At 41.1% G+C, this 223,822-nt stretch overlaps 8 protein-coding genes across 12 annotated transcripts; 4 read left to right on the top strand and 4 right to left on the bottom strand.

Annotated features, from left to right (window-relative positions):
• The first annotated feature begins 10,008 nt into the window (after positions 1-10,008).
• On the top strand, positions 10,009-17,921 carry gas2b (growth arrest-specific 2b). The gene is made up of 7 exons (XM_037452440.2): positions 10,009-10,231; positions 11,032-11,141; positions 11,232-11,373; positions 12,798-12,861; positions 13,145-13,706; positions 13,803-13,910; positions 17,712-17,921. The coding sequence occupies exons 1-7, from the start codon at positions 10,009-10,011 to the stop codon at positions 17,919-17,921; spliced, it is 1,419 nt and encodes a 472-aa protein (XP_037308337.2).
• A 728-nt stretch (positions 17,922-18,649) lies between these two features.
• On the bottom strand, positions 18,650-27,391 carry tmem276b (transmembrane protein 276b). Its single transcript, XM_037486198.2, has 4 exons — positions 26,574-27,391; positions 23,563-23,676; positions 22,478-22,615; positions 18,650-22,245 (listed from the first exon to the last, which is right to left on the bottom strand). Exons 1-4 carry the CDS (start codon positions 26,968-26,970, stop codon positions 21,998-22,000), a joined length of 897 nt encoding a protein of 298 aa, XP_037342095.1. The 5' UTR covers positions 26,971-27,391; the 3' UTR covers positions 18,650-21,997.
• A 658-nt stretch (positions 27,392-28,049) lies between these two features.
• On the bottom strand, positions 28,050-37,115 carry slc39a13 (solute carrier family 39 member 13). 3 transcript variants are annotated; one of them, XM_037486187.2, is made up of 10 exons: positions 36,845-37,115; positions 35,723-36,073; positions 34,645-34,752; positions 34,212-34,354; positions 32,461-32,574; positions 31,815-31,904; positions 30,197-30,247; positions 29,897-30,029; positions 29,716-29,815; positions 28,050-29,462 (listed from the first exon to the last, which is right to left on the bottom strand). In XM_037486187.2, the coding sequence occupies exons 2-10, from the start codon at positions 36,033-36,035 to the stop codon at positions 29,387-29,389; spliced, it is 1,128 nt and encodes a 375-aa protein (XP_037342084.2). In that variant the 5' UTR covers positions 36,036-36,073; positions 36,845-37,115; the 3' UTR covers positions 28,050-29,386. The 3 variants fall into 3 exon arrangements, with proteins under 3 accessions (XP_037342084.2, XP_037342080.2, XP_037342085.2); XM_037486183.2 differs by having other exon boundaries at positions 36,951-37,115; XM_037486188.2 differs by lacking the exon at positions 36,845-37,115 and adding an exon at positions 36,300-36,825.
• A 9,807-nt stretch (positions 37,116-46,922) lies between these two features.
• spi1b (Spi-1 proto-oncogene b) lies at positions 46,923-53,994 on the top strand. The gene is made up of 5 exons (XM_037452857.2): positions 46,923-47,328; positions 47,804-47,894; positions 48,968-49,164; positions 51,239-51,389; positions 53,250-53,994. The coding sequence occupies exons 1-5, from the start codon at positions 47,287-47,289 to the stop codon at positions 53,558-53,560; spliced, it is 792 nt and encodes a 263-aa protein (XP_037308754.1). The 5' UTR covers positions 46,923-47,286; the 3' UTR covers positions 53,561-53,994.
• A 1,139-nt stretch (positions 53,995-55,133) lies between these two features.
• mybpc3 (myosin binding protein C3) lies at positions 55,134-78,335 on the top strand. The gene is made up of 28 exons (XM_062561735.1): positions 55,134-55,188; positions 59,736-59,870; positions 60,262-60,339; positions 60,444-60,592; positions 61,117-61,234; positions 61,321-61,369; positions 63,733-63,789; positions 65,056-65,219; positions 65,318-65,450; positions 65,763-65,887; positions 65,983-66,088; positions 66,275-66,441; positions 67,501-67,666; positions 67,753-67,859; positions 67,985-68,014; positions 68,096-68,235; positions 70,082-70,241; positions 70,380-70,484; positions 70,586-70,774; positions 73,801-73,935; positions 74,291-74,458; positions 74,592-74,680; positions 75,073-75,268; positions 75,364-75,503; positions 76,499-76,658; positions 76,771-76,907; positions 77,336-77,522; positions 78,116-78,335. Exons 1-28 carry the CDS (start codon positions 55,164-55,166, stop codon positions 78,142-78,144), a joined length of 3,444 nt encoding a protein of 1,147 aa, XP_062417719.1. The 5' UTR covers positions 55,134-55,163; the 3' UTR covers positions 78,145-78,335.
• Positions 78,336-80,902: 2,567 nt separating this feature from the next.
• lgr4 (leucine-rich repeat containing G protein-coupled receptor 4) lies at positions 80,903-103,333 on the bottom strand. Its single transcript, XM_037484465.2, has 18 exons — positions 102,499-103,333; positions 96,252-96,323; positions 93,334-93,405; positions 90,613-90,684; positions 88,512-88,727; positions 87,358-87,429; positions 86,520-86,588; positions 86,141-86,212; positions 85,845-85,916; positions 85,655-85,723; positions 85,502-85,573; positions 85,172-85,237; positions 84,937-85,008; positions 84,777-84,848; positions 84,496-84,621; positions 84,085-84,182; positions 83,391-83,444; positions 80,903-83,293 (listed from the first exon to the last, which is right to left on the bottom strand). Exons 1-18 carry the CDS (start codon positions 102,678-102,680, stop codon positions 81,879-81,881), a joined length of 2,943 nt encoding a protein of 980 aa, XP_037340362.2. The 5' UTR covers positions 102,681-103,333; the 3' UTR covers positions 80,903-81,878.
• Positions 103,334-109,234: 5,901 nt separating this feature from the next.
• Positions 109,235-188,056, bottom strand: mettl15 (methyltransferase 15, mitochondrial 12S rRNA N4-cytidine). Of its 2 annotated transcripts, XM_062561733.1 has the most exons (10): positions 187,976-188,056; positions 185,992-186,237; positions 162,939-163,075; positions 153,751-153,942; positions 152,576-152,754; positions 144,411-147,560; positions 144,200-144,243; positions 144,059-144,097; positions 131,082-131,149; positions 109,235-110,306 (listed from the first exon to the last, which is right to left on the bottom strand). In XM_062561733.1, the coding sequence occupies exons 1-6, from the start codon at positions 188,012-188,014 to the stop codon at positions 147,130-147,132; spliced, it is 1,224 nt and encodes a 407-aa protein (XP_062417717.1). In that variant the 5' UTR covers positions 188,015-188,056; the 3' UTR covers positions 109,235-110,306; positions 131,082-131,149; positions 144,059-144,097; positions 144,200-144,243; positions 144,411-147,129. The 2 variants fall into 2 exon arrangements, with proteins under 2 accessions (XP_062417717.1, XP_062417718.1); XM_062561734.1 differs by lacking the exons at positions 109,235-110,306; positions 131,082-131,149 and adding an exon at positions 143,362-143,431 and having other exon boundaries at positions 144,200-147,560.
• An 18-nt stretch (positions 188,057-188,074) lies between these two features.
• kif18a (kinesin family member 18A) lies at positions 188,075-212,072 on the top strand. Of its 2 annotated transcripts, none has more exons than XM_037488013.2 (18): positions 188,075-188,213; positions 189,852-190,196; positions 191,477-191,634; positions 191,909-192,013; positions 192,547-192,657; positions 192,894-193,091; positions 195,930-196,106; positions 196,226-196,300; positions 196,421-196,518; positions 200,841-201,003; positions 201,601-201,765; positions 202,698-202,819; positions 202,942-203,204; positions 204,203-204,259; positions 208,095-208,461; positions 210,581-210,673; positions 210,867-210,964; positions 211,229-212,072. In XM_037488013.2, the coding sequence occupies exons 2-18, from the start codon at positions 189,881-189,883 to the stop codon at positions 211,357-211,359; spliced, it is 2,697 nt and encodes an 898-aa protein (XP_037343910.2). In that variant the 5' UTR covers positions 188,075-188,213; positions 189,852-189,880; the 3' UTR covers positions 211,360-212,072. The 2 variants fall into 2 exon arrangements, with proteins under 2 accessions (XP_037343910.2, XP_037343900.2); XM_037488003.2 differs by having other exon boundaries at positions 210,864-210,964; positions 211,229-212,068.
• The last annotated feature ends 11,750 nt before the right edge of the window (positions 212,073-223,822 follow it).

Genomic DNA, 223,822 nt, shown 5'->3' with positions numbered 1-223,822 from the left:
TGCAATGAGTCCAACTTAGCGCAAGAAATGTGTAATATGAGCATATCGCATGTAAAATGCTTCATAATAATAATAATAAAGAAAGATAAACCAAAACAAAACATCTACACAATCTGAAACTAGAGGGTTAGCATGAAACGTGCACGCTCACAAAACAGATGTGTTCTCTGATGCTTTATGGATGTGACGGACAATCCATCTGATATCATTTGGTACGGGGACGTGACACATCTGATAAAGGTCTCAAAGCGGAGAGATAACATGAGGAGGATGCTATCACCGTCTGCCCCTTTGTTTAAAGAGGCGGCTCAGCACACCCTCCTGACTGACACAGCTCAACAAGATGAATCAATCTCCGATAACTTTCCTGTGTGTGTCCTTTTGTCACCTCATGTTAAACCACTTGTCGTAATTACCGGTGTGAACAACATGCCCTCTTTTTTATACCTTGCAATTTACCCATTAGGGTTGGAAATTGCACCGCAATTACTCCCCTCTCACCCTTGAAAAGCTCCTCAATTGAATATAAAATAAGCTGATTCCCAACATTGGCTCATTGAACTCTTTGTTACTGACTTCCTGCAGCCATTTTTAACAAGAACTTAATGCGTGCGTTGAGCTAAAGGATTTAGCTTTAAGTCATTGCAGTACTAAAATATTGATGTGCGGTGCCTTTAAGAGGCAAGCGTGAGAGAGGAGACACCTTGGGATGAGTGTGTGTGTGTGTGTGTGTGTGTGTGAAAGAGAGTGGCAAGGCAACAAACAAATAGCATAAAACCCACATGAGACGCTGTGTCTGACATTTGCTTTGGAAAGAGGAAGGAAAAAACAGTCCAGCTTGAAAGCTAAATGGGAAAAAAGAGGCCTCAAGGTACAACTCCATTAGTTTTATCATAACTGGTAGAATTACCAAGACATAAATATTTTATTGTTATTTTAGACTGTGTTTTTTATTGAGCGTACTGCAAAATTAAACAATAAGTCCAGTTTAATTTGATTTCCTATTGACACTTAAACTGGCTCTTCAAGTCCTTCCCCCCTTTTCTCCTCTTCTTCAAACAATCAGAAATATTTTTGTACCTCTTTAAAATCTAGATGGTCACACTTTTCAAAGTCAGATATTAATGACCGAATTGGCGGTGTTATTTCAGCCACATGTTGCTAATTCAGCTAGATACTAAATGACCAAGCTGCAACTCCTGTGGGCTGGACTGAGCCAGTATCACTGGTAGGACTTGGATAACGCCTGTGACAGGCTGAAGTGAGATAAGTAAAGGCTACAGAAAAGAGTCAGATGAAAAGGATAACATAATGCCATGGTCTTTCTTTCAAAGCAGCTCCCTTTGTTACCTGCTCTTTTCCTTTAGCTCTCCGTCCCTCCCTCTTTCCCCCTCTGTCACTGCTGCATGGTGACTCAGACACTGCGGATGAGTCACACAACGATTCTCTGCTGTCCATCTCTGAAAAGTTGGCCTTTTCTACACACACACACACACACACACACACCTACAAGCGCACAGTCGCTCATAACGCAGTAACCTCTAAAAGACTTAAACTGGAGAAGATTTGGCTGCGCAGTCAGTGAGCTGCGTGAATGATGCATCAATGGTAGCTTATTTTCAAACCCTCCTGTGCACCTTCCCTTCTGATTTAACAAACAAGGTGATTCCAATGGTGTTCCTGGCATGCTGCTACGTGTGTAAATCTGTCAATCCACTGCTCTGCAATGGCCCGAGGTTTTCCTTCATTCCCTCGCTCTCTCTGTCCATCTGGCAGTCTTTGTCCCTTCTGCTCAGACGTGTGTACTAACACACACACACGCACACGCACACACACACAAACATGAATACATGCAAGGTTTTGGTTTAAAAGGCTTCAACAACATCCACAAGACAACATCTCACACAAGGTGCCTTTACTCAAGAACTGTACAACTTTCAGGAGCTCTATTCGAGTATTTCCATTCCCATGCTACTTTGTCCTTGTTCATGACTAATTTAGAGGACAATTTCAACAAATGGTTTAAAAATCAGGTAAAATGAATAATCTACTTGCACTTCAACACAATAGGGGAACATTTTTACTGCTAGTCCCTTTGATCATGAATAAACATGCAATAAATGTTTTAACACTCTAATATTGACTTCTCATCTTCTTCTCTTCAGAACCACATGTTGCCATGAAGAAACACAGACTCATAAAGTGAAGAATAATGATCAAATTAAATAGCAACACTGACTGACACTGACTGACTAATGCAGTGTTTTGACCTTTGCTGAGTTAAGTACATTACGTTTTTATATTTGATTTAAGTAATGACAGAGTTTTTACTTGTGATAAAGTGATTCTGCATTTGGTATCTCCTCTTGCAGGCGACAGACACTGCACAAAAAAAGATATCCCTTGGTCATTGGAGTCTGGAGACCACAAGTTATTAAATTAAGTTAGTAGTATTTAGCAAGAAGTGACCTTACCAGACCTCTGTCTCTTGCAGCTGAATGATATGTGAGACCATTCTACCTTTACATAACAAACTCTCTTACCGGGTTTGGACAAGGAAGTAGAATACAGGGAGAAAAAAAATTGCAAGTTTCTAAAAAGACTGCAATGCTGAATCGGTGGAGTAAATTATCTCAAACACTTCTCAACCTGAAAATCCGAATAAATAAAGCCTTAGAATGAAAGGGCAAGAGATCTTAGAAGGTCATAGTTTGTTCCCATTCATGAGGTCTGATAACAATAGGAGACTACATGTCATCAAGGTGTTTTCAAACCGGACTGGTTCTGTGATGTTAATATTAAATCCATCAAAGAACAAAGGAAATAAAATCATAACATTCAATGAAACTTCAAATCTGAACCAATATTTGTGTCTTTTTAAATCATTTCTAGGTGGTGAAATGTGTGTTGGTAACACATGTGTGCTCTCAACATGTCCTTGCCAGTATTCTTTTTTTTTTTTTTGTCCCTCTGTGTCTTTTGTCCATGTTTTTCGAACTGAGATGAGTTGCTATGGAGACTGGGATACTTGTGTAAAAAGGATGTCGCGAAAAAAAGAAATGCGGGTACCACGAGGTCAGGCGCGACACATTCACGTGCGCTATAAAAGAAGCAACTCCACACACTTTTGTTCGATGAGTTTGATGCTGAAAAAGTAAGTCTGGAGAAATAGACACAAAGACAGAGACCTTCATCCATCCGTCTGCTGTCTTTGTTGCAAATCCATGAAGCCCTTAATAATTCAAATGATCAAATATGGTGATGAACCTTTTTTCATAACCTCTCAGGCAGTGCGGGTGTGATCCCTCACGTGTTGACAGGGGTTAAGCGACTGGCCAGTGTTAATACAGCTGTTTTGGGCACTCCATCACTTGATAATTACATTACACTGTACTCCATTGCTTCCACTCGCTCCCGGTAATCTTGTTAAAATCCCAGTGATTGGAATCGCAGTGTCAGAGAGACGGATGACAGCGAGGCAGCAGCCGTGGAGCCGAGCCCTTTACACGACTGACTGAAGGATTTAAAGTGCAATAAGCCTTTGTCGAGTAACCATGGAGCTGCGGGTACTGACATGCACTTTTAAATGCAGGTATTACCTCCTTGGGTACCATCAGGGATCTGTCTAATTGCTGTCTGCAGTGTTGAATGACGAGAAGGACCTAAAAAATGGTTATTATTTTATTTAAATTGTATTGAAACTTGAAAAATGAAAACCCTACACAATGGATGCACCCCACTCCATTACAAAGATGAAAAGATTAAAGATGGCTCCCCTTTTTTCTTTTTCTTTTTCAGGCATCAATGGCTTTTGATGGAGTTGCCATGCTGCCCTCTGGTGGCCCTTTCTTAACAGTCCATTGAAACCATTTAGCGGTCTCGTGAAATCACATGTTGTTGTGTTCTGTGTGGTGTAGAGAACTGCCAAAAATGCAATACATGAATGAATAAACCAATTTGTAGGTGTATTTATTCCCACATTGCAACAGATTGTGCAGTGTTCTCCAGGCCCTGATTCCAGACTGCATCCACATCCAGACGCTCAGCGTGACAGGTAGTTTAATTAAAGTAAAGGTCTGCCCTGCAGGTACTGACCCCCTGGCCAGCCAGCCTCAGCCGAGGTAACCAGTATGCATTTGTCATGTACCCGGCTGGCTGACATATTATTTATTAGTCATTTATATGAATGCCTCTCGGCAACGCACCCACTGACAGGCTGACAGAGACTTTCGGATGGTCTGTAGGCATAATCAGTGGTAATTAAGACGAAGTGATGACATAATATGAATCACAATAAATTCCTTTGAGATGAACAAAGGCGGTGTAGAGTATTTCCACACAATTTGACGATGGGAGAATATTTGATAAGATAAGAACATTTCAGGAAACTCCCTTTGCACCTATGAATGCATCTGAAGCCTATATTTCTTGAAGGAGTGTTAATGATGAGTTTTGCAAATACATTTGAATGATTTTGTTCTAAAAAGTCATCATGGTTTCAGGAGATTTTAAGAGATTCGTTATGGAATAGTCTGGTTACCGACTAAATCACCGGCCACATCTTTAAATTTGTTCAGGGATCAAAATAGAAATTATATTCCAAGATCCAATCAAACTTCACCCCACTCTAAAAAGGTCTGTAATGCACATCCATAGAGTTGATGGACAAGAAACCTTAAATAGTCACACTTCATGCAGTAAATTAGAGATACCATGATTTGTTTGTTTCAGCCTCTTTGCAATTTAAATGCCCACATCCTTTGTTTGTAGCAAGGGGATTGAATCCCTATTTGACATTTCTAAGCCTGTGCTTAGAATAACTCTCATCCACTGCTACAGATATTATACAGTTATTTACATTGACTTGGTAGTCCTGGTAGGAAAGAAGAATTGTCAGATGAACAATCATCTGAAATATTCACATCTGAAATGAAAGCTAAAGAACTCAATGTATAAATATTAACATGGGCTTTAAGTTCACAGTCTTTACAGGTTGAACATTTTTCGTGGAGGCAACAAAATTTTATTTGAAACCTGAACATAAGAATGGATGCAAACGCATATTAGGCACAGAGCATGAATGCAACCACTTCCAGCACTGCTTTAATCTGACAGAATGATAAAACACTTGTGAGTCTCTAATAAGTGTGTCCCCATCTGATGGGCCTCGGGTCCTCTTGACCCAGGGGACCAATTTGAGTGGCACACCGCACATGGTGCCCTGTGCCGAATTATCGACCCCCAACACCACCATTGCCACCACTGCAGAGGGGGATAAGAGGGAGGCAGATTAAGTCCAGTTGTCTTGGCAACCTGAGATGCCATCTGTCATGTGTGTGCTGATGCAAATCGTGTAGCTAAGACATTGTTTTAATTCAATCATTTTCTCACTGTCAGACACGCCTCCTGTTGAAATACATTAAACTCGTGTCAGCATGTATTTAACAAGCAGGGCTGAGTAAAAAAAATGTTTGGCAACATAAAAGGCTTTAAAACATATATAATTTTACAATGGTCAAACAAGAGAGAGAGTAAGAAACCAAATAATCTCTCCAAGTGCCCCTTTTCAGCATTGTTTTTTCAGCATAAACTGTGTAACCATCTGGTCCAGGTTGTGTTCCAGATGCACAGCAACTGTTTATTAACTCTGTGGGTGCTATTGAGTCCTTATTAACGTTTAACAGATCGTTAAAACATTGTCAGTATGTCAGCTATACCACGCCTGCTCAAAGGCACACAGCCTTTATGACAGAGACAGGATGTGATTCACTCAGTTGCACCCACTATGACATCACAAATACACACACATTAATATTCACAATAGCATCGGTCAGATGAATGCTGACCAGTGCAAAGAAGCATGAGGGCAGCAGTGAAGTGTACTGATGGAGGAAGTGGGAAGGGTCTAATGTAGTGACCTATATTTCTGATTCTGAAAGAAATCTGTAACTTAAGCTGTTGTCTGAATCCAAGTAAATTTCAATTCCTTTTAGGCATTACCGTACTAAGAATGTCACTAGGGCTTGTGATGCAGAGTATGTAGTTGTTTTGCCTCATATGCATAGTAATTATAAACATTGCAGTCCGCAGAGCCTTTATATTTGAAGCCATCTTTGGCTACATTCTATTGGTAGGCAGCCCCTCCTCATCACAATCATTTCAGAGATCCAACAATGATCCACATCATACCTTTATTAAGCTTACAGAGTAGTGATAGACCTCTTCTGGTGGGTCCAATACTACAGCAATGATGGTTGGTTAAATCTTTTTATTCATTTTATATTTGTAAGGAGCTGCATGGATTGGATCTTGCTTGAGGCAGTGTATTGTTGTCTCTTTGTAAAGGTCAATTCAGATTTCAGTCCAAGGAGACAATATCAGACAGTTCCTCTACTTAGTTAATGCAGTAGTGTCAACATATTGTAACACGTCAACCAAAACTATAGATACAATGAATGAAATAGTAATAAAAGAAATAATAAGTATTTTGATTTAGTTTGATAAGAGTCACTCATGGCCTTTTTTTGCTGAATTGCTCAAATGAATGATGGACATTGCCTCTTTTTTCTCAAGGACTGTGGTTCCCTCGGGAAGATTAATAAATCCTGTTATCATTTTCATACTACAAAGTGAACAACCACTTTATTATTATTATATTACACTTTAAACAAACGTTACACCAATGTTCCGTTAAAAAAAACTTTAACATTTAGAGGCCCCTCAAACACTGAAAAGAGACGTTTCATTGACTTAAACAAAAATAAAAAATCGTCCAGACAGAGTGAGGTATTTATTTGTTCCTAACGTGTCTGAAGCACCTTGTAAGTTGACACCGCGCACGTGCAGACGTGGACAGCAGAGTGTGTTTTACAAGTGAGCGCAGCCTGCACCTTGTTGCAGTGGAGCCTGTCACATGTGGCCAACCTGAGGGAGAGGAACATCTGGCTCACTAGTATGCGTGCATGTGTGCGCGTGTGTGAGAGGAAAACTCCGGCGCACTAGACACTGAGGGAACTTTTATGAAAAAGGAAACTTTCTGAAGAATGCTCTTAGCGAGTGGTAAGTACATTTTTTTGCATACTGAGTATTTAATGATAAATAAATATGCTTATGATTGCTGCAAATGATTACGAAACGGCATGCCCATAATACTGATTGTATTGTGTTGATATGTTGATAGTGTTATAGGTCTCTTACAGTATTTCAACGTTTTTGTTAAAGCTGAATGTCAAATATATGTGACATCAGTTTTAGATTCATTCATAATTTGTTTTTTAAATTGATAAACAAATTGTCACATAAAGTTGGTTCTTATTGTTTGTTCTTGTTTTACTGTAATTTAATGACACGCCAAACAATTTAAAGTAAACTTAACGTTTTGTTTATTCTTTTAACTTTTCTGCAGTTTTTAACATTTTCTAGCTGTTCGAAAATGTCCCCGTTGGCTTTAAATGTGAGTTTTGCAAATGAGTTATCACTAATGTGCTCAATCTACAAAGAGTCATCCAACATGAAGTCAGTACATGCTCGGGGCAGCGAAACAAAAAAAGTTGAGTCCAAACTGCCTCAATGACCCGACTGTTGAGGGGAGATCCATGTTTATTTTATTTTCCACAAACTAAAACCATCAATCAGAAATACTGTTTTTTTTAATGCCAAAATGGTCTTTTTTTGTGTTACTGTGTTATTGTGTTTGTGTTACTGGAGCTTGAATAAGTCTCCACTGCTGTGGGTGCAGCAGGCGACAGACCTTTCCACCCTGTGTTGAAATGAGGTTTATTTAGCCTGGCAGCAGCAGAAGGAAAGTCATGGGGGGGGGGGGCGACCACCAGCTGAAATCTACACCTCACCTTTTATTACACTAGTTTCACATGCCTCTTTTTAGCGGTCTCCGAACTACAAACCTACACCTGAGGCACCAGATCATTGCCTTTCAAGCTGATGGAGAACGCTGCCGAAATCAGCAGATCCACGTGAAGTTATTTATCATGTTTCATGAACATTTCTCTTTTCATTTAAACAAGTACCACAGAGAGTAGCTACTGAACAAGCTTTAAAAACTAAAAAGCAGAATGCACAAGCTTGCAGCTGATACAGTAACAGCACGTTAGCTGAAATGTGTTTGTGGAAACAACGACTGTACATTCCTGACTGAAAAAATAATTCTTTCAGTGACATATTTCTGCCTTACCACAGGAAAAGTTCATTTTGTTAACTAGTTGTGAAGTTAATTGTTTACCAGACCGCAAGATGAGCTTTAACTTCATTCTCTGGAGAGGCCTCTGCAATTGCATTATCAATCCCTGCGTCACCTTGCATATAAGTCCATCACTTTTGTCATGCAGGCTGGGTAATTTGAACATTAAAAAAAAACAAAAAAAACTCTTAAATACCACTGCAGCAAGCCTAACTTACGAGTTGTGCAAAGTACATGAGGTGAAATAGAAACCAGGTGTACATGCATAGGCCTGTGTGTGGTTGTGCCAGTGTACACACGTGGTGTGTTTACAGACAAGGACCCTCAACTCAGCAGGAGGATAAAGGCTGCTAGTGTCCGAGAGCTGGGCCAGTGGCTGACCTTTGCCTGCGCTTCCCTACATGGCCATTCTGTAGCAGAGGTGTGAATATGGCACCTGGGCGTTTTGATAGAGACAGACGCTCTCATGCCCCGCTGGTCAGCCAACAAACCGGCCTCGAACTTGGGCAGCTCCGTCCACACGGCACCTTGTCTCTGTCCCACGTCTGGGTGATGTGTTTACAAAAGTCCTTGTTCTCTACATCCAGTCCCAACTCTGTGTCTGCAACATCTTCCCATTTATCTTACTCAGAATTCACTGACATGCATTACTGCGTGTACGTCTTTGCTCTACTAACATTTCGACCAACTTAAACTTGTAATGACCATCTGCAACGTTGAACTACAGACACTGTAGGTGGTACTCGGATGAATGAGCTATAGAAGCCAGGTGTCATGCTGCCTGTCTGGGTCCCAAACCTCGACCCTCCAGGCCTGCTTATATTTGACTAACGATAACAAATGTTTAAAAGACTTCTGCAAGAGGCTTTGTCCCTCAGCCGGTTTATTTGGTACAAAATGGAGTATCTCCACAATTTCATGGTTTGCCATTAAAACATTAAACAGATATTTATGGTCCCCGTGCTTTGAATCCATATGGCTTTGGGTACTTTTCCTCTAATTTCCTCTAGTTCCATTAAGTCACAGACTATTATCCTCCATCCATTCTCTGTTTTTGCATCAATGATTCCCTTAAAATCCACACATACTATAATTCAAAATGAACCCTCTTGTATTTCATGTCTTTCCCATGACTTAAACAACACCTCCTCACCATGTGATCGGCAGCGAGTACTTACTGGAGGTTGGAACATGTCTCTACATGGGGCTGAGCTGGAGGCTGCTCTGGGAACAGGATAAATGAGCCATATAGCGGCAGCAGGAGACTGGCTCACGGCTGTAGCTGTACATGTTATTAAACCTGCAGTCAGTCAGTTTAATCCCTTTGATTAATGACCGTGTGCATTATGTGGCTGTGAGTGAAAGCTATGCGCATGGAGCATAGCGTGTACAATTAGTGGAATTGCTAATGTGGTGCTGCTAATGTAAATATGTCCGAAAGCTCTGTGGTTTTCATTGCTAATAGCCGACCATTATTACTGTCAAAACGATGATGTTTTCATTATTTTTATTATTATTTTTCTAATAGGATTGAGTTCACTTATGCTGGACACAATTGTACATTGTTATTCCTAATAGTATGTGCCTTGAATCAGTTTTTTTTAACATTAGTTGACCAGAGAGACTCAAGAAAATAAGGTTCAGTTTACTTTTTGGTTTTGAGCAAAGTCTAAACCCTCTGAGTTGTGACTAACACATATTGATAAATTTAACTGTGAATAAAATCGGACTCTAGCCAAAATGTTGTAATAAAAGCTAACAAGACATGCTTTGATCCACCAGGGTCCGCAAAGGCCGACCTGAGCTGCAGCATGGACAGTGAAGTGGAAGCAATGAACATGAGCCTTGACAGTCCTCTGAGTCCCAGGCACCTGACTGGCTTGGGGATGAACTGTCCCCTCGGACAAAAATTCCAACACTCCGGGCCCGGCCTCACCAGTCCTCAGGAGTTCAACCAGTGGCTGCCTTGTCGCCATGACGCCAGCCTGCATCCCATGAAAGAAGACCTGGCTTCCTGGCTCAACACCATCATGGGTGAGACAGTGTTTCCTAGATGGATCTTTACACCGTGAAACGATTCCCAGTTAAAGAATTCAATTCCTCCCACTAGATATCTACAGATGAATGACCCTTTCAGCCACATTAATCACAGGCGCACATTAACCTACTTATAATCCCAAATCCTTGAAATACCTCTCTGTGCGACTGTGACTCCAGACTAAGGGATGTTTCTTACCCCGTTGCTGCCTTGTGGTGGAGAACATAAAGGCTTAAAGATAAGTCAACAAAATGTAAAGAATAATGATTAGTACCAATACCTCTGTATTCAAGCATCTCACAACAGCTTGAGTAGATGTGCTGGCAAACCTTTCTGTAGAAATATGTCCCTCTCCTACAATTACACATTTTAGTTATCACATGTCTGTTACAATACTATCCTGTTGCATTGAAAACCTTGATATCAAGACAATATCTCTTACTAAATATATCAGGGAGACACCTCGCAGGAGCCTCTATGTTATTTTAACAAAATTCAAGAACATTTCTTTTCATTTTCCTGACGGCTGTGTCCTCGCGTTAAGAAGAGCCTGCTCACTGAAAACTATACTGCTGCAGTTAAGCTTCTGATGTAAGTGTTGGTAAAATTGTCTGTTATTTTCCTTTGAGGCCCTCTTAGCACTGAGTTTAGGGTTTTATTTGTGGCCTGGGTGAAATATATTGTTACATAACTATAACTCTGTGAAAATTAAAAAACACAAAACGATGCGCTTTTAGATTGAACTACGTTACTTTAACTGCACATAATTCAGTGTTGGTGTGTTTTATATCCTCAGGTGTGGACGTCACTGCGGATGATCTGATGGAAAGTTTGGACAACGGCGTCGTACTCTGTCAGCTCGCACAGCTGCTCCAGGAGAAGATGATGCACACAAACAACGGCAAGGTGCTGCAACAACTCAACACACACACACACACACACTCACCATTGTCCACAAAAAAAAACAATGTAATCTTCCTCTGTGTGTGTGTTCAGCCTTTAGTAAGAAGAGTGATCCACTGGCGAGCTAATGCGTCTTCTGGATCTTTCTTTGCCCGAGACAACACCGCCAACTTCCTCTACTGGTGTCGAAAGATTGGCATTGACGAGGCTTACCTTTTTGAGTCAGAGGATTTGGGTGAGTTAAGACCGGAGATTGAGCCTGACATTACGGAGTTAAAGAGTTTGGAATTGAATCACGTCAGTATGAAATTAATTAAACTAAAATCTTTAGACTTTGAGTTTCACCTCACTGGGGTAGAAATAATACAAAAAGTCACAAGAGATGTTCCTTGGCCTTTATGCCTTTCATTCATTTGTTGAGTGAGGACATTGTGTTATTTTTTTTTCCTACTCAATCCCTCGAGGTGCTTTGTGCCTATTGACACATCTTTTCTCCTCTTTTTTCCATATCCGACCCTCTGTCTGAATGCATCTGACAAACTCGGCAGAGTTTGTCAGAAGCAATTACAATGTTCGTTTCAGACCTCCTGTGTCATTTCTCCCTCATTCCCTCTGGATGTTAATGCTCCAGAGGAGCTAACAAGGTTCTTTGTTAACACACAAACCCGTCTCCGTGTTCGGCTTACTTGGGCATGTCTGCGCAGGCTGCCAGATGCGTGAGAATGATAATAAGGAGGTTAATATCCACCAACAAAAGGTCCCCAACCCCTGCAGGCCGACTGACCTACTTCACTTGAGTAATTAAGTGACGAGCAGAGTAAGCTTACTGTACTCTGACAGGCTTCACTTTTCTGCCTTGGCGACACATGAGGAAACGGATGATTACTCTTTTTTTCTTGTCTCTCTTCTCGTTTTCTTGCTGCAGCCATGATGATGTTAATGATGGATATCAAATACAGGTGAATCAAAATGAAATACCAATAAAGTTATATTGGCATAATTATGTTAGTATTTTGCTTGTTATTGGGTTTTTTTTCAGTCATTCAAGTTGTGGACTTTTATAGATGATGTATGTAGCTGTACATACATTATTGCATGCTCAGCAACATCATTTAAATCAGGAGACACAAGTAAGATGAAGAAAACATCACTGTTTATTAGTTACAGAGGATATGTGATGATAAAGTCCTAAAAGAGTCTTTAGCACTTGGACTCTACAGGGAGATCGCCCTGTGAAATCCAGACACTGTTTGTAGTTGTGGTTTATGAGGCTGATAGAATGATGAGTTGATGAACATGATGACTCTGATGAAGGTTGGGCGGAGATGGGGAGGTGGAAGGGTACGGTGTCATCAGCATGTACGTAATGAAGGTAAAGAGAATTGCAGGCGCTAACAAAGTAGTTCTTTGATTGTGCTCATTTGACAGAAGAGACCAGTTGATCCAAACAGCTGATTTCATGATGGACAGCTCTGAACAAAAACAGAAAGTGCAAAATAATGACAGAGCATGCAAGAGCCTTCCTGACAGAATATACGCTCAAGCTTCAAATGCACAAGTTCACTTGATTATCAAAGAAACATCTTTCCGTTCAGATGAGTGAGTAATTTAAGTTTCTACCCCCCCACCCTCTTTGTCTGTACTTCCTACGTCATGAAGTCCTCCACAAGCAGCCTCGAGAGGTGTGCCTGTGCCTGATGGAGCTAGGAAGGATTGCATCCAGGTAACTATCCGACACGTGCAACGTAAATCACAACTTCTTCACACTGAGCATGAAAACATTGAACATCAAGGCTGATTGTGTCACCACACAATTGCTGTGATTTGCATCTGCTGAGAAAAAGAAAGAAAAAAAACCCCACCTATGTTCAAATGTTCAACGTTTCAACCGTTTATCCTCTCCTCTATTTGAAAAAAGGTTAAGCATTACTTTACTTATTTGAAATAATTGTTTTTTAGTTTGTTAGTCAATGATTGCTTGTATATTTGTTAAACCTCTCTCTCAGGTACGGCATGGAGCCTCCAGGGCTGGTGAAGTTGGAGAGAGAGATCGAGAGGGAGGAGGCGGGGTGCTTATCTCCATCATCCCCTCCGCACTTCTCCTTTTTTCCTCCAATACCAGTGTATTCACCCTCCCAATCGCCCCTACCCCCGGCCCCCTCTCCTCCTCCTCCTCCTCCTCCTCTCCCACCTGCGCCCCTCACTCCAAGCACAGCCTGTCTGTTTGAACCCCTCGCTGCCTCCATCGCCTCTGATCTTCCATCAGCCACAACACCTACGTGTTCATCCCCTCCCCAGTCCTCCCTCACAGCCTCTAACCCCGGCACCACCACGGCCTCAACACAAACACCTTTGTTCTCTTCATCCTGCACCACTAACACACCAGCTTCAGTCCTCTCGTCAGGCCAAAACCTGCCATCCACTCCCGAGGCGTCCTTTTCCGCAATAAACAAGCGCTCTCCCGCTGCTACACCTCCCATCACCTCCCCACCTGCAGCAGCCGCTCGTTCCTGCGGCAGATCCACGAGTCGGAGGAGCACAGGCACCAGCAACATTGTGGAAGACATTGTACGTGATGTATTTCTATTGAAAGTGATCTTATTTGAGTTTAGAGCTGTTACGGGTGAATATGATTTACCCGCCTCTCTGCCTCACCTGTTCCAGGTGAGAAACATTATTGAAAACCCCCCCTGCAGCTGTCCCACCAGCTTCCTGGTTGAGAAGCAACCCAAAGGCTGCTATCGTGTTGGGGAGAAAGTTCTGTACATACGGGTAAGCCTATTCAGGGGTTTTGTGTTTATAGAAACACAGCACGCCAGATTACATTTGTTTCAACATTATGACCAAGTGTTGTTACAGAACCAACCTGCGCAGTCACAGAATATTCATATTGAAGTATTACATTTTGTCATTTTGCATTACATGTCTTATGGAAGACATGGCTTGTTCAGCCCACTTCCTTCAAGTCACATCCTTCGAGTGACAAACATACTGCAGGTATTTTGTCTGATGTCGGATGATACACGAGACCCTCAAGTTATTAATCAACAGCTCAGTCAGCAACAAGTGCAGTGTGTCAGAGCGACTCATTTGGATGGAGACGTCGATGCTTTTCAGCCTCACTGAGTCGTGCACCACCCGTGTGCCTCTACACAAAGGCTCGAGGAATGGCCTTTGGGGAGGCGGGGGTTGCCTGGCAACCAATGGTCAGGATAAGACTGGGCTGACAATGATTGTATTCAGTACATAGACCTTCGGCAAAGAGTTCAGAGCTGAAGGAAAAACAAACATGTCTCTTTTAGGATGATTTGGCGGAGATATGATTGTGGTGTGCAGTGCAAATGGCAGCCCACTCGGGAGTGCAAGCCCACCGAGGTGTGGGGGGATTTGTATATAAGAGGAAGGTTTTCCTTTACTATCTGTGCGCAACCATCCAGCCGTGCAAAGAAAAAATACAACCAAAAAATATAACATGTAATGTACACTTTCTAGAGCCCACTGTCTAAGTAAGGCATCCGTAAGGCCATTACAAGGTACATGCTATACATTTGAAAATAGTCCATCACAAAGTAAAAGTCTTCTTGACCAATTAAATGTATATAATGGTTTGTTAACTATATTGAACTGGTAATCAATAGTTTTGTTACAGCTAAATTTCCGACTGGCTGAGAGAGGCTGGTTATTTAGAAAATAAAGCCTCCCTTCAGTGACAAAACAGAACAGCTGTTATTCCTGAGCCGACCTGTCTGCAACACGGCCCGCCGCCAAAATGCATGTAGAAAGGCGACAAAGTTAAAAGTCATGGCCACAGCCTTTATGGTCAGGTTCAACTGAATGTATTTTTTGAGCGTCCTATTAAAATATCTCAAGGAATTGTTTCTCCACCTTGTCTCGCCCGGTGACCTTTTGTGCTCACCTTCCCTAGCCAGCCTGGCAGATACAACGCATATACACACGCTGTATCACCAGAACTCAGTCCCTTTTCAAGCACTAATTACCAGCTTTTGGACGCTGCTCGCAATGCTCCATTCCCTTTCCTCAAACACACCGGCTGTGTGAGGAGGGCGCTGCAGCCCATCGACCCCGACGCCATCCATTACATTGAGCTGCCTACGCGTGTGCAGGGAAACACGCCATAAACCCTCAATTACCATATATCACGATAAGCCCGATACGCCTCCTAGGAGAGCGTGCCGTCCAGTGTGTGCAGAGCTTTTTAAAGAGCAGGTACTATTGATTACCGAGACAAAGTCATTAGTGAGGGGTTTAATCAGACAGCTTGTTAATGAGCAGCTGAGCGTGACCGCCCCTCCTCACGTGTAAACTTTCTACCCCACCTCTCCCCCCCCCCCCCCCCCCGCCTCTATTCCCCCTGGAGTCCATTCAATCACGCTGGCCCTGAAGTGCTCCACCATTCTTTGGTGTTAAAAAAGAGGAAGGCTTTTCTTTCTTCTTTGCGCCCAATTAGGCTCTCTTTCGGCTTTGTAGCAGCCGCACTATCCGACTGCGTCAATGGAAGGAAAAGACGTTTAAACACCTCCCAATATCATGCTGCACCAAATCCTTTTTTTTCAAGCTATATACATAAGAGATACACCTGAATAAAATTCCTGTTTTTAAGTCTGTAAGTGGAATCAGGAAATAAATGGTGATGATTATGGGGATGATAAAATATGTTTTATAGCCGAGATTTTTTGGAGATAAACCCTGTAGCGTCTTTGTCCTCGAGCAAGACGTTGACTGCTTACAAGGTTTAGTTCTATAGGTGGCCGTGACCTTGACCTGGATCTCATTAGATTTGAAGATATTTTTTCATTAGTTAAAAGATAAAAGATTAATGTCTGTACAAAATGTCATGAGATTCCACCCCAAAATAGAAATGTGTAGCTGGTGGTAAAGGGGATCAACATCATTTTAAAATGAAAAACTTTTACAACCTTTACAACTTATGTGACACCTTCTAGCTTTAAAGGGATAGAAAGTCTCAGATATCTTTGACAATGTATTATTGTAACTTAAGACAGAGCTGAGCGCAGCAGGATAAATATAAATATACATGAGAGCAAAGACACACACATGTGCCCGAATCGGCTCATATGATATCATGCTGCTAATTTTGTATAGTGCATCAAAAAGAGGGACCATGCTAAAAAAAAAAAACATTAGAGCGGTGGTACTGGCTAAAACCTGCCTCCTACTGGCAGAGGTATGACGCATCCTCTCTGAGAACACTCATGCATGTTTCAGGAGAGGCGGAGAGAGGGAGTCAATGGAGCTGCCAGGGAGGACACAGGGGAATCCAGACGCTAGTTTATGGGCTGCAGACGTAGCACACTTTGTACGCAGACCGGTTGGGGGAGGGGGGAGTTGTAGAGACAGAAATAAAGGAGTTCGCCTGACAAAGAGGGCTTGTGTTGAATAGAACCAGTACACAAAGGGGCCGACTGTGTTTTCAGACTGAAAATATAGGATTATTAAAAACGTTTGTAAGGGTAATAAATAAAAAACAGAGGATATTATTTGCTTGAATGTGTGAAAAAATCATATGTAGCTTAGACATAGATATGCCATTATATACAGTGGAAAAGTGTTTTATTTGTAACTGACAATTGATTATGGATTATTTTAAAAAACCTCTCTTGAAAATAATCTTTGGCTGTATTTTTGAGAATGAAACCCAGTCAGAATTACATTAGCTCTACCTGTGACAGGAAAGTGGTTTATTCGTGGTGTCAGACTTGACCCCTGTCAACCTCAACATTTTAATCTGCAAGGTGACAGCTGAGACGCACCATGTCTGGGGGTTCCTCCAAAGCGGCTTGTGTCTGTGCTTGTATCATTGATTTTTTTTTCACTCCATGCACGTGACACTCACCTCCCCACATCCGAGGAGGAGACCTGCTTGTATTACTACACCCCTAATGGCTCCATAATGAAGGGTTTTATTGGCGATAAGGCAGGAGGGGGCTGGGCTGGTGCTGACGGGGCAACGGATGGCTTTGCGAGGCCTCCTGGGAATGTCAACGTCTGCTGGGAGTTGGGGCTCTGGGCTGAACTCATCTCAATTCCCCCTTTCATTTTTTTTTTCCTCGGCTTTATATTTGTGGCTTTAGTTGCCATGGCAGCAGTTCGTTTTACAGCAGTAAGGACGGCTGTCTTTGAAGGATGTGTTGATTCAGATGTCCTCCGTGTAACTACTTCTGACAGATACCCACTAGTCACTGTTAGAAAGACATTCTGTTTATTACGTGGTTTGTGTTGCAGTTCTATGTGGGTGTTCCTGCATGTGTGCGCACGCATGTTCATACCCGGATTAGTCCCTCATATGTGCTCAGCTGGTGCCATGAGGTGTCGTTTCATTTGGTTTAATGAGATTTCGACAAAGCTATCCAAACCGAGAGATAATTTGCCTTTCAGAGCCAGAGCAGCACAAGCTTGTAAATATTGAATCGGTGTGTGTCTGCTCTCTATAATTGAGAATTCTATTCATAAACACACCCTGCGAGAAAATATATGGAAATTTCTCTGCCAGCATTCCCTCCTTGACTTGGCTTTCTCGTGTCACCTTTGCAGATGCTGAATGAGCGTCACGTGATGGTACGTGTAGGCGGCGGCTGGGAGACCTTCACAAGTTACCTGCAGAAGCACGACCCCTGCAGAGGAGGAGGTCAGGGCAGCAGGTCTGAGGGCAGGTTCTGCAGGGACAAAGCGAAGCCGCTCAGTTTGAGCATCTCACCTGACAGCTACATGGTGGTTGGTGCCCACTACCGGAGCAAGAGGTAGACTCTCCAACTGCTCGCTTGTGCTTCAGGCTCTGAGCATTTCAGTTAATCCGATCCTACTGTACAAGGTCAAGGATTTAACAGGTAGCCTTTACCTCTTTTAAAAGGAAGTCCAACTTTTTCTATTCAATATCAGAAGGTAGCTGGTTCGTCATTGTTATGCAAAGAAGTGTAACAACTTGCCATCATTTTAGATTTTGTTCCAACAGAAGTTTATAGTACTTGTGGGGATATAAATGTAGAAAGGCAGAAAATGTTGAACATCCTAAATCACAGTATATAACATTTGTAATAATTATATGTATCAAAACTTTTTTCTATTTAATAATGTACACTTTAAATATATAAATCTTTACATGCATTCATTTTTTGGGGGTTTTCCATCACCTGTAGCAAATGTCATGTCAGCCTTTAAAAGTCACAAAAACAAAACATAGAGTCCTCCCTCTAGATGGCACCATGTCCTCAGCAACAAAAGGGTGCTGTCTGCTGTTCGGGTCCTGCTGCCTCTCTAGCACATTCATTTTTTAGTTGGACTGAAAATATGCGTTCAGATTTACAAATGACTTCATGGCCAAAGATAGCACAAAAAACATCGCTAGGATTTTGAGTCACATTCTTTTAAGATAAATGTGGTCGAAAAAAAAGGAAGATTAATGGGAAAGATTCACAAACACGTGTGTAACTTTACGCAGCGAACCTGTAGAATCCAAACACAGAAAGGCAAAGCACGCTAGTAATTAGATGTTTTATTTCAGTAAAATAAATCAATTAAAAATGGACACAAGTTTTGATATATTGAAAGAAACTAACTGTAATGAGATCATGCAAGACTGTAATGTCTCTTTAGTCCCCACGTAACATCTGCAGTGGATCGAACCAGTATAAATGACTTGTAGAAAATAATAGCTGTGCTACTGAAACAATTGCCACTCTAAACGATGGCGTTTTCACAGAGCATCTCTCGTTGCACAGAGTACATCTCTAAGTTCCTCATGAAACACAGGAGGTTGCCAGTTTGGAGGGATTTTTACAACCATTTCAAATACATTGTTACACTGTGTTGACCCCATTTGTTCTCTAAAGCACATACTTGTTAATGTTTTGTCAGTCTTGCTACTGTGTGCTACTGTTCTTCCATTTCTAAAGTTAATCCGATCAAAGACAAAATACTTGTTTTAAAATATAGACGTTGTTAGTTTGTTAATGTTGTCTTTTTAAATGTATTAGACATACGGGGCGTAAATATATGCTTTTCAAATTTTTGCTTGTAATACTTTTTGACAAAGTCCTGCACGTGTGCAGTGGTGGCACATCAGTACTGGAAAAATTCAATTTCCAACTCCAACACACAAACAAACTTTGTGTGCAATTGTGCTTCAGTCCTAACAACACATTATAATTGCACCATGTAATTATACATTATGGTTTACTGCTGACAGTAATATTACTGCACATTAGTTGGGGTGTGAACTCATAACTTTATAAAACCAAAACACCAAAACAGCTTTGCATTCTGTGAGGACGTCAGGGAATTTACTGACTCAGTTGTTAGTGTATTGACATTTTCATATTTAAGGTCTGTCTTTGTTTCCGGCATAAATATTTTCACAATAAGAGCTTAGACCGACCGACCCTACACTGTTTGTAAAAGACACAACAGGGTGCTTGTTACATGCTCCTTTGCGCCCTCATTTGACCTTGCAAACATATAACGTAGAACTCCACCCGCTAGGACTTCAAGTTTGCGGACTTTTATGAGACCCAGCAAAGTGCAAAGATTCAACAAGACACTGAAGTTACAGTTTTCACACATGCCTCAGTTAATTGCCTCGACTTCTGAAAAGTGGTAGCCTCTTGAAGAGGTCCATGGTGATGGTGAAAGGACTGAACATCACGCACAGTGTCGTCAACACACATTATAACACTTTTTTTTCTAAGAAAGTTAATTGACATGTCTGGTAGAACATCTCATGACTCATCCCCCAGCACTTTATAAAAACGTCATCACACATGGCTGTAATATTCTTGTTTTATGAAGTGACCTTGAACATTTTAATATGAATGATTTCTAATGACTACGAAGGGGGGAGAGGGGGTACAGTAAGAGAAAACGGGCTGCTTTGAGTTATTATCACCCGCCAGTGTCACAGAGAGAATCGTTTATACATTTTCCACTGAATAAACTGTAGTCCTATCTGCTACACTCTTTTTTTTTTAAACCTTTCCCGTGGCTCCATCCCATATTCTACGTATTAAAGTTAGTACAAAAAAACTGGCGCATTTAACTGAATTGTACGTACAACACACAATTCAAAGTATGCACCACATACACTAAAATCCAACTGTTAATTTGAAAATGGCATTTCAATTTTGATTGTCTGGAATGTTAACACTTTTTACCATAGATACTTGTGATTATACTTCCTCTTTTTAATTTGTGTGCACCTCAACAAAAAAAACGTAGCATAGCTTACAGAGCATCACTGGAGTCCTTTCCAAAATACTATCTGTGCTTTTCTTCGTCAATTAACAACGTCACCATTAATTCAGAATAGTGTGCACACTATATAATATACATTTTACCACCGTGTAAATGATTACACAATGAATATCTATTTTACTGCTCAAGACATGTGTTAAGCACATCAGTCAACTCAAATTTGGAATGCCGTCATCAATCTTAAAGTTAAAATCAAACATGTTTATTCCATCCATTTGTTTGTTCCAGTGCGCGTTGCTTTGAGGGAACAACAATGTCCATCACAAATATGATTTTATATATTCTGCATGTCACATTTAGCATAACAGGATGACAATTTGGCCCTGCACTAATGTGGGATGTTACCATGTTGTTGTACTTGGTGCAGATAATGGTTTGGAACGCAGTTTGTGCTTTTGTTTTTATCACAGAAGTTGCATTTGCTTCCCCCTTGTAATTACACAAAAAGCCTGACCAATATTGAGGGTAAACAAAAGAGGAATCCGACACTCCCTCCACAGTTTGGTTTCATGTTTTGCTCTTGTCAGCAAACAACTGAGTAGCATCGACAAAATACCTTCACGTTGCTGAATCCAATAATGCTCTCATGCTCCTGGCGGCACCCTGTAACTCCTAATGATCTCCTTATTGTCAGGCCTCATCACCTCTAAACCAACAGAAAGCTAACTTTGTTATTCAAAATCTAATTTACACAAACAATGATCTGGATCTACATAGAGATGCTTTGTACATATAGAATCTTTAAAGAAGCATCAAACTATTTTTCTTTTCAATGCAGATGTTTCTTAAGTGTAGTTTATCTTGACCACGCTGCTAAATCCATTTTGTGCTCTGCAGAGGCTGAGACGTTACCCCCAGGGCTCATGTTTCATATCAGTTAGTGTGCTACACTAAAGATAAGCAATGGGCAGTCAACAACAGTTTTTTTCTCTTTTTTTTCTCATTACGAACAATAACACAGCTCACATCACTCGACTGAAAGAGGAATGCTGACAAAATGCTCTGGCCTGATGTTTGTGTGTGTGTGTGTGTGTGTGTGTGTGTGTGTTTTTTGTCTTTCCTTTTGATGGATTTTTCCCATGATTCATCCAGAGAATGTGTGGAAAAGCATGTTCTGGTGTGTGCATGTGTGTGTGTGTTTTTTTTTTTGTATAAGTGTTGCGTGGGAGTGTGTGTGGCTTTATGTTTTTAAGAGAGCACCATTTTAAGACAAATCCTCTTCAGAAAAAAAAGTCACCTTTAGATCGCCACAAAAGTCAACCTGTCGAACATCTCAACCAAAAAATGTCTTATTTGTGCTATGAGAGCCGAGCCCCAGACATAAGTTACTGTAGGTGTTAGTCTTGGTGTCCCTCGAGGTGCCTCTGGGATTCTTATGAGATTAGGTGTGTGAAGTTTGTCATTACTTTGCTCCTTCTGTCACAACTCAGGCACACTGAACACTGAGGGGGAATGGCGATGTCGAGGATGGTGTGGGATGGTGATCAGACAAAAACTGTTTTAGAGTTAAACATCAAGGTTGGAAGGGTGCTGTTTGTGCGTTCGGTGGGGTCAGTCGCTTCACAAGGCCTCTGTCACACGGTTCCATTCTCCTGCCTCGGCTTGTGGGACGTCGTGCGAGTGGGCGTGCTCAGGGAGGGGGCCAAGGTGCAGAGGAAGCCAGCCAACAATGTGAGACCCAGGCCTCCCCAGGCACAGAACATGGACCAGCCATAGCCATGGCTAATGTCCTCGGGGAGGCCGTACATGTAGCGGGGGTAGCGGGACAACTCAAAGTTGATTCCTGCCACACATGTGCACAAGGAGATGATGCAGCATGTTCCTGTGTGAGCAGAGGAGACAAGCAGCGATTTAGAACGGTTCCAGCTCGATGATTGCATTCCTACAAGCACCTGCATGTACCGTGTGCATCTCAGTGCAGCACGCCCATCTAACTCTCTAATGACAACCCAAAGATGCTCTCAGCTGTCACCGAATAAATACAGAAATGGAATGAAATTGGATTTTGGTTGCATGTTCGTGTGTCGATGTGGGCATATGTGCTCTCACAGTACCTCCCATGAGAAAGAGTAGGCCAGCTACATATTGCATGAGGTCATGCTGCTGGCAGCATCCCAGCACTCCGATGATCCAGCCAAAGAGAATGATGGACACGGCCATGCCCACAAAGCCAGCCGTCATTCTTCTTAGATCTGCGGGCAGAGGTGGAAACGTCAACACTAAAACTACAACAGTTCAACTGAAGGCTGATGTGTAAAGTTCTATTTACTCATTTTGCGTTGTGGTGAATCTATGGCTCTCCAACCACAGAGAGGATGGTGAGGCCTTTTTTCTAATGCTTTTGATCAACATGTAATCTTAAAATGACCTCAATTGTCAGAAACATTGTGATTCTTAATAGAATCATTTTAGATGAGAATGAGGTCTTAAATGATGCTTTTTGTCCATTAGAGAACACATCATAGCAGATCCATAACAACACCCAAAACAAAACTGACGAAACTGTTTCAGAAGTGAAAATATATACTGACGCAATTCAGGGTCAAACAACTGCTTCACTCTCTCTCTCTCTTTAAGGAAATTAAAGAGATGATTTTAAGTCAGAATTAAAGCCCATCCACGTGTTCTAGGGGGAGATATTCCAGAATATATTGATTTGTCAGACCTAATGTCCTCAGATAAGCCACTTAAAAGCTAATGGCTTCCTAATAGCAATGACCTGATAACCTTTGGTCATAAGTCTAGAAGTAGGAGAATAATAACAGCACGGATGACAGCAATGGAAAGGAATTTTTAGCCTACTAGACGGTATTTTCATTTTGAAAAAATGAAGACCTGCTTCCATCCAATCTCAGAAATGTCTAAATATCTCAAAATGCCTGTGGTGGGTTATGATTGTGGGCAATGAGATCCTGGAGAAAGATGTACAGGGCATATAAGAGACCAACGTCGCGTCTACTTCAAGTACTAAATTAACGCCCGGAGGTGAAGCCTGTCTATACAACAACATCCTTAAATCACCAGTTATCAAGAGGGTAATTAATGAATTCTCAACCTTTCATGACGCTAATTATTATTATTCAGTGACTAAACCGACTGGTCCAACTCCGGAAAGACAGAGCAACACGGCGATACTTACGGAGTGCATGCCACTCATCCTGTCGTATGGTCTTTGTGATGTTGATGGGTAGATTTCGTGGTAGGATGGACGAAGAGTAGTGATACTTGACTGCGGTACATCTTTGAATTATTCCTGACAGAAAAAAAAAAAAAATGATGGAGACAATAGTAAATGGAATATCTAAATATGCAAATATCTTGCATAGAAGAGCAAAGTGACAAGAAAGAAAATGAAGTAAAAATCTCATTCAAAACCTTTAGCCCAACATGTAGAGTTTTGAAATAATATAAACACAAGAAGCTTCATATTTATTCTACACCCAGAATGAGTTTTAATTCACTGAGCTGGCCTTATTAACCTTGTGGTCCCAACCACTCGCACATTGTGATTAAGGGAGGATTAGGAAACAATGTGCAATATGGATTATTAAACTCAATCGTTGTCATTTATAGTGAATCTCTTCATAATGACTTGAATTCAGAATCGGCATTCAGAGCCCCGATACATTCAGAATTTAAAGACTTGTTGTCCAGCTGCTTCTCCATAAGTCACAACAGCTTTATATTTCAATTCTCCTCCAAATTGTCACTTTAGTTTCAAGTTTGAAAAGGAACTGTGATTAAAGTACCTTCCATATCTCTCAAGTTAAAACCGAGGCAGACATATTTATTTAGTTATGGGGAGCTCGATACACCACTTTCACAGCAGATGTTTTGGATTGTCAAAGCAGGGAAAGCTCAGGTGTAGGTAATGCTCTTAACAGCTCCATCCCATCAAGTGTCGCATGAAGGCACATTGGTGACTGAAAGCAACGCAGCAGTCATTCGGTTTATTAGCTTCTCTGTTGGTAAAAATATGTGCTGTTAAAACGGTCTTTGGCTTAATAATACTCTTTAAAATCCCAATATCTTTTACACACTTTATTCCTGTCAGATGTATAGATTTCCCTTCTAATAGTTGGGTTTGTGATCTTCCATGGTTTTATCTGAATATTCTTTGCTGAGATACTAAAGGCTATTATGAAAGAAAGAGGCTTATATTATTACGAGAGCCTTTTAGTCCAAATATTTTACGTTTAATCAACCAAATGATGATGAGCGACATATAAAAAAGTCGACATGTGATACCAGTACAGTTCGCTGTCTACTTAAGGAATTTCTGATACTTTGTTATAAGTCAAAAGCTTGAAACTATTGTATGCATAAAACATTTACTGATGACATTACATCGTCATCTATAAACATGTGTATATTTATTGGGACTTCAGCTTCTCATACCAATTGCTTTGAAGGGTTTCAATACTGCACATCTCAACATTAGCAAGATACAATTTATAGCTCGGTTAAGACTGATTTTTCATAATTTACAATGGTGGCAACGTGGCATCATTTTAAATGCTTGGTGCACACACACAGGCGATTTCAGCTCGTCATTCTCATCATTCTCGTCATTCATTCCTGATCAAACATCTTCTCTGGACAGATTTGGAATCTACAGAATGCACTTGATCTCTCTCACCTCCTGTTAGCTTTATGCTTCCTACTTGGGCTGTAAAACGGCACCTTTAAATTGTCCTTGGTAAGTTGATATTGGTTTCTGAATTCAAGTCCCATTAAATCTGCCGTCTAATCTTGCCAAAATAAAACTTGTGTAGCTTTGAATGGCCCAATAAAATGCCATGCTGTATAGATCTAGAGCATGTGGTGTCATTCTAACAATTTGTCAGTGCACATATAGCATGAGTCAACAACAACCACAGGGTTTTCTTTCCCTGTGCTGCCATAACCATGTGATCATCAAGACTAATCATGACTAAAACATCAGAAACCTCCATACCTCAGGAGTAAGAAAATATATTCTGAAGCCAATAACACATTTAAGTAAATTGCACTAGATGTTAGCTCATAGGGGCATAATTCAAAGTACGATCGTCCCACAAATATCTGACAGGCTGGTGACATCAGATCTCTCTTGTGTGTCGGTCATCAGGCTTTCAAAAGGATGAGTGTGGTTCCCTTCAGGGCCTTTATGATTTTTTTTAATTATCCTTTTGACATATGGTATTTGGTGTGGCAATACTTTTATGTACACATGAAAAATCCTTTGAAACAAATTCTTAGACAATGTAACAGTAAGGCAACAAGCTTCAAAAAGGGTTGTGTGTTGGATTAACGTGTTCATACCATGTCAACATCTAGGACAGACACGTTCATTCAGTTAAACAAAAACGTGTTGTTTCTTTTAGGTGTGCACATGCGTATAGTTTAAACAAGTGGGGTTTTTTTCAAAGTCTGTGTGCTATTGATTATATAAAAAGGGTTTAAATGGTTCATAAGATTCAAATGGTTAAACCTGACAAAAATGACCTTAATCTTCATGCTGCTCAGACATCTATGGATTATGAAAAGGACATTATGGAACTGAAAACATCCCAATGGTTAAAGGAGAAAAGGATGTTTTGACTTCAGATGGACACACACGTTTTCCTCACGGCGCTGGTCCCGTCTTCTACCTCAGCTTTAAGATCTTGGTCTGGATCAGGTATTGCATAAATGCAGAATGAGGCCTGAAATATGGCTACTCACTGTTGCTAAACAGCAAGGCTGTGCAGGATGTTTTCATCTGGTGTGATCAAACATATGGAATTCAAATTGAACAATTGATTCAGCTTCCTAACACATGAACCCTTTAATGACAATAACCCTCATGAGGTAATGTGAAGTCTCCTGCATGGAAGACGGGATCAGAAAATAGAGGTGCAGCCATTATCCGGGAGCGAGAGACTGAAGGGGTTCTCTCAGCACCATGGACAGCGAAATCCGTGCCGAAACATACGCTTCTAAAGAAAAGATAAAATAGAAAGAAACCATCCTGACCTCGACGCATAAGGGACTGAAAACACGGAGACAGGTTACTGTGTGAGCAGATCCTGGCCCTGTGTGTTTGTGTCGGGGCTAAGCGTGAGCTCATCGCCGAGCAGCACGGCCTGCGTGTCGCGAGCGAGAAACGCCAGACTCGCTCGTGTTTACCTTTGTAGATCAGGTCCTCGGTCTCCAGGTCGAATCCCTCCCGGTGGCACTTCCTCCACAGCCCGGAGATGGTGGAGTTAAACTGCCGGCTGCAGTGGGACTCCATGGGAGACGCGGCGGCCATGAAGTGCCGCTTCCCCCGGATGAGAGCCCGAGCATCTGGGCCGTTACCTTTCATCTCCAGGCTCTTTGGAGGCATCTGGAGGGGGAGGTTCTGGTTTGAAATGTAGATGTAGCCGGGGTCGTTTCGCTTGTTGGCATAGTTTTTACACCTCTCCCGATGTCTCCTCGCGTCGGTTTCGTACCAGTAATCGGTGCAGATCGCCATGGCGAGCAGCCCGAGCGCACAGAAAGCCAGGAATAGCCCCGTGCCTGTTAGTATTTTCATCGCGGCCATCTTCCCCGCTCGACGGAGAGCTCGAACAGTCGCAGGAAGGTTCCTCCGTGGCCGTGGTGGTGGTGGTGGTACCGCGTGAAATGAATCACGACGGCACTCACAGCCTCGCGTGGTCCTGCACGAGGAGCATAACGGTGCAAGGCCAGCGTGGTCGGGAGTGGAAGCTGCGCTCTATTGTCGTGGTACCCGGTGGATGCAATGTTGTTCCCACCATCTGTTATGGTACAGGAGGAAAGGAGAGGCGATGGAGGGCGACCAACGCTGCGAGGAGGAGGCACGGGCAGTGGTGTAGTTGCGCGCGCTCGCCTCCAGGCGGTTGCGGGATGAGGAGGAGAGGAGATGCGCTGCTCCACTGCATGTCTTCTGTGAGGCTTCTATGGTCACCTTTTGGATTCATTTTGGTTTAAGTAAGCATTCAAAACAGGTGTCTTTTATTCATTTTGTTTACCTAGAAACAAGACATTTTATTTAAATGATTAGTTGTCTGGAGTTTGCTTTGTTATGGATCTATGAGATTAGTGGCAGTTTAGAGGACTTTAGGAATGTTTCAAGTTTGAAAATATAGGAAATGAAAACATTATCATGCAACCACTTACTCTAGCCGTAGGGCCAGGTGAGCATATAGACTTACTAATGCAGACTAACCTGTGGGGTTCTCACTGTTACAGAATGGTAATTCATACTAAATGTACAACACCGGCTCGTCAAATAGAAATGTCCTCTTTTGGCTTGAGAATATTGTTTTCAAGGGCACCAAAAGCATATTAGGCCAAGTCACATGACTATTGCTAAAAGAGGATGAAAGCAAGAAGGAAACCAGTAACAAATCAAACATGGAGGGGTAAGGGCCTCAATAGCTTTCAGGGCTGCAGCATTGTATTTAATTAAATCGTATAAGTTGGCTGAAGTTATTTAGTGATCCCGTTTAGTTACTGGTTCTAGATAGTTTTTCTTAAATTATTCATTAAATACAAACATCAGACTGTATAGCTTATACGGTCTGGGTTTTAAAATATACAGTTTGCCATGTTAAACGAAGCACAGGATATTAAACAAAAAAGCTGATGGAATATTTCAGATCAGAGCAACCAAGTAGAGGGTTTTATTGTGTTGTATAATATAAAATCAACAAAATCCGTTAATATAATTCTGACGTTACAACGACGTTCTTGGAACACAACGGAAATCCAATGATCGATTTTTCGATCACGTGTTTGCACCACAGCGTTCATGTTGGTTGCTTGTTGTTCTTCTGTGCCGTGACCGAGGAAGGCTCCCACAGACAATAGGCCGCTCTCAGGCTGATGACTAAGGAAGGCAACCCGCGGCGAAGTCGTTATGGCAACTGAAGCTTGCCAAACTGACTGTGTTGAAATTGGACAAGTGTGAACACAATCAATACCCCCCCTCCCTCCCATATGACATTTTAGGCATAGGACCTCTGCAGTAAAAATATGCTCATGGTGGGACAGCTTTTTGTGCATCGAGGTCACAACACACTCGTCTGCTCAGCACCTTCACACAGCTCTACCAATCAATATTAGGAAATCCTAATCCAACGGAGATCATTATCACACATGTTCCCGCTCTTCACACTAATTGTCTGCTAATATGTGTTGTCTTTTTTTTGTAAATTCATAAAACTTATTTTTCATAGATGTAAATCCTACATGGGGATGTTTCCTAAAGTGGTAATATATCACTATCCTCACTGAATTCTTGACAACAGTATAAATGAAAGCTGATTAAGAAAAAGATTGGGACGCTTTGTGAATAAACTATTTTCAATTTATATTATAATATTACAATTATTTATTCAAGCACAGATCAAAAAGTGCAGACTGGACTGCATGAAGAAGCTACAAAACAGAAAATTTTTTGTCAACAAACCATCCTGACTTCTTGGCACTTATATCTTAATGTGACAGAATGATTAAGAGAATGTGGTGCACGTCTAATAAAACTATAGAATGCTCGTCTAATTTAATAAATAAACAGCAGCTAAATCCAAAAAATAATATATACAATGTTTAAACAATTCAGGGATTAATACATTAAAAAAAAAGCTTTTCTGGTAAAGACCAATACAACCTGCTCTGTTGAGCTGGTACCTCAGGTGTACCTGTGTAAATGTATGTGCAAAACAACACGATTGTCTGATCAGCAATGCAAGACAATTTGGTAACAGATCCACAAAAAAAACAAAATTAAATGGATCTCTTAGTTTGGCACAATCTTGTCGCCATAAATATCTTGTCGGCAGAATATGAAGCTTTTACATCTATAAAGTGACGTTCTTCTGAAAGATTTCTGTAGTGTAACATTATAAAAAGTTTCTATGAATAAGAGGTAAAAAAATATAAGGGGTTGTTGGAGAATTTGAGAGTTTTAGACGAGAAAAGCGCTTTCTCCGTGTTCAATTAACAATGGCAGAGAGCACAGCCATGACCGCCACGCCACAGAAAATGAGTAGGATCTGCAGGAAAGACTGCCTGGTAAAAAAAAAAAAAAAGAAACGACACAGAATGAGAATCAAGCACATATACAAAATAGTGTCTACCAATGTCAACACCACAGAATTTGTTAATATTGTTCTTACACTTCTGTCTCAACTCCAACCACGCAGAACAGGTTGAAAGTTACCTTGTGGAGTTTTTGGCCACTAGTACCACTACAGAGCAATGTTTTCATAATCTCTTATTTCATTATCTCCCCATTGGGTTTGTAATGTGAATAAGCACAAACCTTAAACTGGACTCCTCCAGCAGTTCTGGCACCACATTCACCAAGGCTATGTAGAGGAAGCCTCCAGAGGTAAAAGGCAAGATCCAGGCAGTGGCGTTTTCTAGAAGCGGCAGAAAAAAACCTTAAGTATCATTTTTGCACTTGTTCCATGGTCTGATGGTGTGTACAATCACAATCTCACCTGTGCCGTTTGGTGACTGAGCGCACAGAGCGAAGCAAGCTCCCAAGACCCCGACCAGCGCCGTGGAGAGCTGCATGCGGGCGGCACTCCACCGGTCAAACCCGGCCCTCAGCAGAATGGCAAAGTCTCCCACCTGCAGACGGTAACATTTCCCAAAGCAGAGGGCTGGATGAACGTGTTTACAAGCACTCATATTCTTCCAATGGAATTCCTGCTATGTAAACATGAAACCTTTAATTTAACCTCAAATGTCTATATTAAGAGGAGGTTTACAATTTCACAAAGAAGTCTGTACCTCACCTCGTGGGGGATTTCATGGAGCAGGATAGCAAAGGTGGTGAGGAACCCAACCTGCAAGAGAACTTTCATTACATGGCTTTGTCTTACTTAGCAATGACAGTTACATTATTTATGTTAAGCTTGCAGTGGATGGTGCAAAGAGGGAAAATGCAACAGACAAACTTTGAGCAGCTTAAAGAGTTGTGAAGCTGTAACAGCTTAAATTCTTCAAAAGTGCTCATAATCCTCCATGAAAAGCATCATGAGACCTTTCAAGTGTGTAGAGGAGTGTACTTATACACACACATGACATTTAGATGAGAGGCTATAATAATATCTACATGTCAGTGAACCCCAAACCAGTTTCAGCAAGGGTAGAAAAAAAAAAGCCAAAACAGCCATTTGGCATCATAACTATATAAAGATTAAATGTTAATAAGCTATTGACATTTAATCTTCTAAAACTAAATTTTGAGAAGGTAAAAAAATATGTTTTAAGTAAATAACTGCAAGTTAATTCTAGTAAGTAAGGGATTTTCATGGAGTATTTCCTTGTGTGCAAAGTCACATTGTGATAACTGCGATTGGGAGTAAGCAGAAAACACCGGTGAGATGTCTTGTATGTGTATGTTTGAGAACTTCCTTTCTGGCAAACCGATCCATAGTTCATGCTGCTAGCCTTATGTCTCTCCAGCTGGACCCTCTCCTTCCCACAGCTACAAATATACACTAACCTACTGAAACAACGCAAACAAATTTTACCGCACTGTAAAGAGCTCCTTTTCGAACAAGACGGTCAGATGTTGCTGCAATAATAAGTAGAACACCAAAACACTTTATTTCAATATTGTAAGTTAATAAAACTAAACGCACAGTTTATCTAGAGCTGAACTCCATTCTACTGCAGGATGTCACAGCTCTTTGTTGGTGAAAGTGAGGATTAAGGGTTGTCTGCGTTGCTACAACTAGCAACAAAATGAGGGTGCAGACAGTTAACCACAGAATGTTTAGCTCATGTCTCCGCCTGGATGCATCCCCACCAATGCTTTCACTCCTATGGAAGATACACATATCCCTCATGGGTGCTTTCATTCCCTCTCAGATTGCATATTGAGGTTCAAGATGCCACCTCTGTGAGTTAGTTTTTTACGTCTCTGCTATTTTACACTTTGTTTTTAATGGTACCAACCCTGGAATGTGAATTGTTTTGCAGGAGCGTAACCACTTTTCCCCGGTGGTTTCTGACCACTCAACTGTTTCAGAGTTGTCATGCAGACTGTGCTTTGTAGGATCATTGAAACTTCTTTACAAAGAATACAGCTTTAAAAGAAGTTATGTTCTGTGATGTTATTAAATCAGTATTTTACGGACTCACGCTAGAGGGTTTGTCAATTTCTCCACCACAGTGTTCCAAAGGAAGGTGTTATATTGTGTGTCAAAATTCCCAGAGTCATTAGAGGCCTCCAAAGCTCTAATTCTAGCCTGTATATTTACGAAAAGACAAAGCATACGATAACCATAAAGCACAGCAATGTGGATCGTCATGATGAATAAAAATGTCTATTTGTGACGAATACACATGAATGAGAAATATTGACATTGTTCAGATTGTTAGTCTTTTCCTGTCGAGAGTTCTTACTTTTTTGCTAACCAGGAAACTTCCTGCAACCGCCAGTCCATGGGTGAAGTTGTCAATGCAGTTGGCCAGTAGGTTTAGGTATCCACATGTCTGGGAGACACAAACACAAAGCCACCGTTAATCATGTTAACCTTGATTAGTCGACAATATGCATGATCAGCAGGAACCTATATTTATCAGTCACAACTGTCTTTTTTGAGACAGAATCTTGGTTGATTTTGTTTTCAGCAAAAGTTAGCCTCTACTGTGTAGTCTAGCCCATTTAAAATGAAGCAGTACATTTTCCATTTCTCTCAAGGAAAAAAAAGCAGCTGCTGGTGATGTGTTGTTGTAATAAACTATTTGTTAATTGTGCAGGAAGAATGATGATGGTCGAACTGTTCCCCCTCAAATACCTAGAGGAAACACTGGATTGGATGCAAACCTTGCAAAAGCCAAACTACAAGATGAGGGGTTGATTAACACATGACATGTCCTAAAAATATGTTACCGAAAACCCTGATTTTTGTTTCTTTTGTGAATGTTTATCAAGGTGAGTCGTGTGTGAAGGGTGTTGAAGAAGGTAATCTTCTCTTGCATTAATCAACCCATGTCAAGCATTTACCCCCAATGGTGTCTGAAAACATGTCTTGGTTGTCTGAATTACCTTGATTTTCTGTGATCTTTCCTGCAGGCTTTGGTGCTGGGAGGATTTCCATGACTCAGCGTGGTGCCCATTTCTAAGTGACGGCGATGGCTTTCCACTGAGAGCTGAAATAGACTGGAGAAAAGGGGAAGAATAACAGATAAAAATGAACACGTCCCCACGTGAACCATAAGCCCCACTTTTCTTACATACATTTTAATACATTATTCCATTCCCATTACCCATCATTGTCCACCATCGGTGCAATACAATTGGCTGACGTCGTCTCCCTTAAGAAACGGCAGCAATCTTACCAAAAACAATAATTTAATGGTTGCCCGGACTGCGCAATGAACATGCATTTATTGCTGCTCCCGCGGTGCGCCGACGGCTTCCACCTCCTGCCAGCGGAACAGCTGTTGTGTTGAATTATATCTCTGACTTCCTACATGCAGAAATAAGCAGTCATTTGTACTTTTGCTTCATTTTTTCCCAGACGTTGCAGATGATATTTCAGGAATTAATATGTTTTACGAGAACAGCCAACTTCCTTGTTCCCTCATTCAGAAACCACTTAAGTTGCCATTTAGACAGAGTTCAAATTAGGTGCGATGGAAATAGCCAGCTGTCTTCTTTTCACGGAACAGAAATGTTTTCACCACGTCTATGATTGAAGGTTGGAGCTACATTTCCACTGCAATACACCTAATTTAAAAAATGAAGTAAAGATACAAACGTAACTCAATCTCTTACATTTAACATTGTAGCTTTCACACACATGATGCCACCCCTTAAAACTAACGACCCAGTTAGAACATACACAAGTCAGTCCCTGGTACATTTTGGTAAGAGTTGCCTAAACCAACAGAGTTGGAGAAGGGAGAATGTGTATCCTCTCCGTCTCCCTCACACGCTGTCACACTATTGCTGCCTCGCTCAGCAAGGCGAGTGCTCTCCGGTGGACACCGAAATGGCTAAAGCAGCTGCTTCTCCCCATCACTATAAATAGACTAGAGCAGAGGAGCTGAGCCGTGGATTCCAATCCCCCTCCACCCTCTCCTCCCCCTCCCCACCGACAATACGGAGAGAGGATGAGACAGCCTTTTACAAACACACTGCACCCAGACATTCACTGTCGACAACGCGTTAAAGAGTTAATTGCCCATATTTCAGTCGTGTCGCACTATTCTCATATAATCTCTAAACTACAACTTTGACTCATCAAACAAGCATCACATTTAGAGATCAATGTTCACACTAATAAACATAAATACAGAATATAAAAGGTTAGTTTGCTCATTGACATCAATCCCTTTCAAAATTATTTATACCAAGAGAATGTTAGGAATAGCTTGACATTTTGGGGAACGGTATTTATTTGCCTTCATGCCAAGAATTAGAGGAAACTCATCGCGACCACGCTCTGTTTGTTTGGTTAGCTTAACAAATAATCTTTAAAACGGGGAAAAGCTAGCCTGGCTTTGTCCATGTTTAAATCTAAACCTCACTTGTTCAAATGAGAATATATCAAATAAAAAGACTCCTTGTGGTTTTATGTGCTGGATTAATTCTTGACTGGATGCAGTAACATCTTGAAGTCTCCAGCTGCCCAGCATCCTCACGGCAACGAGGTGCGAGAGCGGAATTGATTTGCTCATTTAATTCTCCACAAGAAAAAATGGCAAGATATGCCGACCAAGCAAGATGAAAACAAAAATATATAATGCTTGTATCGAGATTTCTCCCAACGACATTTCGGCTGAAACACTTACAGCAGAATTTGAATTCAGGTCTGAATTTGATGGTAGATCCTCGTGGCTGTCTTTGTCTGGGAACATTTTCTCCAGGAGGAGGAATGCCAACAGGCCACCAATTACCCACAGGCCCTGGGTGATGTAGTGGTTGTGTTTACCAGCTAGAAGGAAGCAGAGATTTAGATTTAAGCAAATGTAGTAAGTAAAAATAGAGCTACAACATCGGGGAGTGCTACACAATCATCATTGAAGAAACATCCGAAATGTGATGACATGACATTTGAAAGAAATATAATAGATTATATATCCAATATTGAAATAATACCTGAGGAAATACTACTGACAAAAATATGAACAGTTTTCTGTTATTAATGTTTAAGAAGGTCATAGAAATAAAAAAAAGAAATAAAAAACAAAAGGTTCCGAAGGTGTTGGTGGAAAGGACACCCACCTGAGGAGCGGGAGCGCTCCCACGCCTCGGGGAGGAGGTGAAGGAACACATCCCCAAGAAGACCACCAATAGCAAAGCTCAGGAGCTGCTTCAGCCTCTGGCCACCAGCTGTGGAAACGCCAGGAGAAAGAGAAGAGAAATGGGTAGGAGTTAATATAGACTGTTTAATTCAGGATTGCAGAACAATTTGATGTGACTGACATCCCTCCTTCTGCATGTTTGGTTTGGCTTCCTGGCTCAGGAGCAAAAGAGGAGAGTGGGTATAGGCAGCAGGAAACGAACAACACCCGAGCAAATCTTGCCTCAGTCTAAGTGGCTTCATCTCTAAACTCCATTCACTCCACCATCTGGTTTGGTTGTGGTTTTGTGCTTTGTTTGCACACGCCCCATCACACACTGCACTCATCTATATGCTGCATTCATTACTGGTCCATCATTATTTCTAGTTTAGCTTGTCTCTTGTGTGATTCACATTCTTTGGCCTTTACTTGATGCACAGAAATGCATAAAAAATGTGTCTCTGTTTCACCAGACCTTTGGTTTCCTTAGTGACAACGAACCTCAGGTCAGGACTGCACTTGAAAACCCCACGGCCTAAAATACATCTGGAATGCCAGGTTGCTGTGGGTGGGGCAGCTCAAGAGGGTGTGGGCCTCAGGGTGATCTGCCTTGTGTGGCTATTCAAGGTGAAAGTGTTCACCAGAACTAACAGTTGAACTCACTGGGGTAATTTCCCCCCTTGTAGAGGGAGAGAAGACCTGAGATTTACCACCCACCCACCCACCCACACACACACACACACAATATTTACTTTTAAATATTTACTTTCCTGCAGAAATTTATAGCCATTTGACCTTTAGATGGCCCCATTTGTGTTCATCTTGACATGTACAGACTCATTGCTGTGTTTTCTATGACACAAGCCAATTCAAATGGTATCTTTTCTCCAAGAAACAGAAATATTATGATTTTATTATTAACAGAATTGTGTATGTGTATAGTCGATATTGCCCTTGTAATTATCGTGATAAGTATAATATTGGGAGTGATTAACAAAGAGGGATATGTTGTCCCTTACCTTCTGTTTTGAGGGCTGCTCCAGCTTCAATGGGAATGACAAGAAGCGGAAAAATCCCACTGAGGCCAACAGCCACAGAGCCCACCAGGGACAAGAGCCAAACATGAAGATGTTCGCTGTACAAGATGTTTGCTTGGAGGTAATCGGTCAGGCTGGGGCCCGGTCCTGCAGCAGAGGCTGTTGCACGGGCCATTGCAGTTTGTGTCATCTTGTGGTTGCCTGCTGCCCCCCTGGACGTCAGCATCAGCAGGGTAACTGGGATCAACAGAGCAGCTACAGCCCAGCTGGGCTTCCTACAGCTTCCACCTTTCATCCGTCCCACGGTCCAAAAAGCACTTGCAACCAGTAATGCTGCAAGAAATGCACACATTCAGACAGGCAGGCCTCTGGTGTGTCTCCCCTGACATGTGACTCAACATTTCAAAAGAGCAGGAAATTAAGCTGGAAACTCGTTAATTTATTTTTCGATTTTGGTAAATTCAACATATAGCCAGTTTAGTCAGAGGTAAAATTGTAAAATCCAAACGTTCACAGATTTCATCCCCGCAATAGAAACCCAAGAATAAAAGTTACTTGCATTTTAATAGCGTTAAATTGGCTGTAATACTGCCAGGTTCCGACACTCTTTTTTAGTTTCTGGAAAGAAAATGCCAGAAAAGTCCAGTGTGTGCTTCCTGCTGGCAGCTGCCTCCGGACATCTGGAAACGCTCCTTAAAAAAAACGCTAACGACAGGCTACCGAAAAGTTTGTTAGCGTCAACGTTACTGCAACAGTTTAATCCCAAACTGCACGTATGTTTGCACACGATGCACCGCCACCGTATCAATAACTTAACGACGCGTTCGCATCGCTTTCCTGTCAGTAAGCAGGACGTTTACTCACGGTGAATGCTAACGTCAACTCCCGTTTAAAGCACAAAATGCACAAGACAACTCACTAAAGCGTGCCCGGGGTTAAATAAAGACACACACCGGGCTGGAGAGCCGTTAAGATGAGAAAAAGAAATGAGGAACATTGCTTTTTTCACAACGACGCAGCCAGCGAGCTAACCCGAACTCCCTGATGGAAAGTTAGCACGCTAATGCTAGCTGGTAAACACGGCGCGCGCGCTACAGACGTTACCTCCAACCCGCAGAAACGGCCCCCGACAACGGTCACAACCGCCTAAACGACCCCGCGTGAGTGGGTCGCTGCTCGCGTTGGGAGCCCAAAGTCACCGCGACAGCACCTTGTGGTTTCTGCAGGCTTCGCACCGGGGTGTCCCTGCCATCCAGGCTCGGTGGAGGACGAAAGCTCCCGCCTGTGAGTTTCCACAGAATCCAGAGTGCTGGTGGGTCACCGCGGCCCCCAAACAGCCACGTCTCAGGATCCCGGAGAGCGGAGGAGGGGAGGGGAGGGGTAACAGATTTCAGGAAGTAACGTTAACGTAACATTTACTTATAAGATTTGATTGTGGGGAATTTAAATTAAATAATCGGAGTAGTCCCCAAATGAGTTTACCTGGAATAAAGTAATTTACTAAACCAGATTATTTTCATATGTCCCAGAAACTGTTGCTAAAGTGCGCGTGATGCAGTCTGTTCAAACCGTAGACTAAAAGACTTCTTCCAGCACGGGTCAAGCTTTTGAACTCCCGTTGTTCTACTTCCCTACAACTAAGCGTACTATGCATATTAAAGGTATATTGGTAATCCTTTCTGAATAATCAAGTTCTATCTAATATAACGTAAACTTTTTCATCAAAGATATTGAAATATGTCGCAGAGGAAATACGTCGTCCCACTGTCACAGCTTACTGGGACACTTGATTAGACAAAGCCCTTGTTAGTGTTATTTGTAGCACGTCTTTGACGGCAAACAGAGTGTGTGCCCGAGAACAAGGCCTGTTTGGAGTTAATACTCAATTGGATGTCATCACTACCTAAGTTCATATTTGTCACTAAAGTGTACAATGTTTTTAGTGTTATATAAGTCTATGTTCTTATAAAAGTTTTATTTCTGTCGTTTGTGTGCACCTTATGTAGTCAAAGGACTAAAGAACCAACCTGTAAGACAAATCATCAACCAAAGCAGATCCACTCAGGGACAAACCTTGGTTTTAACATTTCTTTATTTTTTTCGATGACAGCTTTGAATGAATCACTGTTTGAATTCATTAAAAAACACCCATTGTCAGATTCAAGATATTTCATATAATATAAATCACTGTCTCAATGTGAAATCTTCATTGACTCAAAGAAATACCGTTAAGATGTAAATAAAAAAGAACAATCACAAGACAAACCTACATCCAATATCGCAATAGCGAGGCCTATCACTTTAGTTCCTGGAACAGAACTCGCTTAAAGCTGCTGTTTCATGTACACAAAGTAAGAGATTGATAGACCCTGCGATTAGCCAATCGTGATGTTAACATGTTTTCATGAAGATTTCTTTCTGTATGGCTTGCTGTTACACAAAAGACACAATGGTTTTGAAAAAGACAAACAAGGTTAGGCTAGCTTAGGTTACTTTTATTTGTACCAGTTGTAGGTAGACAAACAATAAAGGCATGGTGTGACTTACACGGCATATTCCAGTTTCACATCAATAGTCTCCTCTGAATAGAACCACTAGAGGAAATGGCATTCATTGATATAGCGAGCAAACTACGGGAGATACATGAAAGTAATAGAAAACAAGCAGGGATGGGGCAAAGAAACGTCATACCATGTGGTTAAATAGCTGTGCTTTCTCCAGTCATCCATAGAGCAGTCTCTCTCTCTCTCTCTCTCTCTCTCTCTCTCTCTCTCTCTCTCTCTGAAGGTTTGGTTTAAGTACTGTGCTAAAACGGTTTAATGTATGCTTGTGCTTTACTTTAACATCTACAGTTCATTCCAATTGTGTCTGTTTTACTCCATTACATATATTTTGACAGCTGGAGCTGTAAGTTACTTTTCTGATTAAGATATCAGATACAACAATATGATAGGCTTATAAAATCGTTGCATTGTCAAAGACTAAACTGCCTTTTTAACGGAACGTGACCGCATTCCAAAAGCAATGTTAACTTGGAGCTTCTAGTCGTGTTTCAGATGTCTTTACTTTGTTAGGAGTTCCACTAAAGATACATTTATCCTCTGACCTTATCAATCGGTGTCATTTAAAGTCACTCGTAGGACATTTTAACTGGTTACGAAACAGTGTCAACGTAACCCTGAAGCCACTGTGGCCTTCATCACTAAACCAGATCATCAGCACAAAGATCATTTTTTTCTACACAGTGTATTCTTAATGTGATGCTTCCAATGCAAAATCAGCAGCAGCGTCTCCTTACAGGGCCAAAAGCAGAGCTTCTTGCTGCTGCTGTGGGAGCCAACGCTGACCCCGCGGTGCAGGAAGCCATATGGACCTGGGCCTGTGGAGGCAACAGAACGGCACGGCGCACGCTGTCACACCGGGATGCAGTAAAGGGAGACGTTTCGGGATGGATTGTGATGCTTGGAAACCCTACCACACGAATGGCCAAAATCCACACAAAATATTATTAAAATAATGTGTTCATGTCATTCTTTTCTTAAAATGAGTACTTTTACATTACTTCTCTTCTTTTACCTGGGTGTGATTTTGAATCAATGCAAGACATTTACTTCCAGTGTTTTCTGAATTATGTTTTGGTAGTTTGGCTTTTCTTTGATCTTGTCTATTAAACAAAAGACAATTAATTGATCTGTTTATTGAGATACTGTGTCAGGCTCCGTAAAAAACGTTCTTCTACTACGTTTGGGTCCCGAATTGATCAGCACCTTATTCCCACCTGATCTGTAGTAGAGCTCCCGAGGTCCAACAGTACAATAAAGTTCCTTAATAAACGGCTTGACCAGCAGGTGGTGTATGTGACAGGAGTTGACAACTTAATCTATTGTGTAACTCTGCCATGACAAAAGCCAAGAAAACACATCTCATTATAATACCAAAGCAACTCAATTCCATCATTTTCTCTTTAACTTATTCTGCAGCTAATCACGTAGTTCGGCGCTCTCTTCTTGGTCAAAGTAAGACGACTTGACATTCTGGATCAGCTGTTAAACACTTTAATGAAGACAACTTAAATTGTTCAAACAGTAGAAATGTATAGTAAGGAACACTCTTAACTGCCTTCAACAACATCTTTGGAGTAAAAACGGACGGCCAGTCCTCAAGGCATTTGAGAAGTCTACTTAATCTTCAACTTCTCAAATTTTTAAAAATAGACTTGTTAACTGCCTTTCTCACAAACAAACTCAGCAGAGTCAGATGTGAAGATTACCAACATATACATGATTATTATCATCACTGAGTCATCCTCGTCTGGCTTGAGCAACACAATAAGAAAGAGGAACTCGGCTGTTTGGTGGGATAGGGGCCCAAAGCCGTAAATGGGTGTATACGGCTAAACGTGCGTGTTGATGTGTGTGTCGTTTGTGAGTATACATATTCTAAAAACACAAATGTTATTCAAACTGATTGAAACAACAGATTAGGCCTATTATTGTGTGTACACCAAAAAAGGTAGCTTTTGCACGCGGACTGTGTGCGTGTGCTTCCATGTGCCTTGTGATTCACCCGTGTCTAATAATACCCACGGCCTCGTCTGATAGTTGAATCTTGTGGAGTCCAGAGAAAATGAGGAATCAGGAATAAGAAGTGAGAGGGCTGGATGTCCCCTTGCAGGCATGTCAAGCGACCGTTCCATGTCATTGTGAAACACAGAATGGCCACTGAAACCTCTGGTGACTCTCAGCCAGGAAGCACGGGCCCATTCTGTGGACGGTCCATCCACAGAACTGAGGTATCCAATGATCATTTCTCCTGTTTTTACACATAATATAAGAATCAGCCGTCAATCTGAATTGTATTAGAAGCCCACACGTGGATCCACCTTTGGCTTAATACAAGACGCTTGCTGCATTGCCTCTCAGGCTCGCGGAGGATGTTGACACGTCAGATTGTGCAATGAAAAATTGCATTGCGTGTAAAAGTGACAATTTATTCCGTCTTCTGGCAATGGCTCACACTGTAATGAGGTCTGCCATCACCTGACACCTATTTTTGATTAGCATTCTTTTTTTGCACTGGAATTCAGTTGTTTCCATTTGTTAGCCGGCCAATTTCATTTTCATATTCATCAAGCCGTATAACGCAATCACATAAGATAATGTTGACCAACAACAAACAGCATGTACATTTGATTGTTTTAAGGATTGCTTATTTGTTTACATAATCACAAATTATTCTGTATACTTCTAAACTATAATGCATTTCATTAAAGAACACCTATTGTCAGATTTAAGATATTTCACATGCAGTGTTTCCCCTCCCAATGTGTGTTATGCAATGTTATATAATCAAGCAAACAATTTAGTATCTTTAAAAACATATCTTAAACTTGAACTTTATTTGCATTTTGTCACCCTGCTGGTCCTGCAGATGAAAGGTGTTTTTTGGGGGGGAATAATCTGCTCTGGACCAGAAAAGGTATCAGGTTACTTTATCGGCATTGTTGCATTTTTACAATGAGTTTGTCTCTTTAATTCAGCAAGATGTCACAAAAATAAATAAGCGGATCTGAATACTTTTTTTCTAGCTTCGTGGGGTGCCACATCTGCGACACTCCTCGTCACAAAATAGAGTCTGTCACACACAAAGGCACGCTTCGTGAAATATGTTATGTTCAATCCCACTTTTTAAATACATTTAAGCAAGTGCCTTCTGTTGGATTAAGTGAGATGAAGGGAATGCATCTGGGGTTGTGTTTGTTCAGCTGATGGAGGGGACCAAGTACACAGCCAGTGAATTCAAAGTGCAGCCACACTTTAATATGAACATGTTTACATGCAACCTGTATCACTTTGAGCTGTCCAAATAGTGTATGCACCCATTCTTGCAAGTTGATGCAAAGAGCATGATACATCGTAATCTACAAACAAAATAACAATTCTCTGTAATAGATTGTACATATACTTATAATGCATTAGACTTTGCTTATTTCCCTGCATAATGATAGCAGGACTTATTCACAACAATTTTTAACAGCAAGCATAACAAATGATAAAACATTATATGGTGATTTATATGGTCAATCTTGTAAAAATATCAAACTGTATTTTAATGTGAATCTTGCTACCTTATACGTTACATGTGTATTCATGAATTCGAATGAATATTATTCAGTTTTAATTATAATTACATATGAAAAGTGGATGTTAAAAGACCACCGTCTCCATACTGAAGATGTCAAGAAGTGAACAAATGTAGTGAACTCATCTGCGTCAGGACTTCTCACTCGATTCACCGCATGAAAAACTTGGTTTGTAGGAAATGTTTGTCACCTTCTTGTTTTAATAAGGAAGAAGAAGAAGGAGGAGAAGAAGAAGAAGAAGAAGAAGAAGAAGAAGCTCATGGTACCAACCTAAATTGGTAGAATTAAGGAAGTTTTTAGTTCCCCTGCTAATTCAGAGATATATAGAAAGCCTGCATTTTTCTACCACCTTTGGCAATTTGCTTCCAGTAGTTGAACAACTCTCCTGTGGACACTTTTACAGCTCAGCCCTGGATGCTGTTCAGAGGACTACGGTAAGACGGCGGTACAGCGAGATTGTGGGCGTCTCCCGACTTTCCTTAAACGAGCACAATGAAACAAGATGGTGTTTTAGCGTAACTTTGTGTATTGTAGAAATTCAGTGTTGACTTTTTCTGAAGATGTATCTGGTAAACAGTTTACTTAGTTATTTCCAGTGTTGGCTTTTGCTTTTAGTATTAATTTGTTCATTTGTTTATATTTATATTTATACATAGTCTATAGGCATATGGATATATTGATTAAGCTTTGGTTGATATCAATTTGGTCCTTGAATTTTATATCTTTTAGGTTTGACCGGACAATTAGGTCACGTTGTTTTCTATGTGCACGGCTGAAACATTGTGTCTACTTTAATGCACAGAGAACAAGACATTTGTTTATTATCGTTTAGTTGGTTGTTGGTTTCCATACACCCTACAGAGAATAAGTCATTATCTGTATCTATGCATTTAGTACAAACAATAGTCGAGCCTACGTGTATTTCTTTTTTCTTTTTTTTGTTGTTGTGTGAAACCTTTTCTTTTTAACGGAATTACTCAACTTGCTCAGAAGAAATGGTGAGCGAAAACGATTACGAAATTCTCACACTGCCGCAGGAGTTACAGAGTGTGGACATCAACCTGCAGTCATTCTGGTCAAACTGATGTTCTGCAGAGAAGGAGTGCAACACATCCTGTTGCGACGTAGCCTGTATCCTGTTTTCCACAGTCAGTGGTCATGCACGTCATTCCCCTCTGTGAGGCTGTGCTGGCACTATCTCGTGACCCTGCGCTGTGAATCTTATGATACTAAATCGAGGGAAATGTCTGATAAAAACTCTGAATGTCAGCAGAAAAATGTGTATAACAGCACAATAATTTAGGGGTGTTAAGAAATGACTCTGACTTTGGCCTGTCTCGCTAGCAGTTGAAGACCAAAGTAAATAAGTGAAGTTTCTTTCTATTTTAATCAAGTTTTGAATAAGCTGCAGCAGCCTCTCAAAATAAGTGCACACAAAGATACTGATAAGGACATTGACACATCCACACATCGGGCCCACAACTCGAGGGGCGACAAAGCGTGACTGTGAATTAAGAGGTGACACTGTGACTTTTTGTGTGTGGGCTTTGGCCACCAAAAATGGGCATCTGGTGACTGCATTCACACACAAAGTGAATGTTACACTGGTATTGGTGGTATTGAACCGGAAATAAGCACTCGGTCAGGGCTTCAGCAAAGAAACAGCGTCAAACATTATGCATGTTGACATGTTGTTCATGAGAGGGTTCATCCATAACTGCTGGTGGACACAATAACCAAGACACCTGCCAGTGTAAGGCAATCCTTTGTATTTGCCCATTAAAAGTTGATGTCTTTTGTATAGTTAGCTTGGCTTAGCACACAGACTGAATTTAGGAGAACCAGCCTGTCACTGATTTCAGCCATTTACATCATTTGAGCCAGGCCAAGAAATCATCATCACACATAAATTCATTTAATAAGCAACACAACACACTATATTGAATAATTTGAATATTTTACAAATGATGACCATTTTGAATATATGTAAGGTATTTTGTGTGCTGGTTGACAAATTGTGTGAATTTTTAACAGAAGCAGGCTAGCTGTTTAGGTCTTGGAAAGAACAGGAAATATGTGTATTTTCAAAGAGGACAAACTACTCATTTAAGAAGAAACAACACAATTATCTAACCTTACAGTATTGTGGTAATTCTACTGAGCTTCACTGCTTACTGACTAATTGCTTGTCATCTCTGTCAGCTGTGAACCTGTGTAGCTGCACACACAATAGATTGGAAATGACACTAAGTTAATTTCACAATATTCAGCAATGAGTCAACATGGTGAGCTGTCCCCTGTTACCATGGTTTAAGGAGTTTGAACACTTTCACATATTTCACGCAATCCCACCAATCTGCATATATAAATATTATATTGTTCAGTTTTGTTCTGTCAGAAAATGTGTGAATTCAACAATGTGTAATACTGTGTGATTTAGTGTATTTAGTGTTCTGGGTCTTTATAAATGAAGTAATGTACTGCAAAGTAACGGTTTACATGCAGTGTAGAGACCAGTTATAAGCTTCGCCAAACACACTCTGGGCTTAACGTGAATCAACTACTTTTAGCTCTTTCTTTTAGAAATGAAAAACAGGGCTGTGGCTGTGGTTTTTAAACTCTTATGGAAATTATTTGGATCTAATGAATATACAAATGTTATTCGCCCTCTTCTGGTCCCAAAGTTTCTGATATGTTTCCCACGTAAAGTATTGCTCTTTCCTACAGAGGATGACAACAAAGCCATCGACCGTATGGATGTCTAGATGATCCTGACCATATGACACGTAAATGGATTTAAAGGTAACTTTCAGGGAACTGAATCTGAAAGAGAAGTTCCCAGTTCCTCATTTCATAATTTGTCATGGCATGTACCTTGTCTCTCAGGTCACAATGAAGACTGACAGCCAATAGTCAGATCTGTGTATCAAAACAAAGCAACATGCATTCATCTGAACAAGTAACAGTTGAGGTAACTCACTCACAGGATGAATTTGCTAAAAGGGTTTTGCCTCAAACATTAGGCAGAATTATACTTCAGAATTATACTTCAGTACAATTGTGATATACCTGTCCTTAACTTAAAATTTCTTTGCCATTACTGCAATAGATTTTCAGTCATTTTCTTGCATGACATGGAAAAAAAGTCACCAGAAAAAGAATTATCCTTTGGTTTTACTGAAAATAGTTGCGATGGAAACAGTGTGTGGACGGCAGCTCACTGTGTATTAATACTGGCGGAAAATGCCACTGTAGGCTCTATGACATCAGTTTTGTTCAGCCAGCTGTGATTAAAATGGGGCCTGTCAAGGTTGCCCACAGTCAGTGTGGTTTTAACAGCTCCCCAAAAAGAGATACTGGCGATTATGGTCCTCCATCAGTCAACAAGTACAACCGAAAAGAAGACAGAAATAGCTAAAGCAACTAGTTTACAGTTTATTCGAGCAGCGCGTGACATTGAGTGAGCATGAGAAGATTCATGTGGCAGATAGATCTGCACGCAGTGCAACCATTGTGAATGTTATGTCCAACACAATCTTTTGGAGCTTCTGAAAGGTCCTTTGTGTGTGATGAAGTACAAAAGTAGCACTTGAAAGATAACACGCTTTTAACATGTTGTTTAAATGCTCGTGGGGAAAAAAAAACTGGTTGGAAGATAAACATAACCTCAGTATTTTAATCTCACAGAAAGTCATATTTTCAGTGCATTGCCTTATCACAATGCACCAGTCTTCCTCTTAAACAGGCAGCACTAACAATACAATACTGTACAGATTTGTGCTTCACTGCTACTGTTGTCTTTAAGCCTTATCTTTGCATCTGGGAAATATGCAGTAGCTATAGATTTTACAGTTGTCAAAACCAACATTTAACTTGTATTTTGCCGTATGGCTTCATCAAGATTTAAACAAAGGATAAAATACTTAATCCAACATTCAAAATCCTGTTCTGGAAATGTCTTCAAAATAGCACATATTTAATTAAAAAGATTGCGCTGTTTGCATCCATAAACATACATTTTAACCTTAAACCTTAAAAATAAATGTAATCAACCTGGAGAGTTCAATGGCAATATCTATTATTTAATACTTATTTTTACGCCACTTGAACATGACGTAATGTATAACAAAGCCTTGCTGATGCAGATAGCAGAAGGAGAGTTGTTGCAGTATCTCTTCAGTTACAATGACAATCTCTACTTACCTCCAGTGTGGTTACCACACAGATACTCTACCTTCATCTTATCTTACAGCTGTGTGTGTGTGTGTGTGTGTGTGTGTGTGTGTGTGTGTGTGTGTGTGTGTGTGTTTGTGTGTGTGTGAGTCTGCATTTGTGTGTCAACATTCCTCCTCAACACACTCATTTACCACCAAAAAACAAGTTTAAATCATTTCTCTATCGTGTAAACCTGTCTGTTTCAGATCTTCAGCAAGAACCTGGACTGTTTGAGTGACACTTAAAACTTAACATAGTGTCAATTGTCCAAGTAAAGGCTGTCTCTGTTTTGCCTGTGAGCTTCATATTGTAGTATATGTTTTAAATGTCATTTTCTACAATATTATTGTTGCTTGATGGTGTGGTTTTATTGACATTATTTGTAAGTCAGTTGAAAGCGTCTGCTAATCAGACACATAATCATTGTATGCTTAAACATACATGTTCAATAAATCTCATCTCGATTGATTCCATGTAAAGTACACTGTATCTTATTGTGAATTCTGATCACAACTATGTTCATCGATGTACATGTCAATTACATATTATAATCATTATCCGCAGAGATATCAATAAAAAGTTCCTTCTTGTGTGTACAACTATAATATAGAGTGTTTATTAAAAGCTATGATATACTTAGAAACAAAAATGTTTTTGCACATACCGACTCATGCTGTTGAGACCAAAGCATTCTATAAATGAAATGAAACAAATAAAGTCCAGCCAAATTAAAACTTTGAGAGGCTCACTATCAGATCAAGAAATTGACAGTGGGGAAAACGCTTGATGGTGATTGGCTGCCAAGGGTGTCGACAGCAAATAGACCCTGATAAATGTGGAGTTTCATGGTCTCCCCAGACAATCATCAATGGCCAGGAACCTGACAGACACACACTATTGCTCCCACCCACACACATTTTGCAGAAGTCAAAAGTTCCTTTTTCAATTTACAGTCAAACAGCGGGCCTTGTTTATTTCACTTTATTACAAAGAGCTGAAGGCCTGCGAGTGTAGCTCAGGTTTAAAAGTGTACGCTGTACAGTAGGAGAGAGGGAGAGACATTTTTTGGGTTTTCGTTGACTGAGAGGAAATTTTGAAACATTGTGCAATGGTGCGGCAAAAGTTTTGAAAGATTGTGAGAGCATTTTAAAAAAAGCATCTGAGACGGTCCGTTGGAGAAGAGGTCTCCATGTTGCATCCATACAGAATGGAGAGCTACCTCATCCCACCTGTGAGTATGATTTATTTTTTACATCTTTCTCTTAACTCTGAGGAGACTTTAAAGCCTGGAAGAGTGCCTTGAGTTTGAGTTTTGGTTTTGAATGCAGCATTTAACTGAAACACATTTGATAGTTAAGAGGATGGACAACAGGCGTTATTTCAAATAAATTGACTCAGTGTGAGTCTACTTTTATTTGAATACAGCACACAAACTGTAAGAGTCTTTTATACTTCGGGCCACATGAAAATGAAACTCCAAACCTCTGGTGAGTTTCAGAAGAGTACCGGCAAGAAAAAATGTCATAATGATAACGCAGCTTTTACAAATGCTTTACGTGACTTACAAATGAAAAAATATTTAGCATCAGCATGTTATGAAAGACAAATTGTGTATTATTATTTAATGTGCGTTATCTTCTTTAATGTCCTGTTAAAGATTTTATTTTCATGAGTTGTTAATGAAAATGTTTTATTTTCTCTCGCAGCATTCAGAAGAAATGTACGATCCTGAGATCTACAGACATCAGATTGCAGAATATTACAATCCATATGTCCTAGATCCAGATATCCAGGCAGGTGAGTTTTACTCCAATGTGTAATTCTTCTCGACAAACCCAGTTTCTATTGAAAGCACCACATTTTCTATCAAATTACTTTGAGCGATGTTTAAATTAATATCATGTGAAAATGCAAATGAGTGATGATGATAGTGGGGGAAACATAAAAAGACACAAATCTTGATTACATTTTTAAAATACTGTCATTTTAGTCAGCTAACTTTAAAACTTGATAACACAACTTGATGTGGTAACACTGTCCTTTTCTGGTGCTTTGTACATAAAACGCCTGCAATGTGCAGCTGGAGCGAACCACATTAGGGTGTATGGAACACAGGAAACAGATGCCATTTCTTTTGGCCGATACAACTCACAGGCATACAACAAACTTTCGCCCCATGGGGTTTTGTTGATACAAGAAAGGTGCTTTACTTTCTATTGTAATCAACAGTTTTGCATTTTGCACCAAAACAATAGAAATTGGGGGGAAAACTTTTCCTAGCGATATAGGAAAAAAACGCCCCCACCGAGAAAGCGCCAGTTGTCATTGTGATAACAATATCTCATATCTATATCTAAATTACTTATAAAATACAAATAAGACCTTTACATATACAACCGAGTAATGTGAATGTGTCACAGTGCATGTGTAGTATGGCTTTATTATCTTGCTTGATTTGTTTCTGTTGATTCTGAAAATATATATATATACTGTATATATATATATATATATATATATATATATATATATATATATATGCAAGTTTCAAGTGAACAACACTGTGGTAACAAACAGGAAAGGGCTTCATGCTGAATTCTCCATTATCCTCCTCATGTTTTTTGGTTTAACTGAATCACAATGAGTGAGTCTAGATGCTTCTGCCTTGGTTGTTTCAGATATCTAATGACGCAGATTGATTGTTAAAGACATTGTCTGGCTTCATTCATGATTATTCTCAAACTGTACCTTTAAAATTAGGATAACATATGGGGTTATTTCTGTCTTGTTTTGGATTCAATACAATTATTTGTTAAAACATAACCAAACTTATCACTGTGGCCATTGTGCTGTTTCTCTCCCTCTCTGTTCAGATCACTGGGATTACCACACTCACCCTCACGTACACCCTGTAGAGTTTGAGAACCTCCAAGAGGCAAACTTCACGGAGCTGCAGAGCGTGCAAACTCTGCACGCGCCCAGCCTGTTGCGACAGGACGCCATACGGTACGAGGCAGAACACCTGCTGGATCCAAATCTTGGGGCCCATTCTCACGTGTTGCAGCAGCCGGTAAGTCCTTCATTCATCCATGAAACAGATGACTGTTGATTGTTGGCAAAAGTCAAACAGAGGCTTCATGACCTTCGTGCACACATCAAACTCTCCAAATATCCTTTTGGCTCACTTCAAGCTCCACAAAATTGATAGTTTGGTTTCAAATGAGAGAGAGCATTTTAGGGAGCTGGAGTCCATTTAGGGTCTTGTGACCAAAATCAGGAACTGAATCTTTGAGTTACCAGGAAGATTTAAGTTTTGGGGTTTTTCTTTTCTTTTTATTCCAATTTAAAATAAGAATTTGGTCTAATAGAGCCCGAACGCTTGGTTAAGTTCACTCCGTGTCACAACTACTGACTCCTCCCCTCCAGTCGTGAACCAGTGAACCAGAACAGAGACAGGACCCTGAAGTTGCGGTATACCAAGTCAACATTTTCCATCAGTCACTTCCACGAACCGTTTGCTGGGTCCATCATTACGAGCTCAGAAAACAATAAAAAAATATTTATTCTGCACAATTCATATATTTAAGAAAATCATAAAGTGCTTTGTATTTCTTTAATAGAAAGAAAATAAGAGAGGGAATCTAAAATACATTTTAAACCTAAGTCACAGGTTTATTTCATCTGTCTGATTATTAATTCTATTGAATTCTATTCGAAATGGCCACTGTGAGGCCAAAGCTTGCATGGCTTTAAATAATTCTCACTGTGTGTATTAGCTCAGTAACGTACAGGAACAAGCAGTTACTGTACATTTTAAGTAAAGCAAAACCAAACAAAAAGTATACTCAAGATCAAAAATACAGATTAGTACATGAATTTCAATCATTAGCAATATTGGCATTAGCATTATATCTTTGTACTTGGCATCACGTATTATTGTTTCCTGGAGTATGTGGTTAAGATAAATACTTTAAATAAAAATTATTCATTTTGAAAAAATATTTCAGCCAAAATTGCATTTAATTTATTTTAGTTCTTTTTTTATTTTTTGAGCTTTAGGATTGTTAAAAAGAATAAAAAAGAATACATGTATGGGAAATGTATTTGCTGTTGGCTGTTTGCATCCATTACAAAGAAAACATGAATGGTGTTCATCAGCTAAAGCTACATGCAATGTAATCTCTCTGAATGACCCAAATATAGTTTGAAATAAGGATAATAAAATGGCATAAGACATTCTAACACACTTAAAGTGTCAGACATGGTTGTTTGAAAGGGGTTTGAGAGAATCTGAATACAAAGATATTTATTTGTAAATGTCGTTTTTGGTGGATTTAGGATTAAGTTTATTTGAGTAAAAATATCAAAACCACGCAAAAACTATTCCATTAGATCTGCATTCAAAACATCAAAGTTCTGCATTCAAAACAACTTTCTCACTTCCATCTCAGCAAATACAAACACTTGGCATGTGACCCTCCGCTTCAAGCGATGCCCTGCTAGCTATCACGTTGTCTGCAGCATCGACACAACTCTGGAACCGTGTAAACCTTTGTGGAAGGCGACACCCACTAGAAACGTGTGACTTTGTGTCTACGGACAGAGCTATCACTTTGAAAGTGTGAGAGTGCATGTACCTCGCTTTGAGTAAATGTACCTTTCCGAATGTAAGAGCATTAGTCGTGACAAAATGTATCCGTTCAGTTGTGCAGTGCGACCCCAACATTTCTAATCATGTCATCCTGTATTCCTGTAAATGACATGTAATGTAATGTAATGTAATGTATTCCACAAAATGAATTCAATTCAATTCAATTCATTTTATTTTGTATAGCCCAAAATCGCAAATTACAAATTTGCCTCAGAGGGCTTTACAGTCTGTACACATGCAACATCCTCTGTCCCGAAACCCTCACATCCCTGTAGAGTTTGAGTCTACGACTCGCGTTTGAAACGCGAGTCGTATGAAACGCGTTTGTTTCTTTTTTTGGCCTAGTTGTGTAACCAACGATTACGTGATGTGAAAAAACTGTATTTCCTCCAAATCCTGGAGGCAACATGAATCGAATTTAAACACAATCAATGAAATAACCATTACAGATGGTTCGATCTAAGACTAATTCCCTTTTCCTCCTGGGTTGTAGGTGGCGTTCTTCCCTCGGGCAGTGTACCAACCGCATGTGTCCCAGCGCAGCTCTGATGATGAGGAGCACGGAGCGCGGAGTCCCCCGCTGGAGGTGTCCGACGAGGAGTGTCAGAGAGATCGAGTCTCTTATATGACTCCAGGAGAGCTGGGTAAGGATATAGATTTACAACGTGGACCGCTCTCCACTGAGCAGATGACGCAGATACTTGAAGATGAAACAACCGCGGTGGCCATGTGAGGATTCTCAATCATCCAGGTCACCATATATCTGGAAGGGCCGAGTCACTTGACATGCTTTCAATCAGGGTTGTCAAACATACGGCCCGTGAGACCAAAAGGGTCCTATGCAGCTCACTTGCTGACATTGCGAGTGTGAAAATTGTGGATGCAGTATTATGTATCGCATGTGCTTACGCTGTCAAGCATAGACTGTTGTTCATGCAGGATCCCTGGTGGAAAATGTCAAAAACCGGTGGATAAAGTGGGTACAGAATGGCGCAGTTTGGACTGGTTTGTCTATTTCTTTCAGTACAAAAGAGAGTAGAGAAGATACATTTCTGTGGTCAGGTTGCAGGAAACACTAGTCTGTCTTTAAGATTAGTGAAACACCTCAGGCTGTTCATTGATCTTTTGTAAATGGATTGTTCATTAATTATTAACATTTTAAGAACATGCTTGTACTTCTTTAAAGGAGAGGTTAACAATGGAGGTGTTGTTGTTTCTGGGTTCTCTTTATATGGTTTCGGAACTTGAACTTAAATGAGTTTAAGACTCTTTCAAATTCTTCCAAAGGATCTAAATCAGTCTTGGGGCATGTCAGCTTTGTATTCTGCTGACAATTTAAGATGCACTTTTGGGATGAGCTCCTTGTTGCGCAACTGCTTTTAATCTGCTGGTTATGCATTTTCAACACAAAAAGACTGCATTTTTTTTAATGTTATAAATTAGAATGAACTTGGTGTCCAAGACTGGATTTATTTAGTGGATTATGTAAATATTCCAGCAGGTGTTCTAGAAGAAAGGCAGGATACCTTTTTGGCCTTTTAGAGTTTTTTTATAGAGTGATCTACTTTGTCGCACATTCATCGGGACATTAACATAAAGCACTAGTATCATATGTTGCTGGTCTGGGGAAGGAGGATGTGTGTGTTCTAGCTCCCATTTGTATACAAAAATGCGCAAAATAAACGCGGATAATCCTTCATCCAGTAATAATGACAAACATCCGGGTGTGTTCATCAACAAGCGCAGTGAACCACTGGTTTATATTTAACGTGTTAAACTTGTGTAGTAGACCTGAGAGTAATCAACTGTGCATGTCCGTGAGCACAGCTGCTGCATTCAATACCAACACCAACATGAAGCAGGAGGAGCTCAGAGAGCGTCCAGTGTGCGGCCCAGTCAGGTTGACAAAGAACAATGAGGAGATAGAGAATTTGCCTCCCTATACTTTTCGGGCTCACTTGATGATTGCGAATTACAATTATTTAGTGTGAACATTTGTCACGAATCATGGTAGCTGTCTCGCTTAACGACATGCTCGCTCTCCACTTCCTCTTTTGGCCCGTTGAGGACCTGCTGACAGGCAGCCACGTCTGGTAGTGTCTGCACTGCCTGTAGATCAATGCTTTTGGGAAAATGAGCTTTGAAGTTCAGCTCTCAAACATTAAGTTTGAGAGTTTATTTGGTACTGGCACATGCGTTTGTGAAAAAATGAATATGTTACGAACTTCACGTTATTCACGCAGCTCCATGTTTCTATATGGAAAACAATAGTGACTTTTTAAATTGTAGTCAAAAAGTTACTTTGTATTAAATATTAAAATAGCACCTGGAAAAAATGCAAGGATACAATACTTAGGACAGAAGTGGTTGAAAGTAGCAAAAACAATTGAAGTGATGGTATCACTATGCCGCGGCTAAAGAACAGGGCTTTTTACTTCATGGATTATCATTTCTTTTCCAGTAAATATCAATTGGTAACGTTGCAACCCCGATGTTTCCAACAGGCAATAAAAAGAAGATCCGATTGTATCAGTTCCTGTTGGACCTTTTAAGGAACGGCGACATGAAAGACAGTATCTGGTGGGTGGACAGCGACAAGGGGACATTCCAGTTTTCTTCCAAACACAAGGAGGCTCTCGCACACCGCTGGGGAATCCAGAAGGGAAACCGCAAAAAAATGACCTATCAGAAGATGGCTCGTGCCTTACGCAACTATGGCAAGACTGGAGAGGTAAAAAAAATAAAGAAGAAGCTGACGTACCAGTTCAGTGATGAGGTGCTGGGGAAGAGTCATCACGAGAGAAAATACATGTAGGCAGGAATGTCAAGATTTCCGCATGTAAAGACGCTTAATAAAACGTAAAGCTCTGGAAATTTTGTTTTAGGAATGGCCCCTGTACTGCTGTACAGTGTGGACAATACTTGATAGTGAGTGCAGTCAAAGGGCAAAGAGTGGGACCCTGAAATATCCCAGTGGACCCGGGCCTTCTTTCTGCTGTGTTTGACTGTCTGTGTGTTGGACAGGCTTCAGTTCTCTTGTGGGTAATACTCTGTGTACTACTCTGTGTATATATAATTGCAAGTTCATATTTAAAACAACATGACAGAAGAAAGTCATGAATGACATAAACTAACCTTAATGTCAATGAGGATGTTACTGTGGTGTACTTACATGAAATGCGTTTTGTACAGAAAACTCTGTATTGTCTAATGAGGAATTGCTTGTAAAAAATAAATTCTTCACAAACATTTGTGTGTGGTGTTTTTAAGTGATAACATCTCCCATCAGAGGCGAAACATGAAATACTGTCACCTCACACCTCACTTTGAACAGAAAAATAGGAACTTAACTATACTTATTCACCACATTTTAAAACCATGTTTCCAGATTCAATTCAGATATGAATAACAGAACAACTTAGAAAACGACAGAGAAAATGAATTCATGTTGAACACGATACAAAAACACTGAAATACTAAGGGGTAATTCGATCAAATGTAATGCACAAACACTGTTTACAGGACAATAAAATACTACAGCAGCTGGTGGCCCAGAGGCCAACAGCCCCCCTCAATGGTCAAGTTGTCATTGAGAAGTAATAGGGGAGAAGATGAGAAGAGAATTCCTATTATAAAAAACTATACAATGTAATGCAATACAACATAATATAACCAGTAGAGGATAATCCGACGTGTTACAACAGGATCAGAAGTGTTCTGTGTGTGTCAGAAAATACAAACCCGTCAACAGAAGAAAAGGTTACAACAAGGACTCCATGAGGAACCAACTTAAGCAACAGATGTAGCTCTGGGTTCAAATCCTTTGTGTGGTCTACTCAAACCTGGCCATCGGACACACGGTGTCTAAAAAGAACCTGGTCTCTGTAACCGTGGGGATATTCCTTAAAGGGATACACAGGCCCCCCAACAGATAAAACGAATCTACAGATCTGCTACTCTCGACCATGCTTTTAGATTGACAAGGTGACTTGGTGCGGCACAGATGTGGGGGAGACTTTTTTGTCGACTCAAAGCTCTAAATTTAACCAGTGACATGCATCTCTTCCCCACCCTCTCGGCCCCTATCATTCAGCCGAGGTGTTGGAGGAAAGGATGGTTGACATATAGCTCGAGGTCAGACGTGAGCGGGGGATGCGGTGGGGGTCTGGTTTGCGGTCACAATGGGATTGTGAGTACGGGGCGGGGGCGGGGGGGGGGGGGGTTGTTGTTCCTTTGGATACTGTGTTTGGCCTTGGAGAAAAAAACATGGTGGAAGAGGTGGGATGGTTCATGAAAGGAGAAGGGAGGGGGTAGGGTTTTGGGGGTGGGGGGGCGCAGGACCCCTATTAAAAGGCACAGCGGGGGGAGATAGACGGCAGACAGTGAGTCACACTGTGCGGGAGGAAAGATCATTCAGGATGCCAGAGCCAGTGAAAAAAGCAGGTAAACGTGCTCGTTCAGATACTTCTGAACGTTTTCTTCATAATGTTTCCTTAACAAACAGACATGTAAAAAACTTGTTGATATTAGCTTAATGCTGTTCTCGGACCAGTCTAAAAAAGGTCAACAAGGAATATGTTGCAACTGAATGTTTAGTTATATGCTTTACTTCCTCTGTGCAACACGAACTTCTTCTGAGAAAACCAACAATGACATATTACAAAATGCGTGAGAAACTATTCTGCTGTGTTGTGCCACGCTGCTCTTAAACAACTCCAAACCACGACTAAACTCCAGATCACTCCAGATCTGCACCTTGTTTTCATCGTCAACAGTGATGTGTTTGACTGGTCGTGGATTACTGTAATTATGTCATGCTATAGCATGACATCAACTTTTACTTTATTCTAAACTTTTGCCAAAACAGTCACTTGAATTAGAGGTTTAACAACAGACAAAACAATAGGTAATATAGAGATGTTTAACTTGTTTCATACATTTAAATAAAAAGACTTTGTTTTACAATGACATTCTTGACTCCTTAAAGGGACATTTAAGCATCAGTGATCAAAAAATATATTTGTTTATCTGCATCTTAAAAACACTGTGAAACTAGGATACTCTATAGAAACTACTATAACTATAACAGATATTGTGAAAAAAATGAAATAGGGTGGTTGGTAAAATGTCTTTGAGAAGGTAGTGAATGTTAAAACAATACAGTCGATGAGGTCAAGTAACTGCGACACAACTCATTGGCTTAATGAAGCAGCTGAGTTCAACTGCTAAAGGGCCCAGTGGCTAAAATCCCAACATACTATGTGTAATTACCCATGCTTAGTGTTTGGCAGAGGCGGGTTGGTTACTCCAGGTTCCTTTCGGATGTGTTGGGAACTCAGTTACACGTCGAATGATCCGGTGGAAACATTGTGTAACGTGACATCTACACTGTAAGACTTAATGCACCTCACTGTGTTCACAAAATGCACCAGTGATCCAAAAATGTCCAACAAGATTCCAGCGTGACAAATGAGTTTCCACTCCCCCCCCCCCCCCCCCCCTCCTTTCTTGGGTGGGAATAGTGCGTTGTTTGTGGAGTGACGACATATTGTATATCAAATGACACATTGCTGCCCAAAGGGCCAGAGAGCTAAGACTTTCAGTGCCGTGGATTTGTTTGAATTAGTTAGAATTATTATCAATCATTATCCACATGTTTCAATGTGTCAGAGTCAGAGTTTGGAAGTATTAAGTATACAAAAAGTAAAAAACAAGTATATTACAGCATCTGTAATTAATATTCGTCATGATAACCATGTAGTAAAAGACAATGTGTGCCTGTGAAGGGGCTTACTCGTAATGATGAACCTAGAGATGATTATCACCTGGATCTGTAGTTGATTGGTAATCTGGATTACCAATGTTGGTAATATCATTGTTAATCTTGCAAGGTATCAAAAATAAAGAAAGAGACAGTTTTGATTATAAATGGATCAAATTTAAAGCTCTTTACGAAAGTATCTTGTGTTTTAACAAAAAACTTGAACATGACTTGAAACAACAAATCAGACATTGTGTTCATCTTATGGCTACGGTTTTGACGACCTTTTGCTTTGAATGTGATCAGAGTGTGTGAAAGGTAGAGCGGCAGCACGAGTGATTGACGGCGCGACGCGAGATCGCAGGCTGCAGACAGGCGGAGGGGCCACCAGTCACTGTGTGCCCCCACAGTCACTAAAATAGAGTCCAGTTAATCCCTTGACTGTGATACCTGTGCCCCGGCTGCAGCCACAGTCTGCCAGCCTCATTTATTAGTCCAGTACATACGCATCCTAAATATAAACGCATAAGGTCATCTTGCAACACGTGGCTTTTTTATGTTCTGCACATTGAACTGTTTGGGACTCTGGATGTGAATTAAGCCGAGATACATTCCATGACTCCCAACACCTGGCGTTACTGTAGACACATGGGATGCCAGTCACTATTTATAGGGTTTTTTTAAAGATGAAAAGTGTTGGAAAATGACGTTGCTATGTACGTTTTAAACCTTTTCAAAAAATAAAGGTACCTCCCACCAGAGCAGGAAAGGCAACAGCTGAGGGAATAGATTAATTTTAAGATTAATGTTCTTAACTGTTCTTAACAATCTAAGCTAATCTTCGCTTCCACTTCATTTTATGATCATATATACAATAAAATAAGTCATTTTTATACTTCGGTACAAAACGTCTGTTAAAGGAATTCTACCTTATGTTTGACATTGTTTTATTTAGTTCAGTGAAAGATGAGAATGCATGACCCGATAACAATGAGAATGGGCTGCAGAGGTCAAACACATGGACATTCTACAAGGACGCCGCTACTCAGTTGGCATTCAAAGGAACACCTTTACATTTTCCAGCAGCTGGATTTATTTGTGTTGATGTTGAATAACCTTTAAAACATCCTTTTAACGTCTAAGTTGTACAACAATATACTTTCCCTCGCTGAGTATTTACTCTTTTATGACTCCCCAAATCACAGCAACTATGAAAGTGAATACCAAGACTGTTAGTTTGTGTATATCAGGAAAGGGACAATTTATTGGTTTTCAGCTAGCCCCACCCAGTGTGCTGCAGACTGTACAACACTGTAATGTTTCAGCACAATATGCCCCCCCTCCCCGCTTCCTTCTCTGTCTTCTATGTTAACTCTCTATTCCGCTGCCATTTGTTTCAGTAAATGCGCTGTTTGTTTTACAGATGTCACGTTTGTTTGTCATTTGAAACTCCCAAAATTATCATTTCAAATAGTAAAAAACATTTTTCATTTGACCAATCATAAATGGGGTAAAGAGTTCAACCACTGTTGCCTGTTGCCGAAACAACAATTATAGTGTGACGTTATTTTTTCTCCTCAAACATTTGGATTGCAACCTTAAAGCAGATATTTTAGAAAGTCACAATTCATCATTTTACTATTAATTTTGAACCCACGTTCCCTCTTCAGTTTCAGCGTTTGCCAAGAAACCAAAAACTCAGGAAGCAGAGGAGGGGTCCTCTGTGGTCTTTGAGGCAGAGACTGTGAAGGCTGATGCTAAAGTAAAATGGCAATGCAACTCAAAGGACATTGACAGTGGTGACAAATATATGATCACAGCAGAAGGAAACAAGCACTGCCTCGCTTTAAAAGCTATTACCAAGGAGGACGCCAATGTCTATGCAGTGATTGCCGGGGGGTCAAAGGTCAAGTTTGACCTCAAAGTTGTATCAAAGCCAGGTGGGAGACTTTGATGGCGCAGCTGTGTGTTTGAGGTCACTGCTTCCTCACCTACACGTGTAACGGAGCACAAAGCGAAATGTGGCACTCAATGCATAAGAACACTGAGGAAGTAAATGCTTGATGCACTGCATGCACTTCATGTTTCTGCACATGGCCTCACATTATGCACACTCACAAAGATGTTCAGCAACGAGCCTCTGAAACATCTATGCATGGTCTATTTTTAACAAGTATTTGTACTTCATGAGTACATGTTTGACTCTTGTTAGTGTTGTAGCAGAATGTTGAATAAGATCATTGATACCACTCACAAGCTTTTGCTATTCAAAGAATAGTTAACTTGAGTTAAAAGTGGGCTTCTGTGAGGTGTCAGTGTATTGCCAACAGAAGATGACAGTCGGCAATCTTTTTTAGAAGCAGACTACAGTACAACCAAAACACCTAATGGGATTCTTCCAGGTTGGCATTAGTTAGTTGCTCCATCCGACATACCAGCACTTCTAGAGTTGACTAGTCAACCCTTTATCTCGAAGTGCAAAACAAGTAACAAGATACAACTTGTTTAATGCACTTCAAAAATGACAAACTATCCCGCTGAGGGTCTGCATACTTCCTTTCACTGGCTCCATCAACACTCATTCTGTCCAGCACTTTATTCTGCAGAGCACTGTTCAGCATGCTGCCATGACTGTGTGTTAAGTGTGTCAAACATCAACGTTGGTTCCATTAGTCTGTCATTGTGACCCGCTGAGGTCGTTTGTTTGGATTTGATAAGGTGGAAACCAATCTTGAAGAATGGCGGCAGACTGGTGGCCCAGTGTGCTACGAGAGACGTCCCACAGCTGTCCGCGGCCCACATCATAGCCACCCTCACTGCGTGTGCACGCAGGCCGTGACCCTCACACCGGCACATTATTTCCTCATGAGTAACCACCACTTGACTGGTGCTCTGGAGAGGCCTGAGAGGCAGCTGATAATGCGTGGAAAATTGTTCAGCTATTCAAAGAGGATATGACTTAATATATATTTGGGTGATGATTTTCACCAGATTTTCATTCGTCATCAAAGAGTTTAAAAGTCAGTTGGATTACACTGGATACATTTAACTGATAACTAGTCCACACAACATTGGAGTTAAAGTTAAAAAAAAAGAATGTTGCTGGTTACAAACATTTTTTATGGTCATTTGCCTTTTTGGAGCTGACTACCTTAAAAAGTATGCAACGTGGGGGATCCAAATTTTTTTTACTTACTTTTTTCTTCTTATTTCTACGGCAACACAAAAGCTCCAGTTGAGGCCCCTCCTGCTGATGCAGCCGGGGAGACTGTTGTTGAACCAGAACATGCTCTCGCTGCGCCCGCTGCAGCCCCGGCTGAGGAGCAGAGCGCCGCCCCGGCACACGATGCTCCTCAAGCTGAGGGTGAGTAACGCGAGCCGTTCCTTCCTCTAGTCACCGATGATCAACCTGCTGCTCGGCATTATAGCACAATCATTGACTTGAGCTTCTACTGGCACTGACACATGCAGGACATGTTGACTTTGGCATTGGCCCATATTGGGCCTAGCTGCCGTCAGGTTTATGTCTCATATTGTGATACATCTGCTATACAGTAGCATATATTGGTTTTTTTCTTGATAGTCTCTCGTGGACATGCCTTAGAGCCATTGGGTGTCAAATGAAAATAAATACAGTTTATGCTAAAATGGAACACATTTGTTAGGTTTGTTAGGTTGTTTAATTGTGATCCCTCGACTTCATATTGTGGCTTTCTGCTCAGACCTTGTTGTTGTTGTTGTTGTTGTTTATTTAGAGGGTCAGCCTCCGGACACCAGACAGGACCTGACTGGACTCTTCACAGAGAAACCCCTGAGTGGGGAGGTCACTGTAGGTCAGTGTCTTCAAATGCAGAAATATAGTACAAATAATACAAGGGTATTTGCATGCATGAGTTTAGAGTTACCACGACTTGCTGTAAAATAAGCTTCTGTGCAGGTGAAAACATTACATTTGTGGCTAAAGTGAATGCTGAGTCGTTGCTGAAGAAACCCACCGTTAAGTGGTTCAAAGGGAAGTGGATGGATCTCGCCAGCAAGTCTGGGAAACACCTCCAGCTCAAGGAGACCTACGACCGCAGCAGTAAGGTACGGTGGACTAATGGTGCAGACACAGAGACATTGTGTTCAGAGAACTTAAAATGTTATGAGAACACATAATGCATGTGGCGTTTTCTTACTTTGCTTAGGGAGCACACTGCGCGCGATATACAGTATGTCTATCGTCACTTGAATTAAAAACTGCAATATGTTATGTCTTTCTTTTGGGCAACGTACGTGTTTTGCAAGTGTTTCCCTTTTCGCCCACAGTTTTGCAAGCTCTTGCCTCAGTCCCTCATCCAACACGATGAACTGCATGCACTGCACGCAACCTTAGATGTTACGCCACTAGAAATTTTGGATCTCAAAACAAGACGCCAAAACAATATATACATGGAATTTTAGCAGGGAAAATCAATAGGCACACTGCAAAGATCCTAAATGTGAAGCTTATGCAAAAGACACACACAAGAAATACAGCCGGGAACATTCAAGGTTTTCAAACAAAGATATTCGCTCCTCACTGCTGTGTCCAGACCTTCTCACCTCTCTCCTCATGCGTGTGGTTGCAGGTTCATACGTTTGAGATGCAAATCATTGCGGCCAAGGCAAACTTTGCTGGAGCTTACAGATGTGAGGTTGCATCCAGGGATAAGTTTGACAGCTGCAATTTTGACTTGGCTGTTCATGGTGAGTTGGCTTTTTTTTGTTGTTGAACTCATTGGTTTTGTTTCTAAAATAATTCCAGGTACTAAAAGTGTTCTCTTGTATTTTAGAGGCATGTGCTGCTGAAGGCTTTGACATAAGGGCAGCTTTTAGGCGCACGTAAGTTTTTTAAATTTAAAAACAAATGTTTAATCACATTGAAATTGTTTATTTGCTAATTGATTATTTTTTTCTACAATATTTTCACGTCATGGTTTCAGCCTCTGGTTTGAGGACATGTTTCATTAATAGTGTCATACAGTTTCCCTCTTGACTCTATGCAGATCTCAAGCTAAACTAAGCAAGACCTTAGATACTGATAACTTTGATCAATTACAAACAAAACTCTTTTTCAATCACTCTATATTTTATATCAAGTGTTGGCTCACACACTGAATGATATACCTTAAAATAGGTGCTATTCTACATAGTGTTTAATTAAAAACTAAAAACAGCCAGCTCATATGGAGGCATACTAACATTTCTTAGATGCAAATAGTTTTCTGATGATGAAAAGCTTAATATATTAAAAATGAATATCTTCTGATCTCAAATGGATTTAACATGCAGTTTGTTTTTCCAATGAGATTGTGATCATGTGATAAAAACAATTAATATACAGTAAGACACAGCAACAACATGATAAATGTTATACTATTTACTACTGTAAAAAATTAAAACAATTGCCAAACCCCTGGTCAGTGACCCTCGGTTGTACAACAAGTAACTGTGGAAATACCAACCTATTAGGAACGAAGGCGGTAAGAAGAGAAGTGGACCACAATCAAGGTAGAAAAGCTGGTTTGTTGCAACAATGGTGGCTCGTATTCAAACTCTAAGGATTCGGATTGTCAACGCACGGAGAAACCTGAATACGAGGCTCTATCTCTCTCACGTGGCCTGTTCCTCCACTAAATACAGTCAAACAGAACCAGTGTTGTGGATGATGCAGCCTGCAATCTGCTGAATTTTGAGAAATGGACCACAAAAACGAAGACCAGAGAGGGCTGAGAGGTCAATAGGTAGCTGTTACTGTGTTGACCTTTGACTCGGGCCGATCTCGATGCGCTGCGATTTGGTTGTCAAACCATCGAGGTACAAGCCCCTGGCTGCAGCCATCAGCTCTCTCCGATCTCCTCCTGGGCCTCGATCAAACGCAGCCGAGCCAGCTGCACAAACAGTGAGCTGTGACCGTGGTTTGATCGCAGCGAAACGCCAGGATGTGATAAGACACACGGGCTTTGCAGCAGAGGAGCTCTTCCACAGGGTTGCCACATAGAGGAAGTGCAGCTATTGTGTGTTGTAACTTCACCACACACACGAGAGACTCAGCGTCTAATCCTGCTGCTGGATCAGAAGCATGAGACAAGCACACGGTCACATCCATGCCCTTGTCTTTATCTCTCATCCCGGCGATTAGCGTGCAGCACTTCCCATGGAGGTCGCTGTTTTCTTTGACCTGGAGTGTTTTGTAACGTTCTTGCGTGGACGGCCGGCGCTGCTCATGGCATACGGGAATAATTGGTCACTTTGGGAACATTTTCTTTCTGAGAGTTAGAAGAGAAAACCGTGACCTCAGTCAAATGTGTGTTAAGATTAAAGCCTGAGCCAGGAAGTGATACATTTAATCTGGCATGGCTGGAGGTGAGGGTGAAAATCTAGCCCGACTCGCCAGATAAGCCACAGTAAGATAACGGCACATAACCACAGCATCCCCTCCCCCCCGTCACACCCCATGCTCTTTTTCCCCCTTCTTTCCTGTCAGGCTCTTCACTGCAAACTCCCCAATACGCTTGAAGTTATTTACCTACAGAAGGAAATGCACTAGATTTTATTAGTAATCCACTGAATCAATTCATAAGTAAGTAAAATTTGTATTATTTATGAATTCGGACAGTATGCTTTTTATCTTGTGCTATTTATGTGAAACATTATGAAGGTGTAATAGTATTACTGCTTCATTGAGAAAGTACGATTGGCAAAGCATGTTGTAGCTCGACTACAACCAGAACATTTTCAAGAGGATTAAACAAATGAGTTAACATGTCTGTGTTAATTAGAGTCCTGGTAGCAGCTGGCATTTTCACCCTCTTCCAGTCTTTTTGTGAATCTAAGCTCTGGATCTATTGTTAACACGCAAATGTAAGAACCTAATAAGTACATAGTGTATTTCCCAAAGTGCCTAATGCTGTTCCTCTAAACATGGCAACTCTTGTCTCTCCAGCAAAACGTCTGCCTGTACATGCACTCGTTTTATCCATCAATGCACTGATTTCTCTTTCAGTTCACCGAAAGACAAATCCAAGTTGTCTTCTTTAATCCAAGCCTAATTTTATTATATGGATATTTGCATTGTACAGTATAATTCCAAATATATATATTGAAGCATGAGTTCACAGAATATTGTTAATTTTTATAAAAGTATAGAATGTGGATTTGTTTTATACTGTGCTGTTAATATTTCGCGGATATTTCATCGGTAGTAACGATGGAAAAGAAGATTCTGGAGAGCTGGACTTCAGTACCTTATTAAAAAAGAGGTAAGAGATCAGAACATGTTTAGTTTTTCACAATAAGGTAACAGTATGTGTTTAGCTTTTTATCATCTTTTTCTGTCTTATTCCATCTGGATCGTCCTGCTTCTTCAGAGAGTAAGCTATTTCTGCATTTGCACTTAAGATTGAAATTGTGACCTAATGCCTGAAGATAAGTCAGGGTGCCTCCATTTTCTCAGGAATTTACCTTGAAAAGGAAGTTTTGCTATTTGGAAAATCTTCCTCACATAAATAAAATGATCCGCCAGCGAAAACACAATTAAATACTCATTAATCAATACGTCCCATATAAAAATGTATTCACCCTATCTTATCTAATGTACCTGTCTCTGTTCTTCTTTTCCTTTCTTAATCATGCTACAAAAACTAACAATGCAACACTTTGTACCAATTAGGCACGATGCTCGTATGTTTTTTTTCTTTTGCGTTACATGTTGTTGATGGTTTTCTCTTAGAATATGTGCACTCGTTTTCTCATTTGTGCAGTCTTCACTCAGAAACACAAGAAACCATCTCAAACTTTTTTTTAATATTAATGTTCCTTTGGCCACAAACAATTGAACACCATATCAACCTGATACACAGAATGACATAGTTTTTATTTATGTTGGCATTCTTCCATGCAGTTTCACAACATATACAACTAATAATTAATATATTTATTTATTATTTGTAAAATGCATGTTTCTAATATTATATTTCTGTTGGTATACTGTGTTTTGACGTGTCTGGTTTGTTTCATATATTTGCCTCTTGGGTTCTTCCTTTGAATGAGCAGCAGTTTTTTATAAATCCTCACTGCTCAGAAACTGCTCAGTATTGTAGAAAAATGTTGTTTTGCATACATTCCTGTGTTATCTAAAGTCATGTATTTATTCACTAATATGTTGCTACACTATGCTCCACCCTGGTAAATAGGAGAGGCCAATCAGTTTGATATGATTGTTTGTATAAACAGCATTTTTCTAACTTTGTCCATCAGGACAAAAGTCAGCAACTTGCAACGAGCCAAATACAATCACATGAGAAAAAAAAAATATTTACCAAACAAACACAGCTTGAACATTAGGAAGGAAAGAAGCTGTGGCCACACAGCTGTTCACGTGCTGTCAGGTGATTGGCGGAGCTAAAAATAAAAAGTTGCTTAGGGCATCTGGTGGACAGGTGAGGTAAAGACACCCGGTGGAAAGGGAGGACAGAGCAGATTGTGTTGCTGCCCTCATCAGTTCTTCTTTCCCATTGGTGTACTAGATCGGTCCATGTGAGCGCAGAGCCGGATATGGATGTTTGGAACATTCTCAGCCAAGCTCCCTCTTCAGAATATGAGAAGATTGCCTTTCAGCACGGTATTACCGACTTGAGAGGCATGCTCAAGAGGCTGAAGAAGATGAAGAAAGAAGAGAAGAAAAGTGAAGGTTTGTGCCGTACTTGGTCCGATTTCAAACCTGTTCAAACTTTTAACTTGTAACTTTTAACTTGTAAACATTACATGTTTTCCTTCTTTGATACTTAGCTTTCCTCAAAAAGTTGGATCCAGCTTACCAAGTGAAAAAGGGACATAAGATAAAATTGGCTATTGAGGTGGCAAATCCAGATGCCGAGGTGAAATGGCTGAAGAATGGACAAGAAATTCAGCCATCTGCCAGGTTAGAATTTGCCATAAAAGATCATGGAGGATTCAAATAGTGGTAAATCATTTTCTTATTAAATTCTCTCTGTTTCTCCTTTGCTGCTTTCATCAATATGTGGATGAACTCCTGCTTCATTCCATCCCCAGCAAGTAAGTGTCAACTGGCAATCAAAGAAAGTTTTAATACTTTTTGGATTTTACAAAACAAACCGGATATGAGTAATTCCCCCAAAATGTTTGCCATTTCATCAACTTAAAATCCTGAAGTTATAGCTTTTGAAACTGAAAGCATTGCTAGTGTGTAAACGTCTTCCTGGTCTTTATTAAGGTACATCTTTGAGAGCGTCGGCAACATGCGCTACCTCACCATCAACCACTGCTCCTTGGCAGATGATGCCGCATACTGCTGCGTGGTGGGGGAGGAGAAATGCACCACCGAGCTCTTTGTCAAAGGTATTCAAGGTTTAGAGGACATTTTAGAATGTAATGAATCCAGAAAATGTTACAGATGTGCAGGTAAACCTCTCATACTTGGCTGTTTCCTGCAGAGCCTCCCATTGAGATTGTGAAGAACCTGGAGGATCAGATGGTCATGAAGGGCGAGAGGGTGGAGTTAGAGTGCGAAGTCTCAGAGGAAGGAGCCAATGTTAAATGGTTAGATATTCTTCTTTACACACACAAATCAGCTGTCACATTTTCAAGCTACCCATCATGCATCCCAAAGGTAAATCCGTTGCTGTTGACTAAAAAGGCCGACTGAGAGAATAAAAGCTGTTAGTCAATGTTTACTGTTTTATCAAATAAAGTCCATCATTTTGGCGTCGGTGGATTTCTGCGCAGGGAAAAAGACGGTGTGGAGTTGACAAGGGACGAGTCCTTCAAGTATCGCTTCAAGAAAGACGGCTGCAAGCATGTCCTGATAATTAATGAGGCCACAAAAGAAGACTGCGGCCACTACAAGGTTAAAACAAACGGTGGCGAGTCAATGGCTGAACTCATGGTGCAAGGTGAGTGTCAATCATGTGAGCTGTGTACAATATGAGACACTTTGTCAGTGATGAAGGCTCCAAGTGTACATTCTTGTAACCCTAGCAACAGTCAGGACACTCGTGGCATGCTGTCTATCTTTGGGTTTAGAGGCTCTTGCCATTTGCATGAATTATTCTCATAAAGGTTACTGCCAAGAAGTCATCACGCCAGCTAAAGTTAGAAGACGTAAGACATATTTCACCTGAAGGGCAAACTGGTTTCTTTGTCTGATATGTCTGATTCTAAGCCAATTTTTGGTGTTTTTTTTAATAAAAAGTATATGATGACTTTTAGTGCATTGAAGACATTTTTGCATTTCAATGCACAGGTGATCGACAAATGATGGACAGGATGATTTAAACTCATTTCTACACATATATAGGCAAAATGTAAACCCGAGCTAGATCCACCCGCTTTATTTTGAACCATTGCCATTGCCGGTACCATTAGCTCAGAGAGCAGAAATATACGATATAATAACCTTCGACTACTATTTGACCTTTTTGTGTACATGCTGTCATTTCTATTAAATATATATATATATATATATAGTCTCACTTTTCCATGTATATTATGTGTGGGGTGTGTGTGTGTGTGCGCGCGTGTGTGTGACACCTCTGTCCTCGGCAGAACTCACACTAAAGTACTGTAACCACCTTATTAGGCAGCGAACTGGTGTGTATTATTTTGCCCTAATAGATATTTCTTAGAGAACACTTTAATGACACGTGTACATCATTTCTTCTGGTATACAGCAATAACCTGCAGCTAATTCGACAGGTGTTTATATCCTCCCAAATCACTGTCTGCACAAAATACAATTAACTTCTCTCCTTGGGCCTGTTGCTAAGATACAACAGACAAAGACTGCAGACATAATGAACATCGAACACTCAACCTATTATAACAATATTATCCTCACATAGAATAGCGGCATCTAATTATTGCATAATATCATCCTACAGTAGCACCTCCTCAGGAGTCTGAACTGTTAATTTAATCTGAACTCTGACCTTTTGCTTTCTTTGATTGGATAGAAAAAGACCTGGAGGTCTATCAGAGCATTGCAGACCTCACAGTGAAGGCCAAGGATCAGGCAGTGTTTAAATGTGAGGTGTCGGATGAGAATGTGAGAGGAACCTGGTACAAGAATGGTGCAGAAGTCAAGTCGGATGCCCGAATCAACATCACACACATTGGCAGGTGAGGACGCTTTAACACACGTGCTAAAATGCTGCACATATCACACGACAAATGGAACTGCAATTAAATCATTTCTACCATTTTAGGATCCACAAACTGACCATAGATGAGGTGAAACCAGAAGATGAAGGGGACTACACTTTTGTGCCAGATGGCCATGCTTTCAACCTCTCAGCTAAACTCAATTTCATTGGTAATATTGATTTTTTATTTATTTTGGTTTGGTTTTTACACTTAATAACTACTGTTATTTGTTGTTTCACAAGCAAACTTTTCTCTTTGAAATTTCTAACCAACTTATTTTACTTTGTGTCCTAGAGGTGAAGATTGATTATGTGCCACGCCAAGGTAACACAAACGTATTATCTAGAAAGCCAACCGAAATGCAAAGGTCTGTTCATTTTAAACACCACTCTCTCCCTCTCCAAGATCCCCCAAAGATCCACCTGGACTGCATGGGTCGCACGGCCGATTCAACCATCGTGGTGGTGGCGGGCAACAAACTGCGTTTGGATGTGCCCATCACTGGAGACCCTGCCCCTACAGTGATCTGGACCAAAGGAGAGAAGGTACGACATGACTTGTGTCACTGATCATTTACACGCCGATCGTCTCACATCCAACGTCCGTCCAGACAACAGTAGGTGAAGATGTAAACTATGAGGCTTCCTGAGAGAGCAAAGCATACAACGCTTTACTGAGGCTGCACTAGGGAATTTAGAAACAATGTTGGTATATTTAAACAACATGCAGTGCAGCTCTAATACAACTGAAGTTGATGAGATCAGTATTTTGAGCGGCACAGGTTAGCTCTAGATCAGCGATGCACCAATCTGCAACGGCTGATACCAAGTACCGTTTCACAATGTAACTAAGTAAACATTCTCTGAATTGTTATCTGTTACTATAATAATTCATACACTAGAAAGTGGCTAAAATATATTGATTATATAATTAACAGGAATGTGATTTGATGGTAACCCTTTTTAAAACAGCCACGCATTATTCAGAACTATAACAGGAATTCAATTCTATTATTTGCGTAGTACAAAACATAAAGATGAATTGAAAATATTGATCCATGATTTTAATGAATGAATCAGCCGAAAAATATCACTGAAAGCCTAAAAGACTCACTGAAGCTATGATAACTAATGCATTTTTCCCTCCTAATAAATGTGCCTGGTTCCTTTAACCAAGCGGCAGTATTGCAAAGCTCATAACCGCTTAATTCAATAATGCCACACGTGCTGTTTCTTTGAGTTGAGGAGAAAGAGAGGGATACGTTTCCTCTCTGTTCTCTTCCACTTTCACCGCTTTGCTTTGCTCAAATGTAGGCTAGTTCTGTTAAACCTGATGGAGAAGAGAAAGAAGGGCCGGCATCCTCTTGGACCAGTAAGCCTGGGAAAGTAAGCACGCATGTCCCACATGTGACTGTCGAGTTAGCCGACGGCCTCTTTGACCCTTCGTGTGTTTCTGGACAATAACCTTACAACCTTTTTGTCCAACAACTGGCTCACCTTTGGTGTATTGGATTCATTTTCACTTTCATTTTCACTCTGAATGTGTCCCCAGATACTTGATGGAACATAATGTGTTGTTTTGATTTACTGCTTTCCAACCCTGGGAAAAGAACACGCTCCATTAGTAACAATTCGTCAGATGCACACAAATGACACGTGAAAAACCGAATCTCTCGTAGACATCAATGTGCATGTGTTTTGGGCTTTTAAGTCTCATTTTTACATCAACAAAATGGTAAAAGAAGCGGCATGTGGTCGGAATCCTTCCAGGTCAATAAGGTAAGAGCAGCTCCTGAATCTTCCTAAAGAAAGACAATGGTCAAAGAAAAGTGGACAATAAGTAGGTTTTGTATGGCAACTTTATAAAGAAATCCTTGGGTTGGATACCAAATACATGATCATATAATCAGATAAAGTAACATGAGGGATATCCTGCAGTAGCGCAAAATATCTATACGTTTTGGGATGGTAAAATTAAACATGCGTGTGCAGTAATTGCACTCTGATTGAGAAAAAGTCCATTTCTTAGAGTCACATTCAATAAATGGAGACTTCTGTAGCCGTAAAGAGAACCTTAACACAGCAATACTTAGTTTAAACTAAAATAAATCTGTGCATGGACACACTGGCCCGTTGACTCATTAGAGTGAGTGCATTTGCATGGTATTATCTGGAGTTGTGTGTTCATATCACATGGTTGGCTTTACATAAATACATCTTCCAAATAGTTCAATGAACTTTGAGATGGAAATCTCTTCAAATTTGACATGTTTATGTATTACATGGATTGTGCCATGGGTCGTCTTTACCGTGATAATATGCAACAGTACTTTCAATCCCATTTGAGTGACACTCAATCCAGTTTTGCTCTGGTTCTCATTGTGTGCTGAAGGTTGTCACAGAGGGAGATACTAGGGTCCATGTTGAAACCACCAAGGGACACTGCATCTTCACCATCGAGGGGGCAGAGAGGCAGGATGAGGGGAGCTATTCCGTTGTGGTTCGAAACCCTGCAGGGGAGGACACTGCAGATATCAATGTGAAAGTTGTTGGTAAGACTGACCTCCCACATTAAACAATAACCAGCTTCTTTAATCAATTGTAGGCAAGAAAACTCAAAATTGTTTTTGGATAATCTGCTTAAAACCTGTACATGCTTCTTTTCTGAACACGAATCACGCAACCTCCAGATGTTCCAGATCCTCCACAGGCTCCCAGAATCCTCAGCGTGGGGGAGGACTGCTGTGTGGTGCAGTGGGATCCCCCTGCGTTTGATGGTGGACAGCCAGTCGTTGGTAAAATATATAAAAACAACTCATTTCTTCAAAATATTTGAATAATTTGAACGCTTTTAAAGTTCTGACTAGCCAAATCAATGACAACATTCAATTCTCAGGTTACGTGGTGGAGAGAAAGAAGAAGAAGAGCTACAGGTGGATGAGATTGAACTTTGACCCTTTTCCTGGAACGACCTATGAAGCCAAGCGGATGATCGAAGGAATGGAGTACGAGATGCGAGTCTACGCTGTCAACGGCATCGGCATGTCTCGCCACAGTCCAGCCTCACAGCCCTTTGTGCCAATCGGTGAGTCTTTGCCGATGGTTTGCACCAGCTCCCATCCCACTCTGTCCACTCAACGTGTCATTTACCGCCGTGTACTTTACTGTTTGTTGTTGAAACTCTCCCATAACAGAGATAATGCACTTATAAACTCACCACAGTATTTGGAGGCAAATGAAGATTGTATTAGAGTGTTTTGACCAAAGCAGGGTTGTTTTTAATGCCTGCCGTGCTCAGACGGAGGTTTAACTCTGGTGGTGGATTTGTGGTCATGACAGGACAGGACATGTTTATTGTACTGCAAGAAGCCTGTGGATTGTCTGTTGCATCAGTTGCAACCCGCCGTTTATTACTGAGTAATGTTAGTCACGGCGGTGTGTGTGTCTGTTACATCGCAAGATGGTGAGGAATTATTAGAGCCAGGTCATGCCCAGTTGGGCACAGTTGAGGATTTGATCCTCGAATCCTCCTGTCAAAGTGTCCTTGAGCTGGATACAGAACCTCTGTTGCTTCTTATGGCTGAATGAGCACAAATTACCGATATTAAAGTCATAATGCATAGCATTGTTTGACTCTCAAATCAAAAAATGTTCTACAAGGTTTGCTCTTAATGCCACAGCATTCGATGTGTTGTCTTTTTTGTTCTCACGAAAACGCCTATGTGCTCCTGAAGCTACAGCGTGAATGAGGCAATGAACACAGCACAAGACCACTTGTAAATTACTTTGTAGAATACTTGAAATGTTATCAAATTTGGAAAATATCACTCACACACAGTCTTGATGAAGCAGATCAACTGAGTTTTAAAGATGAAACTTGAAACCTTAATTGCTAAAACCTCAAAACATTTGATACATTTTAATCGTCTTAAAAGTATTAAGTTTAGTTGTGCCTAAGTCAAGTGCTTTGGTCCTTCTTTTGTAGGCTATTGATCACATAATCAGGCTCTACTGTACCTCTATGAGGAGATGACTTTCTTGCTTGTGTCCTAAATTCAAAGATAGTATGCTACACATCAGGCCCGACATACAACAATGTGGATATTCTTCAGCTTTGCATCCTAGTCTTTCACTGATTCTCTAACTACCATCTAGTTCTTAACCTTGTTAAATCAAGAGGGAACATCATTGAATCCAGACGGCTGCTTGTGTGTAAGACTGCTGATTAGGAAACTATCCATGGCATCCCTCTCTATAAATAATGGCCTGGAAGCGAGCGTCTTTGCTCGGACCAGCTGCTTCACACAGAAGGCTTCACGCTACCGTGGAGGCTGCTGCTCTCGACCGAAGCAGGGAGAACGAGACACCGTGTGCACCTGAGAGAGCACGAGAACATAGAGCTAGACCTCCTGCAGGCGAGCGGGACACGCGCAACCGTCAGCTGGAGTCAGCTGCAGGACCGCTGACCACCGAGAAAGGATGAAAAAAAACAGACTTCCAAAGACAGCTGAGAGGCCGGCGGCGGAAGAAGAGAAACCTGTGGAAGAAGAAAGAGCTGCTCCGGAGGAGCTGGAAGATGGAAAGCTTGAGGCAGAGAAAGCTCCTTCTGCAGTGGTGGAACAGGGACCAGAAGCCTCCACTGCAGAGGCAGCTGAGAATGAGACACCACCAGCAGAGGGTGTAATCCCAACAGAAAGTAGTGCCCCCCCCACGGAGCCCGACCCTACCGCTGAGCCAGAGCCACTACCTGTTGCCAGTAGGCGTTATTCATTTTGAAATGGTGCATTCGATGCAGGTTTTTGGGATTAGAAATAGAACTTAACTTTGTTTGTATGTGTGTGTGTGGCAGCTATTGTTAAATTGGTGGCACATTCCAGCATCTAATTTGAAATTACACATGAATGAGATTCTTACTCCTGACAACCCAACCCAGTGCTTCTTTTGAAACGATGGCTGCTTCTCTGAATCTCTGCACACGAGGAAGCCCTTCTGACAGTTGCTACCATCATTCAGGAGATGGTCTTGCAGATTTGGGATGTCTTGGCATTTCATTTTTTTAAATCTACTTGTTGGTGAAGGTTGCTGCTCCAGATGCTAAAGTAGACGTTTTAATTCATAGTGTTTGACCCTGACAAATCAGCAGTAAGTAAGTGGTTTGGACCTATTTCATGTAATTTAAAACAACTAGATTGTTTTTGTCCCAAAATGAATAAATATAATTGATTTAGTAATTTATCATTATTAATTTAGTGTTGTTGACTTTTTCTCTTGGAAGAATAGGCTTTTATTCTCTTCAGCTCTAAATTGCTTCTGGCACTGCGTTTAGAATTTAAGTTTTTTCATCCAAATTGAATTCCTGTGATTTCATTCCTGCGGGACGGAAAGTACTGGATGCACTTAGACTTCAGCCCCTCTGTAAACTCCAGCAACACAGCTCATCTTTCCCACAATGACGTACACAGGCTCACCGGCTAATACACAAATATCTTACGTTGAAATTAATATGTTTTGGCTGTTATATATTACTTCACAACTATATTAGCACCCAAAAATTCCCAAAAGCACATTGATCAGTGTGGATGGAACCAAATGAAAGACCGAGAGACATACAGAGAGTTGGCTTGTTTACTAACTAGTGTTAGATCAAGTGTGCAGTGTCATTTGCTCAGTGAAATGTATACATCGATTTGATTTATTTTGTTTATCTGTGGCCAGGACGTAAATTAAATCTCAAGTGGAACTGAATTCTCACGCACACACACCGGGCCTGCAAACACAACCTCAAAACCACACTTCCAAGACCATATGGACAGAAACAGGCAACATTCAGCCCTAATTGTTTCAATTATTAAACAAATCCACTAACTTGCTGCCTTGATTGCCCGTAGATAAGTAAAAGTTCAATTGAAGGCAGGGAGCCTTCAACAATGTGCTTTTTAATTAGTGTGACGATTCCCTGCTGAATGACTTGTGTCTCTTTAACGGCAGGTTCCCTAATTGCTAATTCACAATCAGGTTCATACACTGGTTCAGTAATTAGATCTGTATACATTCCTTTAATACTCTAGCTAACTAACAGAGACATTTATCTGCCTTTTTTCTCACTGTCAGCTCCCACAAGTGAGCCCATCGGACTCAGCCTGGAGGACGTCACTGACACGTCCATCTCGCTGAAGTGGCGGCCTCCTGAGAGGATCGGCTCGGCTGAACTTGAGGGTTATGGGGTTGAGTACTGCAAGGAGGGCAGTAAGTGCTGGACCCAACCGCCTGCATGCTTTTGATAAGGACATTTTATTATAGCATGTGTCAAAGGTTTACATCGGCAAACCACAGTGAAGGGCAGCACTGTACAACTTCCAAACAGCTTTTAAATTCCAAAATACTTTGTCAAGTAAGAGAAGAATGGAAAAATGGAAAGAATAATTTAAAAAATGAAAAAGGCTGTAGTTTATGGCCAGATATTCACGCACCAATGACAAAACTGTGATCATTTTAACCGGCCAATTTGAGTGGTTAACCATGGCAGTGACTAGGATTAAATTAAAGATTGCTCTTGCTGTCACGAACTTCTGTTTTCTTGTCATGTGTTTCCTGGTCACAGCGGATGAATGGATACCCGCCTTTGAGGGTCTGACCGACAGGACGTCGATGGTCATCAGAAATCTCACCACCGGAGACAAGCTGCAGTTCCGTGTGCGGGCCTACAACGTGGCGGGGGCCAGTGCTCCCACCACTCTGCCTCAGCCCGTCACCATCAGAGAGATAATGCGTGAGTCTTCATAGATCTGATGCCCGTTGTCGACCCTCTGCTGCTTTAATTCCAACCAGTTCCCAATCGAGTCTTGAGTTTGCTCTATATTTAATTTGCCGTGATTCCTCTTTTTGTGTTTTGTCTTTCACAGAACGCCCTAAAATTTGGCTCCCTAGAAATCTCCGCCAGACTCTCATCAAGACAGTTGGAGAGACTGTCAACCTTGTGATTCATTTCCAGGTGCAGTGCATCGTATATATACCTTCTGGAAACATCATTCAAGCACCAAGCGGCCCGAATCATCTCTTTATGTAGTGACTACAGTTAAATATAAGCGAGGGTCAAAGTAACTATTCATTTACAAAACACTCATAATTCATCATGATTAAACAATTCGCCACAGTTTTTCATTCATTTATTAACTTAAAGATGTTGATACCCATACCCTTTGTTTATGTGCTGCAAAGAAGCTGCATGTAGTATCCTACATTTTGTCTTCAAAATCTTCAAAAGAGGAAAGTAAGATTAACGTTTGTCCTTGAAAAATCTCTGTGGGAAATCTTGTGTGATTTGTGAGCTGGCACACAGCATCTTGAAGTGAAACCCTCCCCTTCTCTCTCCTGGTGGTGCAGGGTAAGCCCAGGCCAAAGGTCACATGGAGCAAAGATGGGGAGCCTCTCAGCCCCACAATGGCTAGTGTGAGGAACAGCGATTTTGATACGATTTTCTTCATTCGCAAGACGGAAAGAAAACACTCGGGGAAGTATGAACTCCAAGTGCAGATCGAGAACATCGAAGACACAGCCAGCATCATGCTGCAGGTCGTTGGTAAGCAGGACTGGATTAACGACAGCATTATTAGTAGGAAGCAATGTAGCGTCTGTTGAGCTCTGTTACTCCATTTGGGTATTTCTCCTGTGTAGATCTCCCAGGGCCCCCTCAGGCCCTGAAGATCACTGATAACTGGGGCTTTAACGTGGCCCTCGAGTGGAAGCCGCCGAAGGACAACGGTAACTCTGAAATAACTGGTTACACCATTCAGAAGGCTGAGAAGAAGACCATGGTGAGACTAGATGCACAACTAAGTTGGTACATTTATATCACAATTACAACAAACGGAATACAAGCTTTGAGGTTTATCGTAACTTTATGATTATGCTGTCAAAATACATGAAACTCAATTTTGTCATGTTGTGCCTGGAAATAACCTGCGCCAGAAATCAAAATAAGTAGTAATAAAGGGCATTTATCAAAAAAGCAATTGTTTACCCATTGGATCCATGTTGACAGTAACCAACCCAATCACTAAAAGTACTTTGGACCTGGGCATAACTCCAGCCAGGTCACAGTCACGAGTGGAACAAATAACATCTGAAGGTTTCCCTCAGAGGACTGCTTGTCATTCCTGCTCCCTAAAACTGGTACACTGCATTCGTTTAACCCGCCAACCACCAACTGAACCCGTGTGAAGCCACATCTGCCCTTTCGTGCATGTATGTGTGAGGATGAATGCTTCATGGACACGGGGGGATATTTCAGCCTCCCTTGTGACACATAAACTGTAATCAGCAAATGCTGAGCATCTGTCAGCCAGGAGTGTTGCATTATGGGCATGTTGGCGTTCCCCCCCCCCCAGCTGGCACCATCCTCCACCTCGAGCTGCCAGGAGCGATGCCGGCCAGGAATGTCCTAATCTTATCCTCGTAGCCTTGACCTGGTCCGGACTGTCTGTACGGTGACGCAGGGCCCTTGTTCAGGGGCCTCGCGCGGCTAATGTTTCATGTTTCACTGCAGTCAAAATTAGATCAAATTAATGACAGTGGTATCTCTTTGTAGTCTACATGGAGATGCTGATTATCATGTTATTAATGAAAGAAAAACCTGTACTTGTTAGATGCCATTTACATTACAAATCAATTTAAATGTGTGTAATTAAGTTTTTTTAACATTATGAGAGAAAAAAAAAATCATTTCAGTGTTGTAAAAGGCCGCAAACGCATCAATCCAAAATCCACCATGAACTGATCGTGAACCTTGTTTTTTGTGATTCCTGTGAAGGAGTGGTTTACAGTCTATGAGCACTGCAGGAGAACCAACTGCGTTGCATCTGACCTCATCATGGGGAATGAATATATCTTCAGAGTCTTTGCCATCAACATGGTGGGCCCCAGCGAGGAGCCCTGCACCTCAATAGACAGCGCTTACATCCAGAAAACAGGTGACCTTTGACCTCACATCAACAACTGGTACCAAGCAGTTCCGATTCCGTTTTCATGGCATAAAGGGAACAACAGCAAATTACCCAATTGTCTTCCTGTCTCCGTTCCCAGGTATCGAGTACAAGCCGCCCACCTACAAGGAACATGATTTCTCCCAGGCTCCCAAGTTCACACATCCACTGGTGAACCGCTCTATCATAGCGGGATACAGCACGACCCTCAGCTGCTCAGTCAGAGGCCTACCAAAGGTCAGTAGGTTCATCACGTGTTGTGCAAATTCAATTAGATTTAATCACACCCAAACATCCTGACGTCTTTTACTTTATCAAAAAAGGAAGACATCTGAAATTGAGTTATCTAAAAAATAATTCCAACTCGAGGTCCGATCAACCCAAGCAATGTAGCTGTGAGGAGTCACTTTCAATAACAACATTAGGCATGACATTTCAATAGCAAAACAAACTCCACTTCCACTCATACGAATTTCTGCAGTATTCAACCAAACAGAGTGGTGCCTTGAATGTATTATTCAGAAATATATGATAACAAATGGGACAACAGAAATAGAAGCACAGGGAAAATGACTCTGTAACAAACAGAAATGTTCCTACAACACCTGTAATTCAAATAGTGAAAAGAATTACCTGACGTCCTTTAACATTCTGTCCCACCTCAGCCCAAGGTCACCTGGTACAAAAACAAGATGGACATCTCAAATGAGGCAAAGTACCGGATGCTCTGTAAACAAGGCGTCCTGACACTGGAGATCCGTAAGCCCTGCACCTTCGATGGAGGAGTGTACACGTGCAAAGCAGTCAATGACAACGGAGAAGACATCGTGGAGTGTAAACTGGAGGTCCGACGTAAGTCTCTTACTGGGAGGTACAAAGACAACATCGCACATCTCCTCTTCTTTACTGACTTGTTGTTTGTTTTTGTGAATAAAGGAGTAATGTGTGTTAGTGTTAATGTCATATCTAAGAAAAACTGATTTACAGGTATAGCACTAATTCTTTCTTACAATGAATCTATTAAATTATGTAAAACGGTTCAAGTCCAAGAACATCACTTGTAAGAACAATTATGATTACAGGAGAAATAAAAATATCAAAAGATTCCCTTATGCAACAACTGATTATTAATTCAACATTCATTAATACATTCTGTCAATTATGATGCAGTATAAGGGCAACTAAAATAATCAACAAGAGAGTGCATATTTCATGAAAATAACATTGCTTTTTTTAAAGTCATATGTTCAATGTTAAGTGTTTCTACAGTTATTTAAATGCTTTAAATAGTGTGTTCTGCAGTGGGGCATCTTTCTCTGACCAGTACCTCTTTAAAAGCTTGTACTTTGTATTTGCTTTTTCAGAAATGGTGCTACCAGTTTTACTTTGTGCCATAAACCCATCAAGGTCTCTGTATGTTGACTCATTGTTTTTCTGGTCCACAGCTCAAATTCCTAAAGAAGAAAAGAAATGAGGAGGTTTGGGCTGCTGACTGAAGACACTTTTGTCTCCCAACCAGGAACCCTTCACCTGTATTACCTGTGATAATGCCATTTATTCTTTATGTTTGCAACACTCATATTGCATATCACCACAATTGCTGTTGTACCATGTGTAACTCATGAAAATATTTAGTAAAGAAGGTGGAATTATTTACAAAATTAATTTTGAATTTCCCTTCTTATTTTGTCTCATTTATTTCAGCTGGTCTAAAGAAATATATTGCAGTGTGTGTGTGTGTGTGTGTGTGAGAAAGAGAGAAGCAGAAAAAACACAAAAGTAGTGGATTCTCTCTGTGGTAGTAAGTTATGGTGTAAATGGGGAAATAAGTTCTGGAAATGTCATCATGATGGCTCTATCAGCCAAGCTGTTGTTAATGAAAAAGTCATAGCATAGTATGCAAAACACACCAAAGACATTTAATGCCATCCTCATAATACTATGTAAAAAACAGTCATAGTATAGTATAGTATGTCGTATGACTATGATAATAAGAAGTTTGGGCATGATGTTAGTTTTGATTCCCCCAAATCGAACCTCATAGCAGCCATAGCAGCCAGCATGCCTCGGACCCTTCAGGAGAACGGATAAGAGCTGAAACAAAGCCTTGCTAAAGCCAGAGGTGTGAGCAATGTGCCTAATGGGCCCGTCACACAGGGATGGGTGCGAAGCGCTGGAATACCTACGAAGGCCTTTTTTTTACGACCGAGTACGTGGAAACGAAGACGAGCGCGTGGGGGTGGGGGGGTGAGAAGGGGGGGCTGGACAAGCAGGAACTGCCGTGACATCACTTGGCAGTTATTCCTTTGATGCCCTAAATGTAAATATTTCCTGTTAACTTCCAGTACAGCTGCAAAAGATCAAGTGAGCCTTTATAAATGTCAACGGGACAGTATTAACATACTTGACAAATGCCTTACGGGGCCTCCACATGTGCCAGGTGTTTTGGACGGCGTTTCATCCGTCTAGAGTCTCGATGACGGTCCGTCTCTGGACATTTTCAGAGCATGGAGACGGTTTAAGACCGTTCCATCCGCTGAAAGAACAAGCTGCCTTCCCACGAGGCCACTGAGGGGCCTCAGACGGATGTTTGAGAAACAACTGCAATGAAATATTTGACTGAACAGCACCTTCTACATTACCTCCAGTCCCAAAATCAATCAGATTTTGAGATTCATTTAAAAAGTCAAATAGTTTGGGCTATGATTAAAAAACTTAAAGATAATGTCAACAGAAAAGGTAAAAAATAAACATTTCAATTTCAATTCAATTTTATTAATTCACAATTTGATAGAATTTTCATTCTACTTCACCAGAATAAAATAACAGATCTTACAGAGAAAACTACAATATTTTATTTTTAGTGGGAATTAAGGTGGATCCGTATTATTCTGAAAGTTTGTATCTATAAAAGATCAAACAAAAATAGTTTATATTTGGGTTAAAAATAAATCACAGTATACAATCACAGTATACAGTACATAGATTCCTCCCACATTTTGCATGTGTCTAAAATGATGTCAACAAAAAGAACAACAGAAAACATGTCCTTACAAAGCACTGCTGGAAGCCACTAGAGTCGAGGAGGTAGCTTCCTAGATAGCATCCAATTCTCGATTACTCCTTTCAAATAATTTACATACAAATACAAAAAAGAAGAGAAAAACGAGCCTACCTACAGAAGAAATGGTTGTTTCACCAGATGGGAAATCTCAAACAATCAACATTTTGGTTGGTGCAAAAATGTTCACACCTACATTGGAAACAGAAAATAAAATGCAATCAAAATGAAACGGTGCATCTTGACTACACAAGAATGTCTTGTTGGATGAAGAAAACGTTTCCCGACATTGCCTAAATTCCTGAGCACTCCCATGACGTGCGCGTGTGGATACACGCTCTGAGGGCGTTTCCGCCTTCAAAGTGAGCAGCACTTCTCCAGCACACTGAAACTCAAACCCTCTCAGGGTGAAGAGATGTCCGATTTAATATACTATACCATGTAATGCTCTTCCTCTGGCGGCCTGTACGATAGTCCAGAGGGGAATGTACACACATTAAGTGCCTAATATCTAAGTGGGTTACAAAAACACAGGCAAGAAATCCTCAGATTTTCCCCATGTGGCCTATTTTTATACTTTTACACCAATATGCCACCTTATTTTGGTCAAGATCACTGCACTGTTGAGCTTTTAAGAAAAAAAGGCCCACTTGACAGATACTTTAAAGACCTTGAGTATAATCAGGCTTATTTAAACTTTAAGTCATTTTTATACTTTAGGGCACGGCTTAAAAACACTCGGCGGGCAGCCACTCTTCAGCTGCTCTCACATCCTGTTAGAAGTGGGAGGATGGGATGATATTCACGTGTTTAAATTGGACGGTATTTATGTGTTTAGCTTGGCTTAATGATTTTAAACAAGAAATGTAGCTAATCTCTTTTTATACATTTAATAAGTGTAAATAAAAATGTTTTGGGGAATTTCTTTGTTTCCAAACCTCAACAGATAATCCAAAGCGTACTGTATTTTTTGAATTATACATACAGTATATGTAAATGAATTCTCTTGCTTATTAAACGCACCGTAATCAGCAGAGCAACAACTACAACAGTTCTGACAGCTCAAATTAAAAAGCCCATCTGATAAAAGTGAGTCTTATTTTAATTATTGAAACGCTTCATTATTCATTATTAACCAAACTCGGGAAAAATGGGGCCTGGATTAAAAAACAAACCAGTGAAAATATTCACTTGAAACACATATTTTAGTTTTTGGTTCAGAACTTGACAAAGAGAAGTGCTGTTTTGGTGAATACTTGGGTAATTTGTTATGTACGACCACCCCCCCTCATGCTCATCAAACAATAAATAACATTGTTCACCGCCACCAAGCATAGCCGTTGCTATAACAGTGATATCTGCTACTTTGATCACATTCTTAGTCTTAGTAAATTAAAGCAAAGACATGTTTTATTATAGAGTGGTGTTTACTTATACCATTCTAGCTAGATTACAATCACAGGCAGGCAGCTGACGTTACATTATAACCCCGTGGTAGGTGACCACCACCTGAAAGTCTGGTATGATTATTACATTTGCTACATTTATGTAAAAGAATCAAAACGTTTAAATCAACATTTGCTTTTATAAAACCCTAAGAATTGACAAGATGTTGAACAATTCAAATTTAAAAAGCTTGTAAGCACAGGTAAAATAGAGAAATCATACGATCTTTCACTCTCTCTCACACACACACACACACACACACACACACACACACACACACACACACACACACACACACACACACACACACACACACACACACACACACACACACACACACACACACACACACACACACACACACACACTAATGAGATCCAATCAAAAGCAAGATGCAGGCACTGCTGGCAAGGTTTCATGCTGCAAGATCCTTTGTCGACCAATTTCTTCGCATTATGTGCTCAGTTCAGCTCAAGTAGAAATGGTCTCTAGAATCCGAAGCACACCAAGTTCCCTTTAAATGATCGGTTGCATCTGTTCACACGACGCTTACAAACATAAGTGCTTGCTGTAAAGTCTGTTAGCGGGGTACTTGGCACATTTAGTTGTTGGATATAAAAATAGTTTGTGTATTCTTTTAGAACCTAAATTCACATGACAGAGAGACCCGTGCACAGACGCAATGGAGCTCTGAAGCGCCCTCAGTCGTTGACCCGAGGTATGTTGTACGAGTAGTGCACCAGAGGAAGGCCTCTGGTCTGACAGAAGCAGGCCCTGCCGCAGGCCTGAACCTGGTCCGAACTGTCCGAGACAAACGAGTCCCCCTCGTCCGCGTACTCAGACTGAGCGGAGGGGGTGCTGCTGTCCGCCCAAAACCCTTCAGCGCGCTGGCAGACGGCCGGCCCCCCCGCCAGGAGGGTGGGACAGCTGTGGGACTTCATCAAGTGTCTGCAGACTGCGGAGGAAGACGGAGAGGAGCAGGTCCTGGCACGCAGCGCAGCCTCACACTGATCGCATACAAGCGTCTCTCCGCAGAGCTGCGAGTACATCCCGCAGTCAAAGCCCAGGTGGGAGGAGGAGCCACCGTCCGTGAGCTCAGACCCTCCGCCGCCGGCGTCCCCGTGGCCCTCGGCTCCGGCCTTCACCTCGCTGGTCGATACGCCGCGTATTCTCAGCCAGTCCTCCCTGAAGGCCGGGCTGAAGAACACGTACAGCACCGGGTTCAGGCATGCGGGCAGCGGGAAAAAAATGAGCGTGACCGATTTGGCGATCTCCGGGCCGCCGGCTGTGGAGCCAGTCAAGAGAGGGGCGAAGGAGAAAGCTGCCACGGGGCAGAAGAAGATGCAGTTGGTGAAGATGAGCCACGCCACGTGTCGCAGGGCACCGGTCTGCTCCGGGTCGGCCAGCTCCACCCTGCCCAGGTGGCAGTACAGCTGGGTGTACACGGCTGCGGTGAACAGGTAAGCCAGCGCATTGAGCAGCACCAGAGCCACCGTGACACTCAGCGCCGGACTCTCTCCACCAGCAAAGGGCAGGCAGAGAGGAGAGGCGGATTGGTCACTCAAGGTCAGCAGAGGGAGGCAGGCTCCGGCAGCGGCCAGCAGCCCCAGCAGCCCCGCAGCGAGGCCGAAGCGCCGACCTCTTCTCCAGCAGCCGCGACGGCGGCCGGCGTTCCTCCTGGCCGACACGATCACCTTCCCGAGGATGGCGCGCACGGCCACGCTGCGCTCCACGGCCGCCAGCGAGAGCAACAACACCGCCCACTCCGACGAGAAGACGGCCAGAGCGCCGGTGACCCGACAGCCGGCTCCCATCTCCCACCACACACCGAACTCGGCAAACGAGCCCCAGGTGGCCACGTCGAGCGCGGTGAGCACTCCGACGTACAGGCCCGTCAGGAGGTTGGCCAGCGCCAGGAGCCCCATCAGCAGCCGGGCTGGGGAAAGAGACGCGGTCGGGGAGTGGGAGTGGGAGTAGCCCGCGGCGGCTCTGTGCGTGGGAGAGAAGGTGGCCACCAGCACCAGGCTGTTGAAGACCAAGGACACCAGACAGATGAACCAGACGGTCAAACGGATCTTCCAGTTGCCCAGCAGGTGTTCGCACGGCTTGAAGGCCCCTGGAGACAGGAACAATCGGGATTCAGCGATTTAAATTTTTGCTCTTCCAAAAAGATTTAAATGACCGAATATTTGAAAAAGCTGAGTGTTGCTTACCTGGTGAAGGAGAGCAATGCATGATCATTGAAATCCTTTCCACATCTTCCTCTCCTACAATTAAAAAAAAATACCATGTTAAAAAAAAAACACAAATGGTAAATATGTGATCTTAATTGAAAAAAGTAGCCAGGCTAGAATAGGGACGGTAATTGGTTATATGCAGCATGCATGTATGTTAATTGTGTCCTTCCAATTTTTTTTATTCTACAGCATAACAATCAACAAACAAATAGTTGCCACGGTGTTGCAAAAATGTTACACATAAAGCAAAGACACGTTGACCATCATTTTGGACCAATTGAAGCGAGATAAATAGGGAATCTTTAAATATGTACTTTGAAAAAATGTAATCTTTTCATCAATTAATAACATATCTGAAGCATGTGCATGTGATATATACTGGTCTCCTCTGCTGGACTAAAGATCACATTTATCAGCACATATGCACAGATTTGCACTCTAAATACACTGTGTCTAAATACACAATGTAAATAGAAACACAGGGGAAGAAAAGCATGCAAAACTCTTAACACGTACAATAATCCAAGCTCATATCCGGTGGTTTGGAAAGAAAGAATTATATTAATATGCTCATGTACCTCCACTCTTTTATATATTTTGTGTCGATAACAAAATATACTAGGCAGCATGTTAAGTGTTAGAAGGAAAAGACTGACTGCTGCATTCCCACCTGCAGATTTCTTTGGGTCTTTTTCCTCAGACAAACCCGTCAATGAGTCACACCCGACGAAAGCACAGCATTGGTAGGCATACGGCACCGAGATGGACCTACAAATCAACAAATGGTTATTCAGGAAGGCTGTGAGCATCGTGTTCGGCGAAAGGCATACATAACGCGTCTGTCTGCTAATACATTTGATGGACCTGCAGAGCTCAAGGTCTTTGGCAATGAGTCACTGGCATTTGGAGGTGCGTTTTCTGGTCTTAGTGAGCAGAGCTGGCACACAATGAGGAAAGAGTGAGGAACAATCCCAGAGGATGAACAAAAAAAAAAAACAGGACGTCTCCATTACATCGTCAGCACCAAAAACAAAACACTTTAGCTAGCAGATCTCGACAGAAGACAGATCTCCTTCCTCACCTCAGTTTGGGCAGGTTCTTTGCAGTCAAGACATTTTTCATCTGCATGTTCCCCGAGAGTTTCAACTGACTGAGAGAGCTCAGTCCGGAGGTTGGAATCACGGCCAGAGAGTTCATACTCAGATCTCTGTCCAATGATATAAAAATACACAAGCATTTTAATTCTGAACACGTCAGTAAAACCGAGTGACGATATGTGAACCAAAGAACTCAGCACGACCGGAGGTGGCATAGCAGTCCTTAATAATAATAATAATAATAATAATAATGAGTCATACTCACAGGTTAGTCAGCGCAGTGAGGGAAAGGAAAGCATCTCGGTGGATAACTCGGATTTCATTTCTGCTCAAGTCTCTGCGTGAAGAAAGAACGCAGTGAACTCACAATCCACGCACACATATTTGTTTCTTCAGCATCAGGTCGTGTGACTGAGTGGACTTACAGTAAACGGAGTCCGGAGAGACCCTGAAAGGTGTCCCTATCAATTTGTTGAATATGGTTGTGTTGAAAGCTCCTGTAGATTGAAAACCAGAAGAAAAGAGATTTTAAACCCACACATGACTTTCTCCAATACTTAAATTGTTTGATACAGCTTTATGACTTTTTAATCTTGATTTAAAATCTGATGTCTAAGATTTTAAGATGCATGAACTGATGACTAAATGTCCAACACTCACATCTCCTGCAGTCTGAGGCAGCCCTGGAAGGATGGCAGCTCCTTGATGACGTTGTAGGACAGGTCTCTGATGGAGGAAAACAAACGGCTTCAACAATTAGATAGCAGGTCTATTTACAGAGAAGATAAGCTGGATAGTTAACAATGCTGCACATTTCTTTCTTGTGAATTGTGAACAAAATCCTGTCTGTAGCAGCGTCAAAACTCAACCTCTACTGCGACCATTTCTACTGTCCTGCTAAGTTTGTAATGATCTTAAATCTTTAGTGAGCACAATTATTTGCAGAATATTTGAGCACTTCTGCGGGAGAGGAGAGGAAAAGTCTCTTACAGCGTTCGAAGCAACTTGAGGTTCTCACACAGCTCGGCGGGGATGAGCGATATCTGGGTTCCCGACAGCGTCCTGAAATATAAAAGTCTAATCAGTCAATCCTGAGACGCATGTAATCACAAGCATAAATACGCTGGATCCAGATTCACTCACAGACTCTCAAGATTATTAGTCCACGTAAGGATGGGAAAGTCCTGCATCATGCTGGCCCCACGCAGCATCCTGAAACACAAAATCACAAGGTCAGAACATCGAAGCATGAGTTGCAATCGATTTAAAACAGACTTAAGTTGTATTTTTGTTTTGTTGTTTGGCAGGAGTCCTGCCGAACAGTGAGACTTACAGAGAGTGCAGGTCCGACAGATTCTGGAACGCTGAAGGGCCCACCAGGGAGAGAGGGTTGTCATACAGATGTCTGGGAGGGAGGCGAGAGCAGAGGGGGAGAGTGCAAACTAAATCATTTACTATGCAAAAATGGCACCATCTTCTGGACATTCCCCTGGTGAAGGCTCACAGGGTCAGCTTATACTGTGTGTGTGCTGAACAGTAAGCACACTGTCCATAGTGGCATTAGTGCAAAGCCGCGTTATTAGTGTGCTATGGCGGTTTTCTGAGTGGTGTCAGCGAGTTTGACCTTACATGGTTCGCAGCAGGGGGTTGTTACGGAAGGCCCCTTCAGGTATGGAGGCAATGTCGTTGCTGTGAAACCCGCTGCAGGAAAGGACATCAAGGACACAGTGTGAAGACACTTTGCTCCATATGAAAGCCTGACATAGTGAATAAGTTAACGTATGCTTAAGAAATACCCAAAGTAATGCTGCGAAAAATAACCATCTACATAAACATCTAGTTTTCCCCTTCCCTAGTCCTGAGCTACTTTGACAGATAGGCGTGTGTTTAGAATCACATAATAAACGAGATGATAGTAAAGGTTTCCTTCTTTTACTGATCAGTCAACTGGTCCTTTCCTTTTGGACTTCAGTGTTGGTACAAAATGGAGGAGGAACGATATACTCACAGCTCCTTGAGTTTGGGTAGCGCTGCTATTGCTTTAGGAAAAACCATCAGGTTGTTGAAGTTAAGATCTCTAGGATGACAGAGAGAGAGAGAGAGAGAGAGAGATGCAGGAAGTCACTGCTTCGTTCTGGCATTTTGGCCAAACAAATCAATTCCACTAATCAATGATACATTAAAAATAAAGATTAGACATTAAACAGCAATATCCAATGCATAACCAACCAGTACAAATGCTCATTGTCCACACATGTTCCCAACGACTGATCGCTAGTTTCAAGTTTTCATGGAAGTTTCATGTTGTTCATTATTTATTCATTCATTAAATGTCAAGAATTGTGTAAAGACACAGAGTCAACCTTCGCACTGCTTGTTTTGTCCAACAACAGAGGATATAATTAATTCAAAGATATAACGTTTTGATGTTGATGTCAACTGCATTTGTCCATGTTGGGGAAGCAGAGTCTGCTCCTTACTGAGACTTCCTTTCCCAGCAGCTCGACCGCCTCCCTCCTCACAAAACAAACACAACGTAACACCAGAGGCCGTTAGAAGCAGTTGCAGAACTGCCTTTAATAATTTGAATATAGGCCTGTGTGTGTTGTAGCAGAGCTGTTCGCCATGAGGTTAGAACGCCACAAAAACATGTTTCAACAGTGGGAGGGCAGATTCGATAAGCATCATGTGCTTTGCTTTATTTATCTTTAGAGCAATTAAGGGAGGAAGTGGACACAATGATGTCTGAACGACCGGAGCAGAGGTGGGTGGGGAGCCGTTAGCACACACTCACACAAGCGCAAACACACTCTGATACGCACGCACACGCACTACTGTGCACTTACAGTGTCTCCAGGTTCACAAGTCCAGAAAAGCAGGTGTCTCCTATCTCCTTAATTCTGTTGTTATGAAGATGTCTAAGAAAGCAGAAGCAGTTTTACACACACATTTATGAGATTTCATACCATGACAGATTTTAAATAATCCGTCACATTCATCATGGTCTTTATCTCGATCTTGCTCTGCAGCGTTTGTGAGGGGTTCCACAAAGACTGAATGCTTAGAGTGTGATTGAGGTATCTCTACTCTGTGTGTGTCTGCAGAAAGCTATCCTTGCCTAATAGGTTGGTTAGGTCTTTTCTTCCTGTTTACCCTGACGTGTTTACGCTAACCCAGCAGCAATACCACTCAATGTGTGTATTTGTGTCAATGTAAAACAGTTCCACAGACTCCAACTCTGCCACATATTTGTACCATGGAAGGTTTTAGCTCTCTTCTATGTATAAAACATCAAGGTAATCCTGTTTTTACACTCCAATGCTTGGAGTCAAGCAACTTTTTCCAAGTGTTGTTAACATTCAAACCCCAATGGCATATTTCACTGCAAAGTGTATGCAGAAACACAGCAGGGCATTAGTGTCTACCCGTTTTGTTGACTTAATAACTGTAAGCAGTGGAAATAAATACTACAATGCGTTTGTGTTTGGAATCTGATTTGCAGTCGCTCAGAGGATACATTCAGAGCTACGGCAGGAAACCACGAGAGGTACTTTGCATTGATTTGTGGTGACAGAATAATGCATATAATACATGAAAAATAAATAGGAATAATAGAATATTTAATTTAGAGCAGAGAACAGGCACAGTCTGTTGGTGGTAAAAAGTGAGAACACATAATGACTCCAGCGACTCCCTCAGCTTATTTGAGTCAACACGAGAATGTTTTCTTTCAGTGTTAATTAGACTTTAAAAAGGTACACCACCAGGTTTTTTTTTACATTATATGTAATTAAAAAAAATGTCATTCAAGCTTTGTTTAGTGGTGGCGGAAAAAAGGCAAAATACAGCTGAGTGCACAAGGTGGTTTGTGGCTTTTGTATTTTTCTTTCACCTTGCACATTGGGACAAAGGCTGACATTGATGAAACATACGTACAGTAAACGGTTGTACCGGGACACTATTGAGCGGATCTCCATCATGAACCTAAGCTATTACTTACAGCACAACTAGACTGGTAAGGTTGGCGAAGGCGTTGTCCGGTATGTACGAGATGCGGTTGAGCGCCAACGTCAGAGCCTGAAGGTTGGCCTGGTGTCTCAGAGACCCGACCGGGACTTCCGTCAGGTTGTTATCATCCAACCAGAGGTGGCGCAGCTGCTGAAGGCCTTCAAAGCTGTCTTCTGGAATAGTAGTGATGTGGTTAGCGTCCAGCCGGCTGCAGAACAGAGGAAGAGGCAAAAGGTGCTTTTTCACCACATCCATAGAAGTAGAATGACATTACTTCAGGCATGTGGCCGTGCTAGGAATACAAAGGGCAAATAAAACAATCTAAAAAGACCCATATCACACTATTTTCTTCAGCTGAACCAGATTTTTGATTGATTTTTTTTTTCCCCATTGGTTTTTTTTGTCCTACTAAGCAGTGACGTTGGTGACATTCTGATCAGGACCCAAAAGCGCGGTGGAATAAAAGGACTTTTCCATTTCAGCAGAATTATGAATGCGCAAATGTTCTTTTCTAAATGACCACCCTTTTTTCTCCTGCCGTCCTCCCTCACGGAGCGTCTCACCCTCCCTCAAAATTCCTCAAGTGTCTGGGCTGGAAGGAAAATAGTCTTGATTGACATACGGCTCTCTAAAACTTTATACAAACTGAGAACTGGCTGTGTCAGAGCATATTACTTCAGCAACAGACCTTAAAACCCTCACAGAGAAAAGACATCTGTTAAAAAAAGAAAGAAAAGCGTCTGAAAAAAGAAGAGGGGAAGCAAGGGACAAGGGGAGGGTTATAGAGGGGTGATAATAGTTGAAAGCTGGACTTTCAGCAAGTTTCTCCAGCTGGATTAATTCCTCTGTTGGTTCCTTGAGATGACAAATAGAGGCTTGTATCTTGGTAGCATTGAAAAGTGACATTTAATAGTTGCCTAAAAAACGATGCAAAAAACTGAGGGCGAGTCGAGGAGGAAATTGGGACACAGTCGAGAGTAAACACGTGGAAAAGCACAAGTTTCCAGCAACCTCCACAATCCAACTGATGAGCAAAGTTAAGAGGAGAAGAATGCTGAATAAGGCTGACCTACATTTGCACAGGGCTATGGCCGGGCTTAGTGCACAACATACACTGCAGCAAGAGCAAAGTACATCTTATGAGTGGAACCGCCCCTGGATGACATCAACAAAATCTTGAGTAAATGATTGAGATTTCAAAAAGGTCTTCTCAACTTGGAGGAAGAGGTAAGTGTTTACTCTCATACGATGGCATTCAAACGGAATGTTACACATTAAACAACTGCTAACTACAAGAATGTTGTCAGCTGGAGAAATCTGATGCTCAACATGGACTTCACTAGGAACTGTGGTGCCAGATGATTTAACACACAATGCGTTTTGTTGTTTCTAGTTGGAATTCAATTAAAACGTGGCGCAAAGAAGTGCTATTTCTGTTAGTTGGCGCAAAGAAATTATTTAATTAATTATTATTTATTATTTAGTGTTTGCCAGGAATTTTCAACACACATCTTCAACAGTGTACATCCAAGCTAAAAAGGCTGTTTAATCGTAATTAGGTGGCGCCTTTGAGCCAAATTGACAAAAAGTGCAATTTCAGAATTGGACAAATGTAAACATAAAAATTGTGAAAATACATGAAAATCATTGGGATTCATTCCCAAAGGATCATGAAACAAATGCCAATCAATGCTTTCTAGACATTTCTAGTTGTGGAGTACAAATATCCATGAATATTCTAAACACTGCTTTAAATTATTTGCTCAGCTAAAGCCCAAATACTGATCTCATCTTGGCGAACCTTTGATGCATCTCGTATGACTGAGAAATCTGTGACCTCAAAATAAACTCTGTTTCCGAGAGACCGATTTCTCCATAAATCTGCCGATTTTCAGCTGATTAAAAAAAATGTTCTCTAGTACTCCTGTTGCTTTTAATATTATCTTTGTGAGCAACTGTCCAAAATCAGGTGATTGGTGTGACATCATTGCCCCAAGTTAGCAGGCAGTGCCTCCCTAATATAGGAAATGCGGGAAGGAAAGGTCCACTTGAAACTCAGGGTTCTTAGTTTGTGTGTGAGTTATATGACTTACAGAGACTGCAGAGAAAGTAGAGTCTTCAGGGATGCACTGGGCACAGTCTTCAGCTGATTATTCTGAAGCATTCTGCAAGTAAAAGGCAAAAAGAAGACTTCATCCCAAATCAAATCACAACATGTTCTCATGGAGTTTTCCTTATTCGTGATACTGTTGATGGGCAGATGATTTATGATGGTTATGAAGGGTCCCATGTTCACTTATAAAACCCAATACAATTGTATTCATGTTTACATGGTATCAGCATTTGTAAAAAAAACTTCACCATTCACCTGTGTGGTTACAACCCAGTCCAAGATCCCTGTGTTATTTCATTGTCTTTTTCACTTTATTTTTCCTCTCTTATTTTAATTTTCTATCACGTATGGTCTACATTACGGCCTGACAATGCACTGTAACATTTTGTATACCTTTCTCGTGGCTTCTCTGTTACCTTTGCAACGTTCGTGAGCCTTCACATTAAGGCCATTGTTTACGTCTGCCATCGGCTGATTGCGCTGAGCAAACAGCGGCTTTTGCCTGGCGCCAGGCCTTTGATCCCGGTGGGGTTGCGGAGAAGGGCTCGGGGGTGCAGGTCGGGTGCTGAGCGGAGCGCTAAGAAGAGCAAGTACAGACCCTTGGTGCCTGTGATTATAGTGGGGAACATGAGGTCGTTGGCGAATAAGACGGATGAGCTAAGCGCGCTGGTAAAGTCTGAGAGGGACCTCCGTGTGCGTCTTGTGTTTCACGGAGATGTGGCTAATCACTGTGCGTTGGTGCTCCAGAACTGTTCGGACGGGCTGAGACGCTACACGGAGCGGTGAGAAGAGAGGCGGCGTGCCGTGTGGGTGAATGAGAGGTGGTGGAATCCCGACCACGTGTGCACGAAGGAGCGCTTCAGCAGCCCGTACATCAAACTGTCAGCCCTTAGGATGCGTACATATTATTTGCCAAGGGAGTTCCTGTCTGCCATCATTGTCACTGTTTAGGTGCCAGCTGACAAAGAAGCAGCAGTGGACACCGTCCACTCCACTGTATCTGGATTGCAGAGTCCCAGTGCATTTTTGGGGACTTTAATCACACATTGGATACTGCCCCACGCGGAATAATATAACTCTGGACCTATTGTATGCAAATGCTATGAATGCATATAGTGCCTTGGCAGGTCTGATCACAACCTGGTCCTGCTGACACCCAAATACGTTCCTCTGGTTCAGAGGCTCAGGCTTTGAGGAGGTGGCCTTTGGAGGCAAAGCATGCCCTGCAGGACTGTTTTGAGTCAACGGACTGGGATGTGCTATGTGGAGGATATCAACAGCATCACCGAATATATAAAACTCTGAACAAACCACCATACCAACCAGGAATGTATGATGCTTTCCTAATAACAAGCCATGGATTACCAGTGACTTGCAAGCTCTCCTTAACAAGAAGAAGGCAGCTTTCAGGTCATGAGACAGGGAGGAGCTCAGGAGAGTCCAGCGAGACTCAGGGAGCGCAAGGACTCTTACAGGAGGAAGCTGGAGACCAAACTCCAGCTGAGCAAGGTAAGGGAGGGGCAGGCAGGGGGGCTCCCTTGGGATGACCAATGAGCTAAACCGCTTCTTCAATAGGTTTAGTTCAAAGTCTTTGGCCGTCTCCCATACACATCACCCCCCCCCCTCCAGACGACTGCTGGAAAGACACCATTAAGGCAAAGCTGAAGGACCTGATGGCATCAGCCCCAGAGTACTGAAGACCTGCGCCATCTAGCTGTCTAAAGTCCTGCCACGTCTCTTCAACCTGAGCCCGAAGCTGGCGGAAGTCCCGGTGCTGTGGAGGACGTCGTGCCTGAGCCCTGTACCAAAGAAGTCAACTCCATCTAGCCTCCATCTAGCCTCGACTATCAACCAGTTTCCCTCACATCCCGTGTGATGATGGTGCTGGAGAGGCTGGACAGCCTTAAGAAGTATGGTGAAGAAGGCCAGCTCCATCATCGGCTGCCAACAAAAGCATCTTGAACACGTGGTGGAGAGGAGGACACTGAAAAAAACGTTGTCCATATTGGACAACCCGGACCACTCTTCACGCCTACTGCAGGTACAACAGTTTGATCCATAGTTTGATCCAAACATTGTACTTCTGTCTTAACTTAATTTTAACTTTCACTTTAATTCAATATTTTCTGATCTGATATTTTATTTTACTGTACTGTGTATATAGTGTGCATCTTTCATTTTCTCATTTGATTTACTGTACTGCTGCTATTGCACACAAATGTCCCTCTTTCACTTGATATGAGAAGCATATAACATGCCTCCATGTGTTTGTGTTTTCAGTCATGTCACCAAGACCTCACCTGTAGATCAACAGGACTCTGAACTTTTGTCCTGTTGCAGAATAAACAGGGTGTGTTTTGTTCAATGTGTTCGAGTCTGTACAAGCACACCAGGGAGTGCTACCCAATGTAAATTATGCAAAACAATTTTTTTTTGTAGGCAATTTCTAAATTGGGTGTTTTCCCAGCCCTATGTAGTGATGGCAGAGATGTAAAAAGGCATTTAGTCTCCCAGGGTGGATTTAAATGTATAACTGTGCTTATTGTGGCCATTACTGACAGCACAACTGAAATATTCAACACCTGCGGTGTGGTGGTAATAAGCCAAAATAATTTGTAGGTATGTTTGTGTACGAGTGTGTGTTTGTATGTGTGTGTGTGTGTGTGTGTGTTGACGGTAGTGGTGGCGGCAGTATGCTTACAGGACTTTGAGCTGATGCAGTCCAGAGAGGGCTTCAGGGTGGATGAATGACAGGTCATTCCCTGCAAGTCGTCTGCGGAAAGAAAAAGAGTCAGAAATATATTTAGGACATTTCTAAAATGAGTCATAGATGCAAGATATATTTCTAATTAAAGCAATTTAAAGAGCCCCTCCATATCATGTGCTTCAGTAGTAAAGGTTCCAGCTCTGGAGCGGAACATGAGGCCCTGGGTGTCAACGACAAGTGTCTGTGCCATGGCCTGTTGTCACTTAGTCTGTCACACACAAGAGATTAGAGCTGTTCCTGAATATCCCCTCTTTAGTGCCCCTCACTGAACCTCCCAACCATTGTTAGTCAGTGTGTGAAAAACCCATTCACCCATCCGAGGCTGGCACAAGCAGTCCCGCCTTATAACGGTCTTCTCCTGCATTTAGCATTTATCAGTGGGAAGCTTCTTCCGTCCATGCATGAATTACTTTAGACTAAGGGCACACCTCCTTTTCCTGTTGGGAACAGGAAGTCCAGAGGAAAGGGTGTAAATAAGCATGGGACTGGCTGACTGGGACATGCACCCTGAGTATTACATCCTTAGAGATTAGCAAAAGATTTAGCAAATAGAGTCTGAGAAGTAAGAATTCCCTCCAAAGAGAGCTGTTGTCAAAAATCCCCCGTTGGCGGACATCTTACATGAAGCACGTGAGTTATACTTGCAGTGACGACTCTGCTCCACATATGAAAAGGACAATGGCCGCAAACAAAAACGTTAAATACAGCGACCGATATGACGAACATCGTTCAGACTTAATTCCATTAGAGCTTACGCAACGTAAACGAGGCAATCAAAGTCACAAGCCGCTAAGCACCACATGGAAACACGGTTTGACAAATAATTCAGATATCCATCAGGAGCTTCTCCTCCTCTTGCATCTTTCAACAAATTCAGTACATGTCCCCCTAGGCTTAAACAAGGAAAGAAGAATGTTCTTAAATCTCATTGAGGAAAGACTTAATCCTCTCCTTGGGCAACACCACTCTGACATGTCTTTCTTTGGCAATAGCAAATTCACAGAAATAATGAGTCCATGAGCAACAAACATTATTTGCCGTCAACAAATAATTAAAGGTATTCAGGAATTAGATTTTGATGAAAAAAGCAAAAAAAGCAGCACTCCCTGGCGGCACACCTTTTTGTACCAATGTTGGTACAGGTAGCAGTGCGTTCATTTCATTTATGTCGATTTTGGCAATGCAGATATATTCTTATTACTCATTTAATTATTTTAATGTTAGAGTTGTTTAGTGAGAGGATTTATTTAAGGTGTCTCTGGTTACAGAAGTAAAAGTAAAAGTGATTTTCACATATATCCCATCAGATCGACACTTTCCTGGTTAAATGAACTGAAAAAATTAAAACTTGTGTTGCACGGTTTTGTTGTTTGTTGTAATGTACATTGATCGGGAGTAGATGTTAACTACGACTGCATCGGTGCATGAATACAGTTAATGCTACATTATGGTTATTGTATTAAGGATCAATTGTACTGGGGCTTTTTAGGATTGATTACGGATTAGAATTTCAGACAAGATAAATCTAATTATAGCACACGTAATATCCCACATGATTAAAATGACAACCATTCGAAATGTGGACCCAGATGTCATTACTGCATTTTACTGAAGACAAGTAGGGAGCCTATCGGTTGCAGGTCATTTCAAGACTATAAACAAACTGCAAAGGAGACAGAGACTATCTGTCAACGCGTCTGCGGAGCTTTGTGATGCCTTCGGCAAGAAAGAAAGAGAGCAGAGGATCTTGCGTGACTATGGAGGAGGGAATATTCCTCCCTCGTCTCCGCTCATGTCCTGTGTGAGGACGTCCCACTTTCTTTTCTCCCCCTGATCTCCTTCTATGTCAGCTCTTTCTCTCCTTGTCTTTGCCCTCAGGGCCCATGCTCTGGTTCACTGACACTGCTGCAGCCCTGGAGCGAAAAAGTCATCTGCCAAAGTTCACCGAGACAAGCCTGCAGATTTGTTCCCAGAAAAAAACGGTTAAACAAACACACATGAACAGAGGGTTTATGTCAATGGATGACACGCCGTCGACAGCCCATCCATCACGATGACCTCAGATGAGAAAGGAGTTGCAGCGAGGCTGGGTGTTTTTTTGTTTCAGCCAGGTTGCCATGGAAACAATTGTTGTGCCCTCTTCCTTCCTGCCTTGCATTCCTCCACACAATGCGACGAAAAGTAAATTGCCTTTTCGAAAAAACAGATTGGAGTGGTGTTTTGGAAAAAGAAGAGGCCGAAGACCCGGCCGGCTGAAAGGCGCACAAGGGCCAAAGAAACAAGGCCACAATAGGCCAAGTGGAGCTGCAACCTGCTGGAGTTTGTTCACTCAGTGGTCATTTTGCTTTCTCAGGGCCGCATGTTACCCGATATCAGGTAGACAGATTTTATCTCGGACTCCCAGCAGCACAGAGCCAGACAGCGGAGTGTTTAAATAGGAAAGAAATAACAAGCACCCACTAAGATTAGATGTACGCCGCTCAACAAAGCACCAGAGTACAGATGTGCGGTTGCCACCCTGATAATCTCTTAAAAGCAAGAATCCACACAGGATGTCACGTGACCGTAGCTTCAATACATGGTCTCGTCTCACCTCACCTTTTTTTTTTTTTTTTAGCTTTGCTGCACCTTTTTAGCCGCCCTCGTTCAATTCATGAATGGTTGAGTGATTCGTAGCCTGGCGTAGTGCTACACTTATCTTCTTCAGCTGAGAAGAAGGGCATGGCGTGCACCTATACTGTGTGCTTTGCAGCACAATCTTACATTCCCAGGTGCATATCATAAGCCCTCATGTCAACATTGTACAGAGTAAATAGATCATTAGCAAAAGAAAAAAATGGGCATGTACTCACAGTTCTTCCAGATAGGGGAAGTTCTTGAATACAAATGCTGGAAGCTCAGTGATGTTGTTCATACTCAGGTCACTGTGGGAAGAAATAATCATTTAGAGAGTACAATCTTCATATTTTAAACAAGCTGTTTCCAACAGATCATCCTAGTACACTTTTCCTTTTTTTACAAAGGGTTTTTCATTGATGCTACTTGGACATATGTTATTCTCACTTAACAATGACTTAACACATTGAAACTATTTCGATTAACATGCTTTTGTAATTGTGAAGCCTTAGTGCAAGTATTTGTACAAACTGACATAATCCTCTTTGAACGAGGTGTTTTTAGCAACCTAACCATTGCATGTATGATACAGTACAGTTTATTTATTTACATCACAACTTGATGCATACAACCAATTGGGTAAATGTGTCTCACATCCCTCATTGGCAGTTTCAAGTCTTTTGACTGTGCCTGCATGAATTCCTTCAAAAAACCCTTCTCTCTAGCCTCAGGGATCTTGATTTTTTCCAACTATCTTTCAAGTAAAGGCATGTAGCAGCATGAAAAATATGCACACTGCACTTGATTTGCTTCCCCACAAAGTTAATTTGGGGTTTAGATTTTTTATTTATTTATTTTTTGAACGCATTTTCAACTGTAAATGTTTTAAAGCAAGGCACCTTCCCATTAAAATAGGACAAAGATGCTATCCCAGGGTGATTTAGTAGACCAGTGTGAGCAAAATCAGCCCTGGATCTAATTATAAATCTAATATCTAAATCTATCTAATCTAATTTTACTCAGACAACATGTTTGGTGGAGCTTTGCAACCACTGCTGCAGATCTGCCACCACTAGTGGTCAGATGAACACATCCCTAACCACATTTTAAACCGTTTAAACTAAATCTACTGCAGACTGTTGACTGGTCTGAACCACATGCAGGGCCGGGGAGAACGAGAGGCCTGCATGGCTCGATCACACTTCCTCCCTCCCTCCCTCCCTCTGTGTCTGGCTGCTTTACTCATCAAGTTCCTGGCCTGTCTGTGCGAAGATAGATTGAAGGGGACACTAAAAATGCAGCTGTGATAAATGGTTTGGAGCAGAAACGCTTCTACAAACAAGTAAATTTCTATCCCATGTGCCATTTGGCTGGTTTCTAGCGGGAAGCGCAGAAAGCATCTCAGAGCTTGGAAGTATGCTTTGATAAAAAGGAAAATGAGGCTGAATATATTCTACTAGTCAATTTCAGAGTAAGTCAACACAGAAAAACTACAAAATAAACGTTTTTAGGAACCAGCTTACCTAGTAGTTTTAAAACACAGTTTAGTGTCATAAATCAAAAATATTTCCCGGGGGAAATAACACTTAATGATTGAAAGGCATATGGTCATATCCTGAAATGATGCATTTTGTTTAGTGTTATTAATTCCAAATGAATGAGATACAAAGGTCATTCACTGGGTGTTTATGAGTCTACACAAAACGGTTTGCTTTCTGCCCTGCAGCGACGGTGCCCATTGATCTCTGTAGTTACTGTGTGACACTTCCTTCAAACCAACGTGAGATTTAAATGATCTGCAGAAACAAAATCAAATAACTCTTCTAAAACCAACCCTTTACCAAAGACGCATGCGCAACTTCAAAGTCTTAACCTGCGGTGGAAAAAATTGAAATATGAAGCATTTCCTTCCGCATATTAATAAAATGATGATTATTATTATAGTATAATACACGGAAATTAAGCAAATATCTGCTGCCAGTTGCAGTTGTAAGTCCTGACCTGCTGTGTTTACAAAGCTACACATCCACTGAATAACCACACTTACAGACAGCTCAGTTGTTAATCAACTTTTGCATCCAATAACTGTATCTAAAAAAAGTGTTTGTTGGGAATCTGCGTGAATCTATTTCAAAGAACAAAATAGACTTTGTGAAAGCAAACTAGAATCACAGCGTGGCCGTTGTTTTCCAACGTCAATCTTTCAATTTACATTCCTCCAAAATGCCCTTAATTAAGCATTTGTGTGAATGATTCAAATTAGGATACACATTCTTAAGTTATGGCAAAGTTATGTGAAGTCAAAGTGAACTCACACTTCCACCATACAAATCTAATCAGTTAATCCTTAAGTGGGAATTCATACCAAAAATGAAAAGAAATTCCCTCAAGACATTCTTGAGACATTGCTTTCACAGGAACGCGACAGGGGCAGACGTGCGGTCGCAGTCATCTGAACTTCTGACCACTAAAATCTATTCAGTAGCCATCTTGCATCCAGGTGGCGGTTTCCACCAAATATAAAAAGACTACTTTCGAGTCGCAGTGTACAAACCTCCGGACAGACAACCTCACAGCGTAACGCCTGCAAGGCAGACCTTTACAAATCTGTTCACCAAACTAAAAGGAAACGGAGTCCGACAGAGGTTTAGGCCAAGAAAGAAGAAACCACAGTGACATAACTTGAGTTCAATGACTCCTGCCGGACGTTTCACTAGAAGGACAACCATCTGTGCAGCACTTCATAAGACAAGCCTGTGTGGCACAGAGGGCAAAACAAAAGCAAAGATTCTGCAGTCCGAGTAAACTTCGTTGTGACATTCTGGCCTCTAATGACGACTAGAAAGCAGATAGAGCTACTGAGTCAACGTGCGAACTCCCAAATCCATCTCCTCAAATGCTCTTCCTTCTATAGTAGGGAAAACACTGTTATCGCAAAATGCAACATCTTACCAAGTTCCATTCGATTGACCTTTTCTAGAAATTGTGTGTCTTCCAGCATAACAATCGGTTACGTTTCTTCTTTCAACAGGAGAAGTGCAGCTGCATCACCTTTGCAAATAATGAATCACATCAGGCCAGTTGTGCAATGCATAATAATTTCCTCCAAACATGCAATCAGCGATGCTGTGTGAAAGCAATAATTAAACTGTTGTGGCAGCACACTCCCAGGCCTTTCAGCATTACACCATGGGTACAGTATGCTGTAATAACCATTGCTATGCAAAGTTGTCAGAATTGAGTCAGCATTATCAAACATAGAGTGGCTGACCCAGCAACAGTTAATAAAACGTATATTAATATGTAACATTTAGAAATGAACTTATCTTTGTTATACTACAAAAATAGAGCAATTGTGAGGCTGAGCAGTTATTTTGTGGATCAACGGTGGAATTTGAAAGTAGTAGCGATCTTCTGCTCCATTTAGGAAAATACTAAACTTAAGGTTATGTTGGCTCCCTAAGAGTACCTGTAGGATAGAGGTACCCATGACAAATGACTGCTTTAAGCTTTAAATTGAATTTCAATCATCATGAATTCCAAGCTATTTTTTTGTATTTTTTTAAACTCTTATATCCCCTCTCACTTGTCCATCTTATGAGTCCCACAATACATGCTAGTCTGTGTCTTGAGGCAAGCAGTCATCAGTAAAAACTAACTAGCATGGCAAGGTTTTGTTTTTTTAAATACTGGGACAAGATTCAGAAAACCGGTGGCCGTTAGCAGTTAGAAACTGTGAGATGGGGGGAAGGGAATAGGTCTATAAGTGGAGGACAGTGTTGGGGACTTAGAGGGGGGGGGGGGGGGGGCCTTAACATTCTCCCATCCACAAGTCATCCTGTTTGGGGAGTGGGAACCACTGACTGGCTCCTTTCACCTCTGCTGACCAAGAACAAAAGTATCATTCAGTTAAAAATGGATTGGGGGCACCGATGGTGAAGCCGGCAAGCTCCAGCAGCAGCGTGCAAGACCCCCGACGCCACCCCTCCTCTCTCCCGAAGGTATGCAAAGACCAAACACAACTGAGACGCAGTCCGTTGCTCTCTGAAAACGCACAGGAGTTGACGCAGACACCGTGTCGCGTGCAGAGACTCTGTGGCAGGTACGGTACATACCTTCAAAAGGAGTGCTTGCTTTGTTACTGGCTGAGGGGGGGGCTCCTTTTTTCTCTCCCATTTGTGTGTCTGTAACAGGGCTGATTCCGTTACAGATGCCAAAACTCAAGCCCCTTTGGCCTGTAGGCGAGGGTCCACTTCAATCTCGTCACATGATTCATTGTAAAAAGTGTGAGCTCTTCTTTCGCCATGAGTTTTGACTAAAGCAAAAGGAACAGAGGTACCGGTAATATTTGTCCTTGTATGGAGGACTTCTTGGTCTCCGAGCAGTGTTACAAAGGTTGCACCTTCCTTCCGGTTGTTGGCACTTCTTTTCTCAGTATCTCGCCATATGTATACTTGTATAGTCCAGTTCCAATGTTGTAATGACAAAACACTCATATGGTGATGTTTTTTGTTTTATTTTCTCCTTTTACACATCAGCAAACCTTTGTGGCTCCATTAGCCCCGAGAGGAGCCCTTGCAGCTGCGATACGTCTCACTAATCCATCATGATCCCTAACCCCAGTGCTCGACACACAAAAGACGAAGGGAGTGGGAGAGGACAACTTAAGTTCAAGAGACCAGGAGAACAAATGAGAGTAGGACGGGGAGAGGAACAAACAACCTTTCACATATTTTTGAAGCAAATATATGAGGCAGTATGAACACTTACAATTTGTCGCGGAGCATTTAAACACGCATGTGCAGAACCCAGATGAAAAAAAGCAACTGTTTAATAATGTGGCATAAAACAAGCCCACAGAGAATCCACAAAAGGATTAAGATATAATTGGGTTGTGATCTAGATGTCAGACTGCCCATAATAAGGAAGAATTATGGTGACAGTCTCAGCTGTAAGCCGTGGACCTTATTGTGACATGCCTTGAGAACCTGAGATATGTATCCACTACTTCTGTTTACTTAAACCAACACTACCAATGGTGAATTAAAGTTTCACAACATATTGGTTTCGGAGTAGTAGTTTTTGGAATTTGGCCATTATTCTCAAAAAGCTGGCACAAAAAACAGCACAGAGGTAGCTTCAAACAAGAATAAACCTTTAAAACTTTAAGGTAAGGTGACTATGACTTAAGTCCATTGCAAATATCACATTTCAATTAAGTCGAAACTCCTTTTATTTGTTTTTTGAGAGAGAATAGTAATAACAAAATGCCACAACAGATTAGTGTTCTGAATGCTGTTTCCAAGGTGGTTACTTTGGTATATGATTAACTCAGAGGTTGTGCAACAAACTGAGGAGTTTCTTCATGGGGCAATCATCAACTGTATCTGCACCACACCATAAAACCAGACCTGCCTGGTGCACACATGCTTCACTTCATATTAAAAGAAACGTGTTCCCTTGCATGACACAGACGTTAAACTCGTAATCAGACTTGTGGCGAGAATGGATTAAGTATTTCGTATTAAACACAATGCTGGCTGTGATCCACTCAGCGTTACTCAACCAAATCTGGCCCCGATGTTGAACTCAACAACTTTACTTTGTGGTTCAGTCACGTACCATTTCACCAAACTGACTTATTGAGGGATCCCTAAAATATCTGTGACACGCAACCTGCTGCTGGACAAAATATATTTAACCGTTTGAGGAGACGTGTGGATGCTGCTCGAAAACCCAAATCTTATTGGTGATAAGAGTGGTGGGAAATGACACATGTTTAGAGCTGAAACTCATTATGAAAATCCACATGTAATAGATTTTTGAACAGTTTTGAGAAGAAAAAAAAGAATAAATGTAGACAGCAAGTCGGCTCCGGAAACTTGTGGGTGACATTTCAAAAATATGGCCACTAACAATTTTTCTCGTTCTCATTATTGAATGTGGCGAGGGTTTTGTTCAGTATACAAATCTTAAACAAGTAGTTGTAATGTCTAAGAGTACAAGATTATCCATAACCTCCAAATATTTCAATTTACTATAATATAAAGTTAAGAATCAAATAGACAAGTTTGATTTACTGAAATTGGAAAAAGTTATTCAGTTTTGCTTAAAAAATAAATACATCTGAATAATCGATAACCAAAAGGACTGCAGATAACTTTTCTAAAAATGATTTACTTGTAGGCTGCAACAGAAAGTTTGTCCAAGTTGTCAAGCTACATCTGTGTAAATATTTAACTGAACCCCGAGTATTGCGGCACAAGAAGGACGACTAAAACCCCTACACTCCTCTTAACATCTTGATTAGGCCTTTATGTGTATTATCCCCCTGCGCTGGCCCATTAGTAGAAAAGTTGCCTGCTGTTGAATGCTCGTGATTCACTCGCCATGTAAACACGGGCCTTCTTACGGGGAGGCGTTCGCACGCGCTCAGAGAAGTCCCGAGGTCGTGGTCCCCGGAGGATGAGCCCAGGTACTTACAGGTAGTAGGTGAAAGCCCTCAGCCCGGCGGGGACGCTGGTCAGCCCCCTCCCGGAGCAGTCCGCACCCCCGTCTTCATCGCAGCTGCATGAGGGCGAACACACGGCCGTCGACTGCCCTTGACCGGTGGCACCGGGACGGAGGAAGCACCACAGACACATCCACAACAAATCCACGCGCATTGTCCCCCTCGTCTGGTTCAGGTGAACGCGATGAAGAAGGAGTCGGAGGGGAGGGAAAAAGAAAGCCCAAAAAAAAGGCCTTTTCTTTGTGGTTTAATTTATTCCGGACGTCGACTTCTCGTGTGGTTGGTCGGTTGAGGCATGAAGAGATGAAGCGTTAAACCGACGCGTTTTCAAAAACAACACGTAAAACGCCCGGGCGCTACGTACGTTCACCGGCGCCACGAAAAAACAACAACAACAACATCCACGTAAACGCGTTGTCGTTAACACCCGCGCATTGTGCTCGAGGACGAGCGGCTCACCTCCCCGCGGAACATCGCTCAGCCCCCGTGCGTGCGTGCGCGCGCGCGCGTGTGTGTGTTTGCGTGTGTCGTACGAGTCCCTGGAAGTAAAGTAGCAGAGCTCACGGCAGGAGCGGTAGGCTACCTTTGCGTATCACGCGGTGTCCCGTTAAATAACCACCAAAACAACAACAACAACACAAACCGAGCGGCGTCTCCTAACGCGTCGCTAACCGGCCGCTGACTCGGTGGCGGTGAAACGTGTGTTTGTCTCCTCACAGAAGAAGCACCGACCAGTTTTCCGCTGCTGTGCTCCTGACACCAGCAGCGTGCTCGTAGCTCTGCAGGCACCCTACCGGACACCCTGCAGCACTGGGCCTGTGCAACACTCCAGACCTGCACCACCATGTCGGAGTGCCAGCCGCTGCACACTCGCTGGCTGGGGGGAGGGGGGGGGGAGGGCACTGTTGTGGGGGTCCCGTAAGGGGGTAATGCATTAGGTAATTTCTTTTTAATGCATTGGGTAATTTATTTTGAATCAACTGGCCTGGGTTTCAAAAGTAGTTGGTTAACGTGTGGATAAATGTTCAGAGCCTTTGTTTGAGTTTAAGTACCAATAGCAAGAAGTGGCTATTTTACTAAGCAAAGCTGTCTTGTAAAGCATACCCTGTTATAATAAAAGTTATACGTTCAAACGTATATGAACACAAAAAAGCAAAAGATACACTATTATTATACTTCCTTCAAATATACTTGGAAATACCCAAAGAAAAGTTCTCATTTTGCAGAAAAGGCTCTTGTTGAATCACGTTGCTCCAGATGTTTATGGTTTTACAAATAAATGTGAACTATTGATGGCAAGTTTCATCTATAGCAATGCATCATATTGTTCTATGTAATTTATTATTGAATTGGTTCAACACATTTTGGAATTTTATTGGACGGGACAATTGTAAAGTCAAAGTACTAATGCAGAGGAGTAAAAGGAGCAATACTTGCATCTGCGGTAAGTGAAGTAGAAGCATGAAGTTGCATAAGTGCAAGAACATTTCAATTGTACTTAATTGCAGTACTTGAGTAAACTAGTTAGTCACATTCCACCACTGACTACATACACCCAGTCAAGTGCTGTAATTAAGCACCATTTCTATTCAACTACTCAAATAGTGCAAAGTGCTAATCATGTGTTTGGAGCTCCTTGGGTGTCGATGTTCTGAGGCCTTAAAACAACAGCTTTCCTGCTGGTGAACCAGCCTTGCACAAGCAGGTTGAAAATACTATGCAGCCATCAATAGCTCCCATCAGTGTAGGAGATGATCAAATCATTTAGGCAAAATCACAACGAAAATGCATCAATAGTCAATTATAACATAACGTGCATGCAAAAAAGTAGTAAAATATATGGTATTACAAGCAATGTGTACCTGGGTTTACGGGTTATTAAATTGTTCATACAGTAGCATGTAACAGTTAGCTTTTAGGTTATTTATACTATATACATGCATTAGATATGTTATATAAGTATTGGTAGCAAAATGGACTAAACTGATATGGTGACATAATGAGAAACGACAAACTGGTCCACGCTGTTTTGTCTGACTTTTATACGCTAGGCCAATGCATCACATTCAATTATCTCGTCAAATGTTTTTATAATGTAAAATATAATCTGAGGAGTAAGGAAAAGGCAATGCAATTTACAATTTACAGTTCCCTGTAATGGAACCAAGGTCCCAAGGTCCAAGTTTAACATATTGGAAAATAAAGTTCAGTGGCTTTAACTTACCCCTTATGCTACCATTCCATCAAACAGTTGCCTTGTTAACAAATCTGATAGGGTGAATAATTGACTTGGTGAATATGTGACAAAGTAGATTCACAATCTACAGAATTTAGTGGAGGTCACATTCAGTGTGCGCTGATAATCCAGATATTTGTACATGCCGTGTCAATGGAGATCCTGTGAGAAAATACTACAAAGGATTGCATAATGTTGTTTTCAGAGCTACATATCGCCTCCTCTTTTTAACCCACATTACACAGGAAAGCACAATAATAAGGAGGTGTACTCATTAACAATAACCATTAAAGGCCTTTTAGCAAGAAGCCAGGCTATGTTAAAGCAGACACTTATTAAAAAATGCAAATTACATCAAGCAATTAACATCAAGCAATACATAAATAGTGTTCTTCAGTAACAGGACATGTAGGCTACATACAGCGGTCAAATTGTCAGTAATTCTGTCTTTAAGATGTGCATGCTTGTAAATTAATCTAGTTCACACTACGATGAAGGCGTAAAAACTAAATTATTAAGTCATTTTACGGATCTTATACATTCTGGACTTTTCTGCAAATAATTTGTACATCCAGACTACCGGAAGCTTCATTTGAAGAATCAGTGATACTTTGCAGGTTTGGCAGGTCTGACACGATGGCTGACAAAGAAGAGCTTAATGTATTGGCATTGCTGTGAAAGTGATTGTATCAACTACCACTAAAATGTGAACTACAAAGTAGACCAACTGAATTGCGTAAGAATTACATTCAGTATTTTGCTTTAGAAGGTAACCTGTTGTAAACACAATACAATGGATGCACACTCGCAGATACATTTGAAAAGGTCATGATGGTGGTTACGAGCGGATTGCAAGCATAAAACGGGACATGAAACCAAAACGCCAGAAATAAAGGCACACTTGTACATTTGTGTGCATCATCTGCATTCGATGCATGTCACCAACAAATCATTTCTCCTCTTATACATTATTTCTATCAGTGATCTTGCGACGGCCTCATCTTCTTTTCCATTATTATTTCCATCATGCCTGAAGAGCTCTTCATAAAACACCACTTACAAATTCACACTCATAGCATTTGACACCCAGAGCATCTCAAACCCTTGACATCATGACATAATCAATAGTGAAAGGGCGAATGGGCAGTCAACCAGACAGGGCAAAAGGTGCACAAGGTGTGGCGACTATGTTTGGTATTCTGGCAGCCCGAGGCATACTGCACACCTGCAACATGTATGAAGACTAGGATTGGTTTACAAGCAGTACATTAACAGTGGGGTGGTTTACAACATGACATCCATCATAGCCATTCAAATCAACCCCAGTGTGACGTACAGCTTTTGCGAAAGGAAAGCACTCTAAGGTGAGTTAGATAAACATGAAAATAATACAAGTTCATGTCAAAACTAATTTAATTGTAACTTCACTCAGCTAGGTCTCGGTGTTGCACACTTTTATGCTGCAATACAGGGGCTTTTCAATGTATCAGTGACTAGCTTGCGAGCTATAAACGCCTAACAAGACATATCTTGAGAAAAAGCTCAAGATCCTTTATTGAAGGTAAGAAAGCCGGGCGGCATTCTGGACCTCCATAGTGAATCCATAGTGACAAACAATCACATTCTCTAGAGAGTTTTAGTTAAGAGTGAAGCAGTGAGTAATGATGATAATAACTTAAACAGCCTTGACCTTTGACCTAACTAAATAAAGGTAGGTTTCATTCACTATCAAAACATGGTAAATAATATTGCAAATTAACTCAGAGATTATTTAATGTCTGAATCTTATCATTTGTATGAGCTAGCTGAGTGGGACAAGAGGTAAACAAATAAAACACACACAACTAGTGAGGCGTTTTGAATCTAGGTTGCAGTGCATGAAGAACATTGTGTGATAAGGAATCAAATGAACCCACACAGAGAACATCCTATAGAAACCTTTCATGTTGCTTTAGTTAGCATGTTCCCTGAAATATTGAAAAGGTCAGCATTTTTAAATACTACTATTGACGTTTCAATTGACAGGGATCGAAACGTACAGTGAGGAGCAGTGTTTCCTAAAGCAATCCCACTGAAAAACAGTACTATTGCTTTTTTGGAATGTGAAAGAGTCAAACTTGAAACTTGTGTACCTTAGCTGAAACGTTTATGTCAGTGAGAAAGTAAATTTAAAAAAGGATGTAACGCAAACCTGAGAAAGCGTGTCTTTGTCTTTTAAGCCAATATGCCAACAAGCACATCTTAAGGTCCAAAGCTATATAACATAACACGCGTCATAGTTATAAGGCCAAAAGTTTCCAAAAGAACACAGTTGTCAGCGTAGCAAGGTTTTTATGAAGAGAAACACTACCCCACAGTGGTTACATTTTCTCAGTGCTCCAAACTACTTTCCGTTCACTTACAACGGCGTAAAGGAACGAGGCCTGTGGAGCTGGACGTTCTACTGAAGCAGGAACTGTACTTTAATACATTCCGGCACAACGGAACATGAAGGCATGCAGGCAATTAATTGGAAAACCAAAATGGCATCTCTGCAGTCAGATTGGTTCATGCATAAATGAAATAGAATTTAAAAAACAGCTCACATCAACAATCAATTGAAATAGAACAAAAAAGAAAGAAGAGCAATTAATTAATAGAGCAATCCGAGCGCACATTTGTATTAGTACTGTATTTGAGCACAATTTTGGGGTGTTTTACCTTTGCAGAAATTGCTAAAGTTGAATCTAAGCGGGTTTGCAGTGTGTCAGACCAACCTCGACCAAGTTGCAACATTAAATCTATGTTAAAACAATTGTTTTGAATATTAATAATTTTAATTCAAGACAAATGACTATGTGTGCGTTTGATGATAAGGGACAAAGAAGTTGGGCGGTGAATGAAAGGATTGAAGCCATAACTCACTAAAATCAACATCCCTGTAATTGTTTCATTACGACCGACAAAGTTCTTTCATACTGCTCTGATTTCCTGTAATGCGGAACACAGTCTCTGCTTTCACACATCCTATCCTCTTCTACTGAGGTCGAGTTGGACTTCTTTGTCCCGCATCATGAAACCCAGCTATAGAGTATGCTGTGAAAATGTCAGTGATTGTCACATTTTGTCTCTCTCTACAAGGCTGTTCCTTTTAGCTCCGCTGCTCAATAAGAAAGGCGTGCCCTCAGGGACAATTTGATGCGCTAAGGTCAGATTAGTTATTAGCAAGTAAGGGATAGTGTGACCGTAACGCCAGATGACGCTATCTGTCTGTCCTCGGAGGATTGTCAGTGCTCACAATGAGCACCTTCTTCTGAAGCGGCTTTGGATGCCTGATGTTCGTCATTTCTCGACTGCAATAAAGCTCCTTTTGTCTGATGACCATCGCTGACACAAACAAGAACTATCTCAGGCAAAGACACCACAGAGACAGAGCAGGATGTGGAGTGAACTAATAGAAACTACGTCTTCTTTGACGCTTCAAGGTAATGAGGCGCTTGTCTTTTTGTTCTGACAGTATTATATAAATAACCTTGAGTCAAAGCTATGATTTTGAGCCTTTGAAAGAGGGCTTTGATGACGTAAACAGTTGTGGCCATTCAAAGTCTCAATGTGCTGCTGTTGCTCATGAATGTCCTTCACACCAATTTTAAATTGCCCAACCAAGAGCCCATGCATCTACCAATCCGGTGTCATGGAACTAAACAGAAAGTGGATCAGGTTGTTCCGAATCAGGAAGATGAGTCTTGCGGATATGGTGACCTAGAAATGTTAACTATTAAGGCCTACAGCAAACATTCTAATATTAAAGGTTACTCATGGATATTATTCCTGAGCAGCAAGAAGAAGCGTATAAGTCTTAAGGCCTAAAGCTACCATTCTCATTAAAAGTTACTCATGAATCTAATGCTTTAGCAGTAAAAGTAGGCAACCTTTAAATCAAAGAATGGTTGTAATTAGTTACACACTCTCACATAGTGAATATGTTTTCAGTTTTCTTTTCATCAAGTCTCTTTGTTGTACAAGTGTTCTGTAAGTTAACACGTTTTATGTCCAAATAACCCATTACAATTGGGAAGAATGCATTTATAGTAATTGCATTCTTGTAAGAAGAGCCTATGTGGTCCAGTCGTGCTTTCTGTCTGTATAAATGCTCATTGTGATACTATGCCCCGAAGCTAGACTCAAGTATCTTAGCATGCATAAGTACAGTGCTCACTGTTGTTTCTAACCAGTTGGTGACATATGTCTGATATAAAGTATCCTCTCAGATGAACAAGATGTGCCTTCATCATTATTCATATTATGTATGCACACAACACAACAGACAGCGCAGTGATAGGATGGAGTTTACTGTCCTCATTGTGACCCTAAATATGTCAGAGTTTTCATCATTTTTCCTTATTTGGTTTTTCAACATCTATTGAACCATATTGGTTCAGTGAGCTCTCTCACCCATAACATTGTGTTGGTAGTGGTACATGTACTTTTTAAACAATTTTTTGGTTTGATGTCAGAGATGTAGTTATGACACTGCATACATAATATGAATAATTATGTTATGTTCTAAAACATATAATTGAAACATTACAAAACATTACATTACATTCATTTAGCTGACGCTTTTATCCAAAGCGACTTACAATAAGTGCATTTCCACATAGAGATACAAACTCAGAAGAAAGTAACAAGAAAGTACAATTTTCATCAAATAAGTAGTTTCAAAAGATGTTATAGAAAAGTGCCTTTATAAGTACAATTTAAGTGCTACGATTTGTTAGTGCTACGGTTTGCTAGTGTTTTAGTCAAGGTAGAGTCTAAAGAGGTGTGCCTTTAGTTTTCGGCGGAAGATGTAGAGGCTCTCTGCAGTCCTGATGTCATCAGAGAGCTCATTCCACCATCTGGGAGTCAGGACAGCAAAGAGTTGTGATCTCGCCGAGTGCTTTTCTCTCAGTGAGGGAGGAACAAGCAGCTTGGCAGATGCAGAGTGGAGTGTGCGGGTTGGGATGTAGGGTTTCACCATGTCCTGGATGTAGACTGGACCCGATCCATTCACAGCATGGTACGTGAGAACCAATGTTTTGAACTGGATGCGGGCAGCCACTGGTAACCAGTGAAGAGAACGGAGAAGTGGTGTGGTGTGGGAGTATTTCAGAAGGTTGGAAGTCGAGCTGCTGCATTCTGGATGAGCTGCAGAGGTCGAATGGCGGTAGCAGGGAGACCTGCCAGGAGAGAGTTACAATAATCAAGGCGGGAGATGACAAGAGCCTGAATCAGTACCTGCGCCGCCTTCTGAGTGAGAGGGGTCGTATTCTTCGGATGTTGTAGAGCGTGTATCTACAGGATTGTGTTGTCGCTGTGATGTTGGAAGTCAGGGAGAGTTGCGAGTCAAGTGTCACGCCGAGGTTCCTAGCAGTCAGTGTGGACGTTAACACAGAGTTGCCAAAGTTAACAGTCAGGTCCTGAGAAGAGAAGTAGTTCGGTCTTGTCGGGGTTGATCTTCAGGTGGTGAGCGGACATCCACTTGGAGATGTCAGTCAGACAGGCAGAGATCCGTGCCGCCACCTGAGTGTCCGAGTGACGGAAGGAGAGAATTAGTTGGGTGCCATCGGCCTAGCTGTGGTAGGAGAAACTATGCGAGCGAATGACGGAGCCGAGAGAGTTGGTGTAGATAGAGAGGAGGAGGGGACCCAGGACGGAGCCCTGAGGAACTCCAGTAGTAAGAGGGCAAGGTTCTGACACAGATCCTCTCCAAGTTACCCGGTAGGTGCGGCCATCAAGGTAGGATGAGAGATGAGAGAGAGCGTAACCTGTGAGACCAAGTTCCTGAAGGGAGGGGATAAGGATCTGGTGGTTTACTGTGTCAAATGCTGCAGAAAGGTCCAGAAGGATGAGGACGGAGGAGAGATAATAATGTTCTAATGTAGGTACAAGATTTCCCTTTACACATATATATCAAGAAATCCCCACCCTGTACAGAGATATATGTATTGACACTGCATACTTATATAATAATAATTATAACTATGGTTATTATTAGTTAAAGTACCACTACCAACACAATGTCATGGGTGAGCGAGCTGAATGTAGAAAGATGGCCGCCATGTGCGAACTTTCTAGATTCCGTCGTAAGATATCTAGCCTTTATACACGTCTATGGATAAACATACATTTCTGTCAAGAACCTAGTAGATGCATTGTGGTGGCGGGCGTGGTTTCGGCTCGGCTGCAGAGGGAGAAAGAGGGGGAGTGGCTCGGGGAATGGTGACAGCTGGAGGTGATGAACCTCCAGCTGAGAACAATTGAATGAATGCTTCCCGGTCTACTTAAGAGGGACGGGAGCGAGTGAGAGGGTGGGTGGAGGCGAGAGCAAGCCGGAGAGACAACAATAAAAACGATTTCCGACGGTGAACCAGTGTCTGTGGGTCATTCCGTTCCCCCCTATAGTAACCCAGTTGTTACAGTGGCGCCCAACGGGGAGGGGGGACAATGATGGACGACAAAACGCAGGAGATGCCGACCCAACCGTTTGTGGCGCTGGGCCGGATGATCGGGGAGCTGGCGGCGGTCCAGCGCGACCAGGCGGAGACCAACCGTCGGTTCCTGGGGGCGCTCCAAGCCCAGGTGGGGAGACAAGCCCAGGTGTTGGAGCAGCTCGTGGGGCGGCCCGCCGCACCCCCGCCGGCGCCCGGGATGGCGGCGTTGGCCGGGCTGACACTCCACCGGCTGACAACGGAGGATGACGTCCAGACATACCTGGAGGCCTTTGAGGCGACGGCGGAGGCGTGTGGCTGGCCGGAGGACGAGTGGCCGGTGCGGCTGTTACCGCTCCTGACGGGGGAAGCGCAGACGGCGGCCATGGGACTCCCACCGGCGGCACGACGGGAGTATGCGGCCATCCGGAAGGCCGTGGTAGACAGGCTGGGACTGCTCCCGGAGGACCACCGCCGCCGGTTTCGCGAGGCCAGGCTGGGGCCGGAGGACCGGCCGTTTTCATACGGACAGCGGCTCCTGGACGCCGCGGCCAGATGGTTGCTCCCGAACGGGCCGGGGGGGGCGCAGGCCGTAGTGGAAAAGGTGGTGTTAGAGCAGCTGATGGCGGGGCTCCCGGAACGGACGGCGGCGTGGGTGCAGTGTCACCGACCCCCGACCGTGGAGGCGGCGGTTACCCTGGCCGAGGACCATCTGGCGGTGCATCCCAGCGGGGGAGGAAGACAGCCGGGGCCAGCGGAGCGACCGGCCCCGCGACAGGCCGCGTTCCCCCCGGCATACTACCCACGGACAGGAGAAGACGGCGGCGCCATTCCCAACCCACGGGGAGTGCAGCCGGGGCCAGCGGAGCGACCCACACCGGCCCCGCGACAGGCCGCGGTCCCCCCGGCATACTACCCACGGGCAGCAGCAGACGGCGGCGCCATTCCCAACCCACGGGGAGTGCAGCCGGGGCCAGCGGAGCGACCCACACCGGCCCCGCGACAGGCCGCGGTCCCCCCGGCATACTACCCACGGGCAGCAGAAGACGGCAGCTATTGCGGCCTGCCCACGCCCCAAGACGAAAAAAGAGGTGAGGCGGTTTTTGGGGCTGGCAGGTTACTACAGACGGTTCATCGCCGGCTTTGCGGACCTCACCAGCCCCTTGACCGACCTGACCCGGAAAGGTGCGTCAGATCCGGTCCAGTGGTCGGAGCAGTGCCAGCGGGCGTTTGAGACTGTGAAGCAGACTCTCTGTGGGGAGCCGCTCCTCCACACACCTAACTTTTCTCTCCCTTTTGTCCTGCAGACCGACGCATCGGACAGAGGGCTGGGGGCCGTTTTGTCCCAGGAGGTGGGGGGGGTCGACCGCCCCGTGGTTTACATCAGCCGGAAGCTGTCGGAGAGGGAGGCCAGGTACAGCACGGTGGAGAAGGAGTGCCTGGCCATCCGGTGGGCGGTGGACTCCCTGCGCTACTACCTCCTGGGACGCCCATTCACCCTCTGTTCGGACCACGCCCCGCTCCAATGGCTCCACCGCATGAAGGATACTAACGCCCGGATCACTCGGTGGTATCTGGCCATGCAGCCCTTTAACTTCAAGGTGGTCCATAGGCCGGGGACGCAGATGGTCGTGGCGGACTTCCTCTCTCGCCCTCTGGAGGGAGGGGGGGGGGAGTAAGCTAGGCCGGACGGCTCCCCGGCCTAAGTCGGGCGGTGGGGGTATGTGGTGGCGGGCGTGGTTTCGGCTCGGCTGCAGAGGGAGAAAGAGGGGGAGTGGCTCGGGGAATGGTGACAGCTGGAGGTGATGAACCTCCAGCTGAGAACAATTGAATGAATGCTTCCCGGTCTACTTAAGAGGGACGGGAGCGAGTGAGAGGGTGGGTGGAGGCGAGAGCAAGCCGGAGAGACAACAATAAAAACGATTTCCGACGGTGAACCAGTGTCTGTGGGTCATTCCGTTCCCCCCTATAGTAACCCAGTTGTTACATGCATTAATCCGACCTTTCAGTTGTAATTAATAATCTTTTCAACACAACATGGCGCCTAGTTGTTGTAAGATTTTTTTCCAGGTAAGTTTAAGTATCTGCGCTTTGAAATAAATCAGTTCAGAAACATTCCATGACAATAAAACATTTAAAGGCTGTAAAAAAAACAAATGGTTGAGGCCTTTTTCGCCACAAGGAACTGCCTAGTGTAAAACTCTGCCCAAACAGACCCAAAACATAATAATTGAAAACCACAGAGGCAAGAGAAACGTAGTAACACATATTAGCCTGCGTGGCTCCAGGCTGTCTTTTGAAAGCATGCTGTCAGATTAATTTTCAACCTCTCAATCTGAGAGTCCTGCTGGTGGCGAGGTTTGGCTTATCCTGCCCGTTCATTGTGGGTCTACAGTGTTGGAGCACTACAACACCACGCCGCGTTCCTTTTGTGCGCCCACAACGTCTACGGGTTAAAGACAATGAAAAGTAACAGAGGTGCGATTTGAAAAGGGCAGTGTGTAGGGGGTGCGGAATGAAAATCAGTTAAAAGGTTCTGAGTTTGATACATTTTTGGACTGAAATTATTGACAAAACAAATGTCATTTTAGTCTGTTTCTGTTCACATGGAATTAATTGAAACCAAAGCTGAGAATAAACTGGTTAAATATACATTATAAAGCTGAAGACATTTGTATAAATTCAAATGACGTAATATATATATATATATATATTTCTTTGATCTGTAGATCTACTGCATCTGTAGTGTTATTTTTGTAATTGCATGCTAAGTTACATTGTGTTAATATAGCCACTTTTATAGCCACATATTGTACACATAGAGGATTTTGTCTTGATGATTGTTGCAATATATGAATAAAAAAACAAAATAAGATGACTCCAATAAGATAAAAATATACAAGCAAAATTAAAACAATATAAAAAGATAAGATAAGTATGTTAAAACACATACATAAATACGTACATATGTTTCCATTGTGAGAAACCACTGAACAAATGTTCTGGGGATGTAGTCTCTGGGTCATACTATAGTTTTGTTCCCTTTTTCTTACCCTGGCAATAAAACATGGCCCCTTGCGGGGTTGCTCGCCCTCATGGATGGGAACCACTGATCCAAGTTAAATTTGATCAGTTTAGCTAAAGAATTATGCAAAAAACATATCCTGAAAAATGTATAGATCTGATCAATTTCTTTTTGGATCGCAGTGTTGCAACTGTCAGAACCGGGTGGCAAAAGCAGAACTCAATCACAGAGGACGGGCACAAAAGTAAGTTTAGTAGACAAAACACATTCAACGTAACAACATTCAATGACGCGACAAGGGACAAAAGACACACATGGCTTGCACTGGGAAGGTGCAGGTGATCGGACACAGGTGGAAACTGTCAGGGACATGGCAGACAATCACAGGGGTGGACACCACAGGGCAGGAAGTGAAGCTAAACCAGAGACACAAACAGGACACAAACCCAAACCCAGACAGCAGCATCAGACTGACCGCCAGTCTACATTTTTTTCTAAAATTCTTTTACGTGTGACGTGTAAATGACACAATTGAAGTTCCAATTTGTGGTAAAATATGTTGCAATATTGAGTATATTGTGTTACGACACATCATAGCTGTAAAATCACTACCTCAAAACCGCGTCTGTGCCGCCTGCAAGTGCATTTGATGCACTTGTTATACCAAATAGTCGTGCCACTCTGCAATAAACTGACATGCATTGCATAAGACAACTCCTTCTTGTTTCTCAAATCAACCTATTTCCTTTTTTGTCCTTGCAGAGTTAACCCACTCCCTAGTGAGAGAAAACAAACGATTTTCTATTAGTTCTCAAGATTCAAACAGTGAGTGTGACTCACCGTTGGCTTATACAACTCAAACCTTCATAGTCCTCCTCTCCTCTTCTCTCTCCTTCTGTCACTCCTCTCATTCTATCATTCTCTCCCCATTTCCTTCACCATCGTGCAAAGTCTCAAGGGTAGACTGAATGTCCTCTTCCATTCGGCTGCTATTTTGGTCTCCATGTCAACAAGATATGAGTCACCACACCCTCAAAACACGTGGACGCAATCCCTAAAACATGTTACTATTAATATACCAATCACCCGATTCATGCGCTGTTAGCACATCTCTGTGCGTCAGTCATGCTCACTTTGAACAGCTGGCTAATGATGTGAAGATGAATAAAAGTACATGAACGTTTGAACAAAGCATAGCACTGTAAGCATTTTCTTGTAAAGGAGCTGTTTAAATCTGACTCCTCTGAGCCTATTTATACGCTGCCGTTAAAGCACTTTCAGCAAACAAAATAGAGGAACACAGACTCGTGTGTGTGTGTGTGTGCGTGAATTCCTGGCAGCAGTAATGTATAGATTAAGCATACATTACGTATACGTACAATGTTGGCCACTCAGTACAGCCTATTTGATTTAACATGATTTGTTTCAATTTAGCGCATTAACATGGGTTTTATCTGGCTAATTTGATCAAATTAATTTGCTAATAATCAGCCCGTTAATGTATAATAATATTTCCGTAGAGTGAAATTGAGGTCTCTGTTCATTTGAAAATCGTTCTAACTACGCGCAATATGTCAGTTCAGCTTGGCTGTTTAATGCAAATTAAACTTTATGATAAACATATTATGTTAATGAGGGTTCAGCAGTTCTCCCTGTCTCCTTGCAGAAAGAAGGTTCTGTGTTCTAGGATGCTAGGAGGCTTCTCTGTGGATTCCTCGTGTGTGTATTTCCTCCAGCAGACTGAAGACATGTAGATTGGACAAACTGGAAAATGTTCATCTACTCTCTCGAGGCCTTGTGACATCATACACTGGCCATTTGTCCAGGGTTGTCAAGGTATTGTGTGATAGGCCCCACAACCTGAATAGAATGAGTGTTGAGATAATGGAAGAAAAGATATTTCAGAATAAATAATCTCTCCCCCTTTGTGTATGTGGGTGTGTCCTTTGCATATCTCGAGAATCGTTTATCCAATCTTCTTCACATTTGGTGGGTGTATTGCAGGGTTTTCAAGGACAGGCAGTGTTGAATTTGGACACGCAATGTGTTCACTATTATTAAACTGAATAAAAAATAGAAAGTATTCAGCAGCAGGGTTGGAGCCTGAGTCTAGCATGTCTTGTGACTCTGGGCAGATAGCGGCTTGTGGACTGCATTTAACCTTCGGTGCTGCGTCTTGGATGTAGCCTGCCACCACTCAATAATGTCACGGTTTGGGTTCTTGTCTTGTTTTATTTTATTTTGTAGTTTCATGTCTCCTGTGTTCCTGGGCCACTTCACTTCCTGCCTTGTCCTGTTTTCCCTTGTGATTGTCTGCCGTGCCTGATTGTTTCCAGCTGTGTCCAATCACGTGCACCCCCCTTGTGTATTTAAGCCTTGAGTCTCTTGTCTACAGGTCTCGTCATTGTCTTCTGTCATCTACAGGTCTCGGCATTTTCATGCCACATTATTCACAGTTCATGTTGTCGTCTCTTGTAAGATCTTTGTTTTTTTCCTCCCCCCTTCTCCCTTTTTTGGTTGGAGTGATTTTGAGTTTTGTTTTTTGATTATTAAAGTCCTTTTATTTTTGGAACACTCCGCATCTGAGTCCCCCCTCCTTGCCCACGCACCCCCGGTACTGACAAATAATACACTATCTTGTAATCAGACGTTTCTTTACCTTCCTGGAGTTAATGAGGACGACCAACAACTGCTCAAACTGTGAGTAAGATACAGTATAAGGTTCCTTTTGGGAGTATAGGGTCCAGCTGTGCTTCTCACCCAATCTTTACCTGGGATTGTTGGTAATTACTGTGGTTAAAGAAGAACTCAAATTAGTGTGCCAACAAAATTACATTTTGTGCTGCAAGCCCACGCCACATTGCAGGGAGCCATGGGAAAACCAGAAGCATTACTTAGCGGGGCAGACTGTCAGACCCTGGTGCAGTAAGAGGAGAGGTTTTCTAAAGGGATTCTTGTGCTCAAACACACTACCAGGCTCGTCTACTGGGACCACAAAAAAAAACACAAAGACGATTCCTTGTAGGAGCTTTCAATTCTAATATGCTGTTTTGATAAACAATTATACATCATACTTCAATCTGCCAGTAACACGTCAGCCTAGAACTACAATATTTGCCTCTGAGATAGAAGTACACTGTAGGGAGCTATATGACTGAGTTGTAAATTTCTAAATGTGCTGAAAGTATCTCTTTAATTTGTATATCTTTACATGGGGCCCTTTTAGTTTATTTGGTAGTCCCTTAAGTCTGCCCATGGTATTGTTTTGTACATTAACCAGAGTAGATTTCCCCTGTGTTTCTGGTGAGTAGCCAAGACTTGGGTATGTATTGCTACTTTGTCATGACATGTGTATTGCTAAGGAACCAAGGAAGCAAAGTAAAGAGTATGAAGTTGTTTTTATGTTGAAAGTGCAAATTCCCACTCTGAATGGGCATGTTTTCACTGGCAATTTTACTTGTTACTTCAATGCCTTTTTAGCTGTTAAAGAATCTAGTTATTTGTAAAAGGTGAAGCATTGTATTAATGCACTTTTGCCATCAATCATCAGTTTGGTTCAAGGGAAGTGTTTGTGCACTAAGGTAGACTTCTTGTGTTGGCACCAATCATACACCTCCCCTTTCGATCTATACCTGGTAAAGTTAAAAATGAACAACTACAGCAGGTTCAGAAAGTGACAAAACTGAAGTCAGAAGCAGGGAAGATGCTGTTTTGAATAGTATTGGTAATATTCATTATCTATCAGCTGCATGTTATTCATCTTTAAATGAAACTAGATACAAATATTTGTTTGTCCGAGCAATCTATTGCGTATTGGTATTAAAACAGTCAATTTGTGTGTATTGGTGACCTACTTGTTTAAGTTAAATACCTTTATCATCTGGCACATGGATTTATCTTTATCAATTAAGTATCATGTATTTTCAACCAGACCGCCAAGTTTTAGTGGTATGTAAATACATATTACTTTACGTCATAAAAGGTAATACATGGACTGTAATACACAGTCTAAACATGGAACCTGTAAACTATACCTCCTGTCCGTTGAAAGAAACCATAGCCGTCTACATGAGCCACATATAGTACATCTGATAGTATTTCCTGCTTACCACTCTTGTGCAAAACTAATTAATAATTTCTCAGCCGATGTCCTCTATGAGAGACATCAGAGGGTTGAATCACGTCACTGGATCTCTCTTGCGCACATATTTCTGGGAGCACAGTTGAGCAAGGCTTTCCCAAAGACCTCTGGGCATTTGTGTGTTTGATGAGATGCTGTTAATAAAGGAATCATGAAGCAAAGGCATGCAGAGAGAGGGAATCATTATGAATAAGCTCTGTAAAGACAAAAGGGGTTTTCTGTGCATTTACTAAACACAGTAGCTTGATCAACTGCACATTTGCAGTAAGAGTGTTACATCCCAGATTTATTTTATAAGAAAAAAAAAAGAAATACTGATCCTCTCTTGTTTTTCTCCACAAGATGCTGGATGTTTTGCCTCTTAATTAATGATTGGCGTGATGCAACACAAACGCATACACACACAATTTACAGTGCCTCACTTGCACTACATATTATATTGGTCTACTACCACCTTCATATTTATATTGTACATAACAGTATTTGCTTTGTTTTTGTGTTCTATTTTGTTGTCTCTAATGTCTTTTTACATATTTTTTATATTGCTGTGTATTTGTATATTTGAGAGCAACGTGTACCCGGAGACAAATTCCTGATCCTAAAGCTGATTCTGATACATAAAACACTTTTGTTGCCGTTTACAACCCCTGTAAAGCAAGAACCTAGTTTTAAAATTCTGAGTTCCATCTTGCAGAGCCTTCATGCACAAAGCGCAGGCGAGGTGATTGGCTTCACTGCTGAAAGAATAAACTTCAATTTTCCAGCCATGAATTTGGAAACATAACTTAGCCTAGCTGGCATTGCATATGCACTGTAAGCAAGGCTCTTTCAATTTTGATCGAAAGAGTATACGTATATGCATTCCATCCATCCATCCATTTTACAGTTGGGCGTCACAAAAGTACCGATCTACCTACAGCTCCAACTCGGGTTCTTTGCCGGCTGGTCCGGGCGAGGTGACTGAGCTCCGTGGGCTGCTAAATATCAGAAAACTCAAAACTCGTGTATCACGCATTTGTTGTGAGCACAGGTCCAAACGGCCATCTTCGATTCAGCCATCAAACCAACAGAGTAGTATTGTGAGCCATTGTCATCATGTTGTTAATCAATCAAGCCTGTGAACTGCTAATTCGTGATACAGCGCTTGTCAAGGTTTAGGCACATTTTCTCATTCCTGAATGAGAAAGTGTCCAAACTTTTGCTCTTTTGATGTGGATTAATGAGAGAATAATGTTGTAAAATTGAAACAGAGAAACTTGCAGAGGATAGCTTCCCTAAAGAATTAGCCATAGAGGTAGAGACAATTGTGAATGTGTGTATGCATCTGTGGCAGCAACAAACCTTTTCTTATGCTTTACAGCTACTAATATTCCTATATACAATTAAAGACTTTATCCCATAAGCATATTGAAAAACAAAAGCGTCAAATCCTACACCGCTCACATTACAAGGAACCAAATAGTGATGAGTGGAAAGATAAAATTCACAGCACCCAGACATCAGATGTAACAAGTTCCCGTGTCCCTGGAACAGGCTTCGTCAATAGGCAGCTGGTGAGTTAGATCTGGCCTGTTAGTATTTTTTTTTCTTACCAATTCTTCACAGGGTTTGTTTAGATCCTGGGAAAATGGAAAGTCACTGAAAACAGAAGCTTCAGTACAATATTTGTCCAAAAGAAATCATAAATATCCCATAAAATGCAATTGGTATAATATGATAAGCTGCTAATTGTTTTATTTTATTAAACCATATGTATTGATTCTAATCCATGTGTTCATTACACGTATCCACAGGTCATATTTAATTTCTACTTTTTCTGCACGTCCGATATGACTTTTTTATCAAATTGATTTAAATGAACCACAAATGACAGGTTTCACAGGTAAAAGATTCCCTCTTAGTCTTGATGATATAATTGAACAATTTCACTTGTTGTTGTGTGCATGATACATCACGGACGAATACAGATCTGGGCTCTAGCTGTTACATCAGCTGAAAACAACATTCTACCTGACCAGCTGACATGCTTTGACTTCCTTGCACGATCAATAGCCTCCCTCATTACTGTTGAGACCTATTGCTCCACTTCCGTCCCTCGTGGTTAAGTGATATTTTTGTCTTTGCATAGGCCAAACGGCACTGGAACACTCTGTGAGCCAGTCTGAATAACTCTGTAACTCTTCACTGTATCTTTATCCTACTGCACGGAATAGGAATAGCAGCTACTTTTCTAGAAATGCAAGTTATGTCTTTTTGTAATTTTCACACTTAGCAAAGTCATCCGGCGGGCCGCACTGGACCCCTCAGGCGCGCCGGTTCTCGGTTTTGCTGCTCACTCGCTCAATGCTGCTCTCAATAGTGTAATGCTAAAATATACACATATTTCAGGAAAGGGGGGAAACATCTCTTGGGATGGTCAGTGCTATTATTATTTAGTTGCAGTAGTTTTCATTTTGAAAAGAGACACGTTACATTACATGTCATTTTTTATCCAAAGCGAACTACAATAACACTCAATTAGTCCTGGAATCTGACCAGGAAATCTCCAGGACATTCCCCTACATCCAACTGGAAAACCATTCTGATGGAATTTAAAAAACGGATTGAAAAGACTTTGAATTACAACTGAACTTACGACTGAATAATTATTCCCTTGTACCGAGGGCATTGCTACAAGCGTGACTAGACTCACCTGCACATTTTTGACTTCACTGTTAAATTTTCCAATTTACCAGCCAACGTGTTACTGGAAAAGAAAGTCATATAAACATCAAGCCCAAACAGATGTGCAATGGCACTGCACTAGTACTGTATGTAAGTGAGTTATCTCAGTACTTTGTGGTATCATGGAATTCATGGCTGGTTTGAAGGGAAATCTTTAAGCATTTTTTTTAAATGACCTGAATCTGCAACCAAATAAATAAGTTGTTAAGAAGGGTGTTTTTTCATAAAAGATCTTAGCAGCTGACGCAGTGATGCGTCATCTTCTTTTTCTTTGGAAGTCAGCTCACATACAGCCTTTGTCATGATGACCTGTCATCCCCATAACTAATTCAGATCCAGATACCAGCCGGATTCCATATGTGACGCATCAACTCACCACCATCTGCTACATTCAGGATCAATGTTTGCACCTGATGGATGGAAACGAGTGAGAGGCACCTTTTGAGTTCTTGGTCATAATAACAGGAAGAAATCTGTCCATCTTACAGCCATCACCCATGAGTTTGTAGCCTGAAATGTGTGAGCAAAGCAGGCAACTTGCTCTCACCTCTACTGTGAAGCCTTCATAGGGACTGCACTTATTTGAACCTGTCAGGTCCCAAACCGTCAGAAAGGCTTGTTGTTTGTCATCGACTTTGATACAATTTTGATTAAAGAACATATAAAACCGTATAAACCATAAATATACTTTTTAGAAACTTTTTAGAAACTATAAAAAAATATACTTTTTAGAAACTATATATATATATATATATATATATATATATATATATATACACATCAGTGAAAAGACTGGACAACAGAACTTTTGCTGTAAAGGTGCTCAATAGAAGCTTAATTCAGAGCACATCGCTTATCTCCACATGGATCTCAACTTAGAAACAGCTGAGCCTGTGGCTGCAGCTAATGGTTCTAACAGTGCAAACTACGGCAAAGGTGCTGACAGGGGAACCATGTGTTTCCCTTGGGGGGCGGGGAGCATCAATATTATATTGATGCATAGAAATAAGCCTGCTGATCAATGGTTCTTTATGGTGAATCACTACCATGAGGAAGACCAAAGAAATCCATTTTTCAATCACAAATCAGAGTGATTATGAGAGGGAGATGGGCTCTAAAGGACTCGTTAACTAATTATTCCATTTATGTAGTCCTAACAGTGCTGGTGCATCCATCATGCAGCATTATGAGTGCCAACGCAGCATTAATATGATTACAGCAATCAGACTGATTGCAACAAACACAAGCCCTTGCAGCCCCTGCCCCGTCCTGGGACATCTTTTCAAATTTGGAAGTATGAAGGTGGAACCAGAGTTTATTTTAGATTTACTATGGTGGCCTGCAAATCACTTCTATCTAAAATCTATTTTTGTCTTACCTTCTGGGAAAAAGTATAATGAAAAAAAATTGTTCCCCTGAACCCATTTTGAGATATCAAGGCACCATGTTGTTGACAATGTGCGGATTAACGATTGAGAGATAACATTCTCAAATGTATCACAAAAGAGATAGAACTTCAAAAGCTTAAAGATATTTTCAGACAAATTGTGGTTTATTCAGTTCAATTGCAGGAAAAGAGATAGCTTGAGTGTTATGAATGAAAATACCACACTGTCTAAACTGTGGTGTGTCATACCCAAACAATGTCACTAGATGCCTCTGGCAGGGAAAATACAGTCAACTATTATATGGGTTCATAATTAACATTTACCGTCATGTTTGAAAATAAAGACCTCAGGCCAAGGACTATACACAGGCACGGAAAGCTCTCCTGTCATGATGGTATTCCGTGGACTATGGAAGGAATGCTACAAGTCTGGCTCATCAGTCAGGCGGTCTTACAAGGCTATGCATCCCAGAGCAAACCGTTTTCAACATAATTTACGTTGGTGTTATCCTAATAAAGTAGAGCTGCTTTGACAACATGAGTGCAATTCCAATACATACACCTGAATGAGGAAAGGCATCCTAGCTCTGGAATGATATCTATGTATGGAACAAATCCGCTCATTTCAAACGTTAGGAGTCATGTATGATTAGAGAGAACAAAAATCCTGTTTCCAAATTCATTATGGAATTATTCATTATTCAGAATGGGATCCCTCATTGCCCGTCTCCCTTTATGCTTGAGTTTTCTCTCTCTGTCCCTGCCTTCCTCCTCCCCTCTGTGTTACCTCTGTGTGATTCTCACCTCCAGCTTCCAAAACTGCAGCCTGGCTGACTCATCACTGGCCTTGCCATTAGGCTCCTGCCAACACTCACTGATTAAATCATAAAGGAAGTGAAAAATGAGGGTTATTGAATACGCTGGGATCCATGCATGTGCCAGTGATAAATAACAAGTATACAAGAATAGAGAAAGAAGTACAAGAATACAGTAAACAGGGTGACGAAGTCTGTACAGGCGCCAGTCAACGGTATATTTAAAGAATATTTGTCTGGCTACCATATAACATGAATTATGGATGTATACAGAGTGAATAGCAGAGTAAAAATTCAGAGAATGTGGACACGAGCTTCAGCGGTGTTATTTTAACGGTGACCATGGAGATGATCAGTCCTTCACTTAAAGCAATAATCAATTCGTGGCCACTAGAGGGCAGAGGAAGTCCAAAACCAGACACAAGGCTCTTAAATATACATCATACCATTGGTTTCTGGAAATAAGTCTTCCAAATTAACAACTGAATATAGTTTATGATTGGATGGGCTGTCATTTGTTTGCATCCCTCAACCTTAATAAATAAGATACAATCACAGATTGTTTAACAGAATAGCAAATGGCATCATCTGATGCTCAGAGTGATGAACCTACAAATAATTAAAACCCCAGCAGCACATCTCTGCGGCTTTATGGCACATTAAACTTATTGTTTAGCTTTTAGGCCCATAACTTTATCATTTTGGTTCAATCTCACTGCTGTCATGGTTTTCATTGAGAGGCAACGGGCAGCTGTTTTCAGAGAAAAAGCTTCAACAACTCAGTGTACACAACCTACTCAGCACCACCAGCAGAGACAAAATTGATGATTAGCTGGTGAACAAAGTGCAGCTTAAAGCAGCTACCCAGGGGTTGGTGGAGACCCAAAAGAGATAAAACAAAGTACATATTGGAGGAAAGGGTAATTATATCAGGATCGCCAAATAGGTTTTCACATTATTGTTGTTTGATTTGGTGTATTGGTTCATAACAACAAACACTGTAAGAGAAATGTCAAGAAAACAGTGGACGACTTTCAACGTTTAAAATGGTGTATTCTAAAATCACATAGTATTTAAAGTAATGCTTTGATTTTTTTTTTTGGGCACTGCCTCAGAGTTTTTTGCATGTTTATTATGATCCCACTTGCATAAACACCTGTCCCCAAAATTGCACCTCCCATATGTGTGTTCTAGGTCTTTTTGGAACATTGATTGAACCACCTTTTCTTTACCTCTTCCTGACATCACAATCCCTCTCCATATAAATAGATGTAGAGAAACAGTTTACAATCAATTTGTTGCCCCTCTATGCCTTTTGCATCGGCTTCACCATTTCATTACAAGGTGTGTGCAGTAAACTAATCCTGTAGCCCGACGATGGAGAGCGAGTGCTGCTCCCTGTAATAAGGCAGGGGAGATGAGTCATCAGCAGAAGTGAGGCTTGGAAATAAGGAATGTGGAGACTGTGGCCTCTGGCTGTGATGAAAACCTTTGGTTCTGAGAAACAGACACAATTCTGCACAACTATGTTGACCTAAAATGATGGCCGCATCGCTTGTTTTATCAGTGTGCCTCTACTCCGTTACCATAAATCAATATAGTTATAATTCCTAGTGGGTCAAAGATAGTGATTAGCTTTACAAACAAAATGGTGCCAACTTTTAACCCATTTCAAATGTTGTTTTTTTTAAACATAAAAATGAATGCTGAATTTCAGAATTCACTTGTAGCGGTGATGGAGCTACCCCGAGGGTTCTTGGACACAGACACACACTCGGTATTTTTTTGGTTTGCAATACTCATTATTTTTCAGGTGCAAGACTGTTTTGTCTCTCCCGTTGGCCAAGTCTCGCTCTCCCTCCAGCGCTCTCCGGCCCTGCCTCTGAGCGTCCGATTGAGTCTCTGTTGCCAACCAACCGCTCTCCAAGTCCTGCTCACTAATAACACAGAGATCCGCTGTGCTCATTACCTACTTACCGGCACCGATCACTGAACCGCTCCTCCTCTCTCTCCTCTCTGCAGCTGAGCTAACCACCCCCCGCCACCACATACCCCCCACCACCCGGCTTAAACCCCGCCACCCCTCCAAGGCATCTTTCCGAGTCAGGGCAATCAAGGGGCTGGTCAATTCCGCAAAGCCCGTGATGAACCCCCTGTAGTACCTTGCCAGCCCCAAAAACTGCCTCACCTCTTTTTAAGTCTGTGGCCGAGGGGCAGGCCGCGATAGATGCAGTCTTTTTTGACCTGAAGGCCCCGTACTTCCCTGCGCGTAGCCTCCGACTGGACTGCTATTTTTAATTTTATTTTTATGTATATCTGAGGTTTTAATTACTGTTTTGTTGTTTTAACTGGAAAGCGCCTTGTGCATCTTTTGGCTGTTGTAAGGCGCTCTACAAATAAAATTTGATTGATTGATTGATGGAGGTGTTGGAAAGTAGCCCAGGGCACCAAACAACCCAAAGAAAAGCGTGGTAAATTGGTGAATCCTAACCGGAGTGGAGAAGTCTTTTTTTATACTTGGACTCACAAACCAAGGGAAAAGGAATTTGCCAGAAGCCCTTGGTTGAATCCAGTATTGTAAAAAAAAAAAACTGCGGTGTCGAATCAGTCCAGGAGTTAGTCAACCCGAGGCATCGGGTACGCATCAAACCGTGACACGTTATCCACCCTGCGATAGTCCACACAGAACCGTTTGAGCCATCTTCCTTGGTGACCTGAACAATGGGGGGGCAGCAAGCACTGTTGGACTCCTATCACCTCCATCTCCAGCACAGCATAGTTACCAGAATGTGTTCAGGTAACCTGAACGGTCGTGGCCGCACTGTCACGCTCGGGTACGTCTCAATGTGATGCACTATGAGATCGGTGCGACCTGGCAGGAGGGACAACACCTTACACGGATTCTGCAATTGGGCTAAGCCTGTCTTCTGGGTCGCAGAGAGATGGGCGTCAAAATGGAGTCGGGCAGGATCGGTGAACTTTGGAACCTTCGGTCCCCAGATGCTCTCTCTCTGAGATCGGATTTAACCCCCAGTAACAGTAAATCGCAAAGTTCCCTCAGTGCACGAAACAGAGGGCTGCACGGTATACCGGTTCAAACGGTATGCGGGTAAAAGATCTCCTTACAGTATGAAATTCTCACATATTGTTCATACCGGTGTTACGCCATAACAACTGAAGTTGCTCTTCAACAGATGGAAGATTTTATTTTTACACGTCATCACAGAGCGCCCGGTGGTCGGAGCTAGTTCTCTTGAAACGTGTGTTGAGATTGAGTCATGGTTATATCTTTATAAAAACAATGAATAACCCACAACAAACTCTCTTTACAGGGTAAATACACCACAACATCTTGTGACACATAAACGATTTGTAACACAAATAATTGTACATTTAAAAAAAAATCCCTGCAGAACTGCTTTCTGGGTGCAGCTCACAACAAGAAGTACCTCTGTTGCTACATGAAAACACGGAAAAAAGCGATACAGGAAGAACAACGAGAGACCAGAGATGCACCAACACAACTTGTGCTCAAGAGAGGAGCTGTGTCTGTTTGGAGGGTTTTTGGTTTTGATTAATCCAACGTAAGTTTACGTTAGATCAAACAATTTATTGCAAAGTCTGTCGAGCCTCTGGTGACCACACTAGCAGCCAAAACAAGCTAACACGCTAACGAGCTAACAAGCTAACTTGCAAAAGTTGGCCAGAAAGCAGCTGTTCGGGTAGCCGGGGTCAATGAATTAATGTGTTTACTTGAAAAAGCAATACCGTGATATACCGTCAGAATGTTTCTTAATACCGTGATATGGATTTTTTTCGGGATTCTGACTCGGGAGAATACCTGAAACAGCCTGTGGAACGGCAACGTCATGGGGCACCAGTTCGTCAAAGGCAAAGAGTATCATCACAAGACTGCTCAATTGGAAAATCCTCCATGGAGCGTAATTCGGGAACTGCCGAAGTCTTCATAGGAGGTAAAGTGAAGGTTGCTAAACGCTAACCTTTTTCCCCCAAATGTGATCTCTTGTGGCACCAGTGGGTAATCGTGAACATCCCCACACACACACTTAATACGACCGGTCTCTGGTGAATCATAGACTGCGTGCAGCCCGAATCCACAGTCGCCTGATGTGCGCCCCCTCAATCCTTAACAGAGCGTCCCTCCTGGACCGGGGAGGGGGGCGGTGTTTGGGGAGCCGGCAACCCGCATCGCCGGTGGTGTGCGGGCTGCCCGTGAATGTCCATTTGTAGTGTTTCACCCACACATAGAGCAGTCTGCCCACTTAAGAGTTTGAGATATGAGTACAAGCTACTCTATGTGACTCAGGATACCCCTAAAGACTATATAGTAATAGCAGTAAAATAAAAGAAACTTGTCATTATTGACATTAATATGCATTGAAATTGCCAAAAGGGTATGTTTTACTGGATGTACCAACTTGCTCTATTCAGAATGGGAATAGGCTACTCATCTTTAATTATGTTTCTTCAGTTCATTAACAGGAGATGTTATCGAAAAGAATATGGAAAGGATTCACTTTATCTCTGCAAGGAAGTGAGTGGTTTATATATATGTATGCCTAAAGTTGAGATTTTACCTCAGCTGGCTTTGGGGTCAAGGCACTCACGGACCAATTTAGATCAACTCAAACTATTTATGATACATTACCGAGCATGGACCCCACTTCTCAAACCATAAATTCAATGAAATTACGTCAGTGTCTAAACAGCCCTGTGCTCCGTCAGGCAGGAGACGTCGCCAACACCTCAACTAGCCCGGTGAGTCTAAATAAAAGAGAACTGGTTGTTTTTACACATCATGCTGGAAGAATTCATAGCATGTGCGGTATTTATTCAAATGGACATGTCCCGAGTCATGTGTACGTCATTTATAAGAACAGGGTGAAATGATTAATGATGAGGAGCCGGGGGTTTGCCCTTCAACCTCCCAAGATGATGCCTCACGATTAAAGTAATGTAATAAAGGTTTACTATGAGGATAGAGGGCTGAGTCATAGGTCATCAGTGGGTGTAAGGTGAGAACATCGGAAAGCCTGAGGCCTTTAGGGAGATAATGAGGCCTCGTGCCTCGCCCAAGTGCCTAACATTAAGAGTTATTACTTCCTCCCGCTGAAGCTACAAGCACCTTGTTTCATTCACAGCCTGGGCACAATTGCTCTTTTGCTACACAAAGCCTATAGGTATAAACAACCCGCTGAAGCTGCTTTTATCGTAAGTGTCTAAGGTACCAAACACAAACCTTATCATATCTAGACACATGACTTTCCCTCATTTATTATGGAGCATACCACCACTCAGTTTGGGCAGACAATCAGAGGGTCCTTTAAAAATAAGTGAAACATGCAGCGGACTAAAGCTCTGTTTCTGCTGAATCCAGTACCATAGCTTTTCAACAACTCATCTTATATTTATCAGTTGCATAAATCAGACAACCATGTGCTTAGTAGGTTTTTGTTACTTATAATCTTAAAGTAAAGCATTAAAATAAGCTTTTCCAGAATGCCTTTATATGGTGCTTTTGCTCATTTTTAACATACGTTGTAGTAGTGACATGTAGAAGGAAAAGCACAATGGTATCTACTCTCTGCTTGTACAAGTGATGGAAGAAAAATGTCCCCAGTGCATTGTTTCAAATTAATTTAAAATATGTAAGTCATAATGTAAACACATTTGGAAAAATATCACAAATATGTTTATTCTACCTGTAACTGTTTGTGCATCATTACTTGTGCAACATGGACACATAGACACCCAACGCTTGGATTTTGCCAATGCTAACCAAATCTTAATGCCGCTGTTTCAATTTAGTTGAGATTGTAATGCATGAAAAAGCAGCCTAAAAAAAAAGAATGTTCCTGGAGTTGTTTCGGTAAACCGGGATGTTTTGAATTTGTAGGATGACCACACAGTAGGAAGGAGAAGTGTGCATAGCTAACATTCATTCCAACTTGCTAGTGGAAAAAGCTAGGACTTACTGAAACCTTGCTGCTTTATTGAAGTCATTTAAATACTCCACTGACAATGCTATGTCGGATATTTATGCAAGACTCATTCAAAATGATGTTTCTCACGACTAAAATATGTAAACTGCCATTTGCCAGCCGGCATGGTTTCCTGCTCCCACAGCAGTTCCCGACAAGTTTCAATATTTACATTTTTTTGTGGCATCAAAATGTGGCAGACTTTACAAAACAGGGATGAATATGGAGCAGAGCTCTTGTTTTGTTCTTTATAATAAAACGGTTCCACATCCTAAAATATAAAAGGTTTTGTCACTTGGACTCCAGCCATAGAATTTGAAGCATTTGCAGGCTTTGTCTTGTGACTGTCAAAACGCTTAGTGTCGGTGGTCAGTGTTCCATAATTATGTCATATCACCTTAGGGCTGCTATTTAGGGTCATTTTCATTACTGTTTAATCTGCCAATTATTTTCTAGATGAACTGATATATTGTTTGGTGTTTAAAAGCATAAACAATTGTAAATTTTAATCTCACACTTGTTGTACCTAAATACAGTGAACAGTAATATAAAATGGAAAAATTCCCTGTATGCATACGCAAACAACTGAAGCGAATTCTGAAGAGAAACTCACCATTGGTAAAGTCATCAAAGGATTGATTGATTGCACAATATCTAAAGATAGCTTTTCTATCTTTAAATATCTATCTTTCTACTTATGTCAATTACATATTTCAGCTCTATATTACTAAAAAAGTCAATTGGGACCGGTGAAAAATAATTCTGTTGGACATCCATCTTCAAAGCTGCGTATCCTATATACAGAAGAGGGGAGAGGGAGGATGCTGGACTCAACCCCAGCTAACATCGGGTGAGAGACATTGTACTCCTTGGACTCGTCGGCAGTCAATCGCAGGGCTGACATGGAGACAGAGACATTTACACTCATATCCACACACCTACGGGCAATTTAGAGTCACCAATCAACCTAATCCCCAGCGCATGTCTTTAGACTGTGGGAGAGAAGCCACGCAGACACAGGGAGAACATGAAGACTCCACACAGAAAGGCCACAAGAAGGGACCCAGGATCTCCTTGCTATGAGGCGACAGTGCTAACCACCATGTCGCCGTGCCGAGAGCTGCATCATTCATCTAATTCCATCCACTGCTCTGTACAAGAGATGGTATCTTTGATAGGGTAACATTCAATTTAAAATGTAATGTGGGGATGATGAATGATGAAAGTTAGACACAAGAGAATGATGATGCACTGGTTTCAAGTCTAAAATGTATCTTTCCAACCCCCACACTTACAATCAGTGACACCTGCTACCTGTGTGTTTCCATGGTAACTATTAGTGACACCTCCTGACCAATGTTGATCAATTTGTTTCCATGGTAGTAATCCTTGACACCTGCTAAACAGTGTGTTTACACCTAATGCGTCCACGTTAACAATCTGTGTCACCTGCTGACCAGTGTTTCCATGGTAACAATCAGTGCCACCTAATGTGTCCAGGTTAACAATCTGTGACATCTGCTGACCAGTGTTTCCATGGTAACAATCAGTGATACCTAATGGCCAGTCTGTCCATGGTAACAGTGACTCTTGCCGACCTGTTACCGACCAATAGACAAAAGGTTGGTCATAATTGGGATATTCCTAAAATGTTTCAGAGCAAGTAAGAAGAGTTTGAGTTTTTATAGACCATAGTAAGAACTAATATACAGCAGAGAAGGTATTTTCAGTGTCATTTGTGTTTGACTAAAGAAACTATACAGTCTGACTCACCAGATGAGTCCTGCCCCATTAAGAAGCCACACTTGGTACCTGGACAGGTGTTGCATCCAGCCTTCCACCTAAAAGAAAGGGAAATCAGTCGCTCTTTTATCTGGCAATTAAGCCTGCTCTCAATACTCTAAATTCATCATCACACCGACTGTTGCTTACAAGACTGGACGTGTGACAAAAAACTGGACAGCACATCAAGTATGAGGACCCACAAGGCTTCAGGGAGGTTTGAGGTGATCAAACACTAAAACCAGAGGAACTGGAATGGAAAATTATGTTTGATTCCTTAAAATATACACTTTAAATAAATGAAAATGGTGTGCATTGAATGAAAGGCTGAGCTTTTAACACTTTATTGGACGTCACATTATTTTATGTTCTGAGAACATTTGTATATCTTTGAATACAAGCAGTGTTCAAAGCATAGAAAAAATGAAAAATTAAAGCAAAATAATCATTTGAAGAACCGCTCAGAAAATTTGATTCATTTGTTGTATGTTTTGCTTGCACTATTCAAATATGAAGGAAATAGTTGTATATATATATTTCTGTATATATTTCCTAACCCTAACCCTATTTAAGGAGTTTTTAACTCAACACTCATCCCTCACAAAGTTTGTCATAATCCCATTGGCTCATTTCAGCCTCCGTAATAAAATACATGTCATGTGTATGTGATGTGTATGTGTATGTGTGTGTTATTTTAATGTGGATATCTGTATCTTACCATATATGTATCAAAACCTACAACCTACACCAAATGCACCGTGTCACTATATTTATACAAGCACCCTAATATTTCTTTAATTAGTCGGCTTCTATCCAAAGTCATTCAGCCAATCGATGAAGATATTTGTTTTCGGCTGAGTGGTAATAAAATGTCAGTCTGTTAATGTGCCCTCCTACCATTCTAGACTATGACTCATATCTAAGCCTCACTGCAGAGCGTTATATGTGATGTGAATACTTATCAAGGCAACAATCCTGAACTTGTTTCTACACTTACAGCCTTGTAGTAACATATCCATCCTTTATGAATAAACCAGTGCTTAATTTTATGTTAACATATATAACAACAACTTAACACCATGACGGAAAGGATGAATGTAAGCAGTTTAAAAAAATACAAACTAAATATCTGATTTTTCTCACTTTTATCATATTAGAGAGAGAACAGCAAGTTTGGGATTATTAATAGAACATATAAAGTCATATTTATCCTGCTACTTGTTTATAAGAAACATTGTTAAACCTATTTTTCTTTTAAGACCGAAAGATCCTGTTATTGAGTGAATTTTGAAAAGGAGGGGAGAATGCAAGCTGACCAACTGAAATAACTGTTTGACGTCATGACTTTATTTTTAGAATGTAATATATGGGTGTGGAAGTGCCTTTTCATGTTAGTATCAAAATACAAACACATAACATACACACAATGACGCACCTATGTGCACATGGACAGATGGTCACGTGAAGTCAGATGAGAGCTTTTCTCCTTATAGCAGAAAATACATATTCTCACCTGACGACAAGCTACATTCATTTGCACATCTATCAGCATGCAGCAACTGAAAGGAGTTACTATGCCTTTGCATCGGAACACATTTTGAGTTGCATCAGACTTGGAAGGATTTCAGAGATATCCTCACGCTAGGTGAGAGTATTAACTCAGATGATCCGGTTGAGTCGCAGTTTGTCACTCACATCCAGGTCTGTGAGCTCACATGGAGCCGTGCAATCCAACATGGCTAAAAAGGAACTGATGTAAAATAATGTGATGCAGTCTCAGGACACACTGGGGTGGATTCAAATACAGATAAACAGGATAAGAAGACAGCAGGAGGAGTTAAATGATTAATTGTTGGAATATATTTACAAAGTTCAAATCAAACTGAAAGTCTGGAAGGTAAAGTTGAATTAAAAAGACAGAATACAGAAAGATGTCACAACCAGACAATGGTCCTGAACCCAAACGCACGACTAACACGACGAGGTTACAAAAAAATCCAAAAGTTTATAAACAAAAAGAAGGGCAAGAGCCGCTGAAATGAAAATTGCTCGTGGGCGAGGAAAAAACCTACCTTAAATCTAAGAACAGGAACAAATCTATAACATGAACTCTGGCTGAGAACGAGGAGTTGAATGGGAGCCTAAACAAGGTGCAGAGGAATCGTGGAGGGGCTAAAGGGTGATTGATAAATACGATGGTTCCTTGGCTTGGGACAAGACAAACTGGCACAGGACACAATGAGACTCAGACAATATTTCCACACACAGGGTAGGGGCGCAGGTGGAAACAATCAATGGCAGGGCAGACAATCAGACCGACACAGGAGGAAGGGACAAGTTGCCTGACACAAGAGGAAGATTCATTTTCAAAATAAAACAGGAACTCACAAGACAGACACGAGACAACCTGACTAACACATTTTTCTTGACATGACAAAAGATAAAGAAAGAAGAGCTGGAACACCGCGAGAAAAGACAAAGTGCCGTGGAATGAAATAAAGTAGGCCGCTACATGTTGTGATATAAGGTGACTACAGGTCTGATGTGGGACAGGTGGAACTAATCAAAGCGGGGGGGGGGGACAAGCATGAGCAAAATAAAACAGCATAACAGTATAACATTTATCATATCACTTTACACCACTTCTATAACTGGCATTAAAGTTTTCTCATCTGAATCTAAGTTAAAATTTGTTGTACTATGTGAGAAATGTATTAATATTTAGAGATCTGTAAACACGTTACATGCATTTTCATTTGAGATCCCTTTAAGGAAGAAAAAGTAGTTGCTTGGCTGCGAAGCTACAATCGCTTCTTTTAGTTCTATAAAAACAACAAAGCTCAATTCATAAATGGGATTTGGCTTAATAACCTTGATGTAGGTAGACTGATTAAAGACGAGAATGAAATCAAGCCTCTTAAAAGCAAGTCAAACTCATAAAGTTAATAGATTTGAATTGAGACGTCTGGTACTAAGTCTGAAAAACATTTTTCTTTTTCTTTCAGCTCCTTCAAGGGTCAACAGCAGATCTACAGTTTCCGTCTAGTCGCCTGATCAACTATGGAAATCAGATTATATGATTCACATTTTTTATATGGTACAGCTTTCATGCCGGATCCACCAGGGGGGTGGATTTATGTTTTGGTGATGGGAGGAAACCGAACACGCAGAAAACGCTCAAGTAGCGATTCGAATAACAAGGTTTACAGAAGTCTTGAAAATGTTGAAAGTGTATTTCTGGACATAATGTAGAGGTACATCTGCCAGTTGAACTACTTTTTGAACTACTTTTTAAAACAAAGTGGAATTTATTTCATACTGCTAGTATCCATAGCAACAATGCTAATGCTCATGCTACATCGCTAGGTGGCTTACTGGGTAGACTAATGAAGTCTAGCCATGGGATAGATGGAAAATATATATGAATGTTTTAAAACAGCTTTTCTTTCACAATGAGCCAGGGCACAAGTGCAATGATGAATAAGATGTCTGCATAAGATGTCCTGAATCATAACTTCATGACACAGGCCGACATGAAATTATGTTCAAATTTAAATAAGTTGAATAATATGCAAGCATAAAAAATACCGTTCACTAAAACTTCTACACAACTCTAAAAATACTTCCATTGAGCTTTGAGGGTAAAGAAATGTTAAAACAAAGCTACTATCAAAAGACAAAATGGTAAACATGAATGAATGAATGTGGATCTGTGTTTGATCCTGTAACCATGGGAAATCTGGACATCTTCTCAGTCAATACGGGGAGAAAACACTTCAACCCACTCTCAGTATCAGAGCTCTTGGCGTCTGTCTGCCCCCTGAGTTTCCCTCCCCCACTGTGGGCAACACCATGAGTCAACCTCACAGAGAGTCAACCATACAGCCTGGACTTTACTCAGGGTTCGAAATGACTTAAGACTCTTGAAGTGTCCCCTAAAATGTAACTATAAAAAATACTGAAGACTACTTTGCTACACTATATACTGCAGGCAAAATTATATTGACATATTTTGAAGGTGGGATAATGGTCTTGGGATGTTTTTCATGGTTTGGACTAGTCCCAGTATTGTAGTGGTGTCTGGAGAAGTGGATTGGCTATAATTAAACAGATCACCCTCTAATTCTGGAGCAACAAAGTTACAGCACCTTATATAAATCCCTGACATGACAAAGTGGAAAACAGGTCATTCTTTCCTTGAGCAAGGAAGTTCACTAAGTTACCTAAATCCACCAGGTGTACTCATTATGGCAGCACCATGCACCTTCAAAGGGTTTGATGAAAGACAACTGGCGTTTCTCATCCCTTATGTTAATGGAATTTGTAAAACAACTAGCCGCTGGATTGAATAATAATGATGTCTATAAAGACTGTTCCTGGCATCTAAATAAGGCACCGAAATCAGAGTTGCTTTTTGGTCCGGTAGATAACGGCCGTTAAGACACCTGTAACCGCACAGGACAACCTGTGAATCTCCATAGCTCACTGCGTAGAGCTCTGTTTGGACCCACAGGGTTCCGATCTTTTTATAAATATATTTCTTAAATACGTGTTTTCATACGTGGTTGTGATGTAGTGCTCACTTATACAGTCGTGAACGCTGCAATGGATTTGTGGTGCGTTTTGTAGATTTTCAGCAATATGTTTGTGAATGTGCTGCTGTTAGCTGGCAGGTTGTTTGGCTTCATACACATACAGCAAGAAACTCTTCTAATCATGACGTTACACTGGGTATCTAAGTTAGTTAATGCAACTTTTGATATAGGAACACCAACTCCAAATATTTTACTATAATAAGCAATTATTATGAAGATATAAACATAATCGAAGCCCTTACAGGGTTTTCATGAGGGATTTCACTCTTTGTCAGGCTTTGTTCAACAGTAACCTACGTGTCTGCGTCACAGACCACAACAACAACCTGTGATGCTATTCGCTGCCCTGATTGCTGCCCAATCGCGCTAGGAAATGAATTAATTATTGTTATAAATATAAAACGTCACTAAAGACCTTTTCATAATCATTTTTAATGTTAAAAATATTTGTCGGGGACCCCCCAAAATCTAAAAATAAAGACTTATAGGGGGTCCCTAATGACTTATAGGGGTCCGGGACCCCCCCAGACCCCCCTCATTTCGAACCCTGACTTTACTACACTGTCCCCAGTTTTGGAATATATGTTCGTCCTTAAGGAGCCAAAGTTGTAGATTGAACCAACTTTCAGAAGACAGCATAACAAAAATCAACAGGGGTATTTTTTCAGAACACAACATGGACACTTCCTCAGACTACAATCAGAGCTTTGATGCACAACATTGAACGATTTGAAAGACACGCGAGGGATTTAGTTTCCAGTCGGTTTGAACCAGCAACCAGCTTACTCAATATTCAGTCACTTTGAGTCTGTCATGAATTAGGAAGTCGTAATATTAGATATATCCATGCATAATAACCATTGGAGTTGTAACGTAAATGCATGCTTTCAAAAGTACAATGATAATTATCGGATAAACTCAGCAATACAAAGGCAACGCTGAGTTTAAAGGTGAAAGTTAGTTAAAATCAGTAAACCTGCCAAATGTTGATTAAAATAGAAAAGAATACAAGCCATGAAATAATAACCCCATCTAGTAATGACATTCATATACTGTTAGAAAAGTCAACAACAGTCAGCACAAGAGAGGGTATTTCATTTAACCACCTGATGGAGTAAAGTTTATGTGACAGAGATACTACAGTTTTTTGGACAACTGTTGTCTTTATCTCTGTTTTAAAGTGTTTTTTGTTTTTGCTTTACCTCAGCCCGAAGGGGTGCAGTGTTAAAGTCCTCTTTTGAAAAAAGCTTACTACCAGTTTCTGACCATAATAAAAAAAACAAGCTCTTAACCCCCAGGCAAGAGTATACAAAACAACAAAGCGTTTTCATAAGACTATTGGGAGGTGGAGAGGCCAAAAGTCGGGATGCAGCGACGGGCAAACACTGACGCAGGTCAGATGCAGGTCAGCATTGAGGCCGAGCCGGTCAGTGAGGGAAAACCGAGGACACGCCTGGCATGTCAATGAAGGCAGCGTTCACATTGGTTTGATAGTTCAGTTTTATACTTGTTAGACCTGTCTAATCAAGCATCACCGATTCACTGTGTGATTTGTATTTATTTTAACATTCTCGGGGGTTGCTTGGCTGACCAAATTGACAAGTACTAAATGAATGTAGCGCCAGATCATGATTGTGTTGTGTTTGAAGCTTCAAGGCTTGAAGGAAAAGCCATGCAAAACTTTACAAGTTCAGTAAGCCCAAACATTATACTTTACTTTGCCTAGTTTATGTAAAACAGGCCGGAATGGTTCAGCTTCAAGAGGATTATTGACAGATAACATTTGAAAAGTGCTACGATTCTCCCTAAACAGTTTTTCATCTGAGAATGAGACTTCATTCGGCAAATGTTATTTAGTAGAAAGGAATTCCAAATAAAGAGATGATATTTACACATTTTACTCTGTATGGATTTATATGTATGTATAGCTTTTAAAAAAAAATCAAATTGATAGTTTAACTTAAATTGATTGATTAAAAGTGGATGATATCTGACCTTACTAGCCTTGTAACATGAGTTCATTTAAGATTGAATCCAGAAAGTTGTTCTGGCCAACATGCTGTTCATGGTACTTATTTAGCTAAAGAGCTAAAGGGAAGTCCGCAGTAATCCAGGGTCCATGTCAGTGAACTACGGATCCTCAAATCTGAAAATATGTCTATATTCTTTGATGTAACAATAGAGGAAGTGCAAATGAGGAAGTTGTCATGTCGAAGCATGACTAATGGGATAAATGCACTGGCAGGAAGCATCTTACAACCGATCAGAAAGCAAGGGCAGACTAGTTGGGGAAAAAAGTGATTCATAATTTGCCTGCTTTGTCCATATATTGGAGAATCAATCCTAAATAACATGGAAACTGTAAATAGAAAGTGTGTCCATGGCATTGCAAACAACAACACGCATACCAACACAACACAGACATGTGTATTTCATAATTGTCTCAACGTTTGAAGTAACTCAAAATTTGTCAATTGATTCTTTTTCTCCGAGGCTATGAATAAAATGCTTTAATTATTGATGCTCTGACGTCAGATGTCCGCTTGAATGCTGTATGCGGTGTGGACCTCTTCCTCCGGGCGAGCATCTCCCCCCTTCTTGCTCTGAACCCAACAGCAACACACATCCCACCACCATCGCCGCAGCCAGCGTGGCCACCCCCCTGCAGACGCCCTCGAGCTCCCCCTATCTGAGCTCGCTCAACCTGGCATGAATGGAATTTGAACACGCTGCAGGCAGCTTGCAGACAGGCCTCAAGTCAACCAATTGGAAGGAAGTTAATACAAATATGTAGTTGGCTTCTGCCTATCTGTCACTCCTGCCCTCCATCAGCTGCGTTCCTCCCCATTAGAGGCTTGTCTAAGCCGTGCCACGACAGCACTGCTTCCCTGCAGAGCTACTGGTAGCCATAGTAAATATTTGTAAGTAAAGCTGGCCAGTTGTAGAAACTTTAAAATTAAAGATCTATACAGTCCTATAAAATGTTGGATAAGTTATTCTTTAATAACAGATAAAGTCAGATTCAACTCAATTTAATTCATTCAATTCAAATGATTTTACTTCTACTTTTCATTTAAGTATTTTAAAATGAGGCTGCGCTCTAATTTTGATGGCAATTGCATTGACTTTGTTAGACTTAAACACATTAATGACAGTAATGTCAGAGTCTCTGACAGTAATTGGAGTAACTATTTAGCATCATTTCCGGTGAGTGTTGGCTGTTACGAGAGGCCGGTGCAGAAGGTTTATGGGGTACTTTGTGTTTCTGAGCGGTGCCTCAGAAATATTCAAAGCGTAGCTCTGCAGCTGATGGATGAATCAACACAGCTCAGATGTGCCAGCCCAGGTCCATCGCTTTACATGTATATCCTGCATTAATGAGGTCCTTTACAGCATCAAACTACACTGCAGAGGAGATTGCTCTCTTAACCTGTATATGTTTTGGCCTGTAAGATAAGCTCTAGCTCTGTTCTGCTGTTCTTTGTCTAACTGCCAGTCTGCAAAATAGGTGTGACTCACTGCACTTGCACCAGCAAGCTGTGCCATTGTTTGCATGCTATCTATACAAAATTAAATATAATTTCACAATATGAAGGTATTGAAAAAAGCTTTTCTAAACCTCAGGACAACTTTGGGACTCATGCTGCTTGTTTACTTTTGTTTTAGGATGCTTCTTCAATTACATTGAACAAAATGCCACAAAGCTTCCCCCATCATTAGATATAAAACATTTCATGCTCGATGAATACCCAAAAGGGTGCGCAGAGGCAAAGACAGACAGGCATAGCTAGGACTGGCGTATGCCATGGATGTGAAGAGATCCTCTTGAGGAGGCGGAGGGATGGAGGGAGGGATGGAGGGAGGGAGGTAGAGGCACATTGAAGCAGATGCAGAGAAATGTGAGAGGGTGTCAGTGAGACTGGTGATGACGCGCTCATGGCTGCGGAGAGCTGGCGAGGCCGCGGCCCTGGCTCTGACTCACCTCATCCCCACGGGGCCTCCTGGTTGACGTCACTCAGCGTGCGCTGTGGCATTTCTCTGCTTCAACTTCTTTGTGAGCAGCAGCCACACTTGAGCATTTCTCACATCTGAGAGACTCTAAAAAATGTGCATCCATCTATCCGTTAATCTATCTCTCTGTCTGTCTAATTATAAATCCATCTATATATCTATCCGTATATGCATCTGTCTATTTATTTATCCATCTGTCTAATTATATATCTGTCTATCCATCTATCTGAATACACGTCCACAGCTTTGTCTGTTGGGCTTTGTCTGGCCAGCGGTCTCAAGTAAAAGTGTGACTCAACCAAAAACAGAGTACACTCTGTACATTGTGGATTGTAAGGTACAATTCTTATAAATGTCTTTTTTCCAACATCTATTGACAAACCTGACCGTATTCTTCCTCCACAGTTATACAATACAAATCCTGATTTAATGACGCAGATTACCTTATGTACTACGCAGTACATTGTACATCCACAATGGTGTGAATAATGGAGCCGTTTTTTCTTTCAAACTTTCACCGTCTGCTAACAGCATCACAGACATTTCTTTGTGTGTAACTCCATGTAAATTGGAAGAGCAAGAGAAAAACAAAAGGATGTGTACAAGATGGATGTCTGCAGGAATTAGCACACTTTGCTCTCACCTCTAGGATGTACATGAAGTCCTGTTGGCAGGCGAATCCCTAAGTTACAGTTGAGAGTATTAGATTGATGCTTTTGTTGCATTGATTTCTTTGAGAAATGTTGATGTTGTGATGACTAAGAGAGTTTGACTTGACTGCACACTGCAAATCCAGGTTTTAAATCAGATACTGGACCATCCAATTAATTTACAATAAAGACACCTACAAAGGAGGTAACAGAATAATATCTTCCCAATATTAGGTTTCATCAGCAGGGGTTTGGGCATCTGATTACCTTTTTATCAAGTTGAAGTCAAGCCTCAGGCTTAATCATACAACTAATACATTGCAGTAGTCCAATGATCAAGCTTATCTAGTATTTAAGAGAAACAAAAGGGTTGAACCTTCAGACATCACAAACAAATTGTTAGAGGTTGAATATCAACATGCGTATCAACATGTGCATCAACGAGTCTTCCCAAGACAAACGACCGCAAGTATTGGGTCCAACTTTGGAGTGTGGCTACAAAAGCCCAGTTTTTCTTCAATTAAAGAAACAAACAACCGTGGGAGCCATGTGGCATTAGTGGCAGGCGCACAGGGGTCTGTTTCACCCATCCAGCAGCCCTGAGCCAACCAAGGACCTTCTGCCAGGAGAGCAGTGTCCTGTCCAGAGAGTTTATGAGAATTGAACATCGTTCATGTGTCATCACCAGTATGGTTTGAGCTTGGTGAGAGTCCTGTCAAACCTGTCAAACTGGACTTCTTTTTTTTTTATAGTTAGAGGAATTGCCTCCTGCTGACATTAAAAATAATTCCAGTTTAAGGCACTTCATTTCACTTTTCCAACTGGAGTTTACCAGATGGTTCAGTCCTTAGGTTAGAGTCATTAGTTCCGTGACTCACATGAGTTGCTAGTCACGCAACTCATGCATTAGTCAGTCAAGTTACAGAAAACTCTTTTGTTGCCTAAAACTTTGAAGAAAAAAAAAACTAACTTTGTGTGCAGACACAGTGTTTATTTTGAAAGGTCACTTTGCATGTAGCAAGCATATGCTGATGAGCGACCGAGTGGGTAGATTTCACTTGACTTGACTGAGCAGCGGTAATTTTAACAAAAGTCTTCTTTCTAAACTTAACCAAGAGATATTTTAGCCTAAGCAAGCATATTGGTTTGGATTTATAAAGTTGTTATACTGCTGCCATAGTGTAGTTGGTATTAGTGTTAGTATGCAAGCAGCTGGGAGTGAGAATGGGTTTGACATGTGGAGAGGGGCTGAAGACATTGTGACACTGTGAGATGCTCAGCCCAAAAAGACAGTCCCAGTGCAAACATCGTCAAAGCAAAATCCACAAGTTAACAGGGCTTACAGTGATAGGATAGCTATAAAGAAAACTCAGGAGCTATCCATTAAAGACCAAAGTGAAGGGGTCCCGTGTTATAGAGTAATATACACTCGCACAAACTCTATCATTTTAACCCCAGGGTGACTGTTTGCCGTGTGACCTCCGTTTCACTGTCATTTGAGAGAGTGGTGCTTCTGTACGAGCCAAATGGAGGACTGCTGGGAATATTACAGGCTTGTACCCAGACAGGCAATTTTCCCTACGGTGAGATAATGGTAGTAAGAGGGGGGTTGGTAAGATTTAGTCATATATACTCCTACTTGGAGGGTGGTGATTTTATTCTGCAGCCACCATCCAATATATCGCCTCATTGGTGTTGATTACAGCGCCTCCTGGTTTCAAGGTTTTGCCGCCTCCTACAACCTAATTTGAAGACAGTTGGGTTCGTGTTTTTTTTCCTGTGTTATTTTACCACCGTGTAGCGAAACTCACAGTCATTTTCTTTTTTCTGAACTGCTATGAATGGAAAACGTAATTTGGGTGTACGGGTTGAACCATTTTCAGTAGAGCAGGTTCAGAGAAAATATCATGACAGCAATTTTGGATTTCTTTATCCTGGTCGCTATTTATCGGGGACAATTGATAATATTCCTACGCATTGATGAAGGTTAGTCAAATGCGCTGAAAATGTTTTGGTGTTTAAATAAAAGAGAAGATAATATACACAAGCTCGATCCATTAAAAGAAAATAACTTTCATATAAAGATGTAATATCCTATAGAATTTTTAAACTCCTTTGCAGAAAAGTTGTATCAATAAAAACTTAAGTTAAAGAAAGACGCTGATTAATTCCTGACATCCTGGATCTTAGATAGAACGTTCTGCTTCACTGAGGAGATGGAAAAAGGCTGACGATGAAAACATCAGGTCTGTGTAGAGCGATTGGTGATTCTTCCTCAAAACAATTCAACGAAAATTAAAAGACAGTTTCCAACATGGTTTTGCAATCATATTATTCAACAGCAGTGTATGAAAACTTGATTTAATTGCAAATTGCATTTTTTACATTCTATCGCAAGTTCACATTCACTGAAGGGTCCTTTTGGACTGGTTGGGTGACGTTGGCGTTTAACTGTACATGCAATCAACATGCAACGCAAGCCACTGTATTTTCCGTATTGTGAATTTACACCATTAACACGTATCTTTACTTAGATAAGATATCGGAGTACTGATCACAAGTTGAGCTTCCTGAACTAACTAGTATTTGGTATTTGGACTACAGCCTTAGATATGACGATGATTTTGACAGGACCCCCCCCCCATCTGGCTGTGGCGGGATTTGCTACACAGTCAGACAGGTGCAAAAATGGTCTGCTATAGAAAGAAAGGCGGTGTTATGTCTCTCCTTCAGCTCAAGAGTGTTGAGTAAGTGAGCCGACATCAGGTCACCATGTACTGTACCGCCTGACACAGCAAGACGCTCTGATGACGGGTCAGACATAACGAAGGCGCTGCGATCAGCTCAAGCTTCAGGATACCATTTACTAAGGTTCATTTTTGAAGGTGAAATATTTGGGTAAACTTTTTGAAGAAGGAAGGACTTGTAATGAATGTTTTCAATGTCACACTTTAATCCAAACTAAATTCCGAATGGAATGTCATCAAAATGCAGTAGTAGCCCCTGGCTGTGCACTATTGCGTTATTATCCAACATGGCCGTCTTATTTCTCAGTTGGATCTTCGTCGTGCGAGACCTGCAGACCCTGCGTCAATCACAAAAATTATTCAAATGGCTTTGACCTCTGTTTTTCAGTGACAATTCTTTTTATAGCAAGCGGAGCAGCAGAGACGGATGGGGAGTGGGAGCAGGAGGGAGGGGAGTAAAGATGTGGATAAAATGAGCTTTCCGTGGCCGCCTCAGTCTGTTCTGCAACACTGTGAAACTCATACATTCTTCAGTCTGTCAGATGGGAAGCCACAGGCTGACGCACGTCTCTCTCCTCGCACACACAGTTAATCGTCACAGCGCTGCACAAAGCTACGCTCAGAGGTAGATGAATATCCATATATCCGCATAGTCATTCATTTTTCGGGGGAGACAAGAGGAGTTATTGCTTCACTCGTTGATTGACAGCTATGCTCTTTTTCGTTTTTTAAGTTCATGTTTTGTCTTGTTAGTTTAGTTAATACTACATTGTACTGCTGCTGTTCACCATCGCAATATAATCCGACGGTGGAAAAATGTGTGTACTACTACATACAACCAAAGAAACAAGACAATTTTACGTTGAGAAGCTGAAATGTGACATAGAACAAACAAAAAGTTTAAAAAAAGCACAGACACAAAAGACAAAATTCGATTTCAAACACATATTGAGACTTTTTCTTACCTTGTGTCCATCAACGCTTTTCAAATTTGGCTTGGATTCCTGTTGTTTTTCAAAGTAAAAAAGAAAAAAACTGCAATTATAAAACAAAATTTCACAAGATTTAGGAACATGCATTTCAACTGTATTATTAGTGTTCAATACCCTGCATTCAAATGTGTGCCATGATGGTTGAAGGTCTTCTGAAACTGTCAATCAATATTAATAGATCATTAATGATGATCAGGAAAGGTCAAATCAGCACTTCACTGTTAAGGTAACTTGCTTAATATCTTGTTGGGTGGTTCAAACCACATTACTACAGTTCAAGCCAATCACATGTATGTAAAATGTACATTTTTACTTAAGTACTGACAGCAAATAAGGAGGATTGATCCAGAGGAGCTCTGTCATCCTACATCTGCTTCAAGTGAGGACATTCATCGCTCGCATGTTTGTTTGCAGCCATTTTGATGACGCTCACTGGGTCTTGATGCCATTTCGGAGATGTGATTCAACGACAATAGCTATTAGCTGTGTACCTGGAGGTCTATTTTGGGATTTTTCAGAGTCTACAATAATAGCATTATCTTACAGTACATTTACTATTAACCAAGGTTACTGTTTCCATGGTGATTGAGTATTTGCAGTCGATAACATTTTATAATCACAGATATTCTCATCATTGAGAAACAAACATTTGTTGTTTTAAAATTTTAGACAAATTTAAGCAAAAAGGTGTAGTATATTTTTCTGCATTTACATCTCATTATCTGGTTACCATATCATTCCCCTTTCTTGCCTCAAATATACCATTAAATAAAATATTCATTTTTTTCAACATTTAACATACATGAAGAAGATAAGCACACTTCCAAAATATTACAATAAAACAATGAATATCTGAGGCATCCAAAATACCAAAGTAACCATTAAAACACAGTAAAACCTAAAAACATCGTCGAAAGTTAAATAAAGGTTCTGCAATAAACTATGTATTTACATGTTGATGTGGAAAAAGTATTATTAAAGTGTACTCTGTAACCATGGTAACAAATCTCTTTGTAGGATCGGGGCTGTTTTATAAACTCAATAAAGACTTTGTGGCAATAGTTGCCATCTTTAAATAGTAAGCAGTAACGTTAGATGTCAAATAAAAGTTGAGAGTGGCCTCAATTTTTTTTTTTTTTTTTTTTAAATGCAGAATTTTTCATTTAGTAGCTTTTACATTTTTATGTCCACCAAACTAACATTTCGTCCAAAAACAACATCCTATTCCATGCAGCAGAACCAGTGATATGTCACAGATTCTTCAGTATTAAACTGACGCTGACTCTTTAAATCAAAAATGTTTTTAAGATGTTACTGTTATGAGGACATATTATTAACCCTCAAATCTCATTTGAAGTTCCTTGCTGAAGGTAACGTATGTGTGGGAGTTTGTAGACGCTGATCTGGTTTTCAGAAACTTGTCAGATAACACACACTCAACACGTACATGAACTTGTAACGATTATTATACATCCCAAGACACATAGGGTAGTGGCAAATCAAAGGTACAGAAAACACGCTGGCCTTTGTGAGGCGTGTCAGTCAGTAACATAAGTTATGTAACCATGGCTACGCGTGCAAGAGAAAGAAAAAAACGAAATAGCCTACAAGCGGGCAGCCACAGGACCATGTGCGCAGGAGAGGAGCCCGAGCTGCAGGACTTTTATCCTCCAGGACAAGGCCAATCTGCTACCACTGTTCCTGTTACACCTTCAGGGACACAGGGACAAATGAGTGGTGAAACGATCCCTGTGGTTTGTATTAGGCAGGACCATCTCAGGTGTAATAGTCAGGATCAGCGGTTCCATCCCCGGCTCTGCTGGTGTCCTTGTTGATGTGCCTCAGGTGGCACTGTGTATGGTAGCTCTTGTCATCCGCGTGTGAATGCATTATTGATGGCATGTGCTGGTGAAGCTCTTTCAGGGGTAGGAAGATTTTAAAAAGTGCTGACAATACAGACAATTCCATATTGATGTAGTAAATTAAGTTGCAGTATAATTTTGTACCAAAAATGATAAGAATGATTTGACTCAAATTAAAGAAGGAAAGTTTCCATAGGATTAAATTGACATATTCCACATCCACTGATGTCAACAATATGGCATCATTTCGTACAAGATTAAAACAGAACATCATTTTAAACAGTTAAATGTTACATTTAGTTTCCAAGGTAACACAAAGGATATATTTAGACTGCACTAAACTGAGACAGAAGAGAGAAGGTGTTTATGATCTTGATAGAGCCATTAAAATTAGCCAAATAGTAAAGATCAAAACACCTCATCTGCTTACAGTTGAAGGTGAGAGCCTGCTCAAGAGCAACCATGCAGCACCACTATGACACTTGCGTCATTCAGTATTTAGTGGCATTACGGATTCATATGGTACAGAGGTTTCACTTGTGCAACTCGTCAAGGGAAGTTATGGAGAAATTCAGAAATCCATGAGAAAAAGGTTTTAAATTTTAAATATTGAGACACAATAATCACTGCCATCAAATATTGGCAATGTAAGCCAGTGCAATTTATTATAATGGCACACATCGGTAAGTCTTGATTCCTCACTCCAACGCAGTGTCATACAGCATCATCATATCACTCTGTCCAACATGAAGTGAAAAAAAAACTTTACCAATTTCCACCTTTTCCACCAAAAGTCGACTTTTCTAATAAAAAAAAAGTCTTTATCTATAATAACTAAGGCGGACGTGTGGTACATTTGTGAAACAATGGCACCTTGCGTTGAAATCCATTTGTTCTTTTACCCAGGGTTGACCTCCCACAGTGAAGGGGCCCAATCAACCACCGATGGAATCCTTACTGGAATCCTACCACATTCAATTGTCTTCGCTGGAACACGTTAGTAAAAATCTGTGAGTAACGAGGAGCAAAAATAGCATCTGAAGATGAGTTATTGGAGATTTATTGTGTAACTGTATCTACACGCTCCACTCAACTCGCTTTGAGTAACAATTGTAATCGTAAGTTACTCTAAAACTTTTATGAAAGAAGATTTCATTTTCTGCCTTTATTGTCGTCACATGATTAACGTCTGAGCACCGCCCTCAGTTTGGCCGAGCGTCCCCGAGGATTGTCTTTTACGTTGTCCCTTTCTGGGGTGATCACTTTTCTACGCAGAGGAAGCCAATCAACGCTTCCGACATCTCTTTTTCCTTCCGCCAGGTCCTTCCGCCCCGCGCCTTGCTTCCTCGGGCTGAAGTGGTACTGATCTAGATTAGACAAGTCCTCCCCTTGGAGGAAACGTTTTACCAGCCTGTCTTCTAGCGAATGAAAGGTGATCACGCAGAGTCGTCCCCCGGGAGTCAGTGCCGATCGGGCAGCACGCAGCCCCGCATGGAGTTCGTTCAGCTCATCGTTCACAAAGATACGCAGAGCTTGGAAAGTCTTAGTGGCCACGTGTGCAGGTCTTTGGAGTCTGTCTTTACGTGCATGGACGACAGCTGCAGGAAAGGATCCTAGAGACAGAAGAGATGGGCAGAGTGAGCGGGTCTTGTGATAACCGGAGGCTCAATCCAAACAAGACTCCCCGCCACAACCAGTCACGGTGCAGTCTACGTGCATGCCTGTCCAAAATGTCATGACTTCAGCATCAGATATTTGTGTGAAGTTGCAAAGAATGTGTTTTGTGAGGTTACAGTTGACCAGTAAATTCTATCCAGGTCAACCGTGAATGCGAGTGGACGTTTGTGAGTAATGAGATACATTTCACTCAAGCGGTTCCTGAGATATCGCATTTATCAGAGAAATTAAATCAAGTAATCAATCCACGGTATCAGTATGATTTCTTACAAGTACGGCGCTACCATGGGATTATATTCCACTAAATGAGCTCCAGTCTGACTGCACTTTGAAAATTCATCCTCCAAAATAAAGAACTACCAATTTTCCCTTGGCACTACATTTATGTTGGATAAATGAGGATATTGTTACAATCTGTGAATTTCATGTTCATACCCAGTTTCTCAATATCAACTAATGTTTTTTTTTTTGGATCATGCTTTCTATAACCTCAATCTTTCCCTAACCTTTATCATGCAGAGTTGATGTCAGTTTTCTAAAACAGCAGAAGGGCAATGTCATACGATACCCAATCCGAATGCAGTAAGAAATGCACAGGGACAAAACAATCATTGAAAAAGCTCACGAGGTTCAACTCTGAAGGTCAAGACTACAAAGTCTACATCCATCTAAAAAAGAGAGACGCTACAGTGGGTTTAGCAATATACACCAGAGATCATCTGAAGGAAGAGTGAGGTGTAAAACTCAAACAACCCTCCATGAACCCAGCTGGAGAATGTCACACCAGTTATAACCACCGATCCATACCTCCATTCTTGTGAGAGTGGCTCATGTGACCAAACCACTCATATATGGACCTAACAACCAACAGGTGTTATCTGTGTCCAATTAACACAAAATATACAGTCCGCCGTCTGCCGAATAAAACACGCTCAGTTTGAAAACGCACCAATGTCTTACAAGTAACTATATTTTTAAATTGACCGGTAATAATCGGAATATTCCGCCTTATATTATTAATTCAAATCATTGAACCAGGAGAATAACACGCGAAAAGAGATCAATTTACGTACCAGGAAGCCGATCAAAACGTGGCCAATTGAAAATACATACAAGCCGAGGTAAGACGTGGAGGGAGCTGCAGCAGGAATGTGTGAGCAACAGGTCCATCACAGGCGCTATGCAGAGCAGATGGAGGGTGGAGATGGTGTCGATAGGGCCGATGTGTCCCCACAGCACGGAGGTAAATGCAACCAAATGCCACTCATGATCTCTGAGCGTGTTGAATGCCACTTTCCATTTGCATTCTTGCTGAGCACAAGAGAATAAATAACAATCCATGATTTCTGTTTTTGAAACACTAAAATGTTTAAAATTATTTCGGTTTTACCGGTGCAGTCCTTCTAACTTTCTTTTCCTCTCACTCATTAAAACCTTTCCCCACTACTAAAATACTTCCTTTTAGAGGCGGAGAACTTTTCATACAGATCTTTTCATAGCTCATCCAGTTATTTGACTGAACCTCAACATATATGTGCAATTAATACGTGTTTTTGAATGAATAACACGCATGGTACAGAATGCACCAGGATTAAAGCACAAGAAGGTCAACAATACACATTATTATTAAAAGGTATTAAAATATACGAGATTGGGAGCATGGAGATTGCTCCTTAACAGTTGTCAACATGGCAAGGGCAAAATGACTCATTGTTACCAGTGTTTACAGTTCAAACCGAGGCTGAAATACTCATATACCGTATAATAATGTGTAAGCTTACCAGAGAGGCGCGCACACATGCAAGAACAAGCACTAAAAGCTTGTGCGGGCCAGCCTGGCTTTATCAACAAAGCGAGAAGCTTGGATAACAACACGTCCTCCACTTCACAAGGAAAATTGTTTGCTGCTATGTTTATTTTTTGTAAAAGGCAAACACTGCTCATTTAGAAGGTTATGGCCAAAACTAGAAATGTATACAAGATTTGCTGCACAACTAAGTTATTAAGACATCATCCATATGTGGGTACAGGCAAGTTGATTCAGCCTTCAAACAACTCATAACCCGACAGACAAATGAACACAGACCGGAAGATAAACTGCAGTATATAGAAAAGTGAGGGATGTGGCATTTGTCTCCTCTGCACTAAACAGCCCAAGGTGTGACTCACACTGCAATCAATACAAGGACCAGCTCTGGTTTAGGCCTCAACAAACCATGTGGCGTCTCTCTAATTCATCTCTCAAAGGTCCTACAGACAGATCTGTGGAGAACAGAAGGGATTAAGATGTGTATCTGAAGAGGCAATCGGGTGGTTACGTGGGAAACAGCACGGTGAATGTACATTATTACAAAGGACAGCATACAGAATTCAGTTTCCTAGCTTTGTGTTATGTTGCATCCTAAATTGGTACATTGGATGTGTGTAGTGCAAAAGGCAAGAGCACACATACATTCCACAATAACATATTTGGACAACAGCATTTGATGCTTTGGTGTCACGGGTCAAAAGAAAAGTAGGAATTTGTTCAAAACAATAGAATAAGGAACAGAGGAAAATGTATTTTTGAGGTGGGACAACCGCTTTGATGATGTACTCGAGTTGAAATGTTTTCATTTGAGACAAAAATCACGACTGATTAGAATGAAATGGGATGACCCAAAACGCATCAAATCCAAGTGTTTAGTTGCACCAGAAAGCTGCACAGTGTGATACAGTTACCTGTCCTCAGCAAGCTGGTGATGCTATGAGTATTTGTGGTGTTAGCTCAGAATACAACAGTTCTAGCTCGTAAAGAAACTGGTAATATTCCATCTACCTGGGAATATGACACTGCTAGCCAACGACAACTAGCCCACTAAGCTAGTTAAGTGACAGTTAACAAGGAAGTAGCTTGTTAGTTTTTCCATGCAGTAACGTAACGCTTTGTAGTATCGACTCCAGCTTCATAACTGACTACAAAACATACCTCATACCTTATTGAACTTGACATAGAGAACATTTGAGAAATAAGAGGACAAAACAGTCAATCAGCATGCAGCAAAATGTGTATATGAAACATTTAAGAATGGAGGATACAGTATTACGGGGGGTCCTGTTACCTCTGAAAGAGGAATCCTGATCCGATGCCAGAGCTCATCACCCTGTGGGTCACCCCTTTAGATGTTCTAAACAAAATGTCACAAGACGCATCGCGGAGGATCCAGAACACACTGAAGAGACTATACATCTTGCCTGGTTTGGTGGGGAGACCAACAGCTGGAAAACTCTTCCAAGCCTGCTGCCACCAAGACCTGGTGCTGGACAAGCGGAGGAGAAGGGATGGATGGATCTAAAGTGATTCAACAGCAAAAGACAAGATGCTTTTGTTGCAATCTTTGGGAGCTTTGCAACAGTTTGGGTTCCTAAATGCATTTTAAATAGGCAGTGAAAGCCAATGTGCTTATGTTGGATTAATTCAAGTAGATTACCACACCTAATTTAATGTTGTGGCTCTAGGTCCAAATTAACGTTACAACTTGTCTGCATCTCTAAATCAATGCATCTGTGCCCTAGCTACTGGCTATTCAAGCACACACACACACACGCAATTAAATACAAGGGGATTTTGCCATTTATTGAGTTGTTGTGTTGAATGCATTTGGTGCTGTAATGTCAAAGTGAAGCTCACTTGACCCTTGTTGCCAGCCTTCAGCAAAGTAAACAATCTTTCCTTTCAGGTGCAAGTTGGGTGGAAATCAGCAAAGCTGCTCTGCCTTCCATTTCAGGTTCTTTAGGGACCTTCACTACAAAACCAGAAGTTTAAAGCTAAGGGATTTTTCCATTGATCAAAGATGTTGGCCATTGGTGTGTCTCAATGGCCGCCAGGGCCATGTTGACCTGTTTTTTAGGTCACACATGACTTTTGTGGTCAAAAGCGGATTCATCGCAATACATATTTTAGTTGTGGCCCACATTTTCTTAGACTTTCACCAAAACGATTCGATGACGGATGTTTCATTCAGTGGAGAATTACTTTCCTGGAAAAAAAGGACTCAAACGATTGGCTGCAGGTGTGAATACAATTCCCAAACCCAGCTCATTCCCAGAGCCATTAACATAAAAATGCCACACATTCTTTGCTGCACTTATTCTCACATTGAAAATGAAGCATGTTGTTAAATGCTGTGGAATATGTAAGACAAGCCAAAGAGGGAAACCAAAGCCACCAGAACATCCCACTGTCATTTTTTCTCCTGTGACTTTAAATTGTTCCTGTCAGCATCAATGACCCCATTGTTCTCAGAGCCCCCCCCCCATGGAACTCTTAAATCAAAACCTCTTGGATATTTTCAAATAAACATTCGTGGTGACTCGCTTTGCTCTTCAAGAAAGATCAAACAGCTGCTCTTACTTACACCCGTTTTCCCAGGGTGACACTGACGCACATGCTGCTCCGCGTAATAACTACTGAAAAGACATCTCCCCCTTTCAGAAGCTAAAATCTAACGGGCAAACGGTTAAAAGGGGGGAAAGAAAACAATCAGAGACAAGACAATCAATGTAATTCCAGCTGTATGCACGCGTGTGTCATGTGTGTGAGCATATATGAGGGCGTTTGCATTTGTGTCACGAAAAAGGGAAAAGAGAAATGCAAGGCAATGTGGAAGAAAAGAGGGGAAAAGAGAAGTGTTTGTATGTGTGAAATACTGCTTCCTTTCAAGGCATGATCCACATTCTGCTGCAGCCACATCCAGCTCCGTCTTTGTCTCAGCTCCCTCAAAGGAGGATAAGGAAGAAAGGCACCCAAAACAGAGACAGGAGGGAGGATACTGACTAAGGTCACAGTCCACGTAATTTTCAAATAAATACGTCCTGCAGGGAGACAGCCTTAATAACTGCACTCGTGTTTTATTTTCCCCCGTAGCCTCCAGAATGCTGCGGGGAATTAATCAGGATAGTGTCTAGCTACCTGCCACCACGCTGGCCAGCTGCTGTGTCTGGGTGATGGGGTTGACACGGCGTGCCTCCACAATGGCTGAAGCTATTTTCCTGGCGTGTCTTTCTTCCCCATATGCAGTGAGGATGGATGCAAGAGCCTGTTGATCTAACGTATTCACAACGTCAGCAGCACAGGGCATGTCGGGGTACCTACGCACAAAGAGAAGCCCAATTAAGCTGCTTGACGTCACGTCCTTGCTGACAGCGGCGAATTCTGACAACTCGAGATACAGCTGAAAACCTTTATGGCGGACAGTTATGAATAGAAGGATTGTGGGGAAATGAAAAGAGAGATGCAGCTTTTGCAATAGCTTGTGACTTATCTTAGTTGGTAGCTTGATATTGACCTTGTAAAGTGATTCATAAATGTTTATGAAAAAATATTAAAGAAGAACTTTTAATTGCAGATTTGGATTTACATCCATGCATCCATCAATCTAACTATCCATTAGAAGGACATCCATGACTTTGCTTTACATATAAAACAGGATTTCATATTACATTGTCAATCTTTGATAATATGGACTTATAATATTGCTATTTTATTTTAATAATGGTAGTTATGAAGGTACTTTTAAATGTTATAGATACTTATTACTAACATTGCAACTTCTGAGGAAAGCTTGACTGATCATTGTTCATTTTAAATTGCAAAACCTAACAGCAATCATTTAATTTACATACATACTTAGACAATGTCATTTAAATTACAGTCTATTTTAACATTTAATGATCTCACATTATCAAACAAAACAGATCATGCTTTAAATAATATAGAAAGGAAGAACAGCTGTAATTACACCCATAAGAGGTTGCTGGTTAGAAAAACATTTCTCTTCCAATCTTTTACAAATAACAATGATTGTAATTGAGAATGTAATTCACTTATTATTCCCCTCGGAACATTAAAATAAGTCTGTGAGACTTTGTTACCCGTAGCTCATATTGGCTTCACCTTTTTAAGCAGCCCAACTTCATCATTACTGCTACAATGAACACTGAAGCAACTTCAAGGCACCAACCAACAATTATCTAGCACTATGGGTTAGAAAAATTAAGTGTTTAATAATTGAGTCTTGTTAATGCAATGAAGAGTTAATAAAATTTGGATCCATCAGCCAGACACAACAAATTAAAATCTTGTACCTCTCTCCATCCATTCTCATGTCCAAGGGCCCATCCTTACTGAGGGCAAAGCCCCTCTGCGCCTGATCCATCTGCATGGAGGAGCAGCCAGCATCCAACAGGACAGCATCAATGCTGCCTGGCTGGATGTTCATGTTGGACAGCAGGGCTTCAAGCTCACTGAATCGGCCAAGCAATGGTTTCACTCGACCACTGGTGACAGGATTAGATAACATAATAGTTATTAGTCGGTTGTGCGTCAATGCATGTTATGCAAAAATATAATACCAATAAATAATATTGATTATTATAAGCAGACTCGTTTGTGGGAAGACCAAATGATTAAAATCATTCGATTCAATGAAACCCCACAATAGCTTTCCAGTCAACCTTTTATAACTGAATCAGGTGTTTCCTTGGAAGCCGACTAACTGACTTTGTTAGCCTATTCAGATCCTTCCTTGTCACAGTGTGTACACAGTCACTTCCACATGCACGAGTGGTGAGATCCTCCAGCCACATTCATGCATTTTTCATGTGACCTTTTAACATTGTGTGAACAAAGATGATGGCAGAGGAGAACAACCAGCACTATCATCCAAAGCAAAGGGTCTTCTTCAGCCATCTCCACCCATCGATCTTAACAAAGTTATCACTCTCATAAAGTAAAATTAACCAAAAAGATCTGATTGTCATTTCCAAATGGAAAACACCTTGTTTTGCACAGACCAAACAGCTGCAGTAGACTGCACCTTCTTCATCTAGACCTCAGGACAATGTGTAATTACTGTGAGGTCAACAGGAATCGGCTCTACAGGCTAAAGTATCACATTTTAGACCTCTATTGGGGGACCGGAACGCCAGGAATTTCAGCTCTAGCTGTAATGATCTTTCCACATGTCTTAGTAGTTACACTGGTGTCCCTTCTCATTCATTTACTTGTTTAATGGCATGCAATTAAGTTTGTCTCCTGTAAAAAAAACTATTTTCCCCATGTGTAGCTATTCTCAATGACACATTTGTAATTGTTGTACAACTAAGTCATGGTATTGTTGTCTGCACTGTATTTATGTTGGACAGGTTTATGAACAATATAGAGGGGTAACATTAGCAAAGTTGATGAATAGTTCATATGCTCATAATTTATTAAAAGGCACATACTTCCCATCTCTTTATATACCAATAGTTCAAATCAGAATGCAATTTAATTGTGTTTTAAAGTTTGCAAAATTCCTTACCTGAAGAATTATTTAAGGCAACAAATGAATCTATAGTTTGACCAACACAACATTGGATATAGTCAACATATGGACTGCTCCTTTGTGTGGACCAGGCCCACATCTTCTTCCAGAAAAGGAGACTTACAACAATGTAATATGTAACCATGTGGGAGGCACTTCCCGTCCTTGGCCTTGGCCATTTTCACACCGTGGTTCTGCGAGCTTCCGAGCTTTGTATGGCGAGGCATTTAAAAGTTGTTTTTCTTCATCTACTCCTACTCTCATACGTCACATGGAGCGCAGGGCAGCGTCGTGCATGTGAAGCCCACGGGGCAAAAGGGTTTCCCTCCCTTTGGCTGGTTAGATTGTAGAGTATAGAAGAAGAAGAGAAAACACTGTTCCCTTGACAACAGCTTTTGCCATTTTAAATAATTTCATTATTTTAAATTGCGATTGATTCATCGTTCAGCCTGTTTCATACACAAACATGAACATTTATATGTATGTACCTATGTATTGGTCGGCAGCAGGGACTTTTGTCGGGTGACCACGCAACAAAAGTGAGTTGTTTGCCTCTCTGCATCATCTTGTGGACTTCTGTTGGAATTCTATCAACAGCGTCTACGTTTATTATTGATTGAATAACTACTCATACCAGTGAGCAGCATTGGTATCTATATAGGTATCAATAAAATAAAGGTATCAACACGCTTACCTTTGGAAGACATTTTATCATTTTTGTTATTTGCTCTTTCTATATAAACAATGACTCCACCTTTCTCAGGATTAACCAGGGGCATGCAAGGAAAGAACACAGGTACTCTATTTGAAAAGCCACTGAGGACCAAATGGCAAGGCAGCATCTCACCCACGCTGCAAGGGCCTTCCTCTGCGTTTTGTTGTTATTCACCATCCTGCACCATGATTGATTTGTTGAAAAATCTATAGTAAAGGCTTTGTTGTTTTCGCACATCAACTGCACAAGTCTTTTCTTAAACTTCCTCATCCCTAACCCTTTACCTATTTTTCAATGTCTTTTTGGGGAGTTGACAAACTTTATATTTACATAGTTCTCAAAAACTTGAGACATTCTGTGTTTTCAAGGTTTACTAGTTACGAACAAACAGCAACTGGCTTAAGATGAATTTATTGTTGAGTTGTAAAAGTAAAACAAAAGAAAGTACACCTAAAACTGTAGGGAGGATTTACCGCAGGGGCAAAACAAACAAGTGTTGTGCGAGCCGTACCTCAGCCACGACTACACAGGAGGCCACCCTCAAGGCGCCTTGTGACAGTTTCAAGCAGAGGCGTCCTCGTCACAAGGTCAAACGGTATATTAACGTTACCTGTAAACAGTCCAACTGGACCTACAAGTCAACAAACAAGTCATGTTCATCGGAAAACATTTTGGGTTGAAAAATGAGTTGTGATTTTTATGGTTTTTTACTTTGCTGTAGAGTGCATTAAAATATTATTTACATTATGCAACGGTTTAATACCTTCAGATTTCTCCATATAATGTATAATTTTTGTAATTTCAGCCTGCAGTTTATAAATAACATTTAAATATCATGTTCCCGTCTGTAGAGTAATCCTGTATAAATAAAGTGACGTTTTTACAATCTTAAAAACACTGAGAATTTATTATTATTTTGTCATTCACCCCGACACTAACTGATAAGCTTTCAGCTGTTGTTAGCAAAGATGCAGACAATGCAAGGGGGATGCATTAGACTCGATGGGCTCCTCCAAAATAGCGTCTTTGACTGCCCTGTACATACATCGGGTGGGTAGTTACCGTTTCCCAACTGTGAATATAAATATATATTTCTTTATCAAAGGCTTTGATTGATTTCATTGCAGGAGGCCATGTGCGTCCTGTATTAGACTTCAACCATGTTATGGATTTAGTGATCATGGTTACCAATCTCATTGAGGGGGCAACAGATCTCTCAAGGTTATAGCCTTTTAGGATGAAGTCAGCACGGCTCATGGGGTCTTACAGATTCACACTGAGATCAGATGGGTGAGCTGCAGGAAGAGCTTGGAGAGAAGTTCTTCTCCACTGCACACTGAAATCTCTGTGTTCATGGAGGAAAGCATTCAATGCGGTACAAATGTTTACTGCAGTAAACGCAGAGATACTTTCTCTCAAATATTACCTTGCAAGTGTCTACTATTGACTGTATCCGGTTGCAACGAGGAGGCCAAACTGCATCGGATCTCTTTGCGCTCGTAAGGGCAAAGGACCTGTTCAAGGAATTGAACTTGAAAATGTGATGCAGGAAAGATGTCCTATTGAGAAAACATTCAAAAGAGCAGCATGAGAGGCCAGAAGTATCTGATCGAGACGGAGGAACTTTATACTGATCCACCTGTGGGTGAGCGTCAATGCCTTCTGAGATACATGTATGCTTATTTGAATTATGCCATGAACTTACTGGGGAGAATAGAAATTCACTACGAGCATTTTAGTTAGTTATTGCACCCAGTGTTTGTACTATTGTACCACCCATTGATTGATGACTTTTGAAACACTGCTGCACTGAAATGCTGGTACATCACTCAGGAATGTTACGTTTTTTTAGGCTGATCATTGAAACGTTTGTTTGAATAAGGAAATATAAAATTGTAAACCTTGTAAACTTTGATTGCGAATATATATTGTGATCTTTTCATTACATTCTAGTACATGGTCTCAATCCAGCCCTCGGGCAGTGAGGATTACATTGTTTTGTCAATCTTCATCCTCAGAGCTCATCCCTGACCTACAGAGAATGAGTGACTCATCTGCATGGCCAGGGGAGCAGAAGGTTGAATGGTGGGCAGTTCCCGCTGGTGAAGCCAAAAGCTTTCCAATGAGTATTACACAAGTCGGGGTTGTATAAAAACGATTGCTGAATACTTTCCTCGTAGTGTTGAGGAATAGAAATATTGCTATTCTACGTAGAGAGCCTTTTCCGTGCAACTGCAAAGTCATTTTTATGGGGCTTTTGTGGGCAGCGTCAACAACTAAAGAGCGTTGAGAGGAGCAACTTAGGCAAGAGCTTCAGACGGAGTGGGACCTCACAGCTTTATTTGGAGGAAGCTATATCATAACCATCAAGGTACGTAATACCCTGGCATGTCATATGATCATGGCAATTCAAATTCTTTAGTGTGTGTGTCCACCCACATGCAGGTGATGAACGTACCTTCCACTGACACTGTGACTTCTTCACCAACACGTTTTTGTAAGCCACTGAAGGATTTAAAAATATGCAAAACAGTTATATAACATTACTAAATTATTAACTTCTTTATGTGGCTTAGACACAGTGTCTTACATAAGGGCTTATATTATTAAAGAGGACAAGTTTCAGTGGTGTATGTGCTGAGGTCCAAGTGTGGGCTCATAATTGCTTAAGTGATCTAAGCTATTTATAGTTGGAGCAACCCAACATCGACATCATGCAAGTTTAGGTTATTCTGCCATACCACTGGACAGCCTATCACTGAATATGATCTTCTGAAACTCGCAGGGCCTCATGTACTAACGTGTATTTGTTTCGCAACGTGCGCATAGGAGCATAGCGAGGTATGCACAAACATGTCGCACTGAGGAGAAAACACACACTGCCTGTTGCGGAAACTGATTAGGGCAAATTGCGCTTTTCGGGGAGTTTCTCCTAAAGAGATCGGAGGGAACCCATCGAGTGCATCTATTTAAATATTCCACGGTACGTACAGAAAGCCTGTGAAAGCACACCGGTGAAAATTCTCCAGGTCTTAAAAGACTGCGGTCTGACTGTTCAACTCAGCAGACGGTAAACATGTAACCCAAATAAAGGCTATTTATACAACAAATTTGGGACAATGGTAGAATGATGTGTGTACAGGACCTCTCTGACTAAAAAGGAAAACACAAACACAAAATTTCTCCAAAGAAAAATAAAATAATTGCAAGTTCAAAAAGCTCATTTCCTCACCTGCGAATGACATGTCCTGTCTAGCCCAAGCAAACCAAGACAGCACAGCCATGAAGAGACTCCCAGTGCCAACACCCACAGTGTTTAGTGGAGACCCAATGCTCTTCATTGAATGGAAGGATTTCATTCATGTCACTTGTCGACCAAAAGGTTATTTCTTCAGCTGATAAACTGTCCTCCCTAAAGAAATAAGTCAGTGGCCCTGCGCATAAATGTCTCGAAGGCACATTTTATCGCAATGATGATGAGGCATACAGAGATGCTTGGAGTAAGCTCAACCAACGCTACGGTCAGCCTTTTGTCATCCAAAAGGCTTTCAGGGAAAGCTGTCAAAATGGCCAAAGATTGACTCCAAAGATGCGGAAGGGTTAAGAACCTTCTCTGACTTCCTAAGTGCCTGTTTGCAAGTCGGACCCCATGGGAAGGGCCTAGAAATATTAAGCGACTGAAGAAAACCTAAAGCTGAACAAAAGGTTCCTGACTGGTTAGCATCAAGCTGGAATCGTCGCGTTACAATGGCCCTCATGGAAGGTAAATAGTTTTCCACCTTTGAGGATTTTACTAACTTTGTTTCTTTAGAAGCAGAAAAAGCATGCAACTCAGTCACTTCCCTCTATGCTCTACACTCATATAACTCATCTTATTTCAACACGCAAACTGCCTTAAACAGTGACAACTCAACAAACAAAGGACAATCAAGGTTCCTCCTGCATGTGGTGCAAAGATGACAAGCATCAACTTCCCTCAACAAGTGCCCTGACTTCAAAAAAAGGTCCCTCGAGGATCGACGAGCATACGTTAGGGATAACAAGCTTTGTTAATGATGTGTGAAACCAGGTCACAGTGCCAAAGAATGTCATCACCGCCATATTTAAGGGAAACGTAGAACTTAAAATAAAGTGGAACTGTAATTTGAATTCCTACATTTTTATTTGATCAATAATAAACCATCAAGCTCAATGAGGACATTGTTTACATTTCATGAATATTTCACTAGACTTGCAGTAACTTGCTCTTGTCCATAAGGAACATCTTGGAAGCATCACAATGTATCACTTTTCCTCATCTAACTAATTATTCATGTGACAAAATGTATATGCTGCCTTCCTGCAAAGTTCATAGTCGACTTTGGTCTACTAAAATGGCAGAGAGAAAAATTAAAAATGACATTGTAAGACTGCAAGCTGCAGGTCCTGACCAATGAGGTGTGAAGGCCTTCCTCAAAACATCAGGCAAGGAACCTAAACCTAAACAGGAGTAAACCTTATTTGGGACTTCACAATCGGTCTATCAATACACTTACCAGCTGTCTGGTGACTAATAATTTCAGTTACTGCATGTGAATATTAGGGCTCAACTTAATAGCACAGGAACACTGTGAGGTTGTTTGCTATTAGAAGGCTTTGAGAATAACATGGTTTCTTTCAGTTCTATTTTTGCAGCTTTGGTGCACAACCCTTTTGTGAATTTGCCCTTCAGTTTAGACCTCAGAAACCTTCAAAGCAAACTCAGTTAGAGCGCCTGTGTTTTCAACACGATGCTGCCTTGCTGGTATTGACCCACAGTTCCTTTACTTGCAAAAAAAAAAAAGACAAGATGCTGATTGATTGTTTTCAGCAGTTGAGCAGTGATGAAATATCTACATTGCACAGAAGTCAATAGGAAGAAAGAAAGAAGAAAAAAAAATGCATTTTGTCTAAAATTGTTGCTACTTTAGTGTTATTGAAATAGTGAATTTTAGAATATAATGACTGCTCTCAATATTAATAAACGTTAAAAGCTTTCATATAGATTTTCCTCTTTATCAGCCACAACAACGTTGCTGTGCCCGTTTAAGCCCCTGGGCCGATTCGCTGTCGTGACTGGTGCCATCCCATAGCAAGATGGTGTCTAGTTTTATCGTCTTAGTTTCCTGCCTGAAAGGCAGACACAAAATTGTGTTATTACGCATCAGGAGAGTTTAAAGAATACAGAAATCTAGCCTTCCCCGGATGTGTGATTGATTGTGAAGAGAATGGCAGACTTGTGTTTTGTATTGATGCAAAGACCAAGACGTTTGGTTGGGTTTTCTTTCTACGGTGGAAAAAAATGAAGCAAAAACTTTGTAGGAACAGGCCCATCTTCAAACTCTACCTTCATTTTGATCTCAACTACACACCTGCAAAGTTTTGTCAGTGCGTCTTGACGTGTTGCGACGCTGTCCCAAGGACAAAATCTGTCCCCGCCAAGTCCTCAAAACCGCACAGAAGGTGTCTCAAGGACCGGGTGAGGAGAAACACAACCGCGTCAGCGTCTGGTGTGTGTGCGTGTAATTATTTGCAAGGCCCTTTTTGGATGGTCCACCAGTGAGAATTTAGAGGGCTGGATTGGTGCCATGTTCACATCGACGGCCCTGCGGTCAGCGGCTGGTTTCCATACAAGTTCCACCCGCAGTGTAATTTTGTTGCAATCCAATGTTGCCTAGAATCCGACTCACCAGAACCACGAACAAAATACCCCCAAAAATGCAGTATCCTGATATTATGTTTTCTGTCTTGATCTGAAATACTGTCTTACATACTGTAGCTTACAGGTGTGGATGAGATGAGCAGTTGTAACTAATGGAGTCTCAGCAATAACTTTGAAATTGGCGGCCTTTATTCGTACAAAATAGGAAGATAAAACAGGAGCGAGAGAGAATAACATTTTCAAATTCTACTATGCTGACTTTTTAAACAGTTGATAGCAAATCTCTTATCAGTCTGTTTGAGTACATACATATAAAAGCAATGTTTGCCTCCCTGGGCTTTTCAACGATGCTCGGTGTCATTTATTGTGGGCACAACTACTGCGTGGCTTCAAGAACACGGACGTCATAGCAACAACAGGAATGGTAAAATGCAGAAGATTATGAGGCTCAAAATGCAGGTGACAAATGCCATTAAAGACATCTGGGAAAAGAAGGTAGCTTTCATAAGCTAATGCTTTTAAATTAATTAATGAAATTATTCCCTATCAACAGTTTGCACTGAGGTTTTACTTTCCGCAAGAAATGGGAGAACAGAGGAGAGAGAAAATCTTCTAGCCCCGTTGCGTGGATGCACTGCGTAGGCTGCCCAGGTCTTTTACTCAGGCTTCCAATAATATTGGTTAATTGCTAGATTTCTCTAGCTTCTCTCAACTTGCATCACAGGTAGGCGTGCAAGAGTTTACATCAGGGGTATATTGCCGGTGACAGAATACAAGGTTCTCATTCTCTCTCTCTCTTAATTGTCATTCCCTGCTCACAGGCAAATCTCTCTGGCAGATTCCCTTGAGAGAGGTTTCCCCAGAATCTACGTAAAAGGATTCCTTCCCACGCCACGGTCTTAGGAACATCTCATTTTCATCCTCCCGCGCCTTGCTCACTCACACACACACACACACACACACACACACACACACACACACACACACACACACACACACACACACACACACACACACACACACACACACACACACACACACACACACACACACACGCACACTCCCTCTCACCCAGGCATAGTGTCCTTGTGTCTCCCTGTTCTCTCACTCTCGTTTTCTTTTTCTCTCTCCACTTTTTAACTTCTCTGGGCTTCTCTCTACTTCCCGCCCTCCCTCCCCTCCTTTCTTGTAGATCCTCCGTGGGAGGCAGCATCTCCTTCACGCAGCAGGCGTGGGCCCTTACTCTGACAAATAACATGCCGGGCCCACCGCATTGCGTGGGGGGGAGTAAAGCTTTAAGTTAAGAAGGAGGAATGGATTTGATTGGGTGGTGAAAGTCAGGGGCTGTATCTTGGCAAGCAGTGATCGGGCTCAGAATATGCAAGAAGCAAGAAACATAGTTTTAAGAAATAATGACCACAAACCAAACACTGCTCAGAAAGGTAAAGATGTCAGCTGCAACCAAACAAATGTATGGTACACTTATTTGGTATAAACATTTGTCTAGACAGATTATAACATAAGCTTTTGCTTGCGTTTTGTTATAGTTGATGTTTCACAATAAATCACTTACGAGTGTTCCTTGGCTAACTGCAGGGCCAGAGAGATGGCTGCAGGATCTCGGTCCAAGGCCAGGACTGTGACGTCATGAACCATATTCAGTATTGCTTTGGTATGACCACCACCTCCAAATGTCAAGTCCAGGACCACCTACATGCGAGGAGGAAAGAAAACATCATTCTTCTCACACCAGGACTCCCCATAAATGATTCATCATTATCTTATCTTCACATTCTTAGTTTACAAGTGTTGTGGTGCACTATAACGATTTTAAAACAGAATATTCTGAATTTGTCTTATCTCAGTATTTAAAGTTTAACTGGACCCTATTCTTTACAAAACTGTTATAAATGACTGACAAGATCATTGAACATTTTTTGTCCAAGGAGAATTTTCAATCTTAAATCCTCCAGTGGTTTTCTGGAAAACAGCGGTGAAAAGTGCCAGGCAGGCGCCAGGTTTTGAGTTGATGAACAGAAAGAGTAGCTTATCAAAGAGATTCCCAATGTCATGTCAGGATATTTAGATGATTTCGACAATGTAAAAGAGGTTTTTTAATTAATATCTGTATTTATTTTAGCGGTTAGCATTGAGGAGTGGATGAGGAGATGGAGAGAGGGGCAACCCAAGATTGTCTATAAGAAAGGGACGTAGACACGTCAACCAAGGGATTGTCGGCTTGGGTTTTGAAGCCTTTTTAAGTATTTTAATCTTTCTCCATCTTGGATTTAGGTAAAGATCTGTTAAAATCATTGCATTTTGCAACAAGAAACACAACAGGGTCAAGCTAAATGCAACTGAGCACAGATTTACAGTATAGTCATTTTATGCGACCAAAAAAGGTTTTGAACTGAAAAAACACTGAGAAAAAGGTTGTAAGATGAAAACACCTACAATTCCCAGACCAGACAATGCCGTAGTAGCAACAGGTCAATCACCACGTAGCCACGCCCTAAAACAAATCACCCTTCATCCTTCCAGAAATTGTCGACCCTTGTTTGTTGTTGAGTCAGCACAAAACAGGAAAATTAATGTAACAAAAAACACTTATGCGTATAGGTCACAATACACCCCTTTAACCCTGAAGTTTCAATTGCCAATCACTTGTCAGATGCCCAGATCAAAGGGAAATTGGTGTTGGCTGAGTGCCAGTTGTGCAAAGACGTAAGCCAAGAAAATCGCAGATGTTTCATCGAGTAGGCAAAATATCCGAGCTCTCGGGGAGCGTCGGTCAATGTATTGGAGCAAAATTTGGGGGAGGCATCTCCCGCTAGTCATCCAAAAAAACTAAGGACTTTGATGGCACCGTGGAAGAGTTTGGAGCACTTTACAAACTAATGCAGTTTCACATCTCTTAAACTGCTTCCATAGTTACATTTGATGTGCACAATCCAATAATCAGCTACCGAGCTGAAATCAACAGATTCTAATGGATCTGGTACCGTGATCAATTTAGCTGTGAACATAAGTTCTGAACACAGCTCACTCAACGCCGAGGCCGTCCTTATTTGCTGTCTGGTGGGGGAACCGGCACGATGACGGAATGACACAATCAGGAAGCAGTGGAACCCAAAAGGTGATGATTTTAATGAATGTCAAATCACCAAAATTTACCATTACAATTTACTCTAATGACAATCTGGGGTAAAGACAGCTCTACTACTAGGTGACTTCATAGCCATGGTAATATTTACGGCTAAACCCTTCCTCCCGGGGCCTTAAAACCATTTGGTAGTGTCCTAATTTCCAAATTCTTTTTGCTGCCTGTTTTGTATCAACAAGAATAAACTAAACTCTGACAAGCATTGATGGACAACTCTTAAAATGTAGATTAACTATTCTAATCAATTCTTCTCCAACCAGTAGATGGAACGGGCTACGAGTGGATTTATTAATCCTAATACCCTCCAGTTTGAACTTTTGTACCTTCTGCTCTCTACCAGTTGTCCTCTGGTTAGGTCGGAAAAATAAAAATAAATTGTATTCATGCTATTTTCTCTTGTGCTGTGCTTTTCGTGCGAGCTTTGCTGCATTTTGCCACAGTGAAGAGTTGGATTTTTGACAACTGCCAGCAAAAACACTGTCATAGTTTTTATTGAAAAAGTATTAAAGCCGTTTGGTTTCTCCAGTAGAGAATTTATCATTTTTTGAGAACGCCACTGGATATTTGCTGGAGTAATAATGTGGTTGACTGCAGGAAGATTGTGAGCTGACGATCACCAGACCACTCGGCTGTATAAGTAATAATGTGGAGAATCATCTATGGATACCTGTGATTAGCACTGTAAAGCAGGCACTTTGTACTAATGGCTGAATAACTAGGTCCAAGACGTGCCAACCACTCTGCCACAACATTGTGATGATCCAGCTGTATCCAGGGATTAACACTTGCGCACAACAAAACGTCTCATGTTGGGTTATATCTCTGTGTAGAGCTCCTGACTGCCTCTGCTACTGAAACAAAACTGCACTGACTGAACTGTCTGAGATTGTTTGAATAATTGGTTGTACTATGTTTCACTTTTTATTTTCTAAATGCCTGCTCTGGGATGTATTATGATGTCAGCAAATGACAGGGAAAAGATGTAATATGACAGAAAAGGAAATGCAAGCTATTCCCGACAAAAACATTAAACATGTCGATTGATAGTGACGTTGAAGGTGGGGTGTGTGCGTGCATGTGTGAGGGAAGAAGTGATCAATGGCGGTTCCCTCTCCTTTCCAGCGCACAGCAGCAGATGGGGAGGGGGTGTGGGCTAGTGGGATGAGTCACACGCATAATGAACCTGCCTGTTGTGCTATTCAATATAAAAAAGGAAAACACAAACACAAACAGCAAAGTAGGCTGGCTTTTATGGAAACAGTCAACACAAGCAACCAGGAGACAAACTGGTCCTCTACTGGAGTGTGCAGCCCTTGTCACAACAATGTTTCGCAACCCAGTCTCCAAAAAAAGCGTGAAATGGCTACGTTGGTCCACCGTGATAAACGTAGTCATGTCACGTTTTCCCCCAAAATAACGTTACTATGTTACGTTTCTTTTGGCCCATTCATTTACATTGCTTTGCAAATAGGTCACGTGACTATCAAGTTTCCCGGTAGCAAAAAGAAAAACATGGCGGACGGTCAGCATAATCTCCGTCAAAAACACAATATTTTAAGAAAGCATCAGCATTTGTATGCATTTCGATGGCATTTCTAGCGAGAAGTATGCGTTATTCTTTCATAATCTTCTATCAGAGACTGTAGAAGACCTTCCGTTTATTCGTTTCTGCGAAGATTTGAGTGTCTCTTTGAGAAAGCGTGGCTACGCAACGCCTTTAACGGCGCATTATTGAAAAAACACTTCCAGTGGGGGCGTTACCGTAAAGAAGCGTTCAGCCTTAAAGCCACTAATCGCCAAACAAAACAAACTCAAAGCACACGAATCACATTATGACTTTTTAAACATAAATTCCCTTACTTTTATGAGTTTTCAATGAAAGAATGCATAATTTCCGGGTGTAGGCAAGCCCGGGACATCCCGAATTATGGGCAATTTTGATTTGTCCAGCTTTTTGACAGCTCCAGTCCCGACTTCCAATCACAGCCTCCTAAGTCAATGACGCGCCTTAAACTCTCGGGTGTTGTGTGATTGCAACTTCCCCCCCCCCCGAACATTACGTCTTGTTTACATGGAAAAGGGGGGCGGGGCTTCGCCTTCAGAGCGGAGCGTCATTTCTCGCTCCACACGTCTCCTCTTTTTACTGGCCAGGAAAACGGGCGATCTATCCCACGTGGGTCTGGCTCCATTCCATTGGCTCTGACGAATCCACGGAGAGGCGGGACTTATAATTTGCCCGGCAAACGGAGAGATTTGAACTCCATTGCTTGCCCTGTGCGTGAAGTGGCCGTGAGGCCTCCACTAAAGTCTCTCTCTATTTGTTCTGCTTTACTCAATAAAAGTAAAACCTTTACAGATATACTGTACACACACTAGGCTAACATAACGGAGATTCCAGGCTTCGTCCTTTATGTTTTATGGGGATAAAGCCTCTGTAAGTAGTTTTTTCCCAAGCAAATCTGAGTTTCTTCTGTTTTTTGTGTGTCCCATACAAATATCAAAATATATATACTGATTTTCACATCCAAACACACTCACTTATGTTCCCTTTTATCATGACAACAAGACATTTCAAGATAAACCTTTTGCTTTCATAAATATGACAGTTTTAGTGTGTAAATGCCCAGCAGTGTACAGTCCGGGGGCCCCTATCGGGCCACTTGTTAGATGGGTTTGATGGGTTACTGACTAAAATATATGCCCCCACCCCCTAACTTGATTTAGGTCTGTTGCCTCAGGGCAACTTGTAAATATAATAGGTCAAACAAGCAATGTAAGCATTAAGAAAGTAGTGCATTTTGAGCACATTAACCACAAATGGATTCAAACATAAATTCAAAAATATTAAACAAAGAAATTAAATGACCAACACTGTATGTACAAAATCCACATACAAAACATGTAAACTTAAAGGGCTTGTTTGTGTCAAATTGTATGGCATACACATTCAACTGGCCTACAATAACCTGAAGAATGTCTTAAAATACTGAAGGGGGGGACATGATATCATTAGAAATGTTATGCCAGAGGGAGCACAGAATGTATTGTGGGGTGTTCAACAAGGAGGATTTTCAACCTCTACTATGTCTCCATCCTCATCTTGATCGACAGACTCACTGTCACTATCATCAGACATGCGTTATCCTAGTTTTAGTGTGTAAATGCAATTTCCAGCATGAGGCCTAAAAAACGCCTACAGGAATAAAAGGGTTAAACCAGATACAACTTGCTTGTTTGACTTATTTGACTTATTATATTTACAACTTGCCCTGAGGCAGTTAGGGGGTGGGGGCATACATTTTAGTCAGTAACCCATCCAACCCATCTTGAAACTCAGTCGAAGGAGTCTAACGCCGGAGTCACAGGGTGCAACAAAACTCTGTAGTGAAAAAAGTGAAGGCCGAGGCATGCTGGGTGAAGTGCGATCCCGGCCCTTTCGGGACAGTGTTGTGCCTGAACGCGTTCATTGAACGATAGTTCATGAACTCGTTGATATTTTGGGCGAACGTGAACTGAACGTACTGTATTAATGCCCGATGAACGTTACTGTGAACTCGTTCATTCTGGTTTCTACGGCACGTTCTTTCAGGTTAATGTCGTTCAATGGGGTGCCAGATTTCTATAGAAAACACACCGTAAACGCGCATTGATAAGTGTAGCAGAGGCGGCGTATAATAATTTTAAAGAGTTTTATGAAGTTACTGACAAGGTCGGTGAGGATGGGAGGAATCTGACCTTTCTTTGCAAACATTTGCACCTTAATGATTACTGTCCTGTTTTTCTTTTTATAATACCTTATTTAAAAAAGACCATTCAAGCAGCATGTGTTTGAGAATGTAGTGTAGGGGTGAACTCTGCAACTGCTGCTAGTGTGGAGTGAATGACAGCAACATTAAAGCAACAAAGGGGAAATGCTGTCCCCTCAATGCTAATGTAAACCCTGGTTGGATAAGGATTCAAAATTGGATATGAAGATTAAATCTGATGCATAGCTTCAGTGTTAAAACTGATCAAATAATTGCTGTCTGTGGTTCTGGGCTGTGGCAATAATAAAATAAAAAAAATAGCTCGCAGCAACGTATGGAAAAAAAGAACTAAACTAGTTCATTTTTTGGAACCGTGAACTTATTTCAAATATTTTGAACTATGAACTGAACTAGTTCATTTTTAAAATGTGTGAACTAAACTTTGAACTAGTTAATGTAGAAAGTAAACTTTACCAACACTGGCTATAGGACCCCGGAAGATGATGAACTATGCCTGGGAAGGGCGAAGCCATGCCGGTACGAGCATGATGTGCAAATTAGTCGTCAGATCAAAGTATAGTAGTGATAGACTAATCGAACCATCTAACAAGTGGCCCGATAGGGGCCCCCGGACTGTACACTGCTGGGCATTTACACACTAAAACTGTCATATTTATGAAAGCAAAAGGTTTATCTTGAAATGTCTTGTTGTCATGATAAAAGGGAACATAAGTGAGTGTGTTTGGATGTGAAAATCAGTATATATATTTTGATATTTGTATGGGACACACAAAAAACAGAAGAAACTCAGATTTGCTTGGGAAAAAACTACTTACAGAGGCTTTATCCCCATAAAACATAAAGGACGAAGCCTGGAATCTCCGTTATGTTAGCCTAGTGTGTGTACAGTATATCTGTAAAGGTTTTACTTTTATTGAGTAAAGCAGAACAAATAAAGAGAGAGACTTTAGTGGAGGCCTCACGGCCACTTCACGCACAGGGCAAGCAATGGAGTTCAAATCTCTCCGTTTGCCGGGCAAATTATAAGTCCCGCCTCTCCGTGGATTCGTCAGAGCCAATGGAATGGAGCCAGACCCACGTGGGATAGATCGCCCGTTTTCCTGGCCAGTAAAAAGAGGAGACGTGTGGAGCGAGAAATGACGCTCCGCTCTGAAGGCGAAGCCCCGCCCCCCTTTTCCATGTAAACAAGACGTAATGTTCGGGGGGGGGGGAAGTTGCAATCACACAACACCCGAGAGTTTAAGGCGCGTCATTGACTTAGGAGGCTGTGATTGGAAGTCGGGACTGGAGCTGTCAAAAAGCTGGACAAATCAAAATTGCCCATAATTCGGGATGTCCCGGGCTTGCCTACACCCGGAAATTATGCATTCTTTCATTGAAAACTCATAAAAGTAAGGGAATTTATGTTTAAAAAGTCATAATGTGATTCGTGTGCTTTGAGTTTGTTTTGTTTGGCGATTAGTGGCTTTAAGGCTGAACGCTTCTTTACGGTAACGCCCCCACTGGAAGTGTTTTTTCAATAATGCGCCGTTAAAGGCGTTGCGTAGCCACGCTTTCTCAAAGAGACACTCAAATCTTCGCAGAAACGAATAAACGGAAGGTCTTCTACAGTCTCTGATAGAAGATTATGAAAGAATAACGCATACTTCTCGCTAGAAATGCCATCGAAATGCATACAAATGCTGATGCTTTCTTAAAATATTGTGTTTTTGACGGAGATTATGCTGACCGTCCGCCATGTTTTTCTTTTTGCTACCGGGAAACTTGATAGTCACGTGACCTATTTGCAAAGCAATGTAAATGAATGGGCCAAAAGAAACGTAACATAGTAACGTTATTTTGGGGGAAAACGTGACATGACTACGTTTATCACGGTGGACCAACGTAGCCATTTCACGCTTTTTTTGGAGACTGGGTTGTGTTTCGTCACATCCCATTGGAAGCTGTGGCCCAAATACCAAAAGGTAAAGCTTGGTTTTCTCACTGGTGAAAAAGATGCCAGCAGAATGCCAACTAATGCTCAATATTATTTGAGGTTGGTTGGTTGAAAATATAAATATTGAGCATTTATTTCCATTTGACTATCACTGGTGTACTGAGCACTGACACTATGCATCCTTACGGTGTTTTGTAAAAGTTCCCCCCCTTTTACTCACTAGTATACACACCTAATACATTAAACTAAAAAAACTGTGTAAAAATAAAAAATGAATGGAGAATTGGATGTTCACAAGGTGATATATAAGAAAAAAGAAAAAAAACCTTGCCTTGAAGAACAACATGCTTGTCCAAAAGCTGGTGTGGAAATATTTCCTCTTTTTTTCCAAAAGCCTGCTGCTTCTGCCACAAGATGGGCAAAACAACTTCTTGAAAAGATTTTGTGATAAAGTGTTTGGCATTTGCAATGATGATTGACACCAAACTTGGATGCGAGTCCTCCGCATTGATATTTCATACAGAGGGGTGCTCGCGAAGCTTTCACCTGGACTAGGCCTTCCTAGCGAATGCCGCAGTTTGGAATTGAGCCGGAACAACAGCTGAGGGTCATCTCGGTCTCTACATGCCGGGATCATACTTCAAAAACAAGTAATTACTCTACTGTGTTTTGTACTTCGTTTAGGGTGTGTAATATCTGCCTTTCCCAGCAGAGGGAATAGGAGAGTTAGGAGTGGTCCAAGTGGTGCAGACCGACACTGAAGCTGCCAGGTGCTAAAATGCAGGACACAACAGTCCCTCCATAGGACTCTTGACGAGAGCTTTTCTTCCCAAGAAGAAAAACGTAAAACACGGAACAGTTTCTCAAGGCCATGTTCGAAGAATAAAATGTGTTTGAGCTTCTATTTAGAGAGATTTTACATGTAGGATATGGGGAAAGGATTCTTTTTTTTCCCCCCTTAATGAGAATTTGAAAACCTTCTACAGTTCACACAACAGTAAATAATATCCTGGCCATGTGGAAAAAAGGGCCTCATCTCAAGTCGTATGGTGGAATTCATTAGGAAAAGGGGAACAGGAACCTGAGAGAAGGCTGACTACTCACCTAAATCCTACTTGTGACTCCCCAGCCCAGGTCAGTTACAGTGGGGGATCTAAAATGTCATTGAGGGGAGTTTTTACAGATCTTGTTACACTAACACACAGACCATTAGGGAGACAGATACACAGGTACAGGATCGCTTTTCTTGTCGCGTCCGTTGCCATGGCAAGAGTGGAGGTAACCGGTTTGCATTTCTTTCTCTGTCACACAAAGTTCATGGCGAGATACAAGTGAGCACAAATTGTTGCCGGTTTGCAGCAAAAGAGCACGTTATGAATAGGTTAATAAGAGTAATCACGTTATGATTACTGGATTGACGACGGCAAATTGTCTACATACCTGGCTGTGGCTTTAATGCACTTGAGTCTGGACATCAATCTCACACTAATAACCCCTGTCATGCTGAAACTATGACGAGACTATCTTACAATAAAATAAATGTTGAATCCCCTTATGTAAAAGTGTATTGTTCTACTTTATTAAATGATTGAGATAGGCGTGTATATGAGTCGAGCATGTAGGAGGTGGAGGTGGGGTGTGTGGTGCACAAACAGATGGCCAGTGATAGCAGACTCAAAAGGCATGAAAGCTTCCCCTAATTACTCTGTCAAGAGATATATTGACGTCGGAGAGGCACACAACTACCTGAATTCAAACCATACTAAAGATACCTCCTTTGTGCCTGAGAGTGAAGAAGAGAGAGTGACTCAATAAGAGTGAGAGAGTGATACAGGAGCACCAAAATGTTGACAAAACTCTTTGCCAGAGGGCTGCTTCCAAATGCCTCTCTTTATGTTAAGATAATCTCTCCTTTGTCAGAGGAATGCTGAAGCTTTATGACAAAAAATGTCATTCCTCATCTATTCAGTGCGGTTTGTTCACTTTTGGCTTAAGTTCAAACAAAGGGGGATACCTTGAGGAGGTATTTGAGCTAGTTAGGACAACACAAGTCTGCACACAGAATAAAAATTGCATTTGCTAATTTGCCACTAACTGGGAGGTCGTAGGTCAAACGAATGTGAGAATTAACAAACCCTAGCTAGGTCAAAACAAGCCATTGGGAAGGCCAACCCTTTTTAGTCACATAAAAATGTAATATATATATATATATATATTGTTATGTGTCCCCTGCTGCGTATGCAAAGTAGAAACAGAAATTAAGCTGTAGGAGTTTTGTTATGTGAATTTTATCAAAGTTCATAAGGGCTTTTCCACCTTTTCTTTCACTAATGAGGAAATACGGTCAGTTTTTGTGTGGAACAAAGTCTAGAAACTCACTAAACTATAAAGAAACGCTTTGTGGCGGCTCCTTGGTTCCCTCGAGTAAGGAGGGGTAATGTTGTTTTGCTATTTGTACAAAGAGATGAACATATTTGATGAGATGAACATATTTGTTTTTGTGTAATATTTGAACATTTTATTGAATAAGGCCTGTGATTACTTACAGGATGGCAACGTCTGCTAGCCCCCAAAGTCCTTTAGTCCGACGAGTCCAGTTTAATGTCATGAACACTAATGAAACGATAAATAGCATGAAATTTGGTGCTGATATTCATGGTCCCCAAAGGATGAGTTCTAATTAGTTGAACTTTATCATGCTAATTGTGGGTGACATATGATTAACTGTTTGCTGGTGCTGAGCAAATAGGAAAGGCAGTTAAATAATCTAAAAGGGCTATGAAAACACAAAAATAAAATAAGTGTTTCTGATTCTTCTGTCATTATTGTTTTAAACGAGAGTATTGGAAACTGCTATTGATGAATGTGTGGGAAATTAAATTTGATTTTGATCAATGATTCCCATGAACTCTACAAATATGGATTTTACCCATGGCCCTTAAGAAGTGCTCTACTGTCTTTAAAACGAGGTTGGGAGGAGGGATTTGACTACGTGTTGAAGACTGACTGCAAACTAAGTATTTATTCTAATTTTCTATCTTTCAGTCATCTTTGCTGCGCACCTTTTTTTTCAGATCGCACTATGCAGATTGCAGGTTCAGCTCTCGTTTTTTTAAACAAGCCTGCTGGGCCAAATTGTTTGTTTTACTGGAAATGCTATGCGACCTACAGACATGTAGGCACAGGTATAACAAGGCTAATACTGCCGGGGATAGAACTCAATCTTTTCAAACGCATGATTCAACATACAGGGTTACTGTGTAAACACTACTGACATGGTCACACGCACAAACACAGAGACACACACACACGCTCACACGCACACACACTTCTTGGCAGTTAACACTTAACTAAAGCTGCAACTAATGACAAATTCACAATTCATGCTCCCAAGATCATACAAGCCTAACGGAATAACTTTAATCAGTAATTATGTCCTGCAAATTAATAAAAAAATAGATCCCACCTAAAATCAAATGGCTTTCTACAAAGCAATAGAAATAACTCCCACTTTCCCATGAGTTATCACAGCTTGCACAATTTATATTTTGAATTGTCAGCTCTTGATCCAAACAATCATAAACACATAAACACAGGAAGAAACAGCGTAGCACATGAGTATCAAATACTGCCAAGCCAAATCCACAGAGACACGGTATACATGGGATTGTGCCCCTTTCAATGGCAGCCATGGACACCGAAAGTGAGGATCACATTGAAAATGTTGCAAAATGTTTGAGAAAAATATCTTCAGTTGCTGGAGTGTCGGACTTTCTTCACGTTCACTTTCTTTCTGGGGGAAAACAAATAATAACTGGGAAGTGTGCCAGCGTTTTGTCTTTTCACAGGAGACATCCCTTTTTCGGATAGGCTATTCGTCTAAAGATGTGTGTGCACTCAGTGCAGCACGAGGCACAGGACATACTGGGAAACTATCTAAACAATTTCATGAAGCTGGCTAGTCTGTCTGTCACAGTGTATTCCCAACACCATATATAGCAAATAACAGACACAATCTGGGATGTGATGAGAACAAATATTTAAGTGTTTAAGTGTCTCTATGTTCCTTCTGGAGTACCTTGGTTCCAGCTAAGGAAAGGTTCATAAAGGTTTAGAAAGAATCATATTTACTGCATTTCGGGAGAAGCAAGAAGACATGTCTGAAATGTCAGTTAAAACTACTTTATTACAGTTGCCACTTTTGTTTAAGAAAACGCACTTCAGTCATGAAACTACATGACATGTATGTAAACCATAATAATTGAATGTGTAGTTTATCAAAAGGGAGAGACACTGCTATCCAAGCTAGTCCTTAGTTTGGCATTATTATAGATTGCAAGAAATAAGACCAAATACCCATTCGATGATAAAGTGCCTCCCAAAAGATAAAAAACCTATTCATAAAAAAATCCATGAAAGAAAAAGCACAGCTCGCTTTCTGCCCTGTAATGCAAGTGTAACAAACACAACATCTCTCGGTTTCCTTTAAAAGAACTATGATCCCGATTCTACTTGAGAATGATGGTCACTAGGAAACATAGCTAGGACCTAAAAACAGCCATAAACTGAATTTAAATTTCAGTTAACAACAAATCTTAACAACAGAAAATGGGATGGGCAAAGTTAGCTATCCCTTACATCTAATTTGAATTGGTTACAATACCGTTCTACAATACCAGTCAAAAGGTTTGAATACACCTTCTCATTGAATTGAATGAGAAAACCTTTGACTGGTATGTGTATATCTTCTAAAGATAATAATATTGTATAAAATTGTTTCTGGTGTGTTATTATTGTAATACAGGCAGAGGATCTAGTTAATGAGGCTGTACTAATCTGAAGGCGCCTGGATGACTACCAGGCTACAGTCAACTGAAAACTTGATCAATCTAAAATAGTATTACGATCAGCTGTTATCACACTTTAAGACCATATATTGGCCCTCCGGCTGTTAACTCAGGTGGATCATTTTTTTGTGTGCCGTAATCGCTGTCCAAGGTGCTGATCTTTGGAGAGCCATGGCTGCGGGAGCTGTCAGAGGATATTCAATGTCGACCCCTAGGTCACGTAAACTGGTGACAAACAAGTACGTGTTCCCTGTAGGTGTGCATGTATCACTTGAAATTGTGTGAGTGAGCACCACATAAGAAATACCACTCACCTTCAGTACGTACTTATTTGGGTGACGGCAGAGTTTTCAGAGAAACATAAAAACAAAACTTAAATAAATAAAATCAAACTATGGCTTGAAACACTAGAGGTGTGTGTTTTGGGTGTGTTGTGGGTGTTGTGGGTGTTGTGGGTGAAGTGAAGCTTCCGTTTCCAAAACCATAGCAACATAAAAAAGAAAATTATCATAGTGCTAATGTTTTTGCAATGAAAACAAGATATATACTAACTTAATACAATTGCAATTGCAATTTTATTTAAATAAATACTCAGTTTGGAATCAGTCTGCAAACGCAGCAATGCTGCACACAAACTACCTGCTGGTGTTACTAACTAAATTGTTAGTGTAATAAGTCAAGAAATTAGAGCCCTCATTAGGTATCACTTTATCACTATCGACATGACAATACGTCATCTAAGCCCCTGGAGATTTTCCTAAATTTAATTGAAAATACCACTCAATTATAGAGTGATCTTGCAACTAAATAATCTGAATTGACAAAGTGCCAGTGACAACAACTCAGTTGACACAGCCTTTTGTAATATTGTGTTAAAGTAACCTCTACTCACACCAAGTCAAACACCACAACATCCTCAACCCCCTCACATCTTCTTTCTTTTACTTCTTCTCCCTTATTGACTCTTCCTTCTGCCCACCACTTTCAGCTAATTTATACCAGCTCTGCCTATGTTCTATGGTTACACTATTCTCCTTTTTCAATCGGAATCTGACTGCAAAGAGGAAAACCCTGGTCCCTGTCCTCCTCTACATGAAGCTCATAAAGCCCATGTCAAGCATCCGCCCACTTCAAAGACTCCTGGCTCTTACACCAGTGGTGCTGAGATCCCTGGAGAACCATGGATAGCAGGCACTTGTATCTTCTCTGAAACTATGAGCCAATAACTCAATATTTACTGTACGTGGGCAATACAAGGCAACGATTAGTCTTTCTGCTGCCTTATAGCCTACCTGTGTTCTGAAAAAGTAATCTAAAGGTAATTGCATTTTTTTTAAATGAGTAATTGATCTTAGATAACTTATCCAAGAATTATACGTTTTCTATTAAAACTAAAACATATTTCAATGTGCATTGAGTAGCAACTTTAAAATCTCTTCTGGAGGATTCCAAAATGTGTTGGTGTGTGTTTCATTTAAATTTGGCGACTGCATGACCAAATCATCTTTGTTGCAGAGGTTTATGATTTCCACTGCAGGGTGATCACATTATGAAGTAACAATATCTGTCTAAATAATATGAATATGTCACTTTTGATTTATCTTTTAAGTTGTAATCCTTGGCAAACACAGTGATTACAGAGAATGGTAGAGCATTGTGAGGATCCGATTCTGAGGCAATGAGTGACAGCTGGGGAAGAACTGATTGGATACTGAAAGAAATGGAAAGGGAGGGACCTCAACTGTGTGCATGAGTCATCACTCTCCACCCCCACCCCCCCAGCCAAACTGTCTGTTTTTGTCTTGCAGGTTGGAGATTTACTGAGCTACATTCTCTGCTGGAAAGATTCAATTGTGCATAAAACAGAATGCAGACTTTACAAGGAACCTACTGACTAACATCATGATTCAAAATCGCAGGTGCACTACAAGAAACATGCCAAGACTGTTATAAAACACCGTCAGCTAGAAAAAAAGATACATACATGTTCCTATATTAGAATAACTGGCTTTAACTATATGGATTCAACAGATAATTTTGTAGAACAGTGTTTCTCAACTGGTGGGTCACTAGTGGGTTGCGGGCCTTTGCATGGAAAAAAAAAAAAAAAAAATCATCCTGTGATTTTATTTTGAAGGGACTTTCTCTAATGCAGCGGAGTGTCGGTTTTTTTCCGGCTCGTCCGTCCATGTTTTCAGTCAGCGCGGCAATTAGAACCCTGATCGGGTCGCGGCTTGTCATTAAGGGGTGATGGTGGGTCCCGGAGCCAGACCAGTTGAGAACCACTGCTGTAGAATGAATTGTGACACCAGGATACACATCAGTACGGAATACAGTCCCACTGCTCACCGTTCATAAAGAAATAAAAAGTTAGTTTGGGGTTGAAAATAGGAGCCAGAGGGTTTATATGTAAATTCCTCCTCATTACTTTGACAAGTCAAGCTCGTCATACCTGCGCTGGTATGTAAATTTCCTCAAAGATTGAACTTTATTTGACATCACCTAAACAAAATCAGTTTATCAGGTATTTCCCAACGACGCTGTGGCAAACCTGCTGACGCAATATTCAAGCTCTCCTCCAATAAAAACTCAGTTTTACTTACAGTTTCTCCTCCTGGACATTTGAGTGTCACTGTGCAGAGTGACCTTTGCAGAGTTTAACACAAGATTGCTGTTTTCACGTCCATATACTGAAGAGAGAGAGTTTCGGTGTGCTCACCTTGAATCTTGGTTGCACTCTATGATCTATGATTATGAGACGGCTCAACTGTACGTCAATTCTGGTCCAGTATTCAACTTACGCAAGTGCAAACCTTCACTGTGAATGGACTTGTTCGGGGGCAGCCTGGGTTTAGCAGTTGCATATTTTAACAAAAACTATTTGCTCATTCATAAATTCTTCATTATTGGAGATAGAAGAGTATATATACACACTTTAAAAAAATCAATCAAACAATCACATCAGACACAAATTTCCCCCTGCAGTGTTTCCCCTATCATTCTATCAGGAGCGCACCCCCCACCTTGAAATTACTCCCCCACTGAAAATGTGTGCAATTTAAAAAATATATATATATATATATCTTTTTCTACACACGGCAGTTCCTCACCGACATGAATATGTCGCCAATATGTCGGTGTGAGCTCCCAGCAGCGGGACAGAAAGCCCCAGAGTGACGACTACCCCCCCAGTATTGCCCACCGTCGACATGTTGCGAGCCACTGAACGTGGGTTAGAGAGGAGGGTACTTCAAATATTGCCCCCCCTTGCCACGACATTTTGATGCCGCACTACCTCTATGTTACTGAACAATCATTTCTAACCAGTTTGAACTAACTGGAGGTCAGTCTTAACTCAATGGTTGACCAACCACGTACACCGTTTCTCTGACATCCCTACAAATTTGTTATTGTAAAAATACAAATATAGACTGCTAACTTTCAGTAAATTGAAAATACCACTAGCTGTGATGGAAATGCCAAAAGGTTATTTCTTTGTTTTAACAGCAAAAAAAGAATTAAGGTCAAATATGATGCAGTGGATCCATTAAAAATGATTACATGCTTCATTGCTTTTCTTCACTGCTCTGAAGGATTTCTCTTCAGTGTGACACTACTGTCAATACAGTGTGCAAGGGAAACAATGCAAACCATATAAAGCGCGAGAGAAAGCTGAAGTAAAACTGAAAAGAGGGGGGGGAAATCATCAAACTATATTCACAAAATGTAAAGAAGCATCAGGAAAGATGACTTCCCCTCCTGAAGGTGAATTTCATGGTACTAAAGGAAGACAAAAGAAGAACCGGGCCATGTCCATTAGAGAGAGCAAAGAGGAGTTGAGCTAAATGAAGGATTCATGGTGGAAGGCATGTTAATAGGGAAAAGACTTCTAGGCATTTAAGAAAATGCTTCCAGTAGTTTGGAAACTGGGTATACAATACAATTTGAAATGAAAAGAACTAGGGAATGGGGTGGAGGCTATGGACAGTGGCTCGGGGAAGGGGGTGGGCTCTAAGGAGAGCTTAATAGTAGAGCGCTAAGTTCCCCGATTAAGTTCCCTGGGCTTTCGCATGACTGGTATTATAATCAATAAAAGGTGCTGTGATGAAACGGATTAAGAAGCATGTGTAGTTTTACATGTGAGAGGATTCGATTTACTTATTTTCAAGTTTAAACTTAGAAAATAACTGAAACAGCTGGATGGTGGCTCAGTGGTCGGGGTGGAGTTTGATTTTAATGTTAGAATTGACGCAACAATCCTTCAAAAACTGTCCCTCAAAAGTGTGACAAGGGAGAAGAACGTGTCCATCTTTGTTTTCAACAAGTACCAAGCAGGTTTTTAAGCGATTCCTACAAAGCAAGGTGTCGGTCTGTCTTTGTAAGAACTGTTTAAAGGAAGCAAGGGAATGTCTGCTACTGGTTTAGGTCGAGGTCTGATAGTGTCATGTAGAGTCGAGCGAACATGCTCTTCCCTGCCAAATTAGTAGGTAAACAGAATATGCATGGAGTGGAAGCACTCCAGCTGAGAACAACAGCACTTCATCAGCATGCTGCTGGGAATATAGATAATGTTGAATACACAGATAAGGTCACTACAACTGAATTCATCAGAAAAGGTGCAACAGCAGTTTAAAAAAGATTATTAGGATGCAGGAACACATGGTGAGCAAGATCAGAAAGAGAAATAACACAGTATTTTAAATTACATTCACTTTAAATTGGCCCCAAGACCCTGGTTTTTACAATTGGAAAGTCACAAAGAATAATATTCTTCTCCGTTTTGACGATCAGGTAAAGGGTAGAATTGCCTGGTCTGCTTGTAATTTCCATGTATTCAACAACTGGCTGATGACATTGCACTGCACTGTGTCAAAAGCTGAGCCAGGGGCCAATTTCACCACATGTGCAAGCTGCAATTAACAACATGAGATCATTTCCTCTAGCTAATTCTGACCTCTTTCAATCCTTAAATAGCAAATGCCATACTTGCTGCCAATAAGCAGTTGAGAGCTCAGTAGGACCCGGAAATGGGTCTGCAATTTGAGAGCAACAATCATTGCTGAAACGCGACGCTGCCACCATTTGCGATTTGCGTGTGCTCACTAAAGACTTTTGTGAAATGGGCCGCACCTTTGATGACACTGCACAAAAATGAGTGTGTGTGTTGGCTGGTGTTAACATATCAGGTCACTTGATTCTACGTCACTGCTTCCACGCACATCCCCACACAGGTCTTGTGTTTACAATATGGCATCCTACAGTGGCATTGTAGCATTTCTAGACGTGGTTGGGCTCTGTGGTAGACTTTAGTCATCCTGCAAAACAACATTGATCTCGCAAGAGCTGTAGCATTTCCAACATTACAAAGTATTAACCGCAGCAAAGTGTAGAAAGTCAAATTTCGGGAATCAGTTCTTCTTTTTTTTTCTTTTATACAAAAAAACACAAAAATTACCAAAACTACCTAAACCGTAAACGTGATGAACAATAACTACATGATGAAGGTTTTGTTTTATGATTATAAACATTTTAAAAAGAAAGACCACTGAGATAATGCAGTTGGAACTCACAAGAATGGCAATTAAAGATGTGTTGGTGGAATGAGTCATCGGCTGTCCACAGGGCATGTATCTGATTAGCATGCCCACACTCACACACAAAGAAGAAATGTAAATATTGCAATACAACCTGCCTTAATAGTATCAATTCAGTGTCGAGAATGGCTTCTAATGTATTTTCACTGAGTTTAGCAATATCGGATGCATGAGTACAGAGTTACACAATTTTGATCATTGTTATTAAAGCTACATGCAAATATAACTCTTATTGTTGTTTGAGGAGCATTGTTCTCTAGTTTACCCGTGTTCCACACAGGATACATGCATGCATCAGTTGTAAGGAGAAATCCCTTTCACATCGGATGTCTCTCTCTCTCTCTCTCTCTCTCTCAAGCACACGGAAAGTCAATGTTTTTGTAGCAAATTCATTCAAACATTAATAAAGTGCAACATTTGAGGAAAGTACTTACTGTTAAAAGATCATTTTCAGCTTGATTGACCAATACAATGTACTAAAAGTTGTGAGCGATACAGATTTACAAGCAATGTAGGAAAATTGGAAAGTTCTGCAAATACAGTATGGAAGTTATGATAGACTTCACCTGCTCGGGAAGGCACAAGGAGTTTCACTTTATTTGCTAAAGGTGTTATGAGAGTGAAGCTGAAGAATGTGAAAGATAAAAGGGCTTAAAACAACTCTACGAGACAACGTGGTGAAGCACCCACAAAAGGGTTGTCTGCTCAACAAAGCTGAACGATTTGGCGCTGTGTGGACTGAGGCACCCCATTTGGCTAATGAAGTCCCAGACTGTCTTCACACCACACCCCCACCCACCGCTCCGCTATGAAATGTTCTACTCATGAAAGTAATGAGGCAGGGAGGGAGAAGGACTCTTCTGGCCACTGATAACCTCAGACTAAACTTGCAACCTTACGAGACGAGGGCCTAATATCTGGCCGTCAATCAGCCCCAGCATCCCTGGCTCGAGTGTTTAATTACAAGGATCAATTATTTACCAGCCTCCTCTTTCACTACTCAGTGCTCCAAAAAAGGAGTGTAAAGAGAAGAAAAGAAAAAAAAACATTAAAGGCCCGGCAAAGGATAAGAAATATTTGTTCAATATAATATAGAATGTGTTCGTTCTGTGCATCACATACGACATACAAGTCGTACGAGCCGTTACACCTTTTTAAAAAGACTACCTGTTCCCCAATGTAAATAAATGTCATTCGTAAGCATGGTGTCAATTAAAATAACATTTACTACCAAAATTGCATGACAGATCACAATTGAAAATATAATCTTCATTGTCTTCAAAAGACATTCATGAAAACGCACTGTAGGTCTTAGGAGACACCGACGGACTGAAAAATTATTTCATATAAATAAATAAAACTTGATTCATAATGTGCCGTTTGTAGAAGTTTTACATAGTTTGTTTCAACAGTGAATTATAAGGGTTACTGAATTACTGTAACTCCCTTTACTTTGTATTTACTTCTGAAGCAATTTCTTGTCTTCAGCTGCTTGGCAACTGCAAGGCTTTTAACTAATTTGAAGAGACAATATCATATTACCCGTTTGCTTGTATTCACATCAGCGATTCATCAGGCTGATGCTGGGAACTTAAATTATAACACCAATGTAGTACACAAAAATAGGATCTTTCCTCAAAAATAGCGTACAGTTGAAATGCTTCTTTCCATATAGTTACATGAGATGTATAAATATATATATATATATATATAAATTCATTTAAAATATATGAATGCCGGCTTTTGATTTGCCTTGAGGTTTTATGGATTGTATATTAAGTTTCTTAATATTTGAGTTAAGGTGAACCTCTGTGTCTGTCCAAGGCTAGCCTTGCACAAATGTACATGGTGCTCCCTGTACTGTAGACTCAAGAGTCATTTCTCACCTCAGTTAGCCCAAAATTCAGCTGTAAGACTTCAAACTAATGAAATGAGACAAGATCATATTAACCCCATCAACGCCCCTCTTTACAAGCTGGTACACCGAGTACCCGGTAAAAGATTATCCTCTGCTGACATTAGCACACTAGGGGACACATTTCAAGATATGCTGGATTAACTTGCATTAAACATTGATGCAACTTTCCTCCCTGACAAAAGCCATGAGCTATAAATTCCACAAAACACACACACACTTAATGGAAAAACTGAAGGTTTAAGATAAAACAGATTTTAACTACACACTAACTGTCACACAGCTGTACACTACTTATTCTAGTCAGTGTTCCATCTTGCAAAAAGAAAAAAACACAGGTAGAGGCTGGCGGAGTGTTTTGTGATCACCCATAGAGCGGCGGGCCTCATCATGTGTCCGAATTACAGCTAAACAAATAACAGGGGAAGTGAAAAATGCAGCACTGAACTGCTGTGGTTCAGGGCCTTAACAGGCTCCAACACTTGGGATTTGTGGTTAGCCTGTCTTGTTGTATTTTGCAGTGCCCATCGAAAAGGTCTGGCCTCTTCTTTCTCGGGCAGTTCCGGCCGTTTGTCCACTTGTCGCTTGCACTAGTGGACAAACGGCCCCCACACCCCCCCGACTAGTAACCCCTCCTGGAGTTGTAAACCTATTTTTTGTGTTAGATTTCCAACATCATAACTCTAGCCTAGTTTTTGATGCTTATTGTGTGCAGGTTCCACGTGGACGACTACTTGCTTTGCACACTCGCTCCTCTTTGTGCTTCTCTTACTTTCCGGATGACCTGAAAATATTTTAGGAAACTATAAAACCCCATTCGTTAAGCAATAACAAATCTCATGCTATGCCATCACCATCATCATCATGTTTAGCTGTGACTGTCATCATATGACTAATCCGACTAAGAACGTGTTGATTGTTGAAAGACTCTGATATTGATCCAAAAAGGAGGTTTATCACTTATGGCCTCATAAATTCCACAAGAGGGAGTGTGTTGAGACTGAAATGTAGGCGTAGGCAGCTCATTTCTCTTCCTACAGCAGCACAGGGTTTTTCCCCTGGACTCTCATCTGATGGCTCATTAATCTATTCTGGCGGCGGTCCCCTACGCAAGCACCCTGTGCTACTAGAGGACTTCTCACGCGTCGTCCTTTGCAGCCTTTGCTTTTAACAGGTTTTGGAAGTATTATAGCAAGGAATGAAGTTGTTTAAAACTTGCTTTACATTTTCTCTTACTTAGCTCAGTTAACATGGGCCTGTGTATAGACAGTTAATTTGATCAGCAAATAATGACAAAAACCTTATTTTTATGACATAAATTACACCAAATCTGTTTTGAAAATGTAAGGATATGTGTATAGTCATTTTATAGGTATCCTAGACAACAACTGGTCTGTTATTTACCTTACCCACTTAGCCATTAAGTCTAAGTCCTCAGCAGTGTTAAATCTTTGCGTCCCCAAGTGGCCAGGGTGGTTAGAAAGTGGTGAGTGAGGAGTCAGCCGGCCGTCAGTGGCGTAAAGAAGCCAATATTTGTTTTGAGAAGGTGTGAGTCATCGCAACCACAAAAAGTCCATGAGCGTGCAGCTATAACTTGGCCCCCAAAAAATTACATCTTTTGCAGTTGCAGGATGGGAGATTAGCCCTAAACAGACAGCAGTTTACCTTAACTCAGTCACAGACTCTCATATCAATACAATCTTTCTGCCACATCACCTACACCTGCCTTTAAGTCAATTAGAGATGAACTGTCTCCATTTTTGTAACGTGATTGTTTGCTTTCAGGGGAAAAAAACATGATAAATATCAAATTTGATCCCGAAGCATGATGGCCATTTGTAAAATGGTAAAAATATAGTGAAGGCTACCAGCGCAAATTAGCAACCTGCATACACATTTACAGGCAGACGGCTTGTGTGTGGGAGGCAGCAGGGCACTGAAAACTCCATTTACACACTTTGGTTTAACTGCAGTATATTCTCTGACACCAATCGTGGCTTAAGTACTCCATTCAAACATGCTCTGCTTCAGCTGACAAGAGCAATTATATTTTGGTGATTATTTTACAATAGTCATTCAGATAAGAAAAATCTCACTGCCCTCAGTGATTTCAGTGGACACTCGTCTGATATCAGTTTTTCAATCCCACAGCCACTGATCCGTTAGTGACACCATTGCTTAACCATCACAAATTTGACTGCTCAAATGACAGCTCTGCCAGGGAGTCATGTCAGAATTGAGATTTTTGACAGCCTTTTAGAGACCGACGGGGCATTCGGCTGTCTTTACAGAGCGATTATTCAGCTATATAACATGGCAATGAGTAAGCACCCTAATCAGGTTGCAATACTTATATAACTGGTATAACTGTAGAATTCGTCATGTGTCATCATATAGATGAAAGGATTAGCAGACATCTGCAGCGAAGCCACGTTTAAGACACGACTTCTGGATGTAACAACACAACATTTACACAACGCATCACACTAAGTGAGGTCTACAGCCTGTACAGTACAAATAACAAAATCTATCAAACTGTTTTTAATAGCATCTGATTGGCAAGCTGTCTCGGGACAGTTGGCAAATGGGCGGACAGCGGAGGAGTTTAGAGGTGCTAAAGTTCAGGCAGGAGCGACGCAGCACCCTGTGTCCTGCCAACAGACTTACAGTGGCGCAGTTCCTGACTAAGTTGTTGACCCATGGCCCCCACCTGTCTTGACCATGCATTATTTTCGGGGGGGACAACGTTTCCCCTCCTATGCTGCCTGCCAGACCAGAAGGCTTTTGACTCATGCCCATCTGTTCTGGCAGGACATAAATTAAGTGAAAGCAGAGCTGTTGGCACCCTCTCCAATTCATGCGTGATCAGCTAAGAGGTCATTTCTAATAGATGTCTTCAAAGATTCTAAAGATTTATGTGCTTTTGTTTCAAATCCAATTAAAACCAAATAATGTGACTAAACTAATACCACAGACATGCAATACATTTTATCTTCGTGGGGAGATTGAAATGTGCATTGTTGTCGATTGTTGGTTAGTGGTGTTGTTGTATCAAAATACATGACATTCATTGGTGTTTCAAATGTCCTGACACATATCAGAGGAACATGATATAAGAAATGCCTCTCAGGATGACTTTGCATGGAAGCCATGATCAGAGCAAGTAAAGCACACCAGATAACAATGTCTAAAAATATAAATACTACAGTCACTTTCATCAAAAGGAATACATTCTATTGCTATCTAATGATAAGAAAAAACAAAAATGACACTGTTGACAATTTTTTGTATTTATACATGAAAATAATTAAATCTGAACAATGTTTTGAATTATTAAAAAAATACTCAACAGCCAGACATTAACTCTTGAAAAGCTTGCAAAAGTAACAAAGATGCAAACGTACCTGACCTGGCTGGACATCTAAGTAATGAAGCACCTCTTTAAGCATAACAGGCGTGTGAGGAGGTTTTGGGGTTAAAGCAGAAGACAGTTCTTCAGATCTGTCAAGGGGACCAGGACCAGAAGATGCACAAGCTGTAGAAGAGTGCAGGCTTGACTTCCACGACCTCCATGCTCTCCACACAGAAATATTTGATTTCCATAACATTGTGTTATAGCACACTGATGAAAAACTGATTCCTTTAATGATCTATGAAGAAAACAAGAGCAACACAGTGTTAGAACATATTTAGAGTTGGATTGTTTATAACTGTGTGACAGGTGACTACAGATTTGAAAATTACCAAACAAGTGTTCGTACAAACGGTGCTATTATTTGGAGAAGTGATCAATTATAGTGATTAAAAAACTAAGATATTAAGCCCACATCAGAACATGTAAACTTGCAGATATCTTGTTCTAGTGGCATTTTAACTGACTGGTCTCCAACCTGAGGTGTCCAAAACAAGAGGAAATCACAGTTTTATGATTGCAAGTCGTTTCACGCTCAAGGTTGAGCTCTTTGAATCATACCATAGTAAGTTCATCTTTGGTTAATTATTTTAAAATTTTGGCATTCTACAGGGACAACATTGCCTGCAGTGAGCCACATGGTTAAAAGGGTTTTCAGGTGTTCCCTGGCAACAGGATGCATTGGAAATTAGAGATCAGTTAGTGACGCACGATTCAAATGGAATAGAAATATGTTCAGAAGCTGAAGGAATGAAACTAATGTGCACCAGGCATTGGTGGACACAAAGCAAATGTTCAATTGCTGCAAAGCGTAATACGGTATTTGAAGAGATGACAATTAAAAAGGACAAGGCATGATTGCTGCCGGTGAACCCAAACTCCTGTGCCTTACACACACATCTTGTTTGTATCCATATTATTATTATTATTATTATTATCATATTATTGTTGTCTGCATCAAGATGTAAACCAAGAATGTTACTTGGTTCCAGTCATATAAGCAACCCCTTACTAGGAGAGCAGGGAATGATGGATGGATGAGTGGTGGACTGTTTGGAGCATATTAATTAGCACAATTATTTTCGGCTGTGCCATCTTTACAACATCCATTGTATACTATATATGACTATAAACATCCCCTTGGTACCATTCTTAGTAACTCAAAAGGTTTTAAAAAGATGTGTGTGTGAGTGTGTGTGTGTGTGTGTGTGTGTGTGTATATACATATATTATATACACATATATATACACACACACACAGAATAACGCCATTATCATTAAACTTGGGAACAAGGTATTTTTCAAAGGCCACGTGATTGAGGCCCCCTTCTCTAATCGCCTTGGCTCCTTGGTTGCCGTGGTAAGTTAAGAGTGGGGCTAAAAGGTCACAATAGCACAACTTTACAGCAGTTAGTTGGTCGTTGCTCATTTTACCAGACGCATGGAATTAAGTGTATGTTTCTATGTTGTTGTACTGCAATAAAACGTCAATTTTGTGTGAAGCTGGTGATCAGTTGATGAACTATCTGCTTAATAATAAAAAACACCAGAACAAACGCAGGGCTAATGTGCAAGAAAGGAGTTCACTTACAAAAGCACACTCTAATCATGTGTCAGTGATGTGTTTGATCTGAGAGATGAGATAAGAAGGGATATGCGACGTTTGGTAGACTATTTAATCATTATCAAGTGTGTGCGCAGGTGCTGTGATGCTTCTGTATCGTCAGGGGCTTTTTAAGCCTGACGCCAGAGCTATGCATAGGATATTGTTGCTATGCATAGGATATTGTTGCTATGCCACCATGTTGGGTGCCCATGCGCGATTCCGTACACAACAGACAGTGTGAAAATGTCGAACGAATTTAACTTTACAGATAGGGCCGCAACAGGCAATTTAGCTTCCTTTAGACACGTTTGACACGGTCAGCTGTGACAGAGAAACGTGTCTACACCTCTGAAAGGTTGCCGTAGCTTACCGTTGTAGAACAGAACTCCACCTTCAGCAGCAGCAGCATGTCCGGCGCGTCACTAATGACGCGCACCTCACATCCAATCCCCTGCGAGAGAGGAAGAGACGTTTGTTTTTGAAAATATTGGCGTTAGTCGTGCTAGCTATGCTTAAGGTTACCCAGCGACTTTGTTTTCCAAAACCATCTAACGTTACTTGCGTGTAATCGGCGAAGCAGCAGGAATTCAAAGATTTAATGACAAATGGTAAGACGCAACGCTCGTTTAATCGCTTGTGGTGAATTCCATATGAAGACAGCAGCGCTCCCTTAACTGTTACCGTTGGAAGTTGTACGAGAGCTGTTAGCTATTAAAGCTAGTAGACGTTAGCGTAGCCGTAATCGTATTGTTGATTAGCTAATTTGTTAGGCACGGTTTGAAAATTATCGTTATTACGTTGTTGTTGCATCTCCTTCAATCTGCTGTAAACTTACCGTTAACTTATTTAATGAATCCATTCATTTAGTATCATTGTAATCTGCAATGGCAGGGATGGAAGTGGGCATAAACACAATGCTATTAGGTCAGTTTTCTTTTGCACGTGTAAAAAGACATTTGCCAGATTATTTGACACACCTGGCTAAATCACTGTGGTCATCTCAGCCGAAACTTGACTTTTAAATAATCATTTTTAAAAAGTGAGTTATTTTTTCAAATTTGAACAAAATGTATATAAAAACACATGGAAAATACTCAATAACCTCAACAGGTTAAAAATGCATGCTACTTAGAATGTTAAAAAACTTAACTTTTCATAAGATACATGTCTCAGTGTTGCCTTCAGGCAGTGAAGCATAAGTAGGTGACACACTTTGACCACTGGACTTTCACTATACCCTTACAGCCAGGGTATTTTCACCAGCCCTTTTTAACACATTTGCATTGGTCTTTGTCTAGAACGATTCCTAAAAAAATTGTATGGAGAAATTATCTTTTTGAATTTGCTGAAATCTCCAAATCTGTCCAGTAAAAATGCTTCACATTCATCATGCTAGTAGTCACAGAGGCCCTTAACACAGGTATATTGGTCTTTGCCTGGAACTATCGCTAAATTTGTTTTTATTGCAGTCCAAACTTTGAGAAATGGTGCTTTTGAACTTGCAAAAATTTGACTTTTACTTTGAATATATTTTTAAATCTGTACAGTAAAAATGCTTCATATTCATCATGCTAGTAGTCAGAGAGGTCCTTAACACCCATGCATTGGTCTCTGTGTGGAACTATTGAGGAATCTGTTTTTATTGCAGTTCAAATATGGAGAAATGATCTTTTTGAACTGAGCAAAAATATGACTTTTGATATGGGGCTTTTACTTTGGAGAAATCTCTAAAAATGTACAGTAAAAATATTCCATTTATAAGAATGGTCAGACTGGTCCCTAACTCATATACTTCAGTCATTGTCCAGAATATTTGAACAAATAGCTTTTATTCCGGTTACTTGCTCAACGCAGTTATTGTCAGCATAAACGTGCACTAAAATTCAAGCGTCGGCTGAGTTGACCGTGGATTTTCAACAAAGTTATATGAGATCATTTGATAATGATTTATTGCAGGGCAATGTCATCCCACTATCTACTGAAAATGTTGAAATAATCTACTAATAGCACATTTTACAATGAATACTCAGTAAAAAGAGCATATCAGTTATTATCTGCAATGGCATCGGGGATGAACTGAGACCTACATTTTAGGGAGGCCATAGGAACTTTTTGTCTGTTTTTTTATGATCTTTTCCACTGTTTCTATCTAAATTTGTATAATTTATTATACATTTTGTTAAAACATGCACTGATGATTTGCAATGGAGAAAATATAGTTAACATTTTTGTCTTTTGTTTTACAGCAGCATTTCAGTAACTACTAAGGACCAAAATGGCAAGTGACGTGTGCAGCCACGTGAAGGTGGTTGTTCGAGTGAGGCCAATTAACGAGAAGGAGAAGCGTGAAAACTGTCGGAATGTGGTTCAGGTTGTTGACAACCACATGCTCATATTTGACCCCAAGGAACAGGATACATCATGTTTTGGGTCACAAAGAGTACAAAACAGAAATGTCAACAAGAAGGCTAACAAAGACCTCAAGTTTGTTTTTGACCACGTCTTCGGCGAGAACTCTACCCAAGTCGAAATCTTTGAGAGCACCACTAAAGGAATATTGGACGGTTTGATGAATGGATATAACTGTACAGGTAACAAAGGAATATGTAAAATATGTATGTCTTGGTCTACAGAAAGGAGTGATTACGTTAAATCATCTATTTATTATATAGTATAGCTATTTTCAACAGCCTGAACACTGACTGTCAACAACTACTGCTCTGCCTGGCGGTTGCAGTTTATGCTGAATTTGGTTGTATCAATGGCATTATGGATATGGCTATATTGTCACTAAGCGTCACAGGTTTTATGAAGATGTCCAGGTATACATGGGTTTGAATCTTTACTGTTACCAACCTGTAGTGTAGTGCAAAACGTCAAAGCACAGCCACATAACTTTAATTGCAAGTTATTTCAGAGGAAGTCAAAACTTCGGGGCTCTGTAATACAGTGAGCTAATCGCCATAGCAGTAAACGTTTGGGATTCATGACTGGCTCTCTTAGACCCCAGGGTGACCAAATACTGAAGTTCATATGGAAGTGTGAGCTGCACCAAGTAAGAGCCGTGTTTTCCATTTGACGTTTTCTCAACATGGCTCGCTGACTCATGCTGCTGTATCATTAATTGAAACTTCGCAGTTCACTTGCTGGTCACTAGCTCACAACACTCTGCAGTACCACTGTTTTAAAATGAGCACAAATGGTACATTATGACAGCTAGTGTACCCGCTGCATTTGAAACAAATTGGCTTTAGAAAATCATCATTGATCCACTGAAAGATGCCAAGAGTAGCAAAAACTCATGATCCTGCTAAACAATATTCACTCTTTTGTCAGTTCGGTACACCTGTCAACAGCTAATGTAATCTAACACGGCCGCTCTTCAGTAAATCCTACCTTCAAGAAGGTTTTAGTGCTTGGCTTTTCTTGAAGTCTTGATTCAAATGTACCATACTTTTGTAGATTGTAGTTTGTGGTTCTGTTGAGCTCCTACAGTCAGGTGTTTCTGTGAGTACGCCTAACCTCATTGATATGAATGAATGAAGAAGTGGAATAAATGATAGAAATTACCTGGAAACAGTGTATTGTGGATGCCGAAAGCTGCTAACTATTTATTTTAGTTGGTGTTGTGGCCGTATTACATACTGTAAACTCACTTTCAAATTTAGGCTGATTAGAACCTAGTGATCTTCTAGCGGGTAGGCTCACCTCAACCACCACAATACTCATGGGTTTCATCTTTTATATTTACATTCAACCCGTACAGAGTTCTGATTACGCTCCATCCAAATTAAGTTTGATATTGTTGTTGCGCTTAATATTTATTTTGATGTGCCTTTACTTCATTAAAAGGAGTTTTTTCCACTTGCAGTGTTTGCCTACGGTGCCACTGGAGCAGGCAAGACGCATACTATGTTAGGCTCGCAAAATGAGCCCGGTGTCATGTACCGCACCATGACAGAGCTGTTCAACCGCATGGATGCGGCCAAGGAGGAGAAAGAGTTCGCAGTTGCATTCTCTTATCTAGAGGTGATGTTTTGTTCTCTACCAGTGCAGAACCTGTTCTAATCTTAGACTCCTGTCCTTCATGCAGGACAATTTCGTAATATGTAATACATCTTTTTAGCATTTTAGATCATTACATCTTGCATGCCTCCACTTTGAAAGAAGAGGAATTAAGTTCCTTACAGTTTAAAACACTTCTGCATAAACTGTCTCACGTGAAAGTCTGGACGCGTCGGAAATGTTTTCAAACCAATTGGGATTGCAGCGGTTTGCAGTTAAATTTGTCGTTTGTTTAAAGGTTTACAATGAACAGATCCGAGACTTGTTGGCCAATGCCGGTCCTCTTGCAGTCAGAGAGGACGGCTCTAAAGGAGTGGTTGTTCAGGGCCTCACGCTGCATCAGGTCAGTACCAACGACTGTATCTTAAAGACTACCCCGTAACATCATAAAGTGTATTAAAGGTAAATACTGGTTTCATTGCCTAGTCTATTTAGTAGTGCTGTCAAACGATTAAAATATTTAATCACATTTATGGCATCGTTAACTCGAGATTAATCGCACATTTATTATCTATTCAAAATGTCCCTTCCTTTATTATCATTATTTTTTCTATTTTACTGCTCTTATCAACATGGAAAAGTGGATTGACTTGCTTTATGAAAATGTTTTATTATATTGAAAAACAAGGTTCGCCAAACAGTGCGGTACAAAATTAAATGATAAAGTGCACATTTCAGGAAAACAAGGACTCAGTTGCCTTTGCCAAACGTCTCATGTTTTTAATAGGAAAGTCAGATTTTTCAAGTTTTGTTGAGGTTGTACAAGATTAGATGAATATAATGTTGTACACTATAAAACTCACTGTTAAGTTGCTGTGGGAATGCGTTATTGGGTCACACTACATCTAATGTATTTCCTTTTTTTCCCCTATACAGCCCAAATCTGCAGAGCACATTCTTGAGGCGTTGGATTCTGGCAACCGCAACCGGACCCAGCACCCCACGGAAATGAATGCCACCTCTTCCCGGTCCCATGCTGTATTTCAGGTTCCATTCAGTGTTATTGAAATCTGAAGGCGCAATTGGGCTTTAGCATGATTGTCAAAATGTAGAATACTATAATGAAGACTATAATAACCAAAAGAAGAAGTATAACTATAAAAGCTGAACTGCAAACTGATATATTTGTTTTAAGAGACAAGTATTTGAAGTGTCTGGTTTCAATATGAACATTTGCTTTTTGATTGTGTTGAATTCACGTTTTTTAAAATTATTTTCTCCAGATATATTTAAGACAGCAGGACAAAACCGCCAGCCTCAATCCTAATGCCTGCGTCGCCAAAATGAGCCTGATTGATCTGGCCGGCTCAGAGAGAGCCAGCGCCACCAACGCCCAAGGTGCTCGTCTTCGGGAAGGTGCAAACATCAATCGCTCACTTCTTGCCCTAGGAAATGTTATCAATGCACTTGCTGACCCTAAGGTGAGTTTATATTACCCGTCAGATAGTGTATATACTGTAGATGAGATACAGAGGGTTGAAAAAGAATATATTGTCCCAAATGATGTTTGTATCCTTTACATTGATTGAACGCTCAGGTCATATAAAAGCAGAAGGCTAAACAGAAGCATTTAAAATGATTCTGCCCTAGTAGCACCATGTGGAGTTGTTCCTGGAAAACCTTTATTGTTTCGGACGCATTTTATCCAGAAATAATGATATGAGAGAAAAGAGAAACTGGATAATGTTGTCTCTTTTTAAATATGTAAGTGTTTTAAAATTTTCATTTTTCTTGGATCTGTCTAGTTTTATTATTGACAGCTGGAGGTTAAGATAAGCGATCTCTTCATAAAGGAATTTAACTTTCCGACTGTGCTGTGTACCTGGTTATGCAACACCTTTAAATGAAAAGAAGACCTCCTGGTTAGCAAAGACGGGTGTGCACAGCAGCATCTGTCAGACCGTAGGAACTGAACAAAGAGTGTGGTTAGCAAGGTAACAGAAGAAATGCTGCTTTGTGAATCACCGCCAAACAAAAGTTAGAGCAATACTTTTGGGATAAAGTTTCACAGTGCTCCACAAATAATGTAAACTCATCCGAGATTCTACCGTTTAACGCTCTAACGATAATCAAATAAGTAACATTAAACAAATTAATAACTTTCCCGACTTCCGAGTAAAAATTGCAAAGGGAACTAATAAAGAAACCGTACATAGTTCACTTAGTTATAAGTGAATTTTAGATTCTACGTAGTCTGTATTGTTCTATATTTGGGTCGTGGCATTGCCAGCCCTCTGTCTTCTACTGCAGATGTTGAACCACTTTTACAAACCGTCTGACAGAGCCTGTCACAGTCAACACATGTACAATGTATTTTAAATATGGATTTGAACAGACAGTGGACAACTACAGGGAATGTGCTTCAGCTGTGTTTTGTCATCTGAATATCTGGGTAGTATTTCATTCCCGTTGCATACATTAACCTGAAAAGCAGTCTTCTCATTTTACACACCAGTCTCACGGGACGAGGCACCAGCAGGCCACATGCGTTCAGGAAGTGATGTGCAATTATACCACGTCCATGTGGAAACGGGATCCTTCTTCGACTGGTTACTTAATTCTTGTGTTAAAACTGTGTCCAGTTAGTATTACAGCCTGCTCACCATTCATGAGGGATGTCGTTATGGACGTAGTTTGATCTGGTCAACTCACAGCAGCCACCATGTGTCTCCTGCCCTGCCCGATCCCCACCATCACTGGTGCTGCAGACATGGAGTTTGGCCATTGTTGAAAGGAAAAAATGTCCCCACTTGTGTCTGGGGTGACATGCCATTCAGTGAAGACAAATGTTCACCGCTTCTGTTTGGGATGTTCAGTACGTCATCCTCATGCTGTTCTGCACAGAGGTTTTTCTTTTGAGTTGTTGGCCTTGTGCGATGTCTAAAGCAATTCAGATGCATTTGATCTGATCCACAGAAGGTCTGTGTTTCCGAGCAACAAAAAAGGGCTTACATAAAATGTTGTCTAAATTGGATACATTCGACAGGGCCAATCGTGTTGAACAAGAAAACGAAGCTTTTGTTTTGAAAATGTGTTGTTGTCATCACTGTAAGACTTAAGGATTCTGGCAGTATTGTTAACTTTAAAGAAGAAAAAAATGTTTTTGCTCACAATATCCAATAGCAGTACATGAGAACACTTATCTGTGATATCATCACAGAGGTGTTTATCTTATCTAACTCGGGTTAACAAATAGCGCTTATAACCTGTGTTCTAATCACTCTGTGCTCTTGCCTGACAATGTCAAAAAAAAGATATATATATTTTGTATTATGTTGAATGATTCTGGGGAGTAAAAGGTGAAGGAACAGAGCACCATATGGTCCGCATTACCAGAAGTGGCCCCTTGTTCATGGGTTCATTTTGAAGCCAGCACCCATTCCTCACCTCCCTTTCTCACTCATGCGCCCTCCAGTTACCTGGAATTTGCAGTATTTTTTTATATTGAACCAGTGACTGATTGAAAAGGATTATCCAAACGAATGGAGTCAAACAAACAATTGAGTTTACCTCAATATAACTACATTGCTGAAAGAAGGGGTTTGGGTGCCTGCTCTTATGTTCTTATTGAAAATGATATTTTCCAAATTGGCACAGCTACCACGAAACTCCCTGGACGTGACATGAACTATAACTGAGGTCTCTGAATCCAGATGTAGGCTTTAGGTTTTTTTCCAGGGAGAAGGGAAGGCCCAGCTGCTAACCCCAGAGGAGATAGTTTTATACTCCTTTGTTACCTTTTAATGTGACTCTCTACGATCCCAGTGCCCACGAGATTGTGACTCACCTAAGCAGCTGTAGTCTGTCTAAGTCCTTTATTGAAGACTGAGCTGTGTCCACTGACCAGCTGCAGAAAGACTCCAGACCACTGCTGCTGATGGCTGTTCCCTGATTTAACCCTAATAGGAACACTCCATAGTGAGTGTTGCTACCCTTTGGGTTTATTGGTCCCCACCAAATAGTGTAATATGACTAAACTGCACCTATAGAGCTCGTCCAGATGTTAAAGCGCACCCCACATCTGTGCTCTTCTGCACACCATACCGCAGCAACGGCACACCTTTGTTTCAGATTTTTCTCACGGTTGACTGAATTGTATGGAAATCACTGGCCCTATTTCTGTTAATTTCATGCTTTTCATTACATGTTTAGGTCAAGGATTTTCTGAGCTGCTTGTTTTAGTTCACTTTTTGTAAACTCAAACATCAAAAATTGTTTTTGTTTTCTTTTTGGCTAATGTACTTTTTTTTCTGTTCTAGAGTAAGAAAACCCATATACCGTACAGGGACAGCAAGCTGACTCGGCTACTTAAGGACTCCTTGGGAGGCAACTGCAGAACGGTTATGATTGCCAATGTTAGCCCCTCCTCCAAGTCATACGATGACACCCACAATGCACTCAAGTATGCCAACAGGGCCAAGGAAATTAAGTCCTCGGTTAGTATTACAGTCCTTTCCTTGTTTTATAATTGTTATTTCATTTCATGTGATACTTGAGCTATAGACCTATGAATTCCTCTTTAATCATTAAATGCTTCTCTTCCCTTACATTTCAGCTGAAAAGTAATGTTGTAAGCCTGGACAGCCACATTGGCCAGTATGCAGTGATATGTGAAAAGCAACGGCAAGAGGTAATATGAAGCATCAACTCTACCATGCCGCTCTGAATATCTGAATTGTGTGCCATTTAAACAGTCGCCCTACTCCTGGCTCAATTCTGACCACTATTTCGATGTTTCTCTTTAATAAAGATTCTACAATTGAAGAAGAAATTGCAGGAATATGAGAAGAACATGGTGCATGGGGCTTCTAACATGATCACATCTCAGAAACAGGCAGAGTTCGAAGGGTAAGCATGTAAACAAGTGTGTGTTTCAGATTGAATCCTTTGTAATAATCTGTCATTGCACATGACATGTTATTTTATTATGAATACAGACACTGATTGCTAGTTATGTAAAATCACATTGGCCACACGGGTCAAAGTAGGACAGTCAAATATCCTATTTCAATAGTTATATAGTTATACACTCACCGGCCACTTTATTAGGTACCCCATGCTAGTAACGGGTTGGACCCCCTTTTGCCTTCAGAACTGCCTCAATTCTTCGTGGCATAGATTCAACAAGGTGCTGGAAGCATTCCTCAGGGAGTTTGGTCGATATTGACATGATGGCATCACACAGTTGCCGCAGATTTGTCGGCTGCACATCCATGATGCGAATCTCCCGTTCCACCACATCCCAAAGATGCTCTATTGGATTGAGATCTGGTGATTGTGGAGGCCATTTGAGTACAGCGAACTCATTGTCATGTTCAAGAAACCAGTCTGAGATGATTCCAGCTTTATGACATGGCACATTATCCTGCTGAAAGTAGCCATCAGAAGTTGGGTACATTGTGGTCATAAAGGGATGGACATGGTCAGCAACAATACTCAGGTAGGCTGTCGCGTTGCAACGATGCTCAATTGGTACCAAGGGGCCCAAAGAGTGCCAAGAAAATATTCCCCACACCATGACACCACCACCACCAGCCTGAACCGTTGATACAAGGCAGGATGGATCCATGCTTTCATGTTGTAGACGCCAAATTCTGACCCTACCATCCGAATGTCGCAGCAGAAATCGAGACTCATCAGACCAGGCAACGTTTTTCCAATCTTCTATTGTCCAATTTCGATGAGCTTGTGCAAATTGTAGCCTCAGTTTCCTGTTCTTAGCTGAAAGGAGTGGCACCCGGTGTGGTCTTCTGCTGCTGTAGCCCATCTGCCTCAAAGTTCGACGTACTGTGCGTTCAGAGATGCTCTTATGCCCACCTTGGTTGTAACGGGTGGTTATTTGAGTCACTGTTGCCCTTCTATCAGCTCGAACCAGTCTGGCCATTCTCCTCTGACCTCTGGCATCAACAAGGCATTTCCGCCCACAGAACTGCCGCTCACTGGATGTTTTTTCTTTTTCGGACCATTCTCTGTAAACCCTAGAGATGGTTGTGCGTGAAAATCCCAGTAGATTAGCAGTTTCTGAAATACTCAGACCAGCCCTTCTGGCACCAACAATCATGCCACGTTCAAAGTCACTCAAATCACCTTTCTTCCCCATACTGATGCTCGGTTTGAACTGCAGGAGATTGTCTTGACAATGTCTACATGCCTAAATGCACTGAGTTGCCGCCATGTGATTGGCTGCTTAGAAATTAAGTGTTAATGAGCAGTTGGACAGGTGTACCTAATAAAGTGGCCGGTGAGTGTATATATATGTATTTTCATTTATGATACAATAAATACTCCATTTAATTTTTATTAACGCTTTATTGTATTACCTCGGCAATTTCCTGTAGCAAGTATACTAGTTAACATTTGCTTATGCTGCAGTTGAACTCTTTATATGTCAAGTCTGAGAGAGCTTCTGTAAATCAGCCATAAGGCTAACCGCTAGCATCCCTTTGGCAATGTTTATACTAGCAAATATCTTTCTTTTGTATTGTTTGGTAATATTTAAAATATTGATTAACATGAGGTTAATAGGACCAGAGGTCAATAGGACCAGAGGGGGGTTGGGTGTGTGTGTGAGAGTGTGAGAGAATACACGTATTTACAGTATATGCTTCCTGACACTTGGTAGGCCATTGTTGTTGCAGATTAGGCAAAGTAACCTTGAGTTGGAACGCTTAATCGCCACTCCCTGCCCACTTTCTCTAACTCCTTCATGGGGTTCACAAGGCATTACCAAGCCAAATCGGGCATATAATCCCTCCAGTGGGTTCCAGGGCTGCCTCAGGGTCTCCCAAAATGGACATGCCCCTAATACCTTCACAAGGTGGCGTCCATAGAGCATCCTAACCAGACACTTCAATTGTTTCCTTTCTATGTAGTAGAGCAGGGGTTCTTCTGTCCTCTCTGACTTTCGTCAGTCTCTTTCGAGCAGAGTGTAGTGACCTCAGACTTGGCGGTGCGAGATGCTCTCTGCTCCAAGGATGCACCTAAAATATTTATGGTGAACTATAATGTTCTCTATGACAACTTGATAATCCTGAAAAGAACAACACTGTTGGGGATGGAAATTATTTTACGTGTTGATCCTACCGTTATCTTTTTGTTTTACAAATGAGATCCCAAAGTTTACATGTGCTTTGTATCCAGTTGCATGAGTTCAAATGCAGGTGCACTAGTAAAATGTTGCTGGAATAGAAGCAGAGCAATCGTTTCTTCCCCAAAGCAACCGTCTTTCATCAGTAACGTACTGTGTCGATGTGGATATCATTATGAAAATGCCAGTGGCTGTTTATTGGTTATGTGCTGCCTTGCACACACACACACACACACACACACACTCGCAACACAATGTATTAGTGGTGTTTTTGACAACTGATGTTCCCACTGCGCGATGGAAACAACGTTTTCAGAATTGGTGATCGAATGCCACTTCTGCTAAACAACCTGTTGTGTTACTTCTATGAAATGCTTTGCCTCGAAATGGCCACTTAAATCTCCTGGAAAACATCTTCGTAGCAATCCAACGGCCATCTTAACCAACCTCTTTCAACTGATACTAATACTGTTTCATGGGGAGACCTCAGAAACAGAAAAATATGTATTTCTTCTCTTTAAAAAAAAAACCGATTTTATGGTCCTTGTTTTGGGATTAAACCTGCAATGTTGTAACGGCACCTGAGTAAGATTTAGTATACCTATATTTTCATACAGTAAGACTTAAATTAATTTCCACAACCACCCCAGACCCACACTGCAGTCAATGATGAGCAGCCAGATACCCAAAATATTGACAACACTGCGTTGGTAATTAATAATTTTTCAAAATACAAATGTATGTATACATTTCTGGTATTTCTACATTTGCATGTTATTTGTCTTTCATTAAAACACAGTGACCTGTTCCAAAATAGTATATGGGACTGAGTACTGCTTGTTTTTAATCTAGCTATCTATTCACAAACCATTTTACTTCTTTTTCTAAAAAAAAAAGAAACCTGCTGCTTTAAAGCCCAAATATCTAGATGGAAAAGACTGGCTTTTACAGTTATCTTTTATTTAAATGTAGAGTTTTAATTTGACGTGAACAACTGTGCAGAACATATATTTTAATTCAAATAATATATACAAATTGATCTCTTTTACTCAAATCCTTAATCTGTACGGCACACGCTGCATCTGTTGGGGTATTTGGGGCGGGGGACATGGGAAAAGCTGAATGAGTCTCACTCCCACGCATTTCATTCACTGGCATCAGAATTCACAACTCGCACAGTGAGAGGCTCTGAATAGAGGCTGCACGCTTCTCTTGCTATTAAAAATTTAGCAGTCTCGCAAGGCCACGACGTCTCCTACGTCACTGGAGTTACATTGAAGAGTGCAGTCACATTTCAGCGACAGCTCTCCAGTCGCATTTACCTGCACACCTCTCCTGCCTCTCCTGCTGCTTTGACTCCCAATTTGACATCACCGCACCCTTGTTCCCAGAATACATATATATATAGCTAAGAATATCTTTCTGGCTCGGTCCTAACAGAGCTGGTAGCTGAGGCTCTAGATTATAGGAAAAGGTAGCAGTATCATTCTTTACTTGTGGAGAATACGTGTATTAGCCAAGCAAGGGTTTGATTAAATAAATTGGAATATTTTTACATTTTAATTAGCCTTATTGTATTTAAACGGGTGTTGGCCTGTTAGTAAAAACAATTGAATATCTCATGGCCTTCAGTGTGTTAGGTACGTGGTTTGTATTTTCACAGCAATTAATGTGAATGTGCTCCTTTCATGTGGCACACAAGCTTTATTGGATTGCATTATACTAAGAGCTGTTTCTAATATTCTGTCCCCTGTGTTTGAATAAGAGCGGACAAAAAAAAGGAAACACCATTCAACAAAATAACCATAAACACAAGATGACCAGAGTTCATGAACACTTAAGAGTAGCAGATAAAACAGGGCCTTTCAGTTGCACAGACAGTTTATCAAGGTCATACTTATCATGTTCCTTTAATTAGAATTCTGGTCTTTTTAGCACGATTTGCAAAAATGATTTAAAGCATTTTTCATAAACTTTAAAGATTGCACTTTTTACTTTCAAATTTGACTTTCAACTTTCTAAAGCTGCCCTTTTTATAAGGCAAAGCCTCTTGCAATTGAACATCACTCTTCTCTCCCTCCAGGGTGTCAGAAGCTCTGCAGCAAATTTTCTCGGGCCGGGCCCAAATCAGGGAAGAGCAGCTGGATCTGGAGAGACAACTGAAGGAGAATGAGCTGCGCCAGCGCTACGCTGAGGAGGACAACCTGCAGGTCCAATGTTTCTGTGCCAAAGAAAAGACTGATAAGGTAGTTGATGCTTACGCTGCTATCCAGAGTCCATCAAGCCCGCAGAAAATCAGCTGCTGAGTCATCATTTCACTTCTGTGTTTTCAATAGTTGTCTCTTCCTCTCCATTTGCACCGCTACATGACAGAGTCGCTGCTCCCCAGCTCCTCACTCTTCTTTTACATTTGAGATCTGGTGTGATGTAAATGCCATTCAAAGTATAAGAAGTGAATTATTTGTAGCAAACTTTGCAGAATTGTTTGCTGTCATCCATTACCAACTAAACAGCATTTACCAAAGAAATTTGCAGCATCTGCAGCTGATGCATTTTTAAAAATATTTATTTTATAAGGTTACAGTAGTTTTCAAGAAATGGATTCACAAACACTGAAAACTAAAAACAAATGCTAATGATAGCTCTTTCAGATTCATTAATATTGATGAATATTTCTAGGCATATAAATATGGCTTGCCATGTTGTTCGCAGCTTGTTATTGTTATTTACACCACATAGTTAACATTGTTATACTAATGACAGCACAAACAATGGACAATTCACAATATCACCTAAATAATTTTTTCCCTGTTTTTTATTGTTTATTTCTTTTTATTCATCAGGCGACTTGCAAGCACGAGCGGAAGATTGCCAGCTTACGCACTCAGCAGCAACACATTTGCAAACGACTGAATGAGACACAAACACGTTTCCTGGACAATGACGGCTTGCTTCATCGTGTTGAGAATGACATTAAGCTGCTAAAGTTGGATGATCAGACCTCAAAGGTACACAAATTAACTCTGACATTAACCGGTGCCTGATAGGAAAATATGTGTTTGGGTGTCACTAAAGTGCATAGACACGCCACACGTGTGTCGGACAAATAAAATTGCTTCAATGTGTAATCGACCCCTTTTGATCACGACACATGCGTTCTTCCAAGATGAGATGAGTTATTCAAGCACACTTGAAACTCACCGTGGTGATGTAGAGCATGAATCTGTGTCAGACTCAGGACAGTAGGTCGGTAGGGGCAAAGGGTGAGTAAAACTAGTTCCTGAAAAGAACAGGGTGGAAGTATTTTGACTTGGTGTAAGACAAACAAGCAGGGTTGGACGTCGGCAAAAACTTCCCAATGTGGTTTCCGTCCTTCAAACCGGGTGTTTTTTGGTTTGTTTATTTTGGAAGGGAGGCTCGGTCGCTACTGCTGCCGTGACTGTCTTAGTTTTCTTCCCATCTGTTCTTCTAGTAATTAGAACCGTGCTCATTTTATTTCTCCGGCTCACTCGTGGATCACTGAAGAGAATAAATCAATACCTTTTACTCATCCCTCACACAGCAGCCAGTTCCCTCAAACCATGCCCATGTTATGTTTTTCTTCTTCATCCTTTCTTCCAGGAACTGACCTAGAACTGTGACGCACCCACCGGTCAAATGTTCTCTCTGCTGTTGTTTCGTTGTTTCTTTACGTCAGAGTTCTTTCTCCTCCCGCCCTCCCTCTCCTCTCCCTTACCCCGAGCAGATAGCTCTTCTGGTAATGCACGGATGAAAGCAGAACTTTGCATCTTCTATCTCGTAACCCGACCCCTAATCACCTATTGTTTTTTTTATTTTTATTCTGCCCACCAGAGTGCTAATTCAATATGCTGCTGTTATGTTAGAACACTTATTGCCTCATCATTTATGGTCTCTGAACCCATTTCTCTGTGTTGTTCAGCTTTTAGATAAGAGCCTACACTGTCACCGACTGGAGCTGCAGGTTAATGACCTCAAACAACATATCAAGCAGATGGTCAGGCTGACCACACTGCAGGAACAGGAGAACAAGCGTATGCAGAAGTAGGTTGACAACACTGTGAAGAACCAATACACTGCAGAAGATACTATGATTCACCCCACTGTCACTCGTGTTCATTTTACTGGCAGAAATATGTCAATAATACTTTTCCATTGCATTTCAGAATGGTGAACATCTTGTTGCCAGCCTACAGTCGTCACTACTCCGCGTTGCGGGGTGCCGGCAAGGTCACGCCGGCAGACGAGATGGAGAACCACGAACTGGAGCACGTTGTGTTGAGGGAGCGAGGTGTGGTCTGGGCTGACCAGGAGCTAAAAGGAGCAGGGATCGGAATGGGGCCGCAGAAGGCGAACGAGGTGGACCGCAGCGAGTTGGCACCTGTCCTGTTTTTCTCAAATCTGCTATACCACCAGAATAGCCCCTGCAGTAAGTCAACATACTTTTATTATACCATTCTTCTGTTGTTCGTTGAGCTTACTTTCATTTATGAATACAATTACAATCGTTACAATACCATTGGATATTATGGTAGAATAATCAAGCATCAAAAGGTTAAAAAAAAAAACGAAAAGATCTATACGTCTCAAAGGTATGTTTGTAAGGGCATCCCATTGAGCACAGGTTGCTTTTCTAGAATTGGCCGCAGAAACCCATGTGACACCTAGATATAACAAAGTTAGCAATGAGGCCCAAACTATGCTGTTCCTTTTTTAACTTACATTTTTTAGTCTTTACATAGAGAGCTTCTGCACCAGGCCCGTGTGACATGACAGACAGTGGAGAAAGCTAACAATACTCAATTCCTCTGATAATCAGTTGTGAGACATTTAACTCTGCACCTGTCCCCCGGTTCCTCTGCTGGCTCATTTCAAATTGTATTACATTCACTACTTCTTTGAAAGTGTTTTTTTTTTTTTGTGGGATTCCAAAATAAAATTATTGTTAGTATAACAAAGAATGACAACTCCTGGATAAATATGTTATAGTCAGCCTCTTGGGAAGAGTAAAGCTTTAAGTATTAAAACTTGTTCGATTGAGACCCAGAACTTTCCACGTTGCCTCTCTTTGGGAAATTTATGATAAACGACATCTGTTTTCCTCTCACTTACCGTCTGTGCCCCATTGCACACGCTACTGTACTGCGCGTCACGCTTGGGCTTTTTTGTGAGATTTTATTAAAATGGTTTTACATTCTTTTAAGTAACATTTCAGAAAACCTTTACTGAATTCTTTTGACTGACTCTGAAACTCCAATCCAAGATATGAAATTAAGCGAGCATATTTCAAACATTTAGTAACTATGTCTTTTTTTTTAATGAATGATAAATAATTATAATTGAATAGTAATAAGGCAGAATTTGCTGTATTTGCGCTGCGTTAAAGTTGCTTCTCATTGACTCTCTTGATTATTGTCTAATTATCAGGTGCAGAGGGCCGTACGAAAAGACCGTCACTGGGCAACGCTGCTCCGTCACCCAAAGGTAAATCTCCTGTCCTCTCCCCCGTCGCGCTACCTTACTGTAGTCATTAATCTAAAACCGCTGCATGCCCGTTAATCTCTCCTCCCCCTCAATCATTCACTTCTCTCCTTGTCAGCTTTCACTCAATCCATCACACTTGCCGAAACTCACTGCTACATTTGATTCAAGCAGAACACACACACACACATAGAAGTTGTATTTTTAAAGTGCGATTTAGAATTGTTTTAGGTAGGCCTCAATTTCTACTTTTCCGTGTTGCTTTTCATTTGCTGAAGATGTTTTTTGCCGTTTTAAGTAAAAGTACTTAGTACGTAAGTAGTAAAATAAACAATAAAACTCAGACATGTAATACAATTTGATTTATAGCTGTTCTGCAGACATTCTGTCTTGGCCAAAACATGAATAATAAAGCAATTGTGAATACTCGCAACCAGTTTTATAGAGGAAAAACTGTACACATTGAACCTTTGGGGAAATGTAACACAAAAAACCCTGTGAAATATTGCAGTTCAAATTGACTGTAATGATATTTACTGCAGGTGGTCTGAATTTAATTGAAAACTATTGTGGGAAATTTTACTTTTGAAGGAAATACTTCTGCCAGATGACCAGAGTTCCACAAATGGAAATGAAACATGGAAGCACCAGGGAATTTTTCACCGCTGCTATTTTATTTCCTTGCCAGTTATTATATAAAAAATAAATTCCTTTTGCCTGTTTGGCCATAGTTTCTGTATCAAGCCAGTTTTATAGTTGTATTTTCTCCCCATCTGGTCATGTGTCAACACCTGCGCAAACTCAAATAGTCTCACAATGGCAAGCTTTAATATTTTAGCAAACAAACAACTCAAATAGCCCAAACCTAAACTTTTTGGCATCAGGTGGATTTGGTGTTAACTTATTATTATTATCATCCTCGATATGTTCCCATAATTCCGATATATCCACCGTTTCATCTCTATAATAAATTAGTAACTGAACAGAATCAGTTCAGCTTCAACGATTTTGTGCAGCATTCAGCTATTCTATGTATTTTGTAATTGTATAAATCTGAAATAACACTGTTTTAATGAATAATGCCTTTACATAGCATTACAGCAAGCTGCTCTTATCCTGATCCTGATGCTGTTGCCGGTCCCTCACTGCTTCTCCAGCTCTTAATGGTAGCCACTGCAGCATGTTATGAGAAATAGCTCCACCCTGCAGTTTGCAAAGCCAATCAAATTCCATTGCTTTTAGAGAGGGGTGAGGTTTTGCAATAGCATTAACTCTTTGTACACTGCTTAATAATAGCAATTCAAACAAAAGTAATCACTTTGAAGGCAAACGTGTTCAGACATGCATTTATAAATAGCTTCAGGATTTTTCATTCAGCTCCCTGCGACTGCCTCTTTTATGCTGTTATTTTTATATTCCTCTACCTTTCACTTCTCTTATCTATTTTTTCCTTCTTAGATTTTGGCTGTCCTTGGCTTCAAACATCTGTTAGTCTGGCTTTTTCTGCCTTTCTATCCGTCCTGCCCTAAAATGTTTTTCTCTGTCTGTCTAGCATCTAACCCTCCCAATCCCTCTTGAGCTTCATTCATGAAAATGCAGATCCACAGCAGGGCAGGAAAAAACGTCAACAGACGTAAACGCTCCTGCTCCACCAACCAGAAAAGGCGCACTATAAAAAACAGGCAGCAGCAACCAGGCGACCCTAATTCAGCACAGCCTCTACCAGAAATAGCAACTCATGCATGTATTAATCCCCTACAAGCCAAAAATATGTGATTGAAGGAACTCTGCAGCCATTTGCTGCTGGGGGCAACTCCTCTGCCACAGAAAAGAGCTATTTGTCATCATCTCCTCACTCGGTGTGCTGTCTGAGGTCTGACTCACATTTGTTAAATATTGCATTTTGATATTTAAAGTAATGGGTAAGTCAGTCGTTCACCTTTGCATTTAGAGCTCGTACTCCCTTTAAGTGCTGGCATTTTTCCTTTTAAGCCCCCTCCCTAACCCCCACTACACGCCAGCAGGAAATGCCATGAGCATAATGTGATGCAGACACCGTGATTAAACCTCATTACCCTCTGCAACTCGTGCAAGGTGTTGTTGTTTTTAAATTAAGCTAGACAAAGTGGTTAAAAGTTACTGGATACAATTTCTCGTGTGAATCCGTATTTGAATACATCCATGCATACATCATTTGGTTATCCTGTTTCAGTGTTCAGTATTAGTGATGCTGAATGGATACATTGAAATTGTCATTGGGACCAAACTATTTTGATTATAACATTTTAGATTAGAATCCAAATATTCAAGATCTGTCTGTACTTCACTTTTATTTAGCTGCAGTGTGCGTTGATGACGTCCACAGTTGGCTTAAGCTAGTAAAATAACTGACCAATAAACTAGATTCTGTTCTTTTTGAACAGCAAATAGCCAGCCGCCACTCTCTCTAAATCATTTAAGCCTTCTGCCAATATTGGTCATGCCATTGATTTCATGGTGGACAATGGGGATAGTAGAGAGGGGACATTTTGGTGTTTTTTAAATTTAATCGTTTTAACAACTGCACACTAGCTCCAACTGTGGGGAGCTTTTTCCATTTCCATTTTTTTAGAACATTGAAACTCTAAACAAATAAAGATTTGCAGTGTTTACTCCCCTGGAAATGGTTTGTTGTGCAGAATTCCTTATCATTTTATTGCTCCCGGTACTCTCAGGGATGATACATTTTACCATCATTGAAGCAACAAACCGAGTACCCTATAATAGATTAACACAAATGATATATACATTTAATATTTTGAACTGACAGCATTTTCAGAAGCAGCACTTAGATTTTCGCCTTTCAAAAAAGTAGAGTTGAAAGACTTCAGTCGTGCGTTTGAGCACTGTGTTTTTCTCAGTTTGAAATAGAAGATCCGAGGCTGTTAGCAGGTAAAATCCTCGACTTCACGTCTATTTATAAAATGCACTGCTTTTTTTAGATAATAATATATTCTGACATTGTGGCGGTGGGCACTCTAATGTTTAGATGCTCTGTGTTATGCATAATATCTCCTCATCACATTGTCTTATAACTCAAGGGAATGACCTATTGCTGAAGGCTGGACCTTTAATGCCTATTACTGATCTGTTTTTTTTATTTTCCTCTGAAAGCCCTTTGCTGTAGGAATGAATTGAGGTACTTGTTATAGACACTGTAAAGAAGTCTTGAAACAATGTCTGTTGCCGATGTGATCATTACCGTAGTGAGTAACTTGTCACAGTAGTAACACAGGGACAATACCACATCCCGTTGTGATATTTAGACCAGCAGGCACAAACGCATGTGACATTTGGACGCCGTAATCAGTTGCAGCGCACATTAGTTTGCAATATTAATTTTGTGAAAAGGGAATACATGAAGCAGTGTATTGAAAACAAAAGGCATTTTGTTTATTTGTGTCAAATTTCAATATTCTTGTCAAATAAAGTTTGAAAAAAACATCTTTGAAGGTTAGTGATAAAAATCAAATTTTACCTGCTTCAATTGGTTTTTGAATAACACGCCAGGCTCAAGCAACAAGCCTAAAACTTCCTTTTAGTATGACATGACCCCTTCTTCTTCAAACCAGCAGAAAGAGTACAGAAGAAAAAAAAATGATTATGATTAAACAACTCTTTAATGTTCTGGCTGTAGGTCTTTAGGATCACATCACTAACCATAAAAAAGAAACAGGCTTTCTTTGAACTCCCTTTATGATTATCTTCATCTTACATTGTCAGTTAAGTCGAATACATGTTATTGCTGCTTTGTTTGATTCTTATTAACTTATTATTATTGCCTTTTTTTCTGTTGAAGGAAAACTGACAAATCTGAAACTGGATCCACCCCCCAGAATGCCAATCCGAAGAAATTTGTCTTCGTCACTGCCACCGCAAAGCCCCCGGACCCCGGAAGTGCCGGAGGACGGCGTGTTCTCACTCCAGTGCACACCCGAACCTTCGCAAAAAACAGTTTGGGCCCCGCCGCAGAGCTCCACCAGCAACATGGATCCCAACATGACATTTGAAGTTCTGGACAATGCAGAAGAAACTGCAAGTGATGCAACGATTGTAATCAGCATCGGCAGTCCCTGTCGAGCATCAACATTAAGGGACTTCTCCGATCCAGGCCAACCTCTCCATGCCCCCGAGGCCGGTGATGGGAACCGGATCCCTCCTAAAAAGTGAGAAAATACCCCGAACCTTTAGATTCTTTAGATTTGAGGTTTAACAGTGTATGTGGTCATTTGGACACACACACACGTGACTTGCAAAGATACTTTCTCTCTGAAAGTTTAAAAAAATCATTTTTCTGCCTGGCTTGTAAAGTGATCTCTTTACTCAACAGTACATGGGTCGTAGCAGTTAGCAGTTTATACGGTGCACCCGATTAGCACTTTGAAGTAGTCGTAAACAAATGTATCGATACGCCCTGCGCTCCTGTGGTCCCTCCAAAATGTACTGCTACAGTAGTGCTCACTTCTCTCCCCATACACAAGAAAAACTGTAGGACACTGAGACGCTTAAAGTTTCAACAGCAAAAACCAACACGGAACATCACAATGAAACCATGTTTAACCATTTTTATGAATCGAGTTCAGAGGGAAACGTGCAGCAGCTGCCATGATGTATCAAAACCATTTGTCACACTTTCTTGCCTCCTGTTTGCCAAACAATTGACGTGAACATGTTAGTTAGCATTGTTAGCGTGACTACAATGAACACCTATGATATACAGAGCAGTTAGTTGCAGCAAGGAATTCCAATTTTCCAATTCAGAGCCAGTCCTCCTAAAATTAATTGCAATCTCACCCAAAAATCTTTCTTATCCCGTATGTATTTCTGTTATTCTTGCACTTTTTATCCTATTCTCTGGACTTCACCCCCAATCACCTCTACGTCTCATGCATCAAAGGCGGATTTGATCTAATTTGGTGTAATGTCTTGACAAGCCATTAATTGGCCACTGAGAAGGCAATAGCCTGGCAGCAGACACATTTTCATCACGGAGTTCTTCTCCAGACGAGAAAATAAGAGACAAGTTTGATTGACAGATTTTTGTATTTGGTAAAAAAAAAAAAAAAAAAAAAAACACTATGTGCCAAGAGGCTTGAGTGAGCTCAGAAGGGGCAAATAGAAAAGGGAATCTTTCAGACCGTATCATCCGACATGGTTTGTGTCAGTGAGTGCTGAACCCCCACATTAACACACTGACCAACCGTGTATCCATTTAGAAAACCTAACAATTTAAATGCATCCCCTCAGTCAAAGAAATAGCCATTGCCTGGCAACATCTTAGCTACCCCACACTAATACTTTGTCCTGAGGCTAATCCAGACCTTATGAGAGCACTTAGCACCTGGCTACTAAGTTGTCTTGCAACAGACAGTCAACTCTCAAAGGAAAACTATTCCATTTGGTTAGCAAGTAAAGCCATTAACTTTTGTAAATATTTTGTCATCACAATATTTGTCGATACGATGCTAACTGTGTGAACGATGACACATTTGGGGGAGTTTTGAATTAGTTCTACTCGGCAACAGTACATGAGGGATGTCTGGAACTGCAAGGTGGGCGAGTGGCATTTCTCTGGGCAGAGGTCATGCAAGGGTTAGTAGACAGGAGCACCGCTGTCTGAGATAACCTAAAGTATCTCAGACAAGCACAAAGATACAGGATCAAACCCAGGTTTTAGGGCTCATTCCTGCAGCCCTTTATACATCCGAGGATTGTGTGCGTTTTAAAGGTTTATTTATTAGATTGAATTCAAAGCGTCAAACGGTAAAATGACTCTCGGCCACGCTTCGTCCTCCCACCTCTGTGATGGTGCTTTGCAGGCAGTGGACAGTGCAGCAGCTTTGGGAGGACCCCCCCCCCCCCCCCCCTATACTCTGAAGGCGTGGGAGTAGCACAAATTCGACAAACATGAACTATAGACCGATGCCACACGTGAACATCTAAAGATAGCAGTGTTATCAGCGCCCAGGGTTTTGTGTATTTAACGATTATTATAGACCCTATTTGGGGGTGGGGGGGCATGTGACCAGGGATTAAACATCCTCGGCATGTATGAACCTGCTTATTATTGAGCCACAAACTGATTACATTTTTTAAAATGATGTCATATAAGGTCTATCTTCTGTTTTATATTTGTTGTATTTAGAAAACCTAAAAAAGGAAGGGCCGACATTCATTTACTAATTTTGTAAGAAAATAAGATGTTATCTGTCAGACAATTTTATAATGTAAGAATTGAAACCCTGCATTAAATATGTCATGGTAACGTGAACCTCTGCTCTGCAGACCACAGATCCTGTCTTTACAAGACTTGAAACGAACCAAGCCGACCTACATGGAACTGACCTCTGCTGCCAAAGGGAAGCGTAAAGTTAACTGGTAACGTGACTTTGCCTTTTTTTCTTAGCTATGTCAATCAGCTTGTTTTATACCCCCATCGTAACACTGCTTCGACATATTTAGAATACCTCGGAGGTAAAGCGGGTTACTGTCACCAACATAACATAATGTGAAGGAATAGTTTAGTTTGTTTTGATTGATTGCTTATACATTTTTTTTCTCACCATAGCAGCATCCAAGAAGAGTCAACACAGGTTGTTTCTGCACCGAAGCGCATAAAGAAGGACCCCTCAGTGGCCCGCAGACCACTCAGAGTGCATCGTTTTGCCGGTAAGTGACAACACACAAAAGCAAACCTAACAGCAAATGTACCGACCGACCGGCTATTCTGAAATAAAAGACCATTTTCCTATGAAGTTTGCATTTGAACAAACCGTAATGTGATTTTTTTTCTTCTCAATACTGTGCTGAGTTGCAAGATGTCTCCCACCACTCAGTTCCTTCATGGAACAGAGCCAGTTGTCTTATTTCCACTCATCATGTAGTCGTGTTCCTTATTGCTGCTCTCCCTTGATTACTATGGTGTCTCCTCAGGTTCAGAGGAGAACAAGCCTCGAAGAGTACTGAGGAGCGTGTCTGAAGGAAATCTTCTTGAACCTCAGAAATCCAGGTCCTTTTTCTATAAAACCTCCCAACACTTAAAACGAGTGACCAAACGAATGTGAAGCAACATTGTGTTTGTATCTCACCATATTTGTCTTCATGAACATTCTCCCTCTCATTCCTTTTCCAACCGTTGTCATATTTTCAAGTGCTCCATTATAAGGGTTTCTCCTGCAGAAAAGAAAATGACTAAATGTATTATAAGTTGCACTATTTGTTTTTCTTGATTTAGCCTCACACTGAAGGGAACTTTTACTTGACTTGTATATAAACATTGTGTCGGATATCTGTGTAGTTTTTAGAGTCGTTTTTAGAATTTCTAATTTTTTCTTTAGATTTGAACGTTTCAATTGAAACACACATTGTCACACTAACAGCAAGGATAAAAACATATGGCAGTTTTACGTTATGTATGCAAGAAATTCTGAAACTCCTCTACGTTGAGCTATTTGTATTTGAATCCCTTTTAATAATCCTGTAAAGTTAGATACATGGGGGCAATAGCCCATTCATAATAAAAAGTGCTTGTAACAAAACCCGTGGCTGTCTTTCAATGAAGTTTGCGTTACAAGATGTTCCGATGATAAATAAGTGACGTAGGTCTCGGAGAAGGTGAAAAACACAAAGGCAAGAAAAATGAGACTGATCCAGGAGTGACTCACAACAGGACTAGCAACGATACTATAAATTATTAAAAATAACCCACCTCATATGCCTTAGAGAAACCGGTAAACCTCAAGTGTAGTTGCAATTGATATGCTTATTGTCTCCACCAGTACGTGGTGGGGCCTCAAGATGAAGAGAGTCCAGACGTCATTCAGTGCTCAAAGCGGTGTGGCCAGAACGTTAAGATTCACAATCTGCAGTTGCTGGGTCATCCATGGGGAGCTGGTGAAGTAGCTTCATTTATTTGAAAATTAAATATTTACTTTTCAGTGGAAAATATAGCTGCCTATGTTAAGAAAAAAAGAAGAAAAAAAATCACAAAATCGTTTGAGACTGGCTCCCCTTTTTGTATTTTCAATAATAAGTAAGCAGCCAACCACGAGAAGCCAGTCATCTACACACAACTCACACAAACCTGAGCCCTTTGTTACACACAGGAATGGAAGAGAGCCTTTAAAGCTAACTAGCAAGCTAGCAGTGATGTTTAAAAAGTTAAAAGCATGGATAAATCTTATCAATAATTGCATAACGGACAGAGCAGAGTTAGCTAATCTAATTACCCTAAAATACTTTATGCAAATGTATAGCTCGTAAACTAGTTGAAAGTATCTAATTTCGCTAAGATTAACTTTAGAGTTGGCTCAAACTAATGGACAAATGGTTGACATTCACACACAAATATATTGGAAAAATGACTGAAATAAGTACCTGAATTGGAGTGAGATCTGTTGGCCAAAAGTACAGTTATAAAGTTGAAACAGTTTTTAAAAAGCATAGCTCATTGTAATGTCCTGCTTCGGCCAGTTCAGTTGTAAGAAAAATATAATGTAGTATGAAGAGTATTTTCTTTTTTTTGCATGTTATTCGGTGTTAATAACATCACGTTTGAATCAGTTTATCATACTTAGCTCATTTGAGAGGGCTCCTGGGTAAATAAAGGTTGGGATCCACTGCTAAATGCGTCTTTTGAATTGTATTTCAAAGATATATTTAGGCTTTCCTGTGTTGCATTTTTAGCCTGATCAAATATGAAGAATTGCCAGGAACAAGCTTTTATTAGAATTCTGTTCTAAAAACCAACGTCAGAAATGCCTCCTGGATCTGTGATGGGGTGGGACCTCATTGCTCTGTCTGGAGAGGACTAGACTTGTCACTTTCAATTCAGTCTTGCAACTTCAGTGGCACAGCATTCAGTGTGATCTTTATTTTTAGCTCAGGAGCTCAATGCATATATCAGCACTGTACTGCGCAAGTACTGACACCCTCTCATGCGCCCATTCACAAGAATCTCTTCATTGTGAGAGAGAGGGAGGGAGGGAGAGAGTGTGTGCGCACACAGAGAGGCAGGTCTTGGCTAAAGTTTATTAACTTTCTCTTAGCCAATGAGGCTCCTTGTGCGTTTTTCCTGCTGACCAATGGGACAGATTGAGAGGTTGGAGGTGGGTGTTGCTTAGCAACTGCAGGTAGAATCTCAGATCATGTCGGACCCATTGTTTTATCTTGCCTCCATGAGAGACATTACATGGTATGTGTTGTGATTTGTTAGTAACAAACACCTCTGTGCAAATGCGTCACAAAGTTGTTAACTCTATTTTTGTTAATGTTTCACAAAGATTTCACCCTCAAATCAGAGCACTTTTAATTGATTGTCATTATGTTATTACATGAATTATACATGCAATTGCAAAATGCAATTAAAATTACATTTCAGTCTTTCTCCGGATCACATAGATGATAACCTTTATTTAACTTTACTTGAAATTAGGGAATATAAACACAAAAGACGAGGCTGCTAAAAACAAGGATTCTAAACTTAAAGGATGTTTTTGTTTTTTTGAAGCATGATTTTATCCACCTCTACTCGGGTCACTAATGCATTCATTTCAATGAAACAATGAAAAGATCAATTACATGCATTTCAATCTTAAATTGAAAATACAACATCATCAGCTAGGCCCTTAAGAGTTGTTTTTGCTCATCCTCCTCGTGATGCTTAATGCAAATATTTAGATGCGGGTTATGGAAATTCCTGGTATGCACCCTGGATTTGGGATGCAAAGCGGGGCCGACGCGATAGCTTACTCCACGGACCCATTTTGTGTCCAGTACATCCGATAGTGGGAAAACAAGGAAATTGAAAATTGACAAATAAAGTGTATTGTCCATAAAATTGAACCACTTTTTGGGGGATACAAAAGAAGGTCAGACGAAGTGGTTCTGTACAAGGTAAGCCTTCATAACTTACACCTTCACAGGGATTTAAACAAGTGCTGAAAAAACAACTTTATTAACCGATTAGTCGACACAAAATCTCTGAAGACTTGATATTCCGTTCATCTTTTCTTCTGTTTTTTTGTTTTTCTTCCAGTGTTTTGACAAACAAGATGTCTGTGTGGGCTTTTTGAAAGCACCCAAGATGATTGTGATAGGTGTTACATAATATTTTATGGACCTCACAGTGAATCCATTACGCTTAAATTGAATCAGCTGTTTTTGAAAATGAAACTAAATACGGATAAACACCTGAGGCAGAGTTTGGAAACGTGTTGGTTTTCCTAAAATACTTACTAATATACATATATATATATATAACACAACATTATAAATGTATAGACATTATATAGAAGTTGATTTTTGGTTGACTTTGAAAAAAAAAAATGTGGCCCCTTCCACAACAAACATCTGTCCTCCAAGGACATTTGCATATGCACACTGAGAAAGAAGAGACATCAGCAAAAACTGGGTGACACTCAGTGTTTATTGTTCTCAGATAAACGTTACCAAACAGATATTCTGTGTGAAAACCTACATGTTTGGTTACATTTTTGTTGTTTGGCAAACATTTGTTTGCAGGAATGTTTCATGTTAAAATCTCCTCTTGCATTTAACTAGGCAAACTATATGTGTGAGGGGAAACATTATTGCAGCAAATACCTGGTTCCCCTCGTCAGTGCACGGCTGACTGATGGCAGCATCTTGTGCAGTGGTCATAGTGGGGGGGTGGGGGAGATTTACAGTTTCCTTTACCAGGTAATGTCTCCTGTTGTGAAACAATGTGACAGAAAATCAGTACAGCTGTGATGGCTCAGCAGTGTTCTTTGCCCCTCTACATTCTCCTGCTGGAGCTCATTGGAAGCCCACCTCAAGTGCATTGTATGTAGACTGTGGATGACTCATCCTCCAGAAGGAGCTGTATGGTGCAGGTACCCTTGCAAACATTTCAAGATTCGCACAGTCCACTGAACAACTTTGCTGACTTACAGTTTGAACCCACACACTGCAAATACAAATTCTGACAAATCAATTCATGTATACTCTGTCTGTAAGGCTGTAAAGTATCCTCCTGTGTTAACAGAGTTACACATCCAATGACTTGGTCGCCAAAACACACAGCCATGACACATCACTTAATGCTCAGGAAGTACTAGTCATTTTGTTTATTGGAACAGCAAATATGTCATCATTGCAGCAATTGCCATGGAGACAGGGTTATGTCCCAAACCTACTCGTATTTTACATGGCATGAGTGTGTGCTCATTACCCTTTAACGCAACTTCCAGGAAACACTGCACACTAAGTGGATGGGTAACTCCAGATAGGGAATATGCAGACATTTAAATAATATTGGTTTCCCAGCAGCCATTCGTACGAATGCCTTTGTGCCTCATTCAGTCTGAAGCATCCGCTCCTTCTGTAATCTGTGCTTGTGCTGTTTGTGCTTGTATGTATCAAGTTTGCCACTAATGGGGTTAGGGTTATCCACCCGATGACGCCTTAGCTGAAGGGATACGTCTAAATATATTTGATTTGAATTGGACTATTAATCCCTACAGTCCCTGTGCTGCTGTACCCGAGGGGACGGAATCTCTTTTTGAGGCCGTGGCAACAAATGTTGGTCTTTAGGGGCAAACAAGTATGAGTAGAGCATTTTGGGCTTTTGGCTCATTATAACAAAGCAAGATCCACATGCAACAGGTCACAACCATTAAAACCAAAGGCTAGTTTAAACTTGTCAGGCCACTTAACACCGTGAGAGGCTTTTAACGGTGGAATTTAAAAAAGTAAATGTAGTGGGAAAAATGTTTTCTTCCCCTTTCCATTCTTGTCAGATTTCTCTTGCAACCCTTCGTGAAGGTTCCCACCTGCGGGTTGTGTTGAGGTGGCGACGGTCCGTGCGTGCGGTAATGTGTCCGTGTAGTGAAGACCTGCACGGGAAATGTAAGCACAGCACTTGACGTCCTTTGCGTTCTCGGATTGAACCACTTTTTATTCACACATTCTGTCGCGTTTCTAATGAAGTGTTTTCACTTGCTTTGCCTCATTAGACCTCCCCTCAGGACTGTGTGGGTGTGAACAGGCTGTGTTTGATTCACTTGTGCATCACTCTCCTGTTTGTCTTGTTGCACCTGTTAGGATGCTATTCCTATAAGTATGTCCAAATAGTTTGGTCACCCCAGAACAGAGGGTTAAATTAGTATTCCTCCTCAAAATTGGATTCAGACACATCACTTTGTTTCTCAACAAAGAGGCTGTCTCATCAATAATTAAATAAACAGGCACGTTTTTTCTTTCATTTGGAATCAATTAATCCGCATTTCCGGCAAATGACGTTTACACTCAGTTCACAGGGGCTGATGGCTTGATCTGACCTGAGAGACTCATCCACAATTGGTCTGAAATGTAAAATGTACAGCACTCTTCTAACAAAAGTCCTGTTGACCTCCTCCAAACAGCAACATCGACTTACTTCATCCTTCAGCCGCTATGATGTGCAAGTCAAGGTCTGATTTGGGGGCTTGACGTTGTTGTTCTTTTTTCGGAGGACAATCTAGAAAATGCTTGAAAGTGAAGGCCTTTTTAAAGTTGTGTGTTTAGCGTTTCTTTATTTTTATTAACAAATTACGATGACACTTATTTTGATGATTTGCATACAAATCCTCACAGCTTGTGGCCGAAAGAGCTAACGTTGTATAAAATGTAATTAATTCTTTTGTTTTACATTTTTGTTATTTTCATAGACAATACAAGGATATGTCTGTTAAAACAGTTAACTGTTTTGAGCTGGGCTCAAAATTGCCTTTCTTTGTAAATTTATCTAAATATCAGTTTTGTTTTGTGTCAATTTACGGTGGAAAAATATGAAAGCTAAAAAGTATCACGCTTTCATCTGCTCTCATCACTGTTCTATTAGGTATTTACTTGTATGATGGAAGAGTTTATAGTTGTTGTTGTTTTTTTAAATGATTAGGTGATAGTGTGGTGATTAGGCACGTCTGAAAGCTTAAATATGATATTAATACTATTGACCAGGTGACAATTATTGAATTGATATCGGGATCTTGTCAGCTTTAATAATAGCATAGGCACACCCTTTTAAATGAAGTGTTATCCTGGATATTATATTAACTGTGTGGGCTGGATAACTGCAGATAGAGCTCAATTAAACTCCTTTCTTTTAATTTTCACCATCCGCCAAAAAAATTATATTGTAGAGATGAAAAAGGTTCCACCGGGCCGCTCAGTGTTTGAAATGAGGCAGAATGTGCATCCAACCACGCTTCTCCTATCTCCTCCCACCTTTGGTGCGTTCCTCCCTCAAATGAATGTGGGAGGCAGACAGAAAGAGAGCTTCTCCGTCAGATGACAGGTAGCTGCACTTCCACACAGAAGCGGCTGTTTGTTAAAAAACATGCGTGACTCCAGAGTGCGTCTCAAAGACTCAAAATCGAACCCTCGCTCTTTGTCTCTTTGACAAACATACCGTTAACTGCACTCACACACTCTTTCCTGCTGTACAGACAGGCCCTCTTTAATGATTAAAAAACAATATCAGGCTTATAACTGCAAGTTAGTCAGACACCCATTTGCAATGAAGGGCAGATGACCCTGGTGATGAGTCATTGCTTTCACTCAGAGACTTACTCAACACCATGAAATCTCCTAAGGCAGACTGGAGCAGTGGTTCTCCTCATTGTGTCTCTGTGTGAGCTCAGGTGGGCCTTTATATTTTTCTCAAATGTAAAAAAAAAGACAAGAAAAAATGTCATGAAGGCTTTAAAATCCTGTAAAATCATTCGCAGCCACACATTTAATTAAAAATGACTCCCTTGTGCTGTGATCCTATATGGCATTGGATAACATCTACAGCCAATCAATAATTATGTATTCCTTGAAAATGTGTGTTTTAAAAGGAAGTCAAGAAGACTAGGAAGAATAAATGAGCTCTATACACGTGACTAAAAGTGAGTAATTTAGTGTTACGGTTGATAATGACAACTGTTTTTATTATTATTTTAAGCTTTCATCGCATGTAGTAAAAGTTCAATTGTGAACACAACTGAATTTCTTCTTTTCCTCAACCAAGAGCTTCTTATAACTCCTTAAAATTAAGCCTACTTTCGACTGCTTACTGCGGGCTGTTCCCAGATGGCTGATGTTTCTACCAAAGAGTGGGCTTAGAGAAAAGTCTGAAAACAACATTGTGTTCAGCAGCAGAACTAGTTTTTATGTTTATCATCTCGGGACTCCTTCAGAAGGTACAACTAAAACCATTAGTTCAGAAAATCACAACTTCTAGCTATACACTAGCCACTAATGAGATTAGTTGATAGTGAAATGACTGTTATTTGTTATTTAAAATAGTTAATGGTTTTTAATATTTACGAGATTTCACGCATGAAATGCATATTGGAGGTATTAAGTGATTCAGGTGTCTGTGTGTATTTGTGTCGGCAACTGAGTGGTGTGCTGGCAGTAAGATGACTTTTCTTCTTAATTTCACTTTTTTGCATTGAAAAACTTTGAAAGCAATTAATTTCACAGGACTGTAACAGATGCAAGCAACAGATGCTTAAACCAAAACAGACAAAGACGTCCTGAGGCGACAGTTTAATGTGTCCAGACTGTCTGACCACAGTGTGCACGGGACTCTTTGCTTAAAAAACCTGAATGAACCTGAGACTCATTTTTGGGCATTAGGCCTAAGGGCTGCAAGTATTATCTGGCTGCATCAAGTTTACTTTGTTAAAGAAAAGAAAGAATAGTGGAGTGTATGGGGGAGGGAGTGTAACGGGAGTCTTTAACAGGGAGCAAAAGAGACTGAAAGGATTTTGATCCAGTGATATTATATATCTGTCCTGGTCATGGAACACAAAAGCACACAGCAAACCACCAGAGAGAGAGCAAAGCATGTCACCTGAATAGTATGTCTTCTTTGCAGTGTTGTACATCCAAAGGCTTTGTGTGCCTGGATTTGGCTGGTGGAAGGCACAAAGGAGGCAGTTTGTTCGCCCCTGACAAGTGTGCTTTTATTTGCGGCGGCCCTTTGATGTATAGAGAAACTTTGGCTGGGATACCCCTCGCAGACAAATGCAAGAGAAATTCCACTCCTTTGTATTATCCCTAACAATTCCCTCACCATTTACTGCAAAGCCTTTATTCTCTTTTTTAGAAACTTTGTGCCTACTGTCTGTCGGTCAACTGTAGTGGGGAATCTTGTTGGGGATTTGGGGGCATGCAGTTCACCCCATCGACCGGGCCACGTTGTTCATCAAGAAGATTTTGAGTTCATAACAGACATTAAAGAGTCAAAAATAGGAAAGCACATAGGAACAGTTTGACTAAGATTTACCCTCTTATTGGTTAATATCCATCTTCTGCTGTTTCTGTCTTGCAATTTGTTTTTATTACTTACTGACCGATACACAGTAAGCATAAATCATCCCAGCCAATATATTAGTCCAGTTCTCTCCATTTCAAACTAGTGCTGAATTAGACATTTCAAGAACTATTTTCCAATCCAATTTTTTTTTTAAATGTTGCAGTGTAAAAGATGTTTTGTGTATTATAGTCAAATGCGTTGGGCTCCATCTTTTGAAAGAGCAATTGGAATACACATGTATCTGGATTATTCTGTTCTCATTTTCCCCAAATCTAGTCCAGTGAGGTTTATCTGTACGTCAAATGTATATCGCATGATAAAAACCCAAATAACAAATGATTGGGAGTTAAAAAAACAATCTCACCAAAAGACATTTAAAAAAAGCGAAAGCTTGAGATCAGCCACATATTTGACTTTGTGCTGCAATTGTCGGCTGCTGTTTCCATCCTCTAGAATGAGACTTGTGCTTTACGTAGGTGTTACACAACTATTTTCCAGCTTCTTTGAGTATAAGTCCAAACACTTTATTAAAACCAGTAACTTAACCCGGACAAAGGAAAAAGAAAGTTCACACACTCACACCTGGGAGCTGCCCAGTATGCTACCACGGTCTGACACTGTTGTTACTGATCAGTTGGGACTTTAGTGGTTGCTGTTGAGGCAGAGCGCAGCTTTCCTCAGTCAGTCCGGGGATCTCAGGCGCCGGCCTCCAGGTCCAGCTCCTCTGCAGGCTGCTGCTGCCACTGTCTACTACATGAGACGACCAGGAGAAAGGCCCAAACTCTCGAAACGTCCGTTGCTAAGCAGATAAAGAGTATATTCATCGCAGAAGCATTTTAGTACAGGCGTCATTAAACAGGGTTTTAAAATATGCAGGGAGGCTGACCTTGTCTGACCGCGTGCTTTTAAGTTGGCTTGCTCTTGGTTTTACTGCATGTTGTTTGCAATGGTTAGTGGTTATACTGCAAATATACACACACACACAACTCCTCTGATGAGCCTTGGGTTGGTAGCATCCAGTTTATTAATCCATTTCAATATCCCCAGCTGTGTTGTGCTTCAGTAGGCTCAAAGTGAATATCTGACCTCACGATCAAAAACGTACCGAGCTGCCCCCCCCCCCCGCCGAACATAGTTCACCATATGAATCTGAACCATCGCACTCCAAATGCAGACACACTTACATTTCATTGTTTCTCCTTTCCTCGTAGAGCTCAGCCGAAAAACTGGGAAGGAGAGACAATCATGAAATGCGAACATCTCTGTCGACGTGTGTTACTTATATGTGCTGCGTTGAAGGTCAGTGCCTCCGATTCTACTGTGCAATGTTTGGCTAATCATGAAGGGGCTACCATTTGCAGAGTTGCCTTGCATGCAAAATTTCAGGTCACTACCACGGGGGAACCAATAATGCCTTTGGCTAAGCAACAAGATGCAAATGCATCTAGTCAAATCAGCCCTTACCATACACGATCAAGCTCACGCTAACACATAATCTCATCGCTGCGCACCGCGCTGCAGAATTACATCTAATGAATTCTGACAATGCAATATTTGGTCTGAGAAAAGTTTAAATCGATAAACTCAACTTATCAAAGATATTCTAGATAGTTCTAAATCCTAATTTTGTCTTCAACCTCCTTTCCTGCATACTGTGGTTTGGCAGCCTCTCAGTCAAGTGCAGGCCCAGATTACCCATCACACCCAGGAAGTCATAAAGCTAACAGCCCACAGGCAGCATCCTCCACCCGAGCAGACGCCGGTTAGTCAGAGTGAGGAGATCAATACACTTGTTTGTCACCACCCAATGCTGAAGGTATCTCCCCTCAGGCCCAAAACACAAAGTTTACATACTCACCTGGTGTTGAACTGGTAAAAGAGGGCTGGAAAAAGACAGACGACACAGTCCTGAGCAAAGCCAGATGGAAACCCTCAATATCACAACAGCACATTCAGTCGAATTTCAGCCTGCCGAGCCACTGGGGCAACCCAAATATCGTTCTTCCTGACGCTGTCCATCACACTATACATAGAACGCCGAAATTAGCACAAATGGAGCACTCCCCATCAGTGTGAAGTATGGTGGCAGTTCAGCGATTATTTACGGGGATGCATTACTTTTTGAAGACCTGAGCCCTGAGTCACCGGCCGAGCCTGGTAATTAATTCCTCACTCCACAGAAATATTAAGGAGCCACGTGACAGAATGACAGATGCGTAGCAAGAAGCCGACTGTCAAAAGGGTGACTGGATTAGACTATTTTGACTAGTTCATTATGAAATTGGGTTTTTATGTAAATGAATGAAGACTTTGTATACTAAACAGGTTAGGTTTATACTTTGACTGTTAAAGGCTGAATACAAGAGACATGAGCTCGGATAGTTTGATTTACTGCTGTGTAATCAGAGTATTTGTTGTTTTCTCTGTGCTCTTTGTTTGGTTTGTCCCAGAGCTCAACTTCCTGTAGATACAAGAGGTGGAGGGGGGAGAGAGGAGGGGCTACACTGGGATCAGACAGTAAGAGATAACCTGCCATCAGCAGGCCTTCTATTTTTAACCACAGGTACTAGTCGCACATGACGTGGAGCTCTTCTTATCAATATTTATGGAACAAAGATCAAGACAGTAATTATGCTCGTGGCCACCGACTGGATACATCCTCCACTAATAGTTGTCATTACGGTGACGGGAAGGAAAGTGCTGATTGACTCTGAATTTTAGGCTGGCACTTTACGTTTAAGTAATGATTCTAGAGACTAGGCAGGGCCCAAATGCAATTAGCAGACGCAAACAGGGAAATATGATGACTTCAGTGTTAAAGGGAAGTTAGCAATACTTTCGTTGATTCATTTTACACAGTTGTCATTTGACAAGGTGGAGCTGGGATTCACTTTCAGTCTTTTATAAGCAGATTGTAGGATTCGATCACAGGTGGGTTGCTGCTTTGCAAGGAAAGACAACAAGTGGTTCTGAGACAACTAGTAGAGAGGGAGCGTTCCTGCTGTTATTGTTACATCTTCTTTGCTCTTTAATGAATATCAATGTCAGTGTTTCCTTCACACCACAAAGGTCTGTAATGGCTCAAATGTTTCTTCATTTTTATCCCACGGTGCAGCGCGTTGGCTACACATTTTAATAACACTCCCTCTGCCAAGATATATTCCGCTCGAACACTTAAAAGTTCCAAGAGGACGCTCACAAGAGGTGAAGTATCTTGGCGGGCCATAGAGCAAAATGCCATGCGGTCATATGCAGCCCAGGGGATAAAGTGATTGATCTGTGACCTCAGACTCAGCCATAAGATATTGTGGTGAAGAGTGCGGGGGTGGCTATGGATAGTGGAAAAGGGACGAGCATGAGTCAGTTACAGAGTCTGTGAAAAGCTGTGGGAGCAGAGGAAGTGTTAACAACATCACAAGTAGGAGCAAGTCGAGTTACCACGTCAGGAATCAGAAAGGACTGGGAGTAGGATGATGGTAGGAGTCCAAGAGGTGATGGGACACATACATCCTGATCCTAATAATGTGAAACCAATGAAGGGGAATTGTTCATCCACAGCATGGTGTCCACGCTGAGCTGAAACGTGTTACCTCTCTCTTTACGTCACTCCCTTTTATTTGCAGCCTGTAATGAGTAGCTGCTGTGTGAAAAAAAACTATTTTTAAAGGAGGGAGTTCAAGGATAATAAGCTATGTGGGAATTTCGGCACTTGTTGCATGGTGCCATGAAGAACTTTGTACATTTTTCTTTTCATTTAATACCCACGGTTGTAATTTTTTATCTTTTTATGCCATCTTGTGTCTTTGAGACAGAAATGAGGGATATAAGTTCAGATATTTGTTCTTCATTTTTTTGGCCACTGCCTCGACAACCAAGATGACATAACACATGCATTGTCAGATCAAACCATCAACTGATACCCAAGATGGGTACAATATGGACAAGTGACACAAACACGTTTCACGTTGCTGACAAAACATATTCATATTTAATTGTGAGCACACATTCAAATCGGTGCAGTTCTGTTGAAAAAAAAAGCGCGTAGACTCTACCCAGAGTATCTAAATGAGCATCGAGTTACCCTAAGCCCTGGGATGAGCAGCTGTTTTTGTTTTTGTGAGAGAAGTCTATGGATGTGTCAGATTAGTGCTAATGGTTCCTGGCGGACGCCTCCAGGTCCCGATGACGCGCCACCCATG

The sequence above is a fragment of the Pungitius pungitius genome, chromosome 4 (assembly GCF_949316345.1).
Source record: "Pungitius pungitius chromosome 4, fPunPun2.1, whole genome shotgun sequence".
NCBI classification, from domain to species: Eukaryota; Metazoa; Chordata; class Actinopteri; order Perciformes; family Gasterosteidae; genus Pungitius; species Pungitius pungitius.
The sequence above is the reverse complement of the archived record's forward strand: the minus strand, read 5'-3'. Positions and strand labels throughout refer to the sequence as shown.

Excerpts from the sequence above, each read along its gene's own strand:
- tmem276b (XM_037486198.2), bottom strand. The coding sequence starts at position 26,970 with ATGGCCGCGATGAAAATACTAACAGGCACGGGGCTATTCCTGGCTTTC. Across the intron at positions 23,677-26,573 it reads CGAGGACCTGATCTACAAAG|GAATAATTCAAAGATGTACC; the intron begins GTAAACACGAGC and ends TTTTTCTGTCAG. Across the intron at positions 22,616-23,562 it reads GGATGAGTGGCATGCACTCC|ATCTAAGAAGAATGACGGCT; the intron begins GTAAGTATCGCC and ends CTCTGCCCGCAG.
- spi1b (XM_037452857.2), top strand. The coding sequence starts at position 47,287 with ATGTTGCATCCATACAGAATGGAGAGCTACCTCATCCCACCT. Across the intron at positions 47,895-48,967 it reads AGATCCAGATATCCAGGCAG|ATCACTGGGATTACCACACT; the intron begins GTGAGTTTTACT and ends CTCTCTGTTCAG. Across the intron at positions 49,165-51,238 it reads CTCACGTGTTGCAGCAGCCG|GTGGCGTTCTTCCCTCGGGC; the intron begins GTAAGTCCTTCA and ends CCTGGGTTGTAG.
- slc39a13 (XM_037486187.2), bottom strand. The coding sequence starts at position 36,035 with ATGAAAGGTGGAAGCTGTAGGAAGCCCAGCTGGGCTGTAGCTGCTCTG. Across the intron at positions 34,753-35,722 it reads AGCAGCCCTCAAAACAGAAG|CTGGTGGCCAGAGGCTGAAG; the intron begins GTAAGGGACAAC and ends GCGTTTCCACAG. Across the intron at positions 29,816-29,896 it reads TCAGTCACCAAACGGCACAG|AAAACGCCACTGCCTGGATC; the intron begins GTGAGATTGTGA and ends TGCCGCTTCTAG.
- mettl15 (XM_062561733.1), bottom strand. The coding sequence starts at position 188,014 with ATGCTGCTGCTGCTGAAGGTGGAGTTCTGTTCTACAACG. Across the intron at positions 153,943-162,938 it reads CAGTTAGCCAAGGAACACTC|TGGTCGAGTGAAACCATTGC; the intron begins GTAAGTGATTTA and ends TCCTGTCACCAG. Across the intron at positions 152,755-153,750 it reads ATGAGAATGGATGGAGAGAG|GTACCCCGACATGCCCTGTG; the intron begins GTACAAGATTTT and ends CTTTGTGCGTAG.
- lgr4 (XM_037484465.2), bottom strand. The coding sequence starts at position 102,680 with ATGCGCGTGGATTTGTTGTGGATGTGTCTGTGGTGCTTCCTCCGTCCC. Across the intron at positions 90,685-93,333 it reads CTGCATCAGCTCAAAGTCCT|AATGCTTCAGAATAATCAGC; the intron begins GTAAGCATACTG and ends TTTTACTTGCAG. Across the intron at positions 85,009-85,171 it reads TGCCTCAGACTGCAGGAGAT|GAGCTTTCAACACAACCATA; the intron begins GTGAGTGTTGGA and ends TTCAATCTACAG.
- gas2b (XM_037452440.2), top strand. The coding sequence starts at position 10,009 with ATGGACAGTGAAGTGGAAGCAATGAACATGAGCCTTGACAGTCCTCTG. Across the intron at positions 10,232-11,031 it reads CTGGCTCAACACCATCATGG|GTGTGGACGTCACTGCGGAT; the intron begins GTGAGACAGTGT and ends TTATATCCTCAG. Across the intron at positions 13,911-17,711 it reads AGAAAGTTCTGTACATACGG|ATGCTGAATGAGCGTCACGT; the intron begins GTAAGCCTATTC and ends TCACCTTTGCAG.
- kif18a (XM_037488003.2), top strand. The coding sequence starts at position 189,881 with ATGGCAAGTGACGTGTGCAGCCACGTGAAGGTGGTTGTTCGAGTGAGG. Across the intron at positions 208,462-210,580 it reads AACCGGATCCCTCCTAAAAA|ACCACAGATCCTGTCTTTAC; the intron begins GTGAGAAAATAC and ends TCTGCTCTGCAG. Across the intron at positions 210,965-211,228 it reads CAGAGTGCATCGTTTTGCCG|GTTCAGAGGAGAACAAGCCT; the intron begins GTAAGTGACAAC and ends GTGTCTCCTCAG.
- mybpc3 (XM_062561735.1), top strand. The coding sequence starts at position 55,164 with ATGCCAGAGCCAGTGAAAAAAGCAG. Across the intron at positions 65,451-65,762 it reads GAAATTCAGCCATCTGCCAG|GTACATCTTTGAGAGCGTCG; the intron begins GTTAGAATTTGC and ends GTCTTTATTAAG. Across the intron at positions 77,523-78,115 it reads GTGTAAACTGGAGGTCCGAC|CTCAAATTCCTAAAGAAGAA; the intron begins GTAAGTCTCTTA and ends TCTGGTCCACAG.